The following is a 287,500-nucleotide window of genomic DNA, read 5'->3' as shown; positions in this document are numbered from 1 at the left end:
TTTTTATAGTTGTTGTTGTTGTTGTTGTTGCTGTTGTTGTTGTTGCTGTTAGGATGGAAATGGAAGCATGCATGCATGTGACTCCATCATGGGTAAAGTGCAGTGTTGTTATGTTTGCAGTGTTCATTGTGTGTGGAGGACCAGAGGACATCGTGGAACTGAAGAAAGGAGCTGTGGGTGCAGAAAATGAAGTCATCTTCATCCTCATTGACCTTTACAAGTAAATGCACTCATCCACTCATCCATCACTCTCTTAAGCCGTTTTTCCATTACAGCTTATATTCTCCTTCACCTCCATCAGTCCTATACACGTATGCATGCGTATGCACATGTAGTAAAACAACCACCAAACATGTGCACTGCTGATATGCGCCTGTGTGGTCATTGAGCACATCGTTGCTGTCGGGCCGAAACCTAAGTACACTTGTAGGTTTTTGACTGTGGGGACCGCGGGACAATCATTCGTTAAGAAGTAGGCGTTTCTTTGCGAACAAAGGGTGTGTCCTTCGAATGTGGGCGTTTCACTATTTATTTAGCCGCCAAAAATGGTGTGGCATTGATTTGCTCTCGCTTCCCAAGTTCCCCTCTGCAGGTGCGAACAGACGGTTCCTTTGCTCTGGAGGGAGGTGCGGTCCCACACACACACACACACAAACACACACACTCACACACACACACACACACACACAAAATGGCACACGTCTATGTGTGAGTGGGCCCTTGGACATACAAGGTTTCCACCCGACAGGTACGACAAAAACCTTCAATGTGTCTGATACAATTTCTCCCTCCAGTGATAAATACTACACCAACAAGACGTCCATCGCAGCCATGAGGAACGTGTTGGTGCTGACTATGCCAGACAATAGGAACTACACTGCTCTGGCAGCAGACAACATCACGGTGGGTCCTGCTGTCAAATCATGCTGTGCTGGGAGGGGAAAAATGTGTCAGTCTGGGGTGTAGATATGCAGTCTTCACATCCATTGATCTTTTACACTCAAGTGGTAGCGCTCTCTCTCTCTCTCTCTCTCTCTCTCTTGCCCTCCCTAATTCCCCAAATATGTATTTATCCCACAGTCTTATAGCCATTGCTACTTAATAATGACTTAGCTGGTACAGCGTTTTGCTCAAGGGTACTTCAAACGGGGACACAAGGTCTGTTGGGTGGGGATTAACCCACACACACACACACACACACACACACACACACACACACACACACACACACACACACACACACACACACACACACACACACACACACACACACACACACACACACTGTATACTGTCTATCTGTCTCTCTCTGTCTCTGCTTCTCACTTTCTCCTGGCCATCTTTCCCTCTCTCACTGTGTGCAGATGAACGACTACACAGCAGCGTACCATGACTCTGCCCTGCTTCTCGGTGAGGTGATGAGGAAGATCCGGAGCAGTGAGGCTGACCTGGAACACATGGAGGCCATCGACATCAACTACTTTAAGAACATATCATTCAACGGTAAACAATCGAATCCTCAGTGTTAATTTAACTCTGAGCGTGTACAAATGTAACCAAATGGACAGGAGACGTACAGATTACACACCCAGAGTTACAAATGAATACACAGTAACATCAGCAAACACCAAAATTAACAGTAACAACCTTGTTGTGTAGAGAGAGAGAATGTAAACAGAATAAAGAGACGGACACACACACACACACACACACACACACACACACACACACACACACACACACACACACACACACACACACACACACACACACACACACACACGGCCAAAGAGAGAATAATCGCAATCTGTTCAGGATCTTTTGTTGTAATTGTGTTCAGGTACTGCTGGCACCTACAAGTTGGACCAGCATGGAGACAGAGACGTGATCTTCTCAGTTATTTTCACCACAAATAAATACGAGGTGAGCTCATTTATGATGCTATTGATCCAAACAGTGTTCAGAACATCAGCTGACTTTCTGGGAATGCTTGAGGATGAGGATTATTATATTTATTGAATTATTGGAGAGTTATTATTATTATTATTTTCCTACGCCAGTGATTTCCAATGGTGTAGAGGGTCAGGTGTATGCTGGTTTTCATTCCAACTCTACTCTACAACCTTCCCTGGTTATCTCCGCCAGGCTGAAGGCAGAGATTAGCCCTATTTATTATAGAGAATGCCATACATCATGAACGCAACATCCAATCAACCTCAAATTGGAATCGAATGTTGACGGGAATAGAAATGTATATCTCTGCTGTCCGGCAAAAACCAGCTAACTCCAAAATGTTCATTTTTCAGGAAATGAAAAAAAGTGGAGTTAGGAAGTTTTATTCATCATTGATAAGAACAGCTGAATGGACCTCCAAGCTCACAATGAGGTTGGAGGTCAAAAGGGGGTGGAGCCTGGAGTCAGCTAAACCAGCTAACTGGTTTAGCAAAAGTTTGAGGATCCAATGGAGTTAGCTGGTTTTGTCAGAGGCGCTTTTTAATGCTTTTCATTGGTTCAATTTTCTTTTTACCAACACACAGACGTAAAGGGTGTTCAATGGCTCTGATTTATGGAAAAAAATGCAAACGTCAAAATGGAGTTTTGTTCAGCTGGTTTCTGCCGGACAGCAACGATATGTAATTAAAATTAAATCTCAATGTATAATTCATTGTATTACTTAACTCCATACCTGAATACCATTAATGCATACGTGCATTCTTGTTGGAAATTAAAATAAAAGGCTTTTAGTGTGTCTGACAGAGTTTACACAATGTTATTGAGGGCATAACTGTCAGATTTGAGAAAATGGGTTGTACCAAAAGCCTGTTCCTTCTCATGATTGCTAGTTGAGATATTTCTCTACAAATATATCTATTTCAAAGGAATTATTAAAAACAAAAATTTTAAATCACATTTGAAACATGTTTTGTCCCTTATCTCAAGAATCATATTCTGTTTCATTCTGCTTTATTTTGAATCATTCCTCTCATATTTGTTCTTCAGTATGAAACACTATTTACTTTCAACACCGAAGACAACGTTACAAGCATGGTATCTAACAACCCTTCCTTCATCTGGGGGAGCCACCTTCCCCATGCCAAACCATACAAGGGTACAGGTTACACGCACGCACGCACGCACGCACGCACGCACGCACACGCACGCACACACACACACACACACACACACACACACGGTGAGCCACACTTCTCGTCAAGCTGCCATCATTAACTAATGCCCTCATTGACAGAAGATAAGAAAGATATCTGTGATCACTGACTCCACAGTAAAGTGTTTTGAGATCAGACTCCAGATTACAAAACATATTTAGTAATCTCTGGATTGAACTGGGAAATGTTTCAATTACTGGACAGATAATTGGTTTGGAATGTTGGGAGATACACACATTGCCATGTCGACAACCAAAGGAAAGACTGCAATATTATCACCACACCACCTCAGCTATGATCCTTTAATTCTCATAGTATTATTTTAACACTTACCACCACTACAGTTGATGGAAATCAGTCTCTCTTTTCAAAAGTGACCTTGGGTAAAATTCACTAGATGGACAGTCCAGAACGCAAAGATTGAGACAGGGCTGCTCTTTGAAAGGCTGGGAGATGTTGCAAATGTAGTCCTTCCTGCATGTTCTGGAGGGGCTCCATCTTGTACTTATCTGAACTGTGGTCTGACTCGGCTGCCCCTGTTCCATATCAGAATGGTAGGTCCGGGGTTAGGATTAAGTCTGCGAGGTTAGTCCCTCAGGGTTAATTTAACTCCGAAAACAAATGAACACTTTCTGCATAGTGAGGCTTTGGGTCTTATTTTTGCCGATGCCTTACCCATTATCCCTAAACGTCTTTTACCATTTTTTACTATTTTTAAAACATTTGAAAATAATTCAACTAGACGATGTACATCGACACGTTGTGAGCTTGTAGACTGGCTATTTGAACTATTTATATCTTAACATGAGTCAGTGTGTTTTCTGTGGCTCCACCAGGCCTGGAACAGCATGACATCATCGTCCTTGTGTTGGCGCTTGCTGTGGTAGTGGTGGCCACCATCGCCTTCATCTTCTACAGGTCAGTAACTACAGCATATACCCTTTATTATCATGTGAGTGGTAACAAAGAAGGTGGCGCAGCTATCACCCTTGTGCCTTTGAGCATGGTACTAGAAATCCTCACATTTGGAAATGTCACCAAAGTGGGTATTCTGATTATTTATCTTTACTGAGACTAAGGATGAAAGCCACAACGGAGACAGCATATACAGTAAATTGTCTATTTAGGTACATTTTTACACCCAGATTTAAAATAACATCTTTCTGAGGAGGTCAGGCACAGGAGAGAGGCCTCTGGCGGGCTTTGATCCCAGGCAAGGAAGAAGCACATGTGTGCACTTCATCATCCAGAGCACAATCAGTTTATGTCTTTGAATGAAGCCTGAAAGTTCTGTTGATCTCTTCATGCAGACAGAACCGGAGAGACCGTTTGATGAGGAAGCGATGGTCTCACATCCCCGCTGGCAGCATCACACTGCTGGAGCAAAATGAACGCAACGTCATCAATCTCAAGGTATAAAAGTGTCAAAGTCACAATACCAGTTACTTTTACTGGTAAAATAACCTTGCACGTTTCAATAGTACATTAGGAGGAGAGTGCAAAAGACTCATGTCAGGAACCATTCGATATTTATAATGAGGGATCACTTGGAGGAACTTGAGTGTATAGGAAAAGGATGTGAATGAAAACTAGTTGTTTAAGCATGCACCGAATCATCTCTATGGGTTTCCCATTGTTTAACTCACACAATGAAAGAAAAACTGAGAATTTGAGAAGATTTGATCTTTTAAATTAAGTGTTCCGTCCTCCCTCACCAGATTGACGATGAAAGGAAAAACAAGAGCTACAAGATCCGACGTGGACTCTACGATAAAAAGGTAAATGTATAAAACCTCCTCTTGTACTTTCAACAGGTACGTGATAATGTGTCTTTATATTGCCCAACAACTTGCAGCACACATAAGGTTTTCTTTTCATTCCAAACAAACTCTAGAGTACACAATCTGATTTCACTAATTGCACTAATTAGCTTCAAGGGGAGTAATTAACTATGCTAATTAGTAAAATCACCTGAGGTAATGCGCCACTAGCCCAGTGATCACAGAGACAATATAGACCTGTTCATTTTAAATGATACCGTTGAGTTTGTGTGATACTGTTGTCATGGTTACAGATTGTGATTCTGAAGGAGCTGAGGCACTCAGATGGAAGTTTCAATGAGAGCCAGAGGATAGAGCTAAACTCGGTAAGATGACACGCACGCACGCACGCACGCACGCACGCACGCACGCACGCACGCACGCACGCACGCACGCACACACACACACACACACACACACACATTGTCTGTAGTAATGTGATTTTCATGGCATCTTTTCTTTTAAAATGCAGCAGCAAATTAATCTGTGCTTTCCTAACAAGCTCAGTGCTTAATGAGTCTTCCAGTTTAGTAGACCCTGTATTGTGAATTTGTACTTTCACTGTTGTTCTCATGTCTTACTAAATAAAGTACATCAATTCCTGTTAATAAATCAATTAAAGCAAGTGTTATAAATTGACGCAAGTAAAACAAGACATCACATAATCAAATGTTACATAGTGCGCCTAAGTCCATATATTAATGAAAATATGTATTTTTTTTTTTTTTTATCTCTGCAGCTCCTGGCCATTGACTATTACAACGTGACTAAGTTTTACGGCACCGTCAAGTTTGACGAAGGGGTGTTTGGAGTGTTTGAGTATGGAGAGAGAGGGTCGCTTCGGGTATGTATGTATGTGCGTGCGTGCGTGTGTGTGTGTGCGTGTGTGTGTGTGTGTGTGTGTGTTTGTGTGTGTGTGTGTGTGTGTCTCAACTGCGGGAGACCAGAGTTTAAATTCTGGGTAGGACATAAAAGTTATGCATTGTAAGGTCAGAGGAAACAGCATAGTAGTGACAAAGTAAATAGAGTGCCAAGAAAACAGTTAAGTTCTACAAAGTAACTAGGGTAGCAGGTAGACATCAAACCTAGCATCTATCTAAATATACTATGTGAATAACATACTTGTTGTACTCTGTGGACAAGCATGAAGCCTACATCTACTGTAACTAAATATCGGCAGCCATTGATCCAGGGCAAAGGATCAGATTCTAAATCCTGGGTCTTCATCTCAACCATTAGTTCTCTCTCTCCTCCCACAGTATGTGCTGAATGATAAAGTCTCATATCCAGAGGGGACCTTCATGGACTGGGAGTTTAAGATCTCTGTTATGTATGACCTTGTCAAAGTAAGACACTGACTCTTTGTTTGTTCATTAGGTTAAGATTCATTAGTGATCACTGATCAGAGATACATGACTTGTGTGTAGTATTTAGGATCTCTATAGAACACATGTACTGTACTGTACCTCTGCAAATCAAATGTTGATAGTACCTTCTCTACCATGTCTCCCTGTGTGCTTTCCTACCGTGTGTCTCAAAAAAGACTGTCGCTGTGTAAATCTCCTATGCAGGGAATGTCCTATCTCCATGCCAGTGACATTGAGGTCCACGGTCGCCTGAAGTCCACTAACTGTGTGGTAGACAACCGCATGGTAGTGAAAATCACCGACTTCGGCTGTAACACTATTCTCAACCCTGCCAGAGGTAAACCCATATATTGTACCTTACAGATCAGATACTTAACGCACAAGTGTGGTCACAACACTTTAGGCATAAACTTAGAAGTTTCTCTACTCATCCGACTATCCAGTCAATGTTTCTTCAATTCCCTTGTCTCCCTCTGAAATAGCATACAGGACATGCAAAACCAAAAATTACCATTTAATCACATCAACCCTAGCATCCATATTCCCGGCATGTCATAATAGGCGAACATCAGCAAAAATAGCAGCACATGGGGGGATTATATCTCCACGCTGGAACATCTTGGAACACCCAGGATGAAGTGGCTAATGTTTCCTGGGAAAGGGAAGTCTGGAGCCTGATTCGCTCTGTTCAGCTGACTTTTTTTTTTTTCACTTCGCTTTCAGTCCGGCCATCTTCCATTTGAGCCTGATTTCCGGACCGAACGTCACCTGTTACGAAGGCACGTCATTGCTGATTAGATAGTGCTCAACGAATCACAGTAGGAAAGGAAGTGACTTGAATTTTACATTGGAAGGCCCTGGTCCCACCCCACCCACAGACCATAACATTGGAAGGCTTAGGTCCCGCCCGCCCACAGACCAATCAGAATCCACGGCTCCTGGGTGTACGAGACCACCCCTTTCATATAGGATTACGGCCAGACTGACAAGCGAGGTGGGAAAAAAAAGAAAAAAAGAAAACACTGAACAGAGCGAGTCAGTCTGGATTCCAGGCTAGAAGTCTGGAGCTCTCTGCTGGAATTGTTGCCCCCGCAAACAGACTCTGGATAAGCGGTTGAAGATGAATGGATGGATAGATGAATGGATGGATGGAAAAAAGACAGGGACCTAGTATAAATAACTGGGGGACTCTGGTCAAAATATATATGGTTTAAGTGGTCAAACCACTTTTTAGCCCTTGTCCGTTATTTCTTTCTGTCATATTCTTTCTCCTTTTATTCATCCCTCCATTCCCCTCTCCTCCTAGACCTGTGGACAGCCCCAGAGCATCTGAGGAGACAGGGAATCTCCCAGAAGGGAGATGTCTACAGCTTTGCCATCATTGCTCAGGAGATCATGCTCAGGAAATGCACCTTCTACTCCGAGTTCTGCTTAGACCGTGCCGGTACATGCATGCGCACACGCACACGCACACACAGGCACACACACGCACACACACAGGCACACACAGGCGCACAAACAGGCACGCACGCGCACACACACACACACACACACACACACACACACACACACACACACACACACACACACACACACACACACACACACACACACACACACACACACACACACAGATATTGTTGCCAGTTTTGTACAGAAATATGTTATCCACTGTGCTTTGTCTTGTAACAGAAAAGTTGTCCATGGTGCAGTATCCAGGCCTCTCATCCTACTTCAGGCCTGACCTCAATTTGGAGACGGCATCAGAGAAAGAATTAGAGGTGAGCTTGGTGATGCATTTTGCATGCGTATTATGTGCCTGTTTCTGAATGTCCTTGTCCATATGTCCTATATCGTAAAAGTACTATCTGCAAATGTCCTCTGCCTGTTTTCTAGGTGTTCATGTTAATAAAACAGTGCTGGGATGAGGACCCAGAAAAAAGGCCTGACTTCAAGAGGGTGGAAATTTGTCTTGGAAAAATATTCAGGTGTTGATCCTCCTACTACTTTTATGACTCAACTGATTTGTACTGTTAGAATAGTTGCAAACATTCTCCGTCCATGTGTCTGTGAACAGCTAATCTCCGGCACCGTTGGACTAATTAGCGTGAAACTTTGCATGCACACTCCCAGTAGGCCAAGGAAGAACCTCTGCCCCAAATGTTTCAAATCGGCCTCATGGTGGCGCTGTAACGGGCCGCTTCAGGTTTTGACCTATAACTCTTGAACCAGGCCATACAAATACATCATCATCAAAATATATTTTTCCCTGTGATCACGATGTATCCTTCCTAAAACTCAGTTCAGGCAGGTGATATAAAAAGTCCTTTTTACTGTTGTCTCCTTGCGTATACTTTCTCCTCTCCTGGCCTCTCCAGTACCCTTCATAACCAGGCCAATGAGAGTTACATGGACAACCTAATCAGACGTCTGCAGATGTACTCTAAGAACTTGGAGCACCTGGTGGAGGAGAGAACGGCTCTGTACAAAGCTGAGAGGGACAGAGCTGACGACCTTAACTTCATGCTACTGCCTCGGTGAGTTTGAAGTAAAGGAAGTCACTGCACACAATGAGACTGGAATGCATGTCTATTTAATTTAGGAGGTTAGCTCCTCAGCTGTGACAGGAACATGCTGTTTGCACTTCTGTGCATGAATACATAGATCAGCTCCAAACCTCATTGAGAGCAGTGATCTTCATGCCAGACTCTGAGTACATTCAGGTCCTTCCACAGACAATACACATTTTCTACGTAATGTAATTGGATGGTTTTATTTCTGATCTATCGTTATTATTATTTTTTTTTACTTTACGTGGTCGTACTCCTGGTACAGTATATGCAAACGGAGAGATAGGAGTCTCAGTCCAATAAAATGGTAATAGCTTCTCATTCAAAGTAATGTGGAGTTGTGTCGCTCAGGTGGTGCAAGACTAACTGTAGGGAATTGGGAATTTGAATAACAACTAAATTGGCAGAACGACTAAATTGGGGTGAAAAGGAAAACAATGTTGTGTGGAGTCATACAGGTATGATCACAGAGACTATATAACGTGTCTGTCTGTCTTTGTCTCTCTAGCCTGGTGGTCAAATCTCTGAAGGAGACGGGCATAGTGGAGCCGGAGTTGTATGACGAGGTGACAGTGTATTTCAGTGACATCGTGGGTTTTACCACTCTGTGCCAGTACAGCACGCCCATGGAGGTGGTGGACATGCTCAACGACATCTACAAAGGCTTTGACGGAATCCTGGACCACCATGATGTCTATAAGGTATGTCTGGAGCCCTAAAGAAAGGAATCACGGGTTGGTAGGTAGATGGTGTGAGGTGTATGGGGGTACCATACCCCCTATACCCCCCCACATAACCCCTACCACCCCACATAACCCCCTACCACCCCACACACCCCTCCCATCTTCACATAAGCACTTCCTAACTGAAACCCCCCCATGGTTAAAAAAAGCTTTTACAATGATTAAATTGTTTGCACACACACACACCTGAGAGACACACACCTAAGACACCTGCCTGGCACACGCACGCACGCGCGCGCGCACGCACGCGCGCGCGCACACACACACACACACACACACACACACACACACACACACACACACACACACACACTCCTCTGTAGGGCAAGACAAAAAATATTTTCAAATAAAATAATAACGTTTGTCTATTAACTGTTAATTACATTGTCTTCATCCTGTACCCACTAGACAAGCCTGTCAATCCAGTCCAGAATCATTCCACTGACCCAGTGTCTTGCTGTCCAAAGTAACCCCATAGTTTTCTTTGAAATCTTCAGTTTTCCCTTGCTGTTTCTATTTGAATCCCTAAGGTGGAAACGATAGGCGATGCCTACATGGTGGCCTCTGGGCTACCAAAGCGGAACGGGAACAGGCATGCAGTAGATATCTGCCACATGGCACTGGACATCCTGGCTTTCATTGGCACCTTCCAGCTAAGACACCTGCCTGGCATACCTGTTTGGATACGTATTGGGGTGCACTCAGGTAAACAGGGCTGTGTACAGAGGGTAGAAGTGTTCAAACTTTGTCCACTGTGGTCAGCTCTCCCCACAGCGCTGGCTCCTTTTATTAAGAAAGGAAGGGATGCTCTGTTTTGCAGTAGCATGAGGATTGGTCTGTTTCTGAGGAGAGAAGACATACTTCTGCATACATACAGACAGCGCTGTCCTAAACAGCAAAACCTCTTTTTTTAATCAGTGGTGGATGAAGTATCCAGGGGGGGGGTTATTTATAGGTTACAGTAGAGACAGACAGGAGAGACATGCAGCAAAGATCACTGGGAATGGGAGTCGAACACACGACGCGCTGTCAGGCTACACTTCAACCTAGGTGCCTGGACCGCTGGACCATGGCCTAGGTCAAGAAGTCTTTTACTTAAGTAAAATTAGGAATACCACAAGTAAAAGGCCTGTATTCAATAAAATAATAAAATAAAAGCTTCAATAAAAGCTCAAAAGTATTGCGATCAAAATATACTTACCAAAGTAAAAGTAATACAAATAAATAATATAAATGTCTTATTTGATTGTGGCACTTAAACATATGAATTAAATAAATCTGGCCTCGACTCAAATGGATTTCTGAGGCTTTGTCCATACAGAGTGTAATCAATATTTCCCCCACCCTTGTTATCTGACTGTATCCTATCTCACACTAATCTGCCCTGATAGTACCTATCGTCATTCGTCTGGCAAACAACTGTGATCAATGGAAAACGTTTTGTTTGTGAGACAAGAAAGAGAAACCAACTAATAATTTGAGCGAGTGTTTTGCAGACGAAGTGCTTTACAAGAAGGTTGTTCTCAGTTGTTGTCATCTTAGCTTGTAAGTAATCATGATTGTAATGTATATTTGGAGAGACTCAGTGTGTGTGTGTGTGTGTGTGTGTGTGTGTGTGTGTGTGTGTGTGTGTGTGTGTGTGTGTGTGTGTGTGTGTGTGTGTGTGTGTGTGTGTGTGTGTGTGTGTGTGTGTGTGTGTGTGTGTGTGTGCGTGCGTGCAGGTCCCTGTGCAGCAGGTGTGGTGGGTATTAAGATGCCTAGATATTGTCTGTTTGGAGACACAATCAACACAACATCTCGTATGGAGTCGACAGGACACCGTAAGGTTACCGTAACTCAACATAAAAAGGGTCTCACGATAAAAACTGATAGATTTGACTTGCGTTGCTCACTAACCTGGTTCGATCCATAACCATAACCCTATAAGATTAATACAATGCATTGTTTTATTCCATCCTATATCCCCCAGCCCTGAGGATCCATGTCAGTCACCCTACTATTAAAATCCTACAAAGGACTGACTGCAAGTTTGAATACGAGATAAGAGGAGAGATCTTTCTGAAGGTAGAGCTCAACCCTGTACCCAAGTCACCTGATTTTTAACCACTTACACCCTCTTCTAGACCAGTGGACCCTTCCATGTCTGTAACTCTGACAGTGTACAAATGGAACCAAATGGACCCATTAGTTATGGGGGTCCACTACTCTTAGATTTAGTAAACCTGAGTTTTTTCCTAATGTTTCCCCCCAAATAAGCTGGAGTTCAAGTGGTTAATGTACAGTATTTATATATACATGAATCATGAATGAATGCGTGCCAATCAATATAAAATGTGTCAATACTAAAGAAAACAAGGAAATACGTTATTGTGTGTGTGCAATGTGCATGTGTGTCACCACAGGGCAAAGGCACAGAGACCACTTACTGGTTGACAGGTGACACGGGTGAGGATTACGACCTCCCAACTCCACCAACGACGTAAGTTACCTCTTATGTCCACCTTAAGCCTAGTTTAAAGTAACAATATAACTTCTGCAGTGGTCAGAGGTGGTATCCCTAATCTTCCATTGAGAAATGTAGACTCTGGTATCGGGTACGACACCTACTGGTTAACAATGTATATAAAGTTGTATGAAGTAGACGCACTGGATCGGACATTAATTTCTAGGAACTATACTAGAGACTAGAAATCACCAGATACCAACAAAGTCAGTTGTGTGTGTATATGACAGGAACTCATTTCTATCCTCCCAACACACATACACACGCACGCACGCACGCACGCACGCACGCACGCACGCACGCACGCACACACACACACACACACACACACACACACACACACACACACACACACACACACACACACACACACACACACACACACACACACACACACACACACACACACACACACACACACACACACACAGGGAAAACTTCCAGCGGCTGCAGCAGGACCTGGCTCAGATGATTCTAGAATGCTTGGAGGAGCGCCCCCTGGAGTCCATGCAGAAGAGGAAGACTCTGTCCATGAGGCAGAGGAAAGTGGAAGCCAAGAACCAGGAAGCGGAGGATGACCCACCAGAGTATCTCCATTTGGCCTCTGTGGAGAACACATTGAGCACTTTCCTTTAGAGTCTAGTTTGGAGCTGTGTCACATGTTAATGCCATGCTTTCCTTTTTGTACAGGAGAGTCAGGAGGTTTGCTCCACTCCACCAAATCACTTCAAAAATACTTTTGAAATGACTTTGAAATACTTTTAACAAAGTATTGGCTTTAGTAGTTAAGCTGAGAAGGCTCTGGCGGAATTTTAACCTCTGCCAAATGGGACTCCAGTGATGGATACTATTTTGTAATGATCTGTGAGACACAGAAAAATGGAAGACATGGATCAACAGGCATGCAGAAACATGATTTTTGCTCATATCAAAAGTAGTATTTAGATTTTATATCAATAAAAATATATATATGAATGCCACTAAGAGATATCCACTTCTTTTCTATAATTCTATATTTGGACAAGGTGTAAACACTACACAATTTTTCTCAAGGGAAGCTCAGAGGTGTAGCAGCCAAGGGCACAATGCAGGTTTGACCTCATGCTTGATGCTGTTGTGTTCCATTACTGCACACACTTTGGACATGCATGTGGCATTGATGTGGTAGTAGTCTCGCGTGGCCAGACTGTTGCCTCCCACAATTTTCAAATGTTTCCGGTCATACAGTCTGGTACTCGGAAGCTCTGATCATCATTGAAATATAAACCGGACGTGAAGCCTCCTCCCCACTTCCGTTTGGTCTTTACAGTCGCGCAAATTTATCCTAATATGAATACAAATCATCTAAGTATTTTTAGCTTGCTGCTTAGCAGAAATGGAAATAAAAAAATAAAAAATGTAAAGATATTTTTTTATTTGGAAGTGCCAGTTTCCTCTCTCGGATTTCGGGAGGTGTAGTTCCAGACTCTATATAGCATTCGGAGATTGTGGAATAGTTGTCTGGCTACGCGAGACTAATGTGGTAGGAATGAGTTTCAGTGGAACAACTAAAACTGGAGAAGATCTGTCAGGATCTGTCTCTTTGTGTTTTCTGTTGTATTGTTCCCTGTTCTCCTTGTACTGTTATTTTGTAGTGTTGTCCTAGTGTTTCCTGTTTTGCCTTGTTGCCGCTTCCTGTCTTGTCTCACCTGTATATGATTGCTTTTGTAGTTCACCTGTGTCCTGTTCAGTCTTAGCCACTCATGTGTTGATTGTAGTGTTGTTTCACCTGTGTCTAGTTAGTCTTTGTGTATTTAATCCGCCCTGTGTTCAATGTTCTCTTGTTTGATTATAGATGTTGTCATGGAATGTCATGCCCTTGTCCGTCATAGTTTGTTGCCAGTCTGATCTTGAGTTTGTGAATAAATGTTCTGAGTGTCAGTACTGCCTCGTGTTCTGCATTTGAGTCCTACCAATACCTATTCGTGACAAGATCACCATGTAGGCCTTGGGACTTGGGCCCAAGCATCACACAAGGCTCAGAATTATGGGGAAAATGTTAATATTTGTTAATATTCATAGCGTTTCTTTATATATACTGTATATATAATATTACACATATCTGCCTAATAAATATACTGTATGTTCACCACACAGTAATTATTCTTTAACACATTAAAGGATTAGGATTTCATAACAGTGAGTGAAAACACCGTGAGACAGTGTACAAATGGAACCAAATGGATGCTTACGAGTCCATTTGGTTCCAATTGTGCATCTGAGTTGCAGACCTGTAAGGATTCATAACCATCAATCATTTAGTTGGGGAATCCTTGGAACCCCCTCATGGTCACCTGGGGGTCCCCGGGCCCCACAATGTGCTGTGCAGGAGGGTAGCACTTTCCAAGATGCTGGAACTACTCCGTCTAGCACTTACAATCATACTGTACCATGTTCAAAGTCACTTAGATCACATCACCTGCTCATTCTGATGAAACTGTACCTGAACCTCTTGGCCCTTTCTGTATACAATACTTTATATACTGAGCTGCAGCCACATTACTCTATTCAGCGGAGTACTGTAGGTTGTTTGCATTAATGAACGGGTGGAGAATAGATAGTAGGAAGAATAGTAGGAAATATGGTGTTTGAACAGCCACCCCTCTCTCTTGGAGTTCCACTGGGATTATTCAGAAAGCTCTGATCATTTTGATTAGATGTCACATAATCAAAAGCAACATGTGTGTCTAAAATGTACGTGGTGCTTTTCATTACATTAGCTGAGTAAATTTCTTTCAGTGTTAGAGGCACGTGTCAAAATGAATGAGTTGCCGTTTCAAAATGTTGTTTGAATTATTCATTATTTTAAATTAATAGCCTCTTGTGTTTATTTGAACCCTCTGAGGGTATGTGTGTTGTGTGCAGGTAAAGAGATACATAAGTCTTGTCAATTGTAAATAGATGTTTTTCCCCTTATCAAATATGAAGAAATTGTGCTCTGCTAAATTTGATGCATAATGTAAGTAGTTTGATGAATATTTTGAGAGAACACATGCCAACGAGTTGTTTGAGGTTAGGGTAGGAAAAGATGACATTCTGAAATTATTTACAACAAAGGTCATTATTTTCTTGAGAATAGTGACTTTCATGTACAATAAATCAACAGATTTCATCGTCTTTCACAAAATTATAAATGAAATGACAATGTTGTGTAGAACTTATGAAATTACTTTTCTGTACAGGACAAATAAAAATTAAATGTACAGGACATAATGTACAGTATGAAGTAACTTTGTTGTGCAGGATATATGAAGTGACTATGTTGTACAGGACAATGACATATGAAATTACTTTATGTTGTGCAGGACATACTGTATGAATTGACTATGTTGTACATACATGACATACTGAAAAAATGTCACTGAGCAAAATGGTTTATTTGAGGTGTTAAAAGGCCTGTTGCAGACTGACAAAATACAAGACTATAACGTTATTGCCACTTTGTCATTTCTCCCACACAAAACAAAGAAACATTTTTAAGTTTTGTTTAATGGTAGTCTGCAGTCTGCAAAACTATCATCTCTCCCCATTTGGAACAACTTAACCTATGAGCAAAAAAGTAGGAATTTCTGTGTTTCACCAGGGAGCATAATGTTACAGTCTGGTTTTGATGTCACTTTTCCAAAATGGCAGTATGTTCTCTTGACTCCTTATGAATATTTGTCCCCTCATATTGTTGTCGGAACACATTGAGGACTTAAACTACCATAAACAAACTAAAATCACAATGACACATTTTTAAAGATTTCTGGAAGAAAAACAAAACAATGCTATTTATTCCTTTAAACATGGAATGTGAAAACAGACATTTACTGTACAGCAGTGATAAATCTAAACATTGTATACAAATGGAACAATTCAGTTTGGATCCAGCAACCCATTTGTTTGGTACATAAACGCTTATTTTAGGAGAGGCTATCAGTTATGTACTGTATTGTTGAATATGTATAGAAAAAAATGTGATCAGCTCATGCATATGGAACATTACAAAACTGAATCAATATAATCACACATTTAAAACCCTTTGGAACAAATAATTCCCTCTGTGATCTTGGGGAACACTTGGCTTGTATTTCTAGTAGTGGCTACAAAAATAAAAGCTATTCAAGTATAAAAAAGTTAAAACAAAAAAGAAAAGAGCCACGCCCAGATAAACTGAACACAAATTATTTTTACAGTGACATTTAAAAATCAACTGAATTAAAATCCTCATGAAAATAAACAACCCAATACCTAAAACCTTTGTGCATAAACAGCATCAAATTCAGGGGAGCGGCCTAGACATACATACACACACGATATATATATATATATATATATATATATATATATATATATATATATATATATATATATATATATATATATATATATATATATATATATATATATATGAAAAAAGCCATGGCTACTCTGCACACCGAATGGTCCTTGTGCACTGCCTGTGTGTCCTTGTAGTTTCCTTATCTTTCCCACATCCCCATTTAGAAATAACACAAAACTATACAAAGTAACCAATTCTATTGATGATTTACTAAGCCTGGTTTACAGTATGTACACAGAAATACCACTCTGAACACCATGACAGCAAACACGCACACACGCACACACACAAATGACAGTGAGAATGAAAATAAACTGCACGTTTACAGCTTTCAAAAGAAAATCTGTGTAATGACATCTACACTAATGGTTATGTCGTTGTTTTACTGCATGAAATCAAGGCACCCAATGATCCCTATGTGAAGCCAGAAAAAGTTGACACTACTAAATAGTAAATGCATGATCCCCTTAACTCCAGTCTTAATTCCTCCAACTAATCTTTACATCAATACATACACTTTTCTTGTAAGATTATTAAAACAATCTTAATTAAACCTAGATTGTCTGTCTCCCATCCTATTATTGATTGCCTATTGCCTAAATTAAACAGAATATATGCTTGCCTACTGCCTATACTATTGGGCTCTGATTGGGATGTTCTTCAGGCAGTGTGATATTGCCAGTCACACTGCCAGCCAGCAGGGGGCACACAGGAGGTGCTGACATTTATTTCTCAATTTGGCTAAAGGATTAATGTATACCAGCAGGTTTTCATTTCTTTCTCCTGGGGAACTAGAGTACTGCTGGCGTTCATTATAGCCATCTAATCAGGCCCTAATTTAGACCTGGGACACCACGTGAAAGCAATTAACTATCTGGCAGCATAGAAAACCCAGCAGTAGTCTGGGGCCCACAGGACTTCCCTATAGCATTGTTGAATTACACAAAACAACCATACACAATCCAGTGGTGTCTGCTTATGTACAATGGAAGACCCAGTGTCAGTGTATCCTAGCTTGCCTTCCATTTTACACTGGCTGACTGATTCCAATGATTACAAAAACACTGACTGAAGCAGACCTGCCATGTGTGGGACTATATTGGAGACATGTTCAGTCTTCCTAAGGCAAAACAGAACGAATAATAAAGAGAGCAGAGCCAGAGGTGCCTCACTCTTTATCTTTTACAGTCCCTCCTAAATCCAACCTAACTCCATTTCTGCATTATCTATCTCTCTCTTTCTGTCCAAGCCTTTCCTCTCTCTCTCCCACTTTGTCACACACACTATCTGTCAGCCGGGGGCTAAGGCTGACTCTGGAGTCTCGCCAGGGTGAGAGAGAGAGTATGCATGCTTAAAGGGGAAATCCACCCATTTTCAATATTTAACTATGTCATTAATATAGCATAAAGGAGTTGTGTGGAAATAAGAAAAAAGTTCCCCCCTTTCTGTGTTGCCTTGAACTGGAGGATTGGTTGTGGGTTTAACATTGCAAATTACAACATGATGAGTCATCACGTTGTAATTTGCAATGTTAAACCCACAATCAATCCTCCAGTTCAAGGCAACACAGAAAGGGGGGAACTTTTTTTTTATTTCCACACAACTCCTTTATGCTATATTAATGACATAGTTAAATATTGAAAATGGGTGGATTTCCCCTTTAAGAGAGAAAGAGAACACTGCTGCCACTGCTGCTGAGCATGCGCATGCCTCAGGGAGCACGCATGTCCCAGCATGAAACAACGTGAGTGCATTTGTGTGAGACTGGTCATTTGTGTAATGAGGGTGAAGACACTGTTATGTGTCTTTCGGAATAAAATGTGTGTACATGTCAGCCTGGCTGTTTCTGTGACAGAGATAATTGTGTCTCCTTTAGTAGTTCTTGAGGTAATCGGGTATTTGCCAAGTACATTTGCACATATCTGGATTATTGTCTTTGCATTTACCCCTTCTAACTATAGGAGTAGTGGGCATTATTAATCCAGCGCCCAGGGAGTGTTTAGTAATAACTGTCTTACTCAAGGACACTTCAACACTAAGCCTAGAGGGGGGATCGAACCAGGGACCTTCAGATTCCCGCTCTACCTCCTGAGCCACATGCCGCCAGATAGAGATGTACTGTAGTGTGCATCTTTTTGAATACTATCTGTGTAAATGCGTGTGTTGGGTGTAATGGGATGGCTGGCTGCCTGGCTATCCTTCCTCTCTGCTTTGTAGGACAGTGACTTGGTGTCTGATTCTAGGACAGAACATGACACCCTACAATCGCACCTAATGTCCCCCTTCACAGCAAAATCCTCAGCATTAATTTAACTTGGGAGTTGGGTGTGTAAATGGATCTGAAAGGACCCATAACTCCAAAGTTAAATGAACACAGAGGATTTTACTGTCAGATTATGTTCTGTTGCGGAATTATAGATATGTACACTTTTGTCATTCTAATGTCTTCATTTGATAACTGTCTTCTGACATAATCCAAAGCAGCCAAGCTAATGACACCTGTGCTGTGGCTAGTGTACCATTAGCATAAAATGGAGCAGTCAGTCTCTGAAATGCCACGAAGCCGTGCTGAATAAATAGATGATTGGTTGGATAGATAGATAGATAGATGGATAGTTTATTAGTCCTCTCGGAAATCTATCAAGTGCCATACAGCGGTCAATGATCCTATGTCACTGGGGTAAATGTGACTTTGAAAATGGCAACCCTTACTAACTGTTTTACTGCTACTCTCGGTGGCCGTGGCATCATCCTTGTTTGCTGTGTTTAAGACAAAATAGTGATCCTGACTTCAGAAAACACAGAGAAAGGCCGAAAAACAGACAGAAAGGGGTAAAATGATGTATGTCAGTACGGATGTATAATAAATACTGTTTCTACAGAATATGATATCCATCAACAATTAACTGGAATGCACATCAATAGTGTGATTGTGTCCCTTTAATGTCTTAACATTCCGCATGGCAAGCTTGTCCAATAGTAGAGGCCAATACAGTATTTTTGTTATTGTGATTATTCTTCATATTTTGGCTCAGTACCTCTTTGTTTCTTAGCACTTTACTTTGGTCATGATCTTTGGTCATGATTTACTAAGCTTCACTACCACCCTTGGCAGGAATAGATAAACACTATACATTTAATACTAAACTCAGCAGATCTTTCTTAGTGATAAACTAAAAATGTTTCACCAAAGGGTATTTATAATCGTATGTATTACTGCTAGCACTATACACAAATCCTGTCAAATGGTGATCTGTTGACTTGATGACACACAATCATAAAATGTACATAATGTCAATTATGTCATAATGACATAATTAATCATAATGACAAGCTCGAAAAAAGAAAAAAAAAACGTGTCCATCCCCCCTCAAATCCTTCCATTTTCTACATGCGGGACCCATGGATCTGGAAAAGCTGTCAAAACAAGAGAAGGGAAAACAAGGAATTAGGTGTTATAAACGCATAGCCGTGTAAGAGCAGTTCAAATACTAAATGGCAGCACAGTACAGCAGTCTGGTCAATTTAGTCTTTATTTCTTTTACATTCCAAACTACGTCAGGGCTCTGATGTTGTTGATGATGAGAATGGGAACAGGTTGATATGAAAAAATGAATGTGCTGTCACTTGATGACAGAGTGAAAATTATAAAAAAAATCAAATCAAATCAAACACTTTAAAAAAAAGATTTTGCTATACGTTGAAATCATGAGATTTCTTTTGTGTATTTTCTGTCAAGCAGATTTTCGTATGTATGTATGTATTGTGCTATATGAAAAAGAGGTTTAACTTGTGTATCTGCTGCGCATACTTTATTAACATGATTGTTAACAGTACAGGTAGTACAGTCAAAGGTTATGGTCCATTGTACTCAATTCACAGCCAAAGTATAACATAAGGATTAAGTGGGTAAGGTCAGGGTTATTCCATGTCACAGCATTCGTAATGAGAACCACTCAGGGAGGAGCCAGGCTTGGATCTATATTACAGAGCCAGGATGTGTCAACTCAATGCTGGACCAGCCAGGGAGCGCACACACACACACACACACACACACACACACACACACACACACACACACACACACACACACACACACACACACACACACACACACACACAGTATGCACGCAGACCTTTCATATACACACTCACAAGTACACATTTGCACACTCGCGCGCACGCGCACACACACACACACACACACACACACACACACACACACACACACACACACACACACACACACACACACACACACACACACACACACACACACACACACACACACACACACAGAAACCGACAGGCTGGTATAGGTCATGCAAATGATCAGGGACATGACATTTTCAACCACCAGCCACAGTGGTTGATAGATTTCCTGGTACACAAGAAGCCATATTCGCAATTTCACTAAGAAGACAGGAGTTTGAGAAAAATAACCTCTGAATGATGGTTGCCTAATCGACTGGCAAGAACAGACCATCCTAACACCATGGCCTGAATTTAACTGCATTTAGCTGGTGGTAATTCCCCCTCCTGCTAATGCTTTTGCTAACAAGAACACAGCTGTGTGCTCTGCAACCCAAGCACAATGACATCTGCAGCTAAATGACCTTCATTCGGTTGCAGTTAGGCCTATGTGGGCCTGAGAATTTTATATCAACTAGACCATACCCGTAGGGGAATATGAGCACCCAACGTGTGCAGTTTGGCTTATGCGTCGAGAACAGACAGTATCAGGGATCGAAAGTGAGTTTGTACTGTGTAGTGGAGTGGTTCGCAAACATTTTTATGTCAAGGACCCCCAAATTGACACTTGTTAGCCCGCGGACCCCCATTTGAAAAGATATGCCAGGGACCCCCATAAGAGTGGTTTTTTTTTATGGCTCTAGCAGTGATTCTCAACCATTTTAATTTCAAGGACCCCCAGTTTGACATGCATTAGGGCTATGGACCCCCATTTAATGGCATTTCTATGTCTTGGACCCCAAGTTATATAGTAAAGTCCACGGTACATGCTCCTGTCGCGAACACGAACACACACACACACACACACACACACACACACACACACACACACACCACGGTAGGCTACATGCTCCCGTCGTCCCGTCGCAAAAAACACACACACACACACACACACACACACACACACACACACACACACACACACACACACACACACACACACACACACACACACACACACACACACACACACACACACACACACACACACACACACACACACACACACACACACAGAGATCGTCCAGCGCTTTTGTTTAGATCCAAGTGATTATCAATGATAGCGGCTACACCAGGCGCGCGGATCTCTGTCTATCTCCCCCTCTCTCTCTCTCTTTCCCCTCTCCTCTCTCTCTCTCTCTCTCTGTGTCTCTCTCCCCCTCCCTCCCACGCTCTCGCTCTCTCTCTCTCTCTCTCCCTCCCTCGAGCCGTGTATGCGTTGACACGCATATAGGCCGCGGACCCGTCCACCCCCCCACCACAGACACACACACACACACACACACACACACACACACACACACACACACACACACACACACACACACATGTGATGTGCTGCGGTGAACGGAACGCACTCGCGGTCTCGCAGTGAATGGAATCATGTGTCTCGGTGTTGCGGTGTTGCCATGTTCGCTTATTGTAAGCGCTTTATTGGCAATATTGGTGGTGTTGTGTTTTGGCGTTGGTTGTGAAAGCGCAGGTGGGTGTGGGGACGCGTTGTGAGCTTGTAGATCGGCTGTTTTCCAATAGGCAAGGTATATGTGTGAAGGCGCTTCGTTTTGGCCTTCTTTTGATAGACCTCGTTGCTTGTAGGGTTCGTTTGGTTTGGCCTTGTTTACTGCTTGTTTCTCTCGCGAAACCTGGCAACGACGCATGCACAGTTTGATCAAGAGTCCCCCCAACCAAAACCAACCAAGACTCCACCACCGTGAGGTTACTAGAATTATAGTAGGATTGAATAAGCAAAAACATTTGAAAATTAGGAGTTGGCAAAACAATACAGTTATACATTTTCAGATTTCAGATTTAACAATGCAGTGATGAATTTTCACATTTCAAACGTAGTTATCAATACATGAATTTAGTTCACAACAATATTATAATACATATATGCCAATATTTTAAAAACTAAAGATGCTGTGCTAATTTAATGTAAATGATAATGTACTGTATTTCATAACCAATAACCCTTTTGTAAGCAGGGGTGTCATTTATTTTCAAATAGTGAATATTTTACACTTGCAAGGTGTCAAACTATTATTATTTCAATGCTATGCCATGGAAAACTCTGGACCCTTCATGACATCACTCAGATTCACACACTACATCCCACTGGGTCTGCCCACTAGCAACTACGGTTAGTCTAGTGTGGTTTGCCTCACCCACGCATGCCTCTCTGTTTGGGAACAATGACACACGGTTCTCTCATTCTCTCAGCCACTCATTCGATGTCGCATCGCTCCCTGCCACCTCCTCCTGCTCCTCCTTCGCTGATTCCTCCTCTGGCGTCTCCAACGCCTTTAGGTTTTTGTATTATGGGGGAAAAAAAGAAAGAAAGAAAAAGATACAGAACAAAAAACGAACCAAAAAAACAAACAAACAAAAATATTGACAGCGACAAAAAAATGAACATAATGTATTGATGATTGTCAGTGTGCAGGACAGAGTGAGCTACAGCCCCGTATCAGTACTTGGGAACGACCATATCGTCTCTGCGCTACACAGTGGTCTTTATAGATGTCTAATAAAAATGTCAAAAGGAAATGTACTGGGTTTTTTTATGTTTTTCTCACAAGTCCACGATTCCATAAATAAGTAGGTAAATGCATGTTCGGTCATGGGACCAGAGCAGATAGGGTATTGTTAACGGGGCCTACTGAGATAACAGATTCTGTATAGACAAACATACAAACATAAATTACCGGTGTAGAGATAGAAGAGACAGTGAGACTGTGACAAAGAGACTGATATGCATTGATAAATATATACAGATGGACACATTACAAGGCGTAGACAGACAGAGGCGCAGGAGAGATAGATGTGACAGACAGACAGACAGACAGACTGTCAATGAGTGAAGTGTGAAATGATGGAAGTAAATGTGCTCGGTGAATTGAGAGCCGCGTTTTCAGTGGAGAGGGTGGGGTCAAAGCACACTCATATTACACACACACACACACACACACACACACACACACACACACACACACACACACACACACACACACACACACACACACACACACACACACACAGAGGATATGGTAAAGCTGTTCTCCTGTGTGTGTGTGTGTGTGTGTGTGTGTGTGTGTGTGTGTGTGTGTGTGTGTGTGTGTGTGTGTGTGTGTGTGCGTGCGTGCGTGCGTGCGTGCGTGCGTGCGTGCGTGCGTGCGTGCGTGTGTAGGGTCACACCTTGGTCTTGTGGCTCTGCTCAGTGCCCAGTCCAGAACCAGGTGTGTGTAGCTCCTTGGACACAACGCACAGGAACTCAGCCTGGTCCTCGGTCCCGTAGCTGTATGAAGACCCAATGTTCACCATCTGGAGGAGACCGAATGGGAGAGTGAGAGACATATAAAGGTAGGGGGAGAGAGAGAGAGAGAGTGAGAGAGAGAGAGAGAGAGAGAGAGAGAGAGAGAGAGAGAGAATGAGAGAGAGAATGAGAGTACTAAGATTGACAAAAAAGAGGACAAAGGAAGAGAGACGGGTGTAGAAAGAAAGTGAGAGATACCAGGAAACACAGGAAACGGGTAAAGAGACAAATTGAATGGGTGAGAGAGAACGAGGGAAGGACAGACAATGACAGACATGAGAAAATAGATGGACATAAAGAGAGAATAGATGGGACACCTTTTCTCATGCAGGAAGGATATTCTGTTATTACAACACTGGGCTCAAGGAGCACAACGGTCATATACACAGGTTTTTGGAGGAATTCAGAAGGACCAAAATCACACATGGACAGCATTCATGCAATCTAGCTGAAATGCGAAAGCAGTGGGACATCGCTAGGAGGGTCTCAATGTGCTGGAAAAGCCAGGGTGGTAGGTGTGACTCCTGGGGAATCTGGGTTGGATGCTTAGGGGGGTCTAGATGTGTGGATCCACTGTTGGCATGCGTAACACTGAAGCTGTCCACAAGATTAAAGGCTAGCGAGGTCGGGACGGTTTGTACGTTAAGGACCTACGTATATCTGGGTTTTAAGGGGGAAAAGCAAAGCACATTAACAACAACAGGAAATCTTGTAACACCCATAAATCCATAAAATTAAGCGTGCCATAAATATGTGAGTTCATTCGTTATATTAGTTATTGCAAACTTAGACATACTGCTGGTTTTCTGTCCTAACAGGAGGTTCATTGCGTTCACCTTGTGTCCTTGTATACTAGCTGTCTAATTAGGGACTAGTCCGATCTTTGACACCAGATGAACACATTTAACTGCCTGGTTAGATTGAGAACCATCAGCATCGGGCATCCCACAGGACCAGGTTTGGGTACTACTGCCATAAAGGATCTCTAGGGGGGGTGATAGGAGTGGCGGTCAGCCCCAAGGATTTTTCTGGAGTGCAGACAGTGGGCGGTGGGTTGGGGGATAGAGTCAGATCAGGGATCAGGGGGGTCAAAGGTTGAAAGGGGGGGGGACACAGCAGCAGCAGCGAGTCCAACCCACAGTCCAGAGCAGTCCGGTGCGGGGCTTTCTGCAGGTACGCACGCTGACCTGCTCAAACTTCCAGCCGTCCGACATGGTGGACACCATCTGGGTTAACTCCTCCTCCTGGCACTGCAGCACCCGGTACACATGCTTGGGCGGTACCTGCTGGAGAGGGAGAGAGAACGAGAAAGGGAGGGAGAAAGGGAGGGAGAGTGAGTCAATGAGAAGAGTTGAGGCCAAGTTTTACTTGCAGCGTCATATGATGTACATTTTGTCACCATCTCATTTCCGTAGGGACAGCCCTATAGACGGGTTTCCTGTTAGTAAACATGAGAGGAATATGACCGCGCAGAGGAGGGGGAAGCCTATGGGTGCGTTTGGAAATTACGCACCGGAGCACACTCGCCTATTAGTTTGTATTGGCCAGTGCGCTCACTGCCGCTCAGGGCTGTATTTTCGAACGCGCCTTTCACCCGGGCATGCGCAGATTGCGCATTCTGCTCTGTGATGACGTCGCGCGGAAATCCGTCTATACATCCCAGATACGGACCATGAGTGGACAGAGGGATGCCTTTCATTCCAACAAGAACACTACAAAAACACTGGCTTGACTTCCATATTTCTTATTGAATGTGTACTGAACTAATGAAATCAGCTGGCGTATGTAACCCAGGTCCAGAAATGAATCACCCTTTACAATAAATAGATAAATAGCAAAGTTAAAAGTGGATTAAATCATACTTCAATATGAATAAATAAATAACTGTTAAAAAGGCATCAGGTGACAATTCATTCAGTCATTCCCTCACTACAGTAAAAGATACACTGAAAACCCCTTAGATCAGTTCATTATAGCAGCCTGTGTGTGCAGAGACAGCAGGTGGAACGAATTCCAGCTAATCAGAATGAGAGCAGAGAGGAGCCACTTCAGCAAACTTTTGCTTGGGAACAGTCTCCTTGTCTCTTGCACCAGAAAAACGTCAGTTTGAGAAAATATAGAATAATAGTATCAGTTGTGTACATCAAGGCACAACATTAATGATTTGAACTCTTTGTGAGAAGCAACATTGAGTCATCTAGACAGCACTGATGTGCTGATGCTGATTTCATTTGCAAACCTTGGAGTGACAAACAGTGTTTGGATGCATTAGCTGCTAGGTAGCTAACATGTTAAGAGTAAAGTCCCAGCACTGCTGGTGACTAGGCTGTTTGTTTAATGAACAGTCATTTAAAGTTTATTTTGTGTTCAGCTAAAAAAACGTTTTGCACCAAGTGTATTTCATTTCATATCAAAAGAATGTGTTCTCAATGTCACTCATGTTTGATTTATAGTCTCACTCACATGGTATTTTGCTGGACCCTGCTGTTACTAATTTGAGTGTAAGGAATACACCACCATTGGTGAGAGGAAGTTTTGTTTGAACTATTGTTGAATTGTAATTGTTAAATGAATGTGAATTTGAAAGGTTTAATGTATTTATTTCCAATAAGTATTTTGAAGTGAAACCTTATATGCAGTATTGTGTTTATGGTACATTAACACAGAGATGCCTCTGGCCTTGCTTTATGCAGGTCAGGTTTTTTGTTTGGATACATTTATTCTGATTTAGCCCGACTCTGGTCCACCAAGGATGGCGAGCTAACCTAACCCTGACCCATGAAGATTGGAAGAACCCAGAACGTGATCGATATCTCCTTGGACAGACCCAGAGCCATAGCCCTTGTCCCCAGTGTGGTAGGAATTTGTCACACACACACTGCCCTGCAAGGAGCAGTGCAGTATTGGGCAGTGATACACACATACACAGTGATGCTATGCTCATTTGAGAAGTGGTTGCTCTCTATTTTAATGACGTGACGCACACGTCGCTTAACACCTACAGTACAGGTCACACAATGGGCAATTGGGGTGCATTTCGCTTTTCCGACATGTCGCCTTTCCGACGTTAACGTTACGAACCCTATACCTAACCCTAACCGCACGCGGACGCAACTAGTCGGAGTGGCGAGATGTCGGAATGGAAGGAACCCCCCGGGCAATTGATATGCATATAGGCTAATTCCTATGTTAATGTACCTGGCGTGAGTCGGGAGCCTTTGTAAACTTTGATGAAGTGTGAATTTAAAGTAGTTTTAAATCTATGCGTGTGCCTGCACGTCCCCCAGGCCAAATAAGTGGTTGCTCGGCGTGCAACCCCGTCCACTGAGCATTGCACCCCTGCACATACAGAACCACACACACACTATTTTCGGCCCTGCCAGTAGTGCAGAACTGGACATTTACACACGCATACTCACCACACCCTCTGCCCTGTGAGGAACAGTGCAGGACTGGACAATTAGCTCCAACACACACACAACTCTCTGCCCTGCAAGGAGCAGTGCAGGTCTTGACAGTGAACACTTATACACACACACACACACACACACACACACACACACACACACACACACACACACACACACTCTAAGGTTCAGACACTTTGTGTCTTTGGGACTATTCTATAGCCACTTAGTGGTGTATGTGTCATTGTCAGTGAATGTGTGTTTTTTTATTGTCCTGGTTTATTGTCTCCGCCAGGCCGAAAGGCATGGCGAGAGAGTATGTTTTACCCCCTGTCCATTCTGTCTTGTCTGTGTACAGCTAATCTCTGGCACCGTTGGCTTGATCGCAGCGAAACTGTGCACACACAGTCCCTGGATGCCAAAGCCGAACCTCTGCTCCAAATTTTTCACATGGGCCTTTTGTAGCGCCACCAGGAGGCCGATTTGTGCAAAACACATTTTTGAACAGTACTCCTACAAATTTTGGCCAAAAATCCCCCAAATCGGTACACAGTATCTCTATAGTCATTAAAAGAAATGGCTCATTTCAGATTTTTCATATTCCATCCTGATTGGCAAAAATTGTCTTTCAAAGTTTGCAGGAGAACTCTGTTTCAAACAAAATGCCTCAAATCATGAACACAGCATGCAATTTCCATGAAATTTTGCACACACATTCCCATTAGGCCGAGGAAGAAATGCCATTTGAAAATGTTCAAATCAGCCTCATGGTGGCGCTGTAACAGGCCGATTCGTGTTTTTACCTATAACTGCGCCGATCAGTGTAAAACTTTGTATGCACACTCTCTAGAGGCCAAGGACAAACCTTTGCCCTGCATTTTTCACATTTGCCTTTTATAGCGCCACCAGGAGGCAGACTTATGTAAAAGACATTTTTTGATATTAAGCCTTCATATTTGATCCAAATTTCACGCAAATCGGTACACATGATCTCTATAGTCATGTGATCAAGACGGATCTGTTTGATTTTTCATATGCCATCCTGATTGGCTAACATTGACATGCAATGTTTGCAGGAGTGGCCCGCTTTGAACAAAATGCCGCAAGTCATGAATGCAGCGTCCGATTACGGTGAAACTTTGAACGCACATTCACACTATGTTGAGGAACAAATGCCACCCTTTTAACATTGGCCTGTTATAGCGCCACCAGCAGGTCAAATTTAGCAAAACACATTTTTAGAACAAAATGCCTCAAATCATGCATGCAGTGTCCGATTGCCGTGCACGCCCTAGGAATAAATGGCATCCTTTTCACATTGGCCTATTATAGCGCCACCAGGAGGCCATAATAACCTACCTGACCTGGCGGAGACTTGTGCTCCGAGGAGCACTTTTTCTAGTTGTAATTGTGAAGTGTGATATTTTTGGATTCAAGTCCTGATTGTTTATTTGATTTTGAAATATTGGAACCTGAAAACCCTAAAGCATTAGAGATCCATTGATACCAAGGTATACCTCCCTCATTCATTGCCTATTGTCCTACTTTATGTTTGTGCGCAGTGTTTTATGTTTGTCTTTTATTACTACTTCCTTCAATATATAAAATTGAGCCGGCCAACTCAAAGTGATTTGCATCTGGTCTCATCATTTACCCCTCTGGCTCCAGTAGACGAACCTATAGACAGTAACTAGTCCAACTTCTAACCCTCCATTGTAATTAGGTAACTGTCTTACACTACCTTTTCGACACAGGTGTTACACGTAGGATGGGGTTGGAACAAAGATCTGCATGCAGAGGGCTTGGATATATACAGTATGTGTGAAAGAGAGAGTCATACTAGTGTGAGGGTGGCACCAGCAGTAAGAGAATGCCATTTACAGGGGAAGAGAGCTGTTTGTAGATGTATGTGTGTGTGTGTGTGTGTGTGTGTGTGTGTGTGTGTGTGTGTGTGTGTGTGTGTGTGTGTGTGTGTGTGTGTGTGTGTGTGTGTGTGTGTGTGTGTGTGTGTGTGTGTGTGTCAGTATAGGACTTAGAGGAATTATGAAAACAGCTTGAGAATGGATGCCTTGAAAAGGAATAAGAGGCCACTGTAACAAACCAACAAAGACAAAGAGTGATAGAGTTAAAAATAAACAGCAACAGCTAGCTGCAGCACATGTAAAGAAAACACTTCAGTGCATGTTCTTTATTTTTGAGTGTAGCCTCAAGCCACCGGTAGGAGCAGCAAATACAGTACTGTACTGCACTGTATAATGCAAGTAAAGTGGGTGTATGGTGTGAAAGGGCAGAAGGATTATATAAACCTGAGAGGAGACATGTTGAGAGAAAGGCAGAGAAACACGATGTACAGCACAACCATCTTTAGGAAGGCAAAGAAGGGTGGAATCATGACAGAGACAATATCTGAAGGTTTTGCGCATACATTGTGAAAGGGAGAAAGGGGAAACAAAGAGTGAAATCATGTGTTTGTGTGTATAGAGAAACGGCATTCACTTTGCCATTTAACATTGTACTTATTTGGATGGAGGCCTAGAAAGAGTAGGACATATTCACGTGTTAAACTTTTGTTGTCACATGTCACCGGGCAGTGGGATGTTTGTGTTTTGAGCCTAGGCTGTGATAAACCAAGGACCAAATGAACACATACATACACCATAAGGACAGAGATGAACATAACTCCACATTTTGGCAGACAACCTACCAGTAGTTGCTACAACTGAATAACTTTTGGGTATTGGTTTTTGAGCTTTTGATTTAGGGTTAGACCTTTTTATTGTTTTGGACTGCGTCTGTTGGTCGTCGTCTCGTCTTACCTGTGTGGCCTTACTGTCTCTCTCCATAATCCTGTCCTTGATGAGTTTAATCAGCGGAGTGATGTTGTAGAACTCAGCTTCTTCCAACACTCCTGGAAGACCGTACCAAGGTTATTACAGTTTTGCATTTTTCATTAGTTCTATTTCAATTCAAATTTTTGTTTTCCATTTTAGTTTAGTTTTGATATACTCTGGTTCATAAACGGCTTTACACACCAGGAGCGACGTGAATAAATGATACGAAAAATGTAATTGTGTCCTCTTTCGTTCAGATTGGTGATTTTATTTGCACTGAAAAATGTACCTCGTTTTGAAAAATAATCATGCCGCTTCATCGCCTCATGCTTAGTGCATGTAACACAAGTTTAAAAGAATCCAAATGAATTGTGAGATGGCGGCAGCCATTATGCCGTTGCATTTGTACGTTATACATACATCCATATGAATCAGCACTAAGAATCACTACATACAGAGGAAACAAAAACAATGCACATACATGTGTTACCTCCACAATATTTACACAACATTTCCTAATTTGCATTTTACAACTATATTTTACAAAAACTGACTTGGAACATCACCCACCCAGGCTGTATAGGATTACAAGACAAACATTCCCGATAGTATCTATATTCCCACAGACAAAGCAGACGAACCTTCCTCTGCCAACTCCTTGTTGAAGACCAGTTTTCCATGCCGTAGGTAGTTGAGAATGGGACCAAAGTAGGTGGGGTCTCTGTCAATCACATAGGCTCCTGTCTCATCCTGTTGAGGAAGGAAGGAAAGATTCATTAATAAATAATGATAATATATTAATAATTTATTTATCAAAACAAAATAGTACATTTACCATAAAGGCTGGTGGTTAGTCATAAGTATCCTAATTAGTTTGAGTTGATATCTACAGTTTGAGTGAAAATATATAATCTATTATTTGTTTGGAGCATCAATTTAATAACTTTATTAGCATCCTATATTAAAATTGGCTAATGGGGGGGGTGGGGGTGGCGGTCACTCTTGACTCATACATAACCATAAACAAACCCGATACGCCGGGAGGACCACGGCCACGTCACTCTGACTCAGACATAACCATCAACAAACCTGTTACGCCCATATATAGGCATATCACTATGACTCTATAAGCATAGACAAACCCGATATGCCCATTTATAGGCATATACTGTATGGAGAGAGATCCGGTTGTCCAAAACCACAAATCCGACCGCTATGCTCATATATGGGCATGCCAATATGCAGGGTATGGGCATATACTAATGACATCAGGGATCTCCATATATGGACATATAATGGACAAGGACTGACAGATAAAGAAATCTCAATATATATGGTCACAAAAGGGACACAGCGGGTACAACGGGTACTCTGACAAAGCTCCAGACACTAGGAGTCAGACATATTGGTCTGCCACTACTTAAAGGTAGTGTAAGTGATAATTTTTGGTTAAAACAAAATGTTTTTATAAAAAGGTTAAAGCTCTATATTCAGTTAGTAATCATTGTTCAGTAACAGGGGTGTTTGTTCAGTAACAGGGGTTTCCCCCGTCTCTCCAGCTCTTTTAATAAACAGAAAATACATTTTCAGGTGGGTTGCTAATTTCATCCAATCAGGGAGAGTAATTCATTAGCTATTTTATAGTGTTCCAGTTTCAAATGTGTATGCTCATTTCTTTGTCGTCACTTCCAATTTCACTTGTTTATCCTGTATTCTGTATGAGTTCTCTCCCCTGATTAGATCAAACTGTTATCCCGACCTGAAAATGCATTTTCTGTTTACTAAAGAGCTGGAGAGATGGGGAGACCCCCGTTACCGCACAAACACTTTATAGCAATGATTATCAGAATATAGAGCTATTTAACACTTTAACAAAGGAAAATCACTTACTGCACCTCCTTCAACTACTATTGGTTTTATGTAAGCTAGGTCTCTAGAATAGAATGGTATAATGTTCTGGTGGTCACATGGATGGGTCTTTTATTGGCTGCAGTCTGGTGGGTGACACTAGCCTCCAGCAGCCTCTCCAATAGAGCAGAGCTTTCTTTTCTGTGGACGCCTATGTTAGCCAATCAGCAAGGCTCCACGTGTGTGGCTGGTGCATTCATGAACTGCTCTGTGTGTGTGTGTGTGTGCGTGTGTGTGCGTGTGTGCGTGCGTGCGTGCGTGCGTGCGTGCGTGCGTGTGCTGAGCTGTAATCAGGCCTTTTGCTACTCTCCAGCCACTTACCGATTTCTCTGCTATCACTACCTAAACTATTAACATACATGGTATAATCCTCCTTGAGGGTCCATTTAGAACAGGGGTCCCAAACTATCCGCCAACAGACCTTTAGCGGTCCGCGACCCTTTCACTACTGGTCCTTGACACCTGTCCGCGCAGAAAAGAGGGGCATTATAGGGGCACTATATAAATGCACCATTTACCATTTAAAAAAATATAAATATATATGTATCTGTAGGACAGTTGAGTTGCCGATCTTTCACTTCCTCTTTGTTGTAGGTACTTAAGAAACAATTTATTGTATCTAACAACCCAATGTGTGTGAGTCGTCAACCCCCCAGTCTGTCCACCGTCTCAACGAGGTGCTTGATAATAATCGTATTATGCAAGGCGAGGCGGCATGCAGAATACTACAAAAACATTCATGCCTTTCAACAGGTATGTTGGAGATGCAATTCTTCCAACCCGGCACATGATTTCCTCTCTTTGCAGTTTGTGTGTGTCGCTCATTACATCATGACAGCTGAAAAGTGAGATTCAGAATAATTTCCAAGTAGATGAATTAACAGTACAGTAGCTATAAATAATAGCTGTGCATAATGGTCACATACCATGTATTGACAGCTGTTCTCGTGCAGTAGGACTTATTTTCCATTGTCCTAACAGGTCTAATAAGAAAAGTGCTCTCCAGTGAGCGCAGGTCTCCACCAGGCCAGGTTGCCTACCCAGGGCCCACAAACTTTAGAAATCAGTCATAGGCAATTGCAATGTAATTATGGAAAATCCAGAGATAATGTAATGTGTGCATGTAATGTTTCATGCCGATTGGTCCAACAGTGCTGGAGAAAAACATAGGCAGGCACAAGTCTTAGCGATTTACAAACACATTTTTGCTATCCACTGATAGTTGCAAGTTCCACAGTGATTGTGAACCAGAATCAGGCGAAAGTGCCGCTTTATAAATCGGACAAAAAGTATGAATCTGTAAATTTCTCGTGTGTACACACAGTATTATACAAGCATTTTTATGACTGCAGGCTTCTCACCCCTTCGCGTGGGACTGATTTTATGCATGGTCTGATTCATCAAGGAGGAACTTTGTAAGTGCAGAAGTAACAAACAGAAGTATCAAATATCACATTATGCAAGTATAAAGACAAAGATAGTTCCTGTACATGTGTTCTGCCCACATGTGTGTGAGTTTAACATTGACTAAAGGGCTCTGGGAGATGGGGAAAGCTGTTTCCAGGTGTTGTCATGCCGACTGTCAAGTCTGGTCACGTTGAGGAGGTGTCTTCTACTGGAGCTCAATTTGAGCTCGTGTGTGTGTGTGTGTGTGTGTGTGCGTGTGCGCGTGCGCGTGCGTGCGTGCGTGTCTTTGTGTGTGTGTGTCTTTGGAGGGAGACGTCCCCATGAACGCTCCCTGCTGTGTACTGTGCTGGCAGCATCCTTCTGCCTCACCCTCCTTCTCTCACTTTTCTGATTATCCGTCTCATCTCTCTGTCCCCTCAGCTTTCCTTGATTCTGCAATAGTGGTTCCCAAACGGAACCCATTTTTGGGTTGCGGTCCATTTTCAAGTAAAATTACATTAAACATTTTTGTTTCCTAGAATTCTTTTAATTTATTTCAGAAGATTTTCAAACATTAAAAACAATTTGAAAAAAAAAAAAACCCTATTCAAACATTTTTCAAAAGAATCTCAGAAATAAAACAATCTATACATTTGAAAATTATTATTTATTAGCAATTAGTGAAAATAGCAGATTTACAAGCTGAGCTTGTAGATTGGCTATTTTCATTATTATATAGGGCTAAGGGCTTACAATATGTGGTTAATTCAGAATGTATTTTTGTAAGTTTAAGATGAAAAGTTTGGGTAACACTGCTGCTGCACGCCCTTTTCCTCTCCTCAGTGATGTTTTTCACTGCTCTCCTCTCTGTGCCCTTGTCTTTCTCAGTCTGCTTGTGTCTTAATCTCTTATCTCTCATGTGCCTTAGACATTCATCTGCAATTCTGCATACTAATAATTCTCTCACTCTAATTCATCTATTCTAGATCTTTCCAGTTTATTGTCTTTGTTTCTGTCTGGCTGGGCAGAGGGCAGTGGATCTAACAACACTGCAAAGCTCAAGAACGTGATGCTAGACAGGAGGGTGTGGAGGGCAGTGACTAATGAGTTGGTGTTAGCTAGTCCGCACACTCGCATCGCATTGTCTTTGTGTCTGTTATTTTTTCTTCTTTTCTCAATTGGATGGCCCTTTCATTTGTTGTGGAGGATTACAGGGTCAATAGATTGTATTAAGTTTCTGATCACAAGAAACTTGCTGCAACTTTTGATTATTTTCATAGTGATTATTCTATCAATTGCTTTTTCGATTAGTCAAATTTTACTTATTTTCTATAACAACAAATAGATGCAAAACAATCATTATAATCGACTGAATCCATTAGTCTGATTAACCACTTAACTTAAACCCTATTTACTTTGTTCAATGGTGTCGTGCAAAAATAGCCAATCTACAAGTTCACATTGTGTCGCATGGCAATGGGGTATAGATTGAAGATTTTCCCTATTTGGGAACATATCAGAACATTTTCACCTATAATGAATGACATTGAAAGTGGCTAACTGTTGCAGACCTACTGGACTTTACGATCCCTTTATGCTACTGGATATAAAAAATAATAATAATAACAAATAAAAAGGTTCCCTGCAAAATCTTTTATTTTATTAAAATGAATTACTTTTTATAATCAGTTAAATCTAATAGGTTGATTTAATGTTGTTCCCCTACACAGGAATGTGTTGGTTTCTTTCTCTCTGACAAATGCTGTGTGTGCATCTGTACAGTGTACACACAGTAAAATCCTCAGTGTTGATTTAACTCAGAGAGTGTACAAATGTAACCAAAGGGACCCGTAAAAGTAAAGTTACGAACAATGTGTATTTTAATATGTACTGTACTGTAGGCTCTATACTTTAGAGCCAATGTATGTATAATATTATGTGCATACATGCATGCATTATGTGTACAGACACACACCCATACATGGGCAGGGACGTCTCACACATGCACAGACGTGCAAATGTGCTTGTGTGCTGAGACAGAAAATGATGAGTTATCGCTCTCACAGAACCCACAGAATCTCTCTCTCTCACTCACACACACACACACACACACACACACACACACACACACACACACACACACGCAATTCACCCTTGATGCATGCATGAAACCACACCCGTCATTTCAATCTGAACATGAAGAGAGAGCAGTAAGAAATTGATGTGGACCTGAATGTGGATTATAATTAGATGTACAGTAAGCCTTAATATTTAATTCATGACATCGTCACTGGCTGTCAGCGACTGACAACTACTCTTCATCAATGTGGGAGGCATCACGGCCCCTGGCTAGTGGCTACTGTATCAAAAACCAAATTATCACCCGCATAATAATCATTGGTACTAAACTGACCTCTTGTAAAACGACATATCAGATTAACTGCAACTGGGCGTAGGGAGGACCGGTGATAAGGCCAACACATACAACAAAAAACAAGCTCAATTACTGGCTATCTTTGTGGTGACAACAACAGTGCTGACAACAACAAAAACAGAATATCTTTCTCACTGTTGTCCTTACACCTCCGGTCCCTGTTTCATATTAGACCTAGTATAGCTCCAATAGGGAGATAAAGCAAGTTTGGGCCTGTGGTGGAATCTACAGCAAGGTTGTGAAGCAGGGAAAAAGGAGGAAACTCATTGGGGGGGGGGGGTTACTTATCTGGATGATAGAAGGAATCTGAATTGCTAAATACATCAGGTTATTCACCCAGAAGAGTAAATATGAACACAGTATTTGTCATAGGTGACATATCAAGCACAGTTAACTGCAAGAATCCTTGCATCCCTATTCTGGGCATGTCATAATAGGCAAACATTCTGTGAAAAGATCTGCTATTTGCGATGAAGAGATGAGAGAGGGAAATAGGAGGGTGCCAAGTATAGACCCCCAGGGACACCGGTTAAAAAAGTAGGGTTTAAGTGGTTCATGTAAATACGTACAAGCCTAACAACACAAACTGTGGTCAGGGTTTTGGTTTGGTTTGGTATGGTTTGCCCCCCAATTATGACATAAGAGCAAAATGTCTGTTATGTGTATTTAGCCAATGAGCGACATGTACAATACAGAGGACCACTCCGCATTACAGTGGTGCAACTGATTATGAAACTAATAGTTCTGCAATGTAGATCAATTACATTTCTAAACCACATAGTCTCAGGCCTACAAATAAAGGTTTTGATAATTTCTTTGTTCAATATCACGCAAGCCTACCATATATACTTGTACACTAACACTACACTGTCATCTCTCTCTAGAAAGACAGACAGACTGAAACAAGGTCCACTTGATCTGAATCATGCCCATGGTGTTTGATACCAGTCAAAGATATCACAATCCTCAACTAATGTGATTATGTTATTATCGTCTTGGAGGCCTTGCACTGACTGCCCTGTCATGTCTCCGCAGCTCAGGTCATCTAAATGCCAGATCTCTAGAATCATTTCTACATAATGTAATTGGTTAGGCTGCTGTGTGTTAACTACAGTATACTGTATATTCTGACCACCGAGGATTTGGTGTGAGGACAGATACGCAGTATTGGCGGAGACAAGGGATGTGTGTGTCACTGCCTGTGAGGGAATAAGTCATACATCTCTAGTGTGTGTGTGTGTGTGTGTGTGTGTGTGTGTGTGTGTGTGTGTGTGTGTGTGTGTGTGACGTTTTTTGGGGGGTGCGGGTTGGGGCTGAGGTACCATAAGGTAATAATCCTATTAAGAGTTGTACTTAGCCAGACCATGTGTGTTCAAAACAGACCACCAATATCCTCCTTGACAGAGCTATGCCGACGCCAGTGGATAACAAAAGAACTCCTGTGGTGATAAAAATCGTCCTGTCTCTTGAGTAAGAACACACGTCACACACACACGCTTCTTGTCCTCTAGGTAATTTAACGACACGTCCTGTGTGTACTAAACAAGTCCACAGGAGCTAACAAAGCCTGTCTTCACCCAAGCTGCTGCTTGGGTGAAGACATTACATTGAGGACTTTTAAGGATAATGCATCCAACTAGAGCTGGGGATACAATTTATAATTTTTTACCAACAAGTAGTTCGGTCTTATTGATAATATGATGATATTTTGGAGATGACTAGGTACTGTATTTGTTGTTCATTTCCCTCAGTTTACTGTAATGCAGCATTTAATACCAGGAAAAGACATTTAAGGCATACTATATATTATGACCAAAATCTCAGACGATATCTAATCTTATAATAACAACAGCCTATATCACACAAACACCAGCTCTATTTAAAACAATGTCTTACTCATCTGCTGCATGCTTTCTGGACATACAGTACCCTAATCCTATCTGCAGCACTGTTTCGCTATATGTGCATGTGCTAAAAGCTCATGCTGCAGGATCAGCAGTCCTTCAGCACATTGTCTCCCTCAGGGACCAAGTCACTCTCTTTCCAGGTACTGATTGTTCAGTGTTAACCGACAGATAGCAGATCCCTGGCTCATCTTATCAACTATCACATCAACACAGTCATGATCCATTCGAGGCCCGGAGGTCTTCCTCTGAAAGCCCTGCATGTCCAATTCTGCTCCTGTTTTGTCACAACCCGGCGGCGGTAGAGGGTCCTGTGTAGGGTTGGGTATCGAAATTAGGTTCCAAATAGCAACTGAATTCAAATTGCTGTGGACCGGGTAACCATAGAAACGAGGGAATAGAATCAGAATCGATGAAACCCTAATCATTTAAGGGTCCAGTTTTTCTCCTATATAAATAAAGCATACAACACGCTTTAACTGCTACTGTTTTCCATTGTGTTGTCATGGAATAATGAGAGGTTACAATTTATTACATTTCTTAAAGTTGACAATTATTGATGTAAAATTAGTTTACAGGAACAATTGTGTTTGGTTGATTTAAACGCCAGTATTTGCAGGACAAAAAGTTTCAACATTGGCTCTATCTCAGGTACTACTAATACACAGTAATAGTAAATACTATTTACTTCAATTAACGCTTAAAAGAATGAGGATATTTTTGTTATCTAATCGGAATTGATAAAATCCTATCGATACCCATCCCTAGCCCTGTAACTGAAAAGGGTCACAGGTTCAATTCCCCACAACAGCTAAGATGTCCTTACAAAAATGCCCATTAGCAAGTAAGACACACACTAATCACCCACCTCTGTGCTAACTCATTGTCCATATTCACACAGTCGCCATTTTTCTCTTACATTACACTTGGGGTCACACATACATGTTGGTGTCACCCACCAGAGTATAATTTAAGAGAAAAATAGCCACCATGTGAATATTGTTATTTATGAGTATGAGTAGCTGATATTTACTATCAGCTAAAATGCCTTAAGGAACACTGGATTAATGGTGATAGGACAATGCAGTAGCCAAACAAACTAGTTAGGGACATCCCCCCTTGATCCTCTCCTCTTTTATTTGTGAGATTAGATATCATCTAGGATTTGGGATATTGTAATATTGTTATATGGCAAGTGTTGTTATTTCCTGGTTTTAAAGGCTGAATTAAAATTTCTGAACTTACCTGAATGTTCTAACCGTCCTATTATTTCCCTTTATCCACATCATGTGCGCATATTCCCCCACGGGTATGGACTAGTATTAGTAATTACATAGACATAACTGATTTGATAAAAAATCGTATTGTGTAAATATTTTGTGAAAGCACCAATATAGTCATTTCCACAATATAGTCACATAGATATTGAGGTATTTCGTCAAAGGATATTGTGATATCTGATGTTGTACGGCAGGCCTACATTATTATCGCCCAGCCCTACAGCAAAGAGGGGAGACTTATCTGGGAGTGAGGTAAAGAGAGCACAACAGGTATAAAATAAAGAGTGAGGATGGAGGGTAAAGAGAAGACGGACAGAGGCTGGGGCCAAGGGCCAAGTATGTTACTGCTGCATGTCTGTGTGTCAGGATGGTTGTTTGTTTGAGTCAGTGTAGTGTATAAATGAAAAGGATAGATAGGTGTGTGACTGCTGTGCAGAGATGAAACAGCTATTTGTTCTGTCGCTGTTGAAGGTCACAGGGAATATTACTTTCAATGTGCTCAACAGTACACCAAAGGAATGTCAGTTTATCAACTCTTTCTTGCACACACTGTCTGACACTAAACTATCAGGAGGATGCATAATATAAAATTGCATTATTATCCTCATTGTCTACTTTATGCAGCCTAAAGCCAACACATCACATGCATATGTGATGGAAACAACTCTCCCTCTTCCCATAAGACATTAACTTGACATACAGTGAGTGCACCCCCTCCCTGCATTAAGAGGCAGCACGTGCCCATACATCTGACTGATATCATTGATTGTTATCAGTCAGACTATGTTTTGCACCCTGTCCGTCCGTCCGTCCGTCCGTCCGTGCGTGCGTGCGTGCGTGCGTGCGTGCGTGCGTGCGTGCGTGCGTGCGTGCGTCTGTCTGCGAGCAGCTAATCTCCGGCACCGTTGGCTTGGTCGCAGCGAAACTGTGTACACACACTCCCTGGATGCCAGAGCAGAACCTCTGCCCCAAATCTTTCACATGGGCCTGTTATAGCGCCACTAGGAGCCGGAGGCCGATTTTTGCGAAACATTTTTTTTTTACAGTATTCGTACAGATTTTGTCCAAACATCACACAAATCGGTACACAGTATCTCTATACTATAGTCATTAAACGAAATGGGTCTTTCAGATTTTTCATATTCCATCCTGATTGGCTAAGATTGGCTTCCAAAGTTTGCACGCACATTCCCACTAGGAATTCCCACGAGGAAGAAATGCCACTTGAAATGTTTCAAATCAGCCTCATGGTTAAGCTATAACAGGCCGATTCGCGTTTTTACCTATAACTGCACCGATCTGCGTAAAACTTTGTATGCGCACTCCCTAGAGGCCAAGGAAAAAACTTTTTCACATCTGCCTTTTATAGCGCCACCAGGAGGCCGACTTCTGTAAAACAATATATTACTCCTTCAGATTTTAATCCAGATTTCACACACATTGGTACACATGATCTGTATAGTCATGTGATCAAGACGAATCTGTTTGATATTTCATATTCCATCCTGATTGACTAAGATTGACATCTAAAGTGTGCAGGAGTGGCTGTTTTGAACAAAATGCCTCAAATCATGAATGCAGCATCCGATTGCGGTGAAACTTTGCACGCACATTCGCACTACGTTAAGGAACAAATGCCACCCTTTTGACATCGCCCTATTTTAGAGCCACCAGGAGGCTGGTTTTTGCAAAACTATTTTTTTTATATTACTCAATATATTATATTACTCAAATCAGTACACATTATCTCTATTGTCATGTGATCAAGATGGATCTGTCCGATTCTTAAAATTCCATCAACATCGCTGGCCCCACAATAACCTACCTGACCTGGCGGAGACCTGTGCTCCGAGGAGCACTTTTTCTAGTTCGTACCATCATATCACTATAGTGATGATGATGATGATAATGATGAATGATGCTCACAAACTCATTTAATTGTGGCTCCAACAGCTGGACGGATAACCAAACCCAATTGGCTCAAGTTTACATGCCAAAACTTACCGTGTCTGAATGCAAGTCCTGTTGCTGACAGAGCCTGTAAAGAAACGAAGTTTGTTCTTTGAGCAGGGTCTGCCGCGTCGTGAGGAAGACCGTGCCGCCGACGTTCAAGCGGACCCACTTGCCGTTGTTTCCCCCGGCGGGGTGGATCCCGGTGCCGTTGTTTCCCCCGGTAGAATGGATCCCGGTGCCGTTGTTTCCCCCGGTAGAATGGATCCCGGTGCCGTTGTTTCCCCCGGTAGAATGGATCCCGGTGCCGTTGTTTCCCCCGGCAGGGTGGATCCCGGTGCCGTTGCCGACGCACTGCGTCGCCGTCTCGGTCGACTCCGTGGGGGTCGCACTGCTGGTGGTGGTGGCCGTCGTCGTACTGTCACTACTGCCCCCCTCGCTGTCTTTGTTGTTGTTATTGTTGTTGTTGTTGTTATTGTTGTGGCCCTGGTGGTGAGTTGACACAGCAGCGTCTGCATCCGATAGCGCCTGTGGCGGTATCCGTTTGTCTTCTGTTGCCATCGGGTGAACAGCGGTGGACCCTCCAGTTGAGGACGGTGAGGCAGAGTGTGTGTACCCGCCGATACTCTGCTTCCTCTCCGGTCAACGACCGAGGATGCTCCGCCTCATCCCTCATCCTGGCCCCCCTCCCTCCCTAACACGTGCGCGAACAACTGGGTCTTGTAGTTTTCTACACTCATATACAGTCACAGAGGTGGCAAAAGTGCTCACATTTTTTTTAACTTAGTAAAAGTTACAAGTAAAAGTATGGAATAAAAAATGTACTTGAGTAAATTCAAGTACATGAAGTATTGGTATCAAAATACACTTACAAAAGTAAAAGTACTCATTATGCAGAATATCCCATTTCACAAGTTTTCAAATGTGTACATCTTTTGAAAATAGCAAATCTAGGCTTGTAGGCTAGATCTGCTATTTTCAAATAGCCAATATAAACCTATATAGGGAAAAAGTGGTTATAAGACCTTTATTGACCCTGTGAGAGAAATTCAGTTGCAGCACAGCAGTTAAGTTAAACAGACTTTTATGCTATAACAAATTTTGCAGGGGACCCCCTCAAGGAGTCATGGACCCCACTTTGAGAACCACTGGATTAAGGTCAAAGAGGAAGAAGAACACAGCTGATATCTGTGAGGAATTTATTGTAAAATAATTTTGTTGAACAATTTAACCGTATAGTTGACTAGTTCTATAGTATACTGTGTATAGGCATAGCCCTACAGTATATACAGTGAAGACAAATATATTGATATCTCACACACATTGGGGTCAAAAAGAAAGAACACTGTTGTCTCGGAGTATGATTAAAATATGTTTATTGAACCATTCTATATAGCCTACTTTTATTTAACATGTTTCTGTTTGTGTGTACTGTGTACCATTGTCCCTGAGAGATCATCAAATACAAATATAAATGTATAGAAAGTAAAATGCAAAGCTTAATTCATGGTATAATGACAATAAATTCTGATTCTGATTCTGAATTCCCTGATTATCAGTAGGCTAAACGCCCTGGTAAAAAAAAAAAAAGTTTAAATGTACCTTTACACTGGTTGCACTACTAGGGCCGATAATGATTGTTAGGTATTAGGCCACTCAAATTACACATGAAATGAATGCAACAGTTGAAAGTATATATATTTTGTTTTATCAGCCCTTTCACTTTAACATTTTTAATCAAATCTTTACATATTATATCTTTTTTACTGTTCTTTTACACCCATAATTCTGTCTGCATTTATATCACCAGAAAGAAAAAAAAGCGGTAAAATCATGTCAGCAAAGGAGAACAGAGAAGTTGCAGTAGTGGGCAAAGGTTAGAATTGCTCATCTGAATGTGTGGACCTGATCTACCTTGTTTGTCTTTCTCTGATGTTAGGGCTCATATACAGAAGGCCTCATAGTGACAAAGGTGAAGTCATATGTGTTTGGAAGACCCTGGTGCGCTGTGTGGTTGAAGCGTTGCCACGAGAATGGCCGCAATCCGCCTTGTGTGGTTGGTCCATTTATGGCCTCAGCAACAAACTGACGAGCCATGCGGTAGTCTGTTACCTGTAATGAAGTGTGTGTGTGTGTGTGTGTGTGTGTGTGTGTGTGTGTGTGTGTGTGTGTGTGTGTGTGTGTGTGTGTGTGTGTGTGTGTGTGTGTGTGTGTGTGTGTGTGTGTGTACATGTGCGAGAGAGGGAGATAGAGAGAGAGAGGGGAGATTCAAGTCATTTTGGTGGGTTCATATAACAGATTTATACTGCTGACTGACAAGCAGATACTTGGGATCCAGTTATGGGCTCGTATACTTCTGTAATTCAAGACCTGGCTTTCTTCCATAATAACTGCCCCTATGACCCCATTAGATCTAAAGAAATACAAAAGCTCATGAAACGCTAATGAAATACAATAGCTGGCTACGGGCCACTATTAGAAATGACAGAGGAATGACCTATGAGGTTAATTGTAGTTTAGATTTATAAATCGAACTACTGTAGTTGGTAAATCAGCGGATGAAATGAGGTAGCTTCTAGGTCTGTCTGTACACTGTAAAAAATAATATGTATAAATGTTTATAAACATGTCCTTAACAAAGTTCAATTTACTCTCTAGAAGTTATTGATGGATTGTTTGGTATTATTAATTTATGAAGTGAAGTCTGTTGACATGGAACTATGAACTAAACTAGAGAGATATGCAAAAACTAACGACTGAAAATACAGAGACAAAAATGTCTAACATTGTCTTGTACATATTATTACATAGACTTGTGTTTTGTTTATTTATATTTCAGTTCATAAATGATCTAAGGGTGCTAATAGTGACCTCTGACCTTTGTGTCATAGCAACCTCCTGGGTGTGGTCTCCTTGGTCTCAGATCGTTACGGCAACAGATAGTTTTGCACGGATGGCCTTTGGCATACGGATCTCTCCTGTAGTCTGAAATGAAGCCGGTCTAAGATTTAGTTCTCTTACTTTTTCCAGGTAAACCTCCTTTGAAATGACAACAGTATCTATTCTATGTTGCTGTACATTAGTGGTTACCAAACCCTTTAGCTCAAGACCCAAAAGAGACCAAAAAGAGCTATTTTCCCACTAGTGAAAATATGCGATCTACACGCTCACAATGTGTCGCACAGCAACACGTTATGAGGTTGTAGATCTACTATTTGACAATTTCTTTAGTTTTTGATTTTGTTGTAAAGATTTTCACCTTTAATGACATGCCCAGTATAGGGATTGATCATTAATTGATTATTTTATTAAATTATCAATAATCGCTTAAGTTCGATTAACCGTTGCAGCCCTAGTCCCAGTCCAGCCAAGCTCCAAGTGTGTGAATCGGCTCTGAGCAGCAAACTTACTGTTGTATCTCATGATGTGTTTGAGAGAGGACAGGTCCGTCACCCTGGCCTGGTCCCTGCGAAGGATCTTGGCTCGGGGGCAGAGGTCATAGGAGAAGTCCTCGCCGTGTCTCTTCCACATCACACTGTAGCCACTCATGTTGTATATGTCTGTGTGAAACGGCACGTTGTAGGACGGCCAGTAGCCTGTCAGAATTGGACATGGTAGTCACAATGAATGTCCAGTAATATAATGGGTCCCAAACTGAATGTATCCAAATGGACCAGTTACATTTGTACAACTCAGAGTTATATTAACACTATGGATTTTACTGTGACTTCAATCCCAGCTTCACCATATGCTAACGCTAAAAGCTAATCAGCCTAAAATGTAAATCACCCATTCTTGAGAATTGGGACGAAACCTTAATAAAAATGTATACTCTTCAATTATGCCGGGAAAATATATTTTAAAAGATCAAAGTGTTGACTATTAAACCATGTAATGGGTAACGAATCATAACATCTGACAGTTCAGCATCCATTTAGCACTTCTGGAGCCACAATCTTTACAAGTGCTAGTAGTCCACTTTTGTGTAAATGAAATGTTTTTTTTCTTCATTTCTTTAGAATTCATCTTTGCTCAAAGCATTTTAAGTGTCATATACTGGACTGTACTGTACATTAGGCAGACAGTCGGCCAATAACAGCAGGGGTCCTGTGCGATGACATCAGAGACAGAAATAACCTCAAACATATTTGGTTGTTTATCTGTCTGAGTGCTTTGGTCTCATATCTCGATAAGCATCACAGATACCAGATAAGATCCATGGCCCAGGCTTGTTGCCTGGCGACAAATGTCGATACATTGTGTCCTCTGTAAGTTATGAAAATGTCAAGCCAGCACACTCACGCACTCAAGAGTCTGAACACGATTATAGCTTTGATCGAAAGTCAAATGATTTATCCTTTGGCATTTGAGGGAGTTTGTTCTGCTCAGTTCTATTCTGCACTTATATATGAGAATATTCAGTTTAATTCTACTTGCTGATCTCTGTCCTGTCTTGATGTGCCCTTACCTCTGCGTAGGGTCTGTGTCTGATCCGAGTGCAGAACTTTCCCAGGAATCTGTTCCACCACCGTCAGTGCTCCGTCCCCGATGCTCCGACCTAAAGACACCCTGCTGAGGTCCACCACCATGTACTGGCTGTTATAGGTGCCTGGAATAATGATAAACTTCATATGATTACGTACAAATATTTTATTCATAAATAAGATTAATATAATTTTGGCCTCAAGAGCTCTGATTCTTTTCACTCCCTACTTTAGTGAAACACAGAAGGCCAACACAAGAGCATTGGGACTGGAAGTGAAACAGAGCCAACAGGTGGATGCTGGGGTGGAGGTGGGGCAAAAGCAAACAGCAGTGGCAAAGGTGGCAGGTAAGCACCAGCAGATAGTCGGCATGAGCATTTTAATAGACCAGCCTGTTACTATCATAGGCTTCTTTTTCTGTTCTGTTCTGTTCTGTTCTGTTCTGTTCTGTTCTGTTCTGTTCTGTTCTGTTCTGTTCTGTTCTGTTATAGTGGCCGTGAGAGTAAAAAGACTATGTTTTGGCAACATATAACAGCACAGACAGACCATGGAGAGAGGATGACAAAAGCCAGATTTGGGTCAGATGAACATGTGCTTACATACAGTAAGTGTAGCCTAACTGGAGCCTATCTCTTTCTCTCTTTTTCTCTCTTATTTGTGTGTGTGTGTGTGTGTGTGTGTGTGTGTGTGTGTGTGTGTGTGTGTGTGTGTGTGTGTGTGTGTGTGTGTGTGCGTGCGTGCGTGCGTGCGTGCGTGCGTGCGTGCGTGCGTGCGTGCGTGCGTGCGTGCGTGCGTGCGTGCGTGCGTGCGTGCGTGCGTGCGTGCGTGCGTGCGTGCGCGTGTGTATGTAAACAATATTTTGAATTTCTGTTTCACTCTATGGTATGGTATGGTCTTGACCTGCTCTATATGTAAAGTGTCATGAGATAACTTGAGATTTGGTACAACATTAATCAAATTGATTATTGAATATGGTACAACATTAGCCTGGAAACCAGACAACAGCACAACTAGACCTGGGATTGATCGCCAACTATCTGAGCTGACGGAGAAGGCGGGACGCTTCACCTGAGTTGTGCTTAGAGAAGATGTGTGCCCACTCCTCTCCGCTGCGTGCCAAGTTGTTGGCCAGGCGGACCCTCTGCCAGGCCAGCAGGCTGTCAGGACTGAGCTGTGTGAACAGGGAGGTGTTAAAGACGCTGTTGGTGGTCTGAGTCATCAGCAGACCACTCCCCAGCAAGTAGAAGTCATCCAGAGACGTCAGGAGGCCTGGGAGAGGGGTAGCGGTGGTGTTGAAGGAAAGGGGGATGGGCCATGGGCATGCCGTGAAGAAGAGAGGGAGGATGAATGAATGAAGTGTGACATTTTGAGGGACCAGAATGAAGGGAGAAAGAAACAGGAGGATGTGGAGAGAAGAAGAGGAATATGTATTTTCATAGCACAATGTTCCAAAATGTATTATAACATTGAAACAAAACAGTATACATAATAATAAGGTAAGAATATGTCAACTAGAGGAGCGACTCCTTATGGGTTTTCCTTGTTCATATATTAATCCAGCTCTAACTGTCAAAGAGAGATCAGGGTGTATGGTCAGCCACCTCCACTGGCACACTATAATCTTTTTTGGCCTGTCACTTTAGTATAGCTGTTGTAGTGATAACACTGTCCTCCACGTCTCTAAAAATAGCATATTAAAACCCCTTGTGTTCTAATGGGAATGCGGCCCAGCCGGCCCAGTAAGAAAATGTTTTATGGCTAGGAAACACTTGGCAAATCTTTGGTGACAAAATTACTCAACCTCCAATGATTGACTAAGGGCCGTTTCAGACTATGGTTTCGGGTGCGCACTCCAGACCGCTCCGTTTCCGAGTGCGCTTGGCTGGCCCGCATTCACACTGGCCAAGTCTCTAACGCGCTCGAATACACTTGCATATATACCCCCGATCCTATAGGTGGCGGCACGCACATAGTGCTTCGCCAGTGGACACAGACGTCATCAACTATGCGACAATGTTTGTGCTGGTCGCGCATAAATATAGGGTTGCCGGCATAGGGTTGCCGGCCGCTGGGGAGAGAGTCAGGAGCGGACTGAGCGCAGAACGACGCGAGCGCACAGAAGTCAAGGCACAGACTGCTGTGTTGTTGGCGCGCGTGTTGTTGACAGACAACGGGTGCACGCTTATGAGAAACAACACAAATAAAACCTGGTGAAACACTTGTGTGCATTTGCGCAAGATGAGGATACAGGAAACATTCAGTCTAAATGTCCAGTTTACTAACCTTCACAACAACTACTACTTTTGTATTTGAAACCTTACATTTCTCTAAATATTATAAACTTTCACGACAGCTTAAGTACAAAAATATATAATTTATGAAAAGGCAACTAGCCTATACAGTGAAGTCGGACTGAATGACTGAAACCTTGTATTGTGAATTGTACTTCCATGTACTGTTTCTCATGTCTTACTAAATAAAGTAACGTCTTTTCTTTTTTTACTCTCTTTGTGTGGGGATTATCTGGCACATGTATGTATCTGTTATGAAAGAGAAATTGCATCATGAGTGAAACGGCTATAGTCCATGGGAAACCATAAACCTACGTAGGCCTACATCTAAATGAGTTATATTTACTTACAAATTTCAAATTACAAAGCCTTATAAGCTATATATTTCTGGGATGCATAGTAGCTGAAACTCCACAAGATATCCACAAGATATACTATTATATATATATATATATATATATATATATATATATATATATATATATATATATATATATATATATATATATATATATATATATATATATATATATATATATATTGTTGCTGTCATTATATGGCCATGACACGGCCTCTCTTTCTATCTCGCGCTCTCATTCTATTTCTGTATGTAATGTTTTATATAAATAAATAAATAAGTTTTATATATAAATATTGCGGGTTTTAGCGCATCATCCCACGGGTTCATTTGGTCATTTAATGATTAAATTAACCCGCGGGATCCGGCCATGGTTGAACCCCTGTGGATTGATCTGCGACGTGTTTTTGTTGACTGTTTTTGTCGAGTTTATATACCGTCACCTATTCCAAATAGCGGGCCACTTCCGTCAAACAGTACGCTTGCTTTCACACTGCAGCGTACCGTCTCCGAGGACGCATGATTCGGATCCGAGACTGCCTCCGGAGGTGGTTTCGGGAACGGAACGGGGATCCGTTTCGGGGAACGATACGCAACGTTCACACTACCACAACATCAGCCAAGTGGCCCAGGGTGCGCACCCGGAGCCGTAGTGTGAAACCGCTATTAGTGGTATGAAAATAGCTTGCAGACTAAGCTGTTCCACTGAATTAAAGAGACACTTTAAATAAATTGTCCATCAGGAAGTGTGCTGCTTGTTGCACTTGGTTGTCTAAACACGAGCTGGAATGTACAGTACAGTCCAATGTTTTGTCTAACTCCACCACAGACAACCCTGACCACAATGCCATCGCCTGCTCACATCATGTGCGCATCGTGTGGACATACTGTACCAGGATAACTGCTGAAGGACATCCTGCCAGTGGCTGTGTGTGTGTCTGACAGCCTGAAGTCCCAGTGTTTGTAGATACGCATACTGGCGGCATAGGTGTACCAGCTGGAGTGGGCGAATAGCAGGTTCTCAAAGCCAGGCAGCACCTGAGAGATGAAGAGCAGAGAGGATGGGGTAGTGAAAGGTGTTGGTCTTGGTTGTAGATGGTGGATTGGGCCGCGCGCGCGGGCGGGCGGGCGTGCGTGTGTGTGTGTAGGGTACTGGTTGAGGCATAAAAGTTAGTTTGCATGGCTTGTAGTCAAATTGTCTGCTACTACACTATATATCCATACTGAGAAAAGATTGCTACCTGACGTTCAGAGGTCATTATTTCATAAGCACAGATAATTACATTGTCAAAAAGATAACGTTGAAACGGCGAAAAAGCTTAAAGAAGTATGGTGCAATAATTGCCGTTGTTGTCATGGCAACTCTTATTTTTGCTTGCATGTCAATAGATAGATACATCATTTTGGAATGAGCATTTCCTCATTCACAGTCCTCAACTCCTATTCCACTTTGAATGAAAGTGATTTTATCCCCTCATTGATTCCACTCAGCTGGGATCGTTAGTATTTCGATACCCTTAGCCCTGAACAACAAAAGCAATTAAAGCCTACACAGAGAGCCCACTCGCAGCTTGAGCCAAATTAGTTGGTGAGTGTAACCTTTATAAGCGCGGTGCAGTGGCCCATGCCAGACATCCTGAAAGAGGCTGTTCCTGTGGAGGAGTTGGAGCGTTGTGTCAGGGCTGGGATGAGGTCCAACAGGTCCCCGATCCCATTCAGAAACTGGACTGCAAACACTGACAGAGGCTAGGGAGGAGAGGGAGAGGGTATGATATGAATTAAATTAAACTGTGACAATTGTCTTTTTCCTTCAAATGAATAGACACACAATGCACTCACACTTACGCACACACTCACACGCACGCACTCACACTCACACGCACACACCTCTTTGTATTTTCCCTTGGCCCAGTGTGCAGCCCCAGCCTGAAGCCCATCCAGTTGAGCCAGTATCAGTCCCAGATGACGCCACAGGAGGTCACTGTTTCTCTTCAGTTTTACCTGCTCTCTGGCCCAGTAGTCCTGTTTGCTTTGGTTGACACAGGCACAGGGGGTAAGTAGTGGCGTTCATGCAATGTCACATTTGATTTTGTATATCTAATATATAATATAGACTATAAGACAGTGATAAAGAAAGAGAGAGGGAGAAAGTGAGTGCTTGATATTACCTCATGAATCTTTTCAGAGGATTCAGTATCTTCTCATCTTTTATCAGCTGAGGGTACATATTGCTGTAGTGACTGAACATCTGTCTAAATAGATATGATCAAATAAGATGAGAATATGGCAAGACCTTATTGATCCACAAGAGATATAAGACTTACGTCTTACTTGGGCCAATTGTGTTCGTATAGACGCCCAACAAAGCCGGATGTACCACGGTGGATTCTAACCCACAACCTACGCGGTGGTGGGGGTTGACAAGTAATACTGTTTGAAAGTTGTTCTCTCATAGGAAATCCGGGTTCAAATCTCAGATAAGACATGAATGTTACACAGACAGACAGATGTGTACAACAGGTACTCTGACAACAGGTACAACGGATGGCCGGAGGCCTATTTATTTATTTTTCAGCTATTTAGAGGTTGAACATGATGGAAGGCTTCTACCCAGTATACATATGACCTGTGTGGCCGTGTTGGACCACTCACTCTGCAGTGAGGTATCCCTCCAGGTAGCCAGCCAGGAGGTAGGTGGTTTCATCGTCCTGTGGACTCTCCCCAAAGCCTGCTCGCACCTCCAGGACCCCCCATCCAGATAGAAGCAGGGTATCATTGAAGAATCCATAGGCCCCTCCCCCGCTCTCCATCACCCCGTCTTTCAGAATGACAATCTTCTGGGCAGAATCCCAGGACACTGTGGCCTCTTGGTAATCTAGACATAAGAGGAGGATAAAGGGGCTTGGATTGGATGACACACATTATGTAAGAAAACATCATGACCAGTTCAGAATCAGACACACTGCATTGCCAGATATGTGACATTCAAATAAGTAATTGTCTGTGGTAATTGGTGCAGACAAGCAAATATTAAGCATTTAAGGACTAGGACTATCAAAAACACATATACTGAAACAGAACATTGCAGAACAGATTCAGAGTCAGACAGCATGCTATATTAGATAGGAGAAACTTGTGGGGGACAGCAAGCCATCCATTCTATTATTATGTTGTTACATAACTAATCCTATGTGTGATCAGAATAAAATTAGTTAAGCCCCAAAACAAGGAGGATTTCAATTCCAATATTTGTTTTTTGCAATTACAATATATAATTTACAAATTAACCATTCTGTGACCCTAAAAAAAAATCATGCAAACACTACATAACAATCGAATAAAGATGGGGATTGTTTGATACTATATTTCATAATTATATTTCCCTATGCTTTCATTCTTGGCCCCTGATCTGATTCTGCACGTGCTTTATACATTAAATATATATTAAACATACATTTCCACCTAACATAACGTTTTCGAAATGCACGCATATTTATGGACATAAGTGGCTAGTAAGGAATAAACAAATAGGCTATTACTCACGGTAAGTTTGCGCTGATGCAACCAAAGCGCTCAAAATTATGCAAAGTTTGTTGTGCTTCCATGAAGCCATGATGTAATTTCAATAATGAAAAATAGACATGCATGCGTTTCCGATGTTGTAACTGGAAGCTCAGTCGTCCCACGAACGAGACATAAAGCACATTAATTAGCTACTTTTCGATAGTCGAGTAGTCCGTACCATTGCTGGTATGCATGCGTTCTTAACGAGAAACATAACGCTATCAGAATGTACGCCATGTAATTAATTGTTTGAAAGCAAAATATTTCACCCCAGATGGGACTCGAACCCACAATCCCTGGCTTAGGAGGCCAGTGCCTTATCCATTAGGCCACTGGGGCTTGATGTCAGTAGAGGAGGAGCTTATAGTTTTTAACAATGAGAGCCGTTTGGGGAAACGTATCCTATTTCTCTGAGCTTTTTCGGTGGTATGTTCTGTACGTATTGCAGCAAATAATTTTAATCAATATATACATTGTTCAGAGGAAGTCTAGCATATAAAAACATACGTGGAAATAATTACTTTGCAAGCAATGTGACGCGATCACCATGGTGATTTGCCGACGTTTCAAGGACGATTCCATTGTTTCTACTCAGGAGGGGTTTTGACTGTGATATTCCTAAATAAAATGTGCATATGTCTTTCCATTATGTAGCTTTTGCATTAGTTTTTAAACCTTACTTTTCAAAAACTCACTAATATTTATATTTCATATACAACTAATATACTACTACTAATATAATACGTTTCAAGGTTGTAAATTAACCTAACAAGTACACGATCGAATTCCCACACATGCGCAGTAACAGGAATGGGGTTACTATAGAGAGGAAATCAAAACAGAAGCCTTTACATTACAACTCCCATTGAAAACTAAACAGCCGCTACGGAGGTAAACAAATATATCAACTTTTCAGCGACACAGCAACTAAAACTAGCCTTTGTTCCTAGCTAGAATATCAGCGATTCTAGGGGTCATGATTGCCGCTGGTGCGGTTAACGTTAGGATGAGTTGCTTGTACTAACCTAACGGCTAGTTCGATCATGGATGATTCTAATTAATACGCCTTTGTTTTATTCAGTCACTAAGGAGATCAGTGACGATGATGCCGCTCTTCGGTAACACGTTCAGTCCGAAAAAGACGCCTCCTCGCAAGTCTGCCTCTCTGTCCAACCTCCACACTGTAAGTTCACTTCTGTTTCTATAACATATACATTAGGGCTACTGATCAGTGGCGGAAAAGTACTCACATTTTGTGCTTAAGTTAAAGTATCAATACTGCAATGTAGATATGCTCTGTTACGAGTAGAAGTCCCGTATTCAAAATGTACTTGAGCAAAAGTACTAAAGTATCGGCATCAAAATAGACTTAAAGTACTTACAAGTAAAAGTAGGCTACTCGTTGTGCAGAATGTCCTATTTCACAGGTTCAAAACGTATTAAAAAATATATATTTTGAAAATAGCCGATCTGCACGCAGATGCATGCATTGTGAGCTTGTAGATCGGCTATTTGCAAATGGCCGAAATGTATATAGCCAGGGTTGAAGAGATTAATGTCTGTTTTGTAATAATAATCAATATCAATATCTACAAAGTGACTAGTAACTAGTCAAGTTTTCAAATAATTAACACTAATAATTGTAGTGGAGTAAAAAGTTCAATATTTGCCTCTGAGATGTAGTGGAGTAGTAAAGTAAAAGTACTGAAAAATGAAAATACTCAAGTAAAGTAAAAATGCCTCAAAATTGTACTTAAGTACAATACTTAAGTAGATGTAATTAGTTACTTTACACCACTGCATACATTAGGCTACTCATTAATGTATGGATTTCCAGTTTAATTCTAGCAGAACTAAGACTCTCAAACGATTCAGATAAACACATTGAATCAGGTTTCAATAACACACAACATACAGAGCAATGCACACAGGTTGAATGGTAACAGGAAGAGTGAGCATGTCATTCGTTGTTGGCATCAGGGTTTTCCTTACATGATGATGGCACAGATCTGAGACAGAGGGTCAACGGTTGACTTGGTAACATGTTTGTTTTTTTCAGCATGAAGTTGATGTTTCGTTTTATCCTAATCTCTCTTCTTGTTTGATTTTAGTTGGACCGCTCAACGAGGGAAATAGAATTGGGCCTTGAGTATGGACCACCTGTAATGAATGTTGGGGGACAGAGTTTGAAGTTTGAAGAGGGACATTGGATTTCAGGTAATAAATACATTGACCTGTCTACAATGGCCTGAATACAAATCAGTGCAATGGTTCCTTCTCTAAGCTGTTGAGTTGAAGTTAACTTATTAGTGCCATTCTCTCTTCTATTCTGCCATTTTCTGGTATGCTGCTATGCTATAATTGTTTTGCACTAATGTGAGCATTCTGTCTGTTTCTTACCCTATGTTGTACTCAGAGTCTGGTGATTATGTGTCTGGTAAGGACGTACAGAGGCTGAAGAAAAGAAATCTACAGCTGGAAGAAGAGAACAATCTTCTGAAACTCAAAATTGAAATGTTATTGGACATGGTGAGGATTTAACCGTTTTTAAGATGACCCTGTGTTGTGTGATTTTTTTTTTTTTTAGATGTCTGAACAAATTCTAAATGCAATAATGCTACACTTTTTGCAAAGGCCCAAACGATGCTCTTGTACAAAACACAGTTAATGAGTTGAGATATATTATTCTCATATTTTTCATAGACCTTATGCATTATGACTGCAGTGCACTCTCATAAGTTCTTTATATTTCATCATTTGAATTGGCAATGTGATCTAATCGAGATCTGCCAGGAGTGGGATTTTCAGTTACAAACACTTATAACAAGAAATAGGCCATCTTATGACTAAAAGTTCATAGGTTCAAGCTCTGCAAACAGCTGTGTGTCATTAAATTGCCATGCATTCTGTCAAAGTGTCCTTCAGAAAGACACCAACCGTAAATCCCTCTGAATAAGAGCATCATCTAAATACTTAACATAACATAATGTGGACTTAACATAATATGTCTGTACTGTAAAATGTCTTACCATCATCCCCCTTCCCACTCGTCTTTCTATTTTCTTTCTACGATGTTAATGTTACTCTTTTTCTTTTTCACAGCTGTCAGAGACTACAGCAGAGTGCCATCTGATGGAAAGGGAGCTGGAGGAGACAAAGAATCATAGAAAAAAATGAGAATTGTGATCTTGCTGCCTCTAATGCTGTATGTCACCAGGCCTTAATGCGACTAGAGAATAGGGACTGTTAGATATTATTTTCTTTCATTACTGAGACATACATGTAGGAAAGGACTCATGTAGGTGCTGTGATAGTATTGAGCAGCACAATTTCTGGATATAAAGAGTCAATATTGGATCATAGATCAGTACACTGAGTAGAATTACTCAGTCATACCTTTGTCAAATTGATAACGGATGCTAAGCGGATGAGATTCAGGGACCAGTTTTCTATGTACTGTATGGTTGTTAAATGATGCCTCCACAGATCAGAAATTTCAAATTGATTTTTTATTATTTTTAAGGGGCCATATGTATGCCTTGTATTGTATACCATTTACCTATGTACTGTATGTCTTGAAAGGAAATTGCATCAAGATGCAAGTTTGTAGAATGTTGCAGGAAGCTATTATGGGATTATCCCTTGTTTTTTTTGTTGTTTTTTTTGTTTTGTTTTTTACTGTTAGAGGAAACCATATTATTTGTCAATAATCCATGGGGTATTGGTACTTCCAGCACGAGGAGAACACTTGGGCTCATTACAGTAAATCCCTATTATAGTATAGGTGGGGTTATGTGAAGGCTCTTTTGTTTAGGATTTTACTCATAATTAAGCATGTATACGTACCATTCCTTTATGCAATATGACATGTTGCACTGTAGGTATTACTATTTTTGAGTTATTGACAAAAATATTACAAATAGTAATACTTTTTCCATTAAAAATTACCCAGAATCAAGAATCAATTTTATTGTCAAATCACAGGTTGAAATGTGTAAAGAAGTGGGTGAAATAATGTTTTGTGCAAGATAAATCTTCGATTGGCTACCGAGTTGAACATATCTTGTTCAGTTTCTCTATACTGAGCGTAACCAGTAGAGGTAGAGTAGCCAAAAACTGTACTCCAGAAAAGGTATTGTTTAAATATTAATGACACTAGAAGTACGGTAAAAGTAGTCAACCAAATTACTTGAGTAAGAGTAATAAAATCCCTAGTGAAAAGACTACTTAAGTACAGAATTGTTTATATTATATTATTATCCATTAATTCAAACCTGTCTGTCCTGGGTATAACTCAGGCACTGTCCATCCAAACAGCCTCAAATGTATTGTATGTGTCCCATATGACCTGGGGGTTTGCAGTTCTGAGTGATGAGTCGATCGGACCCGACCCGCTGGCCTTGTGGATTAGCAGAGCTTCGCGTAACGTTTGTGCCGCTGTGCTGTTATGTGGGCACTGGCTTCCCTGATTGCCTAACCCGACCCGTCGGCCTCACTGATTGGCTGATCGTGTTTTTAGAATCGGCCTCAGGTCTTAATGGGCTAGCCCGAGTATAATATATTTTCTTTATTTTAAATGCTCAAATGATTTTTTGCAGTGAGCGAGTCTCGTTTTGCCAGTTTTCCTCTCTATATTTTTGAGACCACCGCACCTGCAGCCAACCGTTACCAAAGGACAAAGAAGGGCGCTGTTTCCCTGTTCTGATAGAAATAAAGATAATATAAAATAGCCTTGTGCAAATTCAAATATACAAATAAACAATGTGTATACACAATGATACATTTAAAGAAAGCTGCACAGAATGTAACTTGTGGTTATTGGTGAAACAGAATCGAATGTGACAGAAACAATGCAAATACCAGGCAATCAGCCTCTTTGGCTGAAGTCTCTGGAGAGAATAAAACAAAGAGAACAAGATAATAGAAGAAAAATGTAATACTCCTTTACATTTGGCCAAATACAAAGAAGTTAAAGTCATTTCTCTCTTGATACTTGAGTAAAATTGAAAACTATATTGCTTTAAAACTACTCTCACAGGTACAATTTATTCAAAAAGTTACTTACAAATCATAATAAATATAAGTCATCAATACCCACTTCTGAATGTACCTTACAGTGTGTAACTTACAATGTTGAAAAGGTTGTGTGAGGTTAAGCAGATTATTGTGGTACGTGCAGTAGACCTACTGTATGTCCAGTGTTGTTGTTTTGGATCAACCTGTCGGCATACAGTATACTGTAAATCACATGCATAATTAAGATTAACTCAATGTACAGTAGGAAAGGGGTGGGGAAAATTGGTCAACCCCTTTAAATTGGATAAACTCTACCAAAGTAGTGAGAAAGGCAGAAATTAGATGAAGAGGACTTGTGAGCCTGGCTTTATTTCTCACAGACACAGAAAGTGTGAAAGCCCCACTACGTTAATGGGAACAGGCTTAGATTTAGTAGATAGGCTATCTGGAGCTTTGAGGTTTTCACAAGACTATTTTGGGCACTCCAAGAAAGAACGTTTGGCTATTATAACATCATCCGTATCGAATCACCAGTGAAGAGGTAAAACAACTTATGAATGTTATATTTATAAAATGCAACTTACATGTGGCCTTGAAAAAGTGATGTTCATTTCTAAAGGTTTAACAATGATTTAGATAGGTCCATCATTTTAAATGTCTTAACAGCAGTTAATCATTTAATTGAAATATACCAAAACAAGCTTAAAAGCTGCATTCTGTTTCTGTTACTTGTGTCCTACCTGGGATTTGACCTCAGGTCACTCAAGTCATCACCATGAGACCAAGGGGAGATATTATGCTTATGTGCTTCAGGCAGTATACTGTTTGACTGTCAGGTGTCCTACCCAACACCAGAGTCTACATTTCTCAGTGGAAGAGTAGGCACACCACCTCCAGTCACTGCAAATGTGCTAGTTATTAACAGACTCTACCATATAAATTGGTTAACATTTTTATTTTCATTATTGGAACTTATTTTATTCATTAAAATAAGTTCCAGATTGTTCAATTACTGAGAGAGCGAGATGAGGTAATGATGGACACAATACTCATTTGCACTGAATCATGCATTGCAAGACTTGTTATATTTGTTTCTTACTGCAAAATGTTACAATCTACAGTACAACACTTTCAGCTTGATCAAAGAATAAGTATCCTATCCAGGGTTGACCCAATAGCCAAGAGGTTAGGGCACATACCACATGGGGGCAATTCCCTGATTAGCAAGTCACCGGTTTGATTCATGGCTGGCCAGAACAGTTGCTGAATGTCATTCCCCATCTATCTCTGCATTCACTGTCTCTCTCTCTTCCTGGTTTCTCTCAATTGAATGATTAAAAATGCCCCAAAAATAACTACTAGTATCCAAGCGAATGAAAATATGCACAAAATATAACTCTTCTGTGTGGTACATTCATATTGAACCACAGTACTCAGGACTAGGCCAAGTAAACAATCGGATTATGGTGAAAGAACACGTGGACGAATTAAAAACTCAGACAAAAGCAAGCCTGATACAGTATAACAAAACAACAAAATTCACCATAAAAGTTTTGTTTTTCAGACTGAGATTAATTAAAATCTCTGACAAATTCTGCCTGACTAGCCACAAGCCTGGCACATTGTAAGATTGCAGTATCACAGTTGTTATCGTAGGCCATAACAAAAAGGAGGAAACCACACGGCTGGTGTGTATAAAATGATATATTTATTTACAAGATAACTTAATTAACTCAACAATAATTAACTCAAACATAACAAAGAATGGCATGGGAGTGTGTTCAGTGGAATCAGTAGTGTCAGCAAGGTATGGATGTGTGGTAAATGTAATGTGGGGTGTTGAATGGTGCAACCCAAGGACTAAACTAAAGTGGACCAAATGCTGATGGACCTGTGGGAAGACAAAGACAGACAGGGGAATACACAAACACACAGGCCCTAGCAGGCCAGACTACAGGGGCTGTGACGCAGTGAACATTTTAACTTCGTAAGCCTAATTTGTCCTGGCCCACGTTAATGTGAACATTCATCTTGAGCTGTGATACAGTATGTTTTATCCATTTTATGCCTGCTACTATGTAGATACTGATACTGTAGACTGATTAACTACACTGTCCACAAGTGAATACTTCCTTGTTCCTTTTTTTTAATTCAAAGTCACACTATTCAAAATGTCTTCTGTGTAGGAACCTCTTTCTGTTTCACCATGGGTGTCAGAAGTGCGCCTCAGATGAGCAGGGCTCCACCTCCTGATGGAGGCTGGGGTTGGATGGTGCTGTTCAGCTGCTTCATCGTCACAGGCTTCTCCTACGCCTTCCCCAAGGCCATCAGTGTCTACTTCAAAGAGCTGATGAAGGACTTTGGGGTGGGATACAGCGACACAGCGTGGATCTCCTCCATCATGCTGGCCATGCTCTATGGCTCAGGTGAAACCTCCATATGAAAGGAATATACAGCATTAAATCCTCAGCGTTTATTTACTGTGTAGTGTAGACACAGCAAATGTTCCAGTGTTACTAGATATGGACATAGTACCTGGTGGAGATTGCAGGCTACTGTCCTGTTATTATTGTCTACTGCTGTTTACATACCCTGCACTATACTCACATCGTCACGTGTGCAAGTTGTAGTATTTTATGCTGCTTGCCTGGCCTCCCTGAACTCTCTCCAGTGCCATTACTGAGTTGCATAATTATGTAGGCCTACTCCATTTTTAACTAAAGGTATTTTTAATTGGGGCTGTTGTTAACTTGAAAAACTTATAACAATGAAATAACTCAATAAGACAAAGCGGTTGCGCAACTTGTGCAACAATGGGTTTTCTTAGTGGAGTGCTAGACCTTGCTAGGCTTGCTGCTGGTCTCAAGAATATCTGCAAGACTTTGCACTCTCTCTCTCTCTCTCTCTCTCTCTCTCTCTCTCTCTCTCTCTCTCTCTCACTCTCACTCTCTCTCTCTCTCCCTATCTCTCTCTCTCTCCCCCCCTCTCTCTCTCTCTCTCTCTCTCTCTGTCTCTCTCGCTCTCCTCATCCAGGCCCTGTGTCTAGTATCATGGTCAACAAGTTTGGCTGCCGGCCAGTGATGTTGGTTGGGGGATTGCTTGCTTCAGCAGGGATGGTGGGGGCATCTTTCACCACTAACATAATAGAGCTTTACCTCACCGCTGGTGTTGTTACAGGTAACTGGCACAACATGTGTCCTCTTCATGTTAAGTAAGAACTAAGTAATTGAGGAAATATCTATCCTTATCTTTGAGAAACAAAAACTCAACAAAACAATTGCAAAATGCAAGCTAATGCAATGCATGCTAATGAAAATAAATTGTTACTATAGGAAACGAATATTTGTTATTGCTTGCCATTGACTGTACAGCCATAATCTATCATCAAAAGTCCACCTTCACCCTCTCTTTCATTTTCAACAGAACATTCAATGCCATATGAGTTTACCAATTAGTTCTTGTTTTTGGAATTCTCCATTGCCAGGTCTAGGTCTGGCACTGAATTTCCAGCCGTCCCTCATTATGCTGGGAAGCTACTTTGACAAGCGTCGACCCTTAGCGAACGGGCTGTCTGCAGCTGGGAGCCCTGTGTTCCTATCCATATTGTCTCCTCTCGGCCAGATGCTGTTGGACAAGTATGGTTGGAGGGGGGGATTCCTCATCATGGGTGGGCTGCTGCTTAACTGCTGCACCTGCGGGGCTCTCATGAGGCCTCTGGAGACTACGGTGAGGAGGAGAGGGAACGATATGGAGATGGAAGATGTGAATGGACAAGAGCTGAAGGAAATGCTACCGTCAACAACAACAATGTCAGAGCAGGAGAAAGACAGGACATCTCAGAAAAAGAAGAAACTTTTGGATTTTAGCGTGCTTCGGAACAGAGGGCTGGTTATCTACATCATTGCTAAATTCATTGTGGTTTTAGGATTATTTGTGCCCACTATTCTGTTGGTGAACTTTGCCAAAGACCAGGGAGTACCTGACCGCGAGGCCGCCTTCCTGCTCTCTATCATTGGTTTCATTGACATTTTTGCCCGGCCAACCTGTGGACTTGTGGCCGGCCTCAAATGGATGAGACCCAAAGTCGTGTACTTTTTCAGCCTAGCTCTGCTTTTTAATGGTTTGACTGATGTATGTTCTGCCCAGAGCACGACTTACAAAGACCTGATCATCTTCTGTGTGTTCTTTGGCCTGTCTTATGGGATGGTGGGGTCCTTGCAGTTTGAGGTGCTGATGGGAATTGTAGGCACAGATGGTTTTCCCAGTGCACTGGGTTTGGTGCTGCTCATCGAGGCTATAGCCGTGCTCATAGGACCCCCTTCAGCAGGTGAGTGATGGGTGAGGTGAAGTGAAGTGAAGTGAAGTGAAGTGAAGTGAAGTGAAGTGAAGTGAAGTGAAGTGAAGTAAGTGAAGTGAAGTGAAGTGTAAGGTGAAGTGACAATAGATCTATCTATGGCATTTCAGTTATGGAATGTTTGAGGGGTAGGAAATATACGTAAAGTGTATTCACAAAATCCTGGCAAAAAAATATATAGATTTTATATTATTAAATTCAGCAATCCTCCCCCCTTTCACTCATGTATTAACTCATTTTTCTTCACAGGACGTCTAGTGGATGCGTACAAGAACTATGAGCTGATTTTCTACATGGCTGGGGGAGAGCTTATTACTTCTGGACTTGTCCTTGCAATTTGTTCCTTCTGCTGCCTCAGACACAGGAAAACCGCCAAGGACACACGTTCACAAGAGGAGGAAAATATAGGCAGGGACTTGAATGATAACCGAAATTACCACAAATACAACATCAACGAATAGACTTTGTCAACTCATGCATGAATAGACCATCATTTTCACAGAATCTCTGCCAAGAAGCTGCTCAGTGTTATTTCAGAAAATGGCTACATTTATAAATATATATTTGCATGTTATTTTACCTCCCCTGGATTTTGATATTCTCATCATTATTACAATATCTAGATGTCTTAATATTTTAGTAAAGCACACGTTTTTACACTGTTTTGTTTACTTTCGTGTTTATTTGTGGTTCTTTGGGTGTTAAATAAACACTGGGCATTTAAACTAATTTTGAGTTTATCTTATGTTTAAAAGATGATTCTTCCAAAAGAAGCTTTCACTTGACTGTTCTAATCTAAGGGCCACCAGGGCCACCATGGCCCGATATAGCCTATAACTCGATCTATGCCCTGGCTGGCCCTGAGAAATGCCATACTGTCGCTCTGCTTTTACTACTCCCAGCTCAATAGTCCATGTAGCTGTCTGTCAAGTACTTTGTTTGGTGATTGGTTGAATATCCACAGGCACCGCCTTTCATCCAGGAAGCAGCGGGGACACAAGCTACGTGCAGTGTTGCCATGTCCGATTATTATAAGCGACCTTGGGCTTGTTTATCTGTAAAGTTGCTTGGAAATATTGGTAGTTGCGGGTTGTGTTTTTTTGGGGCTTGTTTCTAAAGTGTAGATGCTTCCACATTTTTTAATCATTATTTAAACCAGTGGTTCTCAAATATTTTCATGAAAACATTTTGTGCCAGGGAGCATTTGTGTTGTTAAAATGTTTTTAAAAAATGTTCCAAATATTCGACATTTTATTGCAAGAGTTTTTGAAAATAGCAGATCTACAAGCTCACAGCAAGCTTTTAGATCTTGTGAGCTTGTAGATCGGCTATTTTCAAATATTCGACCTCACCATCCCATAAGACAGGCCAAAGAACACACAGGAGATGATCAGCTATTTTCAAATAGCCGACGCGGTTTAAAGTGCTCATGTGACCTAAGTTGCTTCTGGGCTTGTTTTCCTAGACCTGGTTGCTCTCTCACAAAACCTGGCAACACTGGACACAAGCGACGTGCCGGCCTGCAACTATTTCCTCCAGGAGAGACAACGAAAGAGCACTTTAGCTGGCCGTAATCAAACTGTCCCGCGACTTCTTTTAGGCACCAATTTTATACAATTAACGTCTCAGTATGCCACGAGGTGGTAAGTGACTCTCACTTATAACGTTTGTTGTATAGTATTAATGTTTAACTACTAGTTAAACTGAAGGAATGTCTCGACTTGCTTTGATGCTAAGCTAATAGCTGCTAGTAGCGAGCAAATTAAACCCGGCTTCGTGTGAATTGTCAGTCAAGCGAAGGAATGACAATTCGTTTCCCAGCGACCAGGAACTATATACATTTAACTTAGTCAATTCATAAACGCATTTTAGTTAGTTTCACGTTAAAGCCGTGGCCGTTTGCTGGTAGTTTAAAGGTGAAATTTGACAGCTGGTTCGATTGCACCATTCTGCCGGGTAGCACGGTAACCGGAAGACTCGCCCCAAAACACGCTCGCCCCCATTTTTTTCGCGGACCGCTTGCCCCCAGCTGTTCCTGTGGTATTGAAAGTGTCTTACTGAGGATAAAAAGATAAGGTTAGAAATACGTTTAGGATTAGGCATCATTTTACTGAGGTTAAGTTTAGGAACAAGGTTAGGTGTTGGCACCGTTTTAGTGAGGTTACGTTCAGGAATAAGGTTAGATTTAGGCATAGATTACTGATGTTACGATTAGGAATACCATGTGAATACTGCCGGATTGGCGACCGGGGTGACTGTGTTTTGGGGCGAGCGTTTTGGTATTCGGTAGCACCATGTGCAGCACAGGGCCGTTATAACTCTGAGCGCTTTATATGTGCTGGTGGCCAGACATTTAAAGTAAAACATCATAATACTGTTATTATCACTAGCTTACAAAACACCATTCTATGCCCTTTAACCACTTGAACCCCATATGGTTTACCAGAGTCCCTCAGGGCTCTATACCAGTGTATTGTCTGTTGTTATTGTGGGGAAGACTTTATCTGAAAATAGCCGATCTACAAGCTCACTGCTACGCGGTCTGAGCTTGTAGATCTGCTGTTTTCAGAGAAAGTCTACCCCACAATAAGGATGCTTGGGGTGTTAAGTGGTTAACGCATCATCATACGCATGGAAGTCTTTGGCAGTGATCAGAATCGAGCTGTTGTACCGCAGTGGACGTCATGTGTGACTCATCTTGTGTGCGACTCATCTTTTCATGTTTTTGGTGGTGATGCAGGAAAGAAAGGCCACAAGGGCCGAGGGAAGCAGTTCAGCAACCCAGAGGAGATTGACAGACAGATGAGAAAGCAGAGAGAGCTGGTGAGTGCTACATAAGTTTGGCAAAAGGCTCAAAGCAAGCTTGAACTGGGATTCAGGTTTAAAACAGGGGGCCTGGGACCCTTAGGGGTCCTCAGAGTTACTATGGAGGGGCCACCAAATCTTTGCGTGATATTAACCTCTTGAACCCAAGAATCCCTATTCTAAACATTAGCCGAAAATAGCAGATCTTCAAGCACACAACGCCTGGCAGAGAGAGGCGTTGTGAGCTTGTAGATCGGCTATTTTCGGCAAAGAGGTTTGGTGTTGAAGGAAAAAAGAGCAGACTAAGTACAAAAGTATTGAGTGTTTAAGTGGTAAACTGTCTGAAAATACAAAATACACATTAACATGAATCCAACACAATGCTACACAATTCTATGAAGCTACCTATGAAATCTATGGAACATTTTAATCTGCAACACAATTTTATACAATATGTAGTTGGGGTCCCTGCTTCTTCTCTGTCTCAGCTAAGGGGTCCTTGGCCTGAATAATGTTGAAGCTGAACGTTTGTGTGTGTTTGTTTTCCAGGAGGCGAATGGTGGTGAGGAGAAGGAGAGTGAAGAGTCCAACTCGGATAGCAGCAGTGATGAGGAGTGTGACGCGGTGAGGATTTTGTGCTGTTGTATACTTGTTTTTTTTACGATTCTTTGAGCCTTCAAAGATACAGTTGGACTTATCCACATGTCCTCTTCTTTGTCACCTACCATTCCAAGCTCTTATAAATGTTATATTATTTGCTTTACCGAAGCCCAAACATTTTAAAATTAAGTTAAAATTTCAGACCCTGGGAACAAATAAACCTCAAACTCTGGAGGTCTACACTGGCTCCCTGCCCCCAGTATTTGCAACCGAGCCTTCATGATGTTGGTCCTGACCTAAACTGAACTCTGTGGAAAACAAACATGCTGTGTTTGGTGCACTTGCAAGATATGTCCGTGTGGGAACTGGGAACTCGGAATGAAAGTTCCCCATGCAAAGCAATACAAAAAAAAATCTGCCACTTGTTTGGTACTTGGCCATACTAAACCGAAGACCCTGTACCCATTGGTATATGTGTACTATCACCCTAATGTTCACTGGTGTGGCTACAGCGGCCATTAATTGAACAGCAACTTAGAGCTCTATTATGTAATTTGTATTATTTTATTATCATGCTCTATTATGTAACCCTAACCCTTTTTTGTGAATAAAAAAGTTATTTTGTCCAATCTGTATGGTAGAGTATGTTAATACAATATAACTTATATTGTTGTATTTGGTCTCCCTGCTCTTTCCGGTTTGACATGAATTTTGACTAAAAAAATCCAGCACTTGAGTATGAGACGCAGGTTCAAATCCGGGGTAGAACAGGAAAGTTACATAGTGCAGCTTTAACTGCAGCTTTAACTATTTCACCATTCAAGAGGACCACAATGGAAAAACGTCTTTGTATGCGATCCGTCTCTGTCACTCAATCATTACACGCACGACCATGTATACACGCCTCCGTCTCTTCAACCATAGAGAACGCTCAAACTCACCCGCTGCAATCAACGTGCAGCCTAAATCTATGGGTTTCAAACCGCTACAAATTAATGATGTCGCCATGCCAAAGTAGCTAGCTAACATAATGGACAAACTCACAAGCCACAGCCACATTTGACCTGTGGCCAGCATTGTTTTATGTCCCTGTTGGTGTTCTGTACATTAATGTCTTCTTACTGATTCCTTTGCCACACAGAATAAGAAGAAGAGTGGCGTGGAGGGACTAATAGAAATTGAGAATCCCAACCGCGTGTCAACGAAGAGTAAGAAGGTGGCGGAGTTGGACTTGAATGCACCGAAAGAGCTGTCACGCAGAGAGAGGTGAGACATCACTCAAGTACAGTTATTTTCTTTTTATCATGAATATTTTCAACTTTAGGAGCTGGCAATCAGCGTTGTTTTTTCTTTTTACTGTGATTGTGGAGGATGCTGTCAGTGTGCTGTGATCTGTCACCCTGTGCTCTGTCCTCTCCATCCCTATTTACTTCAATTTCTGTCTATGTCCTTTGACCTCTGTCTCTGTTCTGTCATACGTTTCCTTCCTTTGGTGTCAGGTTTTTTCTTGTGTGACGGCTGTATGTTGAAGCACAGGATGTTAAATAACTGTTTTGTCCTCTTTCTACCTGTCATCCCCTCTCTCTCTCCCTCCATCCACCCTCTCCTCCCTTTAAGAGAGGAGATAGAGAAACAGAAGGCGAAGGAGCGCTACATGAAGCTCCATCTCGAGGGGAAGACGGAGCAGGCCAGGGCTGACCTGGCCAGACTGGCCATTATCAAGAAACAAAGAGAGGACGCAGCCAAAAAGAGAGACGACCTCAAGAAAGGTGAGAAGGCGCGAGCACACACAAGAAGAGAATTTTCATAGCGTCCAGTGAGGGAGTCGGTGTCCTGAACACATAAACATACAGTGGAGCTACTGTTCTTGCGTACATATGGGCATTCCCTCCCCGAGACTGTAATTTAACTGGAAACCTGACCGGCGGTGGGTTTGACTGGATCAGTACACCTGTTAAATTGTAATGCAGGTGTAATTCAGGTAGGACAGAAACCTCCAGTGGAGCAGAACGGCAAAAGCCGACCGCCTGATGAGGGCTAAAATACACAGATTCACATAATTTACCTTTTTTCTTTTTTTTTTCTTTTTCAGAAAAAGATGTTGAAGATGCCAAACCAAAGCGCTAGTCGTCCTAACTGGAGTATTTGACTTGTACAACAGTCTTAGGGATGGAGAGAAGATTAAGAAGAGAGGGAGACCTGGTGCAGAGAGGGGAGGGGACCAATACAAAGGGGTACAGCTCAGGGGTGGGAGGGACCTGTCACTCATTGTTTATATGAGATGGGGTGTTGGGGTGGGTGATGTTGGGGGGCAGGAAAAAGGTGGCGGAGCAGAGGGAGGGGAAATGGAACACGCGGAATGCCTCGTATCAGTTTCAGGTTCGTTGGGTTTGGAACTTTGAGAGGTGACAGTCACAAGTGGTCCGACTGCTCTGCTACCTCTTCAGTCTGCTCCACCCAACAGGGGTGTAATCGTAAAGCTGCTGCTTTTTTCCCTCTGTCTTTTGATCTATACATTTTAAAACGGTGATTACTCAATGATTGGACAGGTATTGCAGTGATGAGGTGCGAGGAAGTGTCAGGTGCTCTACCTTTCTTTCCATCTAGCCTGAATTTTATAGAAAAACAAAGCGGTGAAAGATGGAGAAAGGAACACTAATGGTAAACTATATACAAGAAATCTCTATACAAAGTTTCATATTCTGCCTTACAAAGGCAAAGAGCAGTAGCTGTATAAGTAACAAAACGAGAAACCATGGTCATGGCCAATGAGCTTTAGTGCTTACTGCTGTTTGCCTTTTGTAATTCAGTATTCTGTTCATGGTAGCTTTCAGGGTGGAAGGTAATTTTCTGCACTACAGGAAGCTATCTCCCAGAGAGAGACATGTTATGTTGTGTGAAGCAAGTCTTATATGACATTTAACAGACAAATGGTTATTGTTTCCCCCCTCTGAATGCAGCCTTAAGCTTTCCCTACCAGCTGTGTCTTCATTCCAAATCAGGCATCATCTGAGGTCTTTGACTTGAAAGTCGCAAGGTAGTGAGTGCAAGTGATCCTACTTATAACATCAAAGTTTCAGTAAGCATATGTCAAACATTGGTAAATACAAATTATTTTATTTTTTATGAAGCAGTGTGGAAAGTGTTATGGTAGCATTTACCCTTAGCTTCCATTCATTCTTTAATCGTAAACATAAGATGAATATTAAAACGATAACCAAGTGCATTGCTCACTGGAGGATTGCAGTTGTCAGTTGTCTAGTAGAAGATTGGGTAATGATATGAAAATGAATGTATGCTGTCTCTTACATGTAACTAAAGTATTTTAAAAGAAAACATCTAACTAGCCCATGTTGTGACCTTGGTTCAGTGTGATCCTACATTAAGTTGGTTGAAAGACCATCCTAATATAGTGAGACTTTGTTTAAAAAAAATGTTTTAAAAGACAAAATAAGACTTAAATACATCTGTAAATTGACATGGCTGACAGCATACAGACACAGACTGCTTGAATAAAACACATTACAAATACTTTTTGCTCTGGTTCCTCTTCTCAAAGCAGACTGAAAATTAAAAGCCAAGATTAGTAATGTGCTAAGAGTGTTTTTAATGTATGCATTTAACCTCAAATAAGACATTACATTTTTTTTGTTATGTTAATAAATATGTATGCAGTGAAGCAATACCATGCATCCCACTGCGGCTGTTTCTAATGGGGTTGCTTGTGTCTCATCAGGAAGGGACCGTGTCATTTGTTGCCTTTTTGAAAGTTTACACAAGACCAGTTCACTGTCTTCTCCAGGAGGTATTGCTATGACAATGTGTTATGAAGCAACAGTTCTTAAGTGACTGCACTGGGACACACATATGTTATTTGACCGTCATGTCAAGGATGCAATACTTCACAGAGCACAAAACGCCTCTGCTTTCAGAACATCCGGTGACATTTTCTTTGTTTTGTTCTTTGAGAACTATGGAGTTTATAAAAGCCTTGAAAAGTGAAGCAATATCATCCTCACTCCAAAGTGTCTGAAAGAACAACCCCCATAAGATAAGATCAACCTTTATTGATTACCGGAGGGAAATGCATTTAATGCTCTTGGAAAACTTACAGTATGAGAGTATAGCCACAGTGTTTTAAATGAGTGCAAAAAGGACTCTCCAGGACTGGAAGGATTAGTCAAAATATGTTTTGTTTGTTGCATCTTGTATTTGAATTCTTTTGTTACATAGAAATAAATACATTCATAAATAACTTCTTGTTCTTAATTGTATTTTCATTGTTGAATATTCCAACATTAGATTGATGAGTGACCCTTAAACTCCTGAACTCTTTACCTGCTTTCTCATTGCAAGTTTCTGTCAATGACAAATACATTGATGTGATGTATGCTACATGATGGCCGGGTGATCAGAGACACTATTCCGTAATGGAAATGGCTATGATTCTCTTCCAAGGTGATAACACAGTGCTAACTCATACAGTATAGTTCTACACTCTGGACCTTTAACTTGTAAAGGTGATGTTTTGGTCGTAGTGGTAATTATGTATTCCAAGAATTTGAATTACCATACAGAAGTGTTACTATATAAGTAATTGTTTTAAGAAAAGCGAGATGTCCTTTCCTGATAAATTGGCATTGTTCTATGTCTTACACCAAAGTTGTTGCAACTTGCAACCAGTTGCAACCGTCTGAATTGACGCATTGCAGGTCAGTGCAGTTTGGGGATTCTGTTGAAAGTGGTTGCAAGTGGTTGTGGTTGCAACTAGTTGCGTTACAAATCATTGGTGTGGACTGGGCTTTACACTACTATAAATAGAAAAAGATTTTTATTTTATTTTTGCTCTCTTTGACTTGCAATTAATATTATGTGCATTTGTTCTTTGCCAGTTGCCACCAGGCTGCAGTATTTGACAAGACATCAAGAGTTTGGGAGGTGAGAAGTACAGAGCCTACTTCTGCCTTAAGTTTTATCTCTTGTTGCATTGCCAGTCAGTTGTTGGTGTGCCTTGAGACAAGTCCAGATCTGCCTTGTGATTTTGTGACAACCACGCAGTATTGCAATAAATACAATTTAGACATACAAAGTAAAACATTTTTACACTATCAGTACTTTGTGCACACATTGTCTAATACAGAGGTGAATTCTATAAACTAAAATATATTTTAACTTTCAACTTGGCGTCACTATATCACTTTTTGTCCTGTAGTAGTTGCAAAACAAGTTACTACATTATTTACAAGCTACTCTGAAGATGGAAATATTAATAGTTGATTAAATACATTTTAAAGTCATGTGAATTAAAGCAGAAAGGTGCAACATAAAAGACTGTCTTAGAAATTTGTTCCAAGAACTAACTTAAAAGTAAAGGCAAGGATTTTGACAGTTTGACCTGAAGTTCTAAAGAGAAGGCTTCTCACACTGAAGGTCATTTAGCCCCTAATGCAATTTGACTTTCAATAGTCAATAGTTTCCTCTTTTAGAATTTTCACATCCTTGTCCTTTTGCATTGCCGTTAGCTTTTAGTATTTTTGAGTCAAGCAACACTACATTATGTGAGAAGGAAATTGTAAAATAGTTTAAACAGAGGCAAAGTGATAACCAGATAGAAATGTATTCATATTTCCAGATGAGAATAAGACAAGACGAGACAATTTTCACTACAATAATTAGCCTGAGCTATTCTAGTCCATGCGGGTCAACGAAGTGTTGAGAGTAGTGAAGACTAAGGAGAAATGGCACCCTAAACTAAGTCAATCAATACTGTGGTGTGTTAGTTTACATTAAATTACCTTGTGACTACCAAAGAACCTCTCTTCCCCTATAGCTCACAATGCATCTACTTCCTCATTCACTGGCTTGTGTGAGAGGCTCATGGGGTTGCAAAGCACACTTCTGAAACAAGAAGGAAAACTACTCTGTTGTTTGTATGTCACTGCACTGGACCTTACAACGTTCGGTACTCACGCACCAAACAGGCAGATTCCTGGGATTCACCTGCCTAATGAAGTTATAAGAAGAACCTTGTGAGGAGGACTTTTGGGGAATAGGTTACCCACTTTGGACTGAGAAGGAGGGAATTTGAAGCCACTGCTAGCATGCTGAAACAGTCACTCTCTCAGTCACTGAGCATCCTGAGAGCCAAAACCTGTCCCGGAAAGTGAGTATGTTCATGTCAAAGTTCATGTAATCGAAACATTTTGTGGATTTGTATTTTTGCATCGATTGAAAAACCCAGTGTAATGCTGTGGGAATTGTAATATATGAGATTTTACTATGTGAGAATACAGGTTTTCAGTCTGTATATTGTGTACAGTATATATATACGGTACATAAGTAAGTACACATACAATACTGTACATGCACATTTGAATTAAAGGTCATCAACTTATATGTGCTGTTTATTGAGAAGGATTTTTTTTTCCATAGCAGCTGAGTAGTGTGAAGTATGTACTGTATAATAAGGAACTGTTCAAATGACATCTGACAGTTTCAGTTTTGACAGTTGTGAAGTTGTGAAGATAATATCTCAGCAGTTGTCACGGACTCATGGCCCGTTACTACCAACAGATAGAGATAGCATTTAGGTTAGGGTAGTACTGTAGGTAGACATAGTGAAATGTACTTGCTAACATCAACATCTAGCGTTTGTAGGAGGCTTCATTTAAGATTTCTTATTGCTTTGTTTGTTTGTCTATATCTGACTCATTATGGTATAGTCTAATAATAAACGTATGCTGTATCCAGACCATCTGCACCAGAAACATTGTATGCTCAAACAAAGAGCAGTGGCAACACACCCACGCAATTCTCACTTTGTACAGATAATACATGAGTTGCTTGAGTTTGCCCCTCTGATATGGGAAGAACTCATGCAAGTACAGACAGACATGAGTTTTCTTTATTATAGTGTTATGGGCCTTGTGTAAAGTGGCATACCAATTACAATTTACAATTGACTCTTTTGATTATAATGGAATTGCTGGTACATGGAGGTGGACGTAAGCTGGTATTCTGAAAAGTTTGGACTATAGTAGTAAGTACATAATACAGTAGTATAAAAGTACAATTCAGCTATTACTATTATACCCACAAATTAACACACACACACACACACACACACACACACACACACACCTCTGTTTTCGTTGACATAAGCATGCAAAACCCAGTGTCCAGAATGGCAATGTGGTCTTTAAGAAATAGAGAAATGTTGCTTTTTCGCCGGTAGAGGAGAAGTTGAAAGTGATAGAAGGGCATAAATAAGGGAACTATAGCTTCTTGTTAAATGACGCTGGGGGTGTATTTCTCCTCCAGGGGGAGTTTCAAAATTTCAGTAGAAAAAGCAACAGCACCTTTGTGCTGTAGATCATATGACCTGTCAGTCAACTGGGCTGGGTTTCCATTACAGTTTGTGATTGTGCTAAGGAGGTGTATGTTTGGCAGTGAAAACATCTTTGGCATTTCACATTTCTACTTCCCTCTGTTTTGAATGTAGGTTAGGGGTGGATGGATTGATTCCCTCTGTTTTGAATGTAGGGTGGCTAGGTGGATATACTGTAAGATTTGATATTGTAATCATAATATTTTATTGTCTCCGCCAGGCCGAAGGCATGGTGGAGAGTATGTTTTACCCTCCGTCCGTCCGTCCGTGTGTGTGTGTGTGTGTGTGTGTGTGTGTGTGTGTGTCCGTCCGTCTGTGAACACCTAACATTGGTCAAGCTTCACGTGACATCACAATATGTAATATAAATAGGTAAGACAGAATTAATCAGGAACAGTACTTTCTTTTATCACCTCGCCTGGCGGTGACCTGTGCTCCGAGGAGCACATTTTTCTAGTTTGTAATCATTTTATTGTGGTGATTCCTATTATTAGGACAATCGTGAATATCGTCACATCAGTGTATATCCGTATGACATGAGAACTTGAAAAATATGTCTAGCTCGCTAATATACCAGTGTTTATTTCAAGAGACACAAGCCAGAAAAAGTGAACATGATGGCTTTTCTGCATTTCAATAACCTTTTACCTAAAGCTCAGAGAGAGAAGAAATCTTTTTTTAACAGCATTTACTTGAACTTGAGTTTTTCTAGGCATTTTTCTTGTAATTTTCTAGTGATATACAATATCTCTATGTTTACACAAGTATATTATGGTTTTCCACCACTGCAAGTGAGGGTTTGGTGTGACTCACACCAAACTCTCACTTGCAGTGGTGTGACTGTCCTGAAATGTCATAAATACACACGTTCAATTTGATGCTAAACCACAACAACCTCCACCGTTCCGTTTTAAACTGCTGATGTCATTTGGCTTGTTGTACTCACCCGAAAATGTCTCTGCTAATACCTATATGTACTTTTTGTTGTTACCATGCAGTGACAACAGACCTGCTGCTCGTCTGTATACAGTTACAGTATATCGTGGCTGTTGGGGGGAAACCATGTAGGCCTACACTATGTCCAAGTGTTCCAATGGATGTTAATACTCTTCATTGGTTAAATGTTTATAAAACCCACAGACAGACCTAACCACTTTCACAAAAGTAGCAGATCAACAAGCTCACAATGCGTTGTATCACGACACGTTGTGGTCTGCTATCTGCTGCCTTCGCACGAAAGTGTTGTATGACGTTACTAAGGCATCAATAACATGCACACCAGCTTGCTAGATTTTATGGTCACTTCAAAGAATGTACAAACTGGTAAGGAAAAAAGGAAGATAGCCAAGAGATACTAAATAATAGAATTACATAAAATAGAAGACAAATTTATAATTCAAATATAAAAAATAAAAACGTCACCCTCATAAAAATAGATACCTATACACGTGTATATCCCTTAAAACAGCCATACACACATCACATCACCCTGACTCAGAGAATATGTACCTGTAGAAATCCATATGTGTGACATTAATGGGCCTCTCACGACAGTTTGTGTTGAATCAAATGTAAATGTACAGTAGACATGGGCAATTATTGAAACTAGTGACAAACATGCTGTGTAATTTTTTTCCCCTGACAGATCCAGCAAAATTATTTTAATCACGAACCTAAATAACGTGACTTGATCTCCTGTAGGTCACAAGATGCCACTGACCTTCTTCATGAGGACCTGGTCTTGGTGAGAGAGATCTTTGTTTCAGATAATTGTATCCATGGTAGTTAAATGGCCCTACGCCATAGCACTAACACCCACTGTTAATTTAACTGAGAGTGTAAAAATGGACACGATCATCAATTTTATTTTATTATTTACTCTTGCAGTTACATTATTACTTTATTTTGCTGTGCACTGATATGGTTAAGGGTTCAGGTCCCACTCCTGCCCATTGTAAGATGTTTTGGATGAAAGAATGCGCAAAATGGCAATAGTTTGTGTAATAAAAGTGGTTATACTGTATGTTAGCTATATACAGTACAGCATCTTTCTGTTAATTCTTTGGATGTTTCCCTACATGCATCCATCCATCCATCCACACTCCCATCCACCCATCCATCCATACACACACACGCACACACACACGCACACTCTCACAGGCACACGCACACGCACACGCACACGTACACACTAAAGAGTGTCTTGTCTTCCATGGATTCCAGGTGGAGCAGCGGGTGGAGCCAGCCAAGAAGGCAGCTCAGGCCATTCATAAGAAGCTGCAATGCTGCCTGCACAGTCACCAGGGGCTAGACGCTGAAAGACGCATGGTGAGATTCAACTAATACTGGCCAATTACCTTTTCTAATTATGTTTACTTGATTCCTTACAAGATGAGTCCCTGGCTAAAATATTAGAATGAAACTACTCTCAAATATTGCTTACAATTAAATACAGTCAAATTTTGTTCCTTGCAAAGAATGCTATTTTATTTGAAAAGAAAAATCCTTAATAATAATACAAAAACTCTCTACAATCGCTACAGTTAAACTACATAATCATTCTATTTAGTATGCTGTATGTCTTACATGGTGCATCTACTGATCAGTGTCAATTTTAGAATGAATGTAATCTCTTATTAAAGGTTTCATGACATTCAGTTTTACCAAACATTAAAAGTCTTTGTCATGGTCCTTCAAACGTGTATAAAAACTTTTAACAAAAAAACTCCACTCCAGTGATCCATGGCAGGTGTTTTTCTCTCACATTTCTAAAGCCTTTTCAACTGCAATGAAAAAAGAAATCTTTGCCTGCGGGTGTCGCTGTTGAGGGATTTTGCCTGTCAATCATCGCCTCTGCTCCACCCACCCCAAAGGAAGGGATAGGGGAGGAGAGTGGGCGGGATTAATGGCCTGTGACTTCACTGCCCAAGGGCCAAACTCAGATTACTTTTCAGCCTAATTATTCAGAAAACCCTAGACCAAAGAAAATCCACTGAATGTTCAAAGTTCAGATTTTTTGGGAGTAATTGAGGTCATAAAACCCCCCAAAAAACATAAAAAAATCAAAAAAGTGAAAATGAATGTCATATGACCTTTAAGCTGTATGGAAGGCTTTAAAGAACATTTGGTTCACTGGCCTGAAAAACACTGAGAATTCATGCTATAAAATATTTGTTCAAGCACAGGGGTCTCCCCGTCTCTCCAGCTATTTAAAGCAGAAAATCTATTTTCAGTTTGGGATACCAATTTTATCCACTCCGTAATTGATCATAGCTTTATGGGTAGTCGATCAGATTAGACTTCATAGGAATACAATGAAAGCTAAAGATGTTATTATGAGAGTCCACTTCTTTCCCACATGAATCATGCAATATGTTGTCCTATTAATAAATTGAATGACTTATTATTGATAGTTGCACATCGTTATGCTTAAGTTAGTTCCTTGCATTGTGCACATAACTTACTTCGAATTTATTCCTTATAAATATTAATGCGTTGTTCATTTGGATGAAGATTTCTTGCCACTTTTCTGTCCATGTGATATGATCTGCTGGACAACAAATTTCAACATGAAGTTGATGATTAAAATTGACAGCCTCTGTAAATTAGCTATACTTTATTATCTCTTTATTATCTTTTTGTCAGTTTCCTCCCATAGATTGAAAAAGTTCAAGTAGTGTCAATATACAGTATGAAACCGTTTCATAAGCCTGTGTGCAGTACACTTCAACAGACTGCCAGGGTCTGTTTCCATAGACTGTCTTGCTGGACTTTGTATTTATATTTGAAAGACTGACTGATCAGCTGGTTGATGTGCTTTGGCTGCATGCTATCACTACGTTATAGTTTTTATTTATAAAAATAATAATATTTAATAATAATTTAAATTCCCAGGCTGATTTTGGTTGCCAGTCCGCCCCTGCTTACATAGGTCCCCTGGCAGTCCAGGAGCTTGAGAATGCAGTGCAGAGTCAGACCTATGTTGATGGCATCATCCACTGACCTAATGGCCTAGTAGGGAAACTGCAGGACATCCAGCAGAGGGTCTGTGATTGTCTTTATGTAGGCCAGCACAAGCCTTTCAGTGTTTCAGCTGCACCTGACCAGACTCTTAATAGCTCAGTGGCCTTGTGGTTGTTGAGTCTCCACCTTGAGACTGGCGAGTCGGGGTTCAATCCCCGGCAGAGTTATTACAAAGACAATATAAATGGTACCCAATGCCTCCCAGCTTGGCACTCATCATGAAGTTGGACTGGCTCATTCCTTGTCGAGTCACATGCGAGAGGACGGTGTGAAGAGCCATGGCAATTGCGTCGTCGGTGGATCTGTTTTGACTGTCCATTGAGGGAGGTAGCGTGGAGCAGATGTAGTTTCTCTCCAGCTTCTCAAAGCATTTGCTGACTATTGTGGTGATAGCGCCAGATCTCCAGTCATTCAGACATGTCACCTTCCTTGGGGATGGGGGGTGACATGTGAAAATGTTGGCTGGTTGAAGACTAGACATGTCGCGAAATTCTGGGCCATTCAGTCCAGCCTACATACCTTCAGGAGCACTATGGGTGCAAATATAATGCAACCTTTAGAAGAACAGTAATTACAGTGCATACATTATCTGTTGATTCAGACAATCAGATGTGTGTAACCCTGAGAGCAGACATATCTGTTTGTGAACAATTAGTTGGTTTCTTAAAAGTAATGAAACCAACTTTAACGTCTCTCTCTGTCTCTCTTTCTCCTCTCTGTTCACAGAAAAAGCTTCCTCTCATGTTGCTGTCTACCAGCATGGCAGAAAGCCTCAGTAACTTTGATGAACTGTCCTCTATCAGGTGACAGTTTTGTTCTATTTTCCATCCATCCATCCATCCATCCATCCATCCATCCTGACAGTCTTGCTATGTGTGTGTGTGTGTGTGTGTGTGTGTGTGTGTGTGTGTGTGTGTGTGTGTGTGTGTGTGTGTGTGTGTGTGTGTGTGTGTGTGTGTGTGTGTGTGTGCGTGCGTGCGTGCGTGCGTGCGTGCGTGCGTGCGTGCGTGCGTGCGTGCGTGTGTGTGTGTTTGTGTGACAGACAAGCATTGCAGTTGTGTTGTGTCGCAGAGCTAAATCTGGCGACCGTGCAGGCAGACTTTGAGATGAAAGTGGAGAAGGACGTTTTAGAGCCCCTCAACAAACTCTCTGAGGTAAGTAACTAATGAAAACTGCATGTAAGTCCCAAGCTTGTAATTACTGTGCTTTCATTTATTTACTTCTTTTCCATTCTAGGACGATTTACCTGATATAATCAGGAATAAGAAGCAGTTTGCCAAACTGAATACAGACTCCCAAAATGCATCTAACAGGTGGGCAATGCTTTTAACATGAACGAATTAAGCTAATTTTGAGCTCTTTCTCTATTCTAACTCTTCCTGTATTTCCAATGTTGAGAACTTGCACAAAAAAGAATCTCTTTTACACCTTTAATCATGTAACGTGTACAAGTTGATTCTGATTCTGATTAAAACAGTTCGCTACTATGGCATTTAGCCGTATGTACACCAAATGGCATATTGATATGGTGTGTGTGTGTGTGTGTGTGTGTGTGTGTGTGTGTGTGTGTGTGTGTGTGTGTGTGTGTGTGTGTGTGTGTGTGTGTGTGTGTGTGTGTGTGTGTGTGTGTGTGTGTGTGTGTGTGTGTGTGTGTGTGTGTGTGTGTGGGGCTAGGGTTCAGGGTAGCACTGCCCCTCAGGCGAAGCAAGATGGACTAAGAGACGATGCAGAAGAGGCCAAGAGGAAGTTGGACATCATCAAGGTTCTTAGTATACTTATGGACTGTCTCCACTACATGCCTTTTGTGTCATAAATCACAGAAACACTGTCACATACATTACATGCACAAATATAACATTTGAATCCAACAAGTCCCGTTTCCTCTGCTGTGGTGTTTTGATAGTAAACTGCACTGTAAATGAATACTCTGAACCCTGTGCCTTTAGGACCAGTACTCTGCTGATCTCTATCACTTTGCCTCAAAAGAAGATGACTATGCTAACTACTTCATTCGTGTGAGTTGTAAATATTCTCTATATGTTGTATCTTCTTATTTTTATGCCTCGCTGGCTGTAAATTTGTTTTTGAGCGTATATGTAGTTATATTGTGGTATGGCTCTGGCTGTCATTCACACAATAAATGTAGCGAACACTGACTGTTTTATCATTTCCCATTGTAGCTTTTGGAGCTGCAGGAGGAATATCACAAAAAATCCCATGAGGCCTTGCAACGATCCATCTCAGAAATAAAAGACAACAACAGCAACAAAGGTCAATCAAAATGTCATGGACACTTTTTGTCATTGTCTTTTGTTTGTTTCAAGACAATATGAGGACAGTTCGTTGGTGGTTTGTTTCACCTTTTTCTGTTTTCATCATTTAATAAACAAATAACGAATAGACTAAACTAAAAGACCTTTTGAGAAAGGCCACTGTTACTAATACTATTATAATGTATGTATGTATAACGTAGTAGTAGTTATACAACATAATACATACATAATAATAGCAGCATCTGCATGTGCATGTTTTAACAGATCCCAAGGACTGCGTGTCTAACAGAAAGGTGTTTGGTGAACCATTGCTGTCTCATCTGTCTCAAAGCGGCACAGAGATCGCTGTACCCATCCACGAATGTGTTCAAATGCTGCTGAGAACAGGCATGAGGGAAGAGGTTGGTTATACATTAGCTACAATACACTCACATGTTAGCTGTTAAATGTGACATCAGAATGATGTCAGAGTGAGTAGAACAGGGTTCATCTGATCACATATACAGTAACAACCAGGTGCCTGTGTTGCATGTCTCTCGTGTTCTTAACAGCTTTTAATTTGAAAGGAAGCATGAAACGTTGGCAGTTTCTAGCATTGAGCTATGGTTTCTTGGTGAAAGTATGAAGTAACTGTTAGAGTATTTTCTCCTCAATGGCACACAATTTTGTTTCTCATACTTGAACTTGTGAAGAAGTATCCTTCGTCTTGTTTCCCACCCTGCTTCTTCCATCTCAGGGTCTATTTCGCCTGGCGGCAGCAGCCTCTATAGTGAAGAAGCTGAAGGCAAGTCTGAATCGAGGAAAGGTTGACCACAGTGAGTTCAGCATGGAACCTCATGCAGTTGCAGGTGAGAGAACACACATAAGTCATTCTAAGGGAACTTCAAGGTTCAAATTTTTCTAATGTCACATTGTAAATCCTGTACCGTTTATACTATATATACCTGTATAAAAGGTGCAGCCAAGTAAGTAGTTACAGTATGGTGGTAAAATGAGCAGTGCAGTATAATACTGTGGATGTATGTGTGGTGTGACAGTGGGAGATGAGTCACAGATTGTACAGTCTACATTATATCACTGTTTAGAGTTCAGAAGTGTTATGGCCTGAGATTAGAAACTTTCCTTGAGCCTGCTGGTTCACTACCATTTGCCAGATGGTAGCAGAGTGCAAAGGCCTTCCCCCTACTCCTCAGGTTGCAGAGGTCTTCCATGGTTGCCAGCTCACTTCTGTGCTGTGCTGTTTTAAACAAGCATTGTTAATCCCACGTGGGAAATTCAGTTTCAGATTCATTCAGCTGATGGCTGCTCAGATGTGAGCTCTGGGGGAACTGTTAGAGGTTAAGTGTTTTGCTCATGGACACTTCGGCGGGAGGCGAACCGGTAACCTTCTGCTTACCAGACAGACTTTCTACGACTCTCTGCCACTAAGCTACGGCTGCCTTATGCTTTATGGGTGTTGCCAGGCGTGCCGATTTATGTGCGCGGCCGTGGGGGCTCAACTCGAACCGCAATTTGACTATTTAAGCTTTGGTATACAGGGGGGAAAAGGAGGGGACCAAGTACAGATCCCTGTGGGACCCTGGTCAACCTCTTAAACCCTACAATGTAGGGTTTAAGAGGTGAACGGGGCCCCATTAGCTAAACCTGCGCTTAGACTTACACACCTGCCATACAACATCCAGGCCAGGTTCCAAGCTAGGTGCTCATACTAAATAGCTCAAATAGCTTGGATAGAGGTCATACTCAGAGCTTTCATATCATTCCTCTCCTATTCCAGCATTTGGATAGAGGTAACAATAATTATTTTAAATACATAGAAATACCCAGCCATTAATACTGATGCATGCCTCTCTCACATTATGTGTTTCCAGGAGTTTTGAAGTGTTACCTGAGAGAACTTCCTGAACCTCTGATGACCTTTGACCTTTACAAAGAATGGTTCAAAGCAGCAGGGTGAATATAATGCCTTCAGTTTTGCAAACTTTTAGGTAAACTTTCAGCTACGCTTTTTTAGCATTTACTTGTTTCCATTTCAGGGAAAAAGAGCTAACAGACAAGTTGGAGCAATTCAGAGTGCTGCTGAAGAAGCTGCCACTTGAGAACTACAATAATCTCCGGTATGAACTCATGTTTGTCTGGATTTCATCTGCATTCAAAACTCATCAGAACACGAGAGATTGATAAACATGCATTTGTCTTGCACTCTCACACCATAAAGGTGCAAAAACCTGGGTCCCCTAGGAACCATAGTAGAGAACTGATTTTAACCTATTGATTTAATTTGTATTCTATGTTTTATGTATACTTTGTTTGTTGTTAGGCTGCAATGTGTTTAATTCCTTGCTGCAAACGTTTGTGACAAATTGAGTACTGAACCTGACCCTGCTCTTCCATCAGGTACCTGGTCCAGTTCTTGTCCCTGCTGTCTGAGCAGCAGTCTGTAAATAGGATGACTTCCAATAACATTGCCATCGTCCTGGGACCCAACCTGCTCTGGCCACTCACTGAAGAGTGAGTACCGGTAGATACTGTCTTCTTACTCTTCTTGTCTCTCCATGTCATGCAGTAGAGGACTGTGAGGATCACTGACGTAATGTATCAAATGGTTATGGTTGAGGATTATTTGACACCATGTTGAAGGATTGATGACAAAAACAAAGAAAATGCCTTTACAATCTAGAATTTGTGACTTCAAGCATCGGATCAGTCAACATTTGGCACACATTTCATGTACATAGGCCAGTAAATCAATCACTCGTGGACTCATGGTGGTTGTTTTTCGTGCCTGTGTGGCTCTGGTCTCAGTCTCACTGCAAGGGAACTCTCTCCTTCTATTGTAACTCCAATGTGGCAGAACATTCTTTATAACTACTAGACAATCCTCTGTCTATCTTTCCTGGCTCTCTGTATATCTGACCGGCTGCCTGTTGCTCTCTGTCTATCTCTTCTCTCTCTCTCTCTCTCTCTCTCTCTCTCTCTCTCTCTCTCTCTCTCTCTCTCTCTCTCTCTCTCTCTCTCTCTCTCTCTCTCTCTCTCTCTCAATCAACTAACCAACCAACCAACTCCAATTCTCTCTCCCAGGGAGATATCTTTGTCTGACATGGCATCCGCCTCATCAGTTCAGGTGGTAATGGTGATGGAACCTCTCATTCAGCACTGCAACAGTCTGTTCCCTGAAGGTACTGTATACAGTGTACACATCAGCTTTGCACAACGTTTAAAAGACCACACCAGTGTTTTTGGATGTTTAACCCACTGACTACAAACCACAGATCCTTTTCCTTACTGCAGACCATGTCACTAAACATGACAACACCGTGTTTTGTAATAGAATTATGATCTGAATCAATATTTATTCTTTGCATCGATTAAAAATATAACCTAACTGAGGCAATTACATAATACGCATGACGACAAGCACCACAGCATATATATAAAGTAGATTAGGTAATAAACCTTTCTTACCGGGCCTAAGTGTCAGATGGTCTCAATATTCACCAAAGCATTTTACAATTAGTAACTCTGGGTCCTTGTCCTTACATACATGTTACTCTTATCAGTTAATGGTTAATAGCCGTTAACAAGTTTCGGTTAACAGTTATTTTTAACTTTTTATTTTAACTTTTTATAACGAGTGCTCATTGTGCACCAGACACAGAGCGAGAATGAGACATAAGCTGTTTGAGGTTACTGTATCAGACAGTGTAGTATTATTATTGTAGTGTGCCTCGATGGAGATTTGTGCTCCTTTGAGCAACCTTCCTGTCTCTCTACACTTTACTATCTAAAGAAAGATTAAGCAGAAACTGCCTAAAGTGATGTAAAAAAGCTATTTTCTGATAAGGTATTCACGCCTCTTGCGTTTATTGAGTGAACATGGACGTTGATCCATGTCGTTCTCAAAGGCATGTTGATGTGGGGATTGGCCCCACTGGAGAGACTTGCAACAAGAACAACCATATCAGTTCCCAGATCAGCCACATTACAAGCAGTCAACAGTAAATGAGTAAAAGATCCGACCCATAGACATATAAAGATGCTTCACTTTCTCCTGTGATAATAATACGTGTCAGATAAGGGGAGGGTGAATTTTTGTTTCATCTTATCATTTTCAGAGGTGTCCTTTGAGATCCCAGAACTTCCAGAGAGCCCGATTTTGTCCCAGCCTGTGACTGTCAGCCAGTCCCCGATCCCTGAGAATACAAAAACTAGGACCTCGTCTTCCTCCTCAACTTCTTCCTGCTCCTCTCATCATTTTCCTCTCTCCAAGACTAACAGGTAACTAGCTTGTAAGGCTAGGTTTATGCTTATGTTCCATAATTTATCTGCCCATTATGGTGAAAAAATATTATGAATGTTATTGCTATTTTAAGTATACCTCTAAATATAGAGATCAATGGTAAATAGTCAAAGTATATAATTCACTGTACATTTATTGAATAGTCAAGGTTGTGAATCAAAGTTGAGAACCTCATTTTCATTCTTGTGTATTTCTAATCCCCTCCTCTCAGCACCGCCTCTCAGGACAGCACGGCATCCTTCCTCCCGAGGTCGTCTGGTTCTGTGAGTGGTCGTGGTGGAGTCACCACATGGGACAACCCAACATCTGACTCAGCTGTACCAACCTCTCCCAATCAAACAGCCACCAACCCGTCCTCGCAGCCTGTCCCCAGTGCCCCCCTGGTTTCGAACACTTCTACCACCGTCAGCTGTACTGCGGCTCAAACCCCGACCCCAGCTCCCAGAGCAGCATTAGGTCCGAACCCTATTCAGGCCAGACGTCCGAGCCAGAATCTGAGCTTGGACCTGAGTCAGCAGGGTCCCATTTCCGAGGCACCAACACAGTCCCCTAAAGCCACAGTGAAAATCGGTTCACCCCTCAAACGTAGGTTGATAGATCTTTAATTCTGACAATCTATTCTGACAATCCAGTCAGACTGTTAAACTGTTAACCATTGTATCTATCCTTTTATCCTACTATCTTATTATCCTAACCCTAACCGTGGTTCTTCGTTCATTCTGTCTGTCCTTCTGTCCTTATCCATTTATCTCCTCTTGGCCAATTGGCTCTGTGCATAACATTTTTTCTTTTTTTGCAGATTTATACAGGAAACACATTTGAAGGTGAAATGTGTTCCCTGGTGCAAAGTTATAAAATACTTTGATTTAAATGTATAATTAGGAAAAGTTGTGTTGCAAGAACCTACAATAACACTGGGGGCTAGCTTTTATGCCATTGTGTGGCCATTCTCATGCGTTTTCTCCTCATTTTTAACTTTAAACTTTAAAATTGAAGTTGTTTATTGGTTCATATTTATTTTTCTTACTCTCTCTCTACAACACTAAAACTCAACACTTATTCTCTCACAATCATAAAGTATTGCTTTCTCAGACTATGCATACATGGAGGAAAATAGAAAAAAAACATTACAGCCGCGTTCAAACAACCAGGAAATGCAAAGGAAACAGGAAGTGTCACGCCACTGACAAAACAATGACCTTTACTGACGCAAGTGTCATCAATCACACCGTTGTCACTTCCTAACTGGTTAATTATTTTAGTACTTTTAAAACAAGAAAAAATGTTATGTCTATGACCTATGACAAACGTTTTGTAACGTTTCAGTCTAGAGCCCCATTGAACTCCATTATAATTCAAATTAAATATTTTTAAAAGGTATGAAACGTATGTGAGAAAAAACATGAATGGAGGTACATACTGGCAGTGCGCACAATAAATTTGGCACTGATCAGGCATACAGACCCGCTCTAGACGGCTTGCTTGGACTATAATGTATTAGAGCATGTTGCAGTCCTGGAGCATGCCTGTGTGTTCAAATGTGATTACTCCCCTCTTAAAACATAATTGCAACATTGTGTTGAAATCCAGGCTGTATATAAAACAATAGAATAAAATGTTCACCTTTGCGTATGTTTGCAGCCTCAAGTGACAGCAATAGTATCATAACAGTAATACTTAAGCCATTGGTCGTACCAGACCATTGAAGCTCATTGCGGTAAATGTACATAGTATTTGATCAGGCATAGCAGGGCCCAGGGGTGTTGGGCTGATTTGATACGTTTTCAATCCCTTATGTGATGTAGATTGATAAAACACTCACTGCTTCATTTTTAAAAAATGATCAAAACATTAATTTCTTCACCCTCCACAGCGAGCAGATCCTTCTCACAATCCAAACGGCCGGTCCAGCCCGGTGAGCAGGTTGTGGTGCAGTTCTCGAAACCCAGAGCGCCTGTACCTCCCAAGCCCCAGGTCCCTCCGTCTCGCCCCACAGCAGCCCAGAAGGCAGACACCAAAACCAAGGTGGAGGCCTCACCCGGGCCTCAACCTCCTCAAGTCCTCAAGAAGCCTCCCATCAAAAAACCTGGAGTCAAACCTCCAGCCTGCCCGCCTCCGCTTCCTCCACCTTCAGAGCCCAAACAGGTACCATCTAATGGGCAGTGAGAGACAATAAAAACATCTACTTACCTACAATATGGGCTGGGACATATTTTTTGCCACCCACAGTAATTTATTGATTCTAGTTGGATGCTGAAATTATTGAGGGGGACAATAAGGGCTGATAGGGCTGTTTTCAACTTTACTTGGATTTGGGGTTTCATTTTATTTTATTCTACCCAGAATTTAATTGCATTAATTTGGTGTTCTGTTCTTTCAGGAGCGGGAACTTTGGGGGGTGGGAGGGGTAACATACATACTGTTTTTGTATGCCTCTTGTTATTGACCTGTATGTGAAAATATAGAATAAAGAAACCTTGAATTTGGTGTTCTGTGTCTAAATTAGAAATGTATCAGATGGCTGAAATCTATCTGGTTTATAAGCTAAGTAAGCATGAAACTTAAAAAAGCCCTGAAGCTGGTTTCAGATTTGAAACCAGCCTTTTAAAGGCCTTTTAAAATGTTTTCACGCTGTGTAACCGATCATAAACATTGAACATGCAAAAGTGGTGTAAATAAAAAACGCTTGCTAATTAAAAATGTCTTTATTGTAAATTCATATCATTATACAATATCATTGGTATTGACTGCAGCATATTGTAGGTAATTTTGTACTGCATGTGTTCTTGAGTACACATCATTTTAAGGAGGTCAGTCACTTATAGTTGTATAAAAGGAAATATATGAAAAAGCAACATGGGAGTCAAACTTCATGTGTCCATGGGTTATCTATATAAAAGGACTTGCAGAATAAAATATACATGGACAGTCATATGGTCCAACATTGAATTATACAAATATCACTTGTCATGTCCCCTCTGCCAGCAATTTACATTTGTACTCATATCGTTTCAATTTCATATTAATAGAAACACATTTCAATGGTGGATGTTAGTTTGTTACAGTCTTACTTCAACAAAACACATTCTGAGATTCCAGATCCCACATTTATTCTCAATCTTTGCTTTTTCTTTATTATAGTTTCTAAGAAAGCAGCTTTTGAGCCTGAGAGGACAGTCAAAGTCACAATGTTTGGGTCTCTTTATCGTATTAAAAAGCCCACTCAAAATCTTTACTCCCATACCCCTCTCACGTGACAAGTGTTGATTTTCTTTGTCTGTAGTGTATTCCTGAGTGATAAGCTGGCCAGACTTTGTAGTGATACTGAAATGCTGAGACAATTTGAGCGGCCCTTTCGTTTGTCCCCGACTTCCTGTCTGAGCTTCAAATAGTCACAGGAAGTTGTGTTTTTTTGCCTTGCCTGGGGGAGGAAGTCGATGCAGAGTGTAAATTATATAGCGAGTGATGGGTTTTATAACTTCTGTGTGGAGTGATGTTATTAGTGTCCTTCGCGTGGGTCTCTTTGTGTCTGACCACTTTCACTATCCTGTCACTTTCTGTGCCTCTGCTGCTCTTTTTTTCAGTCCGGTTATCATGAATCAGAACCCCTTAAGTAAAGTGAACATCTCCACATCCTCTGCCTCATTCCATCAGCTTGGGAACATGCAGCAACTATTGTATCCTCCATGTACTCATTTACATACATTCAACAATAGCCTCACTCACATTAAAAAATAAGTCTTTGGAAGCTGGATTATATAGGACAGAGTGCCTCCATGGAATATTCAGAGTATTGACACAGGACCTGATGGTTTTCAAGGTCAGCTGAGCTTCCTAACGGAGCCAGCCCCAATTACCGTAGAACGCATTTAAGACAGTTGACTTGGGTGGAATTAATTCACACAACATATAAGCACATTTGGCTGTAAAACAGCCTAGTTCAGACTTTGACTTCTTCTTCATCGTCCACATAACTGTAGGACATCTTCTTCTTCATCTCGTTGATACTCACCATCTCTGAATCCATCCTGTTCTGCCCCTTCGAGAGTCCTCCGACCCCGTGAAACCTCTCGCTCTCCATGGCCTTGCCCATTCCCATCCTCTCTCTACCGGGAGAGCCCATGACTATGTCGGGGACCGGTCCTTGAAGAGGGTGACCCCCTCCGTTTATGTCCACCATCTTCCCCACCTCCTCCTCCTCCTCCTCCCACTCTGCCTCGTACGGGCTCTTCCTGCTGCCGCAGTCCTCCCTGAGCAGGGAGTCCACGTACGAGATGGTGGCGGAGTCCATCTCAGAGCCCTCATTGGTCAGCCCGCACGCCGACCCCGCCTCCTCCACTTCCCAGGTGTGGCAGGCGCCGCCGTCCGACTGGCCGTCGGCGCTGTCAATCAGGCCGAACACCTCGCTCATGAGAGAGGGTCCGAGGTCGAAGGTGAAGGTAAAGGTGTCCAGGGAGGTGAGGGAGGGCAGGGAGTCGGAGCGTGCCGTAATGCCGGCGGCGACGTGGTCAGAGGTCACCATCGGAGTGGAGCAGGTGGACAAGATGGCGTCGGTGGCGTCTGTCAGTGACCCGCGGTGGACGTCGGGAGAACAGGAAGTGGAGACGGAGATGGACGGCTGCTGGCGCTCCGAGCGGGAGAGGCGAGGCAGAGTGACAAAACCAGACTCCAGACCTGTGGAGAGCAGGATAAAACATAAAATATGCAGTATAGTACACGGCATATGGCTTGAATTTCACTTTCACTTTTTCATGTCACATACATACCTAATTGTCATACCAAATTGTACATGATAAATTGATTCATAGTGGTGGCACTGAAACATATTGGTAGTAGTCACTTTATTTTCTTTTGTGAATGGAATTATAAATAAATGTATATTTTCCTCATTTGCCTGGGAATCCTTTGAAAACCACTGGTATACATAGTACAAAATATAATAGTAAGATTAGATAGATTTTCTTGATCCTCAGGTAAAGTTTGTTAAGTTTTTTTAGTTGCTAAAAATAGGATATTGATAGAAATGTAATTATGATAATTCATAGATTATGAAATGAAATTATAGTGTAGATGTCCAAATAATTACTTTTTATTATAAAGATGGTTAAAAAATACAAATATAGTCAATGTAGATGATGGGTCAGTCTAGTGTATATCTTATGCGCCTCCTAGAGGTGTTGTGAAGCCTATTTCAATGAAAAGAATTGTGATACATGGAGGCCTAACCTTTGGTTTTCATCTAAAGTTTAACCCGATGTCACCAAACGTATCATATATGATACACACATTACACAGATTTTTTAATAAATCAGTCAAATCTATACTTGGACCAAGAACCTGTATCATATCTGACACATCCCCACTGGACCATACCATTTGCACTGCAGGTAGTTACAGAGCCTCAGGTGGTCTGACCCAAAATGGCTGCCATCAACTAAACAGGAGAGGTTGATGCACTACTAACAAACAATTATTTTTTAAGCAGTTCAGGTAAGTTTTCCTAGTATATCTTTACTAATATTTTGAAATAAGTGTTGGATAACTTGAATGCACTTATGAGCTCTCAACATTTAGCATTTGAGTTTGTTTTTTATGATGTCAAAAGTGTTTGTATCATATTTGATACTACAGGTCTATAGTCCTTTACGATTTGTATCATATTTGATACTACAGGTCTAAAAGAAATGTTTTTGTTTTTTTTGTAATGTTAAAACCGACTTGAAATACCCCTTGTAATACCCCTTGTATCAAATATGATACGCCAAATAAATGATACAAAGGAATGTTAAAAAAAATAAAACAAAATCAAAAATGTTTTAAGACCCAATAAAGTGTCCCTTTTCCAAATTTTGGAATTTTCTGACCTTTCCTTCATAGTTCAGGTTCTACAGGGTTAATTTGCTGTTGCATCATTGCATTGCATTCCTTGCCCTGTCCATGACATTCCAGCAGAGGGCAGCATAAAGCTATCTATGCTCTGGAGCAACCATTCCATTTAGATATGACCACAAACTTGTCCAGAGCTACTTTAAATGCAAATAGAGAAAAAGCAACCTCATAATTTTGTTCCCAGAAGGACACGTAATGGGGAACTGTCAGTGAGTTGAGAAGAAAACTATGGATGTGGGGATCTGATTCAAGAGGGAGAGAGAAATAAGGCCAATTTATACTTGTACGATGGAGCATAAATTAATTAGCCACTGGTTCTCAAAGTGGGGTCCCCACCAAACACTATCACGATGTGACGCGTTGTGAGCTTGTAGATCTGATTTTTGAAAAATGTTGACAAATGTTCTCTAGGGGGGTCCCTGGTACCAAATCCTTTCAGATGGGTCTCTGTGACTAAATGCATATCAATTTGGGGCTCCTTGACATGAAAATGTTTGAGAACCTTTAAGCCATATAATGGGGTTTTGAGATGGTAAACTGTGAGGCGGTCCTCTTTTTTTATCTGTGGCATGTATATTCCTGACCTATTCCTTTATGCTTGAAAAAGTCGAAACGTTGTATAAATGTTAAGCATTTAAAAGTGAGTTGCAAGCCCCCATCTTGTTTTTTCATGACTGTGTTTTTGCAGTTTGGCTCAGCACCAAGAAACGGAGGATGTGCGTAATTTCTTCTTTGAATATTCCTGACCTTTGCCACATCATTCTCACCTACTGGCTGCTGCCCTCATGACCCTGCAGACGCCTGCCACTGAATGTTTGTACAGTGGTTATCAATGGTTTCAAGCAGCACACCACCATGTTGGACAAGTGAATATTAAAGGTGAGATTTAACTGCTGTTGCTTATTGACCATAATTATTCACAAAATGGCTGCGGTGTGAATATGGTCAATAACTGTTTTACACTCTGGACCAAATACTTTTTGTTGAGGAAGAAAAAGATGCTGAAATGTTCAAACCATTCCTGCTCTCCTCATGTCCATCATAATCACTGGTACCCACTCTCCAAACATTCTGTGACAAGCTTATCTTTATTTATACAACACACTTTGTCAGTTATTTATTTTGTTTTGCCTCATTAGGGGGCAAAGGCAATAGATAAGACATGAATTATGCCAGTGGGTCAGAGGGTAAATTAACTTTATCACTGTAAAAGTGAGCCGTGTCCTTACTTGAAAAGTCTTTGCAAGAATAATAGTAATGTTACACACTCTTACACAACAGTACAATATGGATAAAAAGAGAGAGCCGTACAGACACACAGCCATAACGGCATGTCTTATTTGTACGACTTGGTATGTATGGTTTGCATGGTTTCTTCGTTTAAATGTAGTTAACAACTATGTAATTCAGCCATGAACACTTTCACACACAGATCATGGTCTCTCTCTCTCTCACACACACACACACACACACACACACACACACACACACACACACACACACACACACACACACACACACACACACACACACTCGGGGAGGTCAGACAGTGTGGTATTCCAACCTGTATTCACGCTGGTCAGTCTCTCACACATAGTGTGGTTCTGTCTGTCTGGACGTGTCTCTGTTATCACAGGGTATTTGACAGAGTGTGAGTGGTGCTGATTCTGAGCCAAGGTGATTCATAAGGACAGCTGAGGTTAACTCTGTCTAAATCACTCTGATGAAGGCCAGCCAGCAGCATGTGGGTTGTTTAGTCATTCGCCTAAATAACTGGCTATCTCAGGATGCTCTCACAGGGTGCAAGATAAAGAGGAATGATGTGTTATATTACATATACTGAGCCATAAAGTCATGCTCAACGCAAAACTCACGTGTGAAGCCAGTTGAGAAGCACACATTATTATTATTATGCTGTAGATCAGTGGTGTTCAAAGTGGTGTCCGGGGACCCCCAGGGGTCCTTGGGGGAGTTCCAGGGGGTCCCCAGCAAAATGTGTAAATATAGTATCAAAAATAACCCCTTTAACACTATATACATCAGCTTTTTATAATAATTGGGGGGTCCTTGGTATGAAAAAGTTTGAAAACCAGAGCTGGTTGTCACTGCATATCTACAGGCTGCTACAGCTTCTATGTGTTTTTTGCTTATCAGGGGTCAAGTGTTGCACTTTGCTGTCATTTTGAATAAGTAGCATGTGTGCCACGGATGTGCATCTTTGCATCCGTGTCTGTGGATTTAAGTGGGACGTTGTCTTTTGGGTGTCCACAGTGTGTGTCTGTGTGTGTGTTTGTGTGTGTAGCCCTATACCTACCATAAGAGCACTTGCTCTCCCCCATTGATGAGTACGGTGAGTTGGGGAAGAGCACTTTGGCAGTGGGACTCCCATTAGGCAAGTCCACGTCCAGTCTGGGGAGGGAGATGGCATTCTTGATGATGGGGGAGACGGGAGGGGGCGGCGGGGACAGATCCTTGGCCAGATCCTTGGCCGCTGCCCTTGGACTGTTGTCCGAGGTCTTCCTCACATGGCGGAGCGTTCGTGAGAAGAACGCCCCGATCTTGTTGTCGGGCGTGGATACGGAATCCGTGTCTCCGTTCCCATTGGCCGTGCCACCGTGATTGCTGAGGAAGGACGTGTCCCCGAACACGTCTCCGCCGCGGCCCACGTGCATTGTGTGGCGGAAGTCGCCCAGAGGAGGGCTGATCATGTCCACTGTGAGGTCGGCTTTGAAGCGCCGCTTGCTGGGAGAGTGGGAGACCAGGCCTTTCAGCCCTGACAGCTTTCCCTGAAGGTTCATGGTCACGACAGATCAAATATCTGAGAAAGTGTCTATATCTCTCAAAAATCTACCTTTAATGATAAACCTTTAATCTCTCTTCTGTGAGGTACATGTATGAAGCTTGTATGTTTTTGTTTTTTTCAGTCCCTTTAGTTTATGACAAAGTCCTTGACGTTTCAATGGCCTCACAGAGGATTTTGTGGACCCAGTTATGGACCCAAAAACGTGTCCTACAGTACATCCAAAATGTTCAAAGATCCAAATTCGCGAAACCACAAGTTTAAGAGTCTGTAAGGTTCATGGGGTTCACTCCAGCAACTACTTCAGTTGGAAGCATTACGGCTGCTATCATGTGCAGGCTGATTTCAATCCCACGTTTTGTAGTTTGCCATTACCCATAGCCAGCTGAATTAAGCGAAGATAAAATACAGAAGGCAGTGCAGCTTAGTTTTCCAGGAAGATGTCGGGCTAGTTTGAAGTGTGGTCAGAGAGCCTGGTTCGCCCCAGTTGTTTCGGGCTTTGGCTTTGTCGACATCAACTCAGAAATAGGTCCAAGTCCAGCTGCAAACAGTTCTGTGGTCGCTCCCTGGAACCATCTATTGAAAGGGGGAAATGTATATTATTTATCTTAAAATGTTGACAGGAATGGTATTTACTTTTAAGGGACATTCAGTAAAAGTGTGTCATGTATGTTGTGAATGTTCTATGATAGGACTTTATCCATGAGGCCTGAGGAAGATTAGCCTAAGTGAGAGAGCCTGACAAGTGGCATTTCTCTATTTTCAATATTTTAATTATAAAGTAACCTAACCATGTTTTGTTGTTGTTTTTTAAGAGAAGGGGTAGGTCTGACTGTCTGCTGGTTCTCAAAAATTCTGCGTACCAAAGTCCATTGGCCTGGAACCATCTAAATTTAGAGTACACTGGCTCCCCTGTCACTGTACTCTGGAGCAACAAACGTATGTCTGCTTCATGTCTTATTAAATAAGGGTGGATTCTCAGGGTATTTTCTGTCTCCACTACTTTTTCCAGCGTCTGGCTATGATATGAGGGCTGCTTAAAGTTGGTTTCCCATTTCGCTGAAAGGTTTTTATCAGGGTTTTTAACCAGCCCGGAGACATTCATTCAACAAGCGCAGACCGTGTTTACAAACACACAAAGTATGCTTAGCGAGATAAAAAAAAAAAGAACAAAAGGTACATGTGTATTTTTAGCCACAAAAATAAGTGTAATGATAAGAAAAGTCCATTTGCCAGTCTTTATTTCCACCAGTCTGCTACTACCCTGGGAGCCAACGACAAAGGACAAATAATGAGCCCTTTTCTCCTTTGTTATTCTTCAGGAGGAGAGTAATGGATATCCTGGTCTGAAATATTTTGATAGCATAATGGCACCCCTGATGAGAACCTCTTGTTCTCTTTAAAACATTTCCACTGACTGTAACGGCTAACTGTCGGTAGGCCTCCCACGCAACACACAGAGAGCCTGATCCGGCTTCATTAATGACCTACTGTGGTCCGTGAGACGGAGGTTGCGTCAGAACTAAGGCAGCCCCTTCTAATTTGCTGTTGACCACAGTCCCAGACCTCTGCTCTCTTTCTGCCTGTCTTCCCCTGGATGTCTGGCTCAATTTTTAAGCACGAGCAGCTGGGAGGTATAGAGTCTGAGAGGAAACACACCTCATACACTGAGGAGAGCTATATCAGACAGCTCTCAAAGGGACACTGGGGTCTTGTATACTGAGGTGTGATATTGAAGCTGAGATGGTGTTTCGCCTGAAGGGATCAAACACGAGTTGTCATAAAACCCACACATGGTATAGTGAGAGAACTTAACTCTGTCCTGCAAACCCCCAAAGCTCAAAACAACAGTAGAACTCAGAAAACAATTCTGTTAACCTCCTTTTACTATAGTGGAGGGTTCATTAGAATGTATGGTTATAATATGCCTTAATGTGTAAATGTAAATTTACACATTTACACGGAAACGTCACAGCAGCACTCAGGTGCAATAAAAAAGTGTTTGCATTTGGAGAGCGTTTTTTTAATTTATTTTTTACTTTACTTTAGTAAAACTAGTGTTTTGGGGGTTTTGGATGTGCATGTCCTTCCTCCATTTTTTGCTTAAATGTAAATTCTAGACCTTTAAACACACACGGTAGTTATTGCCTAAAGTCTCAGACACCACCATAAACTTCATGATGTCAATAGTCTGTCGAACAGTAACAAACAGGAAATGTCTCCTGTGATGGTGTAGTGCTTAAGATCCCAATCTCTAGACCCACATGTATCCTCCACTGGCCTGAGATCAAGACCCTTCTCTTCTTCACCTCCGCTATGCTCTCTCTTAAAGCTTTACAGATTCCAGTCTCAATAGAAAGGGGAAAAAAGAAAGAAAGAAAAAGCAACAAGGAAAAGCAGACTGCCTGTCGTCATTTTTTATTCTTTTTTAAAGGGATTGAAATCTGGCAATATGAGAAGCATGGTGATGTCCAGACATCACAGGGCTCTTCATCTCTGCCAGATATAACACACCACCAGCTGGAATCACACGGATGCACAATTACACAGTATTTAGTCCTGTAATTGTTGTGAAAGGAAGCCTGTCTGCCCCGACAGCATCGAGTGACTGGACACGACGAGAGAAGGGCTCAATCTAATTGATAAGCAACAGCAGTGTAACCAAACCATACAGTGGGAGCCATTAATTACGTACCTCAAAGATATAACGGAAGGTTCTGGCGATTTGTCTGTCTCTAATTCCGTTGCAGTTGGCAGACCTTTGACCACAACTGAGGGATGGGCTGAAGTGGAGGGGTTGAGGGTGGGGTGCTCACGTCCGCCCCCCGGCTGTCTTGTGGCCAGTTGCTCCTGGGCAACCACTTTTATTCCAGACTCTTGGAGCCGAAACGTTGCTTTATCCACACATGTGTCCCGACTCGTCCCTCCTTAATCGTCTTCTTCCGTACTCGTCCTCTTCTCCCCCAACCTGGTCCTCTGTGATCAGAGCCACAGAGCAAATCCAGCAGCGTGCACCCCAGGCAGCATCAGATAGAGACGGGTGCTGTAAACACCCTCTTTTAAACCTTTAAAAAGGTAATACGTTGAATTGTAATCCCGCCGACTGTCTGCTGGTGTCCTGGCGAGATGGAGAAAAGATAAGGGGGCCACCTCTCCAAAAGGGAGCGATGGGGCGTACCCTGGATTATCCCCCCTTAATCCTTCAAGGCCTCCAGCGCCTTTTAGTGCTTGCGTCTCTGGGGGGAACGTGGTTGATGTCCCCCTGCCTGGGTGGGTGGGTGGGTTGGGGGGGGAGTGTCTTGGCTGATGGTGGGATGGTAATGGATCTTCAGGACTCGCTGATTTCTGTCTGGAAAAAGACATTGAGACAGATAATATTATATGATGGGATGCATTTTGTAAAGCATATGTTTAAGGCATTACTGCTTTATTAGACAGTTCACTGGAGAGAGACCAACAAGAGACCCACCACGACGCTGCAGTAACGTCTTTGTCCATGCTGTGATCCATACTAACTGGATGAAGCTCATAGTCGGACTTAAGACTGGCAAAAAATCTAGACTTGAGACTTGACTTACATCAAAAGACTTCAAACTGTTCTGGAACAGAGGAGTGGATTTGGAAAGGGAGTAAAGGAAGTGTGTGTGGGGGGGGGGTATGGTGAAATAGGACAGGAATCTTTTGAAGAAGACTCTGAAAAGAAAAAGTAGAGATAACTAAAGAGACTTAGGAAAGGTCAGATGAGGGAGAGATGGATGGAAACACGATGGTCCCACCACTGCTGGTCACTCACTCTCTGTCTCTCTGTCTCTGTCTCTCTCCATCTCTCAGCCTTCAGGCCGCATGTCTCCGTAATCTAAAGAGATGCTAAGGAGGAGAGTGCATGGCCCTGGGGTGATGTGTTTGTGTGTGACAGTGAGAGTGAGCTGTCAGGCCTCCTCACTGCTTTATGTCAGATAAAAGGGAGTGAAAGAGAGTGTGATGATGGGATTTCTTGTAGAAAGGGAGAAGGGTGCGAGGGGAGGGAGTGTACGAGGAACGTGTTTTGATTTTAAAAAATAGAGAGAGAGATGAGAGATGCGAAATGGTATGAGGAACACACAGCGAATATAAAGGTCAGATGGGGTTAGAAAGATGGTACAAAACAAAACAAGGGGGGAGGATTGTGGTATGCTGATGGTTAATAGCTTCCACTTTTGGACACGGAGGAAACTGGGTAGGATGAAACAGATAGAGAGCGGGAGAATTTTCTTTAGTGGAGTATATATTGAGAAATAAGAGATGGAGTGGTGAGAGGTTTCAGATGAAAAATCCAAAAAAAATGCAGGGAGATGAAACAAGACAAGACAGGAGGAGGAAGTTACAATTTACTTCTTAGTGGCGGTGAATTGAGCAACTGAGATTTGAGCAGAAGATTAGATTAAGCTTCAACGTCAAGATCACAGGATACTCGAAGCAATTCAGGTTTTTCAACTGCCCTTTTTTGAGCTACTCAGCATTCAGGAGGTTTTAGGACATTCCTGCATCACAGACCTGCCCAGTAGTTTCCAGTCGCTATGCACAGTATTGGGTTGAGGTATAGTGTATGTTGCTGGATGTGAACCTGAGTGACCACAGGCTAATGGGAGCTGTGTGTGTGTGTGTGTGTGTGTGTGTGTGTGTGTGTGTGTGTGTGTGTGTGTGTGTGTGTGTGTGTGTGTGTGTGTGTGTGTGTGTGTGTGTGTGTGTGTGTGTGTGTGTGTGTGTGTGTGTGTGTGTGTGTGTGTGTGTGTGTGTGTGTGCGTGCGTGCGTCTCGGTACGTATGTGTGTGGGGGTATGTTCCTGTTTCGTGTGTGCGCATTTATCTCCACGCTTGCATGCGTGGAGATAGTGTGTGTGTGTGTGTGTGTGTGTATGTGTGTGTGTGTGTGTGTGTGTGTAATATCAGTGGAGCTTCTCCCTCGATTACGACCTTCAAACATCCTCTTCCCAACCTCAGACATGATTAGAAACACGTTTGCTTCTGACTCTATTTCTTTCTTCCCTACTTCCCTTGCCCTCTATTTCCTTCTCTATGTTGATGACTACTGAGGACACACACACACACACACACACACACACTCGCACGTACACAGGCAGGCAGGCACACACACACACACACACACACACACACACACACACACACACACACACACACACACACACACACACACACACACACACACACACACACACAGACATTTGTGCATAATGTATTGTGCACGCATACAGAAACACAATTATGTTGTCAAACACACACTGGCACATGCACACACACTTACACTGCTACATTCCTGCACACTGAAGTGTGTCTCTTTTCTATTAGCAATGACTGTAACACAGTACAATGTTTACTTTGTTGAAGCTCTGTTTTCACTTGTTTAAAGTCTACAAGTGGACTTTGTGTGTCGTTCTTCTAACCAGCGGTCATTCTGCCCTCTCTCTCCTCTCTCTCTCTGACTCCCATTCCTCCTCTCTCGTCCTTCACTCACTAACCACACTAACCAGGTGAACAAACATACAAGATAAGGCCACATTTTTTGGACTCACCCCTTTGACTTTCAATTACGTTCCTGGTTTTTCTCTTTTTTTCATCCTTCTCTCCACTCGGTTTTGGTCCAAGGAAAACATAGCAACACTTCACCGGATGCCAAGAAAAGATTTTCATGCTTCAACAAATGCCCATACAGTCCACTCTCCCAAGCTGATCTCCTTCCTGACTCTGAAGAAACCAGCAGTCCTCCATCCAACCTCTTTTTAATTACTCTCACACACATTCTTGTATGGTTGTATACTTGTGAGGACTAATTTCCACTGACAACAATCATTTCCAAAGCTCTCACCCTAACCTCTACATGCCTAACCTTAGCCCTAACCTTAACATAACTCTAACCCTGTTCACATTTTCCCTAATTTTTCAATCCTTGACATTTTGGTTCTCACAAAGACAGCAGCACGCACACACGCACGCGCACACACACACACACACACACACACACACACACACACACGCACACGCACACACACACTTACATTCCCTCCCACACCATTTACCAAATGACAGTGGACAGCTCATTAAGAGGGAGGCGGGGCTGCAGGAAGTGAGCCGTGACCATTTTGGTGACTGGACGTATGTGACAGAAAATGATGTAGCACTTCTCTATAACAACACCTTGTGTGGCACAAACACCGCGCCACCCCACCCCTACTGCACTCACACAAACAGCACACACACTCACAACAACCAGAGAGGGAACCCTGCGGGGTTAAAGCAAACACAGTAGCAGGAGTCAGAGCTCACACCTCTGCAGGCTGCGTCAATGACACCAAAAGGCCATGTAGGTCTCCCTGTGAGGAATGTAGGGGTGCAAGTAGAAAGAGGGACGAAAGAGGAAGAGGAGAATCCCTCTCTCTCTCTCTCTCTGTCTTTCTCTCTGCACTGTCTCACTTTCCATGACCTCGTCAACTGATCCCAAACGTACCGTGTAATTACTTACAATTAAATGAGAGGGAAGGTATAATGAACATGCTATACACATATGTTACACACATGTGGTTGGCTAAGTGAATGATAGGCAGACACAAAAAAATCTGACTTTTTTTACATATTGGAGGATGTATTCTGAAAATGTCTAATTAAGGCCAAGTAAGTATATTTAATAACATGTTATTCATCAAAAAAGATATCTATCATTGGCCTCATCAGAACATCTGGAGAGCCACTTTTGGTCCTGACCCACTTGTTGAGAAACATGTAGTAGAAAGATGTAGACCTAATCTTTACAAAACACAAAGGAACGACCGCAGAGAATGGAAAAAGACATGTGAAAGTAACATCAATGTGTTATATAATTAGTCAGATGAACTCGTTTGCTGCAGGCCCTGGGAACACAGCGCTTATTGAGTGCCATGTCATTATCACTCGACCTAATTGGCCCTTGACTGATCAGCATCAATCAAGTGCATCACTTGTGCATTAGTGGACTTGATAATTAGGCTCACTAGCTGTCCAATCAATTTGTGTACGTGCGGGTGGGACTGTGTGTAATATTTGGCATGTTTTGTTGGCCACTATCATCAACTTTAGTCTCTGTTAGTTTACACTGCTTAGCAGAGCACTTCTATCTGTAGTCCAATCAGATGCTGACATTACAACATCTACAAATTATGCAGTGGTGGAAGAAGTACTCAGATATTTTACTTAAGTAAAAGTATACCATGATATAAAAATACAATTTACAAGTAAAAGGCCTGTGTTCAAAATGTTACTTGGCATCAAAATATAATTAAACTACCAAAAGTAAAAAATAATTGTAGTAAAAGTACAACATTTGCCTCTGATATGTAGTGGAGTAGAAGTAAAAGTATTGAAAATTGGAAATACTCCTAAAAAAAATACCTCAAAATTGTACTTAAGTACAGTACTTGAGTAAATGTTCTTAGTTACTTTACACCATTGCAAATCATGAGCTTAAGAGTCCTAAAATTCAATTAAACCTCATAGTAGGTTGTTCTGTCTGTTGACATACTGTTTAATTACTATGTATATAGAGCGACCAAAGCTCTGAAAAGAGTTTGTTGCTGTGGGGAAAATAGTAGCCTATAATGATATATTACTGGCTTAGTCTAGCTATAAATATATTGCTTTAAGCAGATCAAATTTCAAGGCAGAGAATTATAGGAAGGACTGTCACAACACTTGTTCCACAAAACAACTGCGCTCATCAGAGGTATTACATAGCTTTACATGACCATCATCATTCAAGTCGTGTCATTCATCTATTCTACTATACACCTACTCATCATTAGCCTTTTCCAAAGCTATAGGCCTTCATCTCAAAAAGTTATTAATACTTTGTTAATCATGAGTCAGATATTTGCTTTAACTTATTGGCCTGTTTCAACAGGAAAACCTGGGATAACCCCTTAAGGGATTACAAAACAATAATGAATATGAAATAGGCTCCAAAAAAGCTAAAGCAAAATAGATATAAATCTATAGCCTATAAAAACAAAGTTATTAAAAAATAAACATATAGCCTACCCTTTATTTCCGTTTGACTTAAGTCAGTCCAATCACAAGTCCGACAGCACATTTATTTGGAGAAACACACAAAGTGAATATAGTTGGTTAATGTCTAAATGAGTGTGTCTCCATGCAGCGCCGCTGCGCTCTGACCAGTACAGCGTCTAACAGCTCCTCCATACGGAGGCTGAGGAAAGGGGCGTGGCCTAGAAGCTACCGCTACACACACCATGCAGCCTTCATCAGAGCGCCTGGCAGGGGGAGGGGCAAGGCTCTCCCCATACCTGGACCTAACTCTATAACCTCGGACACACAGTGAGTGGACTGGATGCGTAGGCTACACACACTAAAATGCAAATACAACTGTGAGTAATTTAAAGTTGGTGTCTGATCTCAAACCATCAGCCATTATTTTATTGTTTAATACATTTACTTGACTGAGATGGCCACTCAGCCTACGAGTTCCACCTGGGGAGTGTTGACAATCATGATGGGCAAGTGTAATGTGTGTTATACTAGGTGCAATGGAGACTAGGTGCAATATGGTTGAGGTGCAATGCCTGTGTGTTTCAGCATGATCGGGCTGGACCATATTAGGATAGCTGGGGGGGGGGGGGGGGGTTTGATGTGCTGGTGTGAGTGGTAAATGATGTTGTAGTGTGAAGGAATTGGTGTTTAACTGGTGTAGTTCATGAGAATACTTGTGTTTTAAGGCTATTTATGGGCATGTATTTATGTTTAGTTAGATATTTATAATGTCTTAGATTAGAACAACCCTGTGAATGGTGCAGTAATGGTATAGTCCAGACTGATTAGCTTCAGCTGGGTATAAAAGGCAGCTGCCATTTCATCAGAGAGGAGAGGGTGAGAAGCTACACACTACCAGGATTGAGTGTTTCAGCTAAAGGCCTTGGTACTGTATGTTTTGCTCTATGTTGGTGAAATAAATACACCTTCGGGTTACACCCTATAAGTGCCTCTGTACATCCTTCCAGCCGCTAAGACGGTCCATCTTCACACAAGCCTATTTTTCTTAGTCTGATGTCACCACCAGCTCACAATGGAGCCTTATCATAGCAGCAATAGCAGTGAGAGTGATAGTTATTAAGACAGGTAGCCTAAGAAGTTGGAAAGTCAGAAATATCTGCACTGGATCTCTGAATGAGTGAACATATGTAGTCTACAGTCTATAAATACCCTAAGTATAAATGCACAGTGCATATATTAATGAATATATTGGTACATCTCTCGCCAATGAATACAGGTTTAGTTTAGTTTATTACGGATCCCCATTAGTCCTCACCACAGTGAAGACTATTCTTCCTGGGGTCCAAACATTCACACTTTACAATACAATTAAAACATAATACAATGTAATTCTACCATTGCATAGTTAAAAACAAACAACAAAAAATGATTGAATTTTGATCTTCACAAATTCTATAAATGATTACATAGTATATCACCTTTAAGTTTGCAAATCAAGAAATTACAAACAAAAAAATAATAATTTCAAAAAATAAAATAAAATAGTATATACAACTAATCATAATTCAAACATTAAACAACTAACTAAATCTAACTGTTTGACTAATCATGGCTTCCTTCAATTTCTTTTTGAAGCTTGATTTATTGTCTATCCTTATAATATGTGGTGGTAGCCCATTCCAATATGTTCCTGCTCTATACATTACTGTTTTCTTAAGTGCATTAGTTCTAGGTATTAAAGCCGAAGTAAATTGACCACCCATAGCCTCTCTTGTGTCATAGCCATGTCTAGTATTTGTGGGTTGTATCTGTGACAACAAATGTGCAGGTTTACCATTATGATAGATGTTAAATAAAAATGTCACAAGACTACAAGCCAACCTTTGATCCACTCTCATCCAAGACAGTGCAGCATGCATCCACTCTACACTACTCCTCCCAGAGCAGCGCAGAGCGAGACGTGCTGCTCTGTTCTGAGTGAGCTGAAGTTTGTCCAAATCCTTTTTTGAAGCACTGGACCAAACCGTTGGGCAATAATCAAGACTGGACAAAACTAGTGATTGTAACACAAGTTTAACTGTTGAACCAGTCAACAGATGTACTCCTCTTCTTATCATTGAAATGTTACTACTCATTGTATTCACCATTTTGTTAATTTGCATCGTCCAAGACAGTGTTTCATCAATAATCACGCCCAACAATTTGGCCTCTTTAACCTGTTCAATAACAGCACCTTGTAAAACAAGACTTAGTTCAGGATTAGATCTCAGCATATATCTAGAACCCAGCATAATACTCTTTGTTTTCAAAACATTCAGCTTTAGCCTATTTTCACTAACCCAGTTAGAAACCAGCATTAACTCCTCTTGCAACAACATATTAACAGAAACAGAATTTCCACTTGATACATACATTGTAGTGTCATCTGCATAGATTTCCATACATGCACTGTTTAGTACATGTGGTAAATCATTAACAAAAATTGAATAAAGCAATGGGCCTAGACAACTTCCCTGGGGGACACCACATTGAGGGGTCACCATCTCTGATAATGTACCATTAAATACTACACATTGTTGCCTGTTAACCAAATAACTATTGATTAATTCAATAGCACTTAATTTAAAATGATATGCTGATAACTTTCTGAGCAGCAACTCGTGATCTATTATATCGAATGCTGCGCTAAAATCCAAAAGCACAGCACCCACCATTGACTTCATGTCAATATTTTTAAGCCAGTTGTCAGTAAGCGCTGTGAGTGCTGTGCTTGTGGAATATCCAACCTTATATGCATGCTGACACTCAGAGTTAATGCTGTATTCTTCAAAGTAACATTGCATTTGTTTGTATATAACTTTCTCCATCAATTTACTTAGCACCGGTAGAATACTCACTGGCCTACTATTTGGACCAGTGAATGGTTCCCTACTGCTTTTTGGCAGTGGAGTAACCTTTGCAATTTTCCATAGCTGTGGATAAACACGATTTTCAATACATAAATTAAAAATATGGCATATCGGTGCCACAATACACGTGACAGCCAACTTCAGCAACCCACCATCTAAATGATCAACTCCGCATGGCTTATCACTTTTAATTGAAAATAAAAGCTTTTCTACCTGTTCTATTCCTATTCTCTTGAATTCAAAATTACAGACCTTGTCCTTCATGATCTTGTTTTTTATAATTGAATCAGAAAGTCTGCCACTAACTGGTAGCATCTGATCTCGAATTGTGCTTACTTTATTAGTGAAAAAGTTATTAAAGTAATTTGCTATATCAACTGGTCTAGTGATAAACTTACCCTCCACCTCTATAAATGAAGGCACTTTGCCCATTTTATCCCTACCCACAGCTTCATTAAATATTGTCCACAATTTTTTACTGTCATATTTACATTCCTCAAATTTAAATTGATAGTGGTGTTTCTTCTTATGTCTATTCATTTTAGTAATTTTGTTCCGAAGGGCTCGATACTTTTGCCAGGTATCAGGACAGCCAGATGCAATAGCAGACTGCTTAAGTAAATCTCTCTCTTTTATAAATTGTTTTAACTCATCATCAATCCAGGGGGCTTTGATCCTCCTAACAGTACGCTTTTTAATTGGGGCGTGTTTATCACAAATATTCGAAAATAAGGTTGTAAATATCATTAATGCAGCATCTGTATCCTTACAGTCAAGAACTAAATCCCAATTTATATTTTTCAAATCTTTAACAAAATTATCCTCAGAAAATGCCTTATACATTCTTTTATTAATGATCTTAGGCCCACTTTTGGGCACCTTCGCTTTCCAAGTTGTTGCAATTATGTTATGATCGCTAAAACCCACATGTACAGAAATTGCTTTAGAGCATTTTTCTGGGGCATTTGTAAAAAAATGATCTATACATGAGGACGAGCGTGAACCGTCTCTATTAAAATGAATTCTTGTAGGTAGGTTCACAATCTGAGACAAATTGTATACAGTAGCTGCATCACTCAACTTTCTTTTCAAAGAACAATTACTAGAAAACCAATCCACATTCATATCTCCTGCAAATAATATTTCATAATCAGAATCGGTCACATTTTGCAACATTGTGCAAATATTATTCAAATAGTCAATACCAGAACTAGGTGGCCTATAGCAACAGCATGTTAAAATAGGCTTCATATGTGGTAAGTGCACTTGTAGCCATAGAGCTTCTACACCATTTATACCTAAGTCTTTTCTAATTTTTACAGGGATATGATCCTGAATATAAAACGCTGTCCCTCCTCCATATTCATCTCTATCCAATCGAAAAATGTCGTATCCTTGAATAGCCAACTCAGAATCCTGTATGTTTTCATCTAAGTGTGTTTCTGTGATAGCCATTACATGAATATTATTTTCATTCAAAATAGGACACAGCTCAGTGACCTTATTTCTTAGACTACATATGTTTAAATGTGCAAACCTTAACCCTTTTTTTGTACAGTGTTTGTACAGTCTATCAACAATGAGTAGTTTATGGGTGTATACTGTATATCGTATGTATATCGGAACCAGCTAACTCAATTTTTCCGCTTTTGCATTTTTTTTCCATAAATCAGGGCCATTGAACACCCTTTACGTCTGTGTGTTGATTCAAAAAATATTGAACCAATGAAAAGTATTAAAAAGCGCATCTGACAAAACCAGCTAACTCCATTGGGTCATCAAACTTTCTGTTAAACCAGCTAAGTTCACCAAAGGGGGGTGGAGTTAGCTGGTTTAGCTAACTCCACCCCCTTTTGACCTCAAACTTCACCCCCTTTTGACCTCAAACTTCATTGTGAGCTTGGAGGTCCATTCAGCTGTTCTTATCAATGATGAACAAAACCTCCTAAATCCACTTTTTTTTTTGTTTTTGTCATTTCCTGAAAAATGAACATTTTGGAGTTAGCTGGTTGCTGCCGGACAGCAGAGATATGCACAGTCTATAAGCTACATTAAACGTACCTGTGATGGCTGTGTTGCCTACATGAATCTTCAGTTGGGGGAAGTTGAGAGGTGGGCATGTCTGAGGTGGTTGCCATGCCTCAGCTCATCCACAGTGGAACACTGAATCCCTTTCTCGTTCTTTCTGTGGTCAAACAAAATGCCTAAAATCTGGCTACAGGCAACTATCCCTCAAGATTTGTTGTCAAACCAAAGTGACCTTTCGGTTCTTCCAAGTGCTTCTGAAATTTTGTGAAAGCGGCTGTTTTTCCTATTTGAAAACCAACCAAGAACTGCTAGGCTAATCGTATCACAGCCCATCGGGGCATGGAAAGCTGAAAAGCAATGGCACAAGGCTTTCTGCACAAATGTTTCTTTGCCTGTACAGTATGGCCTTTGTGAATCGCTGCTGAAACTAGCATAAAACAAGAGCAACACAGGGACGTCAGAGTCATCACACTTGATGACTCATGTGTGTCTTGGCAAGGTGGGTGGCGTGTAGCACAATCCTGGTGTCTGCCACTTCTTGATCACTCATCAAAACGTCTGGGCTCTCCACGAGCTGTCCTTTTCAATGTTTTTGGTTTATTCAGCATCTTCAGCTGGTTATATAATTGCAAACAAAAGCAGAAAGTGTAGCGTTATTGCCACGCACTGCTTGTCAAGTACTGTCAAGCACTTCTTTGGGCCTTGACATCACATGTGTACACAACTGCTGCACGTCTTTGTCTCTCTTGTAGCTTGATGAGAGTTTGGGTGGTCATATCGGTCAAAGACCATAGCAGCACTAGAGCTTTTTCCCCTCTCCCAATAGTAGTGAAGATTCATTTGAGAACACGTGCCACGTGGTCATTGAAAATGTGAAACCCTGATTCATAATAATCTTTATTCATTTAGACTGAAGTAATGCCATACCATTATGTAGATTATCCTTTTACATCAGGTAGCTCACATGCACAACTGACTTGATCTTCTTGCCTATAGGTCAGCGTTTGGAGGTTTATGTCATCCTGCCATCATGAGACAACACTTTCTTCTCAACACATCTCTTTGGCTTGAAACTGCTAGATGTCTCCTGAAAAGAAGAAAGTCCATCCGATGCTGTCCAGACTTTTCTTCTGGTGCAGTGCTTTCATGTCTGCAAAAGTGAATGAGCGTTTTCTTTTCTTTAGTTCCAAGAAGCTCTTTGTTCTTGTGCCCTTTGCAAGGCACTACTACTCTATAACAGCTGTTTTTGGTGATGAGCATCTTCAAGGAAACAGGACAAAGCTTTTGCCACCTCATCAGAGGCAATGTGACCAGTGACAATGTTTCTTCAAGAACACTATCTAGATCAAAGTAGTTTGGATTTTCCGCCATGTTGTTCTAATCTATGAAACCCTCGCAGATGTTTTACGTACCTAAAAAGATTTGACTTGTGTCATAAAAACTCACAGGCCTGACTTGACTTACAAATCCCCAAACCAGCTGTGAAACCCCATTACAGACATACAAGTAGAGTTTGGGTAGCCATTAGACCCCATTCCGTGCAGAGCCTATCAGCCATCAAGTCAGCAGAGTGTTCATGTGAGCGGGTTCCCATACTGACCCTCTCCTACAGGATACAGAGCCTTATCAACAGGAAAAGAGGCATCCTCAGACTGCCCTCAAAGAGTCTGTAGCGGGCCTTGCGGCCATTACATTTTCCCAGGTGGCCTGGGCGTCTGCCAAAGCAAGCTATGGCCGATAACAGTATGGATGCATGCTAGCAGCTCTAGGTGAAGGTCTTAGTAAAAGCAGCAGCAGTTCTCTTAGTCCACATATACACTGGGCCTTCCCGCATGGCCACCCACCCTTAGTTCATACTGTCAAGGAATACTGGGTTAACCAGGATGTTGAGACAAAAGGAGTCGGAGACCATTTGTATTGTAAAATAGACGTTTATTACATGAGCTCATGGAAGATGTACATTAAACGCAGAGGTCAGTGGTCAAATAGTTTTCTGGCAACCATGGCATGAGAACATAGTTATACACAAAGATAAACGGGGAGTTTGTGTCATAGGACCAGGCCATACTGAAAACAATAAATACCAGGCCTTGACTCTATAATATTCATATTGTCAGAACATATCATAATGGGTGACATACATAACATAAAAAGACAGATGGGTCTAACAGTGAATGTGAGATTATTCAACAATACATAGTCAGATACTGTATGAGTAAAGGAAATCCGACTCGCGCGCTCGCTCGCACACGCACACACACACACACACACACACACACACACACACACACACACACACACACACACACACACACACACACACACACACACACACACACACACACACACACACACATGCGCGCGTGTACGTTGACTGGCAGTCACAGTCACACACATACAGTATACACACCCAGACACTAGCACAGAGCTGGGAAACCACCTCCTCCTATAAAGACAACACCCTTCCTCCTCTCAAGTAGGTTAAAGTGAACTCTTAAACACTGATCAAAGTTTCTGAACACAGGGGAGACACTTGGAATTATGCGATATAATATTTCATACTGGACGCCCACATTCAGGCTAATTAAACATACAAAGCAAAGAATCTATAAATCATGGTATTGTGAAACCAGGGCCTTTGAAATCTTCTTGTGGTGATATAAGTGGCTAAGCAGGACGCAGGCAGATAGTATTGCAATGCAGGGTATTTAAGAACAAACCGGTACACTCCACTTCAAAGTTTTACGTTTCTTAAGTTATGCCATCCTTTAAAGGTTGGCAGTAACGTAGGTCAAAGTTCAGCTAACTTGGACTCTAAGTATAATGTCAGCTATGCACTGTCAAGGTGGCTGCCATCATTCACTCAAAAGGAAAACAATAGTGCTTTGTCATACAGTATGTAAGCAACGTTAATTGTTACCCCTGTATGGCACACATACCTATGGTTAGCATTAGAACTTTCATAAAACAAGGTGTTCTCTTGTCAGTGTTTAGTGACAAAGGAATAGAATCCTCTTGATACCGATGCTTTAGAAGCTCAGCCTCTGTTTATTACACATCAGTAATCTTTGTGTACACAAAGACATATGAGGATTACTGCATCTGAGTGTTGTGTTTTGTGTACACACAAGTATCTCTTTACTACTGCTATGTAAGAATCATGCGCTGACCAGTTACTACTGGCACTTTCTGCCCGTCCCTATGCTCCTTTGCCACACAGAAAGAAAGAGGGGTCCACAAATAACTATGAGCTGAAATATTGATGGTAAATTTGACTTGACTTTGACCTTACTTGGTACTAACTGCTCCTAAAATTGAATGCTACTGTGGAGATTTGCAGTAGGTGGTGACTCAGTATAGTAGCTACAGTAGTTGCATCCACTGCCCATCGAAAACTATGATCTCGTAGACCTACATAAGTCATTGTGGTGTTTATATACATACATACGTGATGTACATGCATGCATGCATGTGCAATGAGGAAAGTGCAATGAGGAAAAGTTTAAATCGTAACTGGTAAACTGGTATTGTTATTATCATGAGTCAGTGAGTTGAATTGAATCCACGTATGCTGGGGCAATTTAACACATGAAACCTATACATTTTTAATTGCTGCAGTAATTGTCCGGTAAGGGTAGCAGCTTTATTTAGCAGTTATAGAATAGTCTCATAGCAGTAGCCACACTACACATAATGAACATGGACCAACATTTCTGACACTGGCAGAACTCTATCGTAGCCAACAATAGTGTGGATAGTCTCGTAGATGGCTCACCTTGACCCTTAATTGCCAGACATGAATTTCTTCTGGAAAGGTACTAAGGCGGCCAATATTGTACAGTGTGTGGCCACTATAATTCCCTTTTTTAATAACCAGATTTTTTTCTCTCCCAGCTCTACTTTCATTTTTCTGTCTCAGGCTCCACTGTTAGTTTTGCATGATCTCAAATCCTTCCTCCGATCCATCTCTCCACTCTGTTTCCGCCTCTTCTTTCTCCCAGGCCTTTGTTGCATCCCAACTTTCTCTCCACTCCTTCCCAAAATAAACAACCTCCATATTGAGGCATGCCAGCTATTTGTTAAAAAAAAGCCCACAGCTTTTGGACACTGTTCTGACTCAGGTCCCTGAAGGGAGGCGAGATTACAAATTTAGCCTTTTTGCAAACTATCTCACTCTCTGTTTTCTTGTTCTTCTCAACATGCTCTCTTGAAACGCTCTCACGAGCTTTGAATTTCTCACAGGTCAGATGAGGAGTGTGTTGATTCCTGGGATGGCACCCAGCGTACACAGCTCAACATATGACTTCATGCTCCTGCTTGAGTAGCCTCATTTAATATTGATCAAGTCTTTAGTTTGTCAAGTAGTTTCCCTATACACTGTGAAATCAAAAACCTCTGTTAATTTAACTCTCTCAGTTAAATTAACAGAGGTTTTTACAGAGTCGCAGGGATTAGTCTGTCAAATAGCTTTCTTTTATCAGGTCTTGTTTCCTTGAATCAGGTTTATTTTCTTCTCAAATATATGTATTATAGTTCAAGCAATTTGAAAGGCAAATCAAAACAGCCCCCCCTCGTTGCAGTTAAAATGAATAGACAAACATAGGCATTATACATTACTTCACATCAAGTAAACAATAAAATAAAAAAATGAGTTAACCAAAAATGTATTAAAGATAATTACATATGTATATACAGTACATACATATATCAATGTAAATTAAGATGAGTTACCAACATTTAAGAGTATCACTTGCATAACTTGTTACTAAGTAATGCAAGTGATACACTGAATTGACATAGACAGAATATTAAAATGGGGACTACGGATTAATATGCGCTCCCTTCCAAATAAACGTATAAATACAAACATATCAGTCAATCTAGGAAGTGGCGTCATATTTTCAGAAATAAGTAATAAATGGCTGCCAACATGAAGGAAAAAAAAAATCTGTTGAACCTCATACATTAAGCCACATAGCTACAGAAGGAGGGGCTGGAGATTTAACAAAATCCTGTGTCTTGCTATCAGTGTGGCAAACACTACTGGTTAAAAGTTGAACATTTGGTGGAACTCCAAAATCTGGGGGCGAAGGCTCTGGACAAACCGCAAAAACCTCTGACAACACTGTTGTATTCAAAACATGTGAGTGTGATTAACTGGTGAAAGGGCACATCGATCACATTTATCATCGCTGCCAGCAAGTTTAGACTTGCAGTCTTGTAGTCTAAGTCTATGAAGTGAAAGATATTAAATTGAATGAGGCTTAATCTAGCACAGGAAGTTGAAGAATTAACCCGATCAATAGTCCCGTCCCCCATTCATCAGAAAAAGATTCACCCAATTCGATCTCCCATTTGTTCCTGTTCCTGGCCAGAGGGCTTGTATCAGGTTTTAGTAGGTTTGTCTACTCTGTTTCCCTTATACCATTGCATCCATGCCCACAAGGTTTTAGTGGCAAATCGCTAAGCTACCGTAAGACACTAAAATACACTTTTTAAGTTATCTAAATTCATAATTCTGTTTTGTGAAATTCTTCAGAGATAAAATGGTTATGCAGTTGACAAGCGTTTCAGTTCAATCTGTCATCAGGTTAATTCTATTTGTGCAACATAAACTGCTAAACAATACATCAATCAAATATAAAAATGTAGAAAGTGCCATTGATTTGAGGATTCTCAGTTGCCCTGTATGTAATTTTCTTCTTAGCGATATTATGTTCCAATGGAACACTGAAATTAAATGTGATGATTGCAGTAGTAGAAACACTGACTTAGGTTGTACATCTTAGGTATAATTTCATCACGTCAAGTTCATAATGTTCTTTACTAGCTATTCATTTATTTGTCTTGCAGACAAAGCTGAACTCATATTTCGTCATACAACGGTGTTGCTCCCTGAAAAGATCTGTTCTTTTTAGTGAGCGACACCACCAGCGTACGACTACAAATGAGACAGGCTTTAGAAGTCTTAACTGTGTGTTAGTTCACAGTGTCAAATCTTGTTGTCTCTTCACATTTCATTAAATGATGATATATTATGTCTCTGTCTGGAGTTGTCATCACTCTCCTTAGATCAACATGCACAATGGAACCAAGCACCAGTTCTCAGGCCTCGGCCTGGCTGGGGTTACGTCCCTTTGAGACGCACGCACACACACACGCACACACACACACACACACACGTGCGCGCGCACACGCACACGCACACGCACACACACACACACACACACACACACACACACACACACACACACACACACACACACACACACACACACACACACACACACACAGACACAGACACACAGACACACAGACACACAGACACACAGACACACACACACACACACACACACACACACACACACACACTTGAACGCCACCGTGACGGCACACTCCCATTTTGGCTGTAGCTTATCACAGACGTGTTTGGAAAAGCTACTCCTGATTAATGACCTGAATTTGACTTTTGTCTGAGGACCTGGCTTCCTAATGAACTTGGAAGCGTGTGTGCGCATGCGTGCGGGCGGGTATGTTGGTGTGTCAGGACTGGAGATAGGACTTCATTATGAACTTGAATATGTGCGTTTTTCCTATAGTACACTACACATGTTGGTAGTCTAGCATGCAGTGTTCTGAGCTCCGATAAAACACAGGGCACTTCAATCACTCATTTCAAACACTTCCTGGCTGATTCGGTTCACACACTAATCTTTGTTTGGTATGCATCTGCTGTATGTTTGTATGTGCTGACAGTAGGTCCTACAGTACCACCCACAAACTGAGTCGTACGCAGACTGTTTATTTCTTCAAAATTATTCATGGATTCAAAGCTCTTTGATCACTCAGTTTTTCCATTTGTTTTTTGTTCATTTCCCTCTGTTTTTACTCTTTCAGTCCGCCTTTGTTCTAGTCTGCTATAATATCTGTATGCCGTTCTTTTGCCCTCTCTCTAGCTCTCTCCATTTATCTGTCTTTCTGTTTCTCCTTCAGTTCAATTTACAGTACTTGATTCTTCTTCAAATTCATCTCAGGTTTATTTATATTAGCCGTTGATCACTGTTAAAGTATTAAAGGGCTTTACGGGCCCAATGAGACCACCTGTCCTTAGACCTTCAATCAGGCAAGGAAAAACTTCAATCAGGCAAGAAAAAAACTCTTGATGGAAAAAGAACAGGAAGAAACCTCAGGAAGTATCATAAAAGAGGGGATCCCTTCCAAGAAGTGAGAAATCTTCATATGCAAAAAGAACAAAACTATTAAATGTCCATGCTGGTAAAGTAACAGCAGTATAAACAATGTATACACAGTAGTATTAGCAGTATTGCATATTAATAATAAATACAACACAATGAGGGATGTCAAGGGTCAATAAGGTTCACAGCTGCCATAGAATATGGTGGCGTCCTTATCTCTTATGACTTATGTATTTTATATATTCCGTCTATGTGGTTATGTTACAACATTTAAAAAAAGAATATAGTGGAGTCTGATGGAGATCATTTGAGGACAGAGAGAGAGAGTGGAAAGGGACGTGCAGGACCATCAGTATGAACACGCTGCAGCCTGGGAGGTAGGGTTGCACATGGCCTACATTCTATATAAAACAGCACTCACATAGACATGACACACACCTCAGACATCTCACTCAATCACACAGACAGACAGACAGACAGACAGACAGACAGACAGACCACAGTGATGAGGTTCAGGAAGGTGCTCATAGTGGGTTACTATCGTCCCTTTGGAAGCAGAGGGTAGATAGGTGCAGTTTATGTGGCTATCCTAACCCGGCTGAGTCATACCAAAGACTATAAAAAGTGTCAAGGGTTGGATTGGGTCCTGCAACATACTAGCGTAATGTCCAGGGGGTGTACTCGTATACATGAAGCCGCCTCACACTACAGAAACAGATAGCAGGCTCGTCCTGACCTACGGGCCACATGGCTCGGATGTTTTTGCCCAAGGCTACTTACTTAAAGGAGAATTCCGTTCATTTTAAGTGTTATGTTTGATGTGCGTCAAATCACTTACCAACGTAGGAATGAAAATCGCGTGACTCCACAAATCCCCCTATCGACCCCCACCGTTGTCATGATAGTAGGATGCTGGATAGCCCAAATTCGCCTATTTTAACAAATGCAAAGTCTGTTTTTTTGCTTCTAGTACTCATTGTTGAGTCCCATGATAATGTAACAGGCGCTAAAACTCCGAGAAGCTAACGGCTAATAACAGAACGAGCTAATGCTGGGGCTGCTTATCTCTCTGCATGGCAGCCCCAGGTTGCCAGGTCGGGAGAGAAACAGGCAACCAGCATTAGCTCGTTCTGTTATTAGCCGTTAGCTTCTCGGAGTTTTAGCGCCTGTTACATTATCATGGGACTCAACAATGAGTACTAGAAGCAAAAAAACAGACTTTGCATTTGTTAAAATAGGCGAATTTGGGCTATCCAGCATCCTACTATCATGACAACGGTGGGGGTCGATAGGGGGATTTGTGGAGTCACGCGATTTTCATTTCTACGTTGGTAAGTGATTTGACGCACATCAAACATAACACTTAAAATGAACGGAATTCTCCTTTAACCCTAAAAAATAGATTTTATAACATTCTCAGGAACAGAATTAGGGTTGGTCAAAATAAGTATTGAGCTAGGATTTAAAGCTATCTATAATTGTAACTTATCTGAGATGGGCCATCTACTATATGATGGTGCTGACCCTTGTAAGATTTTATAGGATAACAGTACTGCTCTAGCATGAATTATGCTCTAGCCAGTGAAGGGAGGAAAGTACAGTATAAGGGTAATATGGCCATCTTTCTTAAGATGGCCATATATAGGAAGAATTCAAGCGGTAGAAATGTGTATGAGTTGAAGGCCCTTCATAGTGTATTATTATCATTATTATTAAAACAAGACAGGGTCTATTAACAGCATGGCTCCCATGTGGATCTCAGACTTCATGTGGCGAAGGTCTGCAGCTTCTGGTGTTTTTGTCATGCTAGACTTTTGTTTTCTTTCTGCATCTAATTTTCTGTGCTTTGCATGATTGGATTTGCATCAAGAGATTGTGTTGTAGGCAAGATGACAATTAAAGGTACATGCAGTTAGGTTTTATTATTTATTTCTGGTGTATTGATTATGCCATATCATCCGATGACATCAGTCATCTCAAAATGTAGGCATGGTTTCAGCTCAATCCGATCCCCATTGACTTCTACTATAATATTCATGTTAAATACTAAAAAAATATAAAACATAATTATGTGAAAAATGTGTGGAGTTGGCCTATTGGCTGCGTGCACAAGACATTTGGTGCTGATCCAGTGGATATTGTAAGATTAGCTCTGGACAACAGACGCACACGGACACATGGACACACACACAGATACTTTTATAGCTCTTACAGAGCCACACCGTTAAAAGATAATTGATAGATCTGCTTGTGATAACAGTTCTCTTGCTCAAGGTGATTTATTTATTTGGGTTATATAAAGAGTGAAAACAATCCATGGCATGTGCCTTCATAGTACAAAAGCTAAAAGAGAAGCCAGTCTTTTACATATTTTTTTGTTAGGTTTGTAAATTTGTAGGTTTGTATTAGGTTTGCTCTTCATGTACTTGGTTCTATATTAGCATGAGAGTTTGGAACACTATTGTAATTTGTATAATTTGTATAGACCCTGATCCTAATGATCGAGAGAGAGAGAGAGAGAGAGAGAGAGAGAGAGAGAGAGAGAGAGAGAGAGAGAGAGAGAGAGAGAGAGAGAGAGAGAGAGAGAGAGAGAGAGAGAGAGAGAGAGAGAGATGAGGAATGCTGCATTTTCTCTGTTTATCTCAGTGTTCTTATTGGGTGCAAACATCAGACTGGTTCTACTCCACATTGCCCTGTCAGTAAGTGATGTAAGACATTAGTCACCATTGGGGCCTGTTGCACGCACACGCACACGCACACAAAAGTCTGTGTGCACACAGACTTTGGTAAACTAAGTGTGTGGTATTGTGTCATATACTTGCATACTTACATTCACATTTCCCTCGCTCTCTCCCTCTCTGATCCACACACACACCCACACACACACACACACACACACACACACACACACACACACACACACACACACACACACACACACACACACACACACACACACACACACACACACACACACACACACACACACACACACACACACACAGAGTGTGTGTTTAGACTAGGCCACTGGTCCTATATAGAGATATAGATCACTGTTTTGCTTCCCGAGCATGATGAAGGGTAATTACATCTGAACAGAGGAACAACAACAGAGAGAGAGAGAGATAGAGAGAGAGAGAGAGAGAGAGAGAGAGAGAGAGAGCAGATCCAAGGGGGATCGGTGACACGTGACAGGGAACAAAGAACAGACAAAAATGATCAAGACACTGGCTTAAAGAAAGAGAGAGAAACAGGGGGAGCTACACTGCAATGTTAATTTAATTTGGATTTTAAAAATGGACCTGTAAGTAGTGTACCCAAAACTCCTTTCCCTTGGACCCTTCATGAAGCTACAGAGGTCCTATGTGCCTGTGCAGACCCCCAGCACCAGCTCCTTCTCCACGCACACGCACACACGCACACGCACACACACACACACGCTTCTTAAGTAGGTGTGTGACGACATGCTGCCGTGTCTGGCTGCCTTGCTAGCTGGCCTGTCTTCGGCCCTATGTTTTCCTCTGAGTCTGGGAGTTGTAGAAGTGCTGATGTGGCCCTGAACTACTTTGTCTGTGGCTTCGTCTGTGTGAGTTCCTTCTCCATGTGTTGTCGGCTGAAAGTGCAGCTTCAGCTGAGATTCTGCTGGACGGAATGCACAAACACTGCTGTCCCCACATTGTATGCTGCTGTTGACAGAATTATAGTGTGGTGCTTTGCGGCGCTCGAGTTGATGTCGCTAATCAGCAATTAGACAAGTGCCTCGATTTGAACAACAGTCACTGAATTGAATTGAATTGAATTGACACAATTCTGCTGACATGGACAAATTAAAAAAACATGAAATTTAACAATGAATACGTTCCGTCACGCAATCCCAACGGTTATAGCTGTGTTGTTTGACCCGGCGAAGATATGGCAGAGTTGGCCACGGCCCGAAATCAGGGTCGTCTGAGCAACAACTGATGTTGCAACATTGTACCATGTCATTGCTGTTGGTAAACAGGTGGTTTCTAAGTGTCCAGTCAGTGGACGATTACTGAAAAGTGAAAACCCTATGACGTCCATGTAGTTACTCATGACTCACTTCAAGGTCAGTCTCTGTGTGTGTGTGTGTGTGTGTGTGTGTGTGTGTGTGTGTGTGTGTGTGTGTGTGTGTGTGTGTGTGTGTGTGTGTGTGTGTGCGTGTGCGTGTGCGTGTGCACGCGTGCGCGCGTGTGTGTGTGTGTGTGTGTCTATAATATCTATGTATCAGACTTTGTGTCGATCTCTCTCCCCCTGTTACCTTTTCATCAAAGACAAAGTTGAGCTGTGTGAGGAGAAGGTGAACAAGAAAGAGAAGTACAAAGAGAACTGTTTTCATAGTAGATTTTTGGCCTTAAAACCTAGTCCTTTGTTGAGCAATGGTCACCGAGTTATGGCCATTTGAAGTGTTAAACATTGCTGCAACACTGCTGTAGTACCCCATATGTGAGCAATTGAGTTTTTTGGTGTGACTATTCTCATGCCAGACCCCTGAACAGTGTTTATACCACATTTGGCACGGATTGGAGAATCAGTGCGCTGTGGCGCCCCTGTTGGGACCCCTGGGGGGCACACGTGGCCCCTGGTGTGACTATTCACTCAGACCCCTGAACAGTGTTCGTGCAAAGTTCGCTGTGGATCAGAAGCAAGTCCGGATGTCACATTTGTGACGTCCGTGGTCCCCACCCTCTACACAGATGACAACAGGATGGGAGGTTGGGGGTGGTTAGGCGAGGAGAGAAGGTGCAGGTGTAAGGATTTGTAAAGAAGAAGAGTTGGAGGAGGGTGAAAGGGGGGGGGGGGGCTAAACAAAAGTCTGCGGATCAGGGGTTAGTTCAACAGGATGAATATTTCATTTGTTTTTCACTCTGTCTGCCTTTCTCAGACACACTTTCTCTCTCAATTAAATTCAGTATAATTCCATTTATTACAATTATGATACATTCTACATCAAATTAAACTGATTTGGCATGATAAAACACAACATAAATATATCTTATGCACTGTTTCACTGTCTGGTCTTTCTCTCTGTGTGTCTCTTCTCTCTCTATATGTCTGTCTAACATTTTCTCTGTTAGAGGAAACCTGAAAGAGGTTGAGGAAGGGGAAAGGAGTGGATGTATGTTGGGTTGGGGGGGGGTTGAAAATATAACTTCTGGAATATTTCTCAGACTGAAACAAGGGAAAACATCTTTTCAGGAAATGACTTTCACACAGTTTGTGAAGTCCTTCGCCAGATATGTTGAAACTATTTCAAGTTCCAGTCTCAAGACTTTGAAAGCAGTTGTTTAAAGGTAATGTAAAAGCGTTGCTAAAAAGAAAGGGCGGGGGGCTGTTTTGTTAAGATGACAAATGTTGTGTTATGAAAATAATTGTATGACCCATCGGAATACTGTTACATACAACTGGCTTCATTTCAATAGGAGATATTCAACGCAAAAGTATACATTTAATTCTAGAGATGAAGTGCAAAGTTCCCAAATCCAGCCTTCAATAGTGACTGTCCTATTATGTATCACATTTATACACACTTAAATGCATAGTAAACATACTTTTATTTATTATTATACAAAAGTGGCAAGACTTCCTCTTCTATATTTATTGTATACAATGAGACCTCTTAATAAAAGCAACAAAAAGGCAACGGCATGGACACACATACTTTTATTTAGAGCACAAAATCATAACTGACTAGCTCCAGTTGTGCCAGCACACAGATGATTTTACAGGACAACAACACGTGAAATTGTTTTTTATGCTAGCCCATGAGTAGCCTCGATCTCCAGGCTTTTATTTTCCTTCGTGTTTTGCTCAAAAAGAATGAGCAACTGTTGAGTTTATTGGACACAATGATGGGTGAATTCTTCCAAAACTGAAGTACGGTATTTAAATTGGACTGAGACTGTTCATATTTTCATGTCCAAATGAGGAATATTTCAGATAATATGCAACATACTGTTCAAATTATACAGTGGGTAATGGTTTGGAAAAGGACTCTGTCCTAAATTCAGCACTACCATGGATATAACTGCTTAAATGCCCTTCAGGGACGAGGTGAGCTTTGGATGTGGGCGCAGACTGTTCTTGTTCCAGCCAGACAGGACAATTTACACTATTAAACACCAAGCATATTTAATTAAATTCAACTTTTCACTCTTGCTAACGTCCCTGTTTTTTTGTAGGAGAAGGTTCTGTTCTTTCTCCTTTGGTCTACTGTTTTGCATTGGCTCTGTCCAGGCTGCTGTGAACAGTCTACTGTTGGGAGTCTTGTCTCCTAGAATAACAGCAGCTACTGGGTTTTTCAGGAGTCTCGGGTCAAATGTCTAGAGTCTCCACAGAGATCGTTTTGTCTGTCTGTCTGTCTGTCTGTCTGTCTGTCTGTCTGTCTGTCTGTCTGTCTGTCTGTCTGTCTGTCTGTGTCAGTCTCTGCCTCTCTCTGTGTCAGTCTCTGTCTCTCTGTGTGTGTGTGTGTGTGTGTGTGTGTGTGTGTGTGTGTGTGTGTGTGTGTGTGTGTGTGTGTGTGTGTGTGTGTGTGTGTGTGTGTGTGTGTGTGTGAAACTGTATTAGTCTCAGTGAAATCTTGCCGGACCAAAAGAAAATCCCAAACGTCTTGTTTTCATCAGGTCTGTTTCCTGTCCTAAACCTTACTTTCTGCCGTTGGATTTGGAGGGTGTGTGTGTGTGTGTGTGTGTGTGTGTGTGTGTGTGTGTGTGTGTGTGTGTGTGTGTGTGTGTGTGTGTGTGTGTGTGTGTGTGTGTGTGTGTGTGTGTGTGTGTGTGTGTGTGTGTGTGTGTGTGTGTGTGTGTGTGTGTGTGTGCGTGCGTGCGTGCGTGCGTGCGTGCGTCTAGATTGAGTGTACATGTTCAGAGTCTAGATTGCTGTAAAAGCTAAGAACAAGTTTATTCACACATTTTCACTCTTGCATTTATAGACCAATACGTGACCTATAACTGACATCAGTCAGATGTTGTTGAAAACACAATTTGAGATTCATGCAGGACAGAGTAGATTCATAGCTTTTATAGCTACACCATGTATTCAGAGAAATATATCACACCATCACACTGCATATCGACTGTAATCAAAGTTGGACCCACACTGCACGATGTTGGCATACATCATACTTTCTTCAATCCTTTTCATTCACTTCACTCAAGCGAAACACTGACATCCATCAACAATTTTCTCCAGACGAGTTAATGTAGCAGACCAGTTCACATAATTATACACATATGTACATGAATCTTAATTTCTCTTCAAGAATGTAAACATGGACCCTCATGATTAAAAGTGTACTCTCTGAAAGTTAGATTAACACTCTCAGTTTCAGTGTATGGACCTGTCTGTGTATTCATATAGTATTGTAACTATGGGACAGTAACAGTTAACTTAAAGACTCATTTGCTCCCCTTTTTGCATTCTCTCTGCAAGCAAATATTTATGTAATGGAGCAGCCCCAGCATAGACCCACAGACCCTTGGCCAGGCAGAGTCATGCCTGCACGCCGCGTACAGTAAGTGCGCACGTGTGCATGCACATGCACATGCACATGCACATGCACATGCACATGCACATGCACATGCACATGCACATGCACATGCACATGCACATGCACATGCACATGCACATGCACAAGCACGCGCACGCGCACGCGCACGCACGCACGCACGCACGCACGCACGCACGCACGCACGCACGCACGCACGCACGCACACACACACACACACACACACACACACACACACACACACACACACACGCACACACCACAGGCTAGGATTAGAACCCTATTAGGAGCTGGAGAGGAGCACATGGACTGCACCCTGCCTTCCACATGCACGCACACACGCACGCATGTGCGCGGACTATGGCCAGGCAAGCCAGGTATTTGTGCTCTAATAAGAGTTGGAGAGCAGGGCAGGGTGGAATGCAGATGTCTACTCCACTCAGTATACTGTGGATGTCTACTACAGTTTGACTATGCGCAAGTGAAGGGGTGAACTTGACATGTATGTATGCAAAGGACTCATCTTTTTGGCATGGTAGCCCAGTGGTTGGAGAAACTGTCCTATAACCAAATGTTCTCATGTCTGAACCCCAGAAGAGTCAAACAACCAGCCAATGTGTCCATCACCTATCATGTATTATTGAAACAAGAAACATCTCACCTTGTCACTCACTGTCAGTCACGCTGTCCAAAAGTGTTAGTTGAAATGTAAATGTCCTGTTTAAAATGGCGTACAGTTTAACCACTTAAACCATGTAGTCTTAGAGAACTGGACTTGAGTTACAATTGTACTTTGACCGCTTTCTTCCATCCAATGTCTTTGCCAAAAATGTGCAGATCTACAAGCTCACAACGCGTCACGTTGCAACACGTTGTGAGCTTGTAGAGCAGCTATTTGTGGCGAATGTTCCCCCCAGATCCTTTCCTGTCCACTGGATTAGTCATTGGGAATGGTAAATTCAGCAAGAATGCAGAAAACACTAGTATAGTCACTAGTCACTGGTCCGTTGCTATTTTGAGAACCACAAACCCACATGGAATGTACAGTAGAAAACAATGAGTGCAGTACACAGAGTCAGCAACAGTGGAGCCGGCAGAGGTTCAGTGCCATGCTCAAGGCAAGTGGCAGCAGTGTAGCACCCTCAGCTGTGACAAGCAAGCCTGACATTTGAAAGTAGCAGATTTTCGGATCCAGTCGTGCAGACAGCTGGGGCTGAAGTTTACAAACAATACAGAGATGGGATTACTTCACAGTCTATTCATCAAGCGGTGGAAGAAATAGACTGGAGTCAAGTGGAATTCCCCCATTCATCAATTTATTTTTAACGGACACACACCCAACCTACCCCCCCCCCCCCTCACACACACACACACACACACACACACACACACACACACACACACACACACACACACACACACACACACACACACACACACACACACACACACACACACACACACACACACACACACACACACCATGAACCCGTCATTCCACCTTCACACGCACACAGGCTGATAAATGCACACGCCACTGTCTTTTAGAGCCGGGGTGCGACTCTGATTAGCTTCCTGGCGGGAGCACTGTCTCTCCAGGCGCAGGGTTCCTCCCGTGGCGTGGTGGCGGAGGAGAGACAGAGGGAGAGAGAAGGAGAGAGAGACAGACAGACAGGCAGCAGAGGGGTGGAGAGAGGTGTAGCCCGTTGGTGTTTGTTTGGACTGTGTTCCTTATTTCCGTGAATTCTGAGTGGTCAGGAAACATGGTGGGGAGAGGTAGACAATGGGCTATTGTGAGACCCCACTTTATGTCCCAGCAAGGTCTAAAACAGGAAGCGTGCACTGAAACGAACGCAGACGCGTGCACAACAGGATCCCGTGCAAGCAAGCAAGCACACTGCAAGATCTGGAGCGTTAATTTCACTCTGTATGTGTGAAAATGGACCACTTAAGTTAGAGTTAAATTATCATTCCAGATTTCACATTGTAGACACAGATACCCCAAACACACCCTCACATTCTCTCCCTCTCTCACTCACAAACATAGCTACAGATGCATGCAGGTAGACAGACTGACACGCACGCAGGCACACACACTCACACATGCTGTCCCACATATACATGCATGTATGGACAGTTGGACACACACACACACACACACACACACACACACACACACACACACACACACACACACACACACACACACACACACACACACACACACACACACACACACACACACACACACACACACACACACACACACACGCACTCTCTCTCTCTCTGTCTCTCTTCATGCTATTTGCACTACACCCACATGTACACACACAGACCACATCCACACGCCCAGCACACACACAAAAAACGCTGTTTCTCTGTCACATACCACAGGTTCTGTAAATAGCTACCTCTACAGATCTCTACCTTCCTCTGCTTCTTTTTTAGAGCCGGTGTAAAAGCCATGCATCATGCTGGTCCTGGGCCCATCTCTTTCATCTGCTCTAGAGAGGTGGCGTGTTCCAGTACACAGTTCAGCTCTGGCCATGAGCCCCAGGAGCCAGGGATCAGAAGTCCAACAAACGTGTGTGTGTGTGTGTGTGTGTGTGTGTGTGTGTGTGTGTGTGTGTGTGTGTGTGTGTGTGTGTGTGTGTGTGTGTGTGTGTGTGTGTGTGTGTGAGAACTCAAACCCCAGGGCTGTGCATCTGCAACGTGACAACAGAGCAGCGATGCTCATATAATCTATGATATGTGTTTACTTAGTGTGAGCCATTGGTTGGATCCTGAGGATAGAGGTCAGGAGTGTGCAAGAGTGTGCGAGTGCTTCTACTATTGTGCCCGTGCCTGTGTGTGTGTGTGTGTGTGTGTGTGTGTGTGTGTGTGTGTGTGTGTGTGTGTGTGTGTGTGTGTGTGTGTGTGTGTGTGTGTGTGTGTGTGTGTGTGTGTGTGTGTGTGTGTGTGTGTGTGTTGTTCATACTATGTGTGTTCATACTATTTGGAATGTGGCTACATGACCTTTGGTCTCCGTGTATGGGCGACTGACCTAAAAGACTGACACTGGGTGTACTGGTTCAGCGCCTGGCTTCTCTCACACCAACACACACACACACACACACACACACACACACACACACACACACACACACACACACACACACACACACACACACACACACACACACACACACACACACACACACACACACACACACACACACACACACACACACACACACACATTTGAATTATTTTATTTGGATCTGCACAAAAAGCGCATTACATAATAGATCCACACACTGATCAGAAGAAGGTTACACTATGGTCAAACCAGTTACAACTGGATACCCATGCATGCTTATTAACACACAGAGGAAAGAGCTAGCACATTGATGACTTATTATTGTATATGAAACATTGCCTTCTCCAGATAGACAAGTTGCCTATAGATAGCTGAGACAGTATTTAGCCAGCTTTTTTGCATTTGTCTTTTGCAATCCTCTCAATAGCAGTCCACACACACACACACACACACACACGCATGCATGCACGCACGCGCGCGCGCGCGCACACACACACACACACACACATTACATTACATTACATTACAGTCATTTAGCAGACGCTTTTATCCAAAGCGACTTACAATAACACACACACACACACACACACACACACACACACACACACACACACACACACACACACACACACACACACACACACACACACACACACACACTCACAGACTTTGGCAAGCAGACTTTTTGACATGCATATCCCTGTCATACAAACCAAAAACATCTGATGTGTGCAATTTATGAGTGTAGTAGCACAACATGGCACATATTTGTCAACATGACGGGTACTGCTCTAAGTATGTGTGTTTTGGGACGAAGGCGTCTGTGTGTGCTTTCATTCACCTCAGAGTAATGGGTACTGATTATGTTGGGCACCGTGGCATCTTAATAGCAGTGTTTGAATGTGTGTTTGTGGCAGAAAGTTTGTAAATGTGAAGAAATAGCAGTGTGTGGTCAGTCATTGTAAGCAGGGGCAGACAGAATGACGTTTCTATTTTAGAATGTAAAAAAGAGAGTTGTGCAATAGCTGGACCTTATTGTGAATATATAGTTGTGAACTAACTCCTGTAAATGTCTGTGTTTTAGTACAGTAGTTCTAACTCTGACCTTTGGGACCCAGAATACTGCTAGTTTTCATACAAACTACAGTAAAGTGTTATTTTAACTATTGACCCTTACGGGTCGATTTCAACACTTTCTTTTCTTAAACTTTCCTGTCCTGAGTTTTGAGTGTTAAATTAACACTAGAGTTTTACTGTGTCTTAGCATCTAATCAGAGACTTTAGACCTGGGGAAACAGGTGAAAATCCTGGCACAGTAGAAAGATATTAGTTTGGGCCTCTGGTCTGGAGTTTAGACTGTTTGTAGTAGACTTTTCACAGCAATAAAGTCCAAGTGTAGAGAGGGAGGGCTAAGAGCCCACTGCAACAATAGTGTGTAGTTAGTGCAAACATATGTTCCTCATTCAGTCTCTCTTCTGTTCTCTTCATCTTCCATATCTTTCTTCTCTGTTCTCTTTCATTATTCTGTTACCAGGTCTCTCTCTCTCTCTCTCTCTCTCTCGCTCTCTCTCTCTCTCTCTCTCTCTCTCTCTCTCTCTCTCTCTCTCTCTCTCTCTCTCTCTCTCTCTCTCTCTCTCTCAGGGTGTCAATCTGGCTCTATGTTTCTCTGTGCTGCTGTGGATGTCTGTCTCTCCATGGCCCTGTGCCCATGCAGCCACCACTGGGCAGCATTCCTTACCCTGGGCCAAGAGGAAGAGAGGGAATGGGGGGATAACTGGAAGGAATGAGGTGAAGAGAGAGAACGAGAGATGGAGGAGAGGGAGAAAAGACAGCAGGACAGAGCGAAAGAGCAGGAGAAGGAGGGAGTAGATATGAGAGAGGGCAGAGAGAGTGTAAAGAGAAAAGAAAAAGACAGAGGACAGGGAGAGAGGAGGAGAAAGACAGAGAGATTGGACCACAGCAGGTCTCCTTATATAGAGCTGATGTTTTACAGCTGTGTCGCTCTGCGGTGACCTCACTCGTCAGCAAGGCATGAAGCTACTTTTGTTTTTTAATTGTAAATCCCCCCCTGGTTTGTGATAGTGCCTACTGACTATAAATGTTCCATTTCAGCAGTTCTGTTTGTTTATAGCTGCTCTCTCTCTTTAGACGGGCACTCAACGGCACAGTGTGTCAGGCCGCAGGACGGAGAGGACCGCACGGTTGGGCTGAAAATAAATTCTAGTCTAGGCTATAATAAAATGCAAAAACACACTCGCGGTCCGTCTTCGCTTTCCCGGTGGCAGGAGTGAAATGTCATACCCTGAAGGTAACTTATGATGCCTGGACTGTTTCGTGGTGCAGGGAAAGAAAGGTTTCACTGAGAAGGCAAAAGGGACTCCGCCCTGGCCATTGGCTCCTATTACTTGAAGCTTTTCAGTGTGTGTGTGTGTGTGTGTGTGTGTGTGTGTGTGTGTGTGTGTGTGTGTGTGTGTGTGTGTGTGTGTGTGTGTGTGTGTGTGTGTGTGTGTGTGTGTGTGTGTGTGTGTGTGTGTGTGTGTGTGTGTGTGTGTGTGTGTGCTTGTGTGTGTGGCTGCCTATATCTACATTAAACATAAGGATACAAGTTGTGTATGCAGAGGTGTGTGCATGTGTTTATGTGAGTGTATTTGCTATTTGCATGCATTTTATTTGCGCCTTTATTTATTGGTTAACATTTACAATGTTTCCACTGTGTGTGTGTGTGTGTGTGTGTGTGTGTGTGTGTGTGTGTGTGTGTGTGTGTGTGTGTGTGTGTGTGTGTGTGTGTGTGTGTGTGTGTGTGTGTGTGTGTGTGTGTGTGTGTGTGTGTGTGGTACTATTGGCAGATGCAGCAGTCTGACTGTGGGTACAGTGATGGAGAAAGTTTGGCTCAGGACTGAAGCCACGCATACACTTCTTGCTGTCTCTCTTTCACTCTGCCTGTTCTCATTTTTATCCCATTTCTCTGTGTCTTATTCTTCTTAATCCTTTCTCCCTTTGTTTTTATTTTTCTCTTTGTCTCACAGAGTCCCTGTCCTACGTCTCTTTCTATCTCTATGTCTCTCTAAGTTTTGCTCTCTGGTTCTCTATCACTGTTGGTCTCTTCTTTTCTAGCTTGCCCTCTCTTTCCCTTTCTCTCTCACTCTCTCCTCCTCTCTTTTCTCCAGCTCTGACTCCATCCTAACTGCTCTCCCGACCAACTTGTCAGGCCAGCACACATCATTCTCTAACCCTAACCCACCCATTTAGTTTTAGGGTCCTTTACCATCATAACAGGAGTGTCCCAACCAGTTAGAGCATCTTAATACATCTATACGTCTCACCTCATTGACTTGATTTAAACTAAGGACAGCAAACAAAGCCATTGAGATGTCTTTATAGTTAGACTGGCATCCTCTGTGGTTTATCTGCCAAGACAAAGACTGGCTGTGGTTGACATTACTGATGAATAAGGCAACAGGTGGCATCAGTCCATTGAGAAGGATTTCTCTGTTTCTATTACAACTTTTATTCATCATGTCATGTTATTATCACTAATAGAAGACAGAAAACCAATGTCTACAATAATTATTTTTAAGTGCCATTATAAAAGTTTTATTTTTATGATAAATAGGCCTGCAGACCTAATTACAAAACAATACAAAACTGTCTTCTGGAAGACAGTGTTGTAGACTACTGTTTAACTAGGAAAGATACATGCATGTCCAGGAATTAAACAGTAGGTATTAATGTAAGTTTTCAGTTAATGCTGGTCATCACACAGATGTTAACTAAAGCCAGAAAGGACTCATCAGATGGTTATTCACATAACACTTGCATCCAAATCTGGAAGGATGCTTCGTTGGTCTCTATAACCAAAGATATCTGGAAGTATTTTACAAGAGCTTCATAATTAGATATGCGGCTTTAAAGCTGCTGTGGAAAATATTCACAGCGTAATGTAATAACACAGGGGGACAGAGAAAGAGAGAGACAGGGAAAAAGAGAGAGGGGATGGCTGGACATGAGTTTGTGTACACATGCATGTTCAGTTAAGTTAATACCACACATCTTAAATTGATTAGACAATGGAAATGCCAGTGTTGTCAGAAAATATTCCCATCCTTTGTTCCCCATGCTTGCCTTAAGCACACGATGACTGGTCAGTCAGTGGTCACTGACCATTGTGTTAACCACTTAAGCCCTTTACTATATTTCATGAAAGGTGACCTACAAGCTCACAATGCATGATGATGCATTGTGAGCTTTTAGATCAATTTGTGCTACCTTTCTAAACAGAAGGTCTATACTCTATCAAACTGGTAGACAGTTTTTCAGTCACTAGTACAAACAACACCTGCCGATGTTTGTAGATCAGACAAGGGGAGAGCACCAGTATAGGAATGGGGGCTCCATTCCTCTGCCCATCCAGCCACCACAGGAACAGTCCTAACCAAGGGGAGACTTCTCTTTCTCTACTTGTACTGCACACTTCACACAGACTGGACAGGCATTTCCTGTGGGCGGAGCCAGAGAACAGAGACATTCTTGGGCCAGGCACCACTATACTTCCTGCCCTTGTAAAACACCCAACTGAAAGAGGTGCTTTCTGAACCTCAACTCTTTCTCACTTATTACTCTCTCCCCTGCAGCTTTTCTGTTGACACCTGTACACAAATACATTCTGTGAACCTAATCCTTCTTGTTTCTTTTTTGGTCAATGTTCACTACTCCATAATATGTAGCCGAAGTGTGTTGTCATGTTTATTTTTGTGCTTTGTCAAACATGTAAAAAGGTGTAACTGTGTTTGGACAGTGCAGAATGGCCATGTCTCTGTTGTTTATTTTTTCCATTGTCCCCATTCACTGAATGTCTTTTGGGCAAAGTCAAGACAGTATTTCCAAGAGAGGAAGTGTTCAGTCTTGCCTTCTCCATGGCTGTAGTGTTTCTACTGCCAAGTGCCAACTGTTGCTGCTTTGCTGATGTATCCAAGTTATGGCTCATTTATACTTTGCAAGACCATGTCGCTTACTGTTTTTCATTTGATAATCAAGAGAAGATATCAGTTTCTCATAACCCAAACTGTAAAGTCCACACATCATACCCCATCATACACAGTGACCAGCAAAAGAAAGACAAGCTGTCTTCAAATCTCTCTTCACAAACCTCACGTCTTTCTTTGTCTGATGTCTCGAGTGCACACTCTTTGCTGTCATCAACACACTTATCTTCTTCATCAGTTCTTGTTGCAATCATTCATTTCACACTCTCCACTGTTATGTTACCTGCCCACCTACAGTAGGCTATAGTCTAGACAATTATGCATTAAATCAGGTCAACAACAATCATCTCAGATAGGGGTTCTGAGACAAAATCTTATCAAATCAGTGGTCTACTATTGTAGACATGACATGAAAAAGTTTCATAACACTGGACTAAAGGACTTGAGTTTGAAAGGCAGGAACCAGTTGAGAACCACTGCTTTATGTGTATGTATTTGGTCAGTGTTAGAGTTAGCCCAACTTGTGTATAACTGGATGCTGTGTGCGTGCCAGTATATGGTTTTCTTTAATGTTGACACCTGTGTGTGTATATGTGCATGCACACACGTGTGTGTATGCGAGTGGGATGGGATGTCGAGTAGGTGTCACAGTCACCTGCTGCCCTCCCAGGGCTCGCATGTGTGTCTAGTGGTGTGTTGGAGTTGATGTCTCCAAGGAGATTCAACAGCTGCACCATAGGGTCTGTATTCAACAGCTGTGTGCCTTGGGTGGTGGAGAATGTTTCTAGTGCTATGGAGGAATGTGGTGTATGTGTGTGTGTGTGTGTACACATAACTATTGAATATATATATATATATATATATATAGGTAGACGTTGACCTGTTTTCTATGCATGAACATTGCTATACAAATAAATTATGATTCACATATGATCATTAAGATCATAAGTTGATTTTGAGCTACAGAAGAGAAGAAAGCAGTAGCCATGTTTGCCGTGTTAGAGACGACCCCACTCCAACGCACGTACAGTACTAGGTCAAGTAGGCTGTAAAAATAAATATATTTATAATTATACTTTTATTCAATGTCGATAACATATGCATACTTTTTTTACAGGTGCCTAAAGGTCTGGGATAGATGTGCTGGTGAAATGCTTTAGTACGGAACCTTTGTTTTTGTCCTTATTAGGGGACAAACATGTAGTCATACCTCACATGCTTTCCACTACTTTCTGGAATGAGGCCTAGGGATTCATACCTCTATGGGATTCATGCACACCTACTGCCATCTACTGGTTAAAGGCAGTCACTGCCATTTATCGATACATCAGTTATCTGAACGTTGGTATTAATTTGACTGGTAGCACTTTGGGTGTAAGAAATGTGCATTATACACTTGTATTGATATTATTATTTTTTTATTAACAACTCCTTTTTAAAAGGAAAATTAGAAAACACATTTTTGAAAAACAAAGCAAATTCTGGAAGTAAACATTCTTTGATCCATCCATCCTCTATGGTCCTTGTCCATCACCCAGTGGATTTGCAGAGGACATTTTCGTGCTCATAGTATTTTAATTCCTATTCGTTGTCACAGAGGGAATACAGAAGCTTAATCTGTTCTGGATATTCAAATCCTGACCTGTGGGGAATGCATACACAACACATCAACATCCATTCAATAATGTAATATGCCTTATAATAAGATTTTCTTCCTGATTAGTGAATACAAAGGTTAAATATGAGACAGGACTGGGTTTTTAGGATAAATTCATGGAAAGGGGACTTCTACCACTCCTTCAGCTGTAGTTTCTTCCCAAAAGTTTGGTACCCTACTTATACCACCATGACCTCTGAGTATGACCCTTTGTCCCCCTTCAGCCCACTCACCGTCCAGGGGTCTCAAGAATCATAGGGATGTTGTCCAGTCTTGGTTCGTTAACGATGTCTTGGAATGCTGCAATTCCAATATTCCCCTTACCGATGTCCTCGTGGCGGTCAAGGTGGCAGCCCAGCGCACCTGTCAATCACACAGATGTACAGGAACACTGAGGAGGAGGAGTCTTGTACTTAGAGGAGCTCCGGTGTGGGAGGACCCAGAGTTATACTGAAGGTTTTTATACCTGGGATACCAGGTGAATGCAATAAACTTCTCTGGTGCCAGTAGTCTACATCCCCTGGAACCAGAGCTGAGAACCACTATTGTGGAGTTTACTAAGGTTACGCATCAAGTACATTATTGCAAGTTGCAGAGAATTCATGCAACTTTTGTACAATCCCACATTTTCTTGTAGAGTATGGATCCTATTCTACCAATTATGAAGAACTCTTTTCCACGTACGCAAGTTTGTAGCTGGACACCACTGCCTGAGTTGGTCAAGTGAAGTGGTCGCAGAGAGCTGGTTCCACGTCATTGCAGACAGGCCTACAGGTACCCACACCACACCACAGCTAACCCCTAACATGTGCTGACCAGATGAACCTCTCACATAATAAATTGTCTAAATAAATAAACGGATATTGTTTTTATGTAAGAAACTCAATAGAAAACATTTGTTAGTGTACCTTTGGAGTCATTGAGATGAAGGGCTTTGAGGTAGTGAAGTCCCACTGTCTGATCAAACTCATCCAGCACACTCTTCACCCCTTTCTCAGCAGCCAGATCATATCCTGGTACGACATTAGAGACCTATTATTCAGAGCTAGACAAATACGTGACAAAATGCCAGATTGAGTCTCTGTAGCACTGGTTTTTGAGGCTGCAAATGTAGTTCCATTACTAATTATGACATACCAATTTAGGGGGAAACAAAATCGTTATCTGAAAATGATCATTTTAGAATGGCACTTCTAGCTTCAAAATAAAATTCAATTAGCAAACTTATATATATATATATATAACCTATAGAGGCAGATACAGAGGGATTCATTTCAGGGTTCACTCATTCACCTGCAGCTAAGGCATGGCAGGTATCCAGACATACTGCTACCCTGGTCTGGTCTCTCACCCGGTCTATGATGTCCCTCAGCTCAGAGAACTTGCCTCCTACAGTATGGCCTTGGCCACACATGTTCTCTATCACTGACAACACAACAGTAAAATAAAGAGAATAGAGAGAGAGATATATATAAGATGAATACAGGTTTAATGCACCTTTTCTATTACCTTCAGTTTGAGTGAGTGATCCTCATACAGAATGTCTTTTCAAAAAGGAATAGGATCACAATTGACAGTGAGGACTATGTTACCTCTTTTTGCCTTTGTACCTTCTACCTCCAACTACTCTATAATACCTGTTACCACAGTAGGCACTTGCTGGTGGGCGTGGTTGATGGCCCCGGCGATCTTCTCCACACATTCCATGGTGGTGATGGTGCCTAGAGAAGAGCCAGGGTGAAAGTTGTACAGGTGGAGGCCCAGGGCATTGCACCGACCCAGCTCATCTATCAGCATAGCCCGGCTTTTCTCAAACACATCTGCATGGAATATGTGGAGATGCACAATTAATTGAGTACAATTATATGGATTGTAAATCCATCCGGAATACCTACTGCCATACAGTCTTAGTCATCAAAACTAATAATCATGCATAAGTACTGTGATTATCTTTTGCAAAAGAATCATTACATTGGGCATGCAACATGGCATGCTGACCAGGACATGGTGAAATGAGAACATAGGACACAGTCATAAATAATGAAATGTTGGCAAGATGTAGTATCCAAAGGTTAGATAAAGATGTGCAAGAGAATGAGAGAGATAGATGTGGCTGCATCATGATAGGCAACAAAAAGTATTCCCCTGATTATTGTGTAAGACATTGTTAATGTTAACATGAATATCAATTATATATGTCCTAATGTTTTGGGAAAATAAAACATCTTATATTGACACTTTTACCCCTGTCAATATTGTATGACCATTATTATCCCGGAGATCATGTTTTCGGCCCTGTTTGTCTGTGTGTATGTCTGTGTGTGTCTCCACGGCTAATCTCACAAACTACTACTACTACACCAATCAGTTCCAAATTCCTTGAGCACAGTCTGCATACTGCCAGTAGGCCACGGTCTTGAACCGTAGGTCATACACTCAAAATGTATTCTTCCCTGAATTCCTTGGTTCATGACACAACTGCCTATATACATAGGCCATCCACCTAACTATATTTTCTGCTATAAAAATACAACTAAATGAAAACACTTTTTTGTTGCTAATCCTACAGATTCTGTCCAAAACTGACAACAAGTGTTACATAATGAACTCTGGAGTCATGTGATAAAAATATATACAGATTTATTATAAAAGCGCTTTCACTTCTGACCATTGGGGGCCCCACAAATGTGAAACATTTACCCGTATGTCATAGAAACATCTTTTTCCCCTGCGGCTTCCTCAGGTACCGATGGCTACAACAACCCATGACTTGTGGTGGCGCAACCACACTTTACAATATCTCAAAATTGTCTAGTTTGTATCAGTTTCATAGACAGACTCGTCAGCTGTTTTTTTCCACACTTTGGCTGCCTGTTCTAACTACTGTATTATTTTGTGTCAATTTGGACAGGCTGTCATTTACATTCCCACCCTGATTTGTGTTCCCTGTCTAGCCCTGTACAAAAATAATGAAAACAAGGCATTAATGATCAGCATTCTTTATCATAGCCTTTCCCTCCATTGCCCTGTGACTTTTCACACACACACACACACACACACACACACACACACACATGCACGCACACGCATGCACGCATGCACACAGTTTTATTTGTGCAAACTAAAATAGCAAAATAACATGCACAATTATCTGGGGAGCCCTAAAAAGCATAGAGGGAGAGAGTAGAGTCGTGGCACAGTATCTATCACACACACCTAATTTAGGAGACCCACAGTTCATCAGATAGGATCCATGTGGCAGAATGTGAGCTGGGTCAAACCCCTGAAGTTGACATTGCTCTTGAAACTTGGCTGCTGCGGTGGGGTTCAAGGGAGGCCTCGTCCACGCCCGCTGGGAGCCCAGGAAGAGAGCAAAACTACGGCCACCAAGATCTGTGCAGGCCTGCACTGCTTTCCACATCCCATCTATGGATCACAAGCACAGAGCACAGTTTAAGTGATGGTAAGGGATAGTTCACACCCAAAATGACTTTTTTTCTATTGATTAAACACCCTTAGAATTCATGGAGATTTTTGTCGTATTCCTAAGCCAATAATTTGATGACCGGCGGCGGCTCCGGTAGGAGACTCAAAGTGTGAATTTAGAGTCTCCTACTGGAAACATTAGCATATTTCCGCCGGTCATCAAATTATTGGCTTAGGAATGCGACTACACAAAAACATCTCCATGAATTCAAGGCTTCATGGGGTGTGTAATTGATAGAAAATAAGTAATCTTTTGGGTGAACTATCCCTGTTACACAATGTTGCATTTAACTCTTCAGTACAAGAGCTGCAATATTATAGGTGTGCAACGTGCATTGTGTTAGTGATTCATAACGTAAACATACCTTTAATGCGAACATGAGCTCCAATGTATTTTTTACTCCCTCTGTCGCCTCCTTCGAGCTCTCTCCTATTTTCTGTGTCTTCTTCAGTGGGTTCACATGCTGTCCCAGTGTCATTGTCCTCTTCTTCTTCTGAATCTACTACATACTCCACCGATTTGATTGTCCTTGCTACTTTCTTTCTGGAAGCCATGCTATAACATAAGTCACAATCAACATCAGTCTATACAACTGTTATAACTGTTCAAATATATATTTGACAGCTTTAGTTACTAGATACTTTTGCAGATTTAGATTATGCGTGGCATTGTGAGCTTGTATATCTGTTATTTTCGAAAGATTTGTATACATTTTGAACTTGTGAAATGGGATATTCTGCACAATGAGTACTTTTACTTTTGGTACTTTAAGTTTTGTACTTTCACTCAAGTACATTAACACGGAATTTTACTGGTATTAGAGTGTTTCTTTCTACATTGCAGTAATTGATCATTTTACTTAAGTAAAGCATGTGAGTACTTCTTCCATCAAGCCTCTCTGCCTTTAGAACTGTTATACCCTCATCCACAGTGGTCTTTCTACCCAAGGTCTCCTCTCAGCAGTGGTGTAAAAAGTAACTAAGTACATTTACTCAAGTACTGTACAGTCATAATGGTACAGCCCAGCAGCCAGTCACAGGGCTTCCTCTCAGTCGCCTCTAGCTGCCCATTGGAGACACTTCACGCTGAGCAGCAAAATGGCCGCCCGTCAGCCAACTGACTCCACAGCGCTTTGAAATTCAAAAAAAAATCTTCTGCACATAAAAAAAAAAGAAAGGTTGACACACTATCGCCGTAACGCAACGTTAGTACTTATCTACGAACCAAGTAGCTTATGAAAGAGTGTATTTCGTGTATTCTCGCCACTTACTTGATTAATCAATCCTAGCTCAGGCGTCGCTTTAGTTCTCGTAGCCCTCGACGACGAATGCCTCAAAAAGCTCAGAGAAATATCGCACTGAAGCACTTTAGCACAGCTAGCCTAGCACGCTAGCTGTTCTTCATATGTGATTCCTGGGGTGAGTACAAACTGTTTCCCCCCACCTTCCATATAATATAACACACAAACTGCGTCACCGTTTGGTAATGTAGGTGCATACGCAGCTGTACGCCGTCGACTGTAAATTTTAACTGTTTATATTTGCTGATGCAACCTAAGTAATGTGAAATGCCAGAGCCGTGCGCGAGCTAAACTATAACGTCGTTAATAAACCTGCAGTTGTAGCCTAGCTGCTACGGCCAATTTAGCCGCTTAGCTTTAGCATTGACGTAGCATTTATAGTTGTTTTAGCACAAGAGGCAGCTAATAGCTGCCTCTTGTGCTAAAACGACTATAAATGATACGTTTATAAAAAAGTGTAAGAGTGTACAGAACGGTAACGTTTGTACGCCAAGTTGAGAGTTTTAAAAAACAGTATTCCCTTTCTGTGTCGTTCTGTGAAATACGTATTTTATTTTGTTGGGTAACGGGTTGCACATCCTAGATCGTAACGACATGCATACACCACCTATTATTATGACAGGTTATCATCATCAGCCTATGGCTGTTAAAAGTACTATGATCACATGCGTTATATAAACCCTGTACGCAGTACAATCTTATAGCAACCATGCCACTACCTTTTAGCTAACGGTAGTTCATGGCTGCTTAGTGTTTGACATCCATTTTTGCCATGCCATCATGCGTGGCTTCAAATGTCAAACGGCCCCAATCTAGGTAACTGATATAGGTAACCCGTAGTTAGTGTTGTGGCTGCGAAGCTTGTCACAATAATGACGAAAACGGGTAACATTAGCTGGCCCAGGTCTAGTGCTGGCTTGCAAGGGAGGGCAATTAGCCATTGTTGAAGGCAGACCTGACAGCTCTCAAATGGCTTGTGTGTCACACCTAAGCTCTGTGCTTGAAAAGCCAGGACCGTTGTCAGACAGTAATGCAGTCAAGATGTTGTTTTCTTGCAAATATGTCAGCTTGGCGAGATTATACTGATCATGAATCAAAATTATGGATGACATGGGCCTCATCAGGTCTGGATGATTATGTTGTGCTGCACCACAGTAGCATGTCAAGATCTTGGTTCTCGACAGGTCAATTGATCAGTATGTCACATCCAGCATTCTTGTTAGTGGATTACAGTACATTCATATATTGTGTGTGTCCCAGTGACAATGCAGTATTTGCTCGCTGCTCGGAGGAATTATACATGGGCAAGACAGACCGCCTTGTGGTACCTTGTTCCAGCTGTCATAATATGTAAGAGCCAACACAAATTAAACGTATGGCTTTCATATATTGTGATGGTCAATGTAACTGAACTGTGTACAGTACACTGTTTGCTAAACAGGCTTTATCCCTTAAGTCTCATGACAAGATGTAGCTGCCTTGTGCCGCACATACTCTTGTAAAGGTTTATAAGAAAGGATCATCAGCTTACACTTTTCTGAAAACGTAAAATGAGGATATTGTGTGTGTGTGTGTGTGTGTGTGTGTGTGTGTGTGTGTGTGTGTGTGTGTGTATGTGTATTGTGTATTTCCCACGTGCACAGCAATATTCATAGCTCAAGGCACAGGTGGCTGATTAATTCCGTAAAGCATGCAGAAGCCTACACTGTAGCTCCTGCACTTGAGTTGAGGCTTATGGCAATGTAAAGACTAAGTCATGTTGATCTAATCCATGCCATTTTATTTAGTTAACACTGACTTTGCTGTGTGAGTTTCTGCGTATGAAGAAGAAAAAAATCGGGCTATACCTTATCGCCTCAGTCTTAGAAACAGAAACACAATCTGTTGCTGTTTTATTACTGCTGTCGGGCAAATTGTACATGTGAGACAAAGCTTAACTGAAAAGAACACTATTGCCAGATATAAGCTTTTCATGCAAAGAATTAGCAAGACTACCAACATTATATAATGCAAAATAACATGCAGAATATACACACAGACAGTAGACTTACAGCCAAATTATGTGTGATCCCACCCCACCTCCAGAAAGGAGAATCGGGACAGGAGCAGTAGTTCATGGAAGACAAGAAAAGGAAAAAAGACGACAAAAGGAAAAGGGAAACCTCTCAGAAGGTGAGTGCATTCACTCCTCACCATTGAAGGCTTTATTAATCTCTATTTTGATTTTTGTATTGTCAGAGTTGTTGGTTTCATTCCGTCAACAGCAGACCACGATCAAAAGTCATGCCATTACTGTGGCAATCCCTCAGTTGGCACTTGGCATACTATCGAATGGTGCTCAACTATCATTCTCTTTGCCCGCCACTGTGTATTTCAATTCAGGAAAATACTACCTTAAGAAAACCTCTCACTTAAGAAAAATAGATGATGCTGTTTAGTTACCACCATAGAATACAGTACATACAGTTACAGATAACTTTAATAGGTGACCTTTATTCTTTTTAAAATAATAAATAAGGTAGAATAAGTTTAATATTAATGGGCAATCCTATCATTCTATTGTGAGGAGGATGTGAAAATATGACAACACATACAATGTCATCAAGACACTGATTCGGTTGGCGAATCGGAGAGAGGAGTGAGCTCTCGACACAACACATTGGGAAGTGTCCGATTTTAACGTTTTCCTTAATAAAATGTTAAAAGTTGCCCTTTACATGCAGATATGTATACTTCATTGTACACAACGGTTCCCCACTCCCAATTCTGAATACATAGTTTGCATTATTTGTTCTCTTTTCATTGGAACAGGACAGTTAATTTTCAAAATATCACCACATATTGCTAGATAAATGACCAAAAAAGATAATGAAATTTACTGGAATTAGGTTACCTGTTCACAATTAATTAGAACATTTACACACCATAGGCTGTACCGTGAAAATAACATTGCCGTGGCCTTTGTGATTGGAGCTCATGCACGGTGCACACCCATAACTGAAGCAACATTGACATAATTTCAGTTAGTTGAATAAAGAGGTGAACAGGGTTCTTTTGGACAGTCTGTTGTCATTAAAGTGATAATTCTTAGATACAAGGCAGTGAAGGCATGTCTGAGGAGTTTACTTTGTGCATCAATGAAAAGTTAACTAGCCCTCAGGTCTAGATTTACGAAGAACCATATATAAAACATTATGAACACCAGAGAATCTTGCCTCCATTAGTTATGAAAGTATCCTCCTAACTCTTAGTTCCAACAGTGTCATTATAAAAACGCAACAAGTCTGGACAACTGTGGGATCTTGAATAGATGATTTGTTGTTGGCACACATTGGCTGGAGTCCCCCCCCCCCCCCCCCCTCTAACCACATCTTGGACTCTTTCCCATTTTTCTCAAGTTCTCTCCTGTCTGGCCTGTTTGGTTTAGCTAACTTAAGAAAAAAAAAAAGTATTGAATGAATGAAATTGACCACATTTACAGTGTCCCAACTTTGCTATGTCTTTCTTAATGATTAATTGGTAACTAATATGCTCTTTATCTGTCTGTTTCAGGTTGCAGAGCAAAAAAACAAAGGTAAGCAGCAGCAGAGTGGTGTCTTTGTGTCTGACTTCACTGTTTGACTGGTTGGTATGTTCATAAAGGTTCTCTGGTATACCTACTCTAAATCTGCTCTTTTTTCCCTTTTGGATTAGGAAAGGTTGTTTGCTGAGGTTATAAGTTGGAGTCTGTGCATTCACCAGTCCTGCTACATAAAGATATATGTTAGATTCCCCTGTTTAACTTCCACTGATGTGGTCATTTTTGTTTCCTCATATCCCCTTTCAATGTCATTCCCAAACCAAATTGGACAAAAATTATTACATTTCCTGGAAATTCACTATTACAGAATGATTTCATTTTAACCATGGCATCAGAGTGGGGATGTTTCTCTGGTGCAGAAATGCATGCACCATGATCGTTGGAAACATTTAGAGGTAACCCCCATCTTTGACCAACCAGCAGCGGATTGGCTTTCATGAAAACATTAGACCTACATCTGATTAGTGAAGCTGACTTGGCTGTTGGGGACTTTGTTACCCAAAATTCCATTGATGTTGCACTAAGTCCCTACTGCATCAGGGTACGCTATAGAAACAAACACAAAGAGCTGTGTGTGTATTCAACCCTCCGCTCTTCCCTCTGCAATGCCAGACCTGACCAAGCCGGCATCAGCCCAGTCTCCAGTCACCCAGAGCAGCTCTGCCTCCCCCAGCCCTGGACCCACCCCGTCCGCCTCCCCCTCCCCGGCCACCGCCGCCCTCTCGCCTCCAACACAGGGCGGCAACAATGCTAAACGCCCGACAGTGGCCAACGGACAGCCCTCCACCACTGCCGGCTCTTCCTCCTCCTCCTCTCCTGGGGGCGGTCTCGCCGGTGCCTCCAGTAACGGCAGTAACAGCGGTGGTGGACAGGTGCCTGGCGGTGGCCAGGTGCCTCCGCAGCAGCGCTACATGCCCAGAGAAGTGCCACCGCGATTCCGCTGCCAGCAGGACCACAAAGTGCTACTGAAGAGGGGCCAGCCGCCACTGTCCTCCATGCTGCTGGGAGGGGGAGGAGGTGCGGATGGCTCAAATACAAACATGGCTGCATCCTCAGGTTAGTGTCTGGGTCATGAAAGGTCACATTCAAGATGGGTTGAGTTGTCCAGAGTGAAAGATTACATTGATATGAATTAGGGCTGCAGCTAATGATTATTTTCATGATTGATCAATCAATATTAAAATAATAAAATGTTTTGATTTTTCAATATTTGTTGTGTATTCTATTGATTTGTCACAAAACAAGTCACTTTTTTTGTTATTCAGATTCCAGTGCAGCCGTGTCCTCACTGGCCCTCACCTCATCATCAGTCGCTGCTTCTTCTACTACTTCTAATTATGCAAATTCCATGTGGGGGGTGTGCTCAGGCAGCCAGGCCTCCTCTCAGGGCAGGGAGAAGGTGATCGTCGACGGCAATGACCTGGAAGAGTGGCCCAGCATCGCCGGTGGTGACGTAGGGGGAGCCCCAGTGGCCATGACGAGCGGCAGCAACAACGGAATGCCTGTGAACAGAAGCGTCAGTGCCTCTGCCAACCAATCCTCAGCAACTTCCTCGTTCTCTTTGCCCAATGAATGTATGCAGTCGTCCGGTGGGGTGGCGTGGGGTGCGGCGGCCGCCTCCCAGGGTCATCATCTCGGAGGGGGGAGTGCGGCGGCCGCAGTGGAGCCACTGCTGCTGCAGCAGCAGCCTTCCTCACTTTCCAAAGCCCCCACTGTGCCAGGGTGCCACGAAGCCAGTGGCCCCGTCGATGGCAGCAGTGGGATTCCAGGTGCCAACTTCAACCCAAATGCCAACCCTTCGGCCTGGCCTGCCCTGGTGCAGCAGGACGGCTCTGCCACCACAGGGGAAGGAGGTCCATCTTCCCACCACCACCAGGGCGGCCCCGGGGGATCTTTGTCTGCCAACAACCCTGCCTCCTCCTCCTCCTCCCTGGGCCTTGAGCCGGGAGCGGGGGTGGCGGCAGCGGTCGGGGTGCTGGGGGGTCACCCATCCTTATCTGTGAATCAATCAAACGCCCATCAGCACCAACTTCACCAAATGCAATCCAGAGACAGAGAGATGGGAGAAGTCGGGGGGGCGTGGGAGGGTGGAGAAGTCGGACCAAAAATGCCAGGGGGAGGGGAGGGTGGGGTCGGAGGTGCAGGAGTGGACTGTGGAGGAGGAGAAGGAGTCGGTGGTGGGGGAGAGCTCAGCCTCACCACCTCGTGGAGAGGCCAGCCTTCCTACCCTGCTGCCAATTCCAAAACGGGTGCCTCAAGGACTGATGGATGGGAGGCAGGAGGTGGTGGGGTAGGAGGATTTGGAACTGCTGAAGGGGACAACGGCACCTCTGGCTGGGGGTATCCAGGTCCTGGGAGTGGGAGTAATGCCTGGGGTGGTGCTGGAAGCGCGGGGGTCGCTAGTCAAACCTCCGGGTTTTCTCAGGGAGGGTGGGGGTCATCGGGAGCAGGAGGTGAAAGGGCGTCAGGTGGAGACTGGGGTGGAAGTTCCAGTGTTGTGGGGGGAAGTAATCCAGTAGGGGAGGGACAGGGTGGTGCAAGCAGCAGTAACAGCAGCAGTAGCGGAGGCAGCACCACTGGCAGTGGCAACCCCCCAGCCGCCACCTCTACCTCCGCCCCTAACACGGCTGCCACTGCAACCAGAGCTTGGGACAATCAGAAGGCTGAAGGAGACACAGGGGGGGAGTGGGGTGGGGGGGCTGCTGGAGGTCAGGGGGGAGGAGTGGCGGCAGGAAGAGGAGCAGGATCATCATCCAGCGGTGGAGCCAGTTCCAGGGCAGGAAACGGCTACAACCGTTTCCAACGTCCCAACCTCCCGCCGCCGCCTAATGCTGAAGCTGCCTTACAGGACCTGCTTAGCCGGCCTGACCTGGACCCCCGAGTTCTGTCCAACACCGGCTGGGGCCAGACACAGATACGACAGAACACATCCTGGGACCTTGAAACAGCCAGAGGAGGAGGCAGGGGCAGTTCGTCGTCATCAGCTTCGTCCAAACACCCGCCGTCTTCTCACGGTTCGTCTCAGTATTCCAGTGCTCCCAGCAACCCGAGCACAGATCCGATGGGCCCAGGGGCCATCAATCCTTCCCTGGTCCCCTCCCCATCAGCTGGGGGTTCCAGAGATGGGTGGGAGAGCAGCAACAGTAGCAGTAGTGGAGCTTCTCTGTCTGGGAGGGGCCCGCCGCCTTCAGGCTCCAACATGAGAAATCCTGGCGTCTCACAATCTGGGTCGATGACCACTGGAGCTGGTATGGGAGCAGGAGGGGGGCCGGGACATACCCAGCAGGGGAAGGCTACAGGTTGGGGTGGAAATGGTGGGGGAGGGGTTGTGGCCGGGGAAAGCCAAGGTTCAAAAGGATGGGGGAACGAGGAGTGGCGAAGCAATAGAGCAGGAAATGGAGGAGGAAATGGTGGAGGTTGGGGAGATGTTGGACAACAGGGTAACCCCGCACGTGGAAGTGTTGGGGCTGGAGGCGGCGGCTGGGGAGCGAGTCAGGAGGAGAAAGGGAGTTCGGGGTGGAAGGAGATGGGAAGAGACAGTGCAGGAGGTGGAAGAGGCTGGGGGTCTGGGGGTCAGGGCAGAGGGGGTGGGGGAGGCGGGGACTGGGGTGAGCGAGAGCCCAAATCAAATAGTGGAGGAGGTGGAGGTGGAGGAGGATGGGGAGATGAGAGGAAAGGGGGAGGAAACTCGGGTGGGAATTCGGACGTGGGTACGTGGGGGAGCTGGGACGAAACAGGCCCTCGACGAACCTGGGGAGCCGGAGGCACAGGGGCAGGAGGGAGTGCAGGAGGAAGCGGGGTGGGGGGAGTTGGGGACACAGAGGGGTCCAAACCACATCAGAGTTGGACCGGAGGGAATGCTGGCGGAGGAGCAGGGGGAAACAAAATGCAACAGATGCCAAACAGCCAGCCGGGCTCAATCAAAGGCCCGCAGGCACCACTGCAACAGCAACAATCACAGCCCCGCAATCAGCAGCAAATGCCGGACCAAGGGGCTATGCAAGGGAGCTGGGGACGGCAGCAGCCTGTCTCCCAAGCCCAGAATCAGAACCAAAGCTCAGGCTGGACTTCGGGGCCCGTCCCTGGAGCTGGTGGAGGTGGTGGTGGTGGTGGTGGTTGTAGCGGATCAGAGGCGAGCGGTTGGGAAGAACCCTCACCGCAGTCCATAAGCAGAAAGAACGAGATTGATGATGGAACGTCAGCGTGGGGAGACCCGACTAATTACAACAGCAAGCAGGTGAACCTGTGGGATAAGAACAGTGCACCCGCCGGCCAACAGACGCCAGCACACAGCCAGCAAGGACAGGCACCACCACCACCGCAGCAACAACAACAGCAGCAGCAGCACCAACAGCAGCAGCAGCACCAACAACAACAACAGCAGCAGCAGCAGCACCAACAACAGCAGCAGCAGCACCAACAGCAGCAGCAGCAGCACCACCAACAGCAGCAGCAGCAGCAGCACCACCAACAGCAGCAGCAGCAGCACCACCACCAACAGCAGCAGCAGCAGCAACAACAGCAGCAGCAGCAGGGGCCTCCAGTTCAGCAACAGCCCAGTAGACAGTCCTCAGTTCTTGTGGGAAACAGGGACATCAACACTGGGAAAGCATCAGCTATGGGTAAGAGAAAAGAAGACCTTGTGTGTACAATTCATTTTATCTTAAAACTTGACATTTTAGAGCAGCTACAGGCGAGTAGTCATGGGTATGTTAATAATGTAGTTAAATCTAGAATAAACTTTTTGTGTTCTTAAAGGAAACTTTCACCTAGAAGAAATTATTCCTTTTCTCGTTTACTCTGTACATGGCAACATGCTATCCGTTCTTTCTTTTCTATGGCCATTTTAACTGCAGTGGTCATTTGCTACAAGCTGAAATATGATTCTGGAACATAGAAGTGAAAGTAATACAAACTAGAAAATGTGCTCCTCGGAGCACAGGTGTCCGCCAGTACTGTTCCTGATTAATCCTGTCTTACCTCACTTCAAAAGATATAAATGATCTTTTGAAGTGACACACCTATTTATAGGTCTCTATTTCATCATGCGTCTCGCTAGCCAATCAAAGCACACCCTTTCAACATATTGTCACGTGTCACGTGAAGCTTGACCAATGTTAGCTTGGTGGACACACGGAAGGACGAGAACGAAAACATAGTCTCCTGGCGGAGACAAAAAGAAGGCAGCAGCAAACGCATGGTTCCTTGTGGAAACGTAACCCAGTCTACATTCTCCATGTTTACCTGCAGGTTCATCTGGCTGGGGCGCGACCTCTCCCACCAGTCCCACCAACACTATGGTGGACAATGGCACAGCAGCCTGGGGAAAGTCCACCGAGACACCTACTGGCTGGGGAGACTCTGATGAAGCTGCAGGGAAGCCCTCAGGTTGGGGGAACCCGTCTCCCAATCCCATAAAATCTGGTGAGAATGTGTAGTTTTTCATTTGTTGGGTCCACTTTTGTTTTATCGCTGTAACCATATATGCATACATACATGGGTTGGCTGAGATAGCTATATAGTGTTGCTGATGTCTACCGTCCTTATTCTGGGCCGAACATTCTGGAAAAATAACCGATCTACAAGGTCACAATGCTTTGCATTTCGTTGTGAGCTATTTTCGTGGGCGCATGGGCATATACTGATGACATCAGTGATCTCCATATATGGGCATAAAAGGAACACGGACTGACAGATACAGAGATCTCCATATATGCACACAAAAGGGACACCGGTAGACAAGACAGATAACAACATCTTCATATATGGGCACGAAAGGGACACAGACTGGTACAACGGGTACTCTGACAAAGCCCACGACACTATGACTCAGACATATTGGTCGGGTCGGAAGTGTGTGTGGCCCGAACGCCCGAACCTCTAGTTGTTGAAAATGCCCACTGCTTAAATGCCCACTGCATTTCTTAAAGTGTAGTTATGGATGGAATATGGCATAAAGAATACTAGGGCTAGAGGATTTACTGTACTTAAACTAAAACTCATGAATCAGAACTGTTTTTCTGCCTACTGTTTGTCCTCAGCATGATGGGTGTATTAACCAGTGTTTTGCTCCTGTAGGTACAAAGTCTATGCAAGATGGCTGGGGTGAGAATGAGGCCTCCATGGCTGCCTCCATGGCTGCCTCCCGTCACTCGAGCTGGGAGGAGGAGGAAGAAGGAGGAGGTGGGATGTGGAACAGCGCTGGGTCCCAGGGAAGCAGCTCGTCTTGGGGTCAGGGCAGCAATGGGGGCTGGGGGCAGGGCAATGTTGGGAAGAAGCCTAGCAACAAGGTGGGTCCCATCTGGGAGATGACATTTATTTAGCTTGGGTTGGGTTGCATGTCTCTCCAAATTTTCTTCTGGTCTCTTGTTTGATCACTGGGTAAAATCATTTATGGCTATAATTTTATTGAATAATCTACATGCATAGCATCAGTAGTGAAATTATGGCAGTAACATGGGTTTACAGTTTTAAAAGTAGGGTTTCACTTGTAACTACTTCCCATATTTTAAGTTGGTACATCACGATTAGGGTTTAACATTTTCCGGGAAATAGCCAATTTTAATTCCCGGGAATTTTCAGACCTTTTCCCGGGCTTCCCGGGAATTCCCGTTAAAGGGTAAAAAAAAAAGAAGTGCCCACTAAAATGCATTTATATGTAGATACTTAAATAGCCAATTTTACACCGAGGTGCCCAAATGTCCCTATTGTGTCCACCTATGAACTTGCACTAATAATGACTTAAGTTGATTTTTTAAAATCATATAAATATAATATATAAATATAATAGCCTATAGTGGCGGAGATCGGAGATCTGCCTTGTTGCGCAGCAGCGGGTGAAGACAATTAACTTAACGAGGAGCTGCGCTCAAAACACTCAAACAACGTCAAACTCTAGCTGCTGAAATAAACGTTCCATTTGTATCATTATTGACAAGAGAATTTGCAAAGGATTATTTATTTATTGTCCATCAGAGCGCCGGTGAGGTCACAGCTTATCTCTACTTTTGTAGGATATTGATTTGATAGCCTAAACTTGTCATTTGTTTGCAGTTATTTATTAGGCTACTTGCTGGATATTATAAGACTCCATTTTGGGATGTTGGCTGTATGTTGTCTATTAATCTATATTTTGTTGTTGATCAAATGTGGGGTTTTGTAGTGTGATTTTGATGCACATGCATGTGCTGCCAGCACTGACAATCAATGAGACAGACAGCTGTTGTGCAGTTCACTTGTTCTACTGGGTAGTTCTAGTAAAATGGTAGTTTGAACGTTCTAAAATGCAAGTGTAGGTAGGGTAGGCTACATTAATGATGATAAAAAAATCGGACCACATCGGTCTAATTCTCTCTCTCGCTCTCTCGCTCTCTCTCTCTCTCCAGCTCTCCGGTCTGTCCTCTCTCTCTATCAAAAAGCATTGCTTGGCTTGCGCGCATTTTAAGCTGGAATATAGGATCGATCATCAAACCTACCCATTGTTAATGCAGCGTTTCACTTGATGATGTTGAATCTGAACTAGTCAACTGGTGTCTACCATATTGACAGCAGAGGAAACAGTGAAATCAGCGTGCGCAGGGCAGGCAGGGGGCATCACGGCCACTTGTGTTTTATTTTGTTCATTACTGTTACATTCAGTGCGTCCCATATTGGTTCACAACGGGACGATGGGACCCTGCCCTGGTCGGCAACGCGGCAAGTAACTTGCCTAATTATAATAGTAATTCCTCCACGCTGTAGATAGGCCTTTCTACTAATTAGTATTCATTTCTAACAAGAAAAAAAAAAACGGGAAGCCCGGGAACCGAAGTGAATTCCCGGGATGGTAAAAAACCCTGAATTCCCGGGATTCCCGCATCCCGGGAATCCCGGTGTTAAACACTAATCACGATGTTACGGGTATATTCAGATGTGAACACTAAGGCCAAAAGAAATCGTACAAAGCATGTACATCCCCAAATAAAAAAAATCCAATTTAAATCTTCACTTTAGCCAGTAATTCAGACCTTTCTTATTAGGTCTTGGCTATCTATCACAATGTAGGCATTTTAAATATTATTTAATCACCCTGGAGTTTAGCATGAGGTATTTCCCACACATCAGGATCGGCATTGGGATGTATGCTAACTATCATCGAAGTTCGACACCAGTCATTTTTTCCTAGTCTTGCTCTTCCTTACCTATTCTGTTATATTATTATTTTGTTTGTATCCTTGGGTGAAGGGCAGCTTCAAATATATATTAATAATAATACATTGAAAAGGTGTATAGCCAGAGTATTACTGTGGCATATTCACACAGGTGAGATTTCTTAAAAATATCTTTCCTTGCAACAAACCTCTCATACCTCTCATTTTCTGTCAGGGTCTTCAGAAGCCTGGTGGAGGAGACTCCTGGATGAATCCCATCAACAGACAGTTTTCCAACATGGGGCTACTGGTAAGACTTGTCACCAAGGTTGACTTAAAAGTCAAATGTATACCATACTTTTGGTAATGTCATCCTAAGTTTCTATGATTAGTTGAGGTGATTCTCATTTTAGCCTTTTGCGTTGGACAGGGGGACGATTCCAGCAGCAGGAACATGGACATGGCGCCGGGTCTCCAGGATAAGAAGATGGATGGAGATAAGAGAGGGATGGGCATGAATGACTACAACGGAGACATGAGAAAAGTGGGGAGAGGAGGAAGCTTGCCCTATCGGTCGCCTGGTTCCAAAGAGGCAGGGCCTGGGGACACTGCATCTTACTATGACAAGGTACTGGCCGGCTACCATATATGGGGACTCCTTCCTGTCTGTTGGGTTACTCTCTCTCTCTTGTCTACTTAACTCTGTTGTCTTCTATCTCCCTGTCCTTTTCATTTCTCCTACTTTTGCCTTTGTTTTCCTTCTTGGTCGACCCCATGTGTCCTCTCCACATCCTCCCCTCCCTTCCCCCCTTTTACATTGGGCAAATGCCATTGCCTGTTGGCGTGGACAGACCTTGTCTTTCACCAATCAGGATGGGTGCTTTGGGGAGGAGGGTCCTTGCTCTCTGTACTCTCCACCCACTCTCTACAAGTCCCACCCCCTCTTCAACCACACTATCCCCTTTAGACAAGTAAGATGTTGCTCGTTTGTCACTCCACCGCTAACCCCACTAGAAAAGTTATTGGAGATCTCATTCTTTGTCTCGTAATGTCTTACATGTCTGTATGTTGTAGCTGTGTACGTATGCTTTGCATATCTCTTTGTATTCTGTTGCTCCTTCGTTACTTCAGGTTTTTTTAAGTGTCTTCCCCCCTACCTCTGGTTTTAGGGCGGTCACAACATGTTTGGAAGCAGCAGCGGGATGCCCCAGTCAAGACACCAGCCAACTGTTCCACCCATAAACCCTTCCCCAGGGATACGAGCGCAAGTGCCTCATCAGTTCCTGTCACCACAGGTGAGGTACCAAAGCTACCGCGTTCTTTTTTCAGATTTTCCTACTGGGTTCATCCCATTACGGCTATGGTCAGAATTGCCTCTGTGCAGTGTTTTTGTGACCGTTGCTGATCTTCCCTTTTAACATAATCTATACCAGGGGTGGGCAACTTTGATGATGGAGAAGGCCTGGAAGGCCACTATATTTTCACACTCAGTCCAGAGGGCCACATTGCATATACTGTCGGGCAGACACCTCTTATCTCCCTATTTGAACTTTTTTACTTTTTTCGCCATTCTGTCACACAAAAGTAGCAAAAATAGCCGATCTACAAGCTCAAAATGTGTCGCAGTGCAACACGTTTTGAGCTTGTAGATCTGCTATTTCTGCAATTTTTTAATTGGAATCCAGATTTTATTTAGCTATTTTTCAATTGGAATCCTGAAAAGTAACAGTTTTATTTAATTTCAAATGCATTTAGTTATACTAATGTTAAGTTTTATGAATTTGAATACGAATACATTGGACATAAAAAAGACATCAATAATAAAAAATCAATAATATATCAGTATTCCAATATTAACCTGCTGCATTAAGTGACGGTGGGGGCCGCATGTGGCCCCTGGGCCGCCAGTTGCCCATGTATGATCTATACTATAATTTCTATACTATAATTCACAGAATCTGTGTGTATGTGTCACTCTGTCCGACCGCTCAGTCTCATACTTGGCGTGTGTCCCCTAAGACCCTGAGGTGTGTCCCATGCAATTTAGAATGACCAACTATTTCTGAGAATCTGTCAGCCTTCGGCGTGACGGCACAAATTATCTTTGTGTTCGGAGATTGTATGCATCGGCTTCCCTAATAGCTAACCCGACCCGTTGGCTTAACTGATTAACTGAACTTTGCATAACGGTTGTGCCGCATAGCCTATATAAATATACATTGTTTTCTTTATTTTTTATTCAGTTTTTACCTTCATGTTCAAAATAAAAACTAGAAAATGTGCTCCTCGGAGCACAGGTCTCCGCCAGTACTGTTCCTGATTAATCCTGTCTTACCTCACTTCAAAAGAATAAATGTTCTTTTGAAGTGACACACCTATTTATAGGTCTCTATTTCATCATGCGTCTCGCTAGCCAATCAAAGCACACCCTTTCAACATATTGTCACGTGTCACGTGAAGCTTGACCAATGTTAGCTTGGTGGACACACGGAAGGACGAGAACGAAAACATAGTCTCCTGGCGGAGACAAAGATCAAGTAAAATAAATGGAATGACTTGCATCGTTCCCTACATACATGGCCCCAAGTAGGCCGTCCTAGTTATATCAGTGTAGCTTCTGACACCACTGTCAAACACTGTTATACTGTTTTTGTTTATCTCATTACCCCAATTGCTCCTAAAGTAAGACAATTCTGTGAAACACATGTTGTCTTCAGGGATGGGATCCATTTCACTCACTCACCCCACTACAACAGCCGGACAGCCAGTTGTTAATGTCAGCTAACACAGTTGATTGAAATAAGCACCCTCCACTATGGAGAGGAAATCAAAGGGAATCAATAAAGCGCTTTGTGAGACAGATTCATGCTGTCGTGTTCCCTGCGGTTACAGCAGAGGTATTCTGTGTTCCCATAGTGATGGGCGTGTGCTGGCATTTGTTTTAGGCCTACACTATATTGCAGATCAAAAATAATATTCTAGGGACATTATTTTTGTCTAGAATCTAGACAAAGGATTGCGCCCACTGCACCTAATTTCAGACCTGAGGAAATTGTGCGTTGTATGCAAACTGAGCCAGTTACAACTGTTACTATCACCACTTCCCCAGAGTTTAGAGAGATTATTTTGTTATTAATTTAATTTGTGTTTCTGTGGGTTCAGGTGCCAGGGTCCATGCTGAAGCAGATGCCCCCTCCCAGCGGGAGCGTGGGGAGTGTCGGGGGAGTAGGCGGGGTGGCGGGGGTCGGAGGAGGTGTGTTCCCCCCGCAGCTGTCCCCCCAGCACATTGCTATGCTCAGCAGCATCTATCCACCACACATCCAGTTCCAGCTGGTGAGTCGCTGCCTGGGAATTTCACCAGCACTCGCTATCTGTTAGCCGTTTGCTTTATTTATTTCTTTTCCCACGCCTACCCTGGAAAAATGAGTGAAAGTAAAGTTCACCTCTGGAGATAAATATTTTGCTAACTCAAGGAGTTAGAATATATCCTTATACCATTAACGTTTTTCTTCACAGTTTTTTTTTTGTTTACATCACATAATGCTATGGACTATTATTCAAAGCTTGTATACTTCTGGTGTGCATAAAAGTCATTGTCCTCTGTCATGCTCCTATTCTTTCCCTTTTCCTTCTTTCTCTCCTTCGTTCCTTCTTTTCTTCCCTCTCTCTTTCTCTTTAGGCCTGTCAGCTTCTTCTCCAGCAGCAGCAGCAGCAGCCTCAACAGCAGCAACAGCTGCTGCAGAACCAGAGGAAGTTCACCCCGAATGTACGCCAGCAGGCTGACCCACAGCAGGTGCACATGCGCACTGCACACACACACCACACCATACTGTACTGCACACACATGCAGTAAGGGAATGCAATTACCAAGCACTTCCCCTTTAGAATTGGTGCAGCACTAGTGCAGTATCAAGCATAAAACAAATCTGTAATTTTACACCGTGTGTATTATCGCAAAACCGATTCTGTGAATGAACCTCACACTTAAGAGTTTGTGATTGTCATTGTGGTCTTTTCATGTCCTCAGCTGGCTAGGATCATGGCAGTACTCCAGCAGCAGAGGCAGCAGCAGCAGCTGGGAGGTGTTGGAGGAGGAGCGGGGGGTATCGGAGGGGGTTCTAAACTCTCCCCGTCCCACCTGGGCGGAGGAGTCGGGGTACAAAAACTGCCCGGGGCAGACTCCCTGCCCCACCCCGGCCTAGGGAGCTCCGTGGCCGACCTGCACCAGAAATCACACTTGGGCTATTCTGGTGAGTCTTAACACATTGGATGCCAGAATTTTATAATAACAGAATACGTTCGGTGCCGGGAATCTCACCGTTAAGCTCCATTGTGCTGTTTAAAGCTGTAGACTCCATGACGAGCGAGCCATGAAAACAAAAGCATGCCTCCATTTTACCCGATGGTCCTGTCTAACGGCTGGAACATCTCTAACGCGAGTAACAATGGCGGAGCGATCGCGGATGCAAAATGTGTTGTTTTCCCCAGCGTAAAAAGTTTCGGAGTTATAGGGGTTTTAGAGAAGGAAATAGAACGGAAGCGGATGGGGAGCCATGTTTTTGACACGGTGATCCATCTGGCCCTTCCTTCTCAGAATCGCCTAGGGTGATCCCAGAGCTGCTCTAGCCCCTCCCGCATGGAAATAAACGAAAAAAACAAAAAGATAAAAGAAACGTATATATATACGTTTTTTTTAGGAAAGTTGGCACTTCACGGGTGTATTTGCAAAACCGTATTAATACGGTTTTGCAAGTATGCCTCAGTATGCCAGTATAAGCTTCACAAAAGCACTAGAAAATACTCTTCTTTCTTTTCATTGACAATTTTCCCCTCTCGTTCCATCTGCCCCTTCTCTGGGGAGAACAGGTTTTAATTCTGGAGTTAGCCTGTCAGGTCTGGACCTGGGGGGCCCCGGGGCCCTGAAGGACCTGGGAGGCCAGCAGTCTCGCTTCAAATGGATGATGGAGCAGGCACACTCGCCACCTGACCCTCCCACACCGGACAATGGTATCCACAAAAATGGTGAGTGAAAGCAGTTGTTTTATAACTTATTTTTCTTAGTTTCCCACTTTTGTTCAGCATTGTTCGGGTTTTGGTACCCATTGGCCAGGTTATTGCAAGGGTGAAATAGGCTCTCACTCGCCTTCTCTTTCTCCCCCTCTCTTTCTCCCTCTCTAGCCAAATTCCAATACTCACATTTCTGCCTCCTCTGTCCTCCAGCATGGCGGTGTTGGGGTGAAAATGGTGACCTGCTGAAATATGTAACCATCTTGTGGATTTCACTTAATGTCAATGTCCGAACGTACATTTTTTTTTTATTACCAGAGTTAAACCTAGTGGTATTTAAGTCACGTGAGCAGCAGTGACTTAAATCCAGACACTGATGTTATGTGAAGTCCACAAGATAGTCACATTCTGGCAGGTTATCAATTTCACTGATGGAGGAAGTAAGGAGGTAGAAATATTATGTGAGTATCGGAATTTAGCTTCTGTTTCTCTTGTTCTCTTGCGCTGATCGAGGTGTTCCTCTCTCCTTCCCGCTTTCTCATTTCCTCCCTGCGCTGGCATTAGCTGCATTAGCAGAATTGGCCAGGTGATTACAAACACAGATTTACTGTGAAGGCGGTCATGTCGAGTCCATACATGGGCATATTTGTCCATTTGTGCTGACTTCGGGCATGTCCAGTCCATATAGGGGCATATTTTATGCCAATTTACATTAACATCGGGCGTGCATTTGACAGACAGAATTTCATATAATAGCGTTAGAGTTAGTACTTTGGAGATTAGAATATTATGTCATGTACAGTAACACATTTATCTTTCTCAGGTCCCATCACCCCTATGAAGATGCCCGGGGGCTCTCCTTACTCTCAGTATGACATGGTGGGAGGAGAGGGCCTGGGAGACAACTGGCACCGCACCCCTGGCAACAAGATGGCTTCCAAGACCACTGTTGCTTCTCCCAGCTGGCCCCCTGGTAAGCGTGACGTTCAGGATAACTCACTCACAAGAAAGGGAAAGTTCAATTTGGATTTGACTCTTATCCAACTATACAAGCGTGAAAGTCAACTAAGAAGTTAAGAACATGTTTTTTTTTTAAAACTATGTTAAACTACAGCAGATGGGATTAAAGTAAGAGAGTACAAGTAATTTGTGTGTGTGTGTCATGAACATACAAACTTTGATGAGTGAATACAATTGTGAATATGTATGCAAAGCTTTTATTTACCATCTGTTTCTCTATGCCGGCAGAGTTCCAGCCTGGCGTGCCCTGGAAGGGAATCGATCGTGTTGACCCAGAGTCCGACCCCTACATGACCCCGGGCAGCATGATGGGAAACTCGGGCTCGCCCAGCCTCAATGACACTGAGCACCAGTTGCTAAGAGATAACACTGGTAAGCCTTGCAGAGACAAACACACACTGGCTGTGTTGGTGCACAGGTGCAGTGCAGTGCCTTGTCTCTCATTTCTTGTGAACGGAACACACTGCATTGGTAACCGAATATACTGAGACACCTGCGCCCAGAAATAAGTCCCCTGTATTTGGAACCACATGTAGCCCTGCTGGTCTAGAATTGCATCCAACCAAAGCCATTACCCCTGTACTGTCTTCTACTCAACATTTCCTCCCATTTGTCAGTTGAGGGCTGTAGCCTATTTATTGTATGTATTGTCTGTAGCATATTGTTTTAATTTTCAAATAAATCAATTACCCAAACCAAAGATTTGTGTCAGTAAAGATGCGATCACACTGCATATAGGTACAATATGTAGGTATATAGGTACTAATGTAGACTAAAGAATATAATTAAGTTGCAGTGCTTCCCCTAGGATCAAGTTGTAGCAGCGGTGCTGAATATTTATTTACCCTCAGTCTGGTGTCTGAGTTTGACAGGTGTCGCAGAGTCACGGTGACCCTGTTGTGGACCGCCTCCAGGCAAAACACTCTGTATGGCCAATACAGAGGCCTCTATTTTTTTGTATGCGATATTATTAAGATGGATCTTAAAAAAAAAAGATCACAGATGTTTCCTTGCACATTTCAATCAAATGATTGTTGTAACTCATTAAGCTTAATTTATCTCCATCGCGCAAGTGTTGCTTTCTTGACAAAACTACAAAAAAAAATCTGCTGTTGTAACTTGATTTAATAGGCTGAGCTGATCAGCTAAGTGCAAAGTTATGTACCTGAATATGAAGCAATACTCCCTTCTGCAAATAGTCGTAATAGACCTAGTAGATATAAATATATATATATATACATATATACATTATATCCTTCCCCCATAGCTCTGTGCCTTTTCATACTCACGCACAACCAAAACAATGTCATCCTAATCACCTGACAGTGATGAGATGCAGAGAGGTAGGGAATGTATCGTGGCGGAGATTTGCGTACTTCTGAGTGGCCACATGTGTCCTTACTGGCCTTACATTGATTCCTTCTTTTGTGCCTCCTGCATGCATTTCTTTTTAGCAGGGCAACAATTAGCTATAGAAGAGAGTATTTCCTTAGCCAGGCTTATATAAAGGCTGGAGTATTATTGTGCCTGTACCCAATACCCGTGTTGTCTTTTGGTATGTGTTGCAGATTCCACCCCTCCCCTGAACACCTTGCTGCCTTCACCTGGTGCCTGGCCTTACAGTGCCTCAGACAGCCCCCTCAGCAATGCACACAACTCAGGTAAGACAGACAGACAGACACACACACGCGCGCACACACGCGCATTACTGGCCTCACAGATCTTCCATTGATTTCCACTAACTACTTTCCTTCTCCCAACCCCTTAACCAGTTACATGCCTAACCTCAAACTAACCCACATTCTAATGCCTAAGGCTTAAAATGTCTGTGTGGGGGCATGCAGGTAGGAGAAGTCACTCTCTGAATCATATATGTCTGAATGTGCCGCCCACCTCTGCAGCAATAGGCCAGGTGTAATGCTGCATGAGGGGGGGCTGGGAACTGGAGGATGCTGCGATATTCTCCTTGAATATCTTCTCACAACTACTTCTGGCATATTGCAGGCTAGACAGCAGGGAACTATTGTATGATTTGGGCCACAGGGAAATGGCTGCAGTACTAAACATATGTGGGACTATCATGGTTGTGTACCTTTCATTAATATATGATGGGAATTATTGATTTTGTGATTGCAACATACAAATTCAAGTAATCTCTGCAATATTTCCATATAAAATTGTCAGATCAGAAGACTGCTGTGTATGTATGTTTGCCTAGACAGGAAGAGTGGAAGGGGGAAGACAAGCAGATGTACTGTATTTATGGAAGAGAGAGTGGCCACAACCACATTTTTCATGTTAGTCCCCCCCCCTCCCTTTCTCGTGTTAATTGACATTAAACAAAGGTAGGTTCTTCAAAGAAGCAAAAAGCACAGTTGTCACTTGAAAAATGAACACCAACCAAATAAATTGCTGTTTTATCCTTGCCAGGAGCACACAAGAACACAATTTGTGTAACACCTTCCATTTACTTTTATCTATCTCTCATTCTCCATTCACACTCCCTTCTATGCCTTTACATGTTTTGCTTCAACCATCACATAAAGGAGGGTTGTAAGCTGCCAATAATTATTTCACTTTTCCACAACATTTCATCCTCGATGCCTGATGAAGGTCAATGTGAAACGTTGTGAATAAAATAATAAAATATTGGGAGATTATTACGCCATTGTGCCAAGTGGTGATCTCTCTAGAAGAATGTTTGTCTTCCCGTCCGTCTAAGTGTTCATCCCTCCACCCACCCATCCATCCACGGGTAATCTCGCAAACCACTACACCAATTGGCAATCTGTGTCACATTGCCTGCCAGTAGGCCAAGGAAGTCAATCCCTGAGTGGAATATTTTTCACATTTGTGAAATAAAATAGTAATAGTGAATATTTTTCACATTTTGTGAATTCACAAGCTCAGATCCACCGTCCTGTCGTCCCTCCAAATTTGGGCAAGACTGCAGTCGCAACATGACATCAGAGATCCACAGAGAAGCCACGCCGTCATAAGCCCCCGTCTTGTTGTTTTGTGTTCGGATATCCCTCCATTTTCTAATTACTGCTTTATACTGCTCCTGAACCCAATTTTGTATCTTGTGTATCAGCAAAGTACACAGAGTACAAGAACAGCTGGCCTCCCGAGCCCATCGGACACAACAAGCCCTGGAAAGCCAGCCGCGGCATTAGCCAAAACCAACTGACCCGCCCGCCTCCGGGACTAGCCAGTCACAAACAGCCGTCACCTTCCCCTTGGTCCAGTGGAGCCCCGCGAATGTCTTCTCGGGGCTGGGGGGGAGGAGGAGGAGGGGGCGGCAGCTCCTCGGGAGCCACCGGTAATGTACCAGCATATTTTCTCAACTTGTTCACCGTTGAAGAGAGCCTGTTTGTTTTGTTTCTTTCTTGTGCATCTGTACTGTGTGATGAAATATTTAGGTAGAATGTTAAATGTACACAAGATGGAAGTGTTGTGATTGCTGAGGTGGAATGCTGGGTGATGTTTAGAGCTTCCAGTCCAGTTCTCTTTAGCAACCACCAAAGGGAAGTTATTCGTCTTTCATCAGGTTTTGAGAGGCTGTAGGCAGAGAGGAGAGTACTGGAGATATCAGTTCCATCTTTCCTTAGTCAGAAAACAATCCCCCCCGGGGCGCCTGCTGGCCTAGCGGTCCAGGCGCATACCACATGTCTGGTAATCCAGTCTTACAGCGTGTCGCAGGTTCGACTCCCGACCCCTCGACCTTTGCTGTGTGTCACCCCCCCATCTCTCTCCCTATTTCCTGTCAGCGTACTTTCCTCTCAAATAAAGGCAGAAAATACCCAAAAAATATCTTAAAAAAAAACAATCCCCCTGTTTGCTGTCTCCACAGGCTCTACATGGAGTGATGGCAGCTCCCGTGGAAGCTGCTGGTTGGTGCTCAGCAATCTCACGCCACAGGTACACATACACACACTACAAGATGACATCATCCAGATTTGGGGTCAGCATTTCAGGAACGGCATATCAAGTCTACCAGTGCTCCACTTGATTCCACAAAGCAGTGGTTCTTAACTCCATTCCCTAGGCTCCACACTAGTACTTATTTACTATTTAATGAAAATCAGCTGTTTTAAAGAGAGAAATTAAGCTAAACGACTAATTGCAAAAATATAATCAGTAGATAATATCTGAGATGTTATTTGCCTCCCTGCCTCTGATTTCAGCAGGCATGTATATTTCTGGCCCTTTTTGTCCCTCTAACCCCACTGCCGTCCATCTCGTGCGTCCCCCAGATTGATGGCTCCACCCTGAGGACCATCTGCATGCAACACGGCCCTCTGCTGACCTTTCACCTCGGCCTGACCCACGGCAGTGCTCTGATTCGCTACAGCACCAAACAGGAAGCAGCCAAGGCCCAGAGTGCCCTGCACATGTAAGACACAATCATCTCACATGTCTATCAATCTCTTGTCTCTTCTGTTTCTCTCCCCCTCCTATATAGCCCAGGCGTTTCGGGCCATATTTTGATGGAATCGTGCACTTTACGATAAAAGCATGAAATTTGGCACACAGTTAGAGCATGCCATAAGGAACATTTTTGGCTATAGGGCCATCGCAGATTTTTCCTGTGGTAACCATGGCAGCCATTTTCCAAAATGGCCACCACCTGCTGTTATTTTACCAATAACTCAGGTTCTAGACCACCTAGGATCTTGATTCTGGTGACTAATCCTACATTTTCAAGGATGAGGAATACAGTGGTACTATTTAGATTTGTCCTGTGGTAACCATGGCAGCCATTTTCCAAAATGGCCACCACCTGCTGTCATTTTACCAATAACTCACGTGCTAGACCACCTAGGATCTTGATTATGGTGACTAATCCTACATTTTCAAGGATGAGGAATACAGCGGTACTATTTACAACATGCTACTACCTAACTACATATATCTGGCATTCAGTTAATTAAATAATAGTAAACCCATCAAAATATATAATGGTGTAGTACAGTACATGTTTTCAAACTGACACATGAGAGTCAAGAATGTTTCTTTTATTAGTAGTAGTATTGCATAATTATTTTCAATGGACTATAAGACACAACAAAGGCAGAGTACTCATGAGTCATAGCCTAATGGCATATAGACCAATTATTTGTTTACCAACATTGAGACTGGACGCACAGGTGATTGTTTCACGCAATCAATTCTCAACCTGGTGTTTTGGGGTGCGCTGGTTTCAGCACACCCCAACCCCCTCTTGTGTGTTGGCTAGTGAGGCGCGTCCTAGCGAGACCTGATAGAATGGGTTTCATTGCGCGCATACTGGTTCCGCGCAGACTGGTTCTTATCAGTGTGACGTCGTCTGTTAAGGGGTCTATTCAATAAAGCCAGATAATCTACACAATGTTAGTTGCACAGTCCACCACAGTAGCAAAGGGCAGTACACTGAAGTGCTGCCTTAACACATCTGCATTGTCCACTGCATCCCTTTTTGCAACCACAGCGGAGGAGTTCTCGACAGGCCAGGCTCACTTCTGTGTGGTCCAGTGCACTTCCCATCCTCCTGTCAAAATTGGAATCAGCTTTATTGTCAGATCACAGGTTTACAAGTGTAAAGAAGTGGATTAAATTATTTGTATTCACCTGTCTCCTTCCTCTTCCACCCCCATTCACCTGGGGATGGGAGTTCAGGGGCTGCAACCATCGCCTGTCCCCAGCAGTGGCCAGCTTGGTAGGCTGCCCTCTTTGTATGTTGAATCAGTGCAGCTCGTGTTGGGGGGAGTCCATCAATTGTTCTACCTTTCTGGGTGAATAGCTGCTTCCGTGCCTAATTCACTGATGCCTGGCCGCTTGTGCGGTCATAGAGCAATACCACAAATCGCTCCAGAGGCTCCATCCAGTCATCTATTTTGTCTGGGGTAGCAGCTAAGGAACTTTTCAGTTCCAAAAGCAACCCACAGCTCAGTCAAGTGGAGGTGATGGGCTGACATTACTGCCAGGACCAGCACATCCGTGTCTACTGTGCGTATTGTCACCTTGCTATATCCTTCCTTCATAGCATCTTCTAGGTGTAATATGACGCGAGTATCAGCCTCCTCATGTACTGTAGTTAGTTAGGTAGTTACTAGCATGTTGTGAATAGTACCACTGTATTCCTCATCCTTGAAAATGTAGGATTAGTCACCAGAATCTAGATCCTAGGTGGTCTAGCACCTGAGTTATTGGTAAAATGACAGCAGGTGGTGGCCATTTTGAAAAATGGCTGCCATAGTTACCACAGGACAATTCTAAATAGTACCAGTGTATTCCTCATACTTGAAAATGTAGGATTAGTCACCAGAATCAAGATCCTAGGTGGTCTAGCACCTGAGTTATTGGTAAAATAACAGCAGATGGAGGCCATTTTGGAAAATGGCTGCCATGGTTACCACAGGACAAATCTGCGATGGCCCTATAGCCAAAAATGTTCCTTATGGCATGCTCTAACTGTGTGCCAAATTTCATGCTTTTATCGTAAAGTGCATGATTCCATCAAAATATGGCCCGAAACGCCTGGACTAATATATATATATATATTTTTTTTTATCATTTTTTAATCTATTTTGTCTATCTACTCTATTCATTTGACTGGTGATTCACCCAGTGACTGACTTTGTTCTCTGTACCAGGTGCGTTCTGGGAAACACCACCATCTTGGCTGAGTTTGTGAGTGAGGAGGAAGTGGCTCGCTACATCGCACATTCCCAGAGCGGAGCCGGTGGAGGAGGGAGCGCAGGGACGGCTGCCGGCTCGCCAGGCTCCGCACCCCCTGGCACCGCCTCGGTGGGGGCCAATGGCAGCGGAGGGAGCGAGAGGGTGGTAGGAGGAGAAGGAGTATCCACTGCCACAGGAGGCACAGGAAACGGAGCAGTGGGGACCTCCAGTGCCGGCTGGCAGAGCCTCGATGGTACGGGCAGCTCCTCGGACCCGTCCGCTGGTCAAGGGCATGGCCTGGGGGTCTTCAACCAGTGGAGCAACAACGGGGCCGGGATGGGAGGTGGGATGGGCGGAGGAGGCGTGGAGGTCAGTAGGCAGGGATTGTGGGGAGGGATGGGGGGCATGGGGTACCACAGTAGCAGTCTCTGGGGGTCCCCAGTGATGGAGGACCGCCACCAGATGGGAAGTCCTGCCGCGCTGCTGCCAGGGGACCTGCTAGGGGGAGGGGCAGACTCCATCTGACAAGCCCCACTGGCTGGCTTACTGACTCTGTCTCCCTCTCTCACACACACACACACACACACACACACAAATACATAAAGGTCAAACCTATATTGTAATACATACATATTTTCAGTCTGTATTTATTGACAACAGATGACGAAGTTGTGACTGACTACACTGGTCACTATCATACACACTGTCCATTACTGTATCACTAACTTACACGCGCACACACAGACACACACACACACACACACAGTATACACATATTCAGTATATGCTCCACTTTATTTACACCCACACACACACACACACACACACACACACACACACACACACACACACACTCTTTAACTTGTTTTACTTTTAAATGAAGACATCAACAGCAAAACTTGAACCTGTAAAAAAAGGTGAAATCCATCGGACTCTTAGGACTCAACTGGACTGCTCTTATATCTTTTTACTCCAAAATCACACCACATTTCCCATTCTGACACCCCCACACCCCTCTCACTCAGGCATGCACTGGACACAGACCCAGCCAGGGTCGTGACACAAAGATCGTCGTACAAGTTTAGCTATTGCCCTTTTAAGTTCCCCACAGATGTTTTTTTTTCCTCCGTTTTTTTGTATCACTTATGTAATTGTTATTATCTTAGTCAAACTTGCAGACTGAGCCCCTCACAGACCTGGCTGACATACTTCAGAGTTCTCAAGTTTTGTAAGCGCAAAGAGCAGTTGGGAGGTGGAGCATGTACAAAGGGCGAGCATTTGTTTTTTTCCTAGGTACCAACATGTCTGCTGTGGTAGAAATAAAGGCACCAAAATGGCATCCAGGGTAAAAAAGAAACAAAAAAAAACAAGCAACATTAGCCAAACTTGCACTATATATGGCTCTGGGTTTTGGTGACGCAACCAACGAATCCTGCCCAATTTCCTTGACAGAAGTCCACCATGTGACGCTACAACACAAAACCCCTCGCAGGATGATGTCGATGTCAACAGCAGCCGTGGCCTTAGTTTGGTTTACACTTTCACTGGCTGCCCCGCTACACACACACATGTCACAGCCACACCATTTTACACAGTTAAACCATTTTACAGTTAACACGCGGCTCTTGTATTTGACATGCGAAAATTGTATCCTCGCCTATACTTACAGTACAGCAGCTGTGTATTCTTTTTACATAAAAAACAAAACAAAAGGCATACACCGAAAAGTGCGGAATATTGTGAAAATCTAGATGTCTTTTTTTTTTTTCCCTTAAAACACTGACCTCGTTATTGTATTATTTTTCGTACTTACTCAAGAAATCAAGTTGGTTATTATTGTTATTATATATTGTCAAGGCAGTAAATAATGAGACTATGATCACCTGTTGACAAGCTGTTCAAGATGCCCTCCTGGCTGTGGGAGTGTGAAAAGAGTGTGACCGTATGATGACAGATGAATATGTGACAAAGATGACGGTGATGATGATATTAGAGGTGTCTGTTATTGCTACAATGGTGAATGTTTTTTGTGTGTTTTTGTTTGTTTTGTCTTTTCCATGAGAGATTCATGAGTAACAAGTGTTGCCTGCGTGTGTGCATACATGTATGCTTGCTTTTGAACACTTATCTGTCCCAATCAGGGAAGTGAATAAATGTTAGGCTGTCAGCTTGCATTAAGTGTGATTGACTGAGAGTGCGAGAGTGCGTGCTCATTCGTGTGGGTGTGTGTCCACTTTTGTGTCTGGACTTGTGTAGATGGAAAAAAAAAGTTCAACATTGGCACTAATGCATTACGTCTCATATGTTGTTTTTTTTAGCAGCATATTGTTCCTGTTTTATATATATATTTTTTGTCCAAATGCAATAAGTGAATGATTCGTTTTTTCCTTTGTTTTGTTTTAAGAAGCAAACAACTGAAGGCATTTTGTACTGAGATGCCAAATCAACCCAAACCAAGCTGAGCTGGAAACGATGTATTTTTTTCTTTTTGCAGACACGTTAAGACGTTACCTGTTGTATTTGTTTTCTTTTGTTTGACAACATTATTTTGCTCATTTGTTTCAGTTGATATGTATTCATTTAAATTAAGTCGGTCTTTATTATCACTCCTGTTCAGGATCTTTTGTTTTATTTCAATATTTCAAATGTTACAAAAAGGAGAGGAAATTAATTTAAAGCAGAAGAGAACAACTTAATAAAGGTTGAATTGAAGTCCATAGCTGTGGGGTTTTCATTGTTTCAGATAGGGATATGCATCAATCGTCTTTTTTCATTTGGTGACATTGAAATATTACATTTTCTTCATAATGCATGCTCTATATGATAATCGCCGAGATGAGAAGTCCTATACAACCTATAGGCTGTGTAATGATGAGGGCCCCAAGATGGGTTATTGTAAACTGATGATTAATTTCGAGAAGCTCTCAGTTTGTGGATTTGTTTTTATACTGCACTTTTTCTATGCGGTTTCCACTTGGTCAGCCTTAAATACCTCTCTTATGGCCTATTTCAGGGAGGCTTCAACCTCAGCAAGAAGGCAATGTTAGACATGAACACTATTTTGTGTTTTAGTATGTAAATTCTTTAGTTCCCTGCATCACTCTGTTATACGTGATGCTTTTGGGAGCTGCTATTCCAGCAATTGAGGGTCAAATGCCTTGCTCAAAGTCACGTCAAGACAGTTGATGAAGGTGGAGTGTCTTATTCACTTTACCCCTATCTGATATTTCACAATTGGTTCAGGAATTCATATTAGCAACCCTATGTCCACATTTATATGAATTTTAGTCTGATAAATAAACATTAACATCTGAGAGATGTTCGATATAAAGAACACCAATTTTCAATAGTTTTACTTCTCCACTACATCTTGGAGGCAAATATTGTACTTTTTACTCCACTACAATTATATGAAAACTTTATTTACTAGTTACTTTATAGATTTTGATTATTATTACAAAACGTACATTAACCACTTCAGGCCTATATACTGTACATTTTGGCCGTTTGAAAATAGCCGATCTACAAGCTCAAAATTAGCTCATTGTTAGCTTGTAGATCTGCTATTTTCAAAATATTTGTATACAATTTATAAATATATATTTATTTGAAATGGTACTGCATAATGAGTACTTTCTACTTTTGGTACTTTCATTTATATACCAATACGTTTGTACTTTCACTCAAAGTAAATTTGGAATTCCGGAATTTTACTAGTATTTCTACATTGCAATATTGATACTTTTAAAACATGTGAATGTGAAAACATGTGAATACTTTTTCCACCACAGAGTGAGAATAACCTATGACATAAGGACGTTACTGAACGGTTAAATGGGTAGACACAACAGAACACAACACAACACCATCACACCCGGGGCTAAAGAGTACATGTGCTACACGGGACTGTCGTACGTCATTCATAAGCATACGACGCAAACAAACAGCTGCGCGGTGCCTTTAAGGTTATTCTAATGTCTCTCGATCCCATAATCCGGAGGGACGGACGGTTTGTCGCGCTGTGATTGGGTTGTTGGTTGTCAGGCAACCGCTGATTTTAAGCTTGGCCAACGTCAAAGCACTTCTACGCCAGTGGTGGCAAAAGTACTACATTTTTTTAACTTAAGTAAAAGTATCAATACTGCAATGCAGAAATACTCAGTTACAAGTAAAGGTCGGGAATTAAAAATGTACTTGAGGAAAAGTACAAAAGTATTGGTATCAAAATGTATAGTAGCAAAAGTACTCATTATGCAGAATGTCCTATTTCAAGTTTTAAAATGTATAAAATGTATACAAATCTTTTGAAAATAGCAGATCTCAGAAGCTCATACCGTGTTGCATTGCAATGCGAGAAGTAAAAGTATTGAACATTGGAAATACTCCAGTAAAGTAAAAACTACCGCAAAATTTTTCTTAAGTAGCCTACAGTACTTGAGTAAATGTAATAGTTACTTTGCACTGCTGCCTTCTACACACGACATGCACGCACGGACACACATGCGTAAATAGCTAACTAGAGTTGGTATAAACCTAGAGTTTAATTACACTTAAAATGAACCATGTTGGAGACCAAGCTGTAAGCTATCTGGTCGTCGTTAATACTACCTAGATGCTCTGACAATCTGCCTCCTCGACATGTTTGATGTAGGCTAGGTATCAGTCATTTAAATTATTACATTATCAGCGGTTGCCATGCAACCAGCTAGCCAACCAACCACAACACGGCGGTTCACCCGGAGTATGGGATCTAGGACGCTAGCTAAGGTGATCCGGGCATCAGTGGGAGTCTGCGGGATGACATCATTGATATTGTCAATGGTGTAAACGGAGAAGGAGGAGAGAGCGAGAGAGAGAGCGAGAGAGAGCGAGCGAGCGAGCGAGCGAGAGAGAGAGAGAGAGAGAGAGAGAGAGACTGAATATAGAACAGAACGGACTGGATGGATGTCACAGTTTTTCTTCCTTAAAATTGTGTCGTTTGGAGAACAGATCCTTTCCTGAGTCGGTTGTTTCCAGGCTGTATTTGGGTGTAAGAAGACACACCAAACCAAGGCATGAGCCGTCAAAAGCCGTGTGCGTCGGTCGCTGTCCATGGTCCTGGTCCTGTGTGACGCTCTTCTTCTTCTTCTTCCAGCAGCATCACCGAGGCCAGCGGCCCCCGAGGAGCCTGATCATACCCGGGTGAGGAGGAGGAGAAGGGGTCCGACACACCATCATCAGTCTCAAAGGAGAAGCCATCCCCTTGAAGGGGATGCTGGTTCCCCCCCCCCCCCCCCCCCCTGGCACTGATGATGGGTGATGCTGGGACTGATGATGGGGGATGCTGGGACTGACGATGGGGGTCGTATGGGGTAGTTGGCGGTCTCTAGGCGGACACACAAGCTCGCATAAGAGAGTCAGGGTCGATGAAAAGGGTGGTTTTGCATATAACAGAGGAGAGGTCCCTCTCCTCTGTTATATGCAAACCACCCTTTTCATGGGACTCCCATATAGAGGGTGCGGTTATGGAAATATTAAGGAATATTTACAAGCGAGGGCTGGCACATGATTGTGGTTGATGCCGCACTTTTCCATATAGTAGGCTACTTCTCGTCTTTCAGCAGCTGTCCATATTGCATATTTTGAGATTTGTAGTTGTTAATCTGGTCTTTGAGAATATGATGGCTTGCCTGTCATTGCTTTTGCAGCCCTGACAATAGTGGGAGTCAGTTTTGTAACAGTAGACAGATTACTGTCCACCGGTGTCCAGCAGCCAGCCACCAGCTCTTTAATAAATCCCGAGAAGTCCCATGATGTTGTTGGTGGGCCCCGTTTGGCCCTGTTTGGCATTTATGTCACATGATCATCTGTGTAGGGTGCAGGACATTTACTGTCCGTGATGGGACAGTGTTCAGGTTAAAGTGTATGGTACAATATCAAATAAACATATTAGTGTTACCTCCTCAACTTCTATTTTCGAGGCCCAAAGCCTCAACCATTTCCCTTCATCTTGGTTACTTTTGAAGGCTTTTTTGAATGCGAATAGCTTATGGATAGCAGTATATGGATAGTAGTATATGGATAGCATAGCAGTAACTACAAACGTTGTTAGGAAGGACGATTTGGCCAAATTGCTTGACGGGACAGAAGCCTGGGATTATTATTAGTGTAAAGGCTCCAGCATCTTTTGAAGTGGGTTAATGCGTGAAAGCAGTGCGTGAAATGCTGAACCAACCCCCTTTGCAGCCCTAAATAAATCATATCCTGCTTCCACACTGTGCCTCTATCTTGCAGCCACCCTTTCTCCATATACACACTTTATTAGCCTGTGTTATTTCCCTCTGGGATATTGTGAGTTACTTTTTGAGCATGCTGAAGGTGTGACAACAATTCAACATCCGTGGTGTGAGAATTTTAGAAAGTTAAATCAGATTTTAGTAGTTATAATATCAATGATAATAAATCAACTTAATTTCTTTAAAAGTGTTTTTAAATTCTGTATACAAAGTTCCAACAATTAAAAGAAAAGGAAACAATTGTTATACATTTAAAACAAGTAAAAACAAGGTAAGAATTGGTAAATGTCACTCTAGCCTTGTGGTGAATTGACTCACTTCCTGTATGGGAGATAAAGAGCCTTTATCTCCCCCAGCGCTCATGGACTATACAGCAGAAACCTGACTGTTAGTTGAACTCTTAGCTAGTTAGCTAAACTAACTAGCTTAGTCACCAAGTTTGTAGCGACTAACAGTCACTACAAACCTTTCCCGTTCTTCTTCTTATTTGATGCCCTTTCTAATGCCCTGCGAGTGCTCTGTGCCATGTGACGTGTTTAAATGAAAGCATCCATTACAGTTTGTGTTTTGTTGTCCCTTCTCAGCTCAGATGTCCGCTTTGGGTTTTGTTGTGTTGGGTTCAAACAGAACAGCACTGCAGCACAGTGTCCTTCTCTTCCCTATTGATTGTTTCTGTGATTGATGACAGTTGTGTGTGCACATGAGTGTGTGTGTGTGTGTGTGTGTGTGTGTGTGTGTGTGTGTGTGTGTGTGTGTGTGTGTGTGTGTGTGTGTGTGTGTGTGTGTGTGTGTGTGTGTGTGTGTGTGTGTGTGTGTGTGTGTGTGTGAGTGAGTGAGTGAGTGAGTGAGTGAGTGAGTGAGTGAGTGAGTGAGTGAGTGAGTGAGTGAGTGAGTGAGTGAGTGAGTGAGTGAGTGAGTGAGTGAGTGAGTGAGTGAGTGTGTGTGTGTGTGTGTGTGTGTGTGTGTGTGTGTGTGTGTGTGTGTGTGTGTGTGTGCGCGCGTGCGTGCGCGCGCGTGTGCGTGTATGTATGTGAGTGTGTGTGTGTGTGTGTGTTTGTGGGTATTTTTATGTGTGTATTTCTGTAAACTTTGAGTATAAATAAATATGTGTTAATAATATGCATATAATGTGTTTGTGTGCATGCATGCATGCATGCGTGCGTGCGTGCGTGCGTGCGTGCGTGCGTGCGTGCGTGCGTGTGCGCGTGTGTGTGTGTGTGTGTGTGTGTGTTTTCCCCTTCAGTGAGTTGAAACGGCCACAACCATGGAGCTGAGGGTGGGAAACAAGTACCGCCTCGGGAGGAAGATAGGAAGTGGATCCTTTGGAGATATTTACCTTGGTGAGTCTTGGGTCTGTTTTACTGCTTGTCAATGGTGTAGAGGTTAAAGACCCTCACCTCTTGAACCACATAGACCCCTGCTGGCTTAGGATCCAGTCAGAGAGAGACTTCCTCGAGTCTAGTGCCTCTCCTATGCTGTCTCTCCCTCTCAACGTACCTGCACTGCAAAACCCTGAGGCCTCATTTAAATTCCGTAGTACAACTTTGTCCCCTGCTGAAAAGAACAGTTATTTTCGGCAAGTGTTCCTGCGATGGAGTATGAATCAAGCTTGAATGTCGGTCGATTCAACTCCAAAAGTGTAATCGACACTCAGGATTTTGTAGTGTACAGAGGGGAGTCAACTGCGCATTCACTTTTTATAAACAACAAAGAATTGAATTCTGATGTCTATCCTGAAATCATTAAACATTGGACCAAATGCAACTCTGAAACTTAAGATAGCCCAGCTTATTTTTCTTTTATATCCCTGTCTCTTTTCTGTATTAGTTTGATTTCATAATTCTTCAGTATTGCTTTGATGCAATTGTACATATAGTGTATTATGTACACACACACACACACACACACACACACACACACACACACACACACACACACACACACTCATGTGCGTGCGCACACACACACACACACACACACACACACACACACACACACACACGTCACACACACACACACACACGCACGCACGCACGCACGCACGCACGCACGCACGCACGCACGCACGCACACACGCACACACACACACACACACACACACACACACACACACACACACACAGACATTGATGTATATCTTTCTTTTGCGGCTTCAGGTGCTAATATTGCTACAGGAGAGGAAGTGGCTATCAAACTGGAATGTGTGAAGACTAAACACCCGCAGCTCCACATCGAGAGCAAGTTCTACAAGATGATGCAGGGTGGAGGTGAGAGGGGGGAGCTACATGCACACCAGTGTACACGCAGGTGTACAGTATATGCATACAAGCACAGATTCACTATCTAATCCTAAAGGTTGTTACACACCGGGGCGATTTTTTCGTGCGAATAATGCATTTATTTTTAAAACCTTATAAAGTCAATGGCTCCGTACATGGAGCGAAAAAGCGAAAAAGCGAAGCGAAAAAGCGTCTTTTAATTATTCGGAACGAGTCCGAATTTTGCGTATATTCGCTATTTTCGCCGGTGTCGCCCGGTGTGTAAGGACCTTTAGTGTTAATTTTACCAAATTGACTGGTGCATTTGTGTACTCTCTGAGTTACAATTGGATAAATTAACACTGTGTACACCTATACACCCATTAGGCTACACATTTTTACTTGGCTCTTTGTTGATTTAGACAAAGAAGTAGAAGGGGACTTTATCATCAGTTTATGGCAGCTGCATGGCATTTACCACATCCCTGCTGCTTACACTCACGCCGAATTCACAACATGACTGGTATGCTGCTTCAGCATTTGGATAAAGGGGAATGGTTCCAAGCATTGTCTATGACAAGGAGCGATTAATTTTGACAAGAAGCGGAGCCAACAAAAAGCAGTGTGAAGTTGAGAAAAGTTTAACGTTTTTGCTGGGGTTTGCGGCGAGACAAAGCGGCAACCAATCAGAAGGCTGCTGTGGTCTGAACTAGGCGTACACATGAAGGTAACGTGGACATATTGTAAGTGAAAACCACTATGTTGGTGTAAATTCAGCATTATCCGCCTACATACGTAGATGAGAAGAAATTTCCTTTGAGAAGTGTAATACACGTAATGAGACACTGGTGTACTGCAGTTGTAGGCATGAGGCCGAAGGCAGAGGCCGGCCCTCAGTTTCAGGTTCATTGTCATAAACATTTAATTATCTAATATCTTTACAATCATCCTATAATTCCACAAAACTCTGTGCGTCTGTAGCTCTGTAGCTCTTTAGCTCTTTAGCTCTGTAGCTCTGTAGCTCTGTAGATCTGTTCTGTCCGGTTCTCCTCAGTGGCTGGAGCAATTGATCTGCATTTGCACACAGCCATTGACCATTACCATGAGCACGGAACACCGAAGCCCGTTTTTTGCTTTCCTCAAATGTCAGCTGTTTATTAGCGTTTTTGTGTTCGCTGGCTCCAGGTTTGCCAAATCATGTGCGTCAAACAAGCGCCGTAGTTGCAAAATCCGTCAAACAAGCGGACCATGACGCGTGCGTGGTGCTCATATCCCCCGACGGGTATGGTCTAGTACTATATGATTAACCAAATCTGTGCATCGGCTTCTCTGATTGGCCATACCAAACTGCTGGCTTCACGGATTGGCGGAGTGTCACGTCACGTTTGTCCCACTTAGCCACAATAAGTCCCTGGTTGGCCAACCCAACCTGTCGGCTTAAATGATTGGCCTATCTCATGTAGCCTTTGTGCCGCATAGCCAATATAACTGAGAGCGTTTGCACTGGATAGAAAGGGAGCAAAAGCCATAATATGGAAGAATGTGATAGAAGAATGGCAGTAATGTTTTGATAGAGGAGGAGAAGGAAGGCATCTTTATCAAATTCAAAGAAAATGGGTGAGAACAGAAGCTACAGTATGGGAAGTAAGAGAGAGGAGGTCATCATAACATGTGTGATGACCATGTATTCATTATTGCCACACATTATCACGACATACATGTCGAGCGTCGTCTTAGTTAATACTAATTTCTTCGAAAGTCAATCGATTTGACAAAGCTGTTCAAATATATGGTAATAAGGCGAGTGATAATCTTGTAGAGATGTGGTCTGAGTGCTGTTATCAGGAGATATTGGCACTCATTACAATGCTTCTCAGCCAATCACAATACGCGATTGGAATTAACTGTGGTATAGTGAAGAACCAGTCAGGAAAGATAATGTTGTTATTGATCCAAACCCTGACCCACATCAGCTACACAGGGTAATTGAAATTGCTCTCCTTTCCCACGCATCCCTACTGATCACATGCACAAGCAGTTTTCTACACATACTGTAGACATTTCATCAGAGACAGTTAAGTAACAGTGGGAATGAAGCGCTTCATTGATAATGTTAACCCACTGACCAGTCCACAAATTAGTGTGCCTTTGAAGTAGTTAACTGGATTAAGAATACACACATGTACGCACACGCACATGCGCACAGACCTTGTTTCTAATCACAGTCTCTTTCTCACTCCCTGCCCCTTTTTTCTCTCTCGTTATCTTTCTCACTCTGTCTTTCTCTCTGTCTGTTTTGTGTCTTCCTCTGCAGTGGGCATCCCATCTATAAAGTGGTGTGGAGCAGAGGGAGACTACAATGTGATGGTGATGGAGCTGTTGGGACCCAGTCTAGAGGACTTGTTCAACTTCTGCTCCCGCAAATTCAGCCTTAAGACTGTCCTGCTTCTAGCTGACCAGATGGTAAGACCGACTGACTGATTTGTACAACTCACTCCAAAACCAAAGGTCAATCAAGGGATTCTGTTAAGATCCCAATAGAGCTTTAGATACCTGAGGGTTCCCCACGAGAAAACAATCACATTAAAGGCTTCCTTGAAAAAGGCCTGCTGTATAATGAAGCATAGCGTTAGTTCATTCAGTACATGGAAGTATTGCACTTTGTAATCAGCTGTCAGTCAGCTGATGTGAACATCAGCTTTCTATTCCCCATTCACAGCTCTGCTGGTCATTATGTCACACATTCATACTCCAATCATAGCTCACGAATTAGCAAAGAGGTTCCTTTAAATACAGCTTCATATTCACTAGTTCCTGATTCATTTCTGCTAGCTGCCTCCTCCACCCCAGCCTCCACCTTTTGATTAGAGTCTGGCATAGGCTCAAATGCTTGTGATTATCATTTATATCTGCTAATTCAAACTAATATGTCAATATATTGCTTATTGTTTGATATTGTATCCCTATGGGGGTTTTGCTTAGCATTCCCTGATTTTGCTTAGCATGCTGCTTGGACAAAATTCAGGGAATATCTCCAAGAGCGGAGCCTTTAACGCCAAGCTTAACTGTATTCCATTTGTTGCAATAAATGGTTAAATCTACTTTGACGTGAGTGTTCCTGAATACTATTTAGAGAGGATTGTAGAAGTACTGTTTAATGATCGGTGTTAATGGACCCTTGAGAAGGGAACCTGCTGGTGTGGTGTTGCCTTACATTTGTATGAAGAACCTTTTTTGTTAGAGGTTGGAGTGTGTGTGGGGGACTATAACGGTCAATGTGATGACTGACTGACTGACTGACTTACTGACTCCCCATTGTTAAAACACGCATGCATGCACAACAATCACTCCTGCTGCAAACAGCCAGCAATGTGCCAGTATCCCATTTCCTCATTCTGCTTTCCTAGCAAACTCAACACCAAACGTTTGCATCGCCATTATCCCTCAATGAGCGTTGTGCAGACATTTCATATTTTACAGGGCGAGTTCATTCAAATCAAATGGCGTATCAAATAACTGGACACACAGTTGCCAAGCTTTTATAACAGACAACAGAGGCAGGGCTTTCAAATGCGCTTGTTTCATTTGATGTTGTCATTTGTTTTCTCAATGGTGTCAGTCAAATGTTTGATCAGCAGTACCCTTTTCCTACCCGATTACGTCCATAAATCGACATTATTTAATTAACTAACGTTCAAGCTTCACTAGAATTTTAGAATAAAAAAAAAAGAAATACTTTAACCAGTTTACCAGTCCTGCCACCAGAACAAAACAGAGATTATTGTAGATTACAAATAAAAGGAAAGAACAAAGAATCTTGGCCTTTGGCTATGCTGTCTAAACCAAGTTGTATTTATGAAAAAAGTAGACCAATCAGCTCACATGCATGATGCTGTATGAACAGTGCCCATTAAGTGTACTCCCCCGGCCCTCTTTTCCGCTGCCCACCCGAGTACAAAACACTGATGTTAGCCTACAAGGCAACCAAAGGCATGGAGCCACATATCTTCAAAGCCTGATCCCTCTCACTCACTGGAGCAGTTGGGCATTCAGTGCCTTGCTCAAGGGCACTTCAGCTGTGTTGAGGGAGGGGTAAGTGGTGGCCATTCACTTCCCCACCCAGATTATTTCTGCTGGTCAGGGGGATCGAATCGGGAACCCGTCGGATACAAACGCACTCATCTAACCTTTAGGCCACCGCTACCCCCAGCTTTATGTCTTGTTTGGAGGAATCTCAGATGGATTCCTTTGTTTCTATTATTGCACTATTATTGCCGCGTTCCAAGCTACTGATGTGTCTGGTTCGTTCTGTCTCGATGCTGTAATGCTCTCTGGTGTCATAGTGACCCTAATCTTTGGACCCAGATGTGCTTTACAGACCTAAGATCAAATCCTATAAGCACTTTTTCCTGTACCCTGTCTCACTCCCAGCTTTTCTCCTAATGTTGCTCTCAGTTAGAAAAAAAACTAAAGAAAAAACGTCCAATAAAAAAAGACTGATAATTGTAATTTATAAAAAGGATTCTTACAGTAGATTACACTTATTTGATGAGACAGTGAGAGGAGGACTTTACCACGCTGACTCACATGTGCTCTGATGTTTCTGTTCTACTCTGCTTGATCAATGCATAAAATATATCAAATTATGTTATCCTCACAATCATATATTGATCAAGCAGTGTTTGTTGGAGACATGCAGAAGACAGCTTTGTCGGTGATATGCTAATAACTCATAAATCTTAGTTTTCAACACAATGATTGAAAAGAAGGTAGTTTTGCACTATACATACAGTAGCTGAGTGCACTTCCATTTTAACACAGTCTGTAAGGTGATACCTCATACTGCAGCTGTCCTGTACAGCAGGGGTTCTCAACCTTTTCAGGCCGCGACCCCCAAAATAATGATATTATTTCCCGCGACCCCCCGCATGCACACGCGCGGTCCCGTTCGCGCGCGCAAAGGTTATTTGATTATAATAGGTTCAGAACATTTTTGCAAAAAAGTGGGTAAATTGAGTAAATTAACTGATAAAACATGAATTAATGATAACATATGTTGTTAAAAAAAAATAAAAAAAAAACTTTTTTTTTTCAAATTCACCAAAAAATATGGCGACCCCCCCAAATTATTTGGCGACCCCCCTGGGGGTCGCGACCCCCAGGTTGAGAACCACTGCTGTACAGTACAGCTATACCTCAGCCCAAGTCGATGGATGCAGAATTTTGATGTTGTACCTACACTCGCACTGAAATCAAATGACGCCACCATGGGAATTTGTACTGATTTCAATGAATGGGTGACAGCAATATTTTAGAGCAGAACTATAAGCATACCATTTGAAAAATGGAGGCTGTGTGCTATTCTCCTCTCCTCTCCTCTCCTCTCCTCTCCTCTCCTCTCCTCTCCTCTCCTCTCCTCTCCTCTCCTCTCCTCTCCTCTCCTCTCCTCTCCTCTCTTTTCTCCTCATCTAATCCCTCTCCATGTCTCTTTCTCCCTCTTGCAGATCAGCCGTATTGAGTACATCCACTCTAAGAACTTCATCCACAGAGACGTGAAGCCAGACAACTTCCTGATGGGCTTGGGCAAGAAGGGAAACCTGGTCTACATCATTGACTTTGGCCTGGCCAAGAAGTACCGTGACGCGCGCACACACCAGCACATCCCCTATCGTGAAAACAAGAACCTCACAGGCACCGCCCGCTACGCCTCCATCAACACACACCTGGGCATAGGTAGGTGGGGACGACGTGCATGTGCATGTATCACGTGCACATGTGGATAAGCCTCAGTATACACATGTGTGTATTGCATGTACTGTATGTATAGCCAGCCAGCCACCCACTCACACACACACACACACACACACAACCACACGCGCACACGCAAGCGCACGCGTGTGCGCGCGCACACGCACACACACACACACACACACACACACACACACACACACACACACACACACACACACACACACACACACACACACACACCTAAAAACACATCTGACTAGCAACACTGCGGCTCGCGCTGTTGCTCGAGACACTGAACCGGTGGTTTTACCAGGATCATCTCGTTCCTATTGACCTACTCGACTAGGGTATGTCTGCCCCCCTATCCACACACACTTCCGTTTCGCCTTTGTAGTCGTGTAAATAAATCCTACTGGAAACCAAGTTAGTCAAAGCCTATATAGCTAGCTGCTTAGAGGAATTGGAAATTCAAAAAAATATTAAAAAGATATTTAAAAACACATTTTTCTGAACGGAAATGATAAACATACATGATGTATGTACTATGTACACCGTGCGTGCGTGCGTGCGTGCGTGCGTGCGTGCGTGCGTGCGTGCGTGCGTGCGTTCATGTATCAAATACATTTTTGTGTCTGTATTGATTAGGACTGGCTTCTCAGAATTGCTGCAGCAGGACAGTATTGACCCTCCTCTCCTCTCCTATCTCCAAGAAAAGCAAAGTTGAATTAGCTTTTGAGTTGTGTGATAACAGTTGCCCATTTTATCCCCTCCCACAGAACAGTCTAGGCGTGATGACCTGGAGTCTCTGGGCTACGTCCTCATGTACTTCAACCTGGGCTCTCTGCCCTGGCAGGGCCTCAAGGCTGCCACCAAGAGGCAGAAGTACGAACGCATCAGTGAGAAGAAAATGTCCACCCCCATCGAGGTGCTCTGCAAGGGATACCCCTGTGAGTGAAATCTAGGTTGTGCTTTGTCCTGTGACCCTTCTGATATTTTGTATATACTGTATACAGTAACATACATTTTTCTTTGATTTCAGTTGTAGTTCAATTACTCGCCCTCCATTCCTACAGTATGTGTTTTTTATAGGACAAGCCACTTTCATATGTGGCCCAACAGCTCTATTGATTTGAATAGACCCTTTTAACTGCAGACACTTTGATGGATAAACACATCTGAAAGTACTCAAAGTAGACATATTCACTGTGGGTGTGCTTGATTTAGAAAACACATCTGCAATTAACATCACCTTCAGATGTGTGTCAGAATATCAGCAGTGAAAAGGGTCTATTGTCACACTTCTTTATTTCAAAGACCCCCAGTTTACTATGCATTAGTCCATGGACCCACATGACACTCAGAGTTGCCAATCATTTAGCAGGGGGGTGACAAAAGGTAGAAGGTAGTATTGGGCAGCTCTTTGGCTCTGTTCAGGCTTCAGGCAAATCCTATTTGTTTCTCATATCTGATCTTTAGGACTGACTGTCCACACTGTTATTTGCAAGTGATCAGATCAGATTTTTGTATCCAGACATCATCGACCTATCTGCATTGGTTGCTGTGGTAACGACACAACAACATAGGCGCAAGTAATGTTTAACTTATGCTCTGTCGTACGACACTGAAAATAGCAGATCTACAAGCTCCGTTGTTAGCCTGCATATCTGCTATTTTCGGCCGGCGACACTGTTGTACGCTTCAGTAGCCGAGTGTTTAGACAGAGGCACATTAGAAAACAGATTTGAATTGCCTTTCAAACCAATTAGGAATGTGGTTCAAATTTGATTAGCACAAATCAGTTTCCATATGCTGTTCAGACTTGATAAAAAACAATCTGATTCCAATCTGGATAGGCAAAAAAATATAATGTGGGCTGCTAGTCTGAACATAGCCTTAGGTGTGAGGCTGTGTAACTGTATGAGTGTGCAGCAGTGCTGTGCTGTGCTGTCAAAGAGCATCCATCCTCAGTCACTGTTTTACAACTACAATGTTGTTTACAATTACTGTTACTTTGTAAGCAAGCAAGTTGGGCTTTTCATCAATACAATGGATGAAAATGTATGCCGGGCAAAATCAGGTGATACCTATTAGCTTACTTAAAAAGACTGAAATCTCACTGATTCAATCCTCACAACTGGCAAATATGTCCATTGTTCAAATGTATTTTTTTGAAGCATAACCCGAAAACAAAACTGAACCCCTACTTGCCCTTATTATTAGTGGTACAGGATTATAGTATCATCCATATACTGTAGGCCTGTAAAGCCACATTCAGAATGCCTCTCTTATATGTGTCTTTCAGCTGAATTCTCCACCTACCTGAACTTCTGCCGCTCCCTGAGGTTTGACGATAAGCCCGACTACTCCTACCTGAGACAGCTGTTCAGGAACCTGTTTCACCGTCAGGGATTCTCCTATGACTATGTCTTTGACTGGAACATGCTCAAGTTTGTAAGTTCCTCCCGTGTCTGTCCTGTATTTGGCAACGCAACACATACTGTACTTTGCAAGAATATTACAAGGCAAGCCTGTGTGCCTCAGAACGAGTGTTGTAGAAATCATTCAACCCTATGAATATATGAACAGTGTGTATTATCACATTTATGTATAAAGTGATAACACTTTATTGATGCATTGTATTCATATTTTATATCGCAAGACAAACCTGGTCACGATGGTAGCAAATAGCTATAGTTTCATATTGTCATGTGAAGTACACATAAAGTCATTTGCGATGCATTGTGAGCTTGTAGATCGGCTATTCATTTTTTTTTGCATGACACCATTGTAAAACAAAGTATAAAATAGGGCCCAAGTGGTTAATCAGACCAATTGATTTAGTCCATTATGAATAATCTATTTTGCATTGATTCATTAATATGTACTTTTTTTAATTATATAAAAAAACACTCTTCTCTATTATTCAATGAATCTGTAAAGTAATTGATAGAATAATCACTGAGAAAATGATTAATAGTGGCAGCACTATAAAGTACATACATGCAATACACTCATAATGTGCTGCTATTGGACTTAAGTTACCTTATAATGACTTGGAATAATTGTCATGCTCAAGAACTTAAACCAAAACACTGCATTGTCCTCTGGGGTTCTTCTTGTTTCAGGGGGCCAGTAGGACAACAGAGGAAGGAGAGAGAGAGAGAAGGGAGGTGAAAGAGGTGGAGGAGAGAGCAGGAGGAGGACAAAGGGGGGGTGGAGGTGGAGGAGGAGGAGGAGGAGGAGGAGGTGGAGGAGGAGGAGGAGGTCGCGCCTTGCCGCCCGCCCCAAACCCTTCAGCGGCCAACCGCGTTCGGAACGGACCCGACGCGACGCCCCCAAACCCGTCCTCACGTGGGGTCCAGCCATCAGGTAAGAGCGTTGTCCAGGCAGTCACACAGTGACAGCTAGTGGATACTAGTGCACTAGTGCATTTTCCTAGCTTTATATGCTTGAATAATGTAAAGTGTTAAAAGGATCCCAGCCTAATAAGCCAAATATGCCTTAATACATCATAATTGTAAATTAAAAACACCTTAAATATTTTATTTATTTTAGAAACAGTTGACTTTCACTCAATAGGGGCAATGCCCGTCGCAAGTTGATGATGTCATTTTCCCATGTGTGGTCTAGCCCTATGGAATTTATGGAATGCATGTCCAAAAACACATTTAAAATATTGATTTGATGCTCATATTAACCTTAGGAAGTTGTTTTTTATTTTCCAATGCATTCCATAAATTCCATAGGGCTAGACCACACGCAAACTGCCTTTTCCGAGGGAGTTGAAGGCAATTCTGTAGGCTGTCGTGAACGTTTATAATATTTAGAGAAATTTAAAGTTTCAAATACAAAAGTAGTAGTAGTAGTTGTGCATTAGCAAACTGGACATTTAGACTGAATGTTTCCTTTATCCTCGTCTTGCGCTAATGCACGCAACTGTTTCGGTTTTATTTTTGTTGTTTCTCATAAGCGTGCATCGGTTGTCCGTCAACAACACAGCCGTCTGTGCCTTGACTTCTGTGCGCTGACTCTCTCTCTCTCTTTGGTCGTTTGGCCCCTTCCTACCTGAAAGCCCCCCCATACCCTCCTCACCCCCCAATCTACCAAGCAGTTCCTTCCTGAAAGCCCCCCATACCCCCAAAATCTACTATTAGGCCGGTACTACGGTAGCAAGCAATGTTTGTTTATCGTGTGTGTGTGTGTGTGTGTGTGTGTGTGTGTGTGTGTGTGTGTGTGTGTGTGTGTGTGTGTGTGTGTGTGTGTGTGTGTGTGTGTGTGTGTGTGTGTGTGTGTGTGTGTGTGTGTGTGTACTGTTTGTGTACAGGTAATCGGTCTCCCCAGGCAGTATCTCGTGCTGAGAGAGAGAGGAAAGTTGCTATGAGGCTCCACCGTGGGGCTCCTGCCAATGTCTCCTCCTCTGACATCACCGCACGACTTGACCAATCTCGTATCACCGCATCACAGGTAGGACACCAGGTCGTCCTCGCCACAAACAAGTGGGATTTATTTTATTTATCCAAAATTGCACGGTTTTCTTATTTGTTTTCAGTGGGGGGTGGGGTGGTAGGGTGCGTGTTATACCGAATTATTATTATTATTATTTAAAAAGAATCGGGAAACAACAGTAAACTTTTCCTTGAAGAATGTTTCCTTCACACACTTAATCGCCTCCTCCTTTCTCCATTTTATGCTCTCGCTTTTGTTTCTCTCCTATTCAGGTGAGTGTGCCATTTGAACATCTGGCAAAGTGAGCGTCCTTCAGCCTGGCCTGCTGGTCACTGGCAGGTATGGACATGTCACACAACATGCCTGACACACAAACACTTTACCCTTTGACCTTACAGATCACTATTCTCATTCTTTGAGCGCGGACAGTTTCTTGTCTTTCAACCCAGCGTTCCTGTGTTGGGCACGTCATTATAGGCATTTTAAAAAGTCGTGAAAATAGCAGATCTACAAGCTCACAATGCATACAGTAGCATTGCGAGGTTGTAGATTGTTTAAACATTGTTGAAAATGTTGTGATTACTTTTTATTTTAAAAACTTTTGGAAATAACTTAAAGAATTGTGGTAGTATAGGTAAAGATATTGGGATATTGGTTTGGGATATTTACTTGCGACCCATAAAAACAGGTCCACAACCAAGAAATGAGTCGCAACCCTATGTTTGGGAAACACTGACCCAATGTATAGTATACCGTACCATCTGAACGTGTGTTTTGCATGTCTTCTGCTGGGTTGTCACAGCTGTGACAAAGAAAATTATTTGTATGAACCTCATTCTGTGCAATATTCCGATAAAGGTTTTGTTTTATTTTGTGAGAAGTAATATGTTCTCTCCTTTCTTCCCAATGGGTTTACCAGCAGCTGCAGGGTATCAGATACCCTCTAACTTTTGAAATCGTTGGATGGAAACATGAATGAATGAATGGAGCAACAGAAGGTGGAACAGGAAATGAATCAATGAAAGCTGGAGACCTTGTGAAAAGGAGTGAACATTGTACGCGTGCCTGTCAGTACACCGTGTGGACATTTCACCGACCAGACGGAGGCAAAGGAAAGCTCAAAGATGAAGAGATGGGATGGCTACCAGAGGGGAATAAATGAGAAATTTATGCCTGTGACTTGTTGATAATGCTTTTTCAGACAATTGAGGGGTGTTTAGTGGCAGAGATAAGACTTTAGATCCTGCCCTCTTTCACTCATTCACGTGCCCATCTTCTCAGAGGCTCAACTTGCAAAAAATCTAAAAAAAAGAAAGAAAATAGAAAAAAAGATAGAAGCACATCAAAGTGCAAAAAACTAAAGGACTTACTGGTTATTCTATCGCTGGTTAATAAGGCTACGGTGACTCTTGTCTGGATCCACGTGTTTTGACAACTGCAATGTTTTAAAAAATACAAGTTTCAACTGTCCACCCGCTATGGTTCAAGAGTTCCATCCGCTGCTTACAGCGTCCTTGATTTATCAATGAATACGTAAAAAAAACTATGGAATATAACCCTGAGGTGTTCATAGGAGGTAGGGAAAATAATAGAAGAAGCTTTCATTGTGTTCAGGTCTAAAGAGATTTGTGGACAAAACGGAGGGGTGGGATGGAGTGTAACCATGCTGGGAAATGAGCTGAGGGAGGAGAAGGAGAGACTGAATGTGAGAAAGAAACCTCTCACTGGAGAGGTGAGGCTGCTGCATTTTTGTCAATATCCGTTGATGTTTGTCGAAGTCTTGTTGTCACTAACATTAGTTTGCCCTTGCCCTTTGTTTTACCGATAGACTAGCCTCGGTACCAGGTTTTTCTTTTCGGCTGACTGAAAGTGGGGAAGATGTGTGGACATTATGCCTGATTTATACTTGGTTGCGCATCGTGTCATGCACCGAAAATAGCCCATCTACTACAAGCTCACAACATGCAGCACACCTCAGTATAAATCATCCTTTACGAGAGTGTGAGTGATGTAGAATAGATGGAGGGATGGAGTTGGGAGCAGAGTGTGTCTGGTCTATGTCTCGTCTTTAGTGTCCAGACATTATTAGATATGTCCCCGACAAAATAACAAGGGCCTTTCGATTAAGGTTAAATCAAATTATTACATAAATACATTATGTGTTTTGTTATTATTATTATTATTCTCAGTTAAATCTTCACCATTTTGAATCTGTCATCATAAAATTGAGCTTAACCATGGAAAATATTAATATTTCTAACACAATGCTATCAAAACAGAAATATTATTTGAGCATATCAGGTATTTTATCAATGTTAGCTGGATAAGACATTCCCTACGGATGACCAATGAGAAGGAATGGTATAAATTACATGAAAGCTATATAAGCTGTTTACTACTTTACTAGCTGACCATTGTTTTGATGGACTCCATACAACATAAGATTGGTTTGTTTGATTTAATCAAACTCGAAAAATAAATAAATAAATAATAAATAAATGTGTTACTTCAGGCATGAGAAGGAGGATTTAGAGACATTGTCATTATGTATCAGAGCTAAACAAGTCTTATTCAGTTTGTTAAACTGTTTGTAATTTATTTCTGTATTGTTATTTTATGTTTGTTTGCTTATTTTTATATGTAATATATGTAAATACCTTTTTTCGTGCAAAGCCAAAATGTAATAGATTGTTTGAAGATGTCAGTGTGGTAGGAGATGTACTACTTAAGCCTGATTTATACTTCGCTGTACACCGAAAATAGCCAATCTACAAGCTCACAGCGTGTCACAGCCGCAACGCATTCCGAGCTTGTAGATCAGCTATTTTTGGTCTGCGACACCGGTGTTATGATGGAGCATAAATTGGGCATTACCTCTTGAGGGCAAGGGCTTTGTGGGTGGGGGCCAAAGGTTTTCATCATTATCAGGCCTGGGTCAAAGTAAAGTGTAATGTAAAACAAAAACTACTTTGTTTTTTTTCTATTTTCTTACAATAGCATGGAAAACAGAATATGAGATACTGCAAAAGCCAGGAGCTGTTTTAAGATATTTGCTGATAACATGGTTATGCTTATTTGTGGTGGAATCATGTATGTTCTTGAAGAAATATTGACTGTTGGAATGCTGACAATATCGTTGAAAAGATATCGACAAAATTGGTATGTAGCATATTGGGATGAAACCTTTCATGTGGAGCATGTACACAAAACACTCTAAGAAAAACGATCCGGTAATTTGAATACATAGCTGCTGGATTGACAAAAACAAGTATAAATAAAATGTAAGAACAAACACTTGTGGTTCACACCATTTTAAGTTGAATGCATAGGGCCTAGTCTACATAATATATTTACAAGATAAGCGATAAGATGGGATTTGAAAAGGTTTGAAAAGACAATATGTTTTATTGCTGACTAGTATTACTGACCCAGGCCTGTTTAGTGCAGAGAGTTATTACTGGATGGATGTCACTGATGGGATAGGGCTGTCTGTGGACACTGATGACTTGTACATTTCTTTACCATGCTTACACTTTATTAGACATTTGTGTATATTTTATGAATCAATAAAGATATGCACAACTTACCTACTCTGTCAGTGTGTGTGTGTGTGTGTGTGTGTGTGTGTGTGTGTGTGTGTGTGTGTGTGTGTGTGTGTGTGTGTGTGTGTGTGTGTGTGTGTGTGTGTGTGTGTGTGTGATGGGGTACAAAGTAAGGCATTGTGTTTATAGTTTTTTTTGTTATTGTGTGTATTGGTTGATTGAATACTTTATTAACAGTTTGCAAAAAGAAACAAGCCCTGAGGGCTTGTTTCCATTGTGGTCCTGTGTATTCGATGCAAGTGTGTTGTCAAATCATTGATTGATTGATTGACTGGTTGGTTGATTGATTGATTGAGAAAGGGTCTGCCTAAAGGTTATAGATCAGATATGATAAAACAAACAAACAAACAAACAAACAAACCAACAAACAAACAAACAACACATGATAAAAGCACATTCAAATAGCCTACTTAATCCCACATACATGCGTGAGCGAGCGTCTGTCTGACCTCTGACTTGAGTCCAGTGAGTGAACCCAAAATAGATCAGCCGCGCATGCTCAGTGCACAATTTACGAGTCCCGCCCACTTCCTGGTTTTTAATGGTGGTTAACGGTGATTGGCCGAGCCTCTCAAGTCCCTCCTACAACACTTACGAGGCTGAAAATAGCAGACCTACAAACTCACAATGCGTGGCGGATGCGACTCCTTGTGAGCTTGTAAATCTGCAATTTTTGACGCTCGACACCGTCGTGCGAAGAAGTACCAAACCGGGCTACAGACCGCGTTGCCATGCCCGCTTATTATAAGCGACTGTGGGCTTCTTTTTCTGTAAAGTTGCTTGTAAAATATTGGTAGTTGCGGGTAGAAGTTTTTGGCGCTTGTTTCTAAAGTGTTGTTGCTTATTTAGGCTTGTTTCCAAATTCTCTAAATATTTTTAAACCAGTGGTTCTCTATTTTCATGACAGGGTTTTGTGCCAGGGACCATTTGTGTTGTCAAAATTATTCCAAATATTCCACATTTTATTTCAAAAGTTTTGGAAAATAGCAGATCTACAAGCTTGGCTATTTTCATATTGTCGATGCATGTAGTCTAGGTTTAAACTGCTCATGTGGCCTAGTAGCTGCTTCTTTTAGGCTTGTTTTCCTAGAGCTAGTTGCTTATTTCTCTCACAGAATCTGGCAACACTGGTCACAGAGTGTCGAGTAGCAGCTGATCCACTCTGTTCAATTCTAATCCGGAGGGGATTGAGTGCGTTGTTGGTGTAAAAGAAAGAGCAGACTGACTGGGACTCATTTGTTTCTGTATAACTTTCACCTGAAAGTAAAATTTACCAGAGCGTTTCTCAGCGGAGTGCAAGATACATATTTACAGTTCATTTTCAAACCGAAAGAGACAAAGTTTTAGGAGTGAGTGAGGGGTTCGGTTTGGTTTTTTTTTTTCTAGGAGCAAAAAGAGGCTGAGATTGTTGTGCAGAGCGTCTACACATGGATGTGAGTGTTAACGCAGATCATTAAGGCCAGGGTGGGTTCCTGTCTGTCTGGTATTTGTGTGGATGTGGCGACGGCTTTGAACGCATCCACTGCACACAGCCAGGTGACGAGGAGACTGGAGGTGAGTCTCTCAGTCACAACTTGCAAGCCTAGCGAGTAAAAGAAAAAAGTTTGAAAATCAACATTGCATCTTTGTAAACGCATAACGTAGAGTTAAAACGTGTGTGTGTGTGTGTGTGTGTGTGTGTGTTTTGTTTCAGGGTTAGATTTAATCTTCATTTTCAAGTGGGATCAGTTTAAACGGTGAGTCTAGTTTTAATGGTTACGTCACAAACGAATAACGGTGTTTCCTATAATGACATTTATCGAAACACCCTTGTTTTGCCACGTTTACGAGTTATTTTTTTAACCATTCATAATGGCAGTATTAGGCTATGACACAGTTTCACTTCCATATCAGTAACTAGCCAAAACGACAAAATGAAAAGTCTCAAGCTACCCTAGCCTCAAGCAACTCTTAGATCCTATTTTTAATATTTGGCATCTAGAGTTGCAATACCAACCCTTGAGAGCCCATACATCCAAACAGAAAAGTCCTATCTGATTGTATTAAACAAAGTTAAACTCACCAACATTGCAGCTGTACAGAAAGCTTGAATTATCATCTTTCTATCTGCAAGTTTTTGTTTCAGAGAAATCCACCATAGACATGTTATGAGCTACTTTCTGTCAAAATAATAATAACAATAATAATAATAATAAATAATCACCTGCACGGAATTTATTGACAGAAAGTAGCTCATAATAACATGACTGTGGTGGATTTTTTATGAAACAAAAATCATAATAATCATAATAATCCAAGCTTTCCATACAACTGCACTGTTGGTGAGTGTAACGTTGTTTAATACAATCATATAGGACTTTTCTATTTGGACATATGGACTGTCAAGGGTTGGTATTGCAACTCTAGATTCCAGATATTAAGAATAGGATTTGGGAGTTGCTTGCGGCTAAGGATACCTTTAAGGCCAGCCCACACCAATGCAAAACAGTTTTAGAGCCTGTTGCAGAGTTCTGGACTGACCAGTTGGCAGACTGGTGCCATTTGGAGATAATGGTTGCAAGGAGTTGCATTGGATGTGGACTTTAAACATAGAAATAGTAGTAGTAATACTAGGCTACTACTAGTACTACTACTATTGGATACTCCAACTATACTGTAGTAGTAATAGAAGTTGTTGTATCCAATAGAATAATCCAGTCTGGCTGTGACTTAATTATGAGAAGATCATTTATCATGAGCTACCCACTCTTTTCTGCCCCACCCCCCTTTCTACCCCATAACATCTGTTGCTTTATCCCCTCCAATTATACCATTACGTCCAGACCGGCCTTTATACACACACGTCTCTCTCCCTGGGCACAACTAAATGTTTCTTTTGTCATACTTGTGTCCGCCAGGCCTGCAGACTGGGGGCCAAAGATTGTGTGTGTGTGTGTGTGTGTGTGTGTGTGTGTGTGTGTGTGTGTGTGTGTGTGTGTGTGTGTGTGTGTGTGTGTGTGTGTGTGTGTGTGTGTGTGTGTGTGTGTGTGTGTGTGTGTGTGTGTGTGTGTGTGTGTGTGTGCGCGCCTGTAGCTAATCTTGTAAACTACTACACCGATCAGCATTAGATTTCTTGTGAATGCTGCCGGTAGGCCAAGGAACTCAATTCCCAAATCTGTTTCAAATAGCCTACATCAAGTCAACCATAACTGTTATTATTATTGTGAATTGTGAACACTCTACTTCCAGGCAGCATATTGGATTTACACTGCCAATTTGCTCCTTCCTTTGGCTGAAACTGTGCAGCTAATTGCCCCATAGCTGATCATCGGTGCATGTAAATTATTAAAAAATAATAATAATCTCTTCAGTTACACCAACATTGTTTTGGTGAAGTAGTGTTGGTCTCATTGGTCAAGTTTGTAAGATCACTAAAATGTTAAAACGCACAGTGTATTGATTTGGCCGCATTTCTCCAAAGCGCTTTACAATGTGCATAGCACATTCACCCATTCATAGACGCGTTCACACACTGACGGCAGAAGCAACCGTGCAAGGCACCAACCTGCTCATCAGGAGCAGTTAGGGGTTCAGTGTCTTGCTCAAGGACACAAAGCCATGAATAGCTGGGGATCTTGGGGAAGATTCTGTTTCTGACTTCCAAGCGGCCGATCTGCCTCCTATGCCACTGTCTCTTCCACACAGTGCAGCACACCTGTGATGTTCGTGCATGTGCAATGCACAGAAGGACACACACAGAAAGACCGCTGGGCACGTGCATGTGATTGCAAACGGGAGAGAGACACAATTCAGTTAAATCCCACATTTGATTAACACCAACATACTAAACGTGACAACATACCTTGTGCAATGCATCTATGATGTGTGCGTGCGCGCAGCATAGGCTGAGATGTTTGTGCTCCACTGTGTGCCTGTTCTAGTCTTGTGTGTGTGTGTGTGTGTGTGTGTGTGTGTGTGTGTGTGTGTGTGTGTGTGTGTGTGTGTGTGTGTGTGTGTGTGTGTGTGTGTGTGTGTGTGTGTGTGTGTGTGTGTGTGTGTGTGTGTGTGTGTGCGTGCGTGCGTGCGTGCGTATTTGCTTTGCTGATGCATTCATTTCAGCTCCATTCCTGTGTCGAATTGCTGATCCTATGCAAACCAATACAAATGACCTACCAAGAACACACAAAAGAAACCATGTCACTAAGCTTCTTCTCAATGTAAATATAGTTAATCTAAAAGCATAGAGGCAGCCTCACACACTTGATCAAATCACTTGAGTTTGATTTAATTGATCTTATAAATGGTTTAGACACCAACATGGTTTGTATGTGTCCATATCATGTGGGTTCTTTAATAGAATTCATTACCACACAGTAAAATATTCCTTTGTAACTCTGAGAGTGTACATAACATTTGTACACTCTGAGTAAAATGACACTGATGATTTTACTGTGCTGTGTCTGTGTCTGCATAATGGTTTGTTTTCCATGCTTCTCTGGCAGGCCAGACATGATGAAACGTGTCCTTCATTGCTCTCTGTCTATCGCTCTCCTTTTCATCCTTTGTCCCTTGCTGTTTGTGTCTGTCTGTCTCTCACTCTCTTTCACCCCTTCCATCCTATCTCTCTGACCCTCTCTCTCCTCTTATCATCCTTTCTCTCATTGTCTCCGTTTCTCTATCTTTTTGGCCTCTTTTCCTTGGCACTCTCTCTCTCCATCTCGGCACTATTTTTCTCTCTCTGTCTTTCTTTCTTTCCATCTCGTGATTTTGCTTCAGAATGAGAGAACTGGTCATTGAATACTGTTTTCAGATGGTTGTGTGGACCTATCCATCACAGATGTCTTTATTTTTGTCTGAGGATTGTGTGTTGGTTTTGTTCACTGCCGCCTAGCCTACCCAGTAATGTCAAATACTCCCCCGAGCTTTATCATACATGACCCGTGTCACTTGGCACACGAGAACAAACACGCCCTGACAATTTGATTCTGTGAGATGGGGACCGTAGTGAATGTCAAGCTGATATTTACATAAGGGTCTCTCTGGCCTCTCTAGTCCAGTTCATCTTCTTCTACAGCTGGAATAATTTAAAAGTCTCCTGGAGTTATGTCTCCATGGACATGTCCATGTCCTTCATTTGTGTCTCAGCCCATGCTAGAAGCTGATGAGGAGTTAATTTGTTTATTTATTTTTGTTCAGTCCATTAGAGCCTACTAAAAGTAGCAGCTATTCTTCCAGGTGTCCAGTTAGAGTTATTCACTTAGCGACAAGGATTTTAGAAATACTTGAATCATGTGTCCTGGCATGTGTCCAAGAACATTTAGCTGACTACTGTAAATCTATGCATTTTGATGCATGTAGGAGCACCAATAATCACCTAGCCCAGTCAGTGTGTGGTCTAGAAACGGAAAAGAAACAAACAATAACGTAATTAACGCTTAATTAATGATGAATTAACAATGAACTCTTAACCGTAACCCTATCATTAGTTAATGGCGTTATTCCGCAGTTCCACTTCTATGCCCAGGATGAGTGCATATAGGCTGGTAGGAGAACAATCACCAGAAGCCGACCTTCCTCTCTACTCCTACCCACCTATAAACACTCCTAGGTGCATAGAAGTGGATTAACGTCCTTAAAGGAGAATTTTGGACTAAGGTTCTCTTACCTATTCTATGATATGACAGTGTTCTGTCACTATGAACGTCAGGAAAAAAAATCTATTTCTTTGCAATTTCTCTGATCTTGCACTTTGTAAGTTGCTTTGGCTAATGGATATGTCTGCAATCCATCTTAATGCCTAAATTGTAATTGCAATAATTAGAGGCAGCACAATTTGATAAAGCCTTTACAAATATTTATCTCACATCTAAGAGATGTTAGTGATGTGGTCGGGACGAGATGACGTACATGCCTAACCACAATCCCTGGCCTAACCCTAATCTAACACTAAACCTAAACCAGAGGGATTTCCTAATCTCTATGGAAAGGACATTTAGTACTCACAAGGATAAAAGAACAGGAACACACACACCTCCTTGACTCATCCTCAGCTGTTTATTCACAGTATTCCTCCGTCTCTCCATTATCTTTCCTCTTATCGACATAGATCACACGATCAATATCCTGGTTGATGATTTCTGGGTGGACTATGTACCAGTGAAGTCACTGTCATGAGATCTGTGTGACAACAGTCTCAGTTGGTTCCACACAGTACTGATTGAAGGACATACTTAAAAGTCTCATACTGTAACATAAGTAACATTAAATTTGACAACGCAGCCATTGTTTTGAGGGCTGAATATGTAATCCAACAAGCTGTTTTGATTTTCCTCTTGGTCATACATCATGTAGGCTTTTCTTAATATCGCCACCCTTCAGGTAGAGAAATATGTTTTCTGTTCAGACATCCACCATGATTTTCTGATGGACAGCCACAATTATTGGGATTCACAATTATTGGTATTCCCCAGCCAGTTTAGCCAGTTGCTTTGAGTTACCTCATGCCTCAATTCCACTGGGCATGGAAGCGCTGTGGAACGTAAACAGCGAAGTGTCTACTTCTGTTTTGCGTCCACTCTAGACAGTGCTTGTGATTCCACTAGGAGCGTGAGGTTTTAAAATATATATAATATAGTTCCATCTTTTTTTCGCTTGCTATAATTTGGCATGCAGAACGCAGCCAAATAAACTGTGAAAATGTGTCGTATAATATTGACATCATATTAGCATTATTTACATAATCGATTTCTTTTCATGATGGTTTCAATACCTGTATCAACAGAATGTCATTGTAACATTTTACTGATTATTTTCCATTCCTAATTCGAATTCTAAAATGTTTAATTTGTTTTTGCATTGTTCAGGCTGCTTTCAGACTCAATTATGAGCCGGGAAGGAGACTCTTAAAATAACTGAAAATAGGCCTGGGCCGTATCGTGACGGTCCAGGCACCCTTGGTTGCAATGCCAGCCTGACAGCGTGTCGCGGGTTCGACTCCCGTTCCCGACGACCTTTGCTGTGTGTCACCCCCCCCCATCTCTCCCCCCATGTCAGCCTACTTTCCCTATCTCTCTCTAAATAAAGGCATAAAAAGACCCCAAAAAAAATCTTTTAAAAAATGAATAACTGAAAATATGGAGCTGGACAAAGTTAGGCCCATCTGACATTCCAAATCGCATTGCTGGAATTGAGGTGTCACAGCCTCACAGGCAAAGTGCAGTCTCAACTTCTTAATGATGTTCAGTGTATGAGTTGGACCTGTTACTCAAGACGCAGCAGCAGGTGCTAAATGTGTTTAACATGCTGTTGTTCCTAGTCATGGGCAAGTCTTTATGCTACAGTTGTATAAGACAGTTAGACAGACGACCCCCCCCCATTTTTTGTACATATGTTATATATTTCTTTCTGCATTTTTTGTTTTGATTGTGGACTGTGGAAAAAGTCATGGGCTTGTTACGTACTAATCTCTTCTAGCTTGTCATCACTTAACTGACTCATCGTATTAATGATTTAAAAGATGCTAATTAATTTTGTCTATGCTAAGAATTGTTTTTCTCATGTCTCCCAGATGTCAAGGCTGTGGAGGCGAGATATGTCTCTGTCAGAGCGACTAGGGGATGGCTCTCCTCTGGGCATGGCACCCGGCCCTCCGCCCACACTTGCCCCATCCGGGTCTAACCACTCCTGGCTCCCTGGGGCCCCCTTGCTGACGCCAGACCAGCCTACCTTCCTTATGACCCCCACCGCGCAGGCTGTTTCTGGGTTCTTTGTCTGGACTGCACTCATCATCACCTGCCACCAGGTAACTGCCTAAAGGTTATTGTCATACACGGCTCATTTCAACACAATTTACAGGGGTGCACATAACTGGTGCGCAGGTGCGCATGCGCACCCAAAATAAAAAATGAGCACCACATCAGCCGACGCGAGGCGCTTTTGCGTACCAACAGCTGGGACAGGAATTTCCAAGCTTTTATTTTTTAGCAAAACTAAAAAATAAAAGCCTGGAGATCGAGGACGCATGCTGCACGTGATTGTGTGAGTGTCAAGCATCGCCTCGCATTCACTCGCTGCGTGCACGCAGCCAGCAGCGGCTGTTTAGAGGCACTCGTCACCGATGATGAACGCACCGTGGTGGTGCAAAATATGCCGTGAACGTCCCAATCTGGTGGATAAAAGCAGCGCAGCACAGGGCACCAACCTTGGGGGCTTCACCAAACGATGTGAGAGAGAAAAAAAACGACGAAAATCGGCGGAATTTGCAAGCAGAGCGTCCTCTTTTTTTTCCCCCTCTCCCCCCCCCCCCACCAAGTCACATCTCCAGGTGCTCTTCTGAGTACTAGACCGAAAAAAGTTATGTGCACCCCTGACAATTTAGTTGCTAATGGGAAAATTGCCTTGCACAATACTACAGGATTGCAACAAATAAAACCGTCAAAATAGCTATTGACTCTAATGGTTGCCCTATTGCCCAGGGCTAGTAAAAATATTCAGGTAATTGGAGTCTTTCTTGTTGCCTGAACAGGCAAGTGGGTTTTTGTTTGGGGGGGGGGGTCTTTCTTTCTTGTTTTTAGTGACTGGGAACAACCTTCTTTTGTTTGCTATTCACACAACATGAGATATATCTGTCCATGAACTCTTGAATGTCCTTGTGCTGTCCTCAGAGCTCTCTCTCTGTCTCTCTCACTCTGTCTCTCCCTCTTTCTCTCTCTCTCTGAGGCACGCAAACATGCACCAGCTGCCCAAACATCCACTGTCAAACGAGATGGCAAAATCGGTGTACTGTTAAGTGTTAAGTCACTTCAGCTGATCAAGTACAGCCTGTCGTTCATACGATCATTCATAAAGTTACAAGATGAATCCTTTTCTTCTTCTCTGATAAGAGAAGTCCAAATAAGTTACCGCAACATTGAGTTAGAACAATGCAATTTTACAATGAAACGTCACGTTTCTTCTTCGGGTCTGTGAGAAAAGAAGTCCAGGAAGTGAGTGAAGTGTTGCTATTAAGAAACATATTTAACTATATCTAAGCATGGTGAAAGTAGCAAGTGATGGATAACAGACAGTGGTGTAGTGGAGTGTATACAAAGAAAGGTATACTGTATGCCGTATTCCACTTCCACGTGTATTCATGTGTGCATGTGTGTTTTTCTATCTGCATTGCTGATGCATTCACTTGGGCTCAATTTCCGTGTGGATTTGCTGATCCTATGCAAACCAATACAAATGACCTACGAAGACACATAAAATCAATCATGTCACTCAACCTCTAGGAAATCTAAATCTAGTATCTAAAAGCGTAGAGGCAGCCTCACACACTTGATCAAACCGTCCAATTAAATCGCTTGAGTTTGATTTAATTGATTTCACAAAGAGTGTAAACATGTGCAGTCACAAATATAAACGTTTCAGCACATATTCATTTTGAATATTTGAAACCGTTTCAGTACTCATTTTCCGGCCTTTCTGTCTCTGAAGTGACACACACAAACGCACACATGACGTGTCCCCACCTCAGACACAGTGCTGCACTAAGCTCTCTCACTAGACTCACCTTGTTTGCTTCGCTTGTTGCCACAGTGTTAAGCTGAATTCACACAGTAAGTGTTGATGTTTTTCCGCTGAATGGATGTGTTCAAAACGTCCGAACCATCCATGTCACCTTTTTGTGTGCGCCTAGTTCAAACCACAGCCAGCTTCTGTTTTGTCTCGCCGCAGACCTCAGTGAAAAAAGTTTAACTGTCCTTTTTTGGGACCACTTTTTACTTTTTGCCGTCGCAACAAATCGCTTCTTGCCATGCATGGAACAAGGGTCATGTTGTGAGCTACTAGGCATTACATTTGTGGGTGTTGGCTTGCTAAATATGCCAAGTGTACAGAGCCTCTGAAAGTGGTTTTGAGTGACTATGAGGTGCTCTGGACAAAAGTCAGATAATTCCCTTCCCTTCTCCCCCAAACATGATTTGACTTAACCTTTGTTCAGAACAGCTGGAAAACAGTATGATTGCTGTTTGGAAATATGTCACATTTGAGGGGAATTAATAAGGAAAGGGTGCTAAACATAATAGATTTGAACTAACATACTTATTTACTAACATGTATTTGAAACAGGAATATATGTGTGCGTTTGCGTGTGTGAGCATCTCGAGAACCGCCCGAGAGATCAACGCCGGGCGTAAAGTCGGTTGTGCTGTGTGGCATGTTACATTGTTAACTAAGTACAAATTAAAAAGAAACATCCAAGATGCATTAGCAAATGTTATGGAAATAGTTGCAGTGTAATAGGTTTGACATCCTGTAGGATGTGAAGCCCTATGCACACGGGAGAGTTTGACTTCCTTGTGTGTGTGTGTGTGTGTGTGTGTGTGTGTGTGTGTGTGTGTGTGTGTTGCACAGGTAATGCACACACACGCACACATCTGCTCAGTCTGCGAGGAGAGCAGAGGTTGCTTGGCAACATCACTTGGCAGGTGTTTGTGTTACAGGGCATGAGCAAAAACACACACACACACACACACACACACACACACACACACACACACACACACACACACACACACACACAGAATGTGAAATGTAATCTCAGGTGATGAAGGGTGTGTTTAAGTTTGGCTGCCTGAAGGGAAGGGGGCTGGGGCAACAATAATGAAAGGCGTCCCTGAAAAGATTGCAGGGCTGCCAGGGGACTCAGGGGGTCAGGATGGTGTATGGTTCTCTCTCATGGTGGTTGCACTCTCATTCATTCCTGTGAGATGATCTCAGGTTATAACGTATTGATTTCTGTTATCTGGTAAAGATACAGGAATAGGAATACACATGCTACATTGTCTCATACTGGTCATTGTGTAAATGATTTCCTGTATATCCTGGGATGTTTACATTTTCTCATTCTCCTACACTGTCTTCCTTCCTTCGCTATTGATCGTCTCTTAACCATTGAATGACTGATAAGCCGATGGGCCTGAAGTTCAGAGAGAAAGGGAGAGAGACTGAAACTGTTGTACAGTTTATATATTGATTTTAACTCATTAGAATTAGTTATGTTACAGTAGGTATGTCTACTGTATGCATTTCCCTCATTCTTTCCCTCCATCCTTCCTTATTTTCTTCTTGAATTTCTTTGCTTCTTTCCTTTATTCCTCCTTCCCTGGTCTTTCCTTCCCTCCTTCTTGACTCTTCTCTCCCTCTGTCTCTTGTCAGATCTACATGCACCTGAGATTCTACAACTCTCCCAAGGAGCAGCGTCACATTGTGAGGATCCTCTTCATCGTACCCATCTACGCATTTGACTCCTGGCTCAGCCTGCTCTTCTTCACCAACGACCAGTACTATGTGTACTTTGACACCGTGCGGGACTGCTACGAAGGTGAGACAAGATGCACCGAGGCTGCCAGTTGGATCGGTCTGTTCCACTTGTTAGGTTCTCTTTTTAGCACCACTAGCGGCGAGGCTCTAAAGCTTAGTTCAGACCAAAGATTTGCAACTAAACTAAACTGTTTTGAGCCCAATTTATGCTTCGTCTTACAATGGTGTTGTGTGCCAAAGATGTTGTACGGTTGGTACAACGGAGCATAAGGGTAAGCATTAGATTAGAACAATTAACATGGTGGTTTTCTCTCTTTCCTCACGTTTCCGGCTAGTCTCTTTTCTGTGTGCAAAGTGCCTGTTTTCCAAGTCACAGATGTCTCTTGTCCACCGCGGTGCATCCATCGTTGTCGAGTGTCTGTATGAACACAATTGGCCCGTGTTCGGGGGAGGGAAGCCGGGCGGGGAGGATGATATTTGTCATTGCACATACTCCTACGTGCTGGGGCGGCACCTGTCAGTAGGGAGTGTTGGGCGGGAGGAGTAGGACGAAAGCTCCCTATGTCCTCCTGGTGGGGGCTCCTCACTGGCAGGTGAGTCAGTAGGATTCAACAGCAGTGACAACACACAGAAACATGTGTTGGGGAGGAATTAATTGTCATAACGACTAAATTGGGGAGAAACAAAAGGGTAAAAAAGAAAAGATGTCTCTTGTCACCCTCCCCTGCCGCTGCTGTTCTGTACTAATCGTCCACTCCCCCCAACTCTTTATTACTCATTCTAAGACCTTTACCACTTCCATTCTGCACCTCCCACTTCCTCTACCTCTTGTTAGCTTTTCCTCCTAACGTTTCACCTCCTTGTTTTTCTTCTGTCTTGCTCCCACTCTCTCCCGCTCTCCTCATTGTCTTGTCACTTCCTCCCACTTTCTCCTTACTTGTTTTCCTCCTCTCCCCTGCCCTTTCTCTCATCCTCTGTCTGTCCTCATCTCTCTTTTGACTTTGGGGCTCCCTGCCACCTCCTCGCCCACCTCGCCACTCTCTCCTCCTCAACTTATGTCCCTCCCTGCCTTTTACAAATATCTAAGCTGGAAGGAATTGTTGCATAGCAACCGCACTTAATCACTGCCCTCCCAGGAAACCAAACATGCTGGTGGATGTAAAAGAATGACTCCTGTCCCTCTCAACCAAACTTCTACGTATGTATGCAGCCAGCAGTATAGATGTATCCTATTGTATCACCATAGCAACGGCTGCAGCTGAAGAGTGAGCTCTCTGGAGGAAGTGTGCATGAGCTGATAAACACACACACACACACACACACACACACACACACACACACACACACACACACACACACACACACACACACACACACACACACACACACACATATATACACACACAGCATATATGTATGTGTGTATGTACATACATACACTCTCTCTCTTGCCCCCCGACACGGTCGAGGCAGATGGCCGCCCACCCGACACGGTCGAGGCAGATGGCCGCCCACCCTACAGCCTGGGTCTGCCTTACGTTTCTTCCAATTAAGGGGGAGTTTTTCTTTGCCACTGTCGCAAACATTGCTATTATTGCTTGCTCAGGGTGGGACAATATTGGGTCTCTGCTCTACATGTAAAGTGTCTTTGAGACACTTTAACAAACTTTAATTGAATTGAAAACACACACACACACACACATCGATATATGTATACGTGTATATTACATGCACGCACGCGCACACACACGCACACACAGAAGACCTCAGACCAGAACAACCAGTATTCCACATGGGTCTGTATGTTAGTATGTAGGCAGACAGTGAACTGGTGTGATAGAGCTCTGAGGGCGTCCTCTGACGAAGCAGACGGTATGAAAGACGTAATCATTATGCAAGGGTTAAAAGGTCACTCGAGGGAGGGATGGAGGGGTGGGACAGGGTGCACTGTAAAACTCTTGAGTGTTGGATAGTGTCTCAATCAGGGCTGGAATTTCATCTTTTTAGGTCCAAGGCCACTTGGCCTTTGGTCTTGTAAATGATTTGAGGGCACAAAGGCAAAATGCCAGGACAGCAATGCAAAATTATTATTGACATCAAATAAAACAATGATATTAAGTCCACTGAAATAATTAATTGAATTTAAGGATTAAGAATGAATCTGTATTATATACGTAGTAAAACTATCAGTGAAATAAATAAATGATTGGTATTTACAAATTACCAATATTTGTACAAACACCTGAAAAGGAGTTCAGAAGTTAATACTCTTGAGTCACTGGACTGGTTTGAAGATGGGGATTGGGACTCAGGAGTAGTGAAGAATTCATTATCGCAACAAAATACACTGATGTCTAGTAAAAAACACATTGACAGTGAAATGGATTTAACTGTAATTCTTTACTCTGTTTGGATGATGACCTTATGTCCTGTAACTGTTGGCCCAACAGCGTGTGCATGATTATTGTATGTTCTGTTTGTCACGTACGCAGTGTCTCAGAAGTCACATATTTTTGATCATCCTTTTTGTCTCCCCTTTTGTCACCTTTTCGGCAATCTACGCTCTTGTAAGGGCCTAGTTAAGTTATTGACCACAAACGTCCTGGTTCACGTCCTGTTCTACAGAAGCAGGATGTTGTTTTTGAAGAGTACAGTAAAGTGACAAGAGGAGAAAACAGTTAAATCAGCTGGGGCAGCATGGACGGGGTATCAAGGCCACTGTAGCTTCAGGGTATATAATGTTTTGAAGGGCAGAAAGCCAAACTGAGGGGCAACAGCGGCCATGGCCTTCATGGTCTCCATGGAATTCCTGCCCTGGTCTCAAGACAGATAATATAACTCTTCCACAGCCATTGAATGTAACGTTTTGTTATTTCAGTAAAATAAATTATATTTTACAAAATCTTTAAAATGTATTTTTTAATTTCCATTTCTGCCAAGCTAGCAGGGCGGAATTTTGCCGTTTTCAATACATGATAGTGCACTTGGTGATACAAGCGCGAAATTTGGCACAGATGTCCTTCATATGACCCTAATTGATAATCAACCTCTGGCCACGCAAAAATCCTGAGATTTCAAGATGGCCACCACCAGTTTTCAAAATGGCTGCAACTGGGCCAACATTTTGGACTATATCACTTTGCTGGGGCTGTAAATCTTTGATTTTCCCCTTATTTTAATATAGGAGAATATGTTCTGAAGGTATTCCTACCAAGTAAGATAAAAAATATATATATTAGGTTCCAATATGGCGGCATATTTTCCAATATGGCTGCCGATAAATTGCATAAATGTACATTCACATGAGCTTGTAGCACATGTATTTTTTTTATTAATTACCATACACAGAATCAATTTATAGCACATTTTAAAGTGATTTGGTAGCTTTTTAATGACCTAGGGCAACAGACTTTTAAATATGTTCACCAATAAATACAAAAACTTAGATATATATAGGGATATTTTCTCAAACAGGTGCTGACCTTTTTCTATTTCCATGGAAGGACAAAACTGTATGGCATCTGCTGAACGCATGAAAGAAGCAAAGACCTGATGACTTTGATCCAATAGCTGATGCATTTTCATGAAGGGGGATCCATCTGAGGTCCTTCGACAGCTTTTTCAAGCCAAGTCTTTGTGTCTGGGTAGCTCAGTCGGTAGAGCTTTCACCTTCGGATCACATGGTCATGGGTTCGATCAGGATCAGTGTATGAGTAGGTACAGTGAGTGTGGCGCTCCACCTCAGCAATACCAGGGGGTCTGTAAGACCCCTGCGTTCTCAGCTGATACTGACAATAAGTCTCAGACTTACTTAATATGAACAAGTGCAACTGCTATGACAACAATGTCAGTATCTGAGCTGCGAATAATGATGTGTCAGATGCTATCCTCAGCAGCTCTGCCTCAGATACTGACATTGTTGACATAACAGTTTCACTTGTTCAAAGACTTGGCTTGAATTAGCTGTGGATTGCCTTTGGAAGGAGGGAAGGATCTCAGATGGATCCCGTTCATGAAATTGCATCAGCTATTGAATCAAAGTCATCAGGTCTTTGCTTCTTTCATGCATTCAGGGGATGCCACACAGTTTCGTCCTTCCATGGAAAGGGAAAAAGGTCAGCATGGCAAACAACTTCTCCAAATTAGGTTCAACACCTGTTGCAATAAATGATAAACATATGCAAGTCATTGAGGAGTTCATAGTACTCATGTACGATAGAACTTCATAGAAGTAGTTCCTACAAGGAAGTGAATGCAAGTGAAGTGCATTCCAAACAGGACATATATGGGGCCAGTCACTCTTGTGCAGTCCTGTTTGCCAAATTATGCCAGAAGCTGACAAGATGTGGATGTAAAAAAGCATGTTCTGGACACTGAAAATGCTTTAAGTTTGAACTTATCTGCACACCCCTCTGTGGTTGCAGTTGCTAGTACACTGGCCTGTCACTTGCCCAGCCACCATTGTAAATGAGAATGTGTTTATAATGACTTAATAACAAAACAAAAAGTAAGCACTAAGCTTTACCAAGCTAATAAATCACTTTCAAATGTTCCATAAATGGATTCTGTGTATGATAATTAATACAAATACATGTACTACAAGCTCATGTGGATAAACCATAAGCAGATGCACATTTCTGCAATTTATCGGCAGCCATATTGGAAAATATGCCGCCATATTGGAACCTAATGTTATTTTTTATCTTACTTGGTAGGAATACCTCCAGAAAATATTCTCTTATATTAAAATAAGCCCCAGCAAAGCGATATAGTCCAACACATTGGCCCAGTTGCAGCCATTTTGAAAACTGGTGGTGGCCATCTTGAAATCTTAGGAATTCCGCGTGGCCAGAGGTTGATTATCAATTAGGGTCATATGAAGGTCATCTGTGCCAAATTTCGCGCTTGTATCACCAAGTGCACTATGGTATCAAAATTCCGCCCTGCTAGCAAGCTACATATACTTCAACTAATTTGATTTACAGTTGGATTTATGTACGCTAATGGAGGAGAGGCCGGACACGCTGTAGTTTCGTCACAGTTTCAGCGCTTCCGTTTTCACAAGATTGTTAAGCCTAATAAACGGTATGCTCCGTTACGATGGTGTTGTGCGCCGAGAATGGGTGAGATTAGCATACCGACAAGCTCACAATGCGACGCGCTGTGAGCTTTTTGTAGGTCTGCTATTCTCGGCGCACGCCACCATCGCGTGACAAAGTATGAATCTTCTTCAACCTGAAGCGTTTGACAATTGTGTGAGCCAACAGTGTGGACAACACAAGGAGAAATGCAGTAAGACAGACACCGATACAAAGGCAGAAGTGGGAAGGAAGACGGACATACAGACATCAATCAGAGACAAGGATGACACATACGCACACACACACTGTCTCTCTGCTGGGAATGTATTGGTGACAGAGAGCTGACATAACAGGTGCTGCTGCCAGTGGTTCAGCTGACACATGGGAACTCATGCGCTCACGCACAGTAACCCCACAGGCATGGGTGTGTACATTACACACACACACACACACACACACACACACACACACACATACATTCACAAAAGTACACCCACTAAAAACACCGCCTTTGAATGAATGCGCTGATGCATTCAAAGGCTCATGTAACAGTGATCTGTTACTTTCACACTCACCTTATTTAACTCTATAATAATCATACACACACACACACACACACACACACAGTGTGAATCAGACGGTGTATAGTGTATCTAGGTCCTCTTATTGAAAATGGCATTGAGAGGTGACATGATTGGCTTGCCCCAGGAGGTACTCTTGTTGGAGACATGTGAACGTCATATGGATGGCTGTCACACAGCAAGGGGCAGATAAACACGTGTGTGTGCTTGCGTGCACACATGCTCTGTGTGTTTCTTTCCCAGTGAGATTATGGCTTTGAGTCCCTCCGGGTAGATGGACTCCCTGGTGTACTGAGCTGACACTGACGCAGCTCATCACAATCACTGCAGGACACACACAATCTGCAACTCAATTTCTTCTCAAGGTGGTACGGTACCCTACCTTCTCAAGGTGGTACGGTACCCTACCTTGAGAAGCAATTGAGTTGCACTTGTGAATCACTCTGGACTATAGTGTCAGCTGAATGCTTAAAGGATCACGCCGCTGGAGGACAGGATAGCACGTTGACCACGTGTTTGCAAAGTTCCTGGTTCGATTCCGGCCAGAGACCTGTGTTGCATGTCTTTGCGCTTTCTACCCTCAACTTCTTTTTACACTCCTATAAATAAAGCAAACAAATTATAAGATAAGTAAAATAAAAAAAAATAACACCACATCAACAGATCTGCTCATTTTGCAGGACCACATTGGAAACAAGTGTTTCATTACACTTTAATGTGTTATCCTGGCTTTAAGTAATTGTGATTTTACTTGTATAGCTTTTAGTAAAATCAAATCAAATACAACTGTCTTCATAGCTCGTACATAAACATAGACCATTTTTCTATTGATGGTTTTATTTTTATTTTTCACATTTGTCTACAATTTGTCAAGTCATTCCAAACTTTTGATTTATTGTTTGCCAAATTTATCATATCATTTCATGATAAGTCATGGACATTTAAATATAATTAGAAAATGTGTATTTTCTCCAGGGAATATTTCCAGCTAGACTTTTCATATCAATATGTGTGTAAAAGCATTAAGACACAATGAGCGCACTGTTTTGATGAATAAAAATAATCCAACGCCTTCCTTGAAGTTCAGACAAACTACTGCTATGCAGTAGTGGAGCACCACACACCAGCACACTGTAGTTACACACGCACACTGCCACCTGCTGCACCCTAACCTCTATAAAGTCATGACATTTAATACCGTCATATTGGCTCCTCTTTTCAGGAGATTCGCTGTCCCTTCTGTTCCCATATGGGAACCTCTGAGCTTCAGCAAGTCCTACATATTAATTTGTTTTTTTATGATTTTTTTATGTGCTTTTATTCCTAGATTATAGGCTTGTTAAAGTTATATTCCAGAAAACGTGTAATGGTTTTTTAACATGCCAAATGGCCACCAGTCCAAATCCGAGCATGACAAATCTACGCAGAGAGAATGATGGTTGAAGTATAGGCTAATTTATTTTTCAGCCCTCAGTGTGTTTCCCGATAATTAAATAAAGGTTTAAATGAAATGAAAGTATGACCGTGTCGTTCGCCGAACATAACTTGTATGAAGCCAGGCGATGCAGAGCGATAGTGAATTCTTAGAGGAGTGAGTCCTGCTTTGGGAGTTGTGTCCTGGGCTGTTGTGAGCAAATGAATGATTGTAGAAGCACACATGAATTGCATACAACTAGAGTTATGACATACAGTATGCACCTTTTTTTAGACCTGAGGTCATTCATACTCCCCACCTACAATCAGGCTACTCCTACAAATATGTGAGTGGGTGTGGATGATTGTTACACCTGGATGTCTGACATAGCTATGCCTTATTGTCTGGGTATAAAATCAGCCTTATGATCTTCTGTGTGATGTACAGTATGTGTGGTCCACTGTTATGTGTTTTTATTTGAGCTAATGTTAGCATGGGCTCTAAGTAGGCCTGTTACAATTACATAATCACAATGTGACACGTTGTGAGCTTGTAGATCGGCTATTTCCATTTTTAGCGGTGCCAGCCGCTCTACTCTTGACTATGTCCGTCCGTATGTCCGTTTGTCCGTTTGTCCGTTTGTCCGTTTGAGCACGGGCTTTAAACAGCTATAACTCCAGTTCGCAGCATGCCAGCAAGTCCAAATTTGGTATGTGGACTTACACCACCAATTGGGACGAGCATTGATTGCTGAAGCCCCGCCCCGCCCTATTATAGCGCCACCAGGAGGCCACTGGCTTTAAACAGCGCTTTACACAGCTATAACTCCAGTTCGCAGCATGCCACCAAGTCCCAATTTGGTATGTGGACTTACACCACCAATAGGGACGAGCATTAATTGCTGAAGCCCCGCCCCGCCCTATTATAGCGCCACCAGGAGGCCACTCATCAAAGGCACCGCTTCCTTCACACAGGGTGGGATTTTTTATTTTGAAAGTGTAAAGTTATTAAATATGTCCGTAATTTCCTTGTATATTTAAGTTAGTACATTTTTATCATCGTGACAGCCCTCACTTGAAGTCACCAACTCACCATACACTATACTCCTCATATGCATGTGTGCAACCTTTCACGCTACACTTAAACACACACACACACACACACAGCAGCTTTATTTATTTTCCTGAGAGCCTGTACTAACATTAGCTCATACAAAATGATAAGACCGCAACATACTGTAGATCAAATGCATTTGTTGTACTGTTATTAGTTTGACAAACCACTACGAGTTGTTTGCTGTGGAACAGGAAGTGGTTAAGCTCATGTCTGTGCATGTGTGTGTGTTGTGCTGGAAGGTGTAGTTCACACCCTCTTGTTTCCATTTAAATGTATGTTTATTCCGGCTGTGTATATTTTTGTGTAGTAGCAGCATTAATGTAATATACCAGAGTTGCTCTCATCTCCAACCCTGAGCTAATTCATTGTAATCGAGGACAACTTACCATCCGTAGTCTACCATAATATGGTCCATTTATTATGTAGCACTTGTTTTCAATGGTGTTATAGTGTTATTTTGGACATTGTTAAAAGAAAATCTATACTTTGTGACTTATGGCATATGTCCCTGTTGATATTATTGTTTTGTATTGTTGTGCCTTTTACAACGCTTTTTAGGAATGGTTTCATTTAAAGTAATAGTGATTCTGAATCCCTTTTGGAGAATTTCCCATAAGACAGATTATTCCTTTGTCAAACTATATATTTAGGAACAATGTCCTCGGGTGATTTTATGCTTCATTTTCTTAAAATTAGTTGGTGTGTGTTTTCAGCCTCATCTGGTCCAACTTGGAACATACGGTACTCTTAAACTTCCCAGTCCAGTTACAGTATCATAGGAAGAATGGCTTTTACTGTAATTGTTTGGGTATAAAGACTGCATTGTTGGAAGGATATGTTATGCCCACCCACACATAACCAGCAGCCCTGACACTCTACCAACCAGCCAGCTCTCAACAAAGATTTTTTGCTGTTTTTATGTCCCCAGCGTTTGTCATCTACAACTTCCTGAGTCTGTGTTACGAGTACCTTGGCGGAGAGAGTGCCATCATGGCTGAGATCAGAGGGAAGCCCATTGAGTAAGCACCAGATGTATTTCTTAATTTATACAATAATTAAAATTCTTATGACTCATCTGGTATGCATTTCCTGCAAAGTTCAATGAGTTTTTCTGCCTGTGCAAAGTGCCATACAATTAAAATTTGACTTTTTTGTGTTCTCTTTTTTATTATGTTTGAGAACAGTGGTTCTCAAGGACCCTCAAATTAAGTATTTGGCTGCAGACCCCCATCTGAAAATATTTAGTGCCAGGGACCCCTGTACAAGATTGTCTTTTTTCAAGATTTTGGTATATTAAAAAAAAGCGAATGTACAAGCTCACTACGCGTTGCAATGCATCACATACAGTAGTGAGCTTGTAGATCGGCTTGTAGATCTGCCATTTTCAAATAGCCCATGTATAAAGGGTTAAAGTGGTAAAATAGATTTTGATGCTATGTTAACTCATTTTGCTGGGGGCCCCCTCTAGTCCCCGGACTCCACTTAGAGAACCACTGAAATAAAACACACAAAGAAACCCTGTTTGTCTCTGCTCCTTGCAGGTCCAGCTGCTTGTACGGTACATGCTGTCTGTGGGGGAGAGCCTACTCCATTGGTTTCCTTCGGTTCTGCAAGCAGGCAACGCTGCAGTTCTGTGTGGTCAAACCGCTCATGGCCGCCATCACCGTAATCCTACAGGCCTACGGCAAATATAAAGATGGAGACTTCAAGTAAGTGCTGCACTGACTGTACTGTACATTGTATTCACTGCACCAACCACTGCAGTCAAACTCCAAAAAGATGTAAGTTACTTGGTGAGTGATATTCGAATATTTCAGAAATCTGACGACACTTTGAGTAGTCAAGGTTTTAGAATGTTTCCGCATGATACTATTTTTATGACCATGACCCTGTTTGTTTTTCGACAGAACATTTAAATACAGGACACACAAAAATCAAAATAAAAAATAAAAAATACCAATAGGAATAACAATTCTCTCTCTCTCTCTTTGTCTCTGTCTCCAGTGTTACCCGTGGTTACCTGTATGTGACCATCATCAACAACGTGTCCGTCAGCCTGTCCCTGTATGCACTCTTCCTCTTCTACTTTGCCACCAGGACACTACTCAGCCCCTACAGTCCCATGCTCAAGTTCCTTATGGTCAAGTCCATCATCTTCCTCTCTTTCTGGCAGGGTGAGGAACACAACACACTCGCGCACGCACGCACGCACGCACGCGCGCGCACACACACACAGTTAGAGAAGATTTCAAATCTGGTGATTTATCTCCTCATTTAAATGTTCTATCAGGCATGTTGCTGGCCATCCTTGAGAAGTGCGGGGCCATCCCTCAGATTAATTCTGAGGAAGTGACAGTTGGGGAAGGGACGGTCGCCGCTGGTTACCAGAACTTCATCATCTGTATAGAGATGTTCTTTGCAGCCCTCGGCCTGCACCTCGCCTTCACATACAATGTCTACATGGACAAGCAGCTGGACTCCCAGGGTAAGAAAGATATGGAAAAATATAAGGAAATAATACAGGGTAGCCTTTAAGTTGGATGCACAAGTTATGAGTGTTATACGCAGCATCAAAGTATCCAGTATCAAATGAAAGATCAAAGAGATTCCCGGCTTTTATTCAGACAGTGATATGTGTACAGACTGCAAAGTGCTCCTCTTTGTTATGTCCATACATTAGAATAAGAAATAAAGCTTTAAGTTTAGCATCCCCATTATCACAAGAGGTAATGAATCAAGTACAATTCCCCCATAAAAGGCCCTGACACATACTGTAGAAAGCGCCATGTGCTCAAAAAACATTGTTTTTAGCAGCTGTAGACTCTGGCGGTGTTAAGTGGGTGAGTCAAAACCTGTTGACACATTGTTCAGAGCATGGTTATACTTTGGAGCATCGGCGCGGGGCACAGACCACCAAAATATCCTGGCATTAACCAGTTTAAACTTGTATTGCAGTATGTATGTTTGTGTATGCACTTGTCTGACTGTCCCACCTTCTCTTTAGAGAAATTCTGTCTTGTTTTTGTAATTAAATAGACAAAGGTCTGCACAATTCCTGAAAAATAATAGGTTTGTCTGTAAAACTAACATTTTCTTTTGTACATTGGTGATGATGTGTGTGTGTGCCTCTTCCATTCTGGACATGTGGTGTGGTTTAAATTATTAATAATTGCGGTGCAATTATGGTGAACAAGTGGCCTCACATTGATGCGAGTGCCATTGACACTTTCTATCTCTCAAGCCCAAGATCTCTCCACTACCATATACTGTACATTGATTGGTTGTAAACATCAAGCTCTTGTTTGGCTGTGGATTGGTGACTTTGCCGCGGTGTTAAAAAGTGTCTGACCTGCTGTTTATCCTTTTGAAAGAATGTATTGCGTAGGCCCTGACACTTGCGTTAGTTTTGCGCAAGTAGCATCATTATGGGAGCATTCTTTTTCATGGATTTTTACTTTCTGTCATTCCTTCTTCACTTTCCATCTCACTCTATCTTCATCATCATGTCCAAAATGTCCCACATCCTCCCTTTCATTTTCATTTTTTATCATGGAAGCAAATCCTCCTACACTTGGAATTCACAATGTCACCCATGACTCGCCACTTGTCCTTTCTTTTGTTTCTGGGACTTTTACACCCAGTGTTGATTTTTCCCCATGCTCGACTGGGTCACTTTTTCTTTTCCCGTTTCTACTTATTCATTTCCTCCCTCTTTCTCTCTCTTGGTATTTTGCTCTCTGCTGCAATACAAAGGAACCCTTCCTACGTATGGAGAGTTTGGTAGGTCAAACGCTAGTTCTCTTTACACCACAGTCCCCCCTTCTTCCCTGTTCCTATTTATCTGCTTGTCTTTATTTCGACTTGCTGTTCCTGGCTGTGTTTGGCTGATCCCTATCTGTGTTTTGTCAACCTGCTACGTTTGTTTCTTTGCTTGTCAATCAGATTTTAGTTCAGTGAATATAGCTGTAAATACTGGCTGTTGGTGGGGGTTTGTTTATTTCCTTGTTTGTTGTACTACTGTAATTATCACATTCTGCACAGTCCACGTTTTAGAATGTCTTTTTTCTCTTGTCCATCGCATCCTCCCCCTCTCCCCAGGACGCAGTGCTCCCATGAAGAGCATCTCCAGCAGCTTGAAGGAGACCATGAACCCTGGGGACATGGTCCAAGACGCCATCATTAACTTCTCGCCGGCCTACCAGCAGTACACCCAGCAGTCAACACGCGAGCAGGGCACCAAGCGGCCCTCGCCCGTTGCCCGCACCAATAGCACAGTGGGCTCCCGTGTAGGAGGGGGGGCCTGCACTGGGGCAGACACGGAGAAAACCTTTCTCCTCAGCTCTGATGACGAGTTCTAGAGAGAGAAGACTCAACTTGAACTTCTTCAACTTCATCTTCGCTCAGAATAGAGTAATTATGGCAGACCTACAGTACTAGTGGTTCGGATGACTTCCTTAGAGACATTGAAGGGGGCAGGGGGTATGGTACTGGCTGATCTGATGCCTGCTTTAGACCTTAAATTAGAGGATCTCGACACGAAAATGCTGGACAAACATGCATAAACATACAGTACACACACGCACTATAAATTACACATTGTTAAGGAACTCTTTTGTCTCGGATTTAGCAGGGACATTTTAAGATATTTTAACACTGAAGCCAGTGTCTTGAAAATTCAGTGGTCATAGGAAGTTTTTTTTGTGTGCAAATTTCTATGTCTGAATTGTACAGTTTTTATACAGTACTTGACTTTTGAGTTGAAAGCTCTCCATTTCATTATTTGATGGATGCTTCATTTTACATTATGTCTTGCCTAACTAGTTTAATATTTAGTTTCGCTAAACATATATATCAGGCAGACAAATAAAGGGACGCAAACATTCAGGTTAATAACCAATAAAATCAAAACAATGGTAGTAGTACTGTCTAAAGGACGGTAGGGCAATATGGAGAAACAAAGTCAAGGGTTTGTTCTGTCACCAGATACAGCTATTTTAAGGCTGCCAATCTTAGTGGAATGAATCTTACTGCCATCATGTACCTGCTGCTGAGGAAATACCAACAGGTTTTTTACAGATGGACCCTCATAAAGACCACGTTCACAGGATGGTGACAGAACAAACCCTTGATGTTTTTTTCCTCCATGCATATTGCCCTACTGTCCTGGCCCTGCTTTTTTTGTGATGTCAGATTTGTCACAATGACATTTAACGGTCTGGTAGGATTGAGAGCAGTTGTCCCCCCAGACAATACGTATATACGACATTATATATGGATATATATATCCACATCTGTGTGCTTCTGTATTTTGACAGACACGTGTCTGGTGAGATGGGCTTTAAATTGCTCCTTAAACTGGGTCAGACGCCGCATCATCTCCTGGGTCTTGGAGATGGAGAGCATGCCTCATCCTCTTGTCTGGACTGTCGGTGACATAAATCATCTTGAGATCTGTTTTACAAAAAAATCCGCCGCCTTCAGAGATCCAGCAGGTTTCCAGTCATTTGTTCTGTGTGAAGTCCAGAGATTGTTGCTGTTCCAATCAAGCCCACTTGTCCAAACTTGTGTTCAGCTTTTTCTTGGGGATTCGTCTTATGAGCTGTTGTAATAAGCGATTTGTGGAGTTATCTATGATTTCTAAAATATATATTTTACCCCAATAACGTATTTAAAAACAGCTTTCTAAATTGCTAAGCTATGAATCCAGAGATTCCAAACACCCATAATACATACAATTGACAATATTATTTTGCTGCTATCTGTCTGGATTCTCTTTTTCTGACTTTTGCCTGGCATTGTGTATTTTCCGAAATCCCAACATGACAAGTGTTTATAATTGGACATTTAAAAGGGACGGTGTTTGGAGCAGAGTGGAATATATTCAAAGTTGCTACTGTGGCCAGTGAATTGTATGCTTGTAGGATTGTCTTACTTTTATATCTGGAGGCATTGGGGGGGAATGGGAACAGTGGTGGGAGAGGCCATCTGACCTTACTGGATCAGATTACGCTGAAAGACCTGCCGAAGTGCTAGCATAGTGGGGTAGCCAGTATGCTGCTGGAGACACCAGCGCTGCCTACTGGAGATTACACCGACTAATTGTGGCATTATTTGTATATGCTGGGGGATTAAGGCACATGCTGGTTCACTCAGGGCACACTGCCAATGTAGGTTAACGGGATCTAGGGGAAATAACAGTCTTAACGCTATCTCTATTTACAGGCCAGTTTAGGAATATGGGTTAAAGCTGCATTTTGACGTATTTGATGTTGTAGCTTAAGTTTCTTCTTAAAATACTGTATTTATACCAAATGCATTTACAACATAACAGATCTGACAGAGACATTAGTTCAGGAACTAATGACACACGGCTAACCATTTTGCTCTTACATCATTGTTGGGCCTTCCATGAGAATAGAGTCAATGTAGCTGTTGTACAGAAGATATTTTCATTAGTCAGAGCTGGTTATTTCATTACATATAATTTGGGTTCTTAGCTCATCTGAGTGACTCATAGTTACAGAGAACCTGACATTAACTTTTACTGTAACATGCCAAGCACTGAGTCACCACTCTGTGATTACCGTGTTCGAACAGTAGAGGGCACAATTTACACACACACACACACACACACACACACACACACACACACACACACACACACACACACACACACACACACTCACACTCACCTATAAAACTGGCAGGCAAGGCCCTTATCACACTTTATGCTCTGTACACGTAACAGAAGAAGAATGCTTTGTCTTCAGCACCAGTATGCAGCCTCTGCCCTACAAAGCCCTCCTCTTCTCTGTGTTTGTGTTAGTGTGCATGTGCACATGCATGTGTGTTTGTAAGAGAACAGAAGCATGCCCTCGTCCCTGTAGGGTTTCTCACACAATGGTCTCAGCTCTTTTTCACATTTCCTGCCTAATATTTTTGTGTTCTGAATAGGAGCATTTGCAGAATAGATGCAACATTAGCACCCCAAGAGCACTAGGCGGCTTCGCTTGTGACTTTTGTCTGTTTTAAGTGGGTCAATGTGTTTGACTTTAGCTAAAAGCATTTTTGAATCTGTGTTGTCTTTTATTTCATTCTTTTAATTTTATCTTGTTGCAATCTTGGGACATTGTCCTTGAACATAATTTCCTTTTTCTTTTTTGTAAGCCAATCAAAGTATTTTATTGCTTATACATTTGGAGAACTCAACTGATCAAACTAAACAGGATAGAAGCACACAGATTTTGCAGTGCAATAATAATAGTAAACTATATCTAAAAAAATAAGATCATATATTCAAACCTGCCTGCATGTTGGTGTCATTGTTAGTCACTTAAACCCTATATATTTTTTTCCCTCTTCACCAAATGTCTTTGCTGAAAAAAGTGCATCTACAAGCTCACAATATGTTGTGACACGCTTGTAGATCTGCCAGATGTTTTGTTTGCTCCAGAATAGGGACGCTAGGGTGACTGTGGTTAAAGGGTTAATAAATAAAACTAAATTACACATAAAATGACCAACATCAAATTTCTAAGTAGAAATCAACATATTACGTCAGATTAAAAGTAAAATAACAAAAAAACTAAAACAAACGTGTGTGTATGATAGAAACAATTTCTGTAGGATTTTGAATTATCTGTCTTTTTTTGTTATTTTGTTTTGAGGATTTCCTTGTACTCCAAGCTTGAAAGGAGAATCTTTTGCCCAAGACAAAAGACACCTGCATCACTTCAATTAAAACACCTGTATAGTGAAGTGTGATCTGAATAGTTATGGTTGTTTCCAGAACATTACATTTAAATTCAGTCAATAACAGTTGATGTCCCACTCTTGGTTCCTGGCCCACTACTTGAGAAACACTGTTCTGCATGAGCTTGCAAGCAGTGAGTTCATTCATTTCCCCAAACTGACTCCATCCAATGTGTTGGCCACAGGGAAGCTTCTCATGTTTATATAGTTATTATTTTTTATTTTTTAAAGGGGCCATATAACTCACATTCATGTTGAATTATAAACAATTAGACAATATTTTGATTTAAGTCTCATGACAATGAGAGAAACCACATAATTCCGTCATCTCTTGCTTTTGTGTTTCACATGTACTTTCAACCTGTTCCAAACATCAACGTCACCAAATATGTATTTGGTGATGTGTACAAATATGCTGGCAGAACATAGGATTTATGTTATAAATAAAGTTTTGAGAGTTTAGTCATGTATGCTGTAATATTAATGTATGCCATAAGTTTGAGTGAATGGATAAAAAACTTAGTTTTGTACCATTACTATATAACTGTCTTTTTTTTTATCATTTCAATGATGAATTCTTCGTTTCCACTTTTGTTATTATACTTACATTATTGTTACAAAGCTGCTCTTATGATGCTTGTATTTTATGTCAAAATGTTGAACTCAAATAGAAACTATCTGGAGAAAGAATAAAGATATTTAGTTTTGTTTAAATGACTCATATTCTCTGTTTTAATTTCAATTAGGCCTTGCACACATTCATGTGAAGGAAAAACAAATGCAATTCTTTTTTCCCCCTTAGGTGAGTCAGATTTGGACATTTCCATGCAATGAATCAGACCACAGTCAACTGTTAACTCAACCCCTGTAAGTTGGGCGCTGCCTTTTTCTCAAATACTTTTCTCAAATACTGTACACGCATGTACAGTTGACAGTTTGACCATGGGTATTCACACAGATGAGGCTGCTTAACTTGCTTCTCTCTCTTTTTCACTGTTTCATGGTTCTTCTTTCTGGTTCCTCAAATGAAACCCACCAGTGGGAAAACAGTTTACCATAACCGTATGCATTTCTGTCATAGCTTGCCTTTGTATTAAGAAAATGGCCACTTCCTCTTTTTAAGTTTGCAAACTAATTAAGAAAGTTACATTGTAGATCACAGGATGAATAAGCAAAAGTGGCCTTGTATAATCAGTGGATATACAGTATATACATATATTTTGACTTTTGGTATTTTTAGCTGATGCTGTACATGCAGTGACTAAAGCCTGATTTATGCTTGGTCATGAAATGGTATTGCACAGTGGAAATTGCTCATCTACAAGCTCAAAATGCTTTGGGACTGGGGAAATACATCTATTTACAGAAGAAGAAAAAAAATTGAAATTTTGGAAAATGTTGGCCTATAATGACACGCCCAAAATAGGGACACCAGATTGAAAGTGGTTAAAGGGCAGTCACAAGGCCACCACCGAAAGTTGTGGGAGGCCAGCTCATGTACAATGAGTCAGTCAACTGGAAACCAAATCTAGCCCACAAGAGAAAGTGGAAACTGAATTTATATTTGTATTTTTTTTGTCATAACAAAGTATAGGCTAAATTAGCTAATCAGATGAAGATGCTGATGATGTTGGAATATGGACTTCACATTCACATTGTAGGAAGTAGTTAAAGTTTTTGAGTGAACTTGTGGCAATAGCGGCTATGTCTTGTGTAAAACATGGGGGGAGTTTGCAACATATTTCAGTGGTTTCTTTTAACAGATAGTTCCACCAAGTAAAAAATAACTGTCTTTTCAGATTTTTCCCCAATTGCGAGCTTAACAAAAACTCAACTGATATCCCAGTACACTTAACATGATACAGCACGTCTCATAATGACAAGCACACCATTTTATGTACAATATATACAACATTTATTTTAATTATTAATATATATAAAATAGACAATGTACTTAAATTTTCACCATAGAAAAAATACAATAAATACAAAGACCATTTGTGTTTTGTAGTAGTACAAAACATCCAGCACAAATTTGACAGATCTGAGACGTTAAAATATTACTGAATAAATGCTATGCAACATTGATACTGATATAGCTAAATATAGTAACCCTATGATATCTCAAGGAGTATTTATCAACACAATATAATGTGTTATAATGCCTGCTTAAAAAAAATCATATTGCTATTTGAGGTCTGGTTCCCCCCACTGAAACCCAGCATACTGAAGTCTAGTTAGCATAGTTTGCATGAAATACAGTTTAAGGTTTTTAAGTTAATCACTCGCCGCATCAACTCTTTCCATCCTCTTCACTCACATAACCCTCAAATGCACTTCCTTTAGCCATCTTTCACCAACAACTACATATGTAGTATGTACTTTCTTCCATTCTTATTCCCATCGTTTATCTTCCTGTTCCAGTCAATTCTCGTTACCGTCGCCACTCTATAACCTCACTTATCATGCCAATTCTGAAATAACCTTGATTTTTTTATTACCATAAATAAACTCACACCATCACCTTGGTACTTCATAGAAAAATAAGAATATCCCTACAAGCCACTATGAAATTAGTACAAACAAGGCAAACACGCATACGGAAAATCATCATACAGCAATATGGCCATTGAATTTAGCATATTTCTAAAACAGCTCATAACGACAGTTAACATTTTTTCAAAATAATAATAATCGTCACTCAAGTACAATAATTAGACGTGGGAATAACCCCAAAACTAGTCATATACACAAGTACTTTTTGGAAAAAGAAAACCAAACCAAAAACATAACATAACATCACAGCACTCGTTAGCTTTTCTTTTCGTAATATCTATCTTTAAATACAAATAAAATATAGAATATAGCTCTGATAAATGTCGCTCAACATTTTCGTCTTTCATCGTACGTACAAACATTACAAAAGACAACAGATAAAAAGGAATGTATGAATAGAATTTGCATTGACGGAGCATAATTCCTACCAGATGTAGTCCCATGGTTGTTTTTTTTTACATGTTCCAGCAAAATGACCAACATCTGTCGTTGGGGAGTCTAGTAGATATACAAAGCTTTGCTCTTTTTTTAATACAAAATCACAACAGACTAACACATTAAAGCACAGTAATATCTACGGACAATGAAAATAGCTTGGTGAATTATTGATCCGACGAGGATTTCGTAATTAATTGTGTAATTGCATACAGCAATTTAGCTTCTACAATTAATCGTGGTATATTTGGTTCACCGCAACATAGACACCAATAATCAGATCACGTCGTCTCCGAAAATAATTTAGAATTACAACTTCAGCTATAGTTGTGCAGCCCTACATTCAGACAATGCTATCCTCTGGTAATATAAAACTAACAAAAGAATGTGTGCCCATAAATTCTAAGGAGCTGTAGCATTCCACTGTTTAACCTTTCCCCACCAAAGTAAGTATTCTTTCACTCCCCTCATACACTTAAAGGCATTGAGTTAATGTAAGAGAGTCTTACGCCAGCCCTACACCTCTAAAATCCATTCACAAGGAGTGAACAAAGAAACTCTAGGTGGAAAGATAGAAAACACAGGCTTGTGTTTTCTAAAAAACACTAGTTGCTAACACAGTACATGGTTGGTTGGTTTCAATCTAGTTTTCTTAAAGACGAGACAAGATTGATTAACCAAAACATATTGCTTGAAATTGAAGTCCTATTAAACAAAACAGGTAAAGAAAACAAAGACAACACATGGAGACGCGTTGCTCCTTCAAAGCAGAACCAAACAAGAAATTACTAAATGATCTTCAGACTACTGTATGTGTGCTGCGAGAGGAATGCAGACATTGTTGAGTTGGAGGAAGCAGAACATACTGTATATGCCTGGTCCAACTTTGGAATTTTGCAGTTGGTCAGGTGCCATGTTACTGGAGCAGAGTCACTAGCAGAGTCAGAGAGCGCCAGCTGTACAGCTGGCTTTGTCGATGGTTGGCCTTGAGGATACGCACACCTCGCCAGTCACTTTGCGCTTCAGTCAGATTCTTCAGTCAGCCACTGTCCATGTCCTCTGTGTGTGTGTGTGTGTGTGTGAGAGTGACGGTATGAATGTGAGTTTGGTGCTTACGTCTGTTGTGGTTAGGTGTGTTGAGCAGGCCTGAAAAGTATTGTGACCAACTCTGAGCTCATCAGTCTTGTGTGCGTTCATGCGTGTGTATGTGTGTGTGTGTGTGTGTGTGTGTGTAACACAGATGAGCATTTAGTAAGTGCCTATGCCTATAGAGCTCAACAGTGACCGCTCACATTTTGAACAGCTCTATTTCCTGGAGTTCATTTCTCATTAATTTACTCCATGGACGTTTCAGGAAATCCTCACAATCATGACCATAAAACATTTCATGTGGTGCAACAACAAAAAAAAGGATAAGGGTCAACGGTACTAAACTAAATACATTTTAGAGTGAAGGAACTACTCATCCCATAAATCATTGCGAATGATACAATTCCAATGACTTCCAACCGAACAATAGTTTCATTGACACGGTACAGTGCTTCGTTTAATAATTTAAATCCTCCATTCAGAATATGAATTGGATTTTCACTTCCGGAACGTCACTGTTGAGCTCTACATATTATGTTCCTTGTCCTACTCTCCTGTGTGTGTACAGTCATGTACGTGTGCATGTGGCATGTATATGTATGTTTGCATTGCAGGTCATGTATCCCACCCCAGTCCAGGTATCCCCTCTGTTCTAGGAGTTGGATCCCTGCTCTCTCTGTGGTTGCGGCTGTGAGGGAGTCTTGACAATGGTGATGACCGAGGCGGTGTTGAGGCGGGGAGCTGTGGCCAGGAGGCTGCCTCCTCCGGACTCAAGGCCCCGGGCGAACCTCTGCAGGGCGGCCAGGCGGGCCCCGAGGCCTTCGAGCTCCCTCCGCATGCCAGCGTTCTCCACGCCCAGCCTCTCCACCTCGCGCTGGAGCTCCTTCTTCTGCTGTTCGAGGGCCTCGCGCTGTGACACCCGTTTGACACGGCAGCTGGCAGCATACCCCCGGTTCTTCAGTGTACGCCGGCGTTGCTTCAGCTTCTGCACCTCCTCGCGGGAGAGGCCCCGCAGGTGCAGGTTGAGCTCGCGCACCGACAGCGACATGAGCTCGCTGTCTGACAGGATGGGCACATTCTCGCCGCACTCCCTCTTCACCTGACAGGACGTAATAGGATCAGTTCAGCTTTGCTCACTCACGCGTCGGTTGTTAATGCAAAGTAACATTTTTTTTTTTTTAAATAAGACAAAATAATTTATATTTATTTTTTTATTTTTTATTTATATAATAAGGGAGGAATACAAATAAAAACACAAGGCTCATTAAAAAACATATTGGAGAGAGTTGGGGAAAAAGAAGGGAGGTAATGGAATAGAAGGAAATGAAAGAAGAAAGGGAAGAGAGGGCAAGCATGGTAGAAGGCAGCATCAGACTGGATACGAAAAAAGAATAGTCAACAATGGGAGGACATAAAAAAAATTGTATCGATGCTGACGTCTTTCCTTCTACAGAAATAGTTGAGGCTGCTAACATAAGTCATTGTTGTGAAAATAATAAACTTGTCTTACCTTCAGGGCTTTGCTGTTTCTTTCTGATGTCATGGTCCGACTTTATTGTTTGTTCTTCTTCCCCAGGCACCAGGCAACACAGATTTAGACACTCTGGAAGAATAGACCAAAGAACATACTGTAAATTAGGGCTGCACAATATTAACAAAAATAAAACTATATTCTGCAAAACAATGGAATATCTCTTTTAAGATGCCATCTGGAGCCACAGAATCAAAACAAAAAACATAGCCTCATGTCATTTGTAAATTGAAGTAATCAATTTTTTAATGATTAAATACTCAGAGTCCCCCCCCCAAAAAGCATTATCACATGTGATTTAGAACATCATGCTGTTTTGTTCTCCATTTAGTCTGACATTCACAATATGCTCACAAGATGGCCAGTCATGTGCGAATCAAAGAAAAAGGAGAAGAAGCCACAGTCTTCCAAGCTTTTCCAAATGTTGCCTTTCATTTTAATCAGTGGCTTGATATGAAAAGAGAAGGGTTTCAAAGTGGCGTGCTTTCTCTGTTGACTGGAACAGTATGGGGGGGGGGGGGGGGGGTCATGTGTCCACCCCCTCCTTGCTCAAAGCAGGTGTCTCCGAGTCTAACCAAATCCCACAACACTTCCCCTTACCAACCGTCACAGGGGCCGGACAGAACTTTCAATGTGAAAAAACAAAAAACACGGTCAGGTGTTTGCCTTAATTTTATCTCTCTCCCCACTGTGGCCTTAATAGTGACTCGTATTTAGTAGTATTATACTGCAGTACTACTTAAGTCTTTTTTTTTTAAATCTACAGAACAGTTTTGCAGTAGTAATGCACTGGCAATAATACCTAGAACGATAATTCAATAAAAAGAACAAAAAATATATTCCATTATTTAAAATAACAACAATAATACTTATGTTGAGCAAACCGAAATCACCAACAACTATGACTACCACAAGACACTGTCAATGAAAGCAATATATTTCAGTTCAGTTGTGCTAATCCTGCTTTCACTATAGATACACCATCCCAACCCTCCTCCTCATACACGTGCGTGGAAATGAAACCTATCCTTAAAGGAGTAGTTCCCCCAGAAAAAAATACTTATTTTCTATCAATTACACACCCCATGAAGCCTTGATTTTTTTGTTTTTGTAATTTTTGGGGTGAACTACTCCTTTAAATACCAGGCCTGGTTTGATTGCATTTCCCGTAAAGCGTGGGAAGGTTTGGTTGTGTGTGTGTTAAACCACCAGACAGACCTGACCGTTTCATAAAGTCAGGGTGATTCAGCAAGAAACTGCCTTGCCTTCCTGGCTGGTCCACTGTCCACAGCTCCACCAACACACACACACACACACCAGGGTTGCCATGTCTGATTATTATATGCGAGTTTGTGCTTGTTTTTCTGTAAAGTAGCTAGTAAATACTGTTTTTTTGGGCTTGTTTCTACAGTATAGTTGCTTATTTGGGCTTGCTTCCATTTTTTATTTTTCATTTTATTTAAACCAGTGGTTCTCAAATATTGTCATGTCATTATGGACCACCCAAATTAATATGTAGCCCATTAGTGTTAGAATCTTTCAAAACGTTTCCAAATATTCCACATTTTATTTTAAGAGTTTTTGAAAATAGCAGATCAGCTATTTTCAGATAACCAACAATGAATATAGATTTAAAGTGCTCATGTGGCCTAGTTGCTTCTTTTGGTCTTGTTTTCATAGACCTGTTTGCTTGTTTCTCTCTCAAAACCTGGCAACACAGGCACACATACACACAGTCTGAACAACAGCACATATAAGGTCACATGGGTAGATCTCCACACACACATCAAGGCATAGTGCTGGAGTATTGTTCCAAATATAATGTTACATAGATTACATAGTATAACCAGCACACACACACACACACACACACACACACACACACACACACACACACTGTCTGAACAGCACATAAGGTCACATGGGTAGATCTCCCCCCACACACACACACATCATGGCATAGTGCTGGTGGTATTGTTTCAAATATAATGTTACATAGATTATATGGTGTATTCAATGACGACTATCCCCAAATCTACTAATACTGGCAAACCACAACACGTTAACCATTTAAGTGGCTATTATTAAACAATCAAAAGGGATGACATAAGACGAGTTAAATTCCACATTCCACACATATGAAGCAGGGTCTTGTCCCCCCCCCATACAACAACCCTGAAGTTGGGGGGGACAAGACATTGCTGGCTGGCATGGTGCTATAAATGCCCTGCTCTAGTAAACAGCCATCACAAGTGCATCACACGCCATCCATCTTAGCCAGGCTTTTAAATGCTACACAAATGGCTTTAAACTGTGCAGGTGCTTGAATGCGTGTCCAAAACACTGTCCAGCAATGTCATATTGTGTCATTATGTGTCCATCGAGACCGATAAGGCCTAAACAATTCGTTTAGAAATCGAGGTATTTGTGCGATCGGGGATGTGGCTCGAAAACATGCTAGCAGCACGTTAGCATGGAGGGCTAAAAGAAGCACATTAAAGCAAACAGCTGCCTTACTCACTTGTCCTTGGTGTGTCTGTTCTGTCAGTCCGCGGTAGAAAACCAGTCCTCGTCGGTCGGCGTGTGATCGGTTATAACAGTAAAACGGAACGTCTTCGCGATCAAGGAAGATCCGGTGGATTTATATGATCTGCTCTCGGTCGGTCGAGGAGAGTGTCTACTGTCTGGCGACAAAATGTCAGTCCGCCTTTTCCCGGAATTACTCTCTAGCTGTTTGAGGTTGGATTCTTTCATTCATAAAAAACACACCAACAATGACGTCAGGCCAGAGGAATGAGGGCGGAGCCTCCCCCCCGCCCCCACAGCGTACTCTGAAAGATGTAAACAACAAGGAAAAAGGAAAGCCTGCTTCCCAACTTTTCCATCACACCCTGTTCCCTGGATTTCTCCCTATTATGTTTCAATAAACAGACTAAATAAATGATACTATATATATATATATATATATATATATATATATATATATATATATATATATATATATATATATATATATATATATATATATATATATATATATATATATATATATATATACATACATACATACATACATACATACATACACACATACACACACACACACACACACACACACACACACACACACACACACACACACACACACACACACACACACACACACACACACACACACACACACACCAAAGCAAAAAGAAGATGAGCAAATTACATAAAACAAAAACAAAAGATATTCCTCTACTAACTATGGATTACAATGTCCATATTCATCTCACACCATATAATCATTATACGTGCGAGGCAAGTTAGGCCTTTATTAGGCTGTGCAAAAATACTGTGGTAATTTAACTCAGAGAGTGTTCAACCAAATGGAACTAGGGTCCATGAGTTACACATGGATACATTAACACAATGGATTTGACCGTGTATTAGAAGATCACATCACATCACATCACATCACATCACATCACATCACATCACCCTTATTTACAACACATTTAGATCAGGGCAGCAACACATACACACACACACACACACACACACACACACACACACACACACACACACACACACACACACACACACACACACACACACACACATATAATATATATATATATATATATATATATATATATATATATATATATATATATATATATATATATATATATATATATATATATATATATATATATATATATATATATATATATGTGTATATATAAAATAATGACCCTTGATGTTTGACCAGTTTTTATAGTATAGTTTGTTGATTACTTTTGATGCAGTAATGGTCTTTTTTCTTTTTTGAGGTATTGAAAAGGTCTAAAAGTCCTTAAATTGTTACTTCACTGTCATCTGGGGACCCCCCAAAATCATTGTGGAGCCTCCCCCGGTGGTCCCGACCCACAGGTTGAGAACCACTGGTGTTGACAACCCCAAACCTGTCATTAGACAGTCCGGTCGACAGGGGGAGACGTTCGTTCGAGCGAATGAGCGAATCCATCCAGGAAGTGACCCCTTTCTTTTCCCGTCATCCAACGCGCACATGCACGCTTTACTGAATGACCTCAGACTGTCGCAGGACCGACCGGTGCTGCACCCTCTCCTCGAAATATAACAATCTCCCCTTTTCTCTGTAAATAGCGATCAAGACGCTGCTTGCGTTGCTGATTTGCTGATCAGACTGTCCCAGACACAGGGCTTGTAGATCAGATCAGATCACCATGTCCGGCATTGAAGAGCTGCCCCCCGCTGCGGGCCCTATCTCTATCCGGCCCCCCGAAGACGAGATCGAAGATGATGATGACGATGATGATGATGAGGAGGTATGGATTTACTTATTATAAACACGTTAAGTCAAATCAGTGGTGGAAGAAGTACTCGGATATTTTATTTTAAGTAAAAGGAGCAATACCACGATATAAAAAAAATACTCCGTTACGACTAAAGGGCCTATGTGTTCAAAGTCTTACTTGAGTAAATGTACTTAGTTACTTAACAACACTGTTAACAATCACACTGCAGCCTTGCCCAGATTTAAACTCCAGCTAGCTTTCTGAACATACAGATCGTAGCTTGCTAATAAACAGTGGTGGAAGAAGTACTTAGATATTTTACTTAAGTAAAAGGAGCAATGCCACAATATAAAAATGTATACAAGTAAAAGGCCTGTGTTCAAAATGTAAAAGTACAAAAGTGTTGGCATCAAAATGTAGGCTACTTAAAGTACTAAAAGTATAAGCACTAATATGTTTGAAAATGTTTATAAAATACATTAACCACGTACCACAGCCTATGTATAAAATAAGGCTGTGTATGTTTTGTAATAGTTATTTATATCTGCAAAGTAACTAGTAACTAAAGTTTTCAAATAATTGTAGTGGAGTAAAAGTACAATATTTGTTTCTGAGATGTAGTGGAGTAGAAGTAAAAGTATTAAATTGTAGTACAGTACTTGAGTAAATGTACTTAGTTACTTCATTGCTAATGAATAATCCTTCGATTTCGCTCTGGATCAATGCTGGCAGTTGTTAGGTAATTTGACATTTAAAAGAGTAGTTATTTTGTTTTTCACTTATCGCACTAATGCACAATCAAAATGGACATTGAAGGTGAAATTTGGATCATTATTTCCAACCCTATTATTTATTGATGAATTTACATTAGATTGGAGTGTCATTTTAGTGACTGTTCCTACAGTGTAGAAACACTATAGCTAGTTGAGCCATCTTTTCTTTTGTGACTGAAGCCCTTGATCCAAAATTGAGGTCAAGTAGACCTGCTCAGCTTTTTTGTACATGCCACAGAGCATGGTATGATGTTATCATGCAGTACACCTGTATGGATGATATGTTATATGTTTGTTAGATTTGTATGTTTCTCCACTCATTTATTCAGGGTTTTCCTTTAATTTGCCACATGTGTGTGTGTACTGTGTGTATATGTACTGTAGATAGATATGAATAATCCAGTGCACACTGCACTGCAAAAAACCCAACCGTTTTTATTTTAAAACTTGACGCATTGAACAATGTGTTTTTCTTTTTTTCTTTTCTGTCTGTCAGTTCGACGAGACATTGATGGAGAGGCTCTGGGGTTTGACAGAGATGTTCCCTGACACGGTTCGCAGTGCTGCAGAGGTGTCCGCGCACTGTTCTGTCTCTCTTGCCAAGAACTTCTACAGGTACATTATGTCACATTATGTCTCTTCCACATTAGGAGATCCATTCCACACTGCCCTGAAAGATTGCAAGTAGTGAAATGATTACTCTTGTTGCTGAAATGATCTAGTGTTCTTATGTAACGTGATGCTGTGGGTGTACTATTAAATCATACAATTCAAGCCCTAGTCACAACTTCTTTTAGCTTGTAAAAATGTTGCAGCTAGTTACTGTGTTGCTTTGTAGGGCAGCGCACTTACTGGAGCTGACTTCTGCCTCTTTTGCTGTTTTGTGACCACACATCACATAGTCATAAATTAATGTATGCAACAAGGTATACAATATATATTCTTTATACCTGCAATATCCCTCTAGTAATACTATTAAAGCTATTACTTATCGTTGCTGTTTATCTTAGACATTTCATTCCTCTCATCTTTTCTTTTTTATGTTTGTGTGTGTCTGTTTATGTATGTGCAATGTAGTTTCTCCCGCGCAGCACTCTGGGTGGGCACCACTTCCTTCATGATCCTGGTGCTTCCTGTTGTGTTTGAGACAGAAAGACTACAACTGGAGCAGCAGCAGTTACAACAGCAGAGACAGGTGTGTGTGTGTGTGTGTGTGTGTGTGTGTGTGTGTGTGTGTGTGTGTGTGTGTGTGTGTGTGTGTGTGTGTGTGTGTGTGTGTGTGTGTGTGTGTGTGTGTGTGTGTGTGTGTGTGTGTGTGTGTGTGTGTGTGTGTTCTTCCTCTTTGAAATTACAAGTATAATTGCTGCACAGACCAGACCATTCAAGTATAATTGCTGCACAGACCACAGCTTTAAGTAAACTTTTATAGCTTGTTTTTCACATTTTGTCATTGTTCTTTAAACCTATTGGCAACCTTAACTTAATACTTCTGCATGTTTTGGGTCTGTGGGTATACCCAGAGCCTTCTATTGGAGAGTTACGTCAATTAGGGGGCAGAAACAGCACCGGTCACATGGTTCATGACGTAAACTTGAAATAGTGACAAACTCCAGTGCATTCCGTAAACTTCCGGTTCAGGGCTTTGTCACTATTGGCCAATAGAAGGCTCTGTAGAAGCCTGGCCCCATGAAGTGAACGGAGGTGAAGCAACTCTCCTTATATGGCTCTGGGTTTACCCAGCACAGGTGAAGACTGATCATATCCTCCTCTCCCTTTAGATCCTTCTCGGTCCCAACACTGGCATGTCTGGAGGCATGCCTATGATGCCACCTGCACCTGGCAAAATGTGACGAAGATGTCCCTGCACAAATGTGAGACCTGCCGCTAGCAGCGGTAGAGGGACAGCCCAGAAAAGAGCCGGTGAAGAAGATGATGATGACCAGAAGAAATGATGGAACTGTGAAAGCTTTATCCTGATGATGCTTATTTCAACATCCAGGACTGGCCAATCGGATGGGCCGTTGAAGAGGAGGAGGTTTTCATGATTGCCATTTCCTGGGTGTTGCAGTCTAATGCGTCCCCCTCTCTCACTGTCTCTCTTTTCTCAAACACCTCACAGAGACTGACTTCATGGGGCAATGTCCGTCTATTTTGTTTTTATACATACAGTATATATAAATAATGTACTTCTAGTGATTTAAGTGAGGTATGTTCCCTACGGACAACAGGTGAAGGTGGTTAATTACAAAAAACAAAGGGTGTGTGAAAGATCCAAAGTACTTCTAGAGCCGTGTGAACTGGTGGGTTTTGTTCAAACTGAAACATGAAACACTGGCATAATGTGATGGACCAAGAACAGAGACAAGAGAACATTCTGTTATTGATTATATTTGGTCGTGGAGGGGTCATAGAGAAGGTAAAATTTGGGTCCTGAGTAAAGCCAGCTGAGAGCCATTGTTCTACAGGATACCAATTGTATGTCTGTGTGTTTTCAGTCTGAGCAATGTCCATGTGGGCGTGATACTTGTAATGACATTCTGCCCTTTGAAGCGATTGAAAACGTCTGTTTGGTATTTCATATATTTATTGGTTCCATCTGTATGTGGAGAATCAATGGTAGTACATGCCGACTAAAACCAATGCTGCACAACTGGAGTACATTCCAAGATGTGGAGCATGCATACTACATAGCTGATAGAAATATGATTCATAGCTCTGCTGCAGTGGTTCTCAACCTCGGTTCTGGAGGCCCATGTCTTGTCCATACCATTTTCTTCTACTAGATAGTTGTAAACCTGGTATGACAGTGTGTGATTATAGTAAAGCCAGTTAGTACTCTTTATCCCCAACACTGGATTTGTGAACTGTTAATCAGTAGTTCACATCTCCAGTCCTAGGGATCCGGCTAGAACACAGGCTACCATTTAATAGCTAGAAGGAGAAGCAGCAACATTCTGGCTCCCCTGGATTGGAGGCTAGAGTTGCTCTGCTAAACCACACTCTCATCCACTCTACACTGTGCATTTCTATCTGTATTGTTTGTGAGGTTTCATTCTGGGTATCAGTGTTTCTTAATATGGTGTCCCATTAGTTAGAGTTGACATCTCTACCATTTTTGTTTGCACCTTACAATAGCATTGGACAATATCTGACATAAAAGTAAAGTAGCACTGCAACTGTACTGGAATTGTCGATACTAAACTTTGAAAGTCGTTTATTAAATTTATATTTGAGAGCCTAGCACTACCTTTTAATTGATCAATACCTGTGAAGACAGGTAGTTATTGGTCATGTAAAAGATTGATTGTTTTAAGAATATGCCACAAAAGCCATATTCCCTTTACTTCTAAGTCAAAGCCATAACCTTATAAGTTTGGACTTTGTGTCACATTCCCCAGTGAGGATCTGCCCAGTTAAAAGAATGTATACTAGTATTATAAACGTTACCCTGACAATTCCAGTCCAGTGTAATTGAACATCATTTGTTTTACTTTAATGTTGGCCATTTGGAATTTACAGTCTCTTACCTCTGCTCATGGAGCATATCTCTGTCTGTGTTTTCAACATGACTGCTAATAAAAACACCAGTGAGATGGAAAGCTATGTGTTTACCCTAAGGGTGCAACAAAGTTCATTGAACTAATAGATGATAAAAAATATATACATATTTTGCTGGTGAAAGTTAGATTAAAGTGCATATGGTGTGATATGAAATCAAAGCTTATACAAACCTGTACAGACAAATCAATTTAGTTGATTCAAATGTGCTTGTCGATTATTCGATTATTTGGAAAGATAATCAATAGAATAATCGCTAAGAAAATAATTGATAGATGCAGCCCCAGTCTATACTTAATGTTTGGTGTGGTGTAAGAAGTCTATACAGTTAAGTTAGTGTGTCACAACGCGTACGGTTGGCATTGTAATTAAAAACAACCATCCTCTGAGGTGAGGAGACAACTTTGTCCAAATGTGTACCCTCGACAGCAATTATAATGACAGACAGTGGTGGAAAGAAATTAAGTACATTTATTCAAGCACTGTACATTTACTCAAGTACCGTACCTAAATACAATTGTGAGGTTCTTTTACTTTACTGGAGTATGTCCAAATGTCAATATTTCTACTCTACATCTCAGAGGCAAATATTGTACTTACTACTTGTACTTTACTCCACTACAATTATTTGAAAACTTAAGTTTCTAGTCTGTAGATTTTGATTATTATTATGTAACATACATTAATAACTTCAGCCCTATTTAAACTTTGGCTGTTTGAAAATAGCAGATCTACAAGCTCACAATGCATCACGTTGCGATGCGATGATAACTTGTGTGAAACGGGACGTTCTGCATAATGAGTACTTTTACTTTTGATACTTTAAGTATATTTTGATGCCAATACTTTTGTAATTTTACTCGAGTAAATTTTGATTTCTGTTTGATTTTGTTTCTGCATGGCAGTATTGATACTTTTACATAAGTAAAAACTGATGATGACAGATGCACCATTTGGTTGTGTGTAACGTTAAAATATTTACTGAATGGTTTGTGTTAACTCATATATAGTTAATCTTACAAGAAAAATAGTTTCATTCAATTAAAGTCATCTACAATCTACAAAGTAACGGGTAACTAAAGTTTTTAAATAATTGTAGTGGAGTAAAAGTATAGTCTTTGCCTTTGATCATGTAGTGGAGTAGAAATAAAATAACTGAAAATTGGTAATACTCCAGTAAAGTAGAAATACCTCAAAATCTTACTTGAGTACAGTACTTGTGTAAATGTACTTAGTTACTTTTAACACCACTGGAGTTAGATATGACTTCAAATTAGGAATTTTACGTCAACAGTTGCCGCACAACTAGCCAGCCAATCACAGCCAGCTGTCCCTCCGCACCATGGGATCTATGACGCAGAACAATCGATATTCTTCCCGCCCAACCAACCTGCGAGTGTCAAAGTGTCATACCAGGTTCTCCTCTATTAGACTTAACCTTTTGTTACTTTAGGTAACTAAATACTGATATTGTACGGTGTAAGGCTGTTTCTATTTCATTATCAGTAGTTTGGGGGTATTTTTTTGTGTGTGAATTGTAGTTAGTTCATGTCAGCAGGCCTTTGTGTTTAAAAAGCCAGAGAAAGTGGATAAATCACGTACCTAGCTTAAAGCTATAGCTGACTTGTCAGTGAGAAGTCGACAGGCTAACATTAATAAAGGCATACTGCTTATTACTGGCATCAAGCTAGCTGCCATTTGCCAGCCAGTGAGACAGTTCAAAACTATCATCACAACTTTTAGCTTCTGCCTGCCATCAATATGAAATGTGCAGAGGACCAAGTGGTGGAAGGTGATGCTGTGTGCCTCCAGGACGATGAGGTGAGAATACGAAAACAGGGAGTATTATATGCAGTGGTGGAAAAAGTATTAATATATAAGTAAAGATGTCAATACCACAATGTAGAAATACTCCATTACAGTCCGGTATTCAAAATGTACTTGAGTAAAAGTACAAAAGTATTGTCATCAAATTATACTGAAGTACCAAAAGTAAAAGTCATTATGCAGAATGTCCCATTTCAAGTTTTCAAAATGTATAAAAATCTTTTGAAAATAGCAGATCTACAAGCTCACAAGCTACACATTGTGAACTTGTAGATCGGCTGTTTTCAAATAGCCAAAAATATTTATAGAGCTTAAGTGGTTAATGTATGTTTAGTAATAAAAATCTAAATCTAAAAAGTAACTAGTAACTAAAGTTTTCAAATAATTGTAGTGGAGTAAAAGTACAATATTTTCCTCAGAGATATAGTGGAGTAGAAGTAAAAGTATTGAAAATGGGAAATACTCCAGTAAAGTAAAAAATACCTCAAAATTGTACTTGAGTACAGTACTTGAGTAAATAAATGTACTCAGTTACTTTACACCACTGATATTATACGCTGTTACTGTATAACAAGGCAATTTTCTTTTTGACATTTTAAAAACAAAACCTATTGTCATTGTATTTTGTTTCCCTTTGTCTCACCTATCAGGAGAGCTTCTTCCAAGACATTGACTTATTGCAGAAACATGGGATCGTGAGTTACCTCTAAATAAGGAATTGATGTAACAAAAAACAAACACACACACACACACACACACACACACACACACACACACACACACACACACACACACACACACACACACACACACACACACACACACACACACACACACACACACAGATACATTCTTAAGGCATTTACCGAGCATCCATTGCACTTCATCCATATGTGCACCTGCAGCTTGCAACTAATCTCTTTCTGTTTTTTTCCTCATAATTGTCTCTCATTTACGTCTACAGAACATGGCGGACATTAAAAAGCTGAAGTCGGTGGGTATCTGCACAGTGAAGGGCATCCAGATGACCACTAAAAGGTCCCTGTGCAACATCAAGGGCCTGTCAGAGGCCAAGGTGGAGAAAATCAAAGAGGCTGCTGGGAAGATGCTGGTGAGAACGACATGGACTCGCTCATGGAGCATCCAGACTTTCTTTAAAATGTTTCATCCACATTTTCAGGATTACATAACCTATTAAACACAATAGTGCACATAAAATAATACTTGTTCTGTGAGTGGAAATTTGGATGGATTGTCTTTTTAGTTTGTTCTTTTCACATCGTAGACAAATGGTTTCCAGACTGCCTTTGAGTACAGTGCCAAGAGGAAGCAAGTGTTCCATATCACAACCGGGAGTCAGGAGTTTGAGTTAAGAACCTAGTTTATGATTCTTTGTGCTTCTCTTTACTAATCAACTTATTGATTGTTTTAGATTGAATTAAATCATTATTATGAATGTATTGTAAAATTACAATGCCGTTGGCTACCAGCTACTAGATATTCTAGCAAGTAATCAATTATTTTTGAAAAACCTGTTTTATTCTAAATATTCAGTTGTCAAAATAGTGTAAATATTACTAGTTCCCTGGACTGATGTTACAGCTCCTGATATTCTGTGGATGTTATCTGTCTGCAGCAAACTGATGGGTGGAGGTATGGAGAGCATGGCAATCACAGAGGCCTTTGGAGGTGAGGGGTTGTTCTGCTACGCTTTTATATTGCTGTGCTCTGCTATGAGCGTTCTTTGTCCTGCATGAGACATTCAGGGTGCACATCACAATTCAAACTTAGCAGTCACATATTTTATATGGCCATGTGCGTGTGTGTTTGTTTATCTATTGATCAACGACACAAGCAGAGTGTTGCATGTATTTGTCACATATTTATTTCAACAGAGTTCCGGACAGGGAAAACCCAGCTCTCACACACACTTTGTGGTAAGTTATTTAATCAAGAGATAATGAAAACATTGGGTGAACTAAATGAATGACTCAGACTGAGCGTGTACTGTTGTTCAGTCACAGCTCAGCTACCTGGAGAAGATGGCTACACCGGCGGGAAAGTCATCTTCATCGACACAGAGCACACCTTGTATCCTTTATTCATACATTGGAGCTTGGAGACTCTATGTCCCCTATCTGGGAATGAAGTTCTCAGGCTTTGTATTTATAGAAGTCCTATTACAGTACCAACTGCAACTTTTAACATATTCATTATATATTAATGTGTCATGTTATTATCAGGTAAGGTACTTTACATTATTTTACACAGCTCATCTGTGTAAAAATGTGCTTTTTAAATGGTAACACTTTTATGCATATCCTACAAACATTTCACATACACCATCAAACATGTTAAAGGTTTAAAGTAAGAAAAGAAACAATCAATAATGTTACTACCAGATAAAGTTATTGTGTTATTTTAAGTCCCATATTACCCTTGACTTGTATGGTGTTGGTTCTAGTCGTCCAGATAGGTTGAAGGACATCGCTGAGCGGTTTAATGTGGACCACGATGCTGTCCTTGACAACGTGCTCTATGCTCGAGCCTACACCAGTATGTACACACTAGGGTAGCCACTTTATTAGGTACACTTACCTAATAAAGCGCCTACTAAATCAAATTAATCCAATTCACTTGAAATTATTACAATCATTACTTGTTACAAAAATATATTACAACAAGAAAATATGTTCATATCTGGGTCCCTAGGATAGAATCATTCCATTGCATAATGAAAATAAATGTGGGGGTTTGTGACATGAAAAGGATATTAGACATATTAGATCATGCATCTTGCCCATTCTAATGTTTAGTTGAACAATAACTGAAACTCTTCACTTTGTCATATGAGTAGTTGAGCATGCTATGCATACGCATGCTGTTATGTTGACGGGTAGGTGTACCTAGTAAAGTGGCTACTGATGGTCTGCCTTTCGTTTATAGTAAGACATTACTATGGCTGCCTGCAACTATAAACTTTTGCAGCTCTATTAGATTTAAAAATAAAATAAAAGAGAAATGTACATTTCATGTCCCCCTCAAATCGATTATATTGTTAAAATGGATAATTTATTAATAGTTTTTTTTAATCGTTTTTATAGCACCCTTTAACATTAACCTGGCATATATCAGCTGATTTACTGTACTTTGTAATTTTGTGGCACAATGTGTCAGGTAGATTAGAAGACATTTTGTAGAATCCCCAGACGCAATCGCTTTGAAAAATTATATATATTCAAAAGATTTGCACAAACTTTCACGATTGCTTGTATATCTGCTATTTCTGAATAGCCAAATAAATCTTAAAATTACACAAATAATGCAGTCTTAAAGGGTTAATTGACTTTTTATGTTTTTGTCAATCGTAGTTGATTCGGCTGTGTCACAAATACATATTCTAAATGATGGCATTAGGCTTTGAGAAATTGAACTCACAGTCTGACTCCATTTGTTATGATGATGTTAACTCATCACTTCTGCACAAAGACAATAATTTCTCAAATGAATTTCAATTAATTTAACTCCTTCATTAATGATGTTCTTGTCCGCAGCCCAGTGGAATCATAGCGCAACACACTTTTGTGAGCTTTATTTATGCAGTTTGTGCTCTGTCTGTAGGTGAACATCAGATGGAGCTGTTGGACTTTGTAGCAGCCAAGTTCCATGAGGAAGGAGGAGTTTTCAAACTTCTGGTATGTGAAAGGAACATTTTGCAGGAATTAATCATCATCAGGATTGTTTTTATTCAGTGATTTTCATTAGTTTTTCAAGATGTAATCTTTTCCCCTGTGAAGGTTTATAGGTGGAATATATTGTATTTTTACTCTCATATGTGATTTGTAGAAGTGTGGAATGAATTTAAATTCCCATATCACCAATATTACAAAGTTAAGAGCCATGGTTCCCATACAACACACAGGCCAAGCAAAGCATAATGTCCATGTATGTCTAAAACCGTTACTTTTCAGGAAATGGAAAAAAGAACCTGTGTTCCAATGGCTCCAATGTAGATATTAGCTACAAGCTCTTGTTAATACTTTTCATTAGTTGATATTTTTAAAACGCACAGACAGACTTAACCACTTTGAATCTGGCGTCCCTATTTTGGGGCAAAGAAGGGAAAAAAGTGGAGGTTTTCAAAAATAGCATAAACAACAAGAGTTTGTGCATCGGCTATTTTCGCTACTTTTGCATTATTCTATGACGAGGTATGAAGGAGGCATTCATTTATCAAAAAACATAAAAAGATGAAATATGCAGACATAAGGTTTCTGTCCGACAGCGACGATACCTGCAATGATATAGATTAATGGTGTCTGTCTACCCTGCACCTCATCTCTCGGCCACCAGATCATTGACTCCATCATGGCTCTGTTCCGGGTGGACTTCTCTGGCCGAGGAGAGCTGGCAGAGCGGCAGCAGAAACTGGCCCAAATGCTCTCCAGGCTTCAGAAGATCTCTGAAGGTCTGAACCACAGCCACCTTATCTCTTCTTTCTTCCCTTCCTACATATGCCTTTACATTTTCTCTTTATCATTTTCTTCTCCAGTCCACTTTTAAGGTCTCAGCCAGGGTTTCCTTTTGAGTTATTTATAGGAAAATATATGTGTTTTCATTCAGCGTACATGGCTAACGAAAATAGACGGAATACAAGCTCACAACGTGTCGCACCGCAATGCATTGTGAGCTTGTAGATAGACTATTTGAAATTTTTACGTGACAGTGTTGTACAGTGACATATAAAATAGGACTTAATTGGTTAACACATTCCCTGCCAGGGGTTTCCTAAAACAGGCTGCAGCCTGTGGTGGCCAAAATTCATTTAACAGTCATTGTGGTATTGATTAATTGAATGACATTGTAGGTGCAACAATCATCACCTGTTCTTTCCTGTCAAACTCCTCTCCCTGACAAACTCCTTACAAACAGCCGACTCATGCAAACCTATTTCGAACATGCCGACTATGTGTGAGTCAGCTATAGAATAAAGCCCATGTAAGGAATGACCATCTGTTGTTATACCTCTGTGTACCATCCTGCCATTATAAATGTGTGTAAGACATTGGTGTACAAGCCTCTGCCAGCATTTTTTACGATTTTACCTTTTCAAGTAGTCACAGAATATTTTCCGCGATCACCGTCCTCACGGTGATCCCCTCATTACACACACTGGGGTCTCGTAGAATCGGGGGGAAAAATCTGATTGCGGGCAATGTGTTCATAAGACTTAAGTATTTCGCGGATTATAAAATAAATTAGAATGAATTCATGTTGATTTGTCAAAAAAGAAATGTAAAAGCAACCCCCCCTCCCAAAAAAAGAGCTTCTCAATTATTTGATTAATAGAACACGTAATAGATAGAATAATCGCTAATAAGATAATCGATAGTTGCAGCCATAACCATCACATAACAGAAAGATCACAGTTTTAAATCCATACTGAGACTGATATTCCATAATTTAGAAAAACAGAAACGGACACCAACACCCTTTAATCGACTTTTCATGTTTTTGTCAATCCTAGTTGATTCGTGTCACAAATAAATATTCTAAATGATGGCATTAGGCTTTGAGAGGCTACCATGTACAGTGTAATGTACCATGTACTGTATGACATCTATCTCATTGCCTATAAACGTGTTTCTTCTAGAGTACAATGTGGCAGTGTTTGTGACCAACCAGATGACCGCTGATCCTGGTGCAGGAATGACGTAAGAAATAATATTCATGCCACATTCACAGTCTGTAAGAACAAAGTTCTGTGCAAAGATCCGGAAATTCTCAATAAATAGATTTAATTCTGTAAAACACACATCTGTAAATCCAGTGATAATCTCTCATTTAAAATGAAATAACTTCAGACAACAACACATTCACCGCAATAAGTGTGATCAAGGGAGAACAGGAGAGCATTTTGTTTGTTTTTTAATTGGTTGTTTATTCATTTTTCTTATTTTTTTATTCATTCCAGGTTTCAAGCTGATCCCAAGAAGCCGATTGGAGGGCACATCCTGGCCCACGCCTCCACCACAAGGATCAGCTTGAGGAAGGGGCGCGGAGAACTAAGAATTGCCAAGATATTTGACAGGTACTTACCACAGCCTTTGTGTAACATGCTGTATTCAAGTGAGCCATAGCACTGCCTGCCACCTAATCCAGGCTTAACTTAGACCCAGGACAATCCAACTCAATACTTGCATTTGGCAGAGCAGCAGATAAACTCATTTTTTCCCCAGTTTCTCTACAGCGTACAGTATACAGTCTGATACAATGTATAGGAATAAAAGCAGGGTTTGCACAACCTCTTCACCCTGTCTGACCTGTGAAGGGGTGGGGGGGTGCTGTATTAAACCCTGTATAACCCCTGTAATACTAGTGAGCTGGTGTGGCAGTGATGTGTCTTCTCTTTTCCATTATGTCCTCTAGTCCTGATATGCCAGAGAATGAGGCCACTTTTGCCATTACAGCTGGGGGTATTGCAGATGCCAAAGAATGAAGAGACCATATGCAATGACTGTTCCTATCCACTGTTACTAATTTAAAGTGTATTTCAGTTATACGGTACATGACATACAGTATGTTCATGTTGTGCTACAGTACCATTTGTATTGCATTTGTATTTATATTGCATTTGTATTTATTCAGTAATTTAAGGCTAAACTAAGTACCATTTAAGGCATTTGTATGTATTTGTTTATTTAAGGCTGTTGTATTTATTATTTCTATGATGATTGATTGGTAGTGTTTGCTTGTTCAGTATTCATGGTGGAATTAAATTAATCATCATTTTGAGTTTGTTGTCAAGTCTGTTCAGTGTTTATTGATAGGGTGGCCTCATTTGTGTGCATGAGATCAAAAAACTGTTCAAACGTATTATCTTGGCTAAATACAGTATAGTATAATAAATGATGAGGGTAGTATGGTGGTGATAAGGATAGCAATGGTGGCAGATATGGTTGGTGGAAATGGTTGTGGTGATGAGGATGATGTTAATATGATTAAAATTATGATAATAATGATGATGGTGGTATTAATAACAGTAATAATTATAATGCTTAATAATGGTTATTTAGTGTATAATAGTATATATGGATCCGGGTAGATCTACGCTTATTGTATACGCTTTATGACGGGTGGGATTGTTTTGTTTTTGTTATATGTATTTAAATCTGGAATTTATTTTGTGTTTGACTTGGTAACTGTCGACTTTTCATTAATTGCAACAATTTTTTGGCCAAACATAAGACTATTTACGTAGGATAGGCATTTATGAGCTTTTAGCTTCAGCCTATTCCTTTTTGATAACCTTTAACTCTGAAACAGACTGCTTATGTATGTGATGTTATTGATACTGGTGAAGATGATCAAAATAACCTAAACTAAGATCAGAAAGGGTACTAGGGAGGAGCTGTGGAGATCACGGCCAGTTTAGTAAGCACAGTAGAGGTCGGGCGCCCCCTAGCGGACTATTTGACACTTGAGACGAGGTGAAAGACGGTCTGTCAGCCGACCGGCTCCATATGCTTCCAAAACAAGGCGCAACAAAGCAATGAAAACTTAGCCAAACGAGTCACTGAGAGCGTTGCCAGACACGCCAGCGAACGGGTTCGTAGTGGAACGAGCGATTTCCTTTTGTTCCCTCGCGGTCTGATCCGTGGTGCTTTGGAAGCGTGTCATCTTATCTCTCCGGAGGAACAGCAAGCGATGGAGCCAACGGACACAGCCCCAGATCAGTGGGATCTGGAGGTGGACGCCGAGGCCCAACCGGCTCCGGCTGCTGCCGTCACCGCCGCCGCGGGACTCGACAGCGCCTTCGCCGCCCTCAACGTCAACGCGAAGCCGTTCGTCCCCAATGTTAACGCCGCGGTGTTCGTGCCGAGCTTCCTCCAGAGCGGTGCCGTGGAAACTCCGCCGCCCCTGTCAGACGGTAGGGGTTTTCCACGCTCCGCTGGAATAACAAGAAGCATTATTAGCCTAAAAAGACAGCTGGAACTTAGCTGAACTCGCTAGCCTGCTATGCTAATCCAGCTAGCCGTGCTGGTCCAATCAGTGCCAACAATCATAGCTTATTGCCACGCAGTGGGAACTAAGTCATCAGCAGGGCTGTCACGATTGTGACATTTTACATGGCGATTAATTGTCACTCACATAATTGCGATTAACGATTTAATTGTGTTTTTGACATTGAACACTTGGAGCATACGAATAAAAATGACGTTTGGCTTATAGGATTTGAAGTTGCACAGGGCAGATATGACAAATAACCTACAAAGAAATGACCGATGTATTTAATAACTTTATATATACTTATATTTTGTAGTGGAAATAGCAGATCTACAAGCTCTCCATGCTTGTGAGCTTGTAGATTGGCTATTTCCTCTTTTTATTTTTATGTTTGAGAATATATGAATTATCTCAAATAATTGCCATTAGGTTTATGGATTAGGATTATGTAATAATTGTGACAGGCCTAGTCATCAACAAGTCGAAATGTGTGTTTGTTTTCATGCCAATACAAGCTCACACGCCATTGCTAATTCACAAGGCAGTAATTACATAAGGAATTCTTTTTTTAATGGCTTTCTAATTTCTCAAAGAAATTGTGCGAGTTTGAAATGTTAATTTGTTTCCTCTTTGAAAGGTGCTTCCGATCCAGTTGCTAACATGGAGGTGTCAGAAACAGTCGGTATGCATTCATTATTTTGTACAATGTTCAATCATCTGTTACATGCATGATTAGCGCTTATTAATCATTTATAGACATTGGTATCATCAACCCACCCACACTCACCTGCCAAGTGTTGAAACTTGAAGCTGAAACCCTTTTATGCACATTATGACAGTGGTTCTCAACCTTTTCAGGCCGCCCCCAAAATAATCATATTTGAACTGGTGACCCCCAGATAAATATTGTTAAAATAGCAGATCTACAAGCTCACAATGCCTCGCAATGTAGATTGCCTATTTTCAAATATACATTTTCTTATATTATTTGACAATTTGACCAATGTTTGACCAGTTTTTATAGTATAGTTTGTTCATTACCTTTGATGCTGCAATGGGGAAAAAAAGGTATTAAAAAGCTCTTAAAAGTCTGCCCCCCCCCATCATCTGGGTCCCGACCCACAGGTTGAGAAACACTGCATTATGAGAGCTATGCTCGTCACATTAGTTTGAGTTTTACTTATATCTCTGTGCAATTTTTTCCTTGTATGCAAGCCTGGGCCCCACTGGAAGCTACCGAGCCAAATTTGGAGTCCTTGGTAGTACTGAACCCTATGGTGTGATGCAACATCACTTGTTGTCTACTGTGCCTAAAATAGACGTCCTCATTGGTGCAGTTGGTGAAAGATATCAATGGCTACAGGTCCTCAGCTCCACTACCCCAAGGCTTGGGCCTACTTTGTCAGAGCATTTTGTACGTGTCTGCAGTATATTGTTAAAGGGAAAATACTGCCATGTCACCACTGGCTGGTCAGATCCTATATGCTGATGTCAGGTGTTTACATTTGGTCAAGAGACAGAACACCGTGCACCTTTTACTCAGGTTACACAGGTCCGCAACTGTAGCCAGAAAGACAGAGACACAGAGAATTGACATGGTGAGATGTCATAGGAAGAGAGAGACGGGGGTAAAAGAAGAAGGTGAGATGTGAATGTGAAAAAAGAGAGTTGGACATGGGAGAAACAAGGTAAAACAATGAAGTCAACCTCTTTACTGCCATCCGACCAGGGCCAGTGGAAATAGCTTTTGTTACAGTGTCATGGCGCAGAATAACTGTGTCACACACATAAACAACAGTGTTGCATACTACACAGAGTCAGACATATAGCAATAATGAGATATCAATACATATTTGGTTAAAAGCTCAACAGACAACTCATGTTGATAGAATGCTAAAGGAGAAAATGTTGTAAATGAAGCCTCGAATAATGAGTTAGAATTAAAACAACAGCATGGTAGGGTTTGTTTATATCTGTAAGTCACTAATTTGCCATGTGATTCTCTATATTGTGGCTAAGATTAGTCTTTGTGATAAAGTCAGTGCGAACATATCTACCTTGTCATAGTTATATTTATTGTATGCAGGTTGAGAAGGGTTTATATGTGACCACTGTACTGTGTCATTTCGTAGCAGATATGGAAGGCTTATTTGTGGGTTTTTTCCCATGGGGGAACAGTAGATTTCAGTGTCTGATTATGGTTGTTTTTCCGCAATATAAAGTTGCCAATATTAGTGTTATGATATTGTACAACAGACCAACACTACAGGAAACATTATTCTATAGACATTATTTACAATGGCACATAAAATAGTACATAAGTTCTAATGAAGGTTTTGAAGAGCTGGGGTAAAGAGCCATCCCCACCAATTAAGCACCAACTATAATAACTATATAATTCACCATGTTGTCTTAATGTCTTTATAGTTGTGGTGTGGCCTCTGCCTTCCACCAAACGGAATGTAATTGGTGGCTGTAGTTAAATCAAGTCAGAGCAAAGGGGTTGAGCACAGGGCAAACAAACACATGCATGCACACACGCACAAACAGTCCGTATATCTGGTAACGGGCATCGTTAACACCTTTGCCGAATAATTTCAGCCCCAGTGGAGAACGGAGGAACAGAGGCAGACATGATGACCACAGAGGAGGAGACGTGGGAGCAGAAGGAGGAGCCAGGAGGAGGAGGTGGAGGCGGAGGAATAGGGGAGGACACCCCAGAGGCAGGGAGTCCCTCCAGGGAGGTTGCCCAGAGGGAGGCAGATGAGCAGATGTTGGAGGACGAAGAGGAGGACTTGCCCGTGCTCAAAGTGGTCCTGCCCCCGCCGGATGCCCCCAGGAAGGAGCACGTCAACGTTGTGTTCATCGGTCACGTTGGTATGTCTCTGGGATCCCTCTTAGGGAGAATGTATCAAGTTTTTGTTCAGTTCATAATTGCTTACTTGTTAATTATGTAACCTGTGAGTACTGTCTACTATCTTAATATATAGGATATAGTCTTCTTTCTGAATGCATGTCCTGTGGCACTATAGGCGTGTCCGGTATGTCCATGTACTATATCGATGGTTATGTGTCAATTGTATAATGTTAGTTTGTTATTGTACATCTGCACCGCATGCCAAAGCAGATGTCTTGTGTAAACTTCGTACTTGGTCAACAAAGAGTGCTTGATTGCAATTCTAACTTTCAGATGCTGGCAAGTCAACCATTGGAGGACAAATCATGTGAGTGTTATTGATATGCTGATCTGTATTTTATTTCAGAGCCAGACAATCTAGTTGCCCAAGCCATTACATTTTGTGGTTACATTGTGTATGATATAACAGGTTTCATAGAATGTAGATTATGTCAAATTAAATCTACCTCAGTGATAATTTCATGATGCATTTGATTGTGAAATGGATGTATAGTATACCAGGGTGCAATTATCACTAGGACCACAATGGTTATTCATTGTTGCCAGAAAGAAGTACGCAGACCAAGTGGACCATGTCCAAAGGGTCTGAACTGATATAATGATGTCATATCGGACCCTGAGTAGACATCCCACGACCCAGGAGGTCCACACTGCAGTCATTATTTGTGTCTGCACAAAACCGTCCCGTTTCATCCTGACCAAGATGCCCATGTGATATACATTATCTATGGGATATTGCATCAACATGTATAAATAATATATAGTTATTGCAATAACTAACGCATGCAGGGAAAAAACAAAGACATTCAAATGTAAATAATGCCATTTGGGGTGATGCTATTTCTATGAATTGTGTCGGTATTGCAGATGTGTGGATATTTTACGATTGTTAATTGTGGCAAATGGATATGTGACAACATTGAAAAGCGATTAATCCTACTAATCCTACCTCAACAAAAAATAACACCACCCCCATATGACATGGCCTCATCACATGGTCACATCCCCTTCTCTATCATCTGTTTTTGTCCGTTCATATGCTGTTTTGTGTTTTGATTTTTAGGTACTTGACTGGCATGGTGGAGAAGAGAACCCTAGAGAAATATGAAAGAGAAGCAAAAGAGAAGAACAGAGAGACATGGTGAGCTAGGCTTGTGTTCACTTGTGGTCACCAGGATTTCTGACTTTGTGTGGAATTGCTTACTATTAAATTGGATGGCATTCCTTTTAATGGAATGCCTTTGACAACATTCTTTTTTATGAGCATCCTGTCATAGCATTCCTCAAATTCTTGTTTTTTCTGTACACTGGTAATCAAATCAATAATTCACATCAACAAGCAACATGAAGGAATGTATTACTTCATTCAAAATCTGGTGAGGAAATCCCCTTAAATCTATATGGGTTCTATTCACCGTCCTCACCAATTAATTAAATCTGGCTTATTTAAATGGATATATATATAAAAGGCCACTGGATATCACAAGCTTGGGTATTACTTTAAACTAGATAATACAAAATATTACTTTTTATATCCTCAGGAGGAAATTGGGTCAGCACAGCAGTATGGGATAGATAAAAATGTAACAGACAATGAAGATGCAGTACAAACAAACTCGTCCTCAACTCTAGTTCCTGGTAACACAGACTATTGCTGGTTTTCATTCTAGCTCATAGGCCTTTTTCACAAATGCAGCTGATATACTTCTGATTTGACTTCGTAGCATTTTCTTTTTTTCCCCTCACGATTGCCAAGAAAGTTGGGAAGCCAACCCTCTGTCACCTCCGATTCGGTCTGATCACAACATTTGGTGTTTCAATCAAGCATATAATGTGATGGCATAGGTGTTGTTATTGACATATCTTTGCAAAACCAAGAGTGATTTGTTTGAGGGGTTGAATTACTCTTAACATTTCTCAGGTTAGTATTCATTTTTTAAAGTTGACCAATTCACTTTTATATTCGTGCAGAAACAGAAATATGTGTTAATGACACGCCTACAATGTATGTAGACGTGTGGACACAAAATAAGTGGTCCCAGATTTAATCATGGGTGACAGAAAGTTGGCTTCTTAACATTGCTGGCAATAGTGAGGAAAACTGTATACGCTACTACAAGATGTTGGCCACTCTCAGACTTCACAGCCTTATGTTATACAGGGAACAAAGAGGATTAAGTAAGTAGTTAAGTACGTACCCTCAGACTTGGAACCCCAGGTGAACACGGTGAACTGCAGTAGAATAGAACACTAGCAATAAGTCCAGTGATCCTGGACTGCACTAACACAGAGTAAATAGGGTGGTTGAGTAGAGCGATAACAACACTCTCTTCATCATAAATACAAAAAAGACAGAAGAGATAATTTTCGTTGCACCATCAGAGATCCACAGTTCCCCTATTACTATTCCTGGTGAACAAATCAATCAGGTATGCTATACACATACCTAGGAGTAGTAATAGACCATCTGCTGTCATGTAAAGATCACATTGAAGCTGTGGATAGGAAAACAAGGTACTTATTTGCTTTCTTCGCCGTCTAAGGTCTTTTGGTGCAAGTAGATGGATTCTCATGTTTTTCACTCCTGTGATTATGAGTGTTCTTCAGTACTGTAGTACCACCGGGTATGGATGTTTATTTGTTGCCTTAAAGTCACAACCGTTGCAACAACTGAACATTTGTTCAAAGATTGTTGGTCAACCATTTGAGAGACTATGCATTTACATATAATAACAGCAGACTAATGTTAGCAAGGAATATCACTTCAAACACTAGCCATGTTTGAAATGGGGAATATAGGTTGCTACCTTCAAAAGCAAAGTTCCAAAATTCAATAAGGTCAGACTACAGAAGTCCTTTGTTCATCAGTCAATTTTGAGGCTAAATTTAGAATCTGGACATCATTGCTCTTGTCTTCATGGTGTTATGTATGTATGTATGTATGTAATTCATTTGTTTTTGTTTGTGTTGTACAAGGCTGATGTGTCGCAAGACAAATTATAGTGAAACATGACATTAAAGTAGTTTCGTAATAGGTTGGGTACAGCATACCAGAGTTGAGAACTAAGTAGGAACTGCAGTAGAAACCCATTGGACCAACATTTTAGGAGCAAGCAATGACTGGATGTTAAGTAAACCAACATGGCTGGCATGTGTGTACTCCACAGGTACCTGTCATGGGCCCTGGACACCAACCAGGAGGAGAGAGACAAAGGAAAGACGGTGGAGGTCGGCAGAGCCTACTTTGAGACTGAGAAAAAGCATTTCACCATCCTGGATGCCCCGGGGCACAAGAGCTTCGTCCCTAACATGATTGGTGGAGCATCTCAAGCAGACTTGGCTGTCCTGGTGAGAAACGCAGACACTCAATTGTAGGGATCCCATTTCTGCCATCTGTTCCATATGTTTCACCATAAATAAACATGACATGAACATTTAAGAGAAAAATATAGTAAATTCTGTTTTATATTTCTTGTCTAGTTCATCACTGATATAAAGTTAATTGGATGATAACAATTGAGTGCAAATATTTAGTGTAGATTTTACTTTAATTTAGCCAATACATTTGACCACTTTAGCAAAACCCAGTGTCAGTCATAGCAGACATAAAAAAGGAAGTGAAATAAAATGTGTCAATGATATACCCGTAATTAATTGTGAAGCTAAATGTGAATTATTTGATTACACACACACACACACACACACACACACACACACACACACACACACACACCCCTCAAAGCACATTTCACATTGTATGTATTTGAGAAATGAATGGATATTGTGGGGCTAATGAATGGATTAATTACTGGACTTTTTCTATCTGCACTGCGAATATGTTTCCATTTCATTTCTATTATTTCCTGTTAATTCCTGTTAATTCCTATTGAAAGTTTCTGCCTTTAATATTCCCGGAACTCTTGTGGCATTCAGCCATTCAACACTCTTTGCTGAATGTCCTGACAGTTGCAGGTTCAATGCAAGCGGCGGCCCCTGAAATGTTGGCAGTGACTGCTTTTGTGTAGGGAACAAAACAAAAGAGAACACTGTAACGGCAGCTTACAGCTGACATGTACTGCTGTTTTTAATACTTAAAGGTAGGGTAAGTGATAAGTAATAGGATAACTCCTTTTAACAGGTCGTTCATGAAAGTCCTTGCGGTCTTGTTTCCAATGAGAACCTGTGAGCAATTAGGGGTTAAGAGTCTTGCTCAGGGACAAATTTCATTTCATCGACACATATGCTGACCTGGCCTGGAATCGAACCTGGGGCAACCAGGGCCTCTGGCTCCCTAGGCGGACTCACTAACCACTCAGCTATGGCCGCCCCTAAAGTGATATATTTTTTGTTAAAAAGGTTAAAGTACTATATTCTGATCAGTAATCATTGCTACAGAGTGTTAGTTCAGTCACAGGGGTCTCTCCAGCTCCTTAGTAAACAGAATATAGTACATTTTCAGGTAGGTGACAAAATTTAAGCCAATCAGGAGAGAGCACTGAAAATGCATTTTCTGTTTGGGAGACTCCTTTTATTGAACAAACACTATAGCAATGAGTACTATCAGAATATAGCGCTATTTAACACTTATTTTAACCAAAGTAAATCACTTACACTACCTTTAATTTAGCACCAAACTACACACGTAATTGCAAAAACGGCAACTCTAAATAGCATCATAAAATCATACTACAGAAGATGATAATGCCACTTTAAAATTGATGATAAAACAGCGTCTCAAATCATATAATTTCATTCGTTGACAGGTGAGGTATATTATCATATACCATGGCTGTGAAGTCTGTACGTTTCTATACCACTTTGCGGCTCTGAAATAAAAAACAAACAAATAGGGTTGGCTATAAATTATACAAACATTAAAAGGTAATGACACATTTTCTCTCCACAAAACCGAATATATTATATTTGGGTCCCAACCTAAGCTGCATAAATTGGTTTCACCATGCATTGACCTCGGGGGTCCACACTTTCGCTGCTAAAACCTCAACCAGCTATCTAGGATGTTAACTGGACACTGGGCTGAGTGGTGAATCGATGGCTCTCAAGACCATGAGTTGGGGGAACGGTAGAAGAACATTTCTGGCAAGAAAAGCTCCCTTTTTAGACTCTGTTAGCCTTCGTCTTTTAGCCACTTGTTCTTTGTTGCTTTGACTATGCAATCTGTTCTTGGTATGGTGGTCTGACCAAAGTCTTAAAGGAGAATCTGCAGGTTTCCCAAAACAAACGTATGTACGACTTAGGCCAGCTGTAGCCTCTAGAGGGCACAGCTGGCCTGGCTCCCCCTGAAAGCTAGGTTTGTCCAACTCCAGCCCAATATGATCCATAACATATACACTCACAGACAGGGCCCCTGAGTATGTTCTCGATTTCTTTCGTAGAAGTGGTGATGTGTTTGCCCTAATTAATACCAGAGCCAGCATTGCATATCTGTACCCGCCCAAGTGCAGGACAAATTTGGGTAAATGCCTTTAGATACAGTGGAACAGTTAATTAGAACATGCTACCACTGTCCGTAAAGAGCATCAATAGTCATAACTTGTTTAGGAAAAAGGTCAAATCATGGCTTCTAGATAGTGTTGCAGATTAGTACCGTTGTCTGTTTAATTTAATGTATGCTGTTAATAAGATCTTAGTTTTATAGGTCGCAACATACCAAGAGACCAGTCATAAATGATCACATATGATAAATATATGTCCTGTCTTTTCTTGGTTCTTGTCAGGTGATCTCAGCCAGAAAGGGGGAATTTGAGACAGGCTTTGAGAAAGGCGGCCAGACCCGGGAGCACGCCATGCTGGCCAAGACAGCTGGAGTCAAACACCTCATTGTCCTGGTCAACAAGATGGATGACCCCACTGTCAACTGGAGCCTTGAAAGGTGAACACTGCACATACAAGTCACACTTTACCTGTACAACACATCTCATACAAAAACGTCTGCATGTACTGCACAATAAATACATAGAAAAATACATACCTTATGTGTGTACTGTACAAAACGTGAACACAAATAGTAGAAATGTTCATATAAAAAACATACAAAGACAGGGATTGGGGACAAAGGGCTCAGGTAACTGATGCTATTAAAAATCCAATAAAGATTAAAACATCTTTTCATCTCCACCCGCAGATATGAGGAGTGTAAAGAGAAACTGGTGCCGTTTCTTAAAAAAGTGGGTTTCAACCCCAAAAAGGACAAAAACGTCTGCATGTACTGCACAATAAATACATAGAAAAATACATACCGTATGTGTGTACTGTACAAAACGTGAACACAAATAGTAGAAATGTTCATATAAAAATAAACATACAAAGACAGGGATTGGGGACAAAGGGCTCAGGTAACTGATGCTATTAAAAATCCAATAAAGATTAAAACATCTTTTCATCTCCACCCGCAGATATGAGGAGTGTAAAGAGAAACTGGTGCCGTTTCTTAAAAAAGTGGGTTTCAACCCCAAAAAGGACATCTACTTCATGCCTTGTTCTGGACTCACAGGGGCCAACCTCAAAGATCCTGTGACAGAATGCCCCTGGTACACGTAAGTAACAAGCTGTGGGAAATTGAGTTGCAGTTCAACTTAAAAGAATAGTATGATACAGTGTGGTCTGTATTACTCACTAGTAGTGATATCCGTGCATGGAGCTTCATGCAGAGTCCCATGTTTGGAGAGATTCCAGTTTTGGCAGACAGAAAAGTTTTGCAGAAAACAGGGTCAGTTAATAAAACCAGTTTAACAAGTAAAACATTGTTTGACATAATAAACATGCAAAAAATGTACCAAAGAATATCTCAATTACATCTACTGTATATTACTGCTCTTTCTCGTTACCTTCAACTATTTTCTTGTTGAAGAATGTCAGTCAAGAAACAAAATAGTTTCAAGATGTAGTATTGGACTGTAACAAAAAATAGCGTCTGTAACAGATAATCTTTTTAAAATTCTGTTGTAGCAGATGGTTAAAACGTATTTGTGTGTTGTTTAAAATGTATTCGTTAAAGCTACACTATGTAAATTATGTAGTGGAATAAAATGATATGTTGACCAATTTAATGTTCTATTGAGATGTTTAGACCCTGTTGTAGAGTAGGACCACTACTGATTGACAAGTGCTTCTGTCAAAATAAGATTTCTCCTCTGAATCCAGCACGTATGCTCTATTAGCTCAGTTGAACTCTGTCTCTATAGTTGGGGTGGGACTTCAACAGTTGGACCAATGGCAAAGCACTTTTCACACTGCCAGTGTTAACTGGACTTTGATCGGTTTCTCTTTCAGGGGCTTGCCCTTCATCCCCCACCTGGACAGTTTGCCAAGCTTCTGCAGATCCAATGATGGCCCAATCCGACTACCTATTGTAGACAAATACAAGGTAAGCAGTTAAAGGCAGGGGGACACTGGAAGGTATGGAGAAAGGAAAAGAGGAAATCTTTTTAAATGAGCTGAGGCAGGGTTTGAGACCAGGACAATTTCTGGGGAAGTCAGGGTGGTGTATTGTGTCCTTAGATTTATAGTAGGCATGAAACTTGACGCAAAATGATATTTTTATTCATATTTATTTTCAACTGTTTTGCATTTTCTAAATGTGCATCTTTTCAGTTTTGCTTTGCGTCATCTAAAGATAATGCAGCGTTGAGGCCTTGGGTACCCTTCTAAGATGCATGCATCCACACACGAACGCACGCGTACACACACACACACACACACACACACACACACACACACACACACACACACACACACACACACACACACACACACACACACACACACACACACACACACACACACACACACATACACACACACAAACTGAAACACAGCACCTAGTTTCCTCTCTAGGATCATTTAGTTTCTTGGCACAGATGTAGTACGTAGGCATTGATTTGGAAGGAGCACAACAGACAACACAGATATTTTTTAGAGCTTCCTCATTTATCGCCACATTATTCCTCTGCCCATCTCTCTCATTTCTCTTTTACACCATTTCCCCCCCCTCACTCTCTCCTCCTCCTCCTCTTTTCTCATGTCTCCTACAGTGATACACAAGTAATTGAAAAAATCACATATTTATGCTATTTGTAATGGTTTTGCAGACAGCTACCTACAGTATAAAACAAGGAATTCTGTTCTGCAGAGTCCATGACGTTATAGTATAATGCATTACAATTACAGACAAAAGCAGGACATTGCTTTGGCACGTGGAGCTACTGAAGAATTCAACATTTGACTTGATGCAGGAGCAGGACTACAGCACAAAGTACATGGAACTATAGGACGCATCTTAGAGCAGCAGGGCATTGCAGAGAGTGCATTAAAGACTGTCACCTTACACGAGAAAACAGACATCGGTTGTCGTCACTTAATATTCAGGAGGTAGATGACTTTGTGTCTGTGTGATGTGTCAAATGTATTGCTGTTTTAGGTAAGGTAGCACGTTCTAACTTGTATGTAAGTTATATGTTCTAATTGGTTATTGCCCTTTGTAGAAAAAAAGTATAACCTCAAGTTCTAGGGAGTTTTTCTATTTTATTTTCCTTTCTCCTCCTCTGATTATACAAGGGGTTTCGGTGAAAGGGTCTTGATGAGACTACTAAAGGAGTCGGTATACTCAGAAAGAAATATAACATTTTGAGGAAAAAGTCCCGTTCAGAACAACAGAAAAACAATAACATGCAGTGTTTTGTGTTTTTGTGGTGTGGTGACTGTGCAAGCCACCAGGCAGAACTTTGTGTTGTGCCATTTCTTATCCTTCAACCTCCCCCTGTCAGCAGTTGGTACAGTTTGTTACATTGCAGTTGTAGCTGGAGGTTCATTCATTCATGCAGTTCATTCATAGCTCTGCCTGCAACCACAGTGTTGTGACTACAGAGTTAAAGTATATTAAAGCTCTCTATGGTTGTGATTAGCAATGATTACTCTTGAGTGAGGAGATGCTGATCTCGTTCAAGCCTGCTAAGATGTCCTCTATCGATGATCGATCACATAGAGATTTGAAGGATTTTTTTGTTATTGCTAAAAAACAAATAATCCCTTGGTATCTTGACTTGATATTAATAATAACAATAGCTTGAATTTATATAGCACCTTTCATAAACCCAAGGACACTTTACATCAAAAACAATGAACAACCACCAAACAAAACAACAACCAACTATTTGCCATAAGCCTGAGAGAATAGTTATACTGTGACTATGCTTGAGTTAACAGGCTGCCAAGGTCACTCATTCAGTACACTGTTAAACTGCCCTCCACAGTGCAGCAGGTTGTCATGGTGATGTAGGAATGTTATGTTGATCTACTGGGCACGTTGTTGCTTATTACAACAGAAGTGGCATAACTATTTTAGTGTACCTATTTTACTATGCTTCGGTAAGAGACTGTAAGAGACTTCAAAGTCATTGTAAAGGGAATTTGTATGGTACTTTGACACACTGCATTGGCTCATTCAAAGTCGATTCTCTGAAATGTATATCCAGTGTATATAGACAGTCATAAATATGAGATCGCTTTGGTTCTACATTGACGTGTGTGTGTGTGTGTGTGTGTGTGTGTGTGTGTGTGCAGGACATGGGTACAGTTGTGTTGGGGAAACTGGAGTCGGGATGCATCAGCAAAGCCCAGCAGCTGATGATGATGCCAAACAGGGTAAGAGTTTCCTGTAAACCAATAGCACTAGTAGCTCATAGAGGACTGTAAATGTATGGCTAAAATGATAGATGGTATATTATTATTCATAATTATTATTATTTGGCCGCATTGTGGCCCGTCTTTATTAGAGAGCATCAAATAATCCCTAAAATATGATGTAAAAAATCTGCTCAGCAGAGTTTGTCTATATAAGGTGTTGCAGTGTTTCTTTTGGCCAATACAACTTTTTCTAACTATTGTGGTGGTGTTAATCTGTTCAGCAATTATGTACATTTTTGTCACAGACCACACCCAGTGTCTCACTCCCTTTCGTCCAATTGGTGGTTAATCAGTTCTTCCTTGGCCCCGGACTAAACTTTCCACCAAGTTTTGTGCAAATTCGTTCATAAATTCTTGTGATAGCCTGTTAACTCTTTCACTGCCAGACTTATTTTTTTTATCCTTTTAACTGGTCACAGAAAATGTATATTCATTATGATCGCTTGTCCGATCGTTTATAAATACACACGCTATATGTGTGCTTGCCCAGAGGAAAAAAACTACAACCTACAAACTACAACTCGAGATAGAAGTGTTTTAATGAAAAAGTTAAACAGGAAATGGACGCAGGCGGAAATCTTCAGATGACGTGAGTGGAAAGTGAACCTGATCACTCGGTTGACAGAGAACAGCGCAATCTTTTATAAAACCACAAAAACAACGTTAATTACATCCTTGGCAGGGAATGAGTTAATAGGATAGACAAATGATCAAACAGGAATTAAAACATGACCACGTTGGTGGAGGTAATGAACCTCCTTACGTTCCTACCTTTTTGTGGTAACGGCAGAAATACCTTTTCAGCTGTGTATTTGGCTGTGAGTGACCATGTCACTATTATAAGCCACTCTGTCTGCCCAAAATGTGCAATCGCAAACAAGGTCACATCAGGGATTAACATGCTTGTTTGACATCAATTCAGTCATTGTCTTTCACACCCTTGGCTGTTTGATATTGATCGAGAGGACATCTACAGATAGAAGCTGCTGTTGTCTCTCTTCTCATCATTATGTGTGTCTTCTAGCACGTGGTGGAGGTGCTGAGCATCCTGAGTGACGACGTGGAGACGGACGACGCTACTCCCGGGGAAAACCTGAAGCTGAGGCTGAAGGGCATCGAGGAGGAGGAGATCCTGCCCGGCTTCCTCCTCTGTAACGCTGAGGACCTCTGTCACACTGGACGCACCTTTGACGCACAGGTGCACCATTTTAAAGGAATATAAAACGGCTGTAATGTTTTGATGGAATGAAAGGCTGATCTCATGATCACATGATCAGTCACCACTGTACTGTATGTTGTATGACCTGCACTGTTCATATTCACTTCATTCATTAACATTCTCCTTTTATTTCAGATTGTCATCATTGAACACAAATCGATCATATGCCCCGGTTACCATGCAGTCCTCCACATTCACACTTGCATTGAAGAAATACAAATCATGGTAAGTAATTTGAGCTTTTGCTAATATTTTTCTTGTGTTGACTGCAACTTTCTAAATGTTATGTCATGTACTGTATGATTTGGTTATGTCATGGCTATGGAAAAGAAACAACCAATCTCTTATTCTCTTACCCTCCTGACACGTAAACTGTGGATTATATTGCTTAAAATTCATTGAATAAAGTCAAATATACGGTTATCATATTGTTGTTGGCCACAATAAGTAGATCATTATCTCCACCAGGCCGGACGGCCAAAGGTTATGTTTTTGCCTCCGTCCGTCCGTTAGAAAAGCACAGTTATGTCAGGTCATCATTGGCAAAAAGAATTCCATATTGTTGCATCCCTGCTACAAAATACTTTGCACACTTTCAACTCTCTTCCATTCCCCACTCACAACCCTCTCCCAGGCCTTAATCTGTCTCGTGGATAAGAAGACGGGGGAGAAGAGTAAGACACGGCCCAGGTTTGTGAAGCAGGACCAGGTGTGTATCGCCAGGCTGCAAGCAGCAGGAACCATCTGTATGGAGACCTTTAAAGACTTCCCTCAGATGGGACGCTTCACACTCAGAGACGAAGGTTAGACTGGGTGTGTGTGTGTGTGTGTGTGTGTGTGTGTGTGTGTGTGTGTGTTAAGGGCGATTGAGAATGTGTGCATGAAAGTTCATTGGGACAGAGTGTATGGGAGAGGGAGTGTGCATGTTTAAAGAGCAATATACACCCCGTTTTAGATCACGCCATAGAAAATGTGTTAGAGTGAGTCTTTTCACTCCTCCCAATCACGTTAGGTGCGTTGTTTAAGGACGTCAGGGAACGCTCCTCGCCACATTACGAGTTGTATGAATGAATGAGAAAACTGTATGAGTGAATGTGTATTGAAAGTGTTTGACTCTATAGGTTTGTATCGGCATGTATCTATCTATCTACTTTTTTAGTTTTCTTATATGTCAAATTCTAATCACAGTTCTATATTAATTTCCTCCTTCTCATCCCCTCCAGGCAAAACCATCGCTATTGGCAAAGTGCTGAAGCTGGTGCCAGAGAAGGACTAAATGCACTAGCAGTAGTATGCATGGAGATCTTCCACTGGTTATTAAGAGGGAGGCATGTTGCTAGAACCTACGTGAAACAGCCACTATGCTAATGGAAAACACAGAGGAGATGGAGAATGAATGAATGAGTGTAATGTTGAAGTTAAAAGACTGAATCAGTTTTTGTGATCAACTACATGAAGAGACAAAATCCAGTGAATCAGCTTTCTCATATTGAGAGCTTAGCTATGCCACTAATGTAGCTATATTATAACCCCCCTCCCAACCTGGCTGATGTCACTGTTGCCTCGCAGCGCCATTTTTTTGGAATGGACATGGATGCATTGAAATGCATTTGGAAATGTAACGACACTGCTCTCATGTCATGTTGTTATAAAGATCAGACTTAGCCTGTGATTATCATTTGCTAAAAGAAAAACAACAACAACTCCATATCGAGAATTAAATGGATGTTTTGTTTTGTTTTTGGATTTAAGGATTGTTGTACCAAATTTTTAAATTTGGTCTATGTTCAATGCGATTTCAGTGGTTTATTTGATTTCAGATCACATCCCCTGTTACAAAAGAAAGTGGGAACACCAACACACCTGTTACATTATTAAGATGAAATAAACTATCTTACCGAAAAGCAAAGTGTGTTTTCTTTTAATGTTTCCAACTTTATTAGTAGGATGATTGATTGGACAATTGATTGAACTTGGGACTTCCTTGTCAATGGCAATCATAATTTTTAAAAATCTATGAAATTTATATTTAAAAAAATTGCGTAGCCAGCCCCCCAAACCCTTAAAAAACATAGAAATCTATGCATTTTGGAACAGTTACTGTGTGTATGTATATATATATATATATATATATATATATATATATATATATATATATATATATATATATATATATATATATATATATATATATATATATATATATATATATTATATGAGTCAAGAAAGCTTTTAGTCATACTTACAGTTTAAAGTGCTTTATTAGCAATGAACATTGTTATAAATGTTTAAATAAATAGGCTGAACTTGAGCATAATAGTGTATTATATGCATATAAAGTACTGCACAAACAAAGCCTGGGGACACTTTTACTGAAAGAGGACAATAATAAAATGAAACACTTGTGTGACCGAAATTAAAAGTAAGTATGAAAATATTCAAAATTAAGAAAGTTCAAATATTCCTCCTTCCCTCAACCCTCTTAGCCAAAAAGTCATGGGTTCCTCAGAAAGTGTTTATGTCCTCTTTGGTGTAGACCAGGGTTAAACTGTCAACAGCTTTCCCTCTCTTCCTCACTTCTTTTTCCAAGTGTACTTCTTGTTACTCCTTGCAGCACTGAGTAGCTCTTTGTCGTTCAAAGCAGGGCTGTGAAACTCTGAACAGGACTGGTCAAAGTTGTGAGTGAAACCCTGTATGGAAAGACACATGTGTCATTCAATGTACATTAATGTCTTCATTTGCCAGAATCTGTCAGGAATTGGGGACCTTTGTGGGCTCATTCTGGGTATATTTTTGAGTCATTTAATGGTGAAATACAGAAAATGTTTCATGGCTTCATGTTTGTTCCTTTACAGAAAATTAAACAATTCACATATAGACTTTTCCTCCGAGGTGGAAAGACTGGTGATGCGAGGTTACATATTAGTGCAGGAACAAACCCTCAAAAAGAGCCTTAGTTTTTGAGATACCCCTCCCCGGAGTAGAACAAAACGGGACATAGTTTTTTCATATCTTTAGGATGTCCCCTTCATGAAATGGATTGTCCCAAGTTTTACTTTTACTGCAAAAGTCATGAAATTGATCCATGAAGTGACTCACCACATAGGCAAAAAAAACGCCCTATGCTGAAAGTGGGAGCTCCAAGTAAATCCTCTGTCATTTTCTACCTGCTGGTTGTTTTTAGATCATACTTGCACAGATGGTCTACATGTAGTGTCCCTACATCCCAAAACAATCAGAATGCCAATATGTGGTTCTATTGTGAATCAGTAGCCTTTTATATAAGGCCTTAAATAGGCGGAAATAGCTAAAAGTGGACTTTCATGGTCTTGCAGATTTTTTCCAAGAATCCACGCATTTGCATTGACAAAGCATTGGCAGATTCTGCCCCAGAGGTAAAATAAAAGTGCGGTGGGAGCGCGCCCTAACCATCCATTTCATGAAGAGGACAAGTCAAAGTTATGGAAAAACAAGGTGAAGTTTTGTTGTACCCCTGACAGAAGAGTAGGACCAGTATTCCATGTGAATATTTCTAAGAAAAGTCCACTTTTAGCTATTTCCGCCTATAATAAGGCCTCGTATAAAAGGCTGCCGATTCACAATAGAACCTCATTTTGGCATTCTGGTTGCTTTAGGATGTAGGGACACTACCTGTAGACCATCTGTGCAAGTATGATGTAAAACAAAAAAACATCAGGTAGAAAATGAGAAAGGATTGACTTCGAACTCCCTTTTTCAGGGTAGGCGTGTTTTGGTGGTGAGTCACTTTGTGGATGAATTTCATGACTTTTGCAGTAAAAGTAAAACTTCTGACCATCCATTTCAGGAAGAGGACATCTTAAAGACATGAAAAAACAATGTCACATCTAGTTTTACCCCTGATAAAGAGCTGGACCAAAGTTACAAGTAAATATTGCTCAGAAAAGTCACCTTTTTGCTATTTCCGCCTATTTAAGGCCTTATATAAAAGGCTACTGATTCACAATAGAACCACATATTGGCATTCTGATTGTTTTGGGATGTAGGGACACTACATGTAGACCATCTGTGCAAGTATGATCTAAAAACAACCAGCAGGTAGAAAATGACAGAGGATTTACTTGGAGCTCCCACTTTCAGCATAGGGCGTTTTTTTGCCTATGTGGTGAGTCACTTCATGGATCAATTTCATGACTTTTGCAGTAAAAGTAAAACTTGGGACAATCCATTTCATGAAGGGGACATCCTAAAGATATGAAAAAACTATGTCCCGTTTTGTTCTACTCCGGGGAGGGGTATCTCAAAAAGTTAAAAACTAAGGCTCTTTTTGAGGGTTTGTTCCTGCACTATATAGACAACTATTGCCTCTTTTGAGGAATGATGCACTGAAAAATGCTGTTCCTGAATGCATCCAGCTATTTAGTAATTTAACTGTCCGAAAAAGACTGAAGCAGTTTGAAAGAGTAGGCGATCAGGTTGTGCGTGGCAGACAGTTGTTTTGCAGCCAGCACAAAAAGAAATTGAGTAGCTTGTGGAGCATTCTGTCCCAATCATAGATATAGAAACCTAGATACCTCTCATTGGCCTCTGCAGTTCATTGGAGCAACCTGTTTCGCAACAAGGCTCTAACCACTTCAGCCCTATATACATTTCGGCCATTTGAAAATAGCCGATCTACAAGCTCACGAGTCGCATTGCTATTTTCACATGAGTTTGATGACATTTGAAAATGTACTTAAGTAAAACATGTGAGCACTTTTTCCACTACTGGCTCTGAGGCACCTTCAATCATCTAGTTTAAAGCTGTCTCCATATATGGGCGTGATTCGTTTGTGATGGCCCACCGTCCACCTTCCATCAGTGTTGCCAGGTCTGCTTATTATAATTCTCCCCCAAGATTTTATTTGAAAATAGCTCACAACGCGTCGATCTGTAGATCTGCTATTTTCAAACAGCTGATGTACGTTTAAAGTGCTCATGTGAGTGTGACCCATAGTCGCTTCTTTTGGGCTTGTTTTCCTAGACCCGGTTGCTTGTTTCTCTCCCAGAATCTGGCAACACTGCCTTCCACCCACAAGGCAATTTTAACATAAAAGAAGTAGTAAGTAAGTCAATTTTATTTATATAGCGCATTTCACAGAGGAGTCACACAAAGTGCTTTACATACATCAATAACAACAGCACAAAACAAGGCTGTACACATTTCTCTCAGGTGGGATAACAACACAGGTAAGGAAAATAAAATCATGTAACGACAACAAACGCCTGTTCAAATAGAATCGTTTTGAGTTTTTTTTTTTTTAAATGTCAACCAAGGCTGCGTCTCTCAGGACTTAGGGGAGAGCATTCCACAGTTTGGGGCCTACAGCTTGAAAGGCCTTGTCAGTTGTCACCCTTGGTTCTTAGATTAGTGTTTGGGGTCTTTAACAGACTCTGTTCAGCAGACCTTAGGGCCCTTTCCGGGACATAGCGTGGGACCCATAGAGGTATAATATAACGGTGGGACCAGATCGGTCAAATAACTTGGAGCCTGACCATGTAGAGCTCTATAGGTGAGCACCAGGATTTTGAACTGGACTCTGAAATTGATGGGGAGCCAATGCAAGGCGGCTAAGACTGGAGTGATGTGGGACCTTCTGTTTGTTCTGGTTAGCAATCTGGCGGCAGCATTTTGAATTATTTGGAGGGCAATGGAGGCGGCCCATGGTGGTTTTGCTGAGGCAGGTGAAAAGTGAATTGCAGTAGTCCAAGCGTGATGAGAGAAATGCGTGGGATGGGAAACAATGCATCTGAGCTTTGCAATGTTTCTGAGGTGAAAGAAGCATGTCCGGGTTACAGAGTTCATGTGTATCAAGGTGCATTGATTGGTTGAAATTTACATCAAGGTTTCTGAGATTAGGGCGGATGTTTTGTCTAAGCCCCATACATTCAACCACTTTGGGCACAATGCTGTCTGGGGCAACAATAAGCACCTCAGTTTTGGCCTCATTCAGTTGTAAAAAGTTGTCTGACATCCAGGCCTTAATGGCCGACATACAGTTGTGCAAAACATTGAAATCATCAGGGCTCTTAGAGTTAAAAGAATAACACAGCTGGATATCGTCTGCATAAAAGTGATAAAACATACATTTAAAAGTGCTGATGAGGTGACCAAGAGGTAGCATAAAGTGCAAAAAGAGTTGGCCAGAGGACCGAGTCCTGGGGGACTTGGCAGAGCTTGACACCCCTTTTAACTCTAAAGGGCTCGTTAAAAGGGCTCTTAGAGTTAAAAGAATAATACAGCTGGATATCGTCTGCATAAAAGTGATAAGACATACATTTAAAAGTGCTGATGAGGTGACCAAGAGGTACCATATAAAGTGCAAAAAGAGTTGGCCAGAGGACCAAGCCAATATTAGCTAATATTTTGGAAATAAAAGGGAGCTTAGAAATGGGCTGATAATTACTGGGTGATTCGGGATCCAGTTTTTTAAAGCGGGTGTACAGTGGCAGTTTTAAAATAGGAGGGGACAATGCCCGAGGTCAGAGAGAGATTGATGAAGTTGAGAAGATGGGGGGACCGTGGTCTAACGCATCACAAACTGCGGTGGTCCTTGAACTAGATTTTTTTTTTTAAAGCTTGAGAATCACATGCAGCGTCAGACTGTGTGTCAGTCAGTCGGTGTCTGAGGCCTTGGCCTCGTCTGCAGAGGCGGTGAGGCTGGGATAGGGTCTGGGACTCTGGGCTGGTCCACGTTGATGTAGGTGACACTGCTCAGGTTGATGTCACGCCTGAGCAGTAGGACAGGATCCCCCTCCAGGTCGGACAGGAGCTCCTGCAACGCCAGCACCAGGCTGTGGAAGTCAGGCCTGCACTCGGGCTCTGGGTCCCAGCACTGGTGCATGATCACGTACCTGGTGGAAAGAGTGTGTGTTTGTGTGTGTGCGCATGTGCGCATGCGTGAGTGTGTGTGTGTGTGTGTGTGTGTGTGTGTGTGTGTGTGTGTGTGTGTGTGTGTGGGCGTGGGTGTGTGTGTGTGTGTGTGTGTGTGTGTGTGTGTGTGTGTGTGTGTGGGCGTGTGTGTGTGTGTGTGTGTGTGTGTGTGTGTGTGTGTGTGTGTGTGTGTGTGGGCGTGGGTGTGTGTGTGTGTGTGTGTGTGTGTGTGTGTGTGTGTGTGTGGGCGTGTGTGTGTGTGTGTGTGTGTGTGTGTGTGTGTGTGTGGGGGGGGGTGAATGAATGTGGAAAAAGTGAATTAATTTGTTTTTGTAAAACAACAACATAAATATGTAAAGCTCTATTAATCTGATAGTAGTCATTGCTATATAGAATGTATGTTCAGTAACAGGAGTCTCCCTGTCTCTCCGGCTCTTTAATAAACAGAAAATACCCACATTTCAGGTGGGTTGCCAATTGCCAGTTGCCATTCAGGAGAGAGAACCCATTTATCAGATTCCGTTTTATAGTGTTTCCAGTTACAATTTTGTGTTTGAGTTCTTTCTCCTGATTGGATAAAATTGGTTAACCTGACTCTGCCAGAACGAAGAAGCTTGCGTCACAAAGTCAATACCGCCCCCATGTGGCGGAGTCAGGTTAAAAATTGGTATCTCGCCCTGAAAATGCATATTCTGTTCACTTAAGAGCTGGAGAGACGGGGAGACCCCTGTTAGTGAACAAACACTATAGCAATGATTGCTATCAGAATATAGAGCACTTAACACTGTATTTGAACAAAAATATATCACTTAAAGCATGAACAAGCTAGGAAGCTTAACTTTAACTATGTAACCGTTTGCTTATGTTGATGTATGATTTTATTGATGCTGGTGGAGATGATCAAATAAACTAAACTATACTAAACTAAACTAAACTAAGAAGCAAACAATAACAGGGTTATGAGACAACTGAGCATATCGTCACTATCGGGCAGAAACCTTGTATCTCAATTTTTCAACTTCTTGTGTTTTTTTGGTAAATTAATGCTGTTCATCGTCATACAACAGTCTCACTCGAAAGTAGCAAAATCTACGATCTACGCATAGCAATGTCGGTTACACTTACACTTGGGTTACACCCACAAATTACATCTGTGGGTTTTATACATATTTAACCAATGAAAAGTATTAACAAGAGCTTGTGACCAAAATAATAACTACATTGGATCCATTGGAACACAGATTATTTTCTTCCATTTCCTGAAACGTAACATACAAGGTTTGCACCCAACAGCCACTCTATGTTGCAGTGATATATGTGTGTGACCCTTACAGAGCATCTGGACAGAACTGGGGCTGCGGAAGGCGACGTCCCCTCAACAGGTAATGCGTCATGACGTAGTTGTTCACCTTAGGATAGGGTCTCGCACCTCTGGTCAGCAGTTCCCACATCAGCACCCCAAAAGACCACTGCCACGGGCGTTAACAGTAGAGTATATCATTTAAATACAGAACGTGTTTAGGGAAACACATTATTTAATTTAAGTGGATTACATAAACCCACCACATCAGATTTGGTGGTGAACCTCAGTGTCTGCAGGCTCTCGATGGCCATCCACTTGATCGGGACCGTGGCCTTATTAGGGTCCTGAATCCTGTAGTACTCCTTGCCGAAGACGTTTCTCGCCATGCCAAAGTCTCCCACCTTCACCGTGAAGTTCTCATCCAGCCTGCAACGTTCATGTATGTCCGAGGAAAATTAAGCACCAATCACTCACCTGTCTTACAATTGACATATTTAGTCATTTAGCACAAGAGTTCCCAAACATTACAGGGTGCGACCCTCCCAAATTATATTTGAACTGGGGACGGGGGGTCCCCTGTTCCCCTGACAAGCACTTGGAATTGTAGGCATTACATTTAGTTTGACTCAGTTCCACAGATAAATATTGTGAAAATAGCCGATCTGCAAGCTTGTGAGCTTGTAGATCGGCTATTTTCACAATATTTGCCTCTTTCTTATGTAATATTTGACAATTTGGCCAATTTGACATCAAAAGGCTTTGTCACTGACATTCACACTCACATGCAGTTCCGCGCTGCCAGGTCTCTGTGGACAAACTTCTTCAAGGCCAAATATTCCATCCCCTTGGCAACCTGCAGCCCAAAGCCAATCAGTTCCTCTACCGTTGGGTTCTGTGGAAGAAACATGAAACCATGAAAATATAAAAACCTGAATATCAAGTATCTCCCAGTCAAATAACGTTGAATCTGCACAAAAGTGATATTTTAAGCAACATTAAATACCTATAGTCCCAACTACAGAACCACGTTATAAAAAACACATCTGTTGCGTATTGCCATAGCAAATAATTAATGTCATTTTTCATATATACACAGATTGCAGTATATACAACTCATAAACCTACAATTGTTCGAACTCAGGCGGAATATCCATCATAAATACTATTAAAGGCACTAATTGTACAATTACCTAGTATTTTGTCTGGGTAAAAGTGGCCAGTGTCCAGGCATCTCTCTCTCTCTCTCTCTCTCTCTCTCTCTCTCTCTCTCTCTCTCTCTCTCTCTCTTTCTGGTCAACCTTTTTTATATAAGTCACTTGAGATCAAACATCTCTCTTTTTTTTTAAGTCCTGGCCAAAAACATGGAGGTAGGTTGTGACGTAGGACGCAAAAGTGACACTAGTGCGCATGCTCATAACTCTATTGTTGCTCCAGAGCCTTCTATTAGAGAGTTGCGCCAATGAGGGGTCAGAAACAGCGTCGGTCACATGGTTCATGTAGCTGGAAATAGTGACAAGGAGCCGTCGACTTCAATGCATTCCATGAACTTCCAGTTTAGGGATTTGTCACTATTCGCCAATGTATGTGTATGTAGAAGACCTGGCCCGAAGAAGTGAACGGAGTTGGCGTAACTCTCTAATAGATGGCACTGGGTTGCTCGAAACGTCTCTCAAACGTCTCAATAATTCTACTTTCGGCAGGCTTCCGGGTGCTTCAAAACGCCACTGAGCAATTTCATTGAAATGAATAGCTGGGGGCGGGGCAGTCCGCCCTCTAGTTATATTATACCTCCATAGACGGATTTCCGCGCGACGTCATCACAGAGCAGAATGCGCAATCTGCGCATGCCCGGGTGAAAGGCGCGTTCGAAAATACAGCCCTGAGCGGCAGTGAGCGCACTGGCCAATACAAACTAATAGGCGAGTGTGCTCCGGTGCGTAATTTCCAAACGCACCCATAGGCTTCCCCCTCCTCTGCGCGGTCATATTCCTCTCATGTTTACTAACAGGAAACCCGTCTATGGGTAATGCTGACTCACCCTGTTCTCAGACCGGATGAAGTGCAGTAAGTCTCCGTACATCATGTAGGGGAGCACCACCAGGGGAAGCCCTTCCTTGGGCAGCACGACACCCAGCAGACATAGGACATTGGAGTGATGGAAGTTTTTCATGATGATGCCCTCTCTGACGAACTGCTGCACTTCAACTTGGTCTGTGATACCTGGGAACACAGCAGCAAACGGTGATATTATACACACTCTGTCTGAAACAGAGAGCTGTTAACTTGTGTTACGGTCGGACCGGTTGGTCACTTAAGCAGGTATTCACATACTGTTCAGTGATTTCACAGCACAGTGGATCTCTTGATCAATGTCCCTCAAGTATCCATGGTAGACTATCCCAAAGTTACCTGTATGAACGCAACAAGTATGGTGTGAGATATTCTGCAAGAAAGTGTACAGTAATGAAATCAAACAATGTAGTGGTTAATTTAGCTTGTTGCTTTAAAGGGATATTTTACTTTCAAACATGCTTGGGGTCATTTTAACGTCTACTCAGGCTTTTTTGAGCACCCCAGACAGTTTTTAAGTTGCTTGGTTCAGTATTTAGATATTTGATATTCATTTTAACAGACACGCCCCCTTCCTATACAAACCCATTGTAACTTCAAACTCCATTTAAACCACACCCGTCCTTGGTTCTGGTGACTGATATTGTCCTTCTAATGCGGGAGGAGACCATGTTTTTTCAATTACTTTTTATTTATTTTATATTTTCATTATTAAATGTTTTCATTTCCCCCAAGAATCATAAAAAAAAATATGAAAATTTGCATTTATATAGCGCCTTTCCGACCCTTCAAATCGCTTTAGAATCCACATTGACACACCGACAGCGGAGGGAACCATGCAAGGCACCAACCTGCTCGTCGGGGAGCAGTGTCTTGCTCAAGGACACTTCGGCACAAAGGAGGAGCCGGGTATCAAACCGGGAAACCTTTTTGATTCCGACTCTTGGCCCAGCCATCTGACCACTTGTGCCGCGTGCGTTTTCAGAGCATGTTTATTTTAATGAGCATATATATTTAATGAGCTTATATTTATCGGTATCACAATAACACTTGCAATGTCCTCATGGCCCGACACTGGGCCCCTCTGGCCCAAAATATTGGGAATCGCTGGACTACTTAAAAGCCCCACCTTTGCCAATGACCTCATCATGCTGAACTCGGAGCATCTCAGCAGGTATGACGACATCTTTGACTTCCTCCAGCAGATCAGGGTTCAGGCTTTCCTGAGGCAGCGGTGAAATGGCCTCAGGTTCTTCTATAGAGAGAGGTGAATACATACAGGTCAGGTATGTGTATCCCTGTACTATCTACACTTTACTGATCTCGGCACATTACACAGACCTACTGTATGTATACAGAACACATACCTTAAATATGTTTGAAACAGACTACAGCATTGGTTATCAACCTTTCCACCCTCCAAAAGAATCATATTTGAACTGGGGACCCCCAAAAATAATTATATTTGAACTGGGGACCCCCCACCCTGATAAGCATTTGGAGTGTAGGAGTTGAGGCCTTACGTTTAGTTTGACTCGGTTCCACAGATAAATATTGTGAAAATAGCAGATCTACAAGCTCACAACGCCTCGCAACGCAATGGATTTCCCATAGGCAAATCTTAGATTGCGTCATATAAGAACTGTGTTCCAAAATGTGAAAAGGGTGCCATTTATTCGTAGGCCTTTTACGGCAATCGGACACTGCATTTGTGATTCGAGTCATTTTGTTCCAAAAATGTGGTTTGCTAAATTAGACCTGCTGGTGGCGCTATAACAAGCCAATGTGAAAAAGGTGGCATTTCTTCCTTGGCCTAGTGGGAATATGTGTGCGAAATTTCACGGAAATCGCACACTGCGTTCATGATTTGAGGAGTTTTGTTCAAAACTGACCTATCCTGCAAACTTTGTAAGCCAATGTTAGCCAAGTAGGATGGAATATGAAATATCGGACACATCCATCTTGATCACATGACTATAGAGATACTGTATACCGAGTTGCGTTAATTTTGGACAGAATCTGAAGGAGTAAGAGCAAAACATGTGTTTTACAAAAGTCAGCCTCCTGGTGGCGCTCTGAAAGGCATATGTGAAAAATGCAGGGCAAAGGTTCTTCCTTGGCCTCTAAGGAGTGTGTGTGCAAAGTTTCACGCAGATCGGTGCTGTTATAGGCACATGATTCATATAGTAGTAGTGGTTTCTGTTTATGACTATGAAATGGCTCTGAATGATTTTGATTGAAACGTTTTTAATACAAATGGCATCTAAATGTACACATGTGGTTGTAAGTATGCTTATCGGTGTTGCGAGGATGATGGGGTACCTAGAAAAAAATCTCCCCTCCAAGGGGTACCTGGGCCAAAAAAGTTTGAGAACCTCTGCTTTATGTGACCTGTGGGTGTGCACACACTAGGTTTGATTGACAGCTCCCTCACACTCCTGTTAGTTCTGTTGCAGCTCTAGTGGCAGGTCACCCACGACTCACATAGCCCTGGGTAGGCAACCCGGCCTGGCAGAGATCTGCACTCCGAGGAGCACACTTCTCTAGTGTCATGATATAGGATAGTGGTTAAACAAAAAATGTGGAGTTTCATAAAAAACACCTCATCATATGTAGATAATATCATTAATTGTTATTAAACAGGAAAACAAGTTTTAGTTTCGTGTCAAAAGCTCATGAAATATATATAAAAACAGTATTAATGTCCATTTGGGGATTATTATTGAGCATACAGTAAATAGAGGGGAGTGCCTTTCGCCAGGGTTCCGTTAACATAACCCTGTCGACAACTGCTCTTACCTCCTTCATCCTGGACGCCGAAGGTCTGCTCAAGTCCTTCGAAACCATCTACTCGTCCTTCTTCTGCCTCCGTCTGAACAGTTTGAACAATGTGGAATTGATATGAGCAGGTCAGTGATGATGACAAACAAACCCTTTCCTCTAACACAAATAAATGTTCAGTGAAAGTGAAACGAAATTTCAGAAACGTTTCAAACATCAATGATATACAAAGTGGAATTAGATATAAAAAAGAAATACCTGCTTATCTTGAGGAATCACCATGTCTAGGGACTCTCCCTGAAGTGCCTGGTCTTTCAGTCTCTTTCTGCATCTGAGTAGACATTTTGAGAGAGAAAAAAAACATCTCAACTATTGTTTAGTTAAATGATTAAGGAAAAAGGTTTAATATTTCTCAATACAAATTCTAATTGAGACGAGAGAGATTGTAGCACTGCACCTGAAAAGACAATACAATGTGATGATTGCACTCGAAGCCACAACAACCGAAGCCACAATGGTAAGGATGACTACTCCCTCTTTCACCTTTTGAACGGCTGAGGTCATACAAGCAAAGTTGCACCATAAAATCATATGAAAGAGAAATATGTATATAGAAAAGTGAAAATAAATGTTTCCTCAAAGCAGCTCAGTGCAGTACAGTACTTACGGCTCACAATTACACTAGCAAATGTAGTCTTGGTCTCATTCAGATGATTTGCTGTACAGATGTACCTTCCAGAATGTTCAGTTGTCACCATTGGGATGACGAGCGTGGCTGTCTGATTGCCACTCATCAGTGGGGTGTCGGATCCAACTACAGTCCAAATGACATTCGATGGAGGGGAGCTTTGGGCCTCACAGGTAATGTTCAGCGTACCACCTTCTTTCACTTTGGTTTCACCAATTATTCTGGGATGTTTCAGTCCTAGTGGCACAACAAACACAAATGTGTTAAAAAACATAGTGTTAAAACGTGTTAAAGTGTTAATAAAACTCCGAGTTTTTACAAATGTAACAAGACGGGTTCATTTGGTTATTTGTTCACACTTTAGTTAAATTACAATATAAAAGTAACAATAGTTCATACCTTTGACTTTGATGGGCTTTTTCAAGTGAGTCCTTATTATATGACGGTGACCGTTAACTCCAACTTGAAAGGATCCAGACATGTTGGGGCTGAGGTCATTGATGAGGATACTGCAGTTCTTTTTGGTAAGGTCTGGCTCCAAGAGGAACACTAGACCCCTGAACTGGCCTTTACCTGCATTGACATCCTCAGAGTCGAAAATGACGTCATCCTCCCCACAGACAGGTGCAGATTCACACTTCATCAGTACTATAGACTCGGGATTGAATGCATCACCATGAGTGAAAGTACAGCCAATTATAACACTGGTCCCAGGTACAGCTGTTATGGAGTCTTCATTGTCGTAGATGATTTTTTCAACAGCACCATAATCAGTATCTGTTTAAAACAAAGACAATACTGTAAGCAAATATCTTTAAATTATATCATTTTCTTTTCTTATTTTGTAAAAATATTTCATGATTAATTGTGAGATAGTTCAAACCAAAACATTTAAAAACTTTGTATATCAGAACATAACTAAATGACAACAACACAATATACAATAAAGATTAGCCTACCTCTTGTGCCAGTTATCACATCAGCATAGAGCAGCAATTGCATTACGATGAGAACCAGATTCATCATTTTTCTACTGTAGTTCCACAGTCCACCGTGTTCCTTTAAAAAGCACATAAATATTCTGTAATGAATTCATACTTATTACCTGGGGAAACTCACATACATCATTTTCTGTTGTGATCTTATAGGCTATGAAGAATAACAAAACAGATATTGCTTTTTTACTATTGCTGTTAAATAAAGCAATTAGGACATGTTATCATAGGTGCAATTGTGGATATACATTAATATAATTTCCATATTCCACATTCTATGAGAGGTCGCTTTTGCTAGGTGCTAGTGAAGATGTCAAATATGTTTTGAAATTGAGATGTAATTGAGGGTTGTTGTTTTGGTCAGGGACCACCTTGTATGATAAGTTGACCTAACAGTTTTAGTTTTGTTCTCATAAAATATCAAATCAGAACCGAATGAAGACCGTCATGGGTGAAATGTTTTTGAATCAAGCATGGGAGAGCAATACTGTGTGCGGAAATGACCTTGCTTTACTTAAAATCAGTTATTCAACCTGAAACATTGTGCCTATTGTGGGACATACAGTAGGCCTCCATGTCGGAACAAGCCAAGCCATCTGACAAGAGCCAGAACGAACCAGGGCAAAGGGAAATGCTAAGCTGCCCCCCCCACCACCTCCCCACCCCCCAACCATCCGTCCTTTTCTTGCAATTATGCCTGAACTGCACCTGTCTATACTGTACCTAATCTGCTGTATATAGAATATACTGTGAAGTTGTTTACACAAAGTTAGGTGGCATCTGCTGAAGAAAAAAATGCTGTTGGTGTATACAATATACCAAGTTATTTTTCATGCACATGTACATTTGATGATGCTCATTTTGCTCTTTTTTGCACTCTTTCTTTTCTATAAATCTTTTTACGATTTCTAACATTATTCTGTTGTTATATGCTGCTGCATTGTCTGAAGGAAGCCAAACCAAAATACGTTTTACTCTTATGTGTATCAGAGTGTTTTAGGGAAGGCTCAGACAGCATTCCTGTGTTAGCTGATAAGTGAGCGGGGTTGTAGGGTTTGAGACCTTGGTCGACCATGTTCTCTCCATTACTAACACACACACACACACACACACACACACACACACACACACACACACACACACACACACACACACACACACACACACACACACACACACACACACACACACACACACACACACACACATACAGTAGGCCTCCATGTCGGAACAAGCCAAGCCATCTGACAAGAGCCAGAACGAACCAGGGCAAAGGGAAATGCTAAGCTGCCCCCCCCACCACCTCCCCACCCCCCAACCATCCGTCCTTTTCTTGCAATTATCCCTCTCCCCCCTCTCTCTTCTCTCTCAAAAGTGGAATAAAACAATCAAAACAAAACAATGTATGTACAATTAAATAAGGTGTGTTCTCTCTCTCTCTGTGTTCTATCTCTCAGTGGTTCTCAACCTTTTCAGGCTGCGACCCCCAACAATAATCATATTTGAACTCAGGGACCCCCCCACCCTGACAAGCACTTGGAATTGTAGGAGTTGAGGCATTGCATTTAGATTTGTCTCGGTAAGGTTCCACACTTAAATATAGTGAAAATATGTATCATAATGTTTGCCTCTTTCTTATATTATTTGACAATTTGGCCAATGTTTGACCAGTTTTTATTATAGTTTGTTGATTACTTTTGATTTTTTTTAGGTTATTTGTTGTATTTGTATTAAGGACCACATGGTCAACGTTATGATGTAAATAACAGCAATTAAATGCAGTGCATGTAAACAATAATGCACGGCTAATGACGCAAAGTAAAAAACTGACCAAGTAAAGTTAGCTGTCTGCCGCCCCACCTCTCTCTCTCTCTCTCTCTCTCTCTCTGCGTAGGGGACAGTGACTAACAAAACGCTCGCCCCAAAACACAATCGCCCCGGGGCAAACCCGCAGGTATACACCTGGTATTCCTAAACTTAACCTCAGTAAACGATGCCTAACCCTAACCTTATTCGTAAACGTAACCCCGGTTAAACTATGCCTAACCATAACTTATTCCTAACCTTATCCTCAGTAAAACAAATACAAGAATCATTATAATTTGTGTGCATGGGGATCTCATCTTAAACAAGCTTAGTGCTTAATGAGCTTTCCAGTTTAGTAGACCTTGTATTGTGAATTTGTACTTCCATGTACTGTTATGTACTGTCATGTACTGTTCTCATGTCTTACTAAATAAAGTAGGCTACATCAATCAATCAATCAATCAGAATAAGAACCGCTGGTCCGCGGAACAATGGGGGTGAGCGTGTTTTGGGGCGAGTCTTCCGGTTACCAGCAGGTTACGGTATGGGGCACAATTGACAGGTACTGTGATGTCGGTGCGGGATAATTAATTACTAGAATTTAATGTCATCCCGACACTTTACCATATTACTTCATGCACATTCAGGAAATCTCAGATTGTGAATACTTAGAGAAGACATATTTTTATTTACATTATAATGAAATCAATTTATATATTTTTCATAATTTCTTTCTCAAATCAAAACATTGCCAGGGACATGGACAAGTCTTGCCACGGACAACATGTTCCGTGTACGGACATGTTGGTGATGGTGACTATAGGCCTAGAAGACAGTCCTGAAGATGCATGGGACGTTTGTCCCTTGCACGAACAGAATTTTGTCAAATGTTTGTACAGTATAGTTCATTTTAAACCCCATATTCCTAAGAGCAGACAAAGTGTCCTTTTAGATCCTTAGCAGATCCTTTCATGACAAAGTGGATACAGTGCTCAACCACACAAGCAATTACACCAAATATCACATGAATAATAATAGTGACCTGTCAAGAGACACTTTGATGGACCGGACCAAAGAAACGGCTGTAGTCTATTAGGCTAAAAAGCAATGGTTGAAAATAAACCATATAGGCCTCCTATCCTGAACGTATACAATATATATATTATATATATATATATACCTATGGAAATGTCCATATTGTTCATAGCAGATTAATAACAAAATGTGCTGAATTAATAAGGCCTACCTGAAATCAGTTTCGTGTCTTCTCGTTGGCTTGGAGGGAAGAAAATGAAGTCTCTTGATGACATGAAAAGTCTGAGGAATCCGTTGACTGCAGTGACTGGTGCATGGTACGTTAGATAAGAAAAGAAACATAAAAACAGTTGTCCAGGTGCTGTCACAATACATGCTATTGTGTGCGTGTGAGAGAGAGAAGCGAGGATCTTGGAACATGGAGTTAACTGCTGGATGTGGTTCACAAATACATTATTTGTAAACCACATTATCTGAAAGTTTTTGTTTACAATCAATTATTTGAAATAACTGATTGTAAACAAAAACTTTGACTTTTAGGCTCAATGAGTCAGTTATTGTTGTGTGAGAACATTATAAACTGTCACTATATACTTCTCCTTAAATCCTTACTGGCAATTAACATTATTGCCTTCACCTGCATTAACCATCAACATGTGTCATGTGAAAAAGGTCCATTAAATTGCAACAGACATGAGATTGTGAGATAATTGTGAGATCTAGTGCAGGGCTGGGCAACTTTGATGATGGAGAGGGCCACTATGTTTCCACACTCACTTCAGAGGGACACATTGCATACTGTCTCTCTTTACTTCATTTCCTTTTTTCGTAAATTAATGCCCCTACTTTGCCATATGCCACACAAAAGTAGCAAAAATAGCCGATCTACAAGCTAAAAACGTCGAGCATTTTGAGCTTGTAGATCTGCTATTTTTGCTATTTTTTCATTGGAATCCTGATTTTCTTTTGCTATTTTTTTATTGGAATCCTGAAAAGTAACTTTTTATTTAATTTCAAATGCATTTAGTTATACTTACGTTAACTTTATGAACTTAAACATACATTGGACAAAAAGACAATAGAATTTGTATTACTTGAAAAAGACTAATAGAATCTTCACTATTTTGGAATCATGTAGAATCTTTTGATTGAGCTTGTGTGCACAGTCAGCACTGTTGTAGCTGAGGTTGTGTAACCGTGTGGTATACCTGTGTCACCTCTGCTGCAGTAACCTAGAGGGGAGGAGTGGGATTATAAAATTGTATTTTTTATCATCCCATTTATTTATGTATTTATGAATTATATTATTACAATTCCGTTTTCCAGATGAGCATAACAACATAAGAGAGCCACTCTTTGGGAAGTGGGTTAGAGTACTGTTAGATTTCTTAAGGGATATAGGAGTGTTTAATTTCATAGATGGATTGATAGATGGATAGATGGATGGATGGCTTGGATAGTTAGTTCAGGGCAGGCCATGGTATGTGTGACTGTATTTGAGATATTTTGGCTGATTCACACTCCGGAGCAGAAGGTGGCGGTGATGCACCAAGCTGGATGCCAACAACAACGGATGTAAAACCAGAAGAACACGTGGTACCAGCGTTGCCATGTCGGCTTATTATAAGCGACTTTGGCCTTATTTTTCTGTAAAGTTGCTTGTAAATATTGGTAGTTGCGGGTTGCGTTTTTTGGGGCTTGTTTCTAAAGTGTAGTTACTTATTTGGGCTCGTTTACTAATGTTGTGTAAACCAGTGATTCTGTTCTGAAACATTTTCAAGTCCAGGAGGACCCCCAAATCAATGTATTTGTCTCTGCGGACCCCCATCTGAAAAAAAATTATGCCAGGGACGCCCAAGATTTGTGTTGTTAAAATGTTTTTAAAATATTGCTAATTAAAAGATTATTTGTGATTTGTTATTTGTTGTGAGCTTGTAGATCGGCTATTTTCGAATAGCCACATTACTAAGTTGCTTCTTTTGGGCTTGTTTTCTTAGACCTGGTTGCTTATTTCTGTCACAACATGTGGCAACACTCCTGGGTAGTGCACAATCTGCAATGCACATGCGCTCCTTCCTTACACGCGAAATAGACAGTATGGCTGATAAAGCAGCGGAGCTCGTGTTGGACAGAACACAGGTAATATATATTAAACGATCACTTTTTAGATTACAGCCGAAATAGTACCCGTTTAATAGTAGCTGATCTTATAGTCGTTACTAGATAGTGACAGATGTTAGTATCCACTGTCTGCAGTGCCTAGACATAGATAATGTTAGCCTTAGCCGGTTAGCTTGCAGAGCGCTGTTGCCACGAGCAGCTCTCAGTGGTGGAAAAAGTACTCACATTTTTGTCAACTCTAGTTCCAAATGCAAATTAAGCTGATATAATTGTGCTTTGATTTTGTAGCATTTTCTTTTTTTCCCCTCACGATTGTCAAGAAAGTTGGGAAGCCAACCCTCTGTCATTCGGTCTGATCACAACATTTGGTGTTTCAATAAAGTATATAATGTGATGGCATAGGTGTTGTTATTGACATATCCTTGGGTTGAATTACTCTTAACATTTCTTAGGTTAGTATTCATTTTTTAAAGTTGACCAATTCACTTTTTATATTCGTGCAGAAACAGAAATACGTGCAGCGGTGGCCTAGTGGTTAGAGGGGCGGCCTTGATACCGGAAGGTCCCTAGTTCGATTCCCCAATTCATCACATCAATCATGAATCACCGCTGAATAGCCCTTGAGCAAGGCTTCCATGCAGGGTCCGGCTGGAAACAAGCTTCGTGCTTAGTCCGACACCCTGGGTAAACAACAAACTTTGCTTTGCTTTGTTAATGACACACCTACAATGTATGTAGGCGTGTGGACACAAAATAAGTGGTCCCAGATTTAATCATAGGTGACAGAAAGTTTTGCTGGCAATAGTGAGGAAAACTGTATACGCTACTACAAGATGTTGGCCACTCTCAGACTTCACAACCTTATGTTATACAGGGAACAAAGAGGATTAAGTAAGTAGTTAAGTAAGTACCCTCAGACTTGGAACCCCAGGTGAACACAGTGAACTGCAGTAGAATAGAACACTAGCAATAAGTCCAGTGATCCTGGACTGCACTAACACAGAGTAAATAGGGTGGTTGACTAGAGCGATAACAACACTCTCTTCGTCATAAATACAAAAAAGACAGAAGAGATAATTTTCGTTGCACCATCAGAGATCCACAGTTCCCCTATTACTATTCATGGTGAACAAATCAATCAGGTATGCTCATACACCTAGGAGTAGTAATAGACCATCTGCTGTCATGTAAAGATCACATTGAAGCTGTGGATAGGAAAACAAGGTACTTATTTGCTTTCTTCGCCGTCTAAGATCTTTTGGTGCAAGTAGACGGATTCTTCTCATGTTTTTCACTCCTGTGATTATGAGTGTTCTTCAGTACTGTAGTACCACCTGGTATGGATGTTTATTTGTTGCCTTAAAGTCACAACCGTTGCAACAACTGAACATTTGTTCAAAGCAAGGAATATCACTTCAAACACTAGCCATGTTTGAAATGGGGAATATAGGTTGCTACCTTCAAAAGCAAAATTCAATAAGGTCAGACTACAGAAGTCCTTTGTTCATCAGTCAATTTTGAGGCTAAATTTAGAATCTGGCCAGGGGTAAGCAGAACAGTGGACATCATTGCTCTTGTCTTCATGGTGTTATGTATGTATGTAATTAATTTGTTTTTGTTTGTGTTGTACAAGGCTGATGTGTCGCAAGTAGGGGTGTGCCGATACACTAATTTCACGAAACGATACGATACGATATTCGGCTCACAACTTCGATACGATTTCGATACGATACGATACGCACTTTTTTTATTATGAAAATATATGGAGGAGAAAAAAAGAAAATGCAAACAAATAATTCTGTTTTTGCATTATTCAGACATGCAAACTTGTAGCTTTTCAGCTACAATAGCCGTTTTGAATCCAAATAGTATGACACCTGACCCGAAAAAAAAAAACATGTTGTCACTCTTTTCACTTCGGGGCCGTTTGCATGCCTGATTATTATGATTGTGTAAAAAAAAAAAAAAAAAAAAAAAAATTTTTTTTTTTTTTCAAAAACGATATTTTTTTTTCCCAAAACGATACATATCGTCGCGAAAACGTATCGCGATATATCGCGGGACGATGTATCGGCACACCCCTAGTCGCAAGACAAATTATAGTGAAACATGACATTAAAGTAGTTTCGTAATACTGTAGGTTGGGTACAGCATACCAGAGTTGAGAACCAAGTAGGAACTGCAGTAGAAACCCATTGGACCAACATTTTAGGAGCAAGCAATGACTGGATGTTAAGTAAACCAACATGGCTGGCATGTGTGTACTCCACAGGTACCTGTCATGGGCCCTGGACACCAACCAGGAGGAGAGAGACAAGGGAAAGACGGTGGAGGTCGGCAGAGCCTACTTTGAGACTGAGAAAAAGCATTTCACCATCCTGGATGCCCCGGGGCACAAGAGCTTCGTCCCTAACATGATTGGTGGAGCATCTCAAGCAGACTTGGCTGTCCTGGTGAGAAACGCAGGCACTCAATTGTAGGGATCCCATTTCTGCCATCTGTTCCATATGTTTCACCATAGATAAACATGACATGAACATTTAAGAGAAAAATATAGGAAATTCTGTTTTATATTTCTTGTCTAGTTCATCACTGATATAAAGTTAATTGGATGATAACAATTGAGTGCAAATATTTAGTGTAGATTTTACTTTAATTTAGCCAATACATTTGACCACTTTAGCAAAACCCAGTGTCAGTCATAGCAGACATAAAAAATAAGTGAAATAAAATGTGTCAATGACATACCCGTAATTAATTGTGAAGCTAAATGTGAATTATTTGATTATACACAGTTAATCATGTACACACACACACACACACACACACACACACACACACACACACACACACACACACACACACACACACACACACACACACACACACACACACCCGTCAAAGCACATTTCACATTGTATGTATTTGAGAAATGAATGGATATTGTGGGGCTAATGAATGGATTAATTACTGGACTTTTTCTATCTGCACTGCGAATATGTTTTCATTTCATTTCTATTATTTCCTGTTAATTCCTGTTAATTCCTATTGAAAGTTTCTGCCTTTAATATTCCCGGAACTCTTGTGGCATTCAGCCATTCAACACTCTTTGCTGAATGTCCTGACAGTTGCAGGTTCAATGCAAGCGGCGGCCCCTGAAATGTTGGCAGTGACTGCTTTTGTGTAGGGAACAAAACAAAAGAGAACACTGTAACGGCAGCTTACAGCTGACATGTACTGCTGTTTGTTTTTAATACTTAAAGGTAGGGTAAGTGATAAGTGATATATATTTTTTGTTAAAAAGGTTAAAGTACTATATTCGGATCAGTAATCATTGCTACAGAGTGTTAGTTCAGTCACAGGGGTCTCTCCAGCTCCTTAGTAAACAGAATATAGTACATTTTCAGGTAGGTGACAAAATTTAAGCCAATCAGGAGAGAGCACTGAAAATGCATTTTCTGTTTGGGAGACTCCTTTTATTGAACAAACACTATAGCAATGAGTACTATCAGAATATAGAGCTATTTAACACTTATTTTAACCAAAGTAAATCACTTACACTACCTTTAATTTAGCACCAAACTACACACGTAATTGCAAAAACGGCAACTCTAAATAGCATCATAAAATCATACTACAGAAGATGATAATGCCACTTTAAAATTGATGATAAAACAGCGTCTCAAATCATATAATTTCATTCGTTGACAGGTGAGGTATATTATCATATACCATGGCTGTGAAGTCTGTACAGTTCTATACCACTTTGCGGCTCTGAAATAAAAAATAAACAAATAGGGTTGGCTATAAATTATACAAACATTAAAAGGGAATGACACATTTTCTCTCCACAAAACCGAATATATTATATTTGGGTCCCAACCTAAGCTGCATAAATTGGTTTCACCATGCATTGACCTCGGGGGTCCACACTTTCGCTGCTAAAACCTCAACCAGCTATCTAGGATGTTAACTGGACACTGGGCTGAGTGGTGAATCGATGGCTCTCAAGACCATGAGTTGGGGGAACGGTAGAAGAACATTTCTGGCAAGAAAAGCTCCCTTTTTAGACTCTGTTAGCCTTCGTCTTTTAGCCCCTTGTTCTTTGTTGCTTTGACTATGCAATCTGTTCTTGGTATGGTGGTCTGACCAAAGTCTTAAAGGAGAATCTGCAGGTTTCCCAAAACAAACTTATGTACGACTTAGGCCAGCTGTAGCCTCTAGAGGGCACAGCTGGCCTGGCTCCCCCTGAAAGCTAGGTTTGTCCAACTCCAGCCCAATATGATCCATAACATATACACTCACAGACAGGGCCCCTGAGTATGTTCTCGATTTCTTTCGTAGAAGTGGTGATGTGTTTGCCCTAATACCAGAGCCAGCATTGCATATCTGTACCCGCCCAAGTGCAGGACAAATTTGGGTAAATGCCTTTAGATACAGTGGAACAGTTAATTAGAAACATGCTACCACTGTCCGTAAAGAGCATCAATAGTCATAACTTGTTTAGGAAAAAGGTCAAATCATGGCTTCTAGATAGTGTTGCAGATTAGTACCGTTGTCTGTTTAATTTATTTATGTATGCTGTTAATAAGATCTTAGTTTTATAGGTCGCAACATACCAAGAGACCAGTCATGAATGATCACATATGATAAATATATGTCCTGTCTTTTCTTGGTTCTTGTCAGGTGATCTCAGCCAGAAAGGGGGAATTTGAGACAGGCTTTGAGAAAGGCGGCCAGACCCGGGAGCACGCCATGCTGGCCAAGACAGCTGGAGTCAAACACCTCATTGTCCTGGTCAACAAGATGGATGACCCCACTGTCAACTGGAGCCTGGAAAGGTGAACACTGCACATACAAGTCACACTTTACCTGTACAACACATCTCATACAAAAACATATGCATGTACTGCACAATAAATACATAGAAAAATACATACCTTATGTGTGTACTGTACAAAACGTGAACACAAATAGTAGAAATGTTCATATAAAAATAAACATACAAAGACAGGGATTGGGGACAAAGGGCTCAGGTAACTGATGCTATTAAAAATCCAATAAAGATTAAAACATCTTTTCATCTCCACCCGCAGATATGAGGAGTGTAAAGAGAAACTGGTGCAGTTTCTTAAAAAAGTGGGTTTCAACCCCAAAAAGGACATCTACTTCATGCCTTGTTCTGGACTCACAGGGGCCAACCTCAAAGATCCTGTGACAGAATGCCCCTGGTACACGTAAGTAACGAGCTGTGGGAAATTGAGTTGCAGTTCAACTTAAAAGAATAATATGATACAGTGTGGTCTGTATTACTCACTAGTAGTGATATCCATGCATGGAGCTTCATGCAGAGTCCCATGTTTGGAGAGATTCCAGTTTTGGCAGACAGAAAAGTTCTGCAGAAAACAGGGTCAGTTAATAAAACCAGTTTAACAAGTAAAACATTGTTTGACATAACAAATAATAATGCAAAAAATGTACCAAAGAATATCTCAATTACATCTACTGTATATTACTGCTCTTTCTCGTTACCTTCAACTATTTTCTTATTGAAGAATATCAGTCAAGAAACAAAATAGTTTCAAGATGTAGTATTGGACTGTAACAAAAAATAGCGTCTGTAACAGATAATCTTTTTAAAATTCTGTTGTAGTAGATGGTTAAAACGTATTTGTGTGTTGTTTAAAATGTATTCGTTAAATAATGTAAATTATGTAGTGGAATAAAATGATATGTTGACCAATTTAATCTTCTATTGAGATGTTTAGATCCTGTTGTAGAGTAGGACCACTACTGGTTGACAAGTGCTTCTGTCAAAATAAGATTTCTCCTCTGAATCCAGCAGGTGTGCTCTATTAGCTCAGTTGAACTCTGTCTCTATAGTTGGGGTGGGACTTCAACAGTTGGACCAATGGAAAAGCACTTTTCACACTGCCAGTGTTAACTGGACTTTGATCAAATTCGGTTTCTCTTTCAGGGGCTTGCCCTTCATCCCCCACCTGGACAGTTTGCCAAGCTTCTGCAGATCCAATGATGGCCCAATCCGACTACCTATTGTAGACAAATACAAGGTAAGCAGTCAAAGGCAGGGGGACACTGGAAGGTATGGAGAAAGGAAAAGAGGAAATCTTTTTAAATGAGCTGAGGCAGGGTTTGAGACCAGGACAATTTCTAGGGAAGTCAGGGTGGGTGTATTGTGTCCTTAGATTTATAGTAGGCATGAAACTTGAAGCAAATGGTTATTTTTATTCAGATTTATTTTCAACTGTTTTGCATTTTCTAAATGTGCATCTTTTCAGTCTTGCTTTGCGTCATCTAAAGATAATGCAGTGTTGAGGCCTTGGGTACCCTTCTAAGATGCATGCATCCACACACGAACGCACGCGTGCACACACACACACACACACACACACGCACACACACGCACACGCGCACGCACACACTCACACACACACACACACACACAAACTGAAACACAGCACCTAGTTTCCTCTCTAGGATCATTTAGTTTCTTGGCACAGATGTAGTACGTAGGCATTGATTTGGAAGGAGCACAACACAGATATTTTTTAGAGCTTCCTCATTTATCGCCACATTATTCCTCTGCCCATCTCTCTCATCTCTCTTTTACACCATTTCCCCCCCTCGCTCTCTCCTCCTCCTCTTTTCTCATGTCTCTTACAGTGATACACAAGTAATTGAAAAAATGACATATTTATGCTATTTGTAATGGTTTTGCAGACAGCTACCTACAGTATAAAACAAGGAATTCTGTTCTGCAGAGTCCATGACGTTACAGTATAATGCATTACAATTACAGACAAAAGCATGACATTGCTTTGGCACGTGGAGCTACTGAAGAATTCAACATTTGACTTGATGCAGGAGCAGGACTACAGCACAAAGTACATGGAACTATAGGACGCATCTTAGAGCAGCAGGACATTGCAGAGAGTGCATTAAAGACAGACTGTCACCTTACACGAGAAAACAGACATCGGTTGTCGTCACTTAATATTCAGGAGGTAGATGACTTTGTGTCTGTGTGATGTGTCAAATGTATTGCTGTTTTAGGTAAGGTAGCAAGTTCTAACTTGTATGTAAGTTCTATGTTCTAATTGGTTATTGCCCTTTGTAGAAAAAAAGTGTAACCTCAAGTTTTAGGGAGATTTTCTATTTATTTTCCTCTCTCCTCTTCTGATTATACAAGGGGTTCCGGTGAAAGGGTCTTGATGAGACTACTAAAGGAGTCGGTATACTCATAAAGAAATATAACATTTTGAGGAAAAAGTCCTGTTCAGAACAACAGAAAAACAATAACATGCAGTGTTTTGTGTTTTTGTAGTGTGGTGACTGTGCAAGCCACCAGGCAGAACTTTGTGTTGTGCCATTTCTTATCCTTCAACCTCCCCCTGTCAGCAGTTGGTACAGTTTGTTACATTGCAGTTGTAGCTGGAGGTTCATTCATTCATGCAGTTCATTCATAGCTCTGCAACCACAGTGTTGTGACTGCAGAGTTAAAGTATATTAAAGATCTCTATGGTTGTGATTAGCAATGATTACTCTTGAGTGAGGAGATGCTGATCTCGTTCAAGCCTGCTAAGATGTCCTCGATCGATGATCGATCACATAGAGATTTGAAGGATTTTCTTTTTTTTGCTAAAAAACAAATAATCCCTTGGTATCTTGACTTGATATTAATAATGATAACAGCTTGAATTTATATAGCGCCTTTCATAAACCCAAGGACGCTTTACATCAAAAACAATGAACAACCACCAAACAAAACAACAACCAACTATTTGCCATAAGCCTGAGAGAATAGTTATACTGTGAGTGACTATGTTTGAGTTAACAGGCTGCCAAGGTCACTCATTCAGTACACTGTTAAACTGCCCTCCACAGTGCAGCAGGTTGTCATGGTGATGTAGGAATGTTATGTTGATCTACTGGGCACGTTGTTGCTTATTACCACAGAAGTGGCATAACTATTTTAGTGAACCTATTTTACTATGCTTCGGTAAGAGACTGTAAGAGACTTCAAAGTCATTGTAAAGGGAATTTGTATGGTACTTTGACACACTGCATTGGCTCATTCAAAGTCGATTTTCTGAAATGTATATCCAGTGTATATAGACAGACATAAATATGAGATCGCTTTGGTTCTACATTGACGTGTGTGTGTGTGTGTGTGTGTGTGTGTGTGTGTGTGTGTGTGTGTGTGTGTGTGTGTGTGTGTGTGCGCGCGCGCAGGACATACATGGGTACAGTTGTGTTGGGGAAACTGGAGTCGGGATGAATCAGCAAAGCCCAGCAGCTGATGATGATGCCAAACAGGGTAAGAGTTTCCTGTAAACCAATAGCACTATAGCTCATAGAAGGACTGTAAATGTATGGCTAAAATGATAGATGGTATATTATTATTCATAATTATTATTATTTGGCCGCATTGTGGCCCGTCTTTATTAGAGAGCATCAAATAATCCCTAAAATATAATGTAAAAAATCTGCTCAGCAGAGTTTGTCTATATAAGGTGTTGCAGTGTTTCTTTTGGCCGATACAACTTCATGATGCATTAGCCTACACATGGAGTTCACACACTCGGTGGCCGCTGGATGATAACAGCGATTAACTGGACACAGCGAGTGTCCAGTTAATCCATTTTTCCTGAGCCCATAATAAACCTTTTTTCTAACTATTGTGGTGGTGTTAATCTGTTCAGAAATTATGTACATTTTTGTCACAGGCCACACCCAGTGTCTCACTCCCTTTCGTCCAATTGGTGGTTAATCAGTTCTTCCTTGGCCCCGGACTAAACTTTCCACCAAGTTTTGTGCAAATTCGTTCATAAATGCTTGTGATAGCCTGTTAACTCTTTCACTGCCAGACTTATTTTTTTTATCCTTTTAACTGGTCACAGAAAATGTATATTCATTATGATCGCTTGTCCGATCGTTTATAAATACACACGCTATGTGTGTGCTTGCCCAGAGGAAAAAAACTACAAACTACAACTCGAGATAGAAGTGTTTTAATGAAAAAGTTAAACAGGAAATGGACGCAGGCGGAAATCTTCAGATGACGTGAGTGGAAAGTGAACCTGAGCACTCGGTTGACAGAGAACAGCGCAATCTTTTATAAAACCACAAAAACAACGTTAATTACATCCTTGGCAGGGAATGAGTTTATAGGATAGACAAATGATCAAACAGGAATTAAAACATGACCACGTTGGTGGAGGTAATGAACCTCCTTACGTTCCTACCTTTTTGTGGTAACGGCAGAAATACCCTTTTAAAACACTCAGCTGTGTATTTGGCTGTGAGTGACCATGTCACTATTATAAGCCACTCTGTCTGCCCAAAATGTGCAATCGCAAACAAGGTCACATCAGGGATTAACATGCTTGTTTGACATCAATTCAGTCATTGTCTTTCACACCCTTGGCTGTTTGATATTGATCGAGAGGACATCTACAGATAGAAGCTGCTGTTGTCTCTCTTCTCATCATTATGTGTGTCTTCTAGCACGTGGTGGAGGTGCTGAGCATCCTGAGTGACGACGTGGAGACGGACGACGCTACTCCCGGGGAGAACCTGAAGCTGAGGCTGAAGGGCATCGAGGAGGAGGAGATCCTGCCCGGCTTCCTCCTCTGTAACGCTGAGGACCTCTGTCACACTGGACGCACCTTTGACGCACAGGTGCACCATTTTAAAGGAATATAAAACGGCTGTAATGTTTTGATGGAATGAAAGGCTGATCTCATGATCACATGATCAGTCACCACTGTACTGTATGTTGTATGACCTGCACTGTTCATATTCACTTCATTCATTAACATTCTCCTTTTATTTCAGATTGTCATCATTGAACACAAATCGATCATATGCCCCGGTTACCATGCAGTCCTCCACATTCACACTTGCATTGAAGAAATACAAATCATGGTAAGTCATTTGAGCTTTTGCTAATATTTTTCTTCTGTTAACTGCAACTTTCTAAATGTTATGTCATGTACTGTATGATTTGGTTATGTCATGGCTATGGAAAAGAAACAACCAATCTCTTATTCTCTTACCCTCCTTACACGTAAACTGTGGATTATATAGAGGATATGCGCATGCTTAAAGTAAATGGCACATCGAGTGGCAAAGAAACATGCAAAATGAGTTTAACATTGTTTAATGTTGTTTAATGCAATCAGATATGACTTTTCTGTTTGGATGCATGGGCTGTCAAGGCCAGAAAGTATTTTTTTGACACTCAGTAGGCATTCCTGCATAACTTCCGGGTTTGATGATGATGTCACACGCATATCCTCTATTGCTTAAAATTCACTGAATAAAGTTAAATACACGGTTATCATATTGTTGTTGGCCACAATAAGTAGATCATTATCTCCACCAGGCCGGACGGTCAAAGGTTATGTTTTTGCCTCCGTCCGTCCGTTAGAAAAGCACAGTTATGTCAGGTCATCATTGGCAAAAAGAATTCCATATTAATTTGTTGCATCCCTGCTACAAAATACTTTGCACTCGTCTTCAACTCTCTTCCATTCCCCACTCACAACCCTCTCCCAGGCCTTAATCTGTCTCGTGGATAAGAAGACGGGGGAGAAGAGTAAGACACGGCCCAGGTTTGTGAAGCAGGACCAGGTGTGTATCGCCAGGCTGCAAGCAGCAGGAACCATCTGTATGGAGACCTTTAAAGACTTCCCTCAGATGGGACGCTTCACACTCAGAGACGAAGGTTAGTGTGTGTGTGTGTGTGTGTGTGTGTGTGTGTGTGTGTGTGTGTGTGTGTGTGTTAAGGGCAATTGAGAATGTGTGCATGAAAGTTCATTGGGGAAGAGTGTATGGGAGAGGGAGTGTGCATGTTTAAAGAGAAATATACACCCCGTTTTAGATCACGCCATAGAAAATTAGTAAGTCTTTTCACTCCTCCCAATCACGTTAGGCGCGTTGTTTAAGGACGTCAGGGAACGCTCCTCGTCACATTACGAGTTGTATGAATGAATGAGAAAACTGTATGAGTGAATGTGTATTGAAAGTGTTTGACTCTATAGCAGGGGTCTTCAACGTTTTCAGGCCAAGGACCCCCTAGCTGAGAGAGAGATGAAGCAGGGACCCCCTACTCTATATTGTATTAAATTGTGTTTCAGATTAAAGTTTTTTTTTACTTAGTCTGCTCTTTTTTCCCTCTACACCTATAGCCTCTTTGCCAAAAATAGCCGATCTACAAGCTCTCAACGCCTCGCAAGAGAGCTTGTAGATCTGCTATTTTCGGCTAATGTTCCCCTCAGAAAAGGAATTTTAGGGTTCAAGTGGTTAATGTTAAAAAAACGAAATCCTATCACACAAAGATTTGGCGGACCCCCTATAGTAGCTCTGAGGACCCCCTAGGGGTCCCGGACCCCCTGTTGAAGACCCCTGCTCTATAGGTTTGTATCGGCATGTATCTATCTACTTTTTTAGTTTTCTTATGTCAAACTCTAATCACAGTTCTATATTAATTTCCTCCTTCTCATCCCCTCCAGGCAAAACCATCGCTATTGGCAAAGTGCTGAAGCTGGTGCCAGAGAAGGACTAAATGCACTAGCAGTAGTATGCATGGAGATCTTCCACTGGTTATTAAGAGGGAGGCATGTTGCTAGAACCTACATGAAACAGCCACTATGCTAATGGAAAACACAGAGGAGATGGAGAATGAATGAATGAGTGTAATGTTGAAGTTAAAAGACTGAATCAGTTTTTGTGATCAACTACATGAAGAGACAAAATCCAGTGAATCAGCTTTCTCATATTGAGAGCTTAGCTATGCCACTAATGTAGCTATATTATAACCCCCCTCCCAACCTGGCTGATGTCACTGTTGCCTCGCAGCGCCATTTTTTTGGAATGGACATGGATGCATTGAAATGCATTTGGAAATGTAACGACACTGCTCTCATGTCATGTTGTTATAAAGATCAGACTTAGCCTGTGATTATCATTTGCTAAAAGAAAAACAACAACAACTCCATATCGAGAATTAAATGGATGTTTTGTTTTGTTTTTGGATTTAAGGATTGTTGTACCAAATTTTTAAATTTGGTCTATGTTCAATGCGATTTCAGTGGTTTATTTGATTTCAGATCACATCCCCTGTTACAAAAGAAAGTGGGAACACCAACACACCTGTTACATTATTAAGATGAAATAAACTATTTTACCGAAAAGCAAAGTGTGTTTTCTTTTAATGTTTCCAGCTTTATTAGTAGGATGATTGATTGGACCATTGATTGAATTTGGGACTTCCTCGTCAATGGCAATCAATTATTCTACTAATAAGGTTGAACTGTTTGAGGTGGTACACAGTTTTGAGGGAAGTAGGGGTGCAGGAATGTACACTAATTCACTGAGCATAGGTGACAGAGCAAGAGCACAGGTTAGAGTACTGTTAGATTTCTTAAGGTATACAGGAGTGTTTAATTTAATATATGTAATATATAAATGAGATAGATAGATAGATGGATAGTTAGTTCAGGGTGTGTATGTGTGCTGTGGTGGAAAGTAACTAAGTACATGTACTCAAGTACTGTACTTAAGTACAATTTTGAGGTATTTTTTTACTTTACTGGAGTCTTTCCAATTTCCAATACTTTTACTTCTACTCCACTACACCTCTAAGGCAAATATTGTACTTTTAGTCCACTGCAATTATTTGAAAACTTTATGTAGCAGTATGGGCGTTGTCCCCCACTCTGCCCAGGGCCCATCCTCCTCCCACTAATCAGTGGGCTGATTACCTGCAGTATATAAGCAGCACACACCTCTGCCCTGGTTAGCTGCTGTCTCATATGCGCGCGTCCTCACTAATGCTGGCCCGTTGGGCTTCAGTACTGTTGCCACGCTTGTCACCGGCGTGTGCATGTCCTCACTGACTTGTGTATCTTCCACAAACAAAGCTGGCCTGTTGGGCTTCAGTATTGTTTGTTTGTCCACCATGCATCAGCACAGGTATGTTTCTTTAGCGAGTGCCAGTGTTTTTGATTTAGTTATGTTATGGTCATGAACTTGACCGGTTGTTTTGTCATTTTAGTCTGTGTGCAACAACTGTCCGAGTGTCTGTCTCTCCATGAGAGCACCCCCCCTCGGGTTGTCTACCCCTGGCTGTGTAGGTGCGACTGCACCACGCAGAATGTGTCCACAGGCACTAACTGTGCGGTATGTTTAAATCTCCCTCTCTACTATTGCGTCATTGATTTTAAGTACTATTTATGGTAGGCTAACACACTGCTGCTTGTGTTTCCAGGGCTCGGTGAGGAGGAAACACAGCGCTGCTGCTTTGCCTATTGGTGTATAGTATATTACCACTGATTGACAGCCCTCGTTTTGGATGGCTTATGAAATTATGTTGTGTGAAACCCCTGTTCCGAACACTGTCCAACTGTAAATTGTGTTTTAATGTAATGTATAATCTGGGTCTTCACTAATGTACTGTTCCTGTTTTTAGGCCTGGTGCTGGGGACTCACGTTGGGATGACGGCCGCTCCAGAGGTAGTGGTAACCCCCTTGTGGTGTTTAGTTTTTGATGTGCTGTGTGTATTGGGGTGCTGCTGCCCTGGGCGGTCAGCCTGCCTCCCTCCCCCCAGCATTGGCCCATATGAATGTAGGCGACAGTGTATTACAATGTTCATCAATAGTGGTAATGCACGTTCATCCCACTGCATACAAATCTTTGATTTGGATGATATTTTATTGTTAATTAATAAAGCTCTGTACTTTTGTTACAACCCACGTATCTGCCTTATTTAATATTGTACATGAACTGTGTGAGGAGTAATGCATGTTTCAGGTGGTTTACTTCAGTTACATTCCTAGAAACTATTTCCTAGGGCGCAATTCCCTAGGTGGCGTAGTTGGCTATACATTAATATATACCGCCCTGTTACATTTAGTTACTTTGTACATTTTGATTATTATTTCAAAACATGCATCAACCACTTATTTGAAAATAGCCGATCACAATGGTGCGCTTGTAGATCTATTTTCATTTTTTTTTTATACATTTTGAAAACTTGTGAAACGGGACACATGAGTAATATTTTGATGTCTATACTTATGTACTTTTACTCAAGTAAATGTTGAATAGAGGACTTTAACTTGTAACAGAGAGGCAGTTATTATAGCATTATAATAACTGTACAAGTATTAGCCAGAGCACTGATCAATAGTCTATGGCAAGTTTGGAGGCAAGTGGAGACCAACCCCGGACGTACATTGGTGGTCTTTCAAATTAAAGTAGTAGGATTGTCTTTTGGCCTGTATTTGCTGTACATAATAGGCAAACCCGGCGATGAGAACAGCGACAAGGGATGCGGAGAGCAAGGCAAACAACAACCACCATGATAAAACCCATGGGGTTACTTCACCACCTGGATTAAATGTACATGTTGGAGCCGGAAGGAAGGTTCCATCGACTTGACATTTTGATGAACCAAATCCATTGAGTTTGAACTTTTTCCTACATGTGTAAGTCACAACATCGCCATAATTATACTGTTCTTTCAACGGGCTGTGCTTATTGGCGTTTTCAACGTCTGGCGGACTATTACATTTAATAACCTCACAAACTGGTCGTCTGTTCATCCACGTGCCATCAGCGCCACAAGTTATTTCTGTGGGACCAGTCAAGTTGTAACCAACATTGCAAGTCACCACAGCTTTGTCACCAAACTGAGTTCCAGACGGATAATGTATTGTTCCATTCTGTATGTAACCAAGATTGCCACAATCTGTCCTATTGCACATGTGTGTGATGGAACTCCATTTGCCATCAGCGCCACAAGTTATTTCTGTGGGGCCAGTCAAGTTGTATCCAACATTGCAAGTCACCACAGCTTTGTCACCAAACTGAGTTCCAGACGGATAATGTATTGTTCCATTCTGTATGTAACCAAGATTGCCACAATCTGTCCTATCGCACGTGAGCGTGATGCGACTCCACATGCCGGCTGTGCAAGTGATAGTTCCATTTCCTCCCTTGGATACGAACCCAATCTCACAGCTAAGCGTAGCTGAGGAGCCATGTCCAAACGTTTGGTTTCCGATGTCATCATTCAGAACCATATTTGGTCCTGTTGGCTTGGGACAGGGGACAGGGTGTCTGCATTCTGGGAGCGAAGCTGACCAGTCTGACCACTCACCATTCATTTTACAAGTTATATAGTCAGAGCCGACCAAGACTAAATCACCTCTAGTGCACTCAAGGTGCATGAAAGCCCCGTATTTATAAGGCTTTTTAGTACCGATTCTCTTAAAGAGACTTCGAGCCGGGAGATTTAGATCTGGACACTCGATGTCATTTTCATGTGCTGGACTTCCGGTTGCAAGGCCGAAGTGAAACATCACAAACACGAACAGGAGGATGCCCATGGGCTTCATTACGTCTAGCGTACAGGGCGTGTACGTATATGGATATTTATTTCTTCTAGCAGATATAGTAGACTCTGCTGTGTCACTTTGACATGTCATTGAATAAGCTGGGATTCTATTCATGCTGGCCACTGGGATCGCAAGAGGGAGGCCCGTCGGACAGTCACGCAAGCCCTGGAATCCTGGAGGTTCGACTCCGAGCCCAGGAGCTTCTGGGCTCCGCCCTGCCCCCCTCCCTTGACATTCTCTCCCGGAACCATCGTCAACTTTTCCGAGCGCGGCGCCCGGTGTTGGTGGCTGCAAGGGAGGACCAGGAAACAGGGGTTCATGCTGGCCATTGAGATCCCAAGAGGGAGGCCCGTCGGACGTGCACACGAGCCGGGCGAGGCCCCCCTCGGCGTCCTGGGGTTCCGACTCGGAGCCCAGGGGATTCTGGGCTCCGCCCTGCCCCCCTCCTTTGAAATTCGAAATAGGCATTCACGTTAAGTATTGAACCCGTCTGATGTCTTTTCTCTTTCTTCAGTTTATCTTCTCAATCCTCTATCTGTTCTGGTCTCTATCTCAGACAAACTGCAGCTTAAAGATATCTTGATTTAATTATATCAACGGCATGTGCTCTGGTATGTCGTCATACACAACACACACCGTAGTCATGGATGCCTAACAATGCCGATTTTGCACAGGCATCCCTGCAGTTTGTCCATGGACTTTCTTATCCTTCAATGAATGCACACAAACTCTGCATGAGTGAGTGTGTCATCTGTGTATCTCCATATGTGGGCATAAAGGGACACAGGCAGACAGACAGACAGATAGAGATCTCAATATATGGGCATAAAAGGGACAGACAGACAGGTACAACGGGCACTATGACAAGGGGTACAATGAGTATCATTTCCTGAGTAAAGCACCGGCCTAGTCTCAGTGCCATTTAAGAGAGAAATGGCACTAATGCAGTTAATGCTACATCATTGAAACCGTTCTAATGCTAATGGCTATTAATAATTGAACCTATTAGAAGTAAAAGGTAAGCATGCTCCTGTTATGCGCTCAAGATTTGGACAGGAAACTGGAAGGTGTTTTATGTTGTGTTCAATAAGACTTGTTTTCTTTCATGAGTTTTATTAATACTCACAGCAACTAGTTAATTCAAGGCTTTCTGTTGACAATACTGGCAACTTCCTGGTAAATGTGCACATAGAGACCCTGGACCTAGTACAGGGGCTGGCAGGTAACAAAATGCCTATACCAATGTGCATTGTTCTACATCATCCTTCTTTAGTTTTCATGCCCAACATTACAATTGAAATGATAAATATAAAATATTAGTATGTTTACCATGGCACATTTGGTGACGACAACAAACAATGTATACCTTATGGCAGGGGTCTTTTCACGTTTTCAAGCAGGGACCCCCAATCTGATGGGGAGATGTAGCCTGGTAACCAGACGAATCTGCCATTGCAAAAAAAGAATTGCCCTCGGCAGATTTGGTCTGGCAACTCTCAGTTGTGATTGGATTTCACTCCCTCGGAAGTAGCGAGGGACCAATCAGGCCCAGTATACAAAATATGGGGCTGGTTTATCACCAGAGGCAAAGATGGAGCAGGGACCCTCTACCTCGTATATTGTACATTTGTATAAAATGGTTTCATATGTATAAACATACCATGTTATTGTGCATTCAATACTAAGCTATTCAAATAATAGACAGATTAATATATTCATGCTTTTATTTTAAACATACATCTACAAGATACAGTGAGTAGGGTGGCCGTGCCACTGCCATTTCATATATTATTAACCAAGAACCAATGTCAATACGATCAACAATCTGCATAATAATCATGTATATAAGCTATTCAAAATGGACCGAAAAAGATTGCCTATTAATGTCACTGCCATGCATAAACATACCTGTTGAAAACAATACTGAGCTATTAAAATAATTGTCAGATTCATGTTCTTATTTTTAACAAATGTGAATGTGAGGATAACACCTTCTGCCTCTATTTATCTGTTTTCTACAATAGGTGGATTCATGTTATTGTGTATTTAAAGACAAATGGACATTTTTGAAAAGATAATTAAAGTCTAATCAAGCAACAATTTTGCGGACCCCCTGCAGTACCTCCGTGGACCCCCTAGGGGTCGCAGACCCCCTGTTGAAGACCTCTCTGCCTTATGGGTCAACATTCTAAGCAGGTAAATACATTATGTAGTACAAAACGTGTGTAGGCCTACTTTGTCATAAATCTTCATACATTTTACAGTAATATGTTTTTTCTCTTTTTCTCAGCTCACATTTAGCACAGTCATGGTTGATCAGGCACCAATCCGATGGCTGACAATGGGCAATTGGGCCGTGTTTGGGGAAGGGACGCCGGGCAGAGAGGGTGATCTTTGAGGCGCTATCCTCCCAGTGGGGGCTCCTCACTGGCAGGTGAGCCAGTAGGGTACAACAGAAGTGGCAAGCAGTGGAAATAATTAATTGGCATAGCAATGATTGAGTACAGGAAATTATGGGGTGAAAACAGAAAAAAAAGAAAAGTTGGCTGCCAATATGCAAGTTGGCACATGTGAAGGGCCCGTTGCTATGATTGGAGTATGGTTACAGTAAGACCATGGTTCAATTATCAGGTATGATTTCAGCCCTGCCAAAAAATATCATAACTCAGATATGGTGGAAAAAAACTGTTTTAAGGGATCTAACTCTAACTAAGGGATCTACAATTCAGTAAAACATAGTTCCCAGAATTTGTAGAATGTGTTTAGAAACAGCATTTCAGTGTTTTAAATGATCTGTTGAAAACAAACACAATCAATCACAGCACAGTGAAGTACATGTTCTATTAAGCATAAAGAATATTAAAGGAAGTCGTAAATACATCAGTCACTCATTCTTCTTGAAATTCTCATCATCATTCTTTCCCTTTGTCTGAAAGAGCACAAATGTCCACCGTAGTCCACACTGGTTGTCAAACACTTTCATGTCATGTATGCATAGTATGAAATGTCCCTCCCCTGTCAGGTGACAAGAAGGTCAGTTGGCTCTCATGCATTGAAGGAGGCATGAGCTCGGCCCTGGCCTCCCTTGGTTGGCAGAGGGAAGGTAGTGCCCAGGATTACACGCTTAGGCATTGGCACCAGGGTGAGAAAATAGGGGCTACAAAATCGTGGGATAAAAAATTAGGGAAAAAAAGAAAAGGCAGATGTTTGCAGGACAAAGGTTTTTCCTTGGCCTCTAGAGTGCGCATATAAAGTTTTACACAGATTGGTGCAGTTATACAGTAGGTACTAACGAGAATCAGCCTGTTATAGCACCACCATGAGGCTGATTTGAAAAATTTCAAGTGGCATTTCTTCCTCAGCCTAGTGGGAATGTGTGTGCAAAATGTCACGCAAATTGCACACTGTGTTCATTATTTTGCATTTTGTTCAAAACAGAGCACTCCTGCAAACTTTGGAAGCCAATCTTAGCCAATCAGGATGGAATGTGAAAAATCTGAAAGACCTTTTCTTTTTTTTCTTGTGTTTTGTTTGTTTTGTTCATTTGTATGATGTGTATGGTATGTCTTGTCTTGTTATAATCGTTAGTAATGTAGTTATTGGTTTGAGAATGTTCTTGTGATGTCTATTGCATGTCTTGTCTAAAAAAGTTTGCATCATCTGTTGAAAGAAAATTCTCTGTTTGTTTGTCTACAAAAGAAAATAAAGTACAAATCATTAAAAAAAAAGAAAAATCTGAAAGACCTGTTTCGTTTAATTACTATAAAGATACTGTGTATCGATTTGCGTGGGGGGGCAAGAGGTGTATTTACATTTCAGAGCTTCTCCCCCAGGCGGATCTGATCCAGTAGGAACGTTGGCAAAGGAGGAGCTCCACTTCTGCTGGGCTTTGGTGCAACAGGGGAAGGACGTCCACTTCTGGTGGGCTTTGCTGCAGCATTCGGAGGAGCTCAACATCTGCTTGGCTTTGGCGCAACAGGGGGAGGAGCTCCACTTCTGCTGGGCTTTGGTGCAACAGGGGGAGGGGGCGTGGCCACGGTGTGATGGGGAGCAGATGGAGGTGGGGGGCCAGGGGGTGCCGGGGGTGGAAAGGCAGGCGGGGGTGGGATTCCAAAAGGCAGCTCTCGCTGTGGAGGAGCAGGGTGTGAAGGGGGTGGCGGGGGTGGAAAGGCAGGCGGGGGTGGGATTCCAGGAGGCAGTTCTCCCTGTGCGGAGGGAAGGCGCATGGAGGTCTGGAGCTGAGGGAAGGGCAGGGTCGTGGCCACTAACAGGACATACAGAGAATAAGAACAACAAACATGAGATATTATTTAATTGTAGCTCACAATTAGGTGCTGAGTAATGCATGTTTAAAAACTAAAAAGAAAGGTCCCAAAAGTCCTCACACATTGGAGGGCCCCCTGGGAATTTTCACAAGAATAGATAGCACCTGCTGTTTGAATGTGCTTGAGGCTGCATGTTTATCATTATCTGTAACCTTTGTATACGTATGGTAACTATACTTTTATGTATTTGTCTGTTTCACTTGCTGTGCCGAATGCCCTATTGCAGATCAAACTTATCCCTAATGGCAAATCTACTGACACATTCATGTTATATTTATCAATAATGTGTATCATGCCTTCTTAAAAGGCCCTGAACATGTTCCTCTGTCTCATTAACCTCTTCTCAGGCCTGTGTGGGCACAGACTAGGTTTGGTTGACAGCTCCCTTACACTCCTGTTAGTTCTGTTGCACCTCTAATGGCAGGTCACCCACGACTCACATAGCCCTGGGTAGGCAACCCAGCCTGGCAGAGATCTGCACTCCGAGGAGAGCACTTTAGCACTTTTGTAGTGTTATGATATAGGATAGTGGTTAAATAAATGGAGGATTTCATACCAAAACACGTCATCATATGTAGAAAATATCATTAATTGTTATAAAACAGGGGAAAAACGTTTTTGTTTCAGGTACTTATATACAACTCGGGCAGAGTTATGGCAAGCTGCCCCTCTTAATATGGCAGCAATGTTGACGGATGGCCCCATGCAGGGGCCAATGTGTTTTTATGTATAAATAAACCTCCTCAATGACCCAGATGTGTCTGCTATATACTGTAGCAGTTGACAGTGATTTATTGTGTCAAAAGCTCATGAGAAATCTGTAAAAACAGCATAAATGTAAAGTTTTGGTGTTATTATTGAGCAAAATCTGTATTAAAGCCATGTCAGTTGATCTGTTAGCCATAAAACCATTGTGTGAGATTTGACGATTATCAACTGGGAAGCTGGGCTTTGCTTTAAACATTCTCCTCCTCAGAGGGGAGTGCTTTTCACCAGAGTCCGGGAATCTCAACCTGTCGACAACTGTTCTTACCTTCTCCCTCCTGGAAGAAGGTCTGCTCATGCCCATCGAAACCAGCTTCTCGTCCTCCTCCCATCTGTGAACATGTTGAACAATGTGGAATTGATATGAGCAAGTCAGTGATGATGACATCTCAAACATCAATGACATAGAGAGGCTGACCTGCTGATCTTGAGGAATCACCATCTCTGGGGCCTCTGCCTGGTCTCTCAGTTCTGTGCAGCTCTTTCTGCATCTGAGTAGACATTTTGAGAAAGAAAAAAAAACACCTCAACAATTGTTTACAGTAGTTAAGTTAAATGATTAAGAAATACTGTTTAATATTTCTCAATGAAATTTCTAATTGAAACATAAGAGAGATTATAGAGATTGTAACACTGCACCTGAAAAGAAGATGCAATATGATTGCACTCAGGGCCACAACACCAACCGAAGACACAATGGCGAGGATGACTGTCAGAAATACTTTTGTCTTTTGAAAGGCTGGCAAACAAGAAAAGTTGCACTATAAAATCACATGAAAGAGAAATATGTATGTAGAAAAGTGAAAATAAATGTTTCCTCAAAGCAGCTCAGTGCAGTACAGTACTTACAGCTCACAAATACAGTAGTAAATGTAGTCTTCATCTCATTCAGATGACTTGCTGTACAGATGTACCTTCCAGAATGTTCAGTTGTCACCATTGGAATGACGAGAGTGGCTGTCTGATTGCCACTCATCAGAGGGGTGTCGGATCCAAATACAGTCCAAATGACATTCGATGGAGGGGAGCTTTGGGCCTCACAGGTAATGTTCAGCGTACCATCTTCTTCCACTATGGGTTCACCAATTATTCTGGGATGTTTCAGTCCTAGTGGCACAACAAACACAAATGTGTTCATGGGTTCATTTGATTATTTCTACACACAGAGTTAAATTAGACATAATAAAAGTAACACTAGTTACTAGCCTGTTCACACTAGTTCATACCTGTGACTTTGATGAGCTTCATGAGGGAAGTCCTTAGTTCTAGAAGGTGTCCATTCCATTCACCGTCAACTCCAACATGAAAGGGTCCAGACATGGAGGGGCTGAGGTCATCGATGCGGATACTGCAGTTCTTTTTGGTTAGATCCGTCTCCAAGAGGGACACTCGACCCCTGAACTGGCCCTTACCTGCATTGACATCCTCAGAGTCGAAAATGACGTCATCCTCCAGACTGACAGGTGTAGATTCACGCTTCATCAGTTTTATAGACGTGGCTTTGAATCCAGCACGATGAGTGAATGTACAGCTAATTATAGAACTGGTCCCAGGTACAGCTGTTATGGAGTCTTCATTGTCGTAGATGATTTTGTCAACAGCACCATAATCAGTAACTGTTTAAAACAAAGACATAGCCTACTGTAAGCAAATATCTTTAAATGATATCATTTTCTTTTCTTATTTTCTAAAAATATTTCATGATGAATTGTGAGATAGTTCAAACCAAAACATTTAAAAAGTTTGGATATCAGAACATAACTAAATAAGGTGTGTGACAACAAAACAATATACAATAAAGATTAGCCTACCTCTTGTGCCAGTTATCACATCAGCATAGAGCAGCAATTGCATTACGATGAGAACCAGATTCTTCA

General features: G+C 41.7%; 17 protein-coding genes and 1 long non-coding RNA gene across 29 annotated transcripts in view; 12 read left to right on the top strand and 6 right to left on the bottom strand.

Moving 5' to 3' along the window:
- gucy2cb (guanylate cyclase 2Cb) overlaps positions 1-13,310 on the top strand; it is a gene marked incomplete at its 5' end in the record, with an annotated part of 16,393 nt that extends 3,083 nt beyond the window's left edge. Inside the window, 22 exons of the mRNA XM_084078248.1 lie at positions 121-220; positions 795-903; positions 1,365-1,503; positions 1,841-1,923; positions 3,001-3,109; positions 4,004-4,089; positions 4,482-4,580; positions 4,886-4,945; positions 5,242-5,313; positions 5,727-5,831; positions 6,247-6,333; positions 6,559-6,691; positions 7,661-7,798; positions 8,047-8,135; positions 8,251-8,342; positions 8,733-8,891; positions 9,433-9,625; positions 10,198-10,372; positions 11,389-11,487; positions 11,637-11,731; positions 12,070-12,146; positions 12,602-13,310. Of these exons, the coding sequence (XP_083934374.1) occupies positions 121-220; positions 795-903; positions 1,365-1,503; positions 1,841-1,923; positions 3,001-3,109; positions 4,004-4,089; positions 4,482-4,580; positions 4,886-4,945; positions 5,242-5,313; positions 5,727-5,831; positions 6,247-6,333; positions 6,559-6,691; positions 7,661-7,798; positions 8,047-8,135; positions 8,251-8,342; positions 8,733-8,891; positions 9,433-9,625; positions 10,198-10,372; positions 11,389-11,487; positions 11,637-11,731; positions 12,070-12,146; positions 12,602-12,806 (2,504 nt within the window). The 3' untranslated portion in view covers positions 12,807-13,310. The remainder of the gene's footprint in view (positions 1-120; positions 221-794; positions 904-1,364; positions 1,504-1,840; positions 1,924-3,000; positions 3,110-4,003; positions 4,090-4,481; positions 4,581-4,885; positions 4,946-5,241; positions 5,314-5,726; positions 5,832-6,246; positions 6,334-6,558; positions 6,692-7,660; positions 7,799-8,046; positions 8,136-8,250; positions 8,343-8,732; positions 8,892-9,432; positions 9,626-10,197; positions 10,373-11,388; positions 11,488-11,636; positions 11,732-12,069; positions 12,147-12,601) is intronic.
- A 4,889-nt stretch (positions 13,311-18,199) lies between these two features.
- kctd17 (potassium channel tetramerization domain containing 17) lies at positions 18,200-41,810 on the bottom strand. Of its 6 annotated transcripts, none has more exons than XM_084077834.1 (7): positions 41,252-41,810; positions 30,977-31,085; positions 30,321-30,412; positions 25,237-25,383; positions 23,980-24,105; positions 22,950-23,085; positions 18,200-19,950 (listed from the first exon to the last, which is right to left on the bottom strand). In XM_084077834.1, the coding sequence occupies exons 1-6, from the start codon at positions 41,756-41,758 to the stop codon at positions 22,993-22,995; spliced, it is 1,074 nt and encodes a 357-aa protein (XP_083933960.1). In that variant the 5' UTR covers positions 41,759-41,810; the 3' UTR covers positions 18,200-19,950; positions 22,950-22,992. The 6 variants fall into 6 exon arrangements, with proteins under 6 accessions (XP_083933960.1, XP_083933962.1, XP_083933961.1 ...); XM_084077836.1 differs by having other exon boundaries at positions 25,285-25,383; XM_084077835.1 differs by having other exon boundaries at positions 25,237-25,380.
- A 1,322-nt stretch (positions 41,811-43,132) lies between these two features.
- plbd1b (phospholipase B domain containing 1b) lies at positions 43,133-51,155 on the bottom strand (the record flags this gene model as incomplete). Its single annotated transcript, XM_084077637.1, has 10 exons — positions 50,983-51,155; positions 50,499-50,582; positions 50,218-50,359; positions 49,930-50,076; positions 49,224-49,368; positions 46,750-46,950; positions 45,666-45,806; positions 44,608-44,793; positions 44,076-44,182; positions 43,133-43,309 (listed from the first exon to the last, which is right to left on the bottom strand). Exons 1-10 carry the CDS (start codon positions 51,138-51,140, stop codon positions 43,133-43,135), a joined length of 1,488 nt encoding a protein of 495 aa, XP_083933763.1. The 5' UTR covers positions 51,141-51,155.
- Positions 51,156-52,706: 1,551 nt separating this feature from the next.
- Positions 52,707-56,298, top strand: cby1 (chibby 1, beta catenin antagonist). Of its 2 annotated transcripts, XM_084078105.1 has the most exons (5): positions 52,707-52,785; positions 52,976-53,077; positions 54,006-54,111; positions 54,311-54,423; positions 54,997-56,298. In XM_084078105.1, exons 2-5 carry the CDS (start codon positions 52,997-52,999, stop codon positions 55,069-55,071), a joined length of 375 nt encoding a protein of 124 aa, XP_083934231.1. In that variant the 5' UTR covers positions 52,707-52,785; positions 52,976-52,996; the 3' UTR covers positions 55,072-56,298. The 2 variants fall into 2 exon arrangements, with proteins under 2 accessions (XP_083934231.1, XP_083934232.1); XM_084078106.1 differs by lacking the exon at positions 52,707-52,785 and having other exon boundaries at positions 52,797-53,077.
- A 2,818-nt stretch (positions 56,299-59,116) lies between these two features.
- On the top strand, positions 59,117-61,725 carry slc16a8 (solute carrier family 16 member 8; the record flags this gene model as incomplete). The annotated part of the gene is made up of 4 exons (XM_084078247.1): positions 59,117-59,336; positions 59,944-60,087; positions 60,395-61,237; positions 61,514-61,725. 4 exons carry the CDS (start codon positions 59,117-59,119, stop codon positions 61,723-61,725), a joined length of 1,419 nt encoding a protein of 472 aa, XP_083934373.1.
- Positions 61,726-62,748: 1,023 nt separating this feature from the next.
- On the top strand, positions 62,749-66,920 carry pdap1a (pdgfa associated protein 1a). Its single transcript, XM_084078578.1, has 6 exons — positions 62,749-62,907; positions 64,005-64,087; positions 64,619-64,693; positions 65,811-65,935; positions 66,287-66,438; positions 66,762-66,920. Exons 1-6 carry the CDS (start codon positions 62,895-62,897, stop codon positions 66,794-66,796), a joined length of 483 nt encoding a protein of 160 aa, XP_083934704.1. The 5' UTR covers positions 62,749-62,894; the 3' UTR covers positions 66,797-66,920.
- Positions 66,921-70,547: 3,627 nt separating this feature from the next.
- On the top strand, positions 70,548-85,042 carry sh3bp1 (SH3-domain binding protein 1). Its single transcript, XM_084079198.1, has 18 exons — positions 70,548-70,832; positions 73,758-73,800; positions 74,280-74,384; positions 76,806-76,882; positions 77,122-77,233; positions 77,316-77,392; positions 77,754-77,841; positions 78,026-78,094; positions 78,260-78,350; positions 78,617-78,753; positions 79,089-79,200; positions 80,224-80,305; positions 80,389-80,469; positions 80,750-80,863; positions 81,434-81,531; positions 82,468-82,630; positions 82,864-83,237; positions 84,526-85,042. Exons 1-18 carry the CDS (start codon positions 70,771-70,773, stop codon positions 84,816-84,818), a joined length of 2,178 nt encoding a protein of 725 aa, XP_083935324.1. The 5' UTR covers positions 70,548-70,770; the 3' UTR covers positions 84,819-85,042.
- A 300-nt stretch (positions 85,043-85,342) lies between these two features.
- Positions 85,343-99,532, bottom strand: cdc42ep1a (CDC42 effector protein (Rho GTPase binding) 1a). Of its 2 annotated transcripts, none has more exons than XM_084079202.1 (4): positions 99,405-99,532; positions 94,037-94,690; positions 90,856-91,917; positions 85,343-87,326 (listed from the first exon to the last, which is right to left on the bottom strand). In XM_084079202.1, exons 3-4 carry the CDS (start codon positions 91,337-91,339, stop codon positions 86,593-86,595), a joined length of 1,218 nt encoding a protein of 405 aa, XP_083935328.1. In that variant the 5' UTR covers positions 91,340-91,917; positions 94,037-94,690; positions 99,405-99,532; the 3' UTR covers positions 85,343-86,592. The 2 variants fall into 2 exon arrangements, with proteins under 2 accessions (XP_083935328.1, XP_083935329.1); XM_084079203.1 differs by having other exon boundaries at positions 94,037-94,686; positions 99,405-99,515.
- A 28,948-nt stretch (positions 99,533-128,480) lies between these two features.
- Positions 128,481-133,629, bottom strand: LOC311059481 (putative endonuclease 4). The gene is made up of 8 exons (XM_084077450.1): positions 133,511-133,629; positions 132,605-132,795; positions 131,970-132,179; positions 130,391-130,573; positions 130,047-130,178; positions 129,662-129,766; positions 128,987-129,116; positions 128,481-128,738 (listed from the first exon to the last, which is right to left on the bottom strand). Exons 2-8 carry the CDS (start codon positions 132,792-132,794, stop codon positions 128,678-128,680), a joined length of 1,011 nt encoding a protein of 336 aa, XP_083933576.1. The 5' UTR covers position 132,795; positions 133,511-133,629; the 3' UTR covers positions 128,481-128,677.
- On the top strand, positions 133,303-160,653 carry tnrc6ba (trinucleotide repeat containing adaptor 6Ba). 4 transcript variants are annotated; one of them, XM_084077448.1, is made up of 21 exons: positions 133,303-133,658; positions 135,626-135,712; positions 137,093-137,114; positions 137,733-138,176; positions 138,386-141,742; positions 142,371-142,544; positions 143,199-143,410; positions 145,494-145,559; positions 145,680-145,877; positions 146,419-146,544; positions 148,412-148,582; positions 148,929-149,042; positions 149,277-149,499; positions 150,116-150,271; positions 151,080-151,229; positions 151,505-151,648; positions 152,845-152,937; positions 154,371-154,598; positions 155,130-155,197; positions 155,533-155,672; positions 157,912-160,653. In XM_084077448.1, exons 2-21 carry the CDS (start codon positions 135,656-135,658, stop codon positions 158,459-158,461), a joined length of 6,693 nt encoding a protein of 2,230 aa, XP_083933574.1. In that variant the 5' UTR covers positions 133,303-133,658; positions 135,626-135,655; the 3' UTR covers positions 158,462-160,653. The 4 variants fall into 4 exon arrangements, with proteins under 4 accessions (XP_083933574.1, XP_083933573.1, XP_083933572.1 ...); XM_084077447.1 differs by having other exon boundaries at positions 145,485-145,559; positions 148,938-149,042; XM_084077446.1 differs by having other exon boundaries at positions 145,485-145,559.
- A 4,822-nt stretch (positions 160,654-165,475) lies between these two features.
- csnk1e (casein kinase 1, epsilon) lies at positions 165,476-178,306 on the top strand (the record flags this gene model as incomplete). The annotated part of the gene is made up of 11 exons (XM_084078246.1): positions 165,476-165,551; positions 166,368-166,478; positions 168,784-168,932; positions 171,974-172,202; positions 172,997-173,167; positions 174,523-174,671; positions 175,346-175,423; positions 175,466-175,589; positions 176,545-176,684; positions 176,939-177,005; positions 177,586-178,306. The coding sequence occupies 10 exons, from the start codon at positions 165,476-165,478 to the stop codon at positions 176,969-176,971; spliced, it is 1,260 nt and encodes a 419-aa protein (XP_083934372.1). The 3' UTR covers positions 176,972-177,005; positions 177,586-178,306.
- Positions 178,307-181,430: 3,124 nt separating this feature from the next.
- On the top strand, positions 181,431-208,212 carry tmem184ba (transmembrane protein 184ba). 2 transcript variants are annotated; one of them, XM_084077523.1, is made up of 9 exons: positions 181,431-181,822; positions 181,962-182,004; positions 187,815-188,048; positions 191,447-191,612; positions 200,672-200,762; positions 201,285-201,452; positions 201,748-201,917; positions 202,034-202,228; positions 203,842-208,212. In XM_084077523.1, exons 3-9 carry the CDS (start codon positions 187,815-187,817, stop codon positions 204,099-204,101), a joined length of 1,284 nt encoding a protein of 427 aa, XP_083933649.1. In that variant the 5' UTR covers positions 181,431-181,822; positions 181,962-182,004; the 3' UTR covers positions 204,102-208,212. The 2 variants fall into 2 exon arrangements, with proteins under 2 accessions (XP_083933649.1, XP_083933650.1); XM_084077524.1 differs by having other exon boundaries at positions 181,431-181,826; positions 181,968-182,004.
- Positions 208,213-209,975: 1,763 nt separating this feature from the next.
- maff (v-maf avian musculoaponeurotic fibrosarcoma oncogene homolog F) lies at positions 209,976-215,769 on the bottom strand. The gene is made up of 3 exons (XM_084079208.1): positions 215,628-215,769; positions 213,086-213,178; positions 209,976-212,674 (listed from the first exon to the last, which is right to left on the bottom strand). Exons 2-3 carry the CDS (start codon positions 213,116-213,118, stop codon positions 212,228-212,230), a joined length of 480 nt encoding a protein of 159 aa, XP_083935334.1. The 5' UTR covers positions 213,119-213,178; positions 215,628-215,769; the 3' UTR covers positions 209,976-212,227.
- A 1,380-nt stretch (positions 215,770-217,149) lies between these two features.
- tomm22 (translocase of outer mitochondrial membrane 22 homolog (yeast)) lies at positions 217,150-221,418 on the top strand. The gene is made up of 4 exons (XM_084078775.1): positions 217,150-217,440; positions 218,680-218,798; positions 219,261-219,378; positions 219,962-221,418. Exons 1-4 carry the CDS (start codon positions 217,339-217,341, stop codon positions 220,031-220,033), a joined length of 411 nt encoding a protein of 136 aa, XP_083934901.1. The 5' UTR covers positions 217,150-217,338; the 3' UTR covers positions 220,034-221,418.
- A 2,084-nt stretch (positions 221,419-223,502) lies between these two features.
- dmc1 (DNA meiotic recombinase 1) lies at positions 223,503-230,335 on the top strand (the record flags this gene model as incomplete). The annotated part of the gene is made up of 13 exons (XM_084078780.1): positions 223,503-223,562; positions 224,219-224,263; positions 224,533-224,679; positions 224,854-224,936; positions 225,205-225,257; positions 225,464-225,505; positions 225,587-225,659; positions 226,033-226,124; positions 227,190-227,263; positions 227,922-228,036; positions 229,222-229,282; positions 229,543-229,659; positions 229,998-230,335. The coding sequence occupies 13 exons, from the start codon at positions 223,503-223,505 to the stop codon at positions 230,065-230,067; spliced, it is 1,032 nt and encodes a 343-aa protein (XP_083934906.1). The 3' UTR covers positions 230,068-230,335.
- A 587-nt stretch (positions 230,336-230,922) lies between these two features.
- On the top strand, positions 230,923-247,310 carry LOC311060683 (eukaryotic peptide chain release factor GTP-binding subunit ERF3A-like). Its single transcript, XM_084078963.1, has 14 exons — positions 230,923-231,498; positions 232,213-232,257; positions 234,177-234,452; positions 234,766-234,799; positions 235,556-235,633; positions 237,660-237,840; positions 240,231-240,385; positions 240,909-241,049; positions 241,786-241,879; positions 244,075-244,155; positions 245,222-245,395; positions 245,552-245,641; positions 246,051-246,219; positions 246,640-247,310. The coding sequence occupies exons 1-14, from the start codon at positions 231,276-231,278 to the stop codon at positions 246,690-246,692; spliced, it is 1,794 nt and encodes a 597-aa protein (XP_083935089.1). The 5' UTR covers positions 230,923-231,275; the 3' UTR covers positions 246,693-247,310.
- On the bottom strand, positions 244,202-274,629 carry LOC311060685. The gene is made up of 3 exons (XR_014602301.1): positions 274,374-274,629; positions 244,926-244,952; positions 244,202-244,584 (listed from the first exon to the last, which is right to left on the bottom strand). It is a non-coding gene; the product is annotated as an uncharacterized lncRNA (long non-coding RNA).
- Positions 265,068-274,803, top strand: LOC311060684 (eukaryotic peptide chain release factor GTP-binding subunit ERF3A-like). Its single transcript, XM_084078964.1, has 7 exons — positions 265,068-265,125; positions 267,380-267,560; positions 269,794-269,948; positions 270,204-270,344; positions 271,085-271,178; positions 273,361-273,445; positions 274,636-274,803. Exons 2-7 carry the CDS (start codon positions 267,522-267,524, stop codon positions 274,665-274,667), a joined length of 546 nt encoding a protein of 181 aa, XP_083935090.1. The 5' UTR covers positions 265,068-265,125; positions 267,380-267,521; the 3' UTR covers positions 274,668-274,803.
- The last annotated feature ends 12,697 nt before the right edge of the window (positions 274,804-287,500 follow it).

The sequence above is a fragment of the Gymnoscopelus microlampas genome (genome assembly GCF_963454915.1).
Source record: "Gymnoscopelus microlampas genome assembly, chromosome: 14".
Lineage (NCBI taxonomy): Eukaryota > Metazoa > Chordata > Actinopteri > Myctophiformes > Myctophidae > Gymnoscopelus > Gymnoscopelus microlampas.
The sequence above is the reverse complement of the archived record's forward strand: the minus strand, read 5'-3'. Positions and strand labels throughout refer to the sequence as shown.

Coding starts and splice junctions, on each gene's coding strand:
- tnrc6ba (XM_084077446.1), top strand. CDS start 135,656: ATGGAAGACAAGAAAAGGAAAAAAGACGACAAAAGGAAAAGGGAAACC. Junction 143,411..145,484: donor GGAAGAAGCCTAGCAACAAG/GTGGGTCCCATC, acceptor ATTTTCTGTCAG/GGTCTTCAGAAGCCTGGTGG. Junction 155,673..157,911: donor GCCCAGAGTGCCCTGCACAT/GTAAGACACAAT, acceptor TCTCTGTACCAG/GTGCGTTCTGGGAAACACCA.
- tmem184ba (XM_084077523.1), top strand. CDS start 187,815: ATGTCAAGGCTGTGGAGGCGAGATATGTCTCTGTCAGAGCGACTAGGG. Junction 201,918..202,033: donor CTTCCTCTCTTTCTGGCAGG/GTGAGGAACACA, acceptor ATGTTCTATCAG/GCATGTTGCTGGCCATCCTT. Junction 202,229..203,841: donor CAAGCAGCTGGACTCCCAGG/GTAAGAAAGATA, acceptor CCCTCTCCCCAG/GACGCAGTGCTCCCATGAAG.
- pdap1a (XM_084078578.1), top strand. Junction 64,694..65,810: donor GTGATGAGGAGTGTGACGCG/GTGAGGATTTTG, acceptor TTTGCCACACAG/AATAAGAAGAAGAGTGGCGT. Junction 66,439..66,761: donor GAGAGACGACCTCAAGAAAG/GTGAGAAGGCGC, acceptor TTTCTTTTTCAG/AAAAAGATGTTGAAGATGCC.
- LOC311060684 (XM_084078964.1), top strand. CDS start 267,522: ATGATTGGTGGAGCATCTCAAGCAGACTTGGCTGTCCTG. Junction 270,345..271,084: donor ACAGAATGCCCCTGGTACAC/GTAAGTAACGAG, acceptor TTTCTCTTTCAG/GGGCTTGCCCTTCATCCCCC. Junction 273,446..274,635: donor TGATGATGATGCCAAACAGG/GTAAGAGTTTCC, acceptor TGTGTCTTCTAG/CACGTGGTGGAGGTGCTGAG.
- cdc42ep1a (XM_084079202.1), bottom strand. CDS start 91,339: ATGAACCTTCAGGGAAAGCTGTCAGGGCTGAAAGGCCTGGTCTCCCAC. Junction 87,327..90,855: donor GGAGAGCAAGTGCTCTTATG/GTAGGTATAGGG, acceptor TGCTCTCCACAG/GTCTGGAGTCTGGTTTTGTC.
- sh3bp1 (XM_084079198.1), top strand. CDS start 70,771: ATGCTGAAACAGTCACTCTCTCAGTCACTGAGCATCCTGAGAGCCAAA. Junction 73,801..74,279: donor TTCATGAGGACCTGGTCTTG/GTGAGAGAGATC, acceptor CATGGATTCCAG/GTGGAGCAGCGGGTGGAGCC. Junction 79,201..80,223: donor GGAACCTCATGCAGTTGCAG/GTGAGAGAACAC, acceptor ATGTGTTTCCAG/GAGTTTTGAAGTGTTACCTG.
- LOC311059481 (XM_084077450.1), bottom strand. CDS start 132,794: ATGGCTTCCAGAAAGAAAGTAGCAAGGACAATCAAATCGGTGGAGTAT. Junction 130,574..131,969: donor CTGTGGGTCTCCTAAATTAG/GTGTGTGTGATA, acceptor TATTCCATGCAG/ATGTGTTTGAGAAAAGCCGG. Junction 129,117..129,661: donor TCATCTCAATGACTCCAAAG/GTACACTAACAA, acceptor TGTGATTGACAG/GTGCGCTGGGCTGCCACCTT.
- maff (XM_084079208.1), bottom strand. CDS start 213,118: ATGACATCAGAAAGAAACAGCAAAGCCCTGAAG. Junction 212,675..213,085: donor GAAACAGCAAAGCCCTGAAG/GTAAGACAAGTT, acceptor ACGTCCTGTCAG/GTGAAGAGGGAGTGCGGCGA.
- LOC311060683 (XM_084078963.1), top strand. CDS start 231,276: ATGGAGCCAACGGACACAGCCCCAGATCAGTGGGATCTGGAGGTGGAC. Junction 232,258..234,176: donor GGAGGTGTCAGAAACAGTCG/GTATGCATTCAT, acceptor GAATAATTTCAG/CCCCAGTGGAGAACGGAGGA. Junction 235,634..237,659: donor GAGAAGAACAGAGAGACATG/GTGAGCTAGGCT, acceptor TGTACTCCACAG/GTACCTGTCATGGGCCCTGG.
- tomm22 (XM_084078775.1), top strand. CDS start 217,339: ATGTCCGGCATTGAAGAGCTGCCCCCCGCTGCGGGCCCTATCTCTATC. Junction 217,441..218,679: donor ACGATGATGATGATGAGGAG/GTATGGATTTAC, acceptor TCTGTCTGTCAG/TTCGACGAGACATTGATGGA. Junction 219,379..219,961: donor AGTTACAACAGCAGAGACAG/GTGTGTGTGTGT, acceptor CTCTCCCTTTAG/ATCCTTCTCGGTCCCAACAC.
- kctd17 (XM_084077834.1), bottom strand. CDS start 41,758: ATGGCAACAGAAGACAAACGGATACCGCCACAGGCGCTATCGGATGCA. Junction 25,384..30,320: donor GAGACAGTAAGGCCACACAG/GTAAGACGAGAC, acceptor CTCCCTCTCCAG/CAGGTACCGCCCAAGCATGT. Junction 24,106..25,236: donor GCACCGGACTGCTCTGGACT/GTGGGTTGGACT, acceptor GGTCTCCTCCAG/ATGGTGAACATTGGGTCTTC.
- cby1 (XM_084078105.1), top strand. CDS start 52,997: ATGATGCCGCTCTTCGGTAACACGTTCAGTCCGAAAAAGACGCCTCCT. Junction 53,078..54,005: donor CTCTGTCCAACCTCCACACT/GTAAGTTCACTT, acceptor GTTTGATTTTAG/TTGGACCGCTCAACGAGGGA. Junction 54,112..54,310: donor AGAGGGACATTGGATTTCAG/GTAATAAATACA, acceptor TGTTGTACTCAG/AGTCTGGTGATTATGTGTCT.